General features: G+C 40.6%; 1 protein-coding gene and 1 non-coding gene across 3 annotated transcripts; one reads left to right on the forward strand and one right to left on the reverse strand.

The window, feature by feature from the left end:
• The first annotated feature begins 947 nt into the window (after positions 1-947).
• EGFR (epidermal growth factor receptor) lies at positions 948-224,317 on the forward strand. Of its 2 annotated transcripts, none has more exons than XM_037889981.2 (28): positions 948-1,469; positions 152,290-152,441; positions 154,054-154,246; positions 154,958-155,092; positions 159,674-159,742; positions 163,951-164,069; positions 165,425-165,566; positions 166,632-166,748; positions 170,418-170,544; positions 170,667-170,740; positions 171,905-171,995; positions 173,346-173,545; positions 175,418-175,550; positions 177,222-177,321; positions 182,434-182,591; positions 188,150-188,185; positions 189,266-189,407; positions 192,468-192,590; positions 193,988-194,086; positions 199,515-199,700; positions 205,281-205,436; positions 206,250-206,325; positions 207,480-207,626; positions 212,509-212,606; positions 213,635-213,802; positions 213,919-213,966; positions 214,199-214,304; positions 215,390-224,317. In XM_037889981.2, the coding sequence occupies exons 1-28, from the start codon at positions 1,346-1,348 to the stop codon at positions 215,764-215,766; spliced, it is 3,696 nt and encodes a 1,231-aa protein (XP_037745909.1). In that variant the 5' UTR covers positions 948-1,345; the 3' UTR covers positions 215,767-224,317. The 2 variants fall into 2 exon arrangements, with proteins under 2 accessions (XP_037745909.1, XP_037745910.1); XM_037889982.2 differs by having other exon boundaries at positions 1,228-1,469; positions 214,202-214,304.
• LOC114019406 lies at positions 147,999-148,102 on the reverse strand. The gene has a single exon (XR_003564479.2). It is a non-coding gene; the product is annotated as a U6 spliceosomal RNA (small nuclear RNA).
• Positions 224,318-226,106: the final 1,789 nt, after the last annotated feature.

Below are 226,106 nucleotides of genomic sequence, written 5' to 3' on the forward strand. Positions count from 1 at the left end.
GGGGTAAAATGCACACAATGGGAACAGGTTTCAATCCCATAGAAGCCAGTAGCAAAACTCCAAGATCTAGTGCTATGTCATAACCTTTTTAATCATTAACTTTGCAAGGTAATTATTGATTAACTGACTTTTCCCTATGAGGTCCTTTATAAAGCTCTGTTGGCATTTTTTAAGTTCATCTGCAAATCTCTCCTTTGAAAGCAAAGGAGAGACCGACTGGTTTTAGCCTCCCACCTCAATCACCCACAATTGCTCCTTATCAGCCTTTTGTTTTCTGATAGGCTTGCTCAGTTACTGATTTCCATTTTAGCCTCCTCAAGAGCGTAGGAGACGAAATTTGCCAGCCATCCTCCGCTCTCTCACCCAGAGAGGAGGGCTGATCCTGAGTTTACTTACAGGGGTGTAAAGCAGGAGAGTCCAACAAAGTCAACGGAGTTAGAGTTAGGCCACATCTCGTGTAACCGCTGAAAAAAGAGAGGGAGTGAACGTGCAAGCGAGCAGGGCTACAGTCCTCTCCTGGCTTCCCTTCTAAGCGTTTCCCAGTCGTGCCTAGCTTACTCTGCCTCCTGTTGATGAACCAGGGAGACTTGAGGCAGAGGTTTATTCCTGCCCTCCCCAGGTAGGGGGACCGGTGGCGGGCAGGGCTGCAAAGCTGCAGCCAGAGCTAAGGTGCGATCTTCTCTTTAGCAAATGCTAATGCAGGCGGCAGGCTCCAGCTGAGGGGAGAGATGCCCTGGCTGGGCAGGGGTGGGACTGCTGGAGCCGGGGCCTATTGGCTGGGGCAGGGAATGTCCCCAGCCTCCTCCCCACCCCCCCGGGGCAGGTGAGCGCCCCGGCCGGCCCCTCACCTGGAGCCCAGCAGGGCGAGGCGCCACCAAGGCCGCCTCCTCCCCCTGCTCTTCCCCGCCCCCGTGCCCGCCCTCTCCTGGGCGGGCGGATTCCCCAGAGGGAGCCCCTGTGCGCGGCTCGCTCGCTGCGTGCGGGGAAGGTTGTGCTGCGAGCGGAGGAGCCGGGAGGAGGGGGAGATAGCGGAGCTGCCTCCTGCCTGAGCCGGCAGCTCCCTCAGCCCCGGGCGCGCCGCCACCGCCGGAGGAGGAGACCCGGGACCCGCCGCCGGCTCCCAGCCAGACCCCGGGCGCTTCCTCCGCCACGCACGTGGGCTGGGAGCCGCCGGGGAGCCCGGAGCCCCTTGGCCCCAGCGGCGCCGCCTCCGCCCGGTGCCCGGGCAGCAGCTCGGCATGGTCGGCAGAGCCGCGGGGTGCGGCCCCGGGGAGAGGAGCTGAGCGCCGCCGGAGGGACGAGGAAAGAGCCGCGCCGAGCCCCGGGGATTATTTCCCAGCCCGGGATGGGGGACTGGAGCCGCCGGCCCCGGGCAGCAGCCAGCGGGCGTCTGCGGGCTGGGCGAGCCGCTGTCCTGGTGCTGCTCCTGGCCCGCTTCTGCCTCAGCGCCGCGGTGGAGGAGAAGAAAGGTACCGATCGCGCCCCGCGGCGGGGAGGGGGAAGGAGCCCCGCTGCCCCCGGGACTGGGGCGGGGAAGCTTTAAACTTTCCCCCCGGCTCCCCAGCTGGAGTTCCGGGCGCCGGCCGCCGCTCCCCCAGCGCCGCGGTGCCAAGGCCGGGGCTGGGGGGGGCAATGTCCCAACTCCTTGGCCGCGCCAGTGACAGCTTCGCGGCGTGCCACTTCCTGAGTCTGGGGCTTGCTTTCTCGGGGGGGAGGAAAGCCAAGCCTCGGCACGTCCTTTCCCCATCACCCAGGAATCACACCGCGCCGCGATCTCCTAGGCTGGCTGAAGACGAAACGTCCCGGATTTTATCGGCACCTCTGTTAGCTCCCACTCTCCCCTTTACTAACTGGGGGGGGGGCACGTTCTGCCCTGGGTTGGTTCCGCCCGGGGGGCTGCCGGGGTGTGACCCAGCAGCACCTCCCTCCCTCCCCCCCCTTCCCCGCGATGAGTTTGCTAGGCAGCCGGGTCGAGCAATCCCACATCTTGTCAGTGTGCTTGGAAGTGTTTTAGTGCCTTTCGGAAGCATCGGTGGGGTAATAACCCACGAGGGGAGAGGCAGTGACAGGCTGCTGTGTCGGTTTCACAAGAGTTTAGGTTGCCCTACTAAGGGGTTACTACCCAAGGCTTATTCTCGTCTTCCTGTAACTAATACAGCATTGGGGTGGAGGTGGGGGGAGAGCAACGAATGATTCACGTGCATGCCTGAGCCAAGTAACTCGTGTTCCGCGCAAGCCGAAGTTTTGTAACAACTGCAGCGATGTTGGTCTCTTCGCTTGTCACTCTCACCTGCGCCTGATCTTTTCCTGAGCATTGTTTATCTGTCCGGCAGAAATACACCAAGGCAAAAGCTCATTATGTGTCCATTCCCCCCACTCTTCTTAAAAACGGGAGGCACTTCTACGTGTGGTGCCCACTCTAAACAAATTGGCAAGCTTTATGAATGAACTGCATGTCTCTTACCGTCTGCTGCGCTTGCTGTTTCTCTTCCTATCCCCTGCACTGAACTGCGCATATTGAGAATTGTGTAGACTAGTTTGTTGCAAGGTTTTTAATACGTTAAGGAACCGGTTTCAGCGTTGGGAGAAAAACAGCTTCTGGCTGGTCAAACAGTTTTTTTCTTTTCTTTTTCTTTTTCTTTTCTTTTTTCTTCCTTTTGTAAGTTTCAAGAGCAGGCAGCCAACTTCAGTTCCAGGCAAAATCGTCTTTATCTTGGAAATCCTCCAACAACAACACAATGCAGATTTTTGTTAAAAAAAAAAATCGCTTGAGAAAAGAAAGACCTGATAGTTTTAGAAAGTCTGGTAGAAGAGCTGAGCATAAGTGAGTTTGCATTTCGTGACTCTGGACAATAAAACCATCTTTGAAAAGGAGAAACACGCCTTTTTAGAAAAGCTAATTGCACAATCTTGAAATCAAGAGACACTCTGGTTCCAAGGAGCAAGTTCGTACCTGTTGTTGATGTAAGGAGGGCAGGGTTTTGGGGGGAGTTGACTCCCTTTGCTGTGATTGTGTAGCTCAGATAAAATTGTTTTGAAACACAGACTGAGTTTTAAAGTTCCTGCAGAATGTTTAGGTGCAAGGGTAACACTAAAGGTTATAGTATTAAGATGTAGCAATTATTATTGTTTTACCGGTATTACTGTCGTGTCTAGGAGCCCTAGGTATGGACCAGGACCCCAATCTATTAAATAGTCAGCAGTAAAGAAGTGATAACCAATATGTTTTTTCCCACAGTATAATTGTTTGGCAGTAGCTTTTCACACCAGGAGAGTTAGACCTGTTGGCAAAGATAGAATGCAGTATGCCATCTTCAAAATACCAGTTTCCTGATTGTTCACTGTAATGTATCATCACTATAGGTGAGCAGCAGAAGAGTGCTTTTTGGTGGCGTGTTACTGCTTCCATTGACTTAACTGGTAAAATTACCATTGAAGTGAATGATACAGGATGAATCCTCAAAATAGCAGTTTCAAATTTTAACATTTCTTTCAAAGTACTAGGTGGATGCTAGATTAGACCCACCTTCATGAGTCCAGAACTTGCCTCATGGTCAAGTACATGGGATCATCCTTTTGATACCACATATCCTGGGCCCTGACTCAGGGATGCTGGAATTAGGGATGCTGGGGGTGCCTCATGGTTCAAGTACATGGGAATCATCCTTTTGATACCACATATCCTGGGCCCTGACTCGGGGTGCTGGAACTAGGGATGCTGGGGGTGCAGGAGCACCCCCTGGCTTGAAGTAGTAATAACAACCAAATACACAGTTTCTGCTTTCAGATTCCCCACTATAAAAATTGATACAGCACCCCTCCCCTGACTGTAAATCCAAACATATTGTAATGAAGCTGTGTAGCAATACAAACCGATGAAGTGCTACAGTAAACTAAAATGATGCATCTAAGACATTTTAAATTGTATGTACTTTTGATCATTCACTTTTTAAAAATTTCAACTGAATGTCACTTCTTTACCATACAAAAAGCTGATTCTTCTTCTTTTTTTGTTTAAAAAAAAAAAAAAGATTAGATGCTCGTACAGTGCTTGTTAGAGTGCCAAAAATGTACAACTTTTAAGTTTTGGTTTTGGTTAAGGAGATGACTTTAACGTCGATATTTTATAAAATTATATCTTTCTCCAAACTTTGAGAATTAAAAACAAATTTCAATACAGCTTAGAGACAACTGCATTTATTGTTAATGTTGTTGGTGTTTTAATAATAAAAAAGGAATCAGGAACATTCCAAAACCAAACAGAACAGAATGATTGAAAATATAAACACACTGACTGAGATCAGAATCTGGCTCACACAAGTTGGTGTAAACCCAGATGAACACAACAGGTAAGCGAACATGCATTTTCATCAATCCAGTCTCAGTAATAGTTTTAATAGTAGTAATTGGCAATACTATTACTGGAAGTTTTTGACTAGTGCACTTCATCAATAGCTAACTGAAGCGTAACAGGCAAACCAGTGGCAGCAACTACAATTCAGATAACCTGCTTTCCACTGTACTCTGTATCGGTTTAGCTTTGATTTTCAGGGGTCAACCATTCATGTGAGCACAGTGTTATATACTGGGAATGTGCAAGGCAAAATACTGGGCAACTCATTAATTCCAGAGGTTCTCTTCAGTTTCCCACAGTGTCTGGTGTTTCGGATTTCTAATTTTCTTAAGGGTTTTTCATTTATTCATTTTCATCTGAAATAAAAAAACACATGTCCAATACACTGCAGTATTTGTACATCACTAAATGTATATTAGTATGCATGTTTATGGTGTCTTTTAGATTATTCTGTAGACTGCACAGAACAAAATGTTTTACTCTTGTTCAAATACTGCTTTATACTGCTAAACCAATGGCAAAAGTTTCTTTTACAACTTTTTGGGTCATATATTGTCATCTGTCTTCCAAATACCAATGGGAATTGCATGCATGGGTCAAGGACATTACATGGTCCCAGATTTGTATCAGAGCCATATATTACACTACATTGTAGCACAGAATTCCCATTGACTTACAATGGGAGTTTTGCATAAGAAGAGAAGGTGGAATATGCACTTTTAACATCTATGGGTTTGTCTACACAAACATACTTTTTGTAACAAATTAACTGTATTGGTTTAGAAACTGATATTGTTAAATTGGTGCAACCTCTGCTGTAGATGTGGTTATACCAGCATACAAGTGTGTATATTAGTATAGTTTATCTTCATAAAACAATATAAATTGTTCAAAAACTGTGTGTTGATCAGATCTTATTCTGGTGCCTTATGTATGAAAGGCTTAATCTTACCTGTTGTTTAAAAATAAACACACAACAAAAATGTATATCCATCCACTAAGGACCATATTGTACCCCCAGACTTAGTGCAAAAATTGCACTACCTTCAAGGGAATTTCTCGTATATAAGGAGGGAAACATATAGCAGTAAAGGTGCAGCCAAATATATATCATATATGGCCCTTGGTTTTCATCCTCAATCTATGCTTCTGGCAAAAATGGTCAGATTAAAATCCTTATGTGAGCAAAATTACTCTCAAACAAGATTGGGCCTTAAATTAAGACTATCTGTAGAAAATATATAGAAATGAATAAAGTATATCCATACCTGAGAGAAAAAATGCTAATATATTATTTATTGCAACAACAGTATATTAAGTGCTTTACATACAAGTAAGAAAAAAGGTACCTGCCCTGGAGACTAAATCCATTGTAATCCATCTATTAATTTACGGAGACAAACTCCTTCATGGAGTGTCAGACAATCTCATGATGTTTCTGAGGGCTGGCTCTTGCATTTGGGTATCTGCGTTTGCTGTAATCTTTGTGACAGATCAGTTTTAGGCAGCAGTATAAGTGACTGGTCCAACCAGTTTGTTCATAATGCTACAGTTCTTCCATGTTCCCTTTTAGATCAAACCTTACTTTGTTATGTAACTCTTCAAGAACAAGCATAGTGAACGTACATGCCTACCTTAACTCACTTTCATCAGATTGCTTGTATCTTGATGAAATGGTTTGGGATAGAAGTTGCTGATATTCCCAGTGGTGCTTGGGTTATTCCAAGTCTTGGTGATTCACGTGTGCATCAGAGGTACAATCACCTTGTATTTATGAATATTGTATTTAAGAAATGTACTAAGTTCACAAATATGCAAAATTAATAATCAGTATGTCATCTTGTTTGCCTTTATATCATACACATAATGAATATTCCTGTTTTACAATTACAGGAATTTGCCTCAAATTGCCTTTTAGAAGGCGAGTTTCTACCCTGTAGAAATGGCCTCCTAGCCAGAACAATCAAAATTTAGTCTCAGCTTCTTTTTGAGTTTCAGCCTGCCAAGACTCTGGGAATGTTGGCATAATGTGAAAGCTATTAAAAAAGATGGCAAAGATCTTATTTGCCCCCATGCTGGAAAGAGTGTGCCAGCTTTTTGTTTTGCAGATTTGCAATACGGTAGTCATGTTAGATCTGTAGTTGGCCTCTTGATACTTACATCGTACCTATTGCCATGAATAAGATTTTGCTACAATTATTCCTGCCCTTCTCACCTCAAAATTAGACCACAGTAATGTTTTCTATTTCAGGTTACTTCTAAAGACCATTTGGAAACTAAAGGTCGCATGGAATCCAGTGTGTCTACCTCCTAAGTAGCGCTTCACACATAGCGGTTGTACTGGTGATGCGTGAGCTGCTATAGCTGGCAGCCAGAAAGTCTGCTTCTCTTCCCAGGCTGTTGTGCCATAGTTGCAATTAGCATAATCTGTGGTCAGTGATGTGATATTACGCGAGGGGGCCCTTAACTCCAGAACTTGCTTGTCATGTAAGAATGGTTAAACACAGTCTAGACATCTTGATGATGAGGGTGGTATAAAAGCCTTGATAGATACAAATCATTGAAAGTCATCCCCTCTTAAGCAATGCTGTCATTCATCCTTATCACCTTTTAATGATTCAGTGAAATGCATAAAGAGGTTAAGGGCTGGTGATAGAGTTTTATCAGGTTTATGTTGGTCCAGACACAAAACATTCAGTTGAGTTTCACTTTGCACTTTATGGCCATGAGGTCATGGTACATGTGGTGGGAGTCTGTTATTTGATACCTCATTTGGACTCTGACATGTTGAGTTGACAATCTTTGTTAGACTTATTAGAACACATGATCTCACTCTTTAACTCATATCATTTTTATTTTGTTTGTTTTTCACATGCACCTCACTGCAAGGAAGGACAATAGTGCTATTTGGCTATTGTGTGCAATATGAAGTCCGATACTGTTTCTGCCTATATTAAATGGTTTACAGTATCAGAGAACTGTTATAGCAATTCTTGGCTTTCAACTATGTCAAAATAGACTATAATACTCCTTTATTTAGGGCCTAATCTCATTCTGCAAGTATCAGTACAAGTACAACTATGCCGCTGCAGTGTGTCTGATGAAGACACTTTAGGTGGATAAAAAAAACACCGTCACAAGCGGAATAAGCTATGTCAGTGGGAGAAGCTGTGCGCACAAACACTTTTGTCGGTTTAATTTATGTTGCTCGGGGTGTGTGTGGAATGTTTACACCCTGAGTGACTATATTTTGCTGACATAGGTTATGTCTACACTACAGCCTGAGGGTATTTGAGGAACAAAATATTGATAGTAGAGTACAATGCTCAACTTGTGTAAATTGAACTGGTGTGTGTGTGTTTAAAGCAGGGGTTTAGTACTACATGTGTCTTGCCTGCTGACAACTCCATATCTGACAGATGCAGGGCTCCTCCACCTATTAAGCTGGTATTTTAACTAGCCTCCTCTAGTGAGCTGTAGCTCACGAAAGCTTATGCTCAAATACATTTGTTAGTCTGTAAGGTGCCACAAGTACTCCTTTTCTTTTTGCGGATACAGAGTAACACGGCTGCTACTCTGAACTCTGGAGTGTTACTATGTATGTCTACGCATATGAAAATGAGTATCTGTGTGTTCATACGTATATACCAATATATAAGATAAGTGCAAATGCATAACAAATCTGAAGTGCTTGTTTCTCCATTTTAATTACCAAAAAAATAGAATACTTGGTATTTAGATGGCTTTTATATTTAAGTGACATCTTCTCAGTATAATGCAAACATTTAAGTAATTAATTGCTGTGGAAAGTGTTAATGGCTTGCACATTAGCGATCACTGATGTATAAGCACCCGTTAACTGCATCCCAAGAGTCAATTAGGGTATGTTAAAGCTCTCTAAGGGTATAGAAAGGTGGGTTAAAGCACTCACCTTTGTCTGATAGTTTAGGCTTTGCAGTTCCTTTGTGTTGCAGAGCAGCTACACAAGGAGGGTAGACACCAGACTTCTTTCAGGCCATGTGGTCTCTTGAGCAGCTTTAGGCCAGGTCTACCCTAGGAGCACTCAGCTGCTATAGCTATACTGGTCTACTATATTGGCAAAGTGCTCCTAGTGTGGACGCAGTTTATATTGGCAAAACTGCACTTTTGCCGATATGGTGTATTCCCGTCCCCCCCCCCCCTCACCTCTAAGCAAAACAAGCTGTACTGGACAAAGCACAGTTTTGCCGGTACAGCTGTCTCTCCACTGGAAGCTTTGGCCCGCACAGTTATATCAGTCACAAATCACACCCCTGACTGACATAGCTTTGCCTAGCCTTGGTCTACACTACAGCGTTAGGTCAACATAAGGCAGCTTATGACTAACTCTGTAAGCGTCTACACCTGTGGTTCTCAACCCGTGACCCACTTGCGGCCCAATCAGCACACAGCTGCATCCCATATGAAATCCTCAAGGCCATACAGGTAGTATATATATATTGTGTGGATTTGGCCCACATAATGCATAGGGAGCTGCATATGCAGCCCACAATGGTAAGTAGGTTGAGAACCACTGGTTTACACTAAAATGTAGCTCCCACTATATATTTCGCTGTCTACACTGACTTAACTCTACCTCCACGCGAGCTTAGGTTGATGTAATTAGTTTGACGCAGTGTCTACACACAGTAGACACTGCGTTGTTTATGTCAACTGTTGTTGCCTTTCAGAAGCCATCGCACAATGCCCCACACTGATAGTTAAATTGGTGCAAATATTCCTGGTGAGGATGCACAACGTCAACACAAGGAGCATAGTGTGGACATGCAAAAGCGATTTAATTACCGCGGTGCCTGTACATCAACATACCTTAGGTTGACTTAATTTTGTAGTATAGACATGCCCCTAGAGACGTTTTAGGTGTCAATGTTGGGCGCTCGGGAAGGAACAAGAGACTATGAAGCTGTGATGCTCTGGGGAGGGGAAGAGAAGGGCACAAATCAGCTGCTCAGTGGACAGGGCAATGGTGATTTACTTGAGGTTACTACAAGAAGAGAATTACCGGTGTTATGTTCAGTGAAACACTAATTACAAAGTCCATTCAAGTAAACATATTACAGGAAGATAATACTTGATTCCACATCAGTTTATGCTCCAAATGGGTAACTGACCTGTAAGGCCCTGGCAATCTGCTACTGGTTGGCAAAAGGGCAATGTAACCTTCACAATTCCTCTCTTAGGTAGCTAAGTATTACTTTGCCTACTGGCAGATTTGGAATCTGAGGCAGAGAGAGGTTAAGGAGTTACCTGATGCGACATAGAGGGACAGCTGAGATTTAGGATTTTGGCCTCCAGAACCATGCTCTAGCTACTAATCAACACTGCCTGTCATTTTAATGTAACCCACCTCCCACTTCTCCAGTTATGCTTATTGTCAAGCTTTGAAATAATATACATTTCATTCAGCACTGTATTTTCACTGGTGTACACATGTAAAGGCGGTTTTAGCATTTGCTGGGCTTGCAAGGACTGTGTGCTTCTATGTGTTTGTACAGCTTCTGTCACAAGGCGTTCCCATTGCCTGACTGGATCCTTTGAGCACTAGTGTGGTATAACTAATAATCAACCTCATAAGGAGAGCTCTCATGGAATATGCCAAGTTTGATACTTCACAACCAAAATACATTAAATCCTATTATATGCAAAAATTCTGGCTCCATATCCGCATTGCAACTGCTGATAGGGGATTATGATAACACACTTTAAGAGCCAATAAGAGAGTCCCCTGTGGATACTTAAATAATAGAGAATTGTAATTGTAGAGCCAAATTCTGGGCTGGTGTAAGCAGCTGCCTACTCACATCAGGTTTGAATTTACTCCTAAATCACTCTTCCACTGTAAATGCAATATAGTTTTAATGGTAGTTCTGACTTCTGTGATTTGGTGCTTTAAACAAAATATTACTCTAGTATTTGTATTACCATAGCAACTAGATATGTCAATTTCTGAGTTTCGATATGCATGCGCACTGCTGATTAGATTCAATTGTGTGCACATTTCAGAGTAGAATTTGCCCTGAGTGCAGAATAGTTAATATTTCTTTCCAAGTTCTATGCACTTATTTCCATTTATTGCTGCTGATGGTTCTATGTTTAAATACAGTCTAAATGATCCTTTGGTCTTGAAAATGCTACATTTTTTTGATTGCACACATAGTTTTAACAAGTTGTAAGTCTCTGTTTTTTAAACTGCATGTTTGAGAGTAGAAGTATATCTTTTAAATGAATTTGTTTAGCAAATTCATTTGCGTTTCCTGAGACTGATCCACTATGTGGAGGTATGTAAAACTGAAAGGGAATGAGGCAGGGCTGGGGGAAGAAGCTTGTTTTAGCAGTTGGGTCGGTTATTTCAACAATGCCTTCAGCAAAGAAGTAAGAAGTTTACTTACACAAATCAGTGGCTACTTTCCATGATTCAGATTGGAATACATATTTCAACGCATTTGGATGAGCAAATGGCTGCTAGTAAAGGAGACAACCTCCACAAAATAACATGGCATGTCACACATCTCACATTATTTACTGTGTCCTTTAGAATAGATGTGGTTAGGTGGGTTGCTGCTGGAATACTGTCACGTATTGAATCAAAGCCACTTAGCAAAGCCACTTACATTATATCCTAAGTCTATGGTTGTATTTTTACTTTTCAGTAAACAAAATTTTGACTGGGAAAATGCTTTCCTCTTCCTACCTACATTTTTATAATTTTTGAGAATTCTCAGGCAAGTTTCTCCTTTTTTCCTGCAATTGCTGTACCATTAGGTGTCCTGCTTACTCTGTTACCTTGGTTGTTTATGATGCTCTAAGTGAAGCAGTGCAATATCAATCCATTATCAGATTCATCCTTTCTCTAATGTGTGTATGTGAGGTATGTATTATCTCTAGTGCTTCCAAGAGGATGTGCTCCATGATCAATCAGGTCTCTTTCATCTCCAACTTCTGTTGTCCTGATTGGACTTCTGGTGACAGCAACAGTTTCCCAAGATGTTCCGAGATAAAGGTCGAGCTTGCTTTTTGTTTCCTAATGTTGTTATTGTTAATATTGTCTTTTATAGTAAATGGATTGTGCTGTAAAAGTTCCTAGGCACTGAGAAATAAGTACTACACATGTACAGTCTAGGGTCACCTAGCTACAGTGTTGTAACTAGTTATCCAATGCTATATATGGCTGACTAGGTTATTGTATGTTCTATTGATTAAGGGGTACATCTAGAAATACTGTGGTTTTGCTGTGGTGTAACAGGTTGGACTTGGGATCCTCTGGGATGGGAGTGGGGGGTCAGCATTGTCTGCGTACCTAATCCCTGGAGATTTATGTCTTCTATTTCCTCATTCTCCCTTCCTGCTTCTTTCCCCTTAATATAACTTAAATGATATCAGCTAATCTACAGTTAAGACATTGAGGATTCCAGTTTAACATTGTAGACTTGTAAGAAAATAAGGAAAACAAGCTTTCAGTGCCATATGAAAATATATTATTTCTATATGTGGCTAATATTTCTTTCACAAATAAAAGTTCAGGTTGGATTCCTTTCTCATACTTGAATGCCTGAAGCATAAATCTGCTAAACTCCTTATTATTTTCATATACAGTAATATGGAAAATGAGGCCATGGTAAAAAAAAAGAAAAAGTAGATACAATTATGACTTGGCAAAGTTAAGTATACATTTTTCATTTTGGAGGCACCTGGATTAATATTGTCTATTATGGCAAGTGAATACAGAACTTTAAACAAACAAACAGAAAAGTCCCCCAAATGTGTATGAAATGAAGTTGCAGTCGTGACTGTTCCTTTGGCAAAGTGCACTATCATGGAATGACTGAACAAGAATTTGGTGCTTTTAGCCATGAGCCAGTTGCTATTTCCATTTTTAAACTTCGTTTGGTGTTATAACTCAGCTTCCCATAAGGCTGAAACTTTATCCTCCTGCTTTTTAAAAAAGGGTTCGTTTTGTTTCGTGGCTATTCAGACTGGTCAGGTTTTGTTGTGACTTCCAATTTCTTTTTCTTTTCTCTGGCCTGTTTACTTTACATATTTTGAATTTCATTATGCCATGGGTAAATCCAAAGAGGAACATAACCTTTATTTAAAATTTCATGTAATGATCTGACTGGAGAAAGTTAGATTAGATTTAGGCGATCACTTTGTCCAACAGAGTGAGTGAAGTGCATATATAACATGAAAGATCACATCATGCACTTTACTGAGGTAAATGCAATAACTAGACACCATTCACAATATTGCTTCTGTGAAGCCAGGGGCAAAAAGTTGATGTCAGTGGGAGCAAATTAAAAACAAAACGAAACTGCACCAGTGTAAATCAGGAGTAAATTGGTGGGATCAATTGAGTTAAAAATTGAGAGCCCATTGTTTGCAGCGAATAACCTGACTAGTTCTAATGGGCAGAGTTAAGGCTGGAAAAAAGCTTCTTAGCTCTTCGTTTCTTTGCTTTAGCTAGTTGATAAGTCCTAAATGTTACTTTAATATGCAGGTTTTAGATATGCATCTTATTACTGGATCAATTTGAGCACTTTCTCAGATTTTGAAAGGATTACCACATGCTCATTTCCATTTTCAAGAAGGGATTCAGTTATTTTTGAACAAGTGTATTTTCAGTCTGTTGCCTTCTTAATAAGCTCTGCAAGCTGCTTTTTTTAATGATTTTATTATTTCAAAACTTGTTCTTTCTCTTTTTCTTTCTTTTTTACTTTTTAATGAGACCGTCTCTGAGGCAGCATCATTTGGTCACAGATATCTATACCAGAATAAGTAATCCAGCAACACCTTCTCTGGAGTCTCTTTTTCCATCAATATATATGCTGCTTCTATCAATACACATACATGATTCCCCTTGACACTACCAGGAATATTGTTTGTGAACAAGTAAGGGGGAATAGACCCTTAACAGAGTAAGGGTTGGTTAGTACTTCACGTGAATGTATTTTAAGTCTTGAACAGCAGCCCGTTGTGCTTCAATTAATACAAGCTACCAACTGGATTAAAAGAGTAAAAATTAACTATTAATTAACAAAGCGTCTGTTTCTTTTGTGTCTGGCTGGTACTAATTATGAACATAATGAATTAAGGATAGCACAGGGCATCCAAGAAGCTCCTGGTATCAAAAATTTATCAAAGTTCTCGGAGAAAATTTGTTGCCCTCTGATATAAATTGTTCCTTCCCTCCCCCAACTGCATTTCTAGATCATAAATACCATACTTGTCTGCTCATGTACTGTCTATATTTTGTATTTATTAAATTACGTGAAAAGAGTACATAAGACGGTCGTTGGCATTTACAAGAGAGACTCTGAGACTGTTTCTTCTTTTCATACAGTGGAAATTGGACCCTGCCTGTAAACTATTATCAAATAATGTTTCAAATGCTCAGTCATTTTAGAAGGAATAAGCCTGTTACTTCTATCTGAGTAAACAGACTAGCCAGAATAGATGGGATTATAAAATAGATTGTTCTGGAGCAACATTGTGTTATTGAAAATGATGCTATCTCACTGGTAATCATATTGTTAGACTTTATGGCTCATAAACTTTGATAAAGGCATTTGTAAAATTGTCAGTAAGAATTCTTACCTTTCGGAGGTTTCCAATGAGCTTCTTCAGTCCCCTTAATAAATTAACACCATCAGCTGTGTTCTTGTAATTACACAAAATAACACTTTCATTCCATGGATGTAATACTTCTATTGGAAAAAAAAATGACACTGTCAGCTTAAAATTTATGGGCCAGATCCTCAACTAGTGTAAATCGGCAAAGCTCCATTGACTAGCTTGCACCAACACTATTCATTATCTGTGTTGCCAATAACACCTTAGGTTATTAGGAAGGAAAGAATTTTAAAATTTGCTATGTCGTTAGTTATATTCTTTAAACATTTTTCTCTATTTGGACAAAAAAATCAATTGTTAGTTTTACTTTGGTTTAATTGTCAGTTTCATTTTCAGGCTTTTAATGATGCAATATTGGAAACTGACCCTGCAGTGGAATGTGTGTTTAAAATGTGCTTTAATTGGCATTCTAAAATTTTACAGAAACATTTTAGCTTGTGTATACAGTGTGTGTGTGTGTATATATATATATATAAAAAACTTTATATTTTGTGTCAATCATAAGTTGATAATGTCCTTTTAAATTTTTCTCATGGTTACTATTCCCGGCTGCCCCTACTTCCTCCTCATGACTGGTTAAGTAAAAATCATGTGACATCTGTTCATAGGTAATGGGAAATCTTCCCTCTGGAGAGAGGAAGAGTGAGAACAAACCACACGTGACAGATGTTTGTCAGGTTGCTTAAGGCACTACTGGAAGGTACTTGCATACTATGGTGATGAGGGCAATATGTATAAATTAGTTCACACAAGCAGTGAAATAGCCCAAGTCAGAGAGTATTGGTGATAGCTGATACTAACGCCTACAAAGGGGCAACACTGATAAGGAGAAGCAAAGCAGAGAGCTGAAAATGAACTCCAGAACTTTCCAATTCTGTCGTCTTAGTGAGATGAGAACAGCCTGTCCACCCGCCCAGCCCACTGAATGCTTTGCCCCCAACCCCAGTGTGCTACTAACAGAGAGATGAAATTACAGGCACTAGTCACAATACAACTTTGTGCTCTGCCTCCAGCTCCCTGGTATATCTGGTAGCAGGGGAGTGAAGTTGGGGTCATCATGGAGAACTCAAGGATCTCTTTGGTGCTCCCTGGTATCTTTCCAGATGAGGATAATCTGGCCCTGTAATTTTGCAACGCATTTCTTCTTCTGAAAAACCTGCAGTGATGCATCTACACCCATAGAAGTTCATGGGAAAGAAAATTGTGCAGAGTTGGAGGAAAAAGGAGATTAGCTTGGAACTCTGATTTCTTAGTTACAGTGGTACTGTGCAGTCAGGACATGATTCTGTGATTGGTGTTAGATCTTGCTATCCTTTGGCATGAATCTCCCCTTGATGCCTGTGGAGGGTGTGTTTTTTGTTTGTTTTTGTTTTTGCATGCACAAACTTGCAGGATCGGGCTTGTTGTAGTTTATTTGTCCAGGCAAACTCTTCTCACTGGGTTTAAAGGCAAAGCCCTAGTCATTGAACTGATGTAACATACGTTATATTTTATGATGCCTACAATATAATATAATTCTCCTGAAACAAAAGGTAAAAACATGAAGTATAATCAGAGCGGGTCCTAGTCCATTAGGGGCCTTAAGCAGGATTTCCCCCCACACTGCAGCAGGCACGTTCTTCTAATAAAAAGCAAATGGGGGCCCCCTTGTGCTACTCGGAGCCCTGAGTCTCCTTATGCCTAGCACTGGCTTAGATTACAGTCATGTTGCTACTACACTATATTACAACATTGAAACTAATTTATATCCTATATGATGTTTTTGATTGCATATGTGGTAGAAAATTTCAGTCTAATAACTGGATGTGCTCATCATTCCATTTTTTCCCCCTAAGAAACTGATCCTTCATATTTTGCCTTATATGGGTAAGACTTTCAGTTTGTGTACATTGCATAGCTCCATTGCCAATTTATACCAACTGAAGATCTGACTCTATATGTCAGTGAAAAAGAGATACTGGTGAAATTCAGACATGGCGGGTGTGACTCCGTTGAATTCAGTGGCGTTGCACTTGCGTGTCACTGGTTTGAATTTGATGCAATGCCTGTAACTGGGCATTTATATGTTCATATGAAAAAGGGGAACTTCCTTTACAGAAATGAGTAATTTAGTGTAGCCCCTACGAACTACTTGCTGGTCAATTTATACAGGCCTTTAGCACTCCTGCTTAACACTTAAGAAGAAAATGGTGTTAACACAACAAACGCTCTACATGGTACTTAAACTGCCACAGTCAAGTTTAAGACCAGACGGTACCACCAATTATAATCTGTTGCTCATTTTCAGAGCGCCTAAAAAAATCAGACAGATTTTAAAAATATATCTAATTAAAGTAAGAGCAACAACTTTAATAATATACATACTGAGTTTGTGCAATGGGAGCAAAGGGGAAATCCTGCTGTTTAAGGGTAGCGTGTGTTAGTTGATTTAAAGTAAAAAAGTGTTCTTAGTGGAAATAACACACTATGGCCCCAATTCAGCAAGGTGTATTTGAACTTTAAGCACGTAAGTAGCCCCATTGTTTTCAATGGGATTACACACATGCTTAAAGTTCCAACACAGCCTTAAGAATCTTGCTGCACTGGGGTTTAAAGGCCTTCATTTTCAGAAGTGGTTAGTGACCTTGGACTGCCTCAGTTTTTGGGTGTCCAACTCCAGACGACTTAAAGGGGGCTTGATTTTCAATGGGTGAGTGCTTAGCACTTTCTGAAAATCAGACTCCTTTAAGGCATTTTAAACTGAGCACCCAAACAAATTGAGGCACCAAAAGTCAGATAAAACCTTATCTAGATTTTATGTTTCTGTATCTCTCTTATTTGACACAGCAAAAGGGATATCTATGTCTGTATATACAGAAAAGCATCATTATAGTAAATATAAAGTTGTATTTAATACAATAAAGGTTTCCAATACAGTAAAATCTTATCAGTGGAGGGAGGTTAGAGATGGGGAGGGAGAACATAGATAAGGTAGTAAAGATTTAGAACCAATACAGACTCAATTAGAAAAATACCTTATCACTTATAACCCAGCTATAAGATTAATATGCTGTCTTGAAGTTTATGTGAAACCCCTGGAGAAGGAGAGGAAGTTGGGTAAAGCTCAAAGACTTGTGCATTGTTTAATTTATGAGGTTTCTTCATATCCTTAATGTTTAGTTTAATAGTCAGTGACTATTAGGAAAGAACTGAAGCCAAGGGTATCTGCATTAATAGAATACATATGTCCAGACAAACCATGTCGGGATTAGGAGGAATCATTTGTCACTGTTAATAGTACTCATGCAAAAAGAAGACAAACGTTCACTGCTATTACTGTTGCACAGAGGGCAGTTGCTTTTTCCAGCTACTAGTTTTTATCAGGCTATATAATATAAAAACATAAATGCATTTCTTTGACACCTGCAATGAAAGGAGGAAAAAAGCTAGACTTTGGAACAATTTTCATTTGGCATCCCTGTCTTCATCCATAGTAATCTGTAAAAGAGCTAATGTTTACCTACCATTTTGAAACACTTTGAAATCAGCAGATAAAAAAGCTCTATGCAAATGCTTATGCATATCTGGCAGATGTTAATGCTGTTCTTTGCAGCAGTAACTTACAGTCCACCTCTGCTAATATTAATCAGCAAACCTTAAGGGAAATGTGATGCGAGGGACTGGAGGGCAGCACCTTGCAGGAACAGTATATCTAGTAGTCTAGGTGCTCCTCTTCCTGCTGTTGGTGTCTTCTCCATGGTGCAGCCAGGCACTACTCCTGGCAGTAAAGTAAAGCACGTGCCTCAGTGTTTGCAGAATCAGGCCTCAAATCCCTCCTTCTCTGAAAAGAGCATTATCTGGAAATGATGAGTAGTGAATGTCAGAGTGTCCTGTGCCGTCTGTTGTCCTGCTGCAATTTTTTGCAGTGGGAGATTATCATAAGGCCCTTAGGGCTTTATCAAAAGCCCAATAAAGTCAATGCAAGTATTGACTTCATTAGATTTTTGGATCAGGCCTTTGTTCCTTTTTGTGGGCACATTACACATCATAGGGAAGCCTGTAAAAAACCATATTTTCAGAGTCACAAAAAGTGAAAACTGTCATTTTTATATAGATATTGTGCAATGTTGAAAGGCAGCCCCCATTTTCTACTCTTCCCCTGCTGAGCTGAGACAAACAGCTCTGCAGGGTAACTTCTAGCCAATTTTCTGCCATTCAAACTTTTTTCTCTGGAGCTGATAGCTTGTAATGCACCTGCTGATGTTCTTCCACACCACCCAAACTGTTAAGTCCTTCATTTTACTTCTTCAATAGTTGCCCTCCAGATATGGGCCTTCATTGTCACTAGAGAGAGAAGGTGGTTGAGGTAATAATATCTTCTATTGGACCAACTTCTGTTGGTAAGAAACACAAACTTTCGAGCTGACAGAGAGCTCTTCTTCAGGTCACCTTCAGGTAAGCTCAAAAGCATGTCTCTCTCATCAACAGAAGTTGGTCCAATAAAAGATATTACCTCACCCACCTTGTCTCTTTCATACCCCAGGACTGACAGGGCCAGAACACTTCATTGTCGCTAGTTAGTTAGGTGTGCTGTGGCATATTTGCATTGGTAACCTGCCTGAAACCTCAATAAAGTTTGTTTAAACAAATATCAAAGCACTTTAACAAAGTTCATTGAGGTTGAGGACAGTACCAGTGGTTGAATCTTGGGCAGTTGGCAGTACAGTTCGTGGCAGAATTTATTAGGACCTACTACAAAGACAAGAGAGTACCTAGCAGTAGGGTGGGGCGAAGTTCACTAAGACAGTCTATTTAAATAACTTATCAGGGCCTGGGCCTAAAAAGCCCAATAGTCTATGCAAAAAAAATTGTAAAAAAGGCCAGTGAATGTTGTATATATCTAATTGAAGGCATTTAAACATGTGTGGTAATTTGCCTTGAACGTGAAAAAATCCGGTTCATATACTTAAGACACAATTATAAAAACAAACAAACAAAAAACACTCCCAGAAGTCTGAATTGTTTGTTTCTTTCCCACAACCTAGCAATTTTTGATAGTAAGTGAAGAGATAGTCAAGCATCATGATTTGAAAATGAGAAGTCATGTTTCTGTGTTTGCACATAATGATTTGAATAAATTACAGCCCATTGACAGTTGTAATTTATTTTGAGAAAATGCGCATACTTTTAAAAGCACAACTCCCCGCCTTTCCAATTAAGTTACTGTACTCATGGTGATGAAACTGGCATTGTATGAGGTATACTTTCCTCTAAAAGCTGTTTTATATGTAAATTAAAAAAAATGCTTTTGGAGTTTGAAATACCAAAAATAGAAAAGCTCAGAAGTTTGATGCTAATTTGTCTGAAAGATGTTCCTAGTGGCCCACATGGTTTAAACAGTGAGAGGATTTATTTGGTATTCTGTGTACAAATAGGTTGAGGGATGAGGTGACGTCCATTTCTGTTTAGTTGTCTGCACTTTGATTTCTTTAAGTTTCTAATAACACAAATGTGGTGTAATGAAACTTGAATCCATCAAACCTGAGTATGTTTTCCTGGAAAAGAGAGGAATGGACACCATCCAGGTTATGAAATAATCTTCTATCTGAGGGATTCTGTCCTGCATTTGCTGGGGTTAAACCCCGTGATCTACTAGGTCCATTGCAGTTCTAACTATTGGTCTGATCCTCCAAGCAGTTACCAAAGATAGTAAGCTATTCTTAGTAGTAAAGATTTGCACTATCGTGCCCTATGATCTTGGACCCCATTTTGGCAAGGTACCTAAGCAACATGCTTAACTTTAAATTTATGAGTAGTCCCATTAAAGACAATGGGACTATTGTCATACTTAAAGTTAGGCATGTGCTTAATTGCCATGCTGAGTGGGGGCCATAGATAGCAAGGCTTTAAAATGAGGGAAAGTTTTTTGTAGTTTTTTGAACTTGCTGTAAAAGTAGCAGTTAAAAGTGTGTGTTAGAAGTTAGAATTAAAGAGAGATTTCTCAGGGATTAGATGATTATTTGATAGGCTTTGTGTTTTGTTGTTCCAAATTCAGCAATAGTGTCTGGCCCACCCTGTTAAAACATATGTACGTTGTAGCTGCATTTCCTGATTATATACCATGTGGTGCATTCAAAAACAGATTAAGCTTGTTGGTTTAAGGGTTAGCCTCTTAGCCTTTAGTTCATGTCCATAACTAAGGGCTATGTCTACACTGCAAAATAACCCCCCCAGAGCCCTGTGGCAGTGAGTCTCAGGGCACAGATCAACTGGTTCATGCTACATGGCTAAAAATAGCAGCATAAATGTTCCCATTTGGGCTAGAGCCTCAGCTGTGGAGCCTGGCAAGGGGGATGGGTCACAGAGCCCAGGCTCCAACCCAACTGGGAATGTCTACACTGCTAAATATAGCCCGAGCCCCGTGAGCCTGAGTCAGTTGACCTGGGCTCTGAAATTTGCTGCCTCGTGTTTTGTTTTGTTTTGCAGTGTAGACGTACCTTTAGTTATGTACATGAACTAAAGGCTGCTGCAAGACAAATAAAAAATGAAAGATTATTTTGGTTTGATAGAGGGAGGTTTCTTTTATAGGGAGGAATAGCAAACATTTACTTGTGCAGCTACCAGATGTATGGGCAGGTGTTAGCTTTAGATAGCAGTACCACAGTGTGTACAGGTATGGAACTCAAGATTTTACATAATTGGTAGCATGACGTTATGTAAACGAAGGGCCAAGTACTGCCCTCAGTTAAACCGATGTAACCCCAATGAAATAATGAGGTTACATAAGTGTAATTAAAGATAGAATTTTGGCCAAAATATCCAGAAAAACAAAGGCAAAAATCTACCGTCTTTCCTATATACTGTGCTGCCCTATACATAGAATTTGTGACAAAGCCCCAGTTTTCACCTTTATGAACTGTATTCAACCCTACCAGCTCTTGTGGATTAATCCTGTAGAATTCAATAGAGAATAACTTCTGTTTTTGTTTTTTGGACTACTGTAGAATTGAATAGAGAATTATGTTCCTGCTATAAAATTCTGTATGATGATTCACAAAAATTATCGAGAGGCTATTTGATCTCTTTTAAATTCTGTAGATTATATTGAATAATTTCTGTAGAACCCTATTTGCTTAATCCTCTTACATTCTAAAATATTTTTCCATAAGGAAACATTCAAAGCCAGGAAGTACCTGTCCCTTTTCTGTTTTTGGCATAGAGTTGATGAGAGGATGAATGAAAGGAATAAAACAGGGAAAAAGCATTTAACAAGCTTTAGGGCTGTTTAATGGGGTGAATCAGTTCACTTGAGCTAGCAGGACTGCACTTTCACCTACATGATAATATTCTTTGCTATGAAATGGAAGACTTCAGTTGTAGTTTCCTAACAATATATGCTGCATGCCCATTGTGCACTGAAGTGAGCAGGAATTGTATTGCTCTGCTTTTCTTCAGTCCTGTCCCTAAACTGGTTATGTGAGATGCTTACAGATTAATATGCATTGGTCTCAAACAGTACATTTATGTAGACAGCAATCATTCGTGCTCATTGAAGAAAAATTAGATTCTCATTGGTAAAGTGCAGAGTAACATAAATTTATTTCTGTAGCACCTTTCATCTCAAAGCAGTTAGCTTAACAGCTTCCTTGTTTCCTTGCTCTTTTGCAAAGATCTAGTGTGACAGTGGAGTAAGGAAACACTTGTTCTGACTCAAATTGTCATGCCGATGTGCTGTGAAACCTTTAGGATCGTCTGTGAAGTATTTTAGCATAACCTTTAACTCTGTGTAAAGCCCACATAGTTGCATATTAATTGAGCTCAGTATAACATTAGGAGAAAATGTTTCTGCACTATATGAAGTGCTACTTTTATTAATTTTAGTTTTATCAGAAATGTATTGTTTGGGGTTTTTTGTTTTGTTTACTTTAACTGCAGGGAATTTTGGTTTAGTGTGTCAAATAATATTCCAGTTACCTGTGGGCATATGGAAAAAATACAGCAAGAAAAGTTGGTTTGAGAAGAGTCTATTGTGAAAGACGGCCTGAATTCAAGCATGAAATCCACTACATGCTCTGATTTTTGACCATATAGGGATCAGAATAATGGATTTCCCATGAGATTGCCAAAAGAGGATTATAAGGGCAGTATCTGTGTATTTCCTATGGCTACCTGCACAATTACATATTTTCGGTAAGCCTTAAAAGAAACATTAGAAATTGTAAATAAAATAGAAATCATATTCCTGAGTACAAAATGCATGGACTAAAGGGATTAATCTCTTTTTAACTTTTCTGTATGAAAGAAGGAGGAAAAAATTCATGGTAAGATGTAAGTATGATAAAAGACTAAGGAAAACACCTTTGGTTTTTATTATTATTTTTTTGCGTGTGACTTGAAAAAGGGTGTGTGTCTGTGTGTGTGCGTGCATGTGTGCGTAGACACACAAGTGGTTTAATTAAGTGGTTTAAAAAGAAAATATTATTGTAATATTCCTCTTTTCTGGGAACTTCAGTTTTACAATAATAAAGCTAATATTGTCTCTCACTCTTCTAAGTGGGCTCATAAGGGCAAGAGGGCATAAGGTGTGACCTTACAGCATAGTGTGGGCTATCTATGTTGCAGATCCCAGTGTAGGAAGGCCACTCCTCCATTTCCCTTTCAGATGGGCAGGGTGTGGGCGGACAGAGGTGAGAAATGAGCCAAGCCTGGCTTTGCCCTCTAATGCACTGTTCCATGGAGCTGAGCCATCCTGGAGGGGGAAGTAATTTGTTCTCTGCTTCTTGTTCCTGCTGCTGGTCTAGACCATTATTTTATTTCTGGTGGTGCTGCTGGTACAGACCAGTACCAGATGACTTCCATTCTGGCATAATGGGGGAAGAATAACGCAAATTGTGGCTCTTGAAGTTGCAACTCATTCCCATGTCTGTTCCTGAGGGCAGTGCCACTTCTTATACCACCATCTAGCCTTATATGTCCAGTGTCAATTAGGGATGTAAAAGGTTAACTGGTTAACCGGTAAGCATTAGGCTTACTGTTAACCGACCTTAACTGTTAACCTCAGCGACCCCGTGCAGGCCGGAGGGACCCCGGCCACGCTGGGCCAGCCGGAGCAACCTCAGTTAACCGTTAACTGGTTAAACAATATAATTTTAATCGTTTGGTTAACTTTTTAAACCAATATTTACATTCCTAGTGTCTATAATTTTTTTTTTTCAGAGCCAGACCCTCAGCTGGCTTAAATCCACTTAACTCCATGATCTAGACCTCATTTGTTTGTTTCACAGAAAACGTGGATTTTTTTTTTACATGCTAATACCTTTCTTTTTAAAGGCCTGATTCGAAGAGATAATCTGTGAGAAACCTCCACTTCCTCTGAAGTTAAGGATGCACAGCACTTCTCAGAATCAGGCCCTAACACTACATAAGAAATCTCATAGAGTCACAATTATCCTCCATTTTAATAGCCCCAGAAATCTTACTAGTTGAAGCTTAGTTGTTCTGTGTCTGGTGAAGTTAATCCTCTGTTGATAAACTTCAAGGTTCTGTTTGGATTAGACATGGTTCACTGTGTTAAAAATATGGGTATGTGGTTATGTAATCTGTAGTTTATTAAATTCATTCTAATTTATCTCCCTACACCATAGCTTAATAAAGTCTGGCAACCTGTATATGTAATGGAGTAATTAAAGGTACAAAAATGAACTGTTGAACAACACACGGATTAACTACAATCTGCCCCTCCCCCTCTCCAATCCAATAACAAAAATGTATTTTAATAGTTCACATCGGGATTTTTTCTGTTCCAATTAATATTGAAAATGAACATCCATCATAACATTGCATCATAACATTGACCTTGCTGCTGAAAACAAACTGGATTTTTTGCTGTAGGCCAAAATCAACTGTGGTATTCCTGATGCACCTGCAATTAATTTTATTGTTATTTTTTATTTCAATTGTCACTCTATCAGGATAACTGATAGGTATTAAAATTTATTTCATGTCTTTAAAAAAAAAGTGGTTGATCTGTATATGCGCAATGGAGCTAAGCTTATTTATTCCAGCAGAAGATCTGGCCCCTTTTTAGCTGAGAAATATAAAGATCACAGTGTAATGTTTTGTTTAAGGTTCTTGTAAACGTTTAGAAAATGATGATGATCTGATGCAAAAACCTGAAGTTTTGTTTACTGGGAACCTGACCTGAAAGGTTCTGAGAGCTGAAAGGGGCTGAGCAAACTCCTGTTGAAATCAAGGGGTTACGAGGGCACTTAGCAATTTACAAGATTGAGCCCTAAGGGAGATGGAAACTATTCAGTAACAAAGAAAAACTTAGTCAGTCATGGGTTGTATTATTATTTTGTCTTTTTTCAGCTAAGTTATATTTAACCCTTCACATTGCTGCACCTTTGTACTTGCCCACAGATCTGTCTTTGCAAGGAATTTTCATTGTGAAGTGATGGTGAACAGCTACTCCACTGCTTCGCTTCAGTGTAGACTCTCACTACAGCGACGGGAGAGGTTCTCCCATCACTGTATTTAATTCAGTGCCCCCAGGGGCAGTAGCGAGGTTGATGAAAGAAGTCTTCTGTCAGCCTAGCATTGTCTACACAGGGAGTTAGGTCTGCCTAGTTACCTCTCGTAGGGACGTAGATTTTTCACATCCGTTAGAGACATAGCTGTGCTAAGATAAATTTGTAGACCATCCTTAACATCCATAGAATCAAAGAACAACCACAAATCTTAGAATTTTCCAGTCCCAGTGCAAAGCACATTATTTTTCAAACTTGCTTCCTTGCACATAACATATCAGATTAACTCCCCCTCACACACAGGTATACGTTATACATATGCAATCTTTCCCTTTGGGGTGAGGAATGAAGAGGAACATAACTTGACAAATATTAGTCACTTTTTATTTTTACCTCTGGAAGGTGCTCGGAACCAGGGTGATAAATGTGGTGTAAGAACCTGAAAAGAACAGTATTTCGATTTTTATTGACATTCTATTATTCTAACTGTATTTTTCTGGTGCACAAATAAACATAAAAAGAGCTTAATGTTCATGGCAGCTGGAAAGTAGATGGAAGAAACTTATTTGTGCTTTATCCTTTGTTTTGTTGCCTTCCTAATCTTGGAGAGTGACCCTTTCTCTTATCAGAGATTTAAATCCATTAAAAAACACATCTGCACAGATTATGTAACAGACAATAGCTTCTCATCCAAATGTGAAGTGTAGTCATGTACAAACATTTATTTGACCAGCATTGCTAGTTGCTTTAGTGTTAAGTGGACAGTTAACAGCTTAATGGCCCCTTTGAAATTTAAGTGCTTTATTTTTAGTATATATTGACAAAATTGTGTTGGGAGTGCAATTTACTCTCATCCATACAGATCTACAACCCAATGCCTCAAATTGTTGTAATTGTTAGACTGCTCCAGTTTCCAAATTGTCGCTAGATATATTTGGATGGACTACAAACATGGTCATGTTCCATTCAGAATGTAACAACTTTATACAGTCTTACTACAATTTTAGTGAAATGTGACATGTGCTGGGTTAATGTGCTCATTAATTGCTTCCCTGATCATTGCGGCAAGAAGAAAACCTGCCACTTAAATCAGAAATGTATATGATGCAAAAGAAAATCTCTCAACATAGTTTTGAATATTTCTTTGGTAAGCTAAGTCATAAATAGGTCCACTTTTAGTACACTGTGTAGGGAATTCAACGCATAATAATAATTATTATTGGTAATATGGACTGTGTGTTGAATTCACTGGTTAAAATTTTATTTGAGTGGGTTTTTTTTTCCTGGGGGGGACAGAGGGCAGAAACCAGGGGAAATCTGTTTCCATAGCTTACAAGGTTTTTATAGCTATGGCAAAATTAAAAATAAAAAATCAACATAACAGTTATAAAACAGAACTAACAATAGTAAATGACTTGAGGTTTGGTAGTGGAAGAGATTGTTAGTGGAATTTTGTTGTGGGATTGGCAGTGGAATGGAACCTTTCACTTCTAGGTCACCAGTCTGAATCTAGTGCAGGTGAATCTAGTCTAGGTCAGTTGTTACCGAAAGTCATTTCCTTATGATGGGTGGTTGTGCTATTAGTCCTGCTCCTGGTAAACGAGTGTCCACATCACAAACTAACACTAATTGGTGACCTTGTTAGCAGTTCTGGTCTTAGAGTGGATCCCTTGAGTTTATGTTTGAGACACTTCAACAAGGTAGGTGGGGGAAGATTTCACTATTGCTATTTGTGCTCCCAACCCAGCGACTTTCCCCAGCACTAACTTCACTAGCAGAAAAGTTAATAATGATAAAATGGAACAGCTGGTAAAGACAGAATGTACTAGACTTGGCACTAATCTTCTCATCAAAGTTTAAGATCCATGCAAAAGAGACTTGAACATGGGAGGAAGCACCTCCTGTTGGTCTTGAGCAAGTTCCTCTGGCCAATGCTCAAAACAGCTGCAGGAACCACAATAAGCCTCCTTTGCCAGAGGCGAGATTGTTGCAACACAGAATCTTTTTTGAGTGTGGGGGGACAAGTAAAGGGAAAAAAAGAAAGGGCCTTGATAGCTGTCCTCCAACCAAACACCCCCCAAACAAAAGCGAATTGCCTAATGGGGGAATCGAGTCCAAATTTTATTCATGGGATCAATTCAGGATTTTAGAAAAGGCCCTTAAAATGAGTATATGCACAGTAAACTGAAGGGACATTATTTAAACAGAAGTCAGTTTACTTTCCATGGATTTGTGGTTATATTTCTTCAGCAACTGGTATGCACCAATTGGAGTTACATATGCATATCAAGAGGCAAACAGGCTCCTCTGTAAACAGTGGACCTCTCCTGCATAATCTCCCTCTTTTTCTTGTTTGTTCATTTCTATTGATGTCGATGGAAGCTGTGTGTTTGGATCAAGAGCAGTGCAATACATGGCCCTGAGAGATCTTTCTTTTCATTACCCTAGCTAATATCCAGTTACCAGTTTCATATCTATTCATTTGACGGAGCAGGAATGGAAAGCCTTTTTGTTAAGTATTTACAGAAAAAAGAGGATGGGGGGAAACAGGATAGTCATATTTGTGATTATTGTCACCTAGGCCTCTGAAATCATATTCTCACTTTTCTAAAGCCTCTAATTTTCAATTTGTGTGGAACTCTTGTCAAGAAATCACTCACCTTGTTAAATGTCCTCTTTGAAAATATACAGTATGCCTTTGTGATCAAATGCTCAATCCTATTCCTGTATAATAGGTTGCTTAGACTGTTTTGTTAAAAATCCTAAATTAGAGAGTAACTTCTAGGTTTTTTTTTTTTAAAGTGCTGTTTAGTGATTGTTTATAGAGCAAAATTATGAAGAGGCAGCAAAATATGCATTAGTGGATTGCCTGTACTGTGTGTATGTATGTGTGTAATTTTTTAAAATGTCTTCCAATGCACAGTTTAGTAATTAGCCAGAAAACTATCCCAGAATCAAAGTCCGTGTTGATTTACCACTGTGAATAAGTTTTGAAACCTCCTGTGTTATACTGGATGTCAGATAGTTCTGTTGTGAATGCAGTATCACATTTATGTATCCAGGTAAAGGTACAACTGTTGTAACATGTATCTGCATATTGGTAAATTCCGGAGGGCCTACGGGTGCAAGTATAATCTACTCATTAGTGTGTATTATGCCCTTCTCTGTGCCCAGTCCACAGAGTATGTGGGTCTTTTACAGCTCTCAGTTTAAGAACCTGGTTCTTAAACTCAAGCTGTGGATACTCATACTTCGACCTCTTGATGTCCCCAGTTTAATCCCCAATGTCAACCAAGATGGTGGTTGCCACACAAGTAACACCAGTTCCGTGCAATAATAAATTACTGGCAGTGTATTTGCTTGATTGGGATATTTGAAATTTCGCATAAAACACAGTGGGCCACAACTGCCATTGACTTCAAATGGAGTTTTGTCTGAATAAAGATATCAAGACTTTAACCATTATTTTTCACCGTGGATTCCTGTTTATCTCAGACTTCACCTTAGTTTCTATAAACATGTAGCCTTATGTGAGCTGATAGAAGAGAAGGGACTGCTGAGTGTTAAAGGTGTTTGCTGAACGGTTTGGGAAAGGGAGGAGGGGAGGATCGCTTCAGGAGCACACATCTGCTGTTCTCTTGTAGTTCTTGGAACAGAGCAGCAGTTTCTTTAACACTTTAGATTTTTCAGTTCAGTTGCTCAACAAATATTTGTCTTATTCATTATCATTGTTTTCACATTTCAATATCATTTATTTGCCCGGTCTGAAGTAGGGAACTTTGGAGAAAAGTGTAGTTACATTGAATAGTCTGTGAGTATGCAAAGAAGATAGACAAATACATTTGTCTGAAATCATTAGCTGACATAAATTATGCTTCCATTCTGCATAAACTGAGCAGATGAGCAGTATACAGTTTTATTGCACAGTGATTTTAAGCTTAACTGGAGGGACTTACATCTTCTGGCAGATCACAGGCCTTTACCTTTGAGAATAAACTAGACAAAATGCTATCCATATGGTTGCCTAATGGCTGAATGACAGGTTTTTTTTAAATAGAGCACATTTTTTAAAATAGAGTAAAACATACAGTGTATTACAATTCCAGAGAACTATTAGCCCAAATTTCATTAGTCTAAAGTTACATTTTAGGATGGAAAATAAGAGGGGCTCCTTAGCCTCTGTGTCCTGCAATAACCATTTTATCAGCAGGCAGACTCTCATTAAATACACCCCATCGGCTGCATTCAGGCCAATTTCTGAGATGAAATGTTGTATTAACATGGCTGTTCCCTGCAGGTTATTACTCTTGGAAAATTATAACAAACTGAACAATCCACAAATCAGCATTTCTCATTTATACCAGGCCTTAATCTAAAGTACAGTATGGAAACATGACTGCATGAAGAGTTCCCTTTGTGTCAGGGTGAGAAACAGAATTATTTTGTGTGTGCCTAAAGAAAGAATCTCGTGATTTTTCTATTATACTTAGCACTTCACTGTGGTTTTGATAAGTTTTGCCAATGTGTGTGCGTTATATTATGCCTATTGAGTCAATCACAACTGTATAATGCATGTCATTTCTGGGACCATATTTTAACTTTTTATAGTTGTATTATATGGCAAAGTACATTTCTCTGTACAAAAATGCTGTAGGTGATTGCTTCTCTCTTGCTCTCTTTCACCTGCCAGCATTTTGGGCCACACCTACAGTAGATCATTCAACCTGAAAGCTTTCAGGTGAAAGCAAGGGAAATTTTATGAATTCTTAATTGTACCTTCCCATCAAACCTTTGTTTATAAAGGAATTCCAGGGGTCCAACTAACTAAGAAAGCTGGCTCCTTTGCACTGCAGAAACATCATAAATTTAGCATATGGCAAACATTAGGGTGGTTTTTTTTTTTTTTTTTAAATTTCATGGCACTGCAACAGTTCCAGGAAACTTGGAAAGCTTTAAATATACTGCTCCCTGAATCTTTGTGAAAAGAATAGAATATTATGCCATGGCTAGTAAGGGGGAAGCAACATTTTTTTCTTACAGCGTTCTTTATCAAATGTTAGCAATTTATCAAACGTTAATAAGTAAAGACTTGCAGGGAGTTACTCCCTCTTGCTTGCATAACAGTTTGCACTGAGAAATGAAAATAAGTTCTAGAGGCTTACATCGTAGGCTTCTTTCTCATATGAGTTGCTAAATTTCCAGGGGTCTAGAAAAGCTCCCGGGTTTAAAAAAATTGGATTTCCACTGGGCAAGGGTGGTGGGGAAGTGTGTGTGTTACATATTAATTAATATATATTAATTACTTATGAATTACAATGAATGTACTTATTGCATTCAGTTTTTATTAATTGCTTGCTTTATTTGTCTACACCCACCAGTTCTTACTTTGCCATATTGTCAATTAAAATCCTCTTCAATGCTACCAGCAGCATAAGAAACTTCATCCATTCTAATGAAGTGCGTTAGCGACTTCTCGTGTGTGCATATCTGAAGAATAGGGATGAGACTTCATTTTCCCCAAGGGTTTACATGAGAGAATAAAAGAGGCTAATTGGATCTGCCTTGCTTCTTCTCTTCAGCACAGAAGGTTAAGAGCCAACCACCACAAGATAGATAATTTTGAATAAATGCTAAACATTTGTGTGTATGTTCATGGGGATCTCTTATGCCGTGTGTGTTTAAAAGGAGCACAAGTACCTCATCTGATTAATTTAAATCCATGCGTGTGTGACGGTGAGCATGAGGTGGGGGAGGGAGTTTAGAGAATTGTATTTATTGATCTTTGAGTGTCACTAGAAAATAATATTATTTTCATTATTGTTCTGTGGTTTCTCTGGTAGAAGGAAAAGATCTAGCTGAATAAGGAAGGTTTTTTTTTTAAACATTAAAAACATCTGTGGTGTCTAGGGTTTCCATTCCAAATGTGTTATAAATAACAGCATCTATTAAGAGACTAATTTCTGATGGCCTTATAGGTGGACTTCTAAAACTGATTTTCATTTTATATTCATTGTATAATGAGGAATAAAAAGTAAACACCTTTTCAGGAGTGTAATAGTTGAAATGTAATCCTCAGCAATATCTTAGGCCTGGGATTCTCAAACTTCATTGCACCGCGACCTCCTCCTGACAAAAAAAATTATTACACGACCCCAGAAGGGGAGCTGACGCCTGAGCCTGCCCAAGCCCAGGCAGGAGGAACAAAGCCAAAGCCTGAGCCTTGTGCCCCAGGCCTGGTGGGGGGAGGAGGAGGCGCAAAGCCGAAGTCCTGGGGCTTCAGCCCCAGGCAGGGGGCCTGTAACCTGAGCCCCACCAGCCAGGGCTAAAGTCCTCAGGCTTTGGCTTTGGCCCCAGGCGGTGGGGCTAGGGTGACCAGACAGCAAGTGTGAAAAATTGGGACAGAGTAATAGGAGCCTATTTAAGAAAAAGACCCCAAAATCAGGACTGTCGCTATAAAATCAGGACATCTGGTCACCCTAGGTGGGGCTTGGGCTTTGGCCCCAGCAATCCTAACGCCAGCCCTGGTGATCCCATTAAAACGGGGTTGCGACCCCCTTTGGGGTCCCGACCCACAGGTTGAGAACTACTGTCTTAGGCTATGTCTACGTGCCCCGCAGTTTGGACTTAGGGGGTGTGAATAGCAGTGCACACCGAAGTGCTGTGCTGTAACTCCCCTGTATGGATTCTGTGGGCGAGAACTAAAAGGTTGCTAGTTCACATTAATGTAGTCCTGAACTAGAAGTCTTATGGTTTTTGCTCTCAGTATCCATCCTGGAGAGTTACAGTGAAGTACTCTGATGCGCACTACTGTTCACACATCCCTGTAGCCGAACTGAGGCACAGGGTAGATGTGCCCTTAGAAACAAGAACAGAAAGTGTCCAATGAGTAAATCCAAGGACTTTATACGTAGGCAAAGAACAAGACCATAGATTTAAAAAAACTGAATGATCATTAAATCTGGAGCTTTCATTGTTTTAAAAACTTCTTTTGTAACAGTCATGTGACCAGTTGGGTTACCTGTTCGTTGAGGGGAAAAAATGGTATTTTCCATATGACCATATTTGGGTAAAACACACCTTGAACTACATACACTTGCGTTGGAGGGAGCACATCTCACTACTTCTAAGGAGAGAAAATTAAGTGACCTGAGCATCACCCCAGTGTTGCCTATTACTTATATGCTGACGTCAGTTACACTTGCCCATACCTCCCAAAGGACAGAGGATCTCAAGATGAAGAGAAAACTAGTAGCTAGAGCTACATAATTTAGGATATCACAGACGCTTACAGTGGGCTGGCAAATAAAGATGATCAGAAACCTAGCTGGGACTGAGGCAGGATGATCACTGTTCAGGAGGGAGAGACATTTCTCAGCTGGAATACCAGGAAAGTAGCAACAATTTTCCTCACTCTCTGCCCCCTTCCAGTTTTTTAAACAACCTAGCTGACTCCTGAACGTCTCCTGTGAACTAATGAAAATCTAGGCAATGACAGAGCAAACATTTCTTCCAGCCACTTTAAGCTGTTGTAAGGAGGTTAGGTAAGCAGCTCCCAGAGGTAGTGGTGATACCAGTGAGAAGACCCATCAAGTCTTCTGAATAATGTTTAAAAGGTTCTATGGAAAAAGTAACAACTTGCTCATAAAAATGCTCTCTTCTTTTTTCTGGTGATGCATCCGTGTATTTTTCTCTGCCTGTGGAAGTGCTTTATGGAACCTGAACTTTTCAGGTGCTAGAGAATAGCTGCTTTAGGCCCTGATCCTGCAATTGGCTCCACACAAGCTAACCTGCACCTGTGTAGAGACCCCTTGAATTTATGGGGGTAACAGAGATCTACCTGCATGTGCACAGTCATAGGCTGAAAAGGAGGAAGAGTTTTGGGAAAGTTCTAGAGATTTTGTGTTTCCCATTCACTTTTTGTTTTACATGAATTTCTTTTAAGCTTCATAAACCAAATAATGTAACAAAGAAACAAGCATCAGAAGTGACTCCAAATCAAGAATAATTGAGATCAAATAAGAAAGCCCAGCAAGTCTAGGAAAACATTTTTATCCCAGAAAGCTATTTTAATATTTATATGAATACAACTCTTTAAAATTACTGTAAGTATGCCAAGTGAATTTGAAGCAGTTGGTATTGTTGGGTGAGCTGACTTAACTGTGTTGATAGTTACTGCATAGACTGATAGTATAATGAAGAGAACAAAGAAGTATAACACTGGAAAGGATCCAGCCCTGTAAGCCTCTACACACAGGGAAGATTATTTGAAATCAGTGGGAGTTCCATGAGTGGGTGTCATTTTGGATTGGCCTGAAAGAAATAGTTCGTTTGTCTGTTTCTCTCTGAACTTGGATTTTAAAGTTAGGCCCTGGAGTATATGTCCTGATTTTCATAGAAATCGTTGGGACTTGTGGGTGTTCTGCACAGCTGAAAATCCTAGATATGGCCTTAGAAGCCTAACTTTTGGCATCCAAGTATGAAAAATTTGGTCAGGCAGGAAGAATTTGTGAGTTTAATGCAACTTTCTTATGAGTTTTCAATATGTTTTTGTGGGATAGGCAGAAATAATGTGTTTTTCTTGAGAGACCTTCTCTCACACAAGTAAATAAATGGTACAATTCTAGAGATGTCCCAGAGTTCTAGTATTGGAAGAGATGGCCCTTGTAAACCTAAAAATGGATTCTGTAACACCAGAGAGCCAAAACGTATTTCTTCTTGTGAGACTGAGACCACGTGGTAATGCTCTTGAAAGTTGTGCAGAAAAGACCATGTGGCTTCCCTATAAATATTCAGGATAGAAATTGTACAGAGGTTTGCTACAGAAACAATACTCAGACCAATTATGCTTTGATATGACCTTGAAGTTACAAAGCTGCCAAAATGTAACAAATGTGACAAGCAGTCATTTAGACATAGTTCTCTTTTACTGTACAGGTGTGAAAAGAAACAAAGCTTTAGTCCGTCTTGGATAAAATTCTAGGGACTTTTTCACACGGGTTAGTGGAGAGGAGCCTGACTAGAGTAGACATATGAGTATCAGGAAAATATTGGAAGGATGATTGATGAATTAAAATGGAATTCTGACACCACCTTTCAGAGGAATTGCAGATGTATCTATTGCACAACTTTATTTAGAGTAAGATGGATCAGTTACTAAGGACTGAAGCTTTCTCACTGATTGGGATGAAGTCACTGCTACTAGTAAATTACCTTCCATGGGAGAACTTCAACTTGCAGGCAATGAGGGCCACACTAGACCTTGACAAAGGGGGTTTCTTAAATAGAGATTATAATACAATAAGTAGCTCCTGTACCATATGACTAGGAGCTGCAGATAAACTCATGAAAAATATCTGCCATATGTAAGCAAGACTCTGACAGCTGAAGCAGGCCTTGAAGTGATTTTTGTGGGGCACATTTGAAATGGTCAATGATGGACTTTTCACACCAGTCATCCAAGTTTTTTCTTTTGGTGTGCCCGTCTGGTATACTCCTTCCTAGCATTTGTGAGGACCTCAGGTAGTTGCCTGAAGACACCAAATCTTTCAACCTCAGTCTTCTGAGGCATCAGTAGAAGAGGAGAGGTTTTAGAACAAATTGATGGATTAAACATCAATAAGACACCAGGACCACATGGTATTCACCCAAGAGTTCTGAAGGAGCTCCAATATGAAATTGCAGAACTATTAACTGTGGTATGTACCTATTGCTGAAACAAGCCTCTATGCCAGATGACTTGAAGGTAGCTAATGTAATGCTGATTTTTAAAAAAGAGCTCCAGAGGCAATCCTGGCAATTAAAGGCCAGTAAGCCTAACTTCAGCACCAGGCAAATTTGTAAAAATTATAGTAAAGAACAGAATTATCAAACACATAGATAACCCCCATGTGTTGAGGAAGAGTCAACAAGGATTTTGTAAAGGTAAGTCATGCCTCAATCTATTAGAATTCTGAGTGTGTCAACAAGCATATAAATAAGGGTGATCCAGTGAATATAGTGTATTTGGATTTTCAGAAGGCCTTTGACAAGTTTCCTCACCAAAGTTTCTTAAGGAAAGTAAGCTGTCATGGAATAACTGGGAAGGTCCTCTCATGGATCAGAAACTGGTTAAAAGACAGGAAATAATGGCTACGAATATTGCCTATGGAATATGAAAACAATGATCAGTTTTCACAGTGGAGAGAGGTAAACAGCGGCGTCCCCCAAAGATCAATACTGGTAACAGTGCTATTCAACATATTCACAGATGATCTGGAAACGGCAGTGAACAGTGAAGTGGCAAAGTTTGCAGGTGATATAAAATTACCCAAGATAGTTAAATCCAAATCTTACTGTGAGGAGTTAGAGAGGGATCTCACAAAACTAGGTGAGTGGTCAACAAAATGGTAGATGAAATTCAACATTCATATGTGTAAAGTAATGCATATTGGAAAACATAATCCCTACTCATAGATATTAAGGTCAGAAGGGACCGTTATGATCATCTAGTCTGACCTCCTGCACAATGCTACAGCTCTTACCTCTCAAGAAAGAGATCTTGGAGCCGTCGTGGATAGTTCTCTGAAAACATATAGAGCACTGCTGAAAAAGGCTAGCAGAATGTTAGGAACCATTGGGAAAGGGGTAGAAAATAAGAGAAAATATAATGCCTCTATATAAATCCCTGGTGTGCTCGCACCTTGAATACTGTGTCCAGTTTTGATCTCCTCATCTCAAAAAAGGATATAAAAGAACTGGAAAAGGTTCAGAGAAGGACAACAAAGATGATCCAGGGTATGGAATGGCTTCCTTATGAGGAGAGATTAAAAAGATTAGGGCTGTTCATCTTAGAAAAGAGACAACAAAGGGGAGCTGTGATAGAGGTACATAAAATCATGAATGGTGTGGGGAAAAATGAATAGAGGAGTGTTATTTACCTTTTTCCACAATACAAAATCTAGGGGTCACCCAATGAAATTAATAGGCAGTAGGTTTAATACAAACAAGAAATAGTATGATTTAATGCAACGCATAATTAATCTGTGGAACTCATTGCTAGGGGATGTTATGAAGGCCAAAAGTATAACTGGGTTCAAAAAGAACTAGATGAGTTCATGGAGGATAGGTTAATCACTGGCTATTAGCCAAATGTTCAGGGATGCAGCCCCATGCTTAGGGAAGCTCTAAACCTCTTATTGCCAGAAGCCAGGTGTGGAAGACAGAGGTGGCTCACTCCAACTGCCCTGTTCTGTACACTCCCCCTGAAGTGATGCTGGACAGTGTCCTAAACAGGACACTGGGGTAGAGGATTGTTGGTTTGACCCAGAATGGCTGTTCTTCTATTCTAGATAGAAGCCATGTTGGCAAGGATCATGAGTCAAGTGCTTCGTCTGATGGGATTGCACTGGGACAGCAGTGAGAATTATATTTGCCTCCAGAAAGAGGGAACTCTTTGGAGAGATCAGGGCCACCATAACTTGATTCAAGGAATGCTATTAATTGGCTTGGCCTGTCTGTGAGAGCGTTATCCTTTCCTGACAGCTATGTGGCAACAAAGATGTCATCTAGTGGGGCACTGCCCAGTTCCACACCTGCAGGCTTTCCCACACAGGATGAGTGATCCTGTTACCTTCCTGCTTGCTGATGTAAAACATAATTGTCCGTCATTTGAATCAGGGCCTCGGTTTGTAATGCCATGTCTGACTCCTCTTAGCGCATCCAGGACCTCTCTCATCTCCAGAAAACGTACATGCACGTGTGCTGTTCCTAAACAGAGCAAATCAGTATCTTGGGTGTGGTCCCTTTAATGTGGGCTCATTTTTTCAGGCAGAATATATCTGTGATTCCTGTATTTTGGATAGGAGGAATTTGGGTGTCCCTTCTGAAGTTCAGATTGCTCCTGAACAGCCACCACTGCAGTGTCAGACATCATTTGTCATCTGTGAGAGGTGGTTATGCATGTGACCACTGACATTACGGAGGGTCCACTGAAGTTGTCTCATGTGACCCTCCATGGGGAGCACTTTGGAAAAATCTGTAAAATCCTGTAGCTTCACTTGACAATGCTGAGGACTCATATGTCCAAGATGGGTCTGCCAGTAAAGGGTCTCTAGTCTCCCTTTCACAGAAAAGTCCTCTTAAAAGCAATTGCTGGCCAAGTAGCTGTTTCTGTCAGAGCCTTTTAAAAACATGAAGGGACTTGGAAGGAAGTAGTTCCCTTCAGTTCTTTTAGAAGGGAAGTTGAGCACCCTGACTCTCTAGCGATACTGAGCAACCTTGTAGTCTGACCCAAAAACATATACAGTCTTCTTAACTAGTGCCTTTCCCGTCTTCCACTGTTGGATAAGAGAGAGGGCTGCTAGACCGACCTTGGGAAATGAAAGGTGTCTTCCATTATCTTGGCTTTGGTGAAATTAACCTTTCCCATAATGGTTTCTCACTGTCTTGGCAAGTCCTTGAGCTTCTGCTGCACTTCCATACTGCTGCACTTCCATAATGAAGTCTGGATGCTTGCAGCTGTGCAAGTTGGCATGCATCTTTCCCAAAGGCAGCTGCTCTTGCTCAAACATCAGATACATCAAAGGCTGTCCTAACGTGTTGTTGGTATGTCTCCGAGCTCTTGTAGAGAACATGTTTGATTTATATCCATATATCTTTGGACAGAGAATTGACAGATTTATGGGCCTTCTTCCACATTGCAGATTGGTACTTACCTATGTAGGACTGGCAGCCAATAATCAGCATTGTGGACTGGTAAAAAATCCTATTTTTGGAAGATGGTGGATGAGAGAGCCAAATCATGTGTTCTGCCAGTCTTGCCAGCAGCATCTGTAAAAACCAAAAAGTATTCTTTATGTTCCTTTATGGACTGCTGCTGTGATGTGTGAATCTGCCAAACATCCCTCACGATAACACAGCTACTCTATCAGCAGAAAGCGTCATCTTTAGGTTTTTCAAAATACTTGCCCTGGAGTAATGGACTCCTTCTAAAGTCCACTGTGCAAGGAAATACTGTAATCATTTTCTTAATTAACAGGGGAGAGGGGAAAGTCAGGAGGAATCCCAGTTCTCTGGGAGAGTTACTGCTCTCTTGTCCCTGAAAAAAATATAGTTAATTAAAAGAGTGATCTGGCTTTTTGTGCCAAGGATTGCACTTCTGATAGGTAAATAAATATCCTGTAATAAAGATTGTCAGCATAACTGGTGAGGATGTGAGTTCTCTATAATTTTGTTCTGTTTAATTGTGAAATGTTTTATATCTGCACTGAATCTTTTATTAAGTGTCCTGCCTGTCCTCCTGCACCCCATCCATTTAAGCTCTGACAGAGCTCCGTGTCAGTACTACCAAAGAGGCATAGACTCTAGTTATGGAAAATCACAGACACATGTGTTGGCTTACTCAAGGCTTTGTCTTCATGGCCTTCTAGTCCAACTGTGTCAGGCTTATGGTCAGGGCCAGAAGCAGCTTAAGCTGTTTCTGCAGGTAGTAGGTCTCAGGGTGAACATCTGGATGCAGCCAGCACAGTACAGCCACTTGTGCTCCACTCTAATGCACTGGTTGTGCTTTATCTATGAGAGACATTGCACATCTGTACTTGCACCATTTAAAACTGAGGCTGCTGCTGCTCTGCCACAAAAGTGGGGTGGAGTGGACAAGAGAAAATATGAATTAGAGATACTGCTACAAAAAAGGACTTAATTATTTTTTATCCTCCCCAGAGTGTATGGGACTGATCTGAACACTTAAGTAAGCTTGGCTCTGTGCCCCCACTGGAACAATAATTTTCCCAAACTTGTTTTGTTAAAAAAATTTAAAGCCAACAGAAAGAGATACTAGTAAAACCATATATTGGAAATGAAAGGGGGTTTGTTATGGTTGGGGGAAGAGGCAACTTCCATGTCCATGAAGAGTGCAGATGTAGTGCAGCAATAGCTGAGATCAGCAGCACAGCAACCCCCAGGGAGCTCCTGCATGATCCACAGTAGGAGGGAAACTGACTTTTAGAGCCTCTTAAGCAGTGGTTTTGTCGGATGGAGATGTGGATCCTTGGGGGGGCAGCGAGCAGGTTTCAGGGGGTCTGCCAGGTATGGCTGGCATTAGACTCGCTAGGGACCAGGGCAGAAAGCCAAAGGGCCACCATGTGGGACTGCAGGCCAGGGACCCGAGTCCCGCCACCTGAGGCTGAAGCTGAAGCCTGAGCAACTTAGCTTTGTGGTGCCCCCTATGGCTTGGGTCCCTAGGCAGTTGCCCTCCTTGCTACCCCCTAATGGTGGCCCTGGCTTTTATATGCAGAAAAACAGTTGTTGTGGCAAAGCTGGGCCGTGGAGTTTTTATAGCATGGGGTGGAGGGCTCAAAAAGGAAAAAGTTGAGAACCCCTGCTTTAGAGACTGTTTTGTTGCCAGTTAATGGATGATGATGATACAATAGCCCCTGCTTTAGCCAATGGTTAAAGCATCCAGAGCTGTGGTAGATCTATGGCAGCAGGTGCATTTTGGAGAAGTCTTAATAATTTTAAACTAAAATATAGAAGTTGACACTGCCTTCTCCCTCTACTTTTCTCTCATTATAGATCCATTTTATTTTGCACACAGGGCAGAGAGAGAGTTTCATAGAAACACCTGCTTGCATCTGAGAGTGTGATGTATGGTAATGCATTTAGGGCCTAGTTCAGCAAGTACTGAAGTACATACATAGTCTCATTGACTTCAGCAGGACTTCTCATACTTAGTACATTATGTGTGTGTTCAATATGTTATGTTCGTGCTCATGTACCTTGCTGAATTGGGGCCCTAGATATTTATCTCCCTCTGGAATGTGTAACTGCTTGTCCCAGATAAAAGACTGCGTGTTATATTACAATTTGTTAAACAGGGAGCGTGGTAACTTAGAACCTGAAACTTGGGCTTTGGCAGACAGGCTTTCAGCTCATTTTAAAAATGATACTATTTGCAGTTTCAAAGACTTGTTTCTGTAGCTGTGCTGTATCCTGAAATTTAGGCTGGTTTCACATATGGAGTAAATCCAGATCACATGCTAATTTTACACCTGTGCTTTGTTAAAGCTTTGGGATCTTAAATAGTTCTCAATTTTGTTTTAATATATTTGTTTTTTGAAAAACATTTTAAATTCACCTTTTAAGGATACCCTTAAAATAGGAGGATATTGTATTTTCAGGCGTTTAAACAGCTAGAAGAAGGAATGCAAATTGAGTGCACAACGTGATTAGGAAGCCATATGTTTAATAATGAAAACAGGCCCTTTTTCATGAAGGCTGTGGCATAACTAATAACTGGCTAAAGATATAAATGACAGATTGATTAAAGAAAAAGCTGTGATGGAGTTGGTGAGAGAGGGCACACCAGACTCCTCTTTCTTTCTAATGAAGAATTCAATCTGACTAATATAGAAGTTTAGAGTGGTGACTTTCATCATATTTGTGCAGGCGAGACCATATCTGAGCAAGAATTGTTTTCTTTTGGTTAATAAACATTTGTTGTTTGCCTCGAGTACTAAACTGTTGTTCTGTTCCACCGTGTGGAACACCTCTGTAAGGTTTACAAAGGAAACAAAAAATGCAAGTTAACTAAATAGAACCACTAATGCTTACATGAAAATCTATAACAGGGGTTCCCAAACTTGGTTCACAGCTAGTTCAGGGTAAGTCCCTGGCGGGCCACAAGACACTTTGTTTACCTGAGCGTCCGCAGGTACAGCCGCTCCCAGCTCCCAGTGGCCGCGGTTCATCTTTCCCAGCCAATGGGAGCTGCGGGAAGCAGCGCGGGGCAGGCCACTGCTTCCCACAGCTCCCATTGGGTAGGAATGACGAACCGTGGCCACTGGGAGCTGCAAGGGGCTGTACCTGCTGATGCTCAGGTAAACAAAGTGTCTCGCGGCCCGCCAGTGGCTTAGCCTGAACAAGCTGTGAACCAAGTTTGGGAACCCCGATCTAAAACAAACACATTTTTTGCTTATTTGTCCTTTATTGTGAATTTGTTAGTTAGTGAAACTTACTCACTGCTCTGTCATGAGCTTCAAGTTCATGCAGTCTCTGTAGACCTACCTACCCACAGAGTTTCAGTAATTACAGCTGAATCTTGCTATTAAGCACTTGTCTACACAGGAAAGTTCTACTGGTATAAACTAAATATACTGAATTTAACCCAACCCCAAAAAACTGAATTTAACCCAACCCCATGTGGTCACTTATTCTGGCATAAGAATGTCTTTTTTTTTTTTTAGTTCTGTCCTCACTGTGGGCAAGGCGTTTAGATGCAAGTGATATCCAGAAATTAAAACATATAATTGTTTTGTTCTCCTTTAGGAACACACCTGTCCCTCAAAATGTTTTTCTGGAACACAAAATGGAAACCATTCCACAGACTCATTACTAATACACCAGCAATGTATACATGCATGTGTCCTGCATGACTGGTAAATGTGGTATGTGGTGGCATGTCTGCTGGAAACTTGTGGTTTTGAAAGTCAATAGGTAAAAAATAAATTTCAGTGTGATTGTATGACCCCAACTTCTCATTTTCCTGGAGGGCTTAAGAAATCCATATATTTAAAATTTTTAACGAAAAATGGCAAAGTTAATCGTTTTGTTGCAGTGATTCAATATGTCCTCAATAAATTCTAGAATGATACTGGAGGAAAATAAGTCTGATATTGAGACTTTGAAAATGTAAGTTAGTTGTAGAAATTAGCTAATTTATTTTAGATGAGAATAGATTGCATTCTTCTGTTCCTGGCTTCTGGACACTTCTGCACTTGCAGAGGTTTACCACTTCTTTGTTATGGTAACTCATACTTAGCATATCAGATAAATGCAAGTCGAACAGAACATATAGGAGCAATTCACTTAAGGTTTCTGCTCCAATAATAAATCACGACTGTGAACTCTGGGAGGTTTAGATTTGTCAGAATGAATTACCACCTTTATCTGATTATTTTTCATGTCTTTTATAATAGCAGTATAACCTACACTGAAAACAATAGTTTGATTGCCTTGCTGGTTTCTAAGATGGCAATTGGAACCGATCAAAAGAGCTCACAAAGAATGAGGTTGTTTGGATTCTGGTCAAGTTCAAATGTTCTGATTTTGGTTTCCCTTAATTATTGAAGATCCATCCAAAGATCTCATTTTTAAACTAAAAACAGGGTGTCATACAGAATGTGAAATAGCTCTGCATGCACCTTGCAGGATGTGTTTGTACTAGCTGTATGCTGTGTATTAGTGGCTCGAAAACTTGTCTTTCTCACCAACAAAAGCTGTTCTAATAAAACAGTGGCTCTCAACCTTTCCAGACTACTGTACCCCTTTCAGGAGTCTGATTTGTCTTGTGTACCCCCAAATTACACCTCACTTAAAAACTACTTGCTTATAAAATACCACATAAAAATACAAAAGTACAAAATACAGTACACAGTTACTGAACAATTGCTTACTTTCTCATGTTTACCATATAATTATGAAATAAATTAATTGGAATATAAATATTGTACTTACATTTCAATGCATAGTATATAGAGCAGTATAAACAAGTCATTGTGTGAAATATTAGTTTGTACTGACTTCGCTACTGAATTTTATGTGGCTGTTGTAAAAATAGGCAAATATCTAGATCAGTGCTTCTCAAGCTATCTGATGTGGGGGACCGGCAATTTTTTTTTCCAATGTGCACGCAGACCAGCAGCCGATGGCTCATGGACTGGCAGCGGTCCGCGGACCACCACTTTGAGTAGCACTGATCTAGATGACTTGATGCATACCCCTGGTTGAGAACCACTGCAATAAAAGATATTACCTCACCCACCTTGTCTCTCTTTGTACTAGCTGTCAGTCAGATTTGCTGGAAGATGAGTTTTCTTCCAGTTTATTTATGATGATGTGACAGAGAATATGCGAGAGGCAACAAGTTTCCCCAAGTCTCCTGTATATCGGGTGCTTTAAGGCCAAAGAAGGCTGCTTCAGCCATTACACTTAAAGGAGTTCCATAGCTTCTCAGTAGTCTGAGTGGAGGATTCCTTCCTATTGCCTCTCCCAACCACCCCTATGAATGTTCACTCCTTGGGCTGGCACTGGGGAACTGTATTGGCCAAGAGGACCATTTTCATTTAGAAAGCTTTTTAGGAATGAGCCAAACTACATTTTATCTTTATCTGATATTTATTTCTTCCTTTAAATTTGGAAGAATTCACCAAATGAATATTAAAAGACCAGGATTTGGAATTTCACACCTGTTTACTATCTGGTGAAACCCCACTTTACTCCTTGCCACTGGGTGAAGCACTTTGACATTAAGCAAAATTTAAGCTAATTATTGTCCTGATGAGTCAGCAGTCATTCCCACTCACTGGATGAAGTGAGTTCCTGGAGAGATGTCCTTGTAAAAGTGATAATTAAGCATGCCCCATTTAAGTGAAGTGTATACATATGAATGTGTGTAATTAATTTATTATTATTTGTATTACCAATTTGTAGGACCCCTAGTTGTGGACCAGGACTACATTGTGTTAGGCTCTCTGACACAAAACAACATGTGGAATCTGCTATAGAACAAAACTTGGAATCTTCAATTTTAGGGTTTGTCTACACTATGAAGACTATACCAGCATAGCTATGAGGGCATCACCCTGTACTGTAGATGCAGCCTAAGCCAACAGAAGAGGTGTAGTAACACCACCTCCCAAATGACATTAGTTACATTGACTCTTCCAGTGACATTGCTGTGTCTACACTGGGGGATATGTCAGCTTAGTTATGTCATTCAAAGGGTGGATTTTTCAGTCACCCAATTGATATAACTTTCAAGCCTAGGCCAAGCCTTTGCAGTATATCTTTCTTATCAAGCCCTAAGATTTTTCTAAACATTGCACAATGTAAGCACCAAAGCATATTACTTCTTTGGACACCTAAATGGCTATGTGCACTTGCAAATGTCAGATTTGTACATGCATATCCCTAAATTTGAAAATCTGGCCCATACTTTGTAAAGATTTGGATTTATCAGGGTAAGAAGTGCTATATAAATAAAAATTGTTCTTAACAATTGTCATGTAACAATAGTAAAGAGTCATTATCTTCTAACGCCACATAAGGAAACTTATTAAGCTAAGGGAAACAGTATTATCCTAAAGCTTGCTTCTCTTTCTGTTTCACCAAAGAACAACTGTTTAGAACATTCTTCAGCTCACCTCCTGCCTGGCTTTGTGTTACAGATTTAAAGAATCAGGACACACATACTCTCCATAAACGCTCATGAAAAACTGCTGTAGGTTTTACTAAAAATTAAAATTGTGACTCAAAATAAAGTACTTCATAGCTAAGGTGATGCTCCACCCTCTACCTGGCACACTATGGGTTGTCTTCACTGTAGAGTTAACACAAGTTATCTACACTCTAGTTACTCCTCTTCAGTTAGCCTATCTCAACTGAGAGCAGCGACAGTGTGAAGTAACACTGCAGCTGCTGTTATCCATACTGGTGCTACACTCATCAAGTGGTGCTGAGACTTCTAGGGACACGTCCCAGGGTCCTTTGCACTACAGTAAGCTGAGCTGTTCTATGAATTCTTTCTCAGTGAATAGTGGAAGAACTTGTCTGTCCTTTCTGGGCACACAAGAGTGTTTGTGATGCTATCAGAGTGGCATTTGAGCGGGTTAGCCTGTGTCCACACTGCAGAGTGGTCTTTTTAGCTGCTGATAAGTTATACGAATTCAAGCTTTAGCCTGTCCCCCCAACGCGCCAGTCATATCAAGTTAAAAGCACCACCACGTTTGAGTTAAGGGATGTATGTGTGGGTGAGACTTGAATTAGCCAGTTACGGACAACATTTGAGTTATAACTTGAGTTAACTTTGCTGTGAAGACAAGACCTTAAGTCTTAATATTCCAAAAATCTGTGGACAGGGAAGATTTTAACTATACTATGTCAAGCAACGACATGCTCAGTTGCAATGGAGTAAAATTAGACACCATATTGTTCTCTCAGTAACACTCTTATATTGAGATTGTTTTTCATGTTGCATAATTCATTTGACTTGTTCCACAGCACTCGAATCTCTAGGAACCTTCTAGGAGTAATTTATGCATTTGTGTCTGTAGTACTGTTCAGCATGAACACTAACCCAGAAACCTATCCTTGCAACAAAGCCCGTTGCCAACTGTGTCCACATATCTATTCAGGGGACACCATCATAGGGTCTAATCACATCAGCCACACTATCAGAGGCTCGTTCACCTCGTCTACCAATGTGATCTATGCCATCATGTGCCAGCAATGCCCCTCTGCCATGTGCATTGGCCAAACTGGACAGTCTCTACGTAAAAGAATAAATGGACACAAATCAGACATCAAGAATTATAACATTCAAAAACCAGTCGGAGGACACTTCAATCTCTTTGGTCACTCGATTACAGATCTAAAAGTCCCAATATTACAACAAAAAAACTTCAAAACCAGACTCCAACGAGAGACTGCTGAATTGGAATTAATTTGCAAACTGGACACCATTAAATTAGGCTTGAATAAAGACTGGGAGTGGATGTGTCATTACACAAAGTACAACTATTTCCCCATGTTTATTCCCCCCCCCCCCACTGTTCCTCAGAAGTTCTTGTCAACTGCTGGAAATGGCCCACCTTGATTATCACTGCAAAAGGTGTGGTTCTCTCTCTCTCTCTCTCTCTCTCCCTCCCTCCCCCCGCTGGTAATAGCTCACCTTATCTGATCACTCTCGTTACAGTCTGTATGGTAACACCCATTGTTTCATGTTCTCTGTGTATATAAAATCTTCCTACCGTATTTTCCACTGAATGCATCCGATGAAGTGAGCTGTAGCTCACGAAAGCTTATGCTCAAATAAATTTGTTAGTCTCTAAGGTACCACAAGTCCTCCTTTTCTTTTTGCGGATACAGACTAACCCGGCTGCTACTCTGAAACTTGGGAGACTGTTTCCAACCCCTCCCCCTAGAACTGTGCTGCAGGTAGCTAAACAGTTCCCACATACACACAACTACCAATGTTGCTAACTGCTGTCTTCACAAATATCCCGGTGAGGTGCACTGAATATGTAACCCTGGGACTAAAATCCAGATATGTAAATGAGGCTGAGAAGATGTAGGTTTCTGCTTTCAAGTCTTTAAGGGATTTTTGAAATGCTTTGATCTCAGAGCTGTTAAAGTCACATTATTTTTAATTGTTACAGATACAGGGTTCTGGAAGCAACATATTTTAGAAGGCTTAAAAACCCCCTCAGAAATCCTAGTGGTTACTCAATGTGCTGAGTTGTGCCTCCAAAAAATACAAGCCTATCAAAGGAAGCTATTGTCCTGTGCAAAGGCAGTTAGGTTCAGGTGACAATGCCCTGAGCCAGGGCAGTAAATGGTTTGAATTCTAGCCTTCAAGGAGTATTTCATTCACAGAGTTGTTCTTTTTGACCTTTTCTTTGATGTCATTTACTTTGCTGTGAGATCCAGATGACACTAAAATGTGTCTCACAGTAAAGCAGAATTTAACAGAGCTGTCAGAGTCACGCCAAAGCAATAATAATCCTTTGTACTCATGTGGCGTTTTACATTTTCTGAGTAGTATGAAGTTAAACACTTAGGCCCCAATCCTGCAAACATTTACACACATACTTTGCTTTAAGCATTTGAGGAATCCCATTGAAGTTAAGCACCTGTGTAAATGTTTGTAGGACTGGGGCTTTAATCACCTCTTTAGGCATGGTCCCAGTCTCCAGACTATTCCCTGAGGTCTGAGGGGTTTGAGAACGAAATCTACTTCATCTATTTTACAAGGTATGTTTAGTTTCTTCCTTTTGAAGGTCCCAGATTTGCAGTTCCATAATCACCAACTTCCCCAGCAGTCCATTGCTGCATATGCTGGGCCGGTGACAACTTTTGTTACGGATCAGAGCTGGGGCATTAAGTTCTGCTTGTGGAGGGGAAAAATGCTAAATTTTGATTCTCTTTAATGCTGTGCAACTTCAGTATTTTATGTTTCACTGGCAATAAAGAATAATAGAAGTACCCTGCCAGGTGAGCTTAGCATTGAATAAAATCAGGCTTGCATTTCCCACCACATTTATTATACATTTTTATTACAGTTGTGTCTAGGGAGTCAACCAATAGTGATGCCCCTTTGTGCTTTGTGCAGTACAAACACGTGTTGCACTGATAAGTGAAGGTTTCAGAGTAGCAGCAATGTTAGTCTGTATTCGCAAAAAGAAAAGGAGGACTTGTGGCACCTTAGAGACTAACAAATTTATTTGAGCATAAGCTTTTGTGAGCTACAGCTCACTTCATCGGATGCATTCAGTGGAAAACACACTGATGTTACTGACATGGGGTCAGTGTATAACAGGGAAATCTCAGAGCAGGAAGTTGGTGATCAGAACATTAACTTTGGGGACTGACAAAAGGAGGGTGATGTAACACCAAAATGTAATCGCTCCTGGAGAAATTGCAGATATTATTGTTTGGTCATTCAGCCAATCCTGACAAAAACTGGTCTGTGTTCTCCCTACTGTAAAGCCCTGTGTAGTACTCTTACTTCTTTAATTCCAAGGATGTTTTCTTTATTAAAAAGAACCTCAATCTCTGTCTGTTTCCTCTTACTGGACTGGTAAATATCAACACACAATATCGTCCTGCCCTGTCTCCCAGCCAACCCCACCCCCACTTGGTGAAACCTTTCAAACAATTAGCAGGTTTTTAGATGTTTTATGGTTAACAAGGGCATAGCTGAATTGGGCTACAGGCTATTAACTGACAGTCATTCAATTAGATTGATGTGATTCATGTTGATCTGATGGAATGGCCTAATGCAATGTTCTAGCCCTTAGATAGTTCTCATAGCTGCCATAAATAGATTTGTAGAGCAATTCGACTTAAGTTACCATCTTTCCTTAGGGAAAAATATGCCTATACTAGTTGTTGTCTCATCTTGACAGGCATATTCAGAAAGGCAGAAGAACAACTTGTTCTTGTCATTGTTTGTGCTTTTTCCCTTCTGGCTTGAGTTCTTCTGTTTCAGTAATCTTGAGTATCTAAAAGGAGGACATACACCTGTATTTATCCTTCACTTGGGATGACCAAACTGATCCCCCGTAAGGTAATCATTCTGTACATTCAGCCAGTGTGGCTTTTCTTCCTTAAAGAAAATATCGATCCTCTGCCCTTCAAGTGTTCATTTGCTTGTCACATTCAGGGTTAATTGCGCCTTTTATTCTCCCCTCTTCATCTTCCTCGAGGGCACCCTCTTAAAGTTTCTGAGTCCCAGCTGTCACCTCTCTTAGGCAGAGACCTCTATCACTCTCTCCTTCCAGACTGGGGCTTTAGATTTGCAGTCCCTCTTTGCCTCACTGTAGTTTCCCCAGCAAGTCTGCCCAGGGTCTGTCATCAGTGGTTAACCTCTCTCCAGGGGCCACAACAGTGTACACGAGTTAACAATCACCTTTGTACAGCAGTCTGCATTTATTCTTATGATAAAAGCATTACAGAGAAAACACATACAAAACAATGTAAGTTCCTATACGCATATTAAAAGCTTACCAGAGGTAACCCATCGGTCTTATGGGTCCTAGTAGACCAAAGTCCTTCCAACCCATCTGGAAGGGTTGAAGGCCATTGTACGATAGATCCTGTCCATTTGCTGGATCAGAACAAAGGCCCTGATCTGGTTTAAATGCAGACTTTTTAAGCCACATGCCCTTTCTTTATTTTCCTAGTCTCTGGAAAACCAATTTGAACCAGTGTATGTTAACCTCCTCAGGGGGTGGTACCTTTCTGGAAGTATTTACAATGTGAGTGATTCACCATCACCTTTCTCACACCCCACTGTTTTAGAACCTGAAAGAGCTGTGGAGTAGAACGCAATCCCTGGCCAACAGTGATACCTAAGCTTAATGCAATAATTTCCCCCAAAGATGCTGCATGCAGTTACAATATCTATCATATTGCTTACCATTGACTTTGTATCTCTGTGCAATCAGTGGAAGAAGCGTGGCAAATTGCCCTCTTTCTAATTTGCAAAATTCAGTAAACTCAACAGAGAACCAACATTACTGCATCAAAAATATACCCTGTTCACTTACGACAGTTGTAGGGTTTTTATGATAATACTTTATAATGCACAAATGTAGTGTAAGAGTGGCAAAGAGTCCGGTGGCACCTTATAGACTAATAGACGTATTGGAGCATAAGCTTTTGTGGGTGACTACCCACTTTGTCAGATGTATGTAGTGTAGAATATTTTATAAAAATAATGAATCTTAATCTAATATGAAAGTTCATTATGGTGACTCTTCACTTAGGTTCTGAGCCCAAACCCCCTGAGGTCAATCGGAGTCTTCTCTGGGCTTTAAATCAGAGACCAGACCTGAGAAATGGGGAGATATAAGTGTTTTGGGAATTATAAGATATATGGGGATAGTGAAGCAAAGATTAGTTAAAATTATACTATAGTAGTAATAAGGGCCAAATTATGTCCTTGCGTTCACCTGTTGTTGCAATTTCTATTGACTTCATTGGGAACTAAGCAATCATGTAAGAGATGGATTCATTTAAACAAAACTGTAACGGGAAAATTTAATTCTATAGACAGTGTAGAAATTAGAATGCATCATGGAAGTATTATCTGTTTATTTACAAATAATATAATCCTGGTCCAGCTTTTGCCTATCCTGTGTGTACTTAAAGCCTATTGAAGATTAGACAATACATCTGCTGCATAGGGCTTATCCTTGAAGACAACATGACTATGCATATGCATGAGGTTTGCAGGATCAGGGCTTGGCAATATGCGTGACTAATAGATGACAGTAATAGCAAGAAAGTATGTTTCTGCAGACATGCTTAACGAACGTAACTGAAAAATGTGACTTGCCTAATATAGCATATAAGTGGCAGATAGTCCCATTTTTCTTTTACTTTCCTGAGTGCATTACCTGATGTATTATTATTTAATTAATATTACAGTAGTATCTAGAGGCCACAGTCAGGAGTCTCTCGAGTGCTAAGTGCTGTGCAAACATGTCTGAAGCTATAGTCCCTGTCTTCAAGAGATTGGTATAGTCATATATGCATGTGATTGGTAATGAAAATAGCTGTTTTATTATTGCAGTGGGAAAGTTTCATTGCTGACAGGTATTGCTCAAGCAATTAGCAGTCTGAACTTACTGCATAAAAGACAGCTGTGGGAATTTTCTTGTTCTAAACTATGTCCAGATTCCAAACTCAAGTACCAATTACACTTTGTCGGCATTCCTCAAACTGTATGGGATGATATATGTGATCTTTCAGTGTGACAAAAATGCCTCAAAAAGATCAACTCGCTTTTTCCAGTACATGGGCAGAAGACAATTATGCAGGTCTCATTGAGCCTCAATGTAGGAACCCCGCCCCCCCCCAGGACTAGAACCAGCAACTACAGGGTCTAAGACAGGTGCCACTTCCCCATCTGCACCGAGGGCCTAGGTAGGGTTGTCATTGAGAAGTGCTGAGAATCTAAGCTCTAGAGAATACCCTAAGGGATATGAGCAACAGCCCTCTGTGATTCCCTGATTAGCTGGCAGTCTCCATATAAACCAGCCATTTCTGGGAGTTGTCTGAGCAATGCAGATCTCCGGTATGCTGCTGCCCCAGACCCTGCATGCCACTCTTTGCTGTGACTTGCCTGGATTCCTGGCTCTTGACCCTGATCTTGGCTTACTGTTTTTGGCTTAGGACTATTGCTGACCCTGGTGAAAGACCCAGCCTAGCCTGAACCTGATTCTTGTCTCATGCTCTCAATTTAGTAATGGACTCTGTGGTTATGACCTGGCCTAATCCTGGACCTATCTTCGGCCCAGATATTGAACAGCTCACCCCATGCCCACAGGCTGCCCACGACATGGCCCTTTCACTCAGACTGGCAAGTGTCAGCTAAATAATATTGAAAGAGAAGTTTGCTATTATATTATTGGAATTCATGGTTTCTGTAATACTTGTTGTCATCATTTTTTCCAAGTCTCATATGATCATCCATAGCTGTATGCTTTCCAAAAATACCTTCCCATAAACTATCAAAGGGAGTACAATAGTTTCAGGTTGTGGAGATGCTGTTAAATCATATTATATCTGACCAGAGAACTCCACAGACAACAATTTTAACTTACTAATGACATTTGACCATTTTAGCTGCTATTTGTTCTTCACAGTGAGAACAAAGTAATTGATGGCTAGGCAGTCCAGTGAGTTAATAGAGGACACTTTTGCATTTGGTTCCCCAAGTTCAAAAATTTTCCCAGCCTAGTCACTGACAGGGTATCCATCTCATAAAGCCACCTTATAATTTATAATAGTGCAACACAATTGGCTGCCTAAATTCCAGGGAGGCTTAGATAATTATGGTGATGAGTGCTATAGAAATACCTGAGAGAGTGAGAGATTTAGGCTTAGAACTGGATCAGCAGGGGAAAGGCAGGTCAGGATCGAGATGTGATGCTGTGGCATTACATGGTGACACAATGTCATGATGGCCAAACCTATAGTTGGACTGACCTGTATTAGCAGTCATCTGGGAATGTAAATACAGTGATGAGCATGCTGTATTCAGTGCTATCGTTACACAAAAATAATATAAATAATTTATAGTGTCTTGTATCTTATTGTATGACTGAAAGTAGCTGATATTTGTATCTGCATCTGATTAATGTAGGCAGAAGGTGACTTCTAGATTATTACAAAATGGCATTAGGGAATCAAGAGGCCCAATATTCTGTGTATGTGGAACTATACTGAAATCATGAAAGGTTTTGGTCCAAAGTGTGTACGGAAGACCCAGTGGTATATGCTATGGTCAACCTTAATTTTTATTATATAATAACTACAAATACACTACCTGCACCCTTCAGCTTGCGACTTAAACTCTTGGTGCCGGTTTTGGAAATTCTCAGTGGACCCTCTGCTTCTTTCTGGGTATTCTGTATTTCTTGTATCATACTAAACTTGTCCCTTCAAGGCTGCAGCCAGGATGTGCCTGGCCTAGGGAAGATAAGCCTTGTCTAAGGGGACTAAGGCAGTCAATGTGGGAGGCTACACCGGAGCAGGGGGAGATCTAGTGGGCTCTAGGAATTGAGTAACGCTCCTGAAAAGCCTAACCTTTAGTCAGTCAAGCCAGGGTCAAGACCATATTGATAGGCTGCTCCCCAGACTCACTGGCTGGACTGTGTTTCCTTCCAGCCTGTGTGTCATTCTCTTTGCTACGAGTTCAGTAACTAATTTGTGATTAATATAATATACAATGAATTAATAATATGTGGAAACAAGAAATAAAGTGCCTTAGATGAAGAGATTTGTCTTGATGAAATCTATTAAACCTCTAGGAGTAAATAAATTAGAGCTTTTGCATATACAATTAATGCATTGTTTACCATTAATTGTCTTTCTGTTTCTGTGGAAGTGAGCTACTGAGGCTTATTAGGAAAGATCTATCATTGTGAGGGAGGGATTCATATGGGATAATTCTACAAAATACTGAAGAACAGCAGGTTATGGAAATGCACTTGTGTTGTGTATTATTCCCTTTAGAAAGCTCCAGTATTTTGTATTCAGTTTTCCTTTTAAGTGTTTGTCTTCATTTCCATATCTTAGTCTTTTAAAGTATCAGTACACCAGTACATGAACAAGTTCAGCTATATATACAGTGGAGAAGCTGTTAGTGCTATTTAAACAAAGCAAAAATCCCAGCCCTAATGCACTGATGTGTTTTGGCCTTGCCAACAAGATAAATACCAGCAATTTTTGTTTTAAAAATATTGAACAAACCATGCTGCCTAAACTGCTCAAGGGAGAATCATTTAGGTATATCCACTTTTAATAGTCCATTCACTGACAGTTTCCTTAAATCTATATATAAAGCTTTGGCATGGATGATTATTGTGCATGTCATTCAGCAATATATTGCTTGTAATAGATGTTACAATTCAGGGCCACAGTGAGACCCCTGGTGAGGATGCAAAGAAAATGACAACCAACTGTGACAAAAGAAATTATTCTCATAGTGGCTTGAAATTAATCCTCATATAAACTTCCTTTTATATAAAACAACCTCTCTTTTGTTTCAGCTGAGTTGTGTAATGTAACATTCTTGTACACTTTTAAGACAATGATCTTACTCTGTTTTGTTTTGTTTTTTTAAACACTTGCAAGTGGAAAACAAGTTACCAACATATACAAGGTGATTTTGTTCAAAAGTTCAGTTACTGTAGAATTTGAAATGAAGCTTACAGACACTTTGTATCTTTTTAGCTGTCATATGCTACAGAAAATGTGTATGTGCCCCCCCTGTAACTGTAACAGAATTTATAGGTTAAAAATAACTTGTTAACTACTGGAATAATAAATTTATGATGAGAAAACACAGGCATTGGGAAAGTGTTGTTTTTTTTTATTTAAGTAATATCCTTACTTTCACATATTTTTAAATGTTAGCTGTTTCAGTGGATAGAATGACAAAAATTTCTTCTTTCTTGTCTCCTGTATTTGACTGTTCTGGTAGACATTAGTGGGAATGGTTCATGGGAGTAGGCAAAGCAGGATTTGATCCATAGTAAGTTTTTTTGAATGGAAGGAATTTAGGTGACTCATTTGGATACCTTCATATCTTTCTTTATAGTTCTGTATTTTTTTTATCTCCTTGATTGTCTAATTGCCCCTTCTCCCCCACTTTAGTAAGCCATTCTATTCTACGTGTTTCCAATACAAATCCAATGCATCAAGAAATTTCTTTCAAACCTCCATTGTGTTTGGTGTTTTCTTAGTGTCTCCATTACATGCCACAAATATTCCTATCAGAGACTAAGAAAATACTGGCATTTCATATTTTTTCATTTTCTGCAATTATTGCGACTTTTGAGGATTTTTTTTTCTTTTTTGAAAAACAAAAGGGCTATATTCTGCTCTTGGTTTTTAAGGAGAACTTGCCATGGCCTTCAACTCCACATTGAAATCAATGGGGAGTTTTGCTTAAAAATTATGTCGTGTAGGTAGTTAAGATGGCCAGGGAAGCAATGCCTGGTAATATTGGGAAGAGGTTCATGAATCACTGCCATTAACCTCAGGATTGAAAAGAGTCCTCTGAAGATATTTGTCTGCATAGTAGATACTGATTGACTTGCTTTCAATTTGCTGATACTAGAATTTTGGGTTTGTAATTTAATAAAATTATAGCTTACAGTCTGACTTGTTTGTTACAAATTCAGTATTTTCCTTCCTAAATATTAGACTTCTTCTTGTAAAACTTGTCAGGAGTAAATAGTATTTGTGTCTGCATGTATCGAGAAGGGGGCAGGAGAGGTGGGCGTATCTCACAAGGAGGTGGATAAAGTAAAATATTGGATCAGCTTTCCTAAAAGCCTGGTGCTGTGAGGTCTTGAACCCTTATTTCCATCGCAGTCAGAATCAGGTCTTTAAGTAGCAAGCAGGATATAGTCTCTTCTCAAACTTTTAGGAAGGTTGGGGAAATAATGTGTGTGTGTGTCTGTCTAAGTTAGAAGAGCCAACAGCAAGCTTTCACTTCTATAAGCAGCACTAATGCTGTATGTCGTCTAAGTCTCAGTGACTTCTTTAGTGTTTACTAGAATCTTACTTTCACTTAGTGCTCTTGACCAACTCCTCAAACATTTGTATTATGGACAAGATGAGGAAACCCTCACTTGCCAGTTGTGTTTTCAGTTCTCTATACACTTCTGACAGTATCCCAGGTCAATAGATTGCTTCATCATCTTACGGGTCTAGTTCCAGAATATGGTATGGGAGCAACTTGCAGAGCTTATTTTCTCAACTCCAAAGAGTATACAGGAAAAAGAGAAATGATCCCGTTCTAGACATGAGAAATATCAACTTTTGGACTGAACATAGGTAGACTGGTGAGGAAGTTTCTGTGCATTAGCTGTTCCTGGTAGATGCTATTTTATGGCTGAAAGCAGTGAAAAGTCCACCTTCTGCACAGTAACTAGCATTCATTCCCTCTCATGGTCAAAATGAGTCAGAATTTTTCAAGTCCATATTTGAAAAACACATTCCAAAGGAGTCAGTGGAGCTAAGTGGTTATACACCATATGGAAGGTCTTGGTCTCTCTCTCTATATATATAACCTTTGTTAGCTCTGACCCATAGGCTGTCTGTAATCATAAGACCAATAAGGAGTCCAGTGGCACCTTAAAGACTAACAGATTTATTTGAGCATAAGCTTTCGAAGTGGGGTTTTTACCCACAAAACCTTATGCTCAAATAAACCTGTTAGTCTGTAAGGTGCCACCGGACTCCTTGTTGTTTTTGTGGATACAGACTAACAGGGCTACCCCCTGATACTTGTAATCATAATAGTTTGTGCCTGAAGTTTATCAATGTGAAAAGAGACTTTCAAGTGGATTCCCTCGATTGGCTGTGAAGAACTGAATACTCATCAGCTCTTTGGCAGTCAAATAAAGAATGCAACCACCCCAAAGTCTATTAGAGTATCTCTAAGCTCAAGTTTTGGGAGATTTTGTTATTTTTGCTCATTGGCAACTGAAGTGTAACATCCTTGCTTAACATATTAATAAAATGAACACGTTCGGATTATCTTTTACAACCTTTTAGCTTGGATTTCTTCTTGTCCGCCCCCCCCCCCCCCGATTTATATCAGAAACTTTTGTTCAAAAAATATATTATTTTTAATGCATGGCTAATAAAGTTGTAAATGATCCGTGCTTGTCCTATTATACTTTGTCATGTACATCAAACTTATGATAACAATAGTAATGGAAAAAGCCACCTTTCTGCTCCAAAGTTTGCCAGAACTAGCCTTCAGACTAAGTTTTTACTTCAGTGTTTGTTTTTATCTCTTTTGGTCTGTCTTCACTTTTGCCATCAATTAACTTTCCATGTTCCTTCAGAAACAGCTGTAACTTGTCTTGTGATACTGTTGTAATGGTACTTTAATTTCGTGCTGTGCCTTCTGCCTCTAACATTGCACAAAGTATTATAACTTCTTTCAGTGCTCAAATCTTATGGGAATTTAGCTGCTAAACTGTGCCACATATACTCCATCCAGGGACTGAATGAAAAAAAAAACAGATGGGTCAATTCACACATGAATAAAAAATTAACAAAAAAATCAACAGGAAATAACCACTGAACTCATAGTGGCTCTTGCTATTCTCATTTCCGTTTTCCCCTGCCTTTACTCCCCTCCCCCACAGTCCTGGATCTGTCTTTAAAGTCTTCATTCTGTTGAAGTCGTTAACTTTATATGAGTAGCTATAGACAGAACCATATGTAAACAGAGCTAACTTCCTTAGCAAAACGGTAGGCAAGGTGTTATGGCCAAGCTATACAAGAAGAGGGAGGGGAATATGATGGGAGCAGGAAGGGAAGGAAGATTATTTTAAAAATAGCCCTTGAAATTTACTTATCCCAAAGGACTTTCTGGTCAGTTCATATGTGGATCATTCATCCACCGCTGAAATGCTGCCACCTCTGGGGAGCATGACATGGTAGCCAGCAACACTGCATAACACATTGGTGGAAAGGAAGCAAAAAACAGCATATCCCGTTTAAACAGTAGGAAAGAAATAACAAGTTCAAAAAAGTTCTTTATTCGTAAGTCCTGATTTTTCTACATGTAGAGTTCACATCTTGAAATGGTTTTAAGCTCTATTCTAGCATTCTCTTCTAGTTAACATCTGCCAATATACTACTAACCATACACCTATTCCAGAGAATCCAGCTTTGGGTTATCTGTACTATTACTTGCTCTCTTTTAAACTTATTTTAACCGTATTCCCTCCCAGAGCACTTACTCCGCAAAGATCTGATTAATTTTTTCTTCTGAAGGTGCTGAGCTCCTGCAGCCTACATATTCTTTGATTGGGCTTGAGGAATGCTGAGTATCCAGAAGCACTGGAGCAACTCATCCCATTGAAGATGATCTGCACAAAACCCAATTAACGATTTAAGCACTTACTGCAGGATTTAAGTGGGCCTTTAGTGTTGCACAGGGTCTTCTGTGCAGGCCATCTGCACTGGGATGAATTTTAACCCAAAAATCATTTTAGTGATACTTTTTAAAAATAAGTTTTTCAACACTACTTTACAGATGAGAGGAGCAGCCAGGTTTCTTAAACAGTCTATACAATTTAGCCCAAAGTTTAGTTCTTGAAGGTAAAACATTAGATCTCTTTACAATCTGAATCAGAATTTCAAGAAGGGAAAAGGGGGAATCAGGTCCCAGCTGATGTTTTATTTATAGGTTACATAACTTAGTTGGAGGACATTTGTTGTAAAGACAGAAGATGCTTTCATAGAAGACAAGATATTTTGCAGATATTATTGGCTTATAAATGTGGTGTATATTTGTTTGTGTATTTCAATTTGTAGTATAAAGGTGGACTGGGACCAAAATCCTGGATCAGGATACAAACTTTACAGCTCATGTCCATCACTAATACAAACAAATCTTCCTATGAGTTGAAATCTTTGGCTGTAATTCTGTCCTCTTGCAGCTTCAGGCATTATTGTACAGCGAAGATAATTTAAGAGACTTCACCCCTCCCCCCCCAGTAAACTCCAAACACCTACCCATATAAAATGTCCACCTCCATTTTTTCTTAAGGTTAGATGCCTTTATTTTAGGTAGCCCAGACAAAGTCATGGTGACTGTGGAAAGGAAGAATGAAAGTGATCTATTTAAATATTATATTGTTCCTTGGGTTTGTGGCATATCAGTATCGGAATTACTGGGGACTGGTATATTAATTGAGGATTACCCTTTTAACAGCTTTAGGGAATGTGAATGCTTTTATCATACCACCTAGTTTAGAAAGTTCTCAAGAGCTTTTGGGCCAGGTGGTCAAGACAGTTACACCTTTTTAGCAAGATGTTTTGGCATATTGGTTTATTTTCCTGAATACCTTGAAAATTGTTATGGATTATTGAAGCCAAGCTTCTAAATATGTAAATGCAGGAGCAGCATGGAAAATTTTGGTGCAGCAATGGTGGTTCTGCACAGCCCTATTCTTCAAAGCAGGAACATGCTCTGTTATGATACAACTCTAATGCGGGAAATGCATACCACGTGAGAGAATGCCTTTCTTCTTGTGTGGTACTAGCATGGTTGCAATCACTGGACTAAGTGCTTGAGTTAGCACAGTGGTTCTCAGACTAGGGCTGCCGCTTGTTCAGGGAAAGCCCCTGGTGGGCCGGGCCGGTTTGTTTACCTGCCGAGTCTGCAGGTTCGGCTGATCACGGCTCCCACTGGCCGCGATTCACTGCTCCACCCCAACGGGGGCTGTGGGAAGCGGCATGGGCTGAGGGATGTGCTGGCCGCCCTTCCCGCAGCCCCCATTGGCCTGGAGCAGCGAACCACAGCCAGTGGGAGCCGCGATCAGCCGAACCTGCGGATGCGGCTGGTAAACAAACCAGCCCGGCCCGCCAGGGGCTTTCCCTGAACATGCGGCGGCCCTAGTCTGAGAACCACTGAGTTGGCAGGCCCTTCCACTAAAAGGATAGGGGCTGCTGACCAGGGAAACTTCTATAATGGGTCCTCAACTTTGAACTTTCCTGCTGCCCCCAGCCTGGATTTCTTACTATTTCAGGCATGCTGCAAAGCTAAATTTTCCTTTCAGGCTTTTGTGGAGGAGATGTGTTTTGAAGCATACAGGTGGTCAGATGTGGGGTTATTAATGGTAGGCAAATTCAGTATGTATTTTGTACTCTGTATCTTTTAATTATTACCGTATTTATTATTCTTAATTAAAAGCAAGAGCAAAATAAGGCACATAAATCTAACACAATAAATGACTGGTGCCTTGGAACTGAATTCAAACAGGAAATAATTAAATGTAGTTCAACAGCAAAATCCTCAAAAGTAAGTTCTTTGGGCAGGGACTGTACTTTACCTTGTGTTTTTATTCTGCCTAGCACAATGGGCCCCTAACCTGGTCTGGGCTTCTAGGGGCTACCGTAATACAGATCATATAGTGTGTGGCTACAGTGTGTTTGTGGTAACGGATAACAATGCATCTTTTTAACTACATCAGCACCTTGACTGACCTCTGCTTTGAGGCTGTCTTTAGCAATTTTCCTTTCTTTATTTAAAAATATAAATAAAATAAAGCATATATTGAAGATAGATATGTAGTGGCATTTTGAGGGGAAAAAGATTTGGGAACCCAGACAATATTTCAATAACTGTAATCTAGAATAACTTGGTGAAAGTCCTTGCACTAATACTACATAGTAACTTGGGTCTGGTTATTCTTTTCTCTTTGACTTATAATTTTAATACTAGTGGTTTGTGAAGCTCTAACTACTTTGCAGATACTTGTGGGGGTTGTGAAGCCCTCAAACAATAAAAGAGATTCAGAAGTTCTTTACAGTGTCTTGGGCGTTATGTGAGAAATAGTATGTACAATTGGTATGGACATCATGGCGGTGAAGTTTTTAAAAAAATAAGTCATACCAAGTCAGGACATGACATAGCATACTGATTGTGGTGTACATCACTTGGCTTTAGTCGAAAATAAAGATCCTCTGTTCTGACTCCCAGATTACAAATCTCTTAATGGCTAGTCTTTTTTTTAAAGGCATGTCCACTGATCTTCTGTATAGATGTGGATGATTGTAAAACTACCTTTTCAGGCAAGCCCTCGGTAAAAGACACATCCATTTCTCTGCCTGTAACGTGTTTGGCCTCTGCACTCCTGTCTGTAGCATTTTATCTGAATCAATATGGGCTTTCAGAGAAAGTACTTTCAAAATCTGGGTGCTGAACTATGCTTTCAGCTCTGTATCAAAGGAGGATAAACAAGTATTATACCTGAAAATCTATCACCAGTAGTGAGCAAAAAAAGTCAGACAGATGGAAAACCACATAGAAAAAGCATACTTCCTTATACGTCCTTATACCTTTAGTTAGAGCCCTGTTTTTATTACGATTATATGGCCACATAAATGATCATGTCATTTTGGCTTTTGAAAGAGTTACTACATAATTGGTCTTCAGAATCTAAGCTTTCATGGGGAAAAATTGTCACAATCTCCTGTGGTGCTGTAAAGCTAACTTTCCAAGTATGAAGGAAGTGTAAACTGATGTCTGCCTGAGTCTGCAGAAAGCTTGAAACAATAGCTTTAATAGAAGTATGATGACTATTTAGAAAGACTTCTCCCTCCCTCCCTCATCAGAATACTTCAAAGCAATGAGAAAATGTTGTTACAACATTGAGATTAGAGGACAAGCTAATGGGAGCAATAAAAGACAAAAAATCTGAAAATTATTTTCCTTCAGGATTTTATGGAGTTATTTATAACGACAAATAAATCCCTGTAATAGGGACGATTATCCAACAGTTTTCCAAAGATCGGTGACGGAATAGACAGGTAATTAAATGTTATGAATGCCAGAAAGATAATTTTATTACATTCAGATACCTCCAGTGGATTCTGCTGTTGCATCTTTAATCAAAGATATAGCCATTGTACCAAGAAGGGAATCTTTCTCCCTTGGGACTAGCTGGATAGATAGAGGGTTACTTGTGAAATAATTCTGATGTCAGCAGTAGCTCTGCAAACCTCTGTCTCTTCCACATGGTTCTCCAAAGCTTGGTGCAATGTCTTGGAAGATTGATTAATCAAAATGTATTTAATTTAGCTCAGTTCTAAATAAACTGTCTCTAGCAGCATCTTTTTTCCCTTCTGTTGTTCAGCGAAGTCAACAAATCTTTTTGGAGTTTTCTGACAGGGCTCTGTCTGCTGATGTTATAGCAGGAACACAGCTTTGGGTAACTCCTGGAAGGTAGACGACCATGGTAAGCAATTAGCATCAGCCACGTTTTCTGTCGGAGAATTATTATGACAAGCTCTTAAAAAGGCTGAAGATGGAGAAAAGAGAAACCCGTTTTACCATGATTTGACAAAGATCAGGGAGAAAGAAGTGCTCCTTTCACATCTGCCACCAGAAATGATTCTTGGAAGAGATAGGAAATCCTGAAAGAGAAGAAGAAGATAGGGTAGATGCAGATCAAAGTCACATGTAGCCAACCATATTCCATTTTCAGGTAAGTCTGGTGTCACGAAAGACAAATATAAATGTGTTAAAAGAAAGGGAAAAAAAGTAAAGATTGAGATGAGGAGGAGACCTATAGCATTGATTTGTTGCTGTACAAGCACATGACTGTAGGACAGCAGAGGACTGATACTTACCTCATTCCTATAAGGCCAAGCCACAGGAAATACCAGGGATTCTGTCAAAGAAAGTAACTAGAGTGTCCCAAGCTTCTACGCACTGTAATACAAACAATAAATAATAATTTCTGATGAGGGTAATATACTCTTCCCTCTTTTCCAAGTGGATTAATAGACTGTATACATTTTCTATCTAAGAGGACAAAAAGTAAGTTCACTCAAAGAGATTTTTTAAAAACATTGAAATCCTGTTAAGTATTTTATTTAAATCTCCTCAGAAGTTGTAAGAGCTCTCAGTAATCAGCAAAAAAAAAAAAAAAAAGGGTATTCCATAGTAAGCTTTCACAAGGTAACACTGGTTGTAAGTTAAATGTGATAAAACTGCTTTTGGCTTTAGCAGTTACATTCACTGGGCCCAGTCCTCCTTGCTTTTACTCACATAAGGAGTCTTTGTATAGCGAAAGAGACTATTTTCATGAGTAAAGATGAGCAGGACTTGGCCATTGTCTCTAGTTTATAGCTTTCTCCAGACTGCATACACACAATAGCTATTTGTCAGGACTCCTGTATCTTTATATGACAGTACAGTATTGCAAACTTTAGGCCTGATTCCGCAGTCTTAATGAAAGCAAAGCTCTCGTTGTCGTTAGTGAGAGTTTTGCCTGGTCAGAGATTGCAGAAGTAGGCCCTGTGTTACCTAATATTTTCCTTCTGGATTGAATTTTTTTGCTCACATAACATTAAATTGACTGAAACCTAAGCAGACATAAATTCCCTTTCTGTCCACTATAGAAAATGCATCTCCATATGTATACACATTAATGACATGTTAGTGCAGTATGTCTGTGCTATTTTGAAAGGGATTACTGTAACTGCAGCTGAGAGCTATTGAAATTCTAAGTGAAGTAGGGGTTAGAGCCAACTATGAGCATTTCAGCTTCCCAACAAAATTATTTGTACCTCAGTGATGATTAAAAAAATATTTTTCCATATTTAGAATACTGAAATTTAAACTAAGCTGGGAAATTACAACCATAGCAATATTGGACAATTTGATGGAAATAAGTTTAGTTGCTAAAGTAAAAATAAACATTTCCAAGAAAGGAGAGGAAGGCGTGATTATATTTTATTTAAAAAAAAAAGAAAAAAAAGCACACTCTTTTCTTTCCAGCTTCTCCTGTTTTTGTCTTTCAAATGCCAGTCACTGTGTGCAGGTTTATTAAGATTAAATAAAACATATAGCTACTTTTTCACATTGATTCAGAGTGCATAATTGGCTCAATCTGTAATGCATAAATGACAAATGTAAATATTTTAACAAGTGAGCAGCTGCTGCATTTCCACTTCACGCTCCTTGCACTGCTCTTGAGGAAGGGAGGAGGGGGGAGGAATATAAAGGGAGAATGAGAAAATGCACCGAAATGACACATCTTGAGAGAATGTGTTTTAATGTGGAGATTTACAAAGTTTTGCTCTATTCCATGGCAACCTGGGTACACAGATTAAACATGCCATTTGAATAACATGGGGCAGGTAATCCCTGTGCCAAAAATGAGAGAGATGGGGAAGCTTGATGAAACCGGCGGATATGTGTGACTCTGTTTGCTGTATGTTAGCAGCAGGCGTAACTGTGGAACAAACGGGTTTTGGCCTGGGTCACAGGTTTCCATTAATCGTGCTTTGGAGAATCCATTTAATTTTTTTAAAGCAATATTGAGCTCTAATATATAGCTATTTGCACAGCCATTGGCACTTACTTTAAAAGGCTTTATAACAATGTATTAAAGATATAATGCTTCTTGGAAATGGAGACTTATATTTCTCGATGTCTCAGTGATAACCCAGTGCTAGAAATCTTAGTAATTGCACCTGTGCTTCGGTTGCTTCCCTTGACCTGCCATATGTACTCAATGGGTGTGTTATTAGATGGTGACTGTATGTTGGCTAGCTGTTCAGAAGGTATGCAGCAGATTTCTCATGCAATTTGGGCTTTTGTTGCTGGATTTGTCCTACACGTGGTCTGTTCTTGCAAGTTGTTTGTTTATATTATGATAGTGCTTAGAACTGCAGTCAGTAACTGGTGATGCCCATTGTGCCAGTAATCAAACTGAAGAATTCCCATAGATCCGGAGCCTAAGAGACATTTCAAGCAGCTCCAGAAGTCTTTGAACAACTTTAATGCTTTGTGATTGACAGGCCGTCCCCTGAATATAAGTCACAGCACGGGATCATGCTGAGAGACCACTACTTTCTCATGGCAGTTCAGTTCATTCTCATCTCAGCGTAATTCTCCAGCATACACTACTCAGTAAGTTCTATTATCTTAGCCCAGTGGGTCTGTCTGACTTGGCAGATTAATGACAAATTGTCTTTTTGTTCAGTTTTGTAGTTGAGTGTGGGAATCAAAAAATGAACTGACATCTCTTCTCAAAATAGTTTCCTTCAGTGCTTAATATAAAACATCAGTTGTGCTCCCTGGTGCTAAAGAATGCATATGAACTCAAAAGTGGGAAAATTCTCCTTTCCATGAAGTCAATATTAGATTAGTAAAACTGAGAGGAGAACCTGGCCTGCGAAATTCAGTTTAAATAAAGTGAGGGCATCTGCCATTTGAAACTGTGGCTATCTAGTGTTTGTTTATTTATTGGTTGGATTACAGTAGCGTCCGAAATCTCAGTCAGGACTGGGGACTCATTATGCAAGGATGCTTTACAAGTAGATAGGCAGACATACATTCTACCCCAAAGAGCTTGCATTCTATTTTATGACAAGACACAAAAAATGAGTGTATGTTAGCAATGTGGACATTCAGATAGTCAACATTATGTTTCAGATTTAACATGCAGTTGGGATGGGTGAGGGAAGCATGCTCCTCTTTTATGGCCAGATGCTGTGTCACACTCACTGCTCAGCATCTTTAAAAAGTTTTTGGGAAAATAAATAAACCCTCCATTCCAATGGCTTGGTCTTAAATGGCTGAAGTACCAGTTGGAGTCCTTCTGTATGATCTATGTGGGGGTTTAGATTTTGAACAGGGAGATGACCCCCTGGATCTGCATCAAAGTACTTGTGCTCAGTGATGATGGTAGATTAGAAACCAGGAGAGGGAGCTCTCCCCACACTAGCCATGAAGCAGAGAGTGGGCCCAGATGGGGGGGCAGGGAAGCACTGCTTACCCAAACTGGGAGGCGAGGAAAAGGTCTCTTATTAGAATAGGAAGCGAACTGTGTTCCCCTACTTTAACCTCTGTTTACGCTTCTTAGGAAAAAACAGTATTTTTGGGCTGCCTGATATTTTTCCACTCTCTTCCCCTGTTGCACTTCTATTTGTAGTTCTATCATTTACCATGACAGACCTGGAAATAGAAAGACAGATGGTCATGAGCTGCACTCAGAAGTCTTTCATCAGGTCACCAGCATAACTGTCTCTCGCGAAGTCCCCACAGGAATAATATTAAAATTAGTATAAGAGCTTGACAAACCTCAGTAAATTAATGAATTGTTTGCCCCAACAGAAAGCAGAGGAGCTATTCTGGCACTGTGAATTACTTCTGCTTTCCGATCCTGCCCCATCCCTTTTTCTGGATGGTGCAAATTAATTGAGGAATATAAATTTTGCAGAGCAAACCGATAGAATCAAAGTGGAAAGTAGTTTTATTTTCCCAAGTTCCTTTGTTTTTTATTTCAGTACAATATAATTTAAACAGATCAGGATATGGCCCTTCAGTCACAGAAGCGTACTGAAGATGGTCAGCCTATGAGAGATGCCACTCTTATAACATTTAGTACCAGTGACAACAGAAAGATCAAGGAAGTGGTTAGCTATTAAGGAATGCTTTACACATGTAAGTAAACAGAGCAATGGAGACTGTGGTCAGAGGGGGAATGGACTAGGTCAGGACACCCTCCCCAGGTTCCAGAAGTGAGTGAGTGTCTAATCGGTATTTGGTCAAGTATACTTGGACTTTTGGTGTTATCTCTTTATTCTTGTGACAGGCCAGTTGCTCATCTCCTTAATGAAGCCATGTTAACCTTGCTCGTCAAATGTAATGTTTTTGTAAGGTCAGTGAAAGGGCTGTCTTGTTAACACAAGTTTCATGTTCTGTTTGTATATTTTGGGGTCAGCTTCGGTGGGCAATTCAGGCTCAGCAAGGCCCTTTCTGCTATTTTCCTGTGAGGGCTCATTCTTCATGGCTGAGGTGCATCCTCTTTTTAAAGATGTGTTTTATTTTGTCATCAGACTAATTTCCCTCTGGGAGAGAGTAAGGTAAGTTTACAGTTGGAACAAGAGTTGTTGGGAGACAGTCCTCCCACTGTACTGCAGATTTTCAGTAGGATTACTATGTAGCCAATCTAAAATGTTGTGCACCGTTTTGGAAGACCTGTGCCAATAACCATGTTCTGCTCTTGATTATACATGTGCAAATCTAGAGCAACACCTTTGTCTCTATATCCTTTTGAGTTCAGGCCAGTTACTCTGGGCGTTCTGCCGACTTCCATTATAGATAATCAGAATAATCTCAAAAGATAGTATTGACCTCAACCACTATATTTAATATTTCACAGGTTTTTGTAATATCCAGCAAACCTGAAAGGTGTGCTACCGTCTCTGCTACTGTTGTTCTGAAATGTTCTGTGTGACTGGGGAGCTGTCCAGCATCTCCTGAGTAACAGGCAGGTATCAGAGCTGAATTTCAAACTGAGAAAATTAGCAATACTATTTACCATGAGAAAATGGAATGGTTACTTCTTCTTCCTCTTAGTCTTAACAATGAATTTTTTTTAAAAAAGGCATGAGCTAGTCTTCATGAAAAGAAAGCTGTCACTTGCAGCTGCTGGTTCCATCTGTGCACATCAAATTCCAGCCAAACCAATCTTTCACCCATAGGAATCAAAAGGAGAGAGGCAAGAATTCAACAGTGACTCAGCATTAGGGAAGAAAGTGAGAGCAGTGGTGCTGACTTAGCCACTGAATCGGCAATGAAGGATTATTGTTAACATTAGTGCAATGTACAGAGAATACTATCAACCCTGTCCTGTCAGTAGTTCTTCCAATTAGTGGAATCATAAAGAGCATATCCATGCCAGATAACAGCAGGTGAATTTGTGCCAGTGCTGGTGTATTATTCAGGCCTATGAATGTTACCTCACTATATGAGTGACATGAAAGGGGGAATCATTAGAGCACATTTAAGAAACAATGTGATTGATTTTTCACTATTCTCATTTTTTTCTTTTGTTTGTGCTTTTGGAGTGAATTTTACTGGTTGTTTCACAATTGAAAGTAATATGGATTGATTAAGAGCTATTCTCCATGCTTTTCTCATGGAGTATATTATCTTCATGCAATGTGATTAGTTCCATGCTAATCACACGCTATGTCTCTGTTCCCTAATTGGATGGCTCCCAGTCCACAGGAATTTTCAAGATGGTACCACAAACACTTTTAGCATAAGTACTCATGTAAATATATATATTTGCACAAGTATTCATGACAATGTTTCCCACAGTGTCTTTCCTGTGAGCTAAAATTTTCTCATACAAATATTTGTAAAAGCTGCATAAAAGAGGCTGTGAATACTGTTTAAGTTCATTGCCAATTTCAGTGTTGATAGCTCATGATATTTGGTATACATACATGTCATCATTTCTGGGTGCTCCCCCCTCCGGTTTTTAAACACATGGGGTTGGCAGTCCTGCAGTTTTTATTTAAACAAAAATGTAATACTTTTCTATAGCTTTCACCCAGCTCTGTGTTAATAATGTCTATGTATGCTTTCAGAACATTTCTCTAATTCATACAGTAGGTGAAAGTTTCTTTTAATAAGCTAGCTTGAGTTGAAATTTTCCCATGTTAAATATATTTAATTATAGCTGGATTAGGAATAGACGGGTGTGCTGTGGAGCACCATTGGAGGCAAAATTTTTGTCATTCCTGCTGGTAGTACCAAGCAGACAAGTGGCGAACCCCAAATTCAGGCTCTAAATCTGTTCGCTGAATTGTTATAGGCTTAGTGCATTCCTCTACTGTCTCACCGGAGATCCTGAAAGATAGCCTCAGTGTAACTAATAATTAGTGGTATTGCTAATAATTCATTTAAATATCGCCTGTATTCAGATTCTCTTGATGTCTCCTGGAGTCCTTTTGACTGTTCCTTCTAAAACTAAAGCATAATGTATTAATGTAAGATATAGGCCCAGGTTCTCTTTTACTCCCAAAAGAAACTGAACATACGAGAGGAAGGAGAACATTAGCATGATTAGCATGATTTTTTATTTATTTATTTTTTATTTATTTATTTATTTTTCCAGTTCTAACCGTGGTATGGTTTAGAGCAGTGTTTCTCAATGATGGGTCCATGGACTGGCGCCGGTCCTGGAGATCTCCCTGACACAGTTTAGGAAGGCAGCAAGCCGGTATTTAAAAGGTTGAGAAACACTGACTTAGAGCATCTTGGGAGTGAAGTAAGAGCTATCTAGTGTAAGGGCTGCAGAATGAGACTTTCTCTTGCCCATGGTTATTCTTATCTTATATTCCATTTTGGTGTAAACAAAAACTATCAATTATGTCTCTTTGTGCTAGGCTCATCTGCTCTTTCTGTCACTGTTAATCCTGTGACAACAGGTAGAAGAATCTTAGAGCATGCTGACAGGTTTCAGAGTAGCAGCCGTGTTAGTCTGTATTCGCAAAAAGAAAAGGAGTACTTGTGGCACCTTAGAGACTAAATTGGTTAGTCTCTAAGGTGCCACAAGTACTCCTTTTCTTAGAGCATGCTAACACTCCTGGATTCTGGAGGAATGTAGGACACGTGCAGAATTATGCTGCAGTGTTGAATGCTGTGTCCAGACCACCTCAGGAGTGCTGGAAGGCTGTGTTTAGCCAGTGAGCCACATTTTGGTCCTGACTGTGTTGCCAATTACATAGTGAGCCTAAAACCCCTTTGATGTTGTTTTTCTTGCTTTCCACTCTGTATTTACCACTGCAGTGACATTGGTGAATTACACTGTTTTACAGCTGAATTCCTTTATGTGACAGTAGTCGGTAAGACATCATATGATTCCACTCAGCATGGAAACCCACTAAACACTTTCCAGGTTAGCAAAGTACTGTCTGGTTTCTGGGGTTTCATCCTGAATCCCTCTGGTGCTCAATCTAAGCAGAAGCTTCGTCTCTTGAAGTTGTCTTTATCTTGTTTATCTTTTGCTGTACAGACTCTGTTGTCAGCCTTTTCTGTAACCTTCTCCAAATAAAGGTAAGAGTCACATTCTCTCCTGATTTACATCTACTGTAATCCCTTTGATATCAGCGAGGTTGAACCAGCTGTAGGTCAGCACATAATGTGGCTCGTGGGTATCTATTTAGTGAGCTAGTTGGCAGAAGGAGAATTATTGTAAGTCTTTGGAGCAGGGACTGTCTTTATTACATGACTATATGGCACCTAGCACAATGGGTCCCTAATTGGAATTTCTCAGATCTACTGAAAGACAAATACACCTCTACCCCGATATAACGCGACCCGATATAACACGAATTCGGATATAACAGAGTAAAGCAGCGCTCCGGGGGGCGGGGGGCGGGGCTGCGTGCTCCGGTGGATCAAAGCAAGTTCGATATAACGCGGTTTCACCTATAACGCGTTTTTTGGCTCCCGAGGACAGAATTATATCGGGGTAGAGGTGTAATAAAATCAGATGCTAGTACTTAAAAGGATGACCTCATCAGTCTTTCTTCAAACAAATACAAGTAGCGGCTATCTTTAAAATAAAGTGGATTTGTAATAAAGCAGCATTCCCCTCCATGCCCACCCTATACAAACAAAGCTCTGCACTTGAAGAATTAACACATACAACCTATTCCCACTATCACTGCTAGGTGATCAGGGGCACAAAGGAAACAAAAAGTACAAAGGAAGAAAATCCACTAAGAGTACGAAAAACAATCACATATTCCTCTTTGAAGTTGGATTCAAATTAGATGCCAAAGTGTTAGGCTTCTTATAAGCTATTCAAATATAAGTGATTGAAGAACAAAAAAATAGCAGTAAAACAAGCCAACCAACCCTCCTTCCTTTACCTACCCTCTGTGTGTTTAGGGTTATATACTATCCTCCTATAGATTAACTGACCCAATAGGGGAACTTGCTCAGGAAACTCTCCTTTGAAATCCACTAAGTTCACCTCTGCTCCTCCCCTTAGCAATGTGGGACAGGGACAAGGATGCAGCTGTTGAACTTGATGAATCCTGAACATCTTGGAGCTCAGAGAACGCTGATGTATGTAGAACTGATCAATGAAATTGTTTTTAATTGTTCACTTTATTAATATAACTTCATAAGTAAAATGAATGAAACTATATTCACTCATAAAACCAGGTACCCCAATAACCGGCCAACTGAGTTTCACTTTCAATACAATTGCTGCTTAAATCGCTGAAACTTGCACTATTTCAACATTGTAACTTCTGTTCTCTGTTTGCCATTCCTTACACTTGTCCATATTGTAACCCAAACTCCATTTTAACTTGTCCCAAACTCCATTTTGAAATGTTCACTCCATTTTGTAAAAGCTTCCTGCAACCTTCATTTTTGCAAAACCCTGCTGTAATCTTATTAGTTTAGTTTAAACATGTGAATGAGGTATGTATGGATGATGGAATCAACCTCCAGCCCCAGCCTGTCCTGGTGAAATAAAGTTCAAAACACCAATGGCTGAAGATGCAGACAACAGCTCTAACCAAGTAAGAAGGGTCCACCCTAAAAAGAGAAGAATAACAAAAGTACAATGGAAGGAAGATCAAAGTCAGGTTCCAGGCTGAAAGTCATGTCTGCAATTGACGGGTGATCAATCACACCGACCCCAGAGGCAGTGTGACACAGCAAAACCTATAGACTTTGGATTCAAACTAAAAACCTATAAAAAAGATGGGTGAGAGTGAAGACTTTGGGTAACATTCTGTTTCCAACATCAAGGGGCATTGGTGCGTGCCCGACAGAGACCCAGCCCTTCCTCGTTCCTGGCTTTCCTGGCCAGTTAGCCACCACAAGCTACGATCCCAAGCTGTGAAACCAAGCCATGAACTCAAGCTATATTCAGGACTGGTAACTATCTAGCGGCTGCAGAACATTTGATGTGTGTGTGTGTGTGTGTGTGTGTGTGTGTGTGTGTGTGTATACATAGGTATTAGATATTAGTTATTGGTCTTAAATCAAATTGTGTTATTATAATAAACACGACATCTTGTCTTGTCCCCTGAAACGATCCTGTGTATTTTTATCTGTGTAACATTAATGGTGGAGAGTGGATTCTGGGCTACGGTTGCCAACTTTGGTTGGATGAATTCCCAGAGATTTCTTCACGACATAATCTTTGATTAAAGGTTAATCTTTAATTCCTGGAGACTCCAGGACAATCCTGGAGGATTGGCAACCATACGCTGGGTTAGCCCCAGAAAGAACTCTTTTTTTCTGCATAGAAGACTCCCACTCCCCCATGGTGCACAGCTATCTCAGGAAGGCATGCTGCCACTGGATGCCCTCCTCCTGAGAGAGACTGCAGGAAAAGCCATAGTTTTTAGTAGCATTAAGAAAAGGAGTACTTGTGGCACCTTAGAGAGGTGCCACAAGTCCTCCTTTTCTTTTTGCGAATACAGACTAACACGGCTGTTACTCTGAAACCTTTAGTAGCATTAACTCCCTCCTGAAATTCTGTGGGGTTCTGAGGTGAGCATGCAATGGGCTGCCCTGGGCAAGCAGCCTGCCCAGCTTCAAACCTTATTCCTGCTGGCACCTCTTGAAAACCCATGCAGCCCTCAAAACCTGAAATCATCACAGAAGGATTCCGGTGGCTTGGGAGTAATCAGAAAAGTATGTTGCTTTGGTTCTTTCCCTCCAGACCTCTTCTAAAAGGATTAGAGTCCTTTGTGTCATAATTCCTGCTTCTTTGCACCGCTCACTAGTCATGTAATGGAGTAGAACAAAGGACCTCTGAAATATATTAGCCATGCTCTTACTCATCTGTGTCAGCCTTTTTACTACGATCTATGATTGAATTCACAGTGAACTAGGTAATATGGCAAGTTATAGCAGGAGCACAGGGAAAAACACTTCCAACTCAGCCAGATAGGCCTAAATATGGGGGTTTTTGTATCAAATGTGAATCAACTTAGTTTGAAAATTTGCACCTAGCTCAGGGGTGGGCAAACTTTTTGGCCCGAGGGCCACATTGGAGTGCCAAACTGTATGGAGGGCCAGGTAGGGAAGGCGGTGCCCCCGCCCCCTATTCGCCCCCTCCCACTTCCCATCCCCTGGCTGCCCTCTACTGGGACCTCCCACCCCAAACTGCGCCCCCCCCAGAATCCCACCCCCTATCCAACCCCCCCGCTCCCTGTACCCTGACTGCCCTGACCTATCCACACCCCGCCCGTTGACAGGCCCCCTGGGACTCCCACACCCTATCCAACCTCCCCTGTTTCCCGACCCCTGACCACCCCAGAACCTCCCCCCCTTCCAACCACTCCCTGTCCCCCGTCTTCCCCCGGGAGCCCCTGCCCCTAACTGCCCTCTATCCCCTGACTGCCCCCCGGGGCCTGCTACCCAACCCCCTCCACCACTCCGCGCGCGCTGCCCCCTTCCCATGCCGCTCAGAGCGGCAGGAGCTTGCAGCCCTGCTGCCTGTGGGGCGGTGTGGCTGCGGGGGAGGGGTTGGGGGCTAACCTCCCCAGCCAGGAGCTCAGGGGCAGGGCAGGACAGTCCCATGGCCCAGATGTGGCCTGTGGGCCATAGTTTGCTCACCTCTGACCTAGCTGTTTAAGATACCACCACAGGTAGCTGTAGTCATATTAAATGTGAATAATTTAATCTTTGGTCCTACAGCTTTCAGTCTCTATCCCCATTAGTTAACAGCCTTTTCAGCCTTTGTGCCCCCTGCACTAACAATGGTCATTTTGCATGATTTCTTTTATCTTTTATTGGGTCCTTTGGCAAACGTTGTGTAATGAATTTCTGCTTCACAAAATCTATTTAGTAATGTAAACACTGCGTCAGAGATTTTATATTGCAAAGCTGTTGTCACAGTATTAAATAAGCATTAAAGGAGTGATCAATTAACATTTTCATTTGGTTCTGCAAATGAAAATGTTAATTGAGCTCTCCTTTTAAAATACAGTAACATTGATCCAAACTTGCATTGTATTTGATTAGATTTCACCTCCTATCCAGTTAGCATTCTGACAGATGCCTTCCATCTTAATTTGTCAGTTACATACAGCATGTTACCTAGGATAGATAATTCATCTTTGTTTCCTTTTTGTGGTCCTCTCAAAGGCTAGTTTTCCTTTATATACAAACTACCATGCCTGCCATCCAAATTAAAACTGTATTAAGGAGAACACTACATGCTGTGCTTGCAGAGTTGATGTGAAACACTACAGCTGTATCTCCCCTGGAACTCTGAATGCTACAAACGTTTTGGAATGGAAAACTTATTTTTTTCCAGATGGTTGAGCATGAGGAAATAGAATTGTGCTAAAATCCATGCAAAGCAACTTTCTAAAGCAGTGCTTGCTGATCTGAAAAGACCACTAAATTAGGCACTGTCACTTTCAAATGGCTATACTCTAACATGCCTCTGCACAATCCTCTTCAAAAGACGGTTCAACACAGTACATGCTAATCCCAATGAAACTCAAAATGTCCACGTGTGTTACCTTTGTTACGTTGTCCTTTTCATCCTTAATGGAACTGTAACTGAATAATTCTCTTGTCCCTATTGGATTATGCATGAAAAGCACATTGAGATAGTATTGCTTTGGTTTGACAACAGGGATCTACTATTCCTATACATTATCTGTGTTGTCTGAAGCAAGAGATTTCAAAAATCATTTCAAGCCATTAATGTCAGGATGAAGCAAATAATGAGATTTTACAGTGTGTGTTTTCCCAGTGTGGTAATGCAAAGAAAACAAACATAATTAATGTGACAAAAATATAGCGAGTAAGATCTATGACTTGTACAAATAGTCTGCAAAAACAATATTTACTTCGGCGTGTGTGATTTGCTTGTATGTATGCAATAGACTGGTGCTTTGGAGAAAAGAAGTGATGGGAACTCATAGGATATAAAGGATCAGATTCTGCCCCCAAATACCAAGCCCAAATCCTATTGACTTCAATAGAATTTGTCTGTTCATACTGAGTTGAGACAGAATTTAGACCAAAACCTTCACTTCTTAGCTATTGATTCAAACCAGGCCCAGTTCAACAGTGATCAAAAATTATTACCATTTGATGGCTGCTTGGTGGCTTCAGCCTAACTTCTAGTGGACATTGCCACCATCACAACTGGCATGTTGAGTATGGTGAATAGTCAGAATAAGTATTGTTTTAAATTGTTTGCTTGCAGAGTCTGTTCCCACCTTCATACTATATGTACAGCTATCCCAGTGATATTAATTGGTGTTGCAAACTTTACCCAAGAAAATAAGCTCTTATGCGGTTAGAGTCAAGGTTTTGAGGCACAGAAATGGATGCTGTACAGATCAACAGCTCTAAAATTAGACCTACCAGCCTTACTTTCATTTGTGGGCGTGTGTGTGCACTTGACACAGTACCTCCACTCTGTCTGTTTTGTTCTTGTAAGCAGGAAGGAAGTTGAAACATTAACAATCTTGTGTTATTGTTTTTTTAAACTTTGGAGAGCTGGATTCTTGCACAGAGTGAAACTTAATAAAGACACTCCTTTCTAAGTCAACCACTTGCCAGTGCTATAATACTATTTACTTTAACCTCTAAAGAGCACCTGTACTACGTGACTAGTGTTTGGTATTAATACCCTTGGAGAGTCACTTAGGACAGGTTTCACTATATATTTTTTCCACTGCCTCCTCACAAGGAAGAGAATAAAAAGGAAATATAGGGCATGAGTGCTGTATATTATCAGGTGTAAACATGTACCTAGGATCTCAGAGCAACCCAGTGCTTTGAATTGTCAATGACTCAATAGAATAGTCTGTGTCTGTAATTCATACTTCATTTTGGATTGAGGGGGCTGTATGGGTTGGGCAGATGTGGGGAAAGGCAGGTTTTTATGATCAAGGGGATGGTTTAAAAAGAAATGCAGTGTTCTTAAACTAGATAATATTTTGGATGTGCCAATGCTAACTGCTTACAGACTGTAAATAAGGATCATAAAAGCAATGTATTTGATCATCTTGATGTTGCCTAATATTTTAAAAGCTATGCAACCAAGAGTTTTGTGCACTGTTCTCAGGGAGATTTTTCTCCTCTCTTCAATGTTCTTTGCCGTGTCATTCACAAGGAGAAGACGTACCTGAGACGTAGAATTGTAACTTTTATAAGTGAAAACATATTGATTAGCATAGCAGCTTTTTTCTCTTTCACATTTTGCTGAGTGTGGCTATGCGGTTTCTAATTAAATGATGGGGGAAATGTTTGCTTCCTACCCAAGCTGACCTGAGGTAACCTTGCAGCAGCTGTTCATACTAAAAAACTGAGATCTTCTTAGGAAAAGCTAAAGGCACATTCAAGAAAACTGTTCTCTCACGGACTAACAAAAAGCTGCTAGGGAGTTGGAAGATTTCCCATTTGGTTTAATTACAGAGATCTGATGCATTGCAAAAGTTAAGTATTAGGGTTTTTCCTCCTTTAAGCCAGTGAGTTTCCCTATCCTAAACAGGGAGACGGACGTATATATCCCGAGTGAAAAATTTATAAAAGCATATTCAGGGAGTCTGCTGTCCTCTGAGCTATGTGTAACTCCATTAGCTTTAGTGGGAGCTTTGCATGCTCATTCAGAGGAGAATATTTCTTGTAGTATCTGTGAGAGGGGATGGTGGTTTAGTGAGTTGAAGTACCTTGCCCTTTATTTGAAATATTTACAGAGTACAGTGTATGACACACTGAGAGTGAATAGAAGAAGAAATAGAAACAGTAAATGAGAAGCCTATATATTTTATTGTAAACCATTATTTAGAAAAATAACTGTTTTAAAGAGTGAGTGCCCAGTCCTTCTGTGTGCTGAGTGACTTCTGTGGGGAGTTAAAAACAGTCAATTCCACTTGAAATCAGCAGGCGTTGATAGCATTTGGCACCTTTCAGGATCAGGCCATTAATGATAGGGTGCAAAACTAGTATGCAGTAAAGGATTGCTAGAAGTAGCTGGACTTGTTAATTCAATTTGTAAACATTGCCTTTCCCCCCATGCATGTGTGTGTATGCATGCACACATTTTTTTCTTTTTCTCTTTGTCTTTCTCTTTCTTTCCTTCTCTCTCTGTACATGCATGGAGCATCAGATTACAAAGTGGAGCAAACCAACAAAACAAGCGGAGCAGGATATGAGAAATTATATTTTTTTCTCAGTGCTGTCTTTGGCAGAACTGCTACATTTACACTATTGCTGGATGGAGGGATTTGAGTTTCCTGGTATTCTATGACCTACTTACAGAAAAAGAGTAGCTTAAAGTTCCAATTAATTATAAAGAGATTTTTTTTATACCCAGAAGAGCATGCTATAAGAAATTATGACCACTGCAGTGTAATTGCATACTAGCAGTTGCTTACATTTACAGTACACCAAATGCATCTGCACCATGATGGTCCTGCATAAACATAAGATATGTCCTAGGAATTAGACTGTGGATGCCCTTTAAAAGCTTAATCGGGGAGTGTAAACTGAAAGATAGATACACCTACATCTGTGCAAATTAAAAACATTTTAAAAAACATGCATTGCAGCAGCTTTCGATGTTAAATGGCTGGCCTGGGGAAAAAGTTCTTCTTATTAGGAACATCCTTTATAATTGGGATATTTTTGTTAGTCCTATTTGTCGTGGTTGCCTGAAAACACTCCATTTGCATTTGATAACATGATTACTGTGGTATCTTCAGTAATCCCTGTATTTAGCATAGACACTAGCTAGGGAACACAGCCGTTAAGTTAGTTAAAGGCAAATTACACACTTTAAAAAGGTGTCTGCTATATATAGGATGGCATGTTTATGGCAGATTGTTCTGTAGCACACACTCCATGGGACCACTTTGGCATATTTTATTCATATGGCTCAAGTGTCATTTTTACGCGGGATGCTCCTCATTTTAGACCCAAAATTCTTTCTTAAAACACCAAAATAGCTTCATGTTTGACTTCCATGGTGGCTCGGAAGAGGCTAGAGGAGGAAAATGAACAAATGACGAGGATGATGTGCATATTTTCCTTGCTTGTATTATTTGACATTATTCATGCCTCTGGTATGAAGGAATGTTGTTTAGGACGAGCAATAGTTTTATTCTTTCCAATTTCCTTGCACTTTTACCATATTGTGTGTGTTACTGATACCTGCTTATGTGCAGTGTCCTTTCAGTACTACTGGGCCTTTTTCTTTCTTTCTTTTCTTGAAGAGGCAAATGTCAGACAGCAAAACCTTTCCCCAAAACTCAGATTAAAATCTTTGAACAGGTAAATCAGCATAGTGCTATTGAGTTCAGTGGAGTTTTGCTAATTTACACCAGCTGAGGATCTAGTCCAGAAAGCTATTTCTTCAGGATCTGTTTCACTCTGCTGAGGTGTTTGAAATAAAATTAATTCACAACTGAAAATATATTGAAAGGAGAAAGGGCTTGAGCACAGATCTATTCCACATTGCGGATAAGTCATGGCTTTTTCTAAATGAGAACTAACCTCCCCATCACTTCTAATTTGAAAAGCAAAATGAAACTGCAACACTGTGCAAGCAAGAAGCAAGCTACACCAGGCTAGTGTTCAATGTTGTTTGTCAAGGTGGTCACAGATGAGTGACAGACCAGATTTTAGTCAGTAAGTTACTCTATTCCAGAAATTTAGAGACGGTTAAAATTTCTTTTGTGAACGTGAACCACAGTACTGAAAGGTACTTGCTTCACTCCAGCCCATGAGCTGATGGGGAGCAGTAGACTAGCTGCACAAAGAGCTCTAACAATCTTCCATGTTTATGTAGCTTTCCCACACACTCACTTTTTATGAGTGTACACAGAGAACTTTTTTATGGTAATGACTTAGAATGCATAAAAATTAATTAAAAAATCATAGCGACACCATATAAACGCTGATGGTTGAGTAGGCACTTCTGTGCTGCTAAGCACATACACGGCAGTGGGTCTGGTGGTTGCTTTCACTTTTTGCAGTAGTCCATGTTTACTTGAATTCTGAGTTTTATTTTCATGCAGCTTCCCCTCTCGAGAGCTCTTCCTGTGGTATTTGAAGCTATTAAGAGCTCCATAAACGTTGTCACGTAAGGAAGAGCTCTCCTAAAAAACAAAATAAAAAAAACAAAACCCAGAACAAGATCATCTAAAAATCCCCATAACTTTGAACCTTCAACTGCATGCAGTATTGCTTGTTTCTAAAAATAGTTTTAAGGAAATGTTGCACTTACCAGACAATAACTTACACAACCCCTTGAGTAGATGCCATTTATACATAAAAATATTGAATGAACACCATTTTTAGTTTGATGCATTTGGTTGGCTAATGGCTAGCTAGCTCTGTTTGTTGTTAATCTTCATAAAGTCTTTGGGTGAAATACTGAAGTCCATGGGACTTGTCATGGACTTCAGGGGGGCCAGGGTTTCACCCTTGGAGCCCGATATTGAGATCTTAGTACATATTTTCTGTTTTAATAGTCAATGGATATTTCCCTTAGTAAGGCCCAAATAAAAACTGAGTAAGGATCTCAAGATTGGTGCTGCTGTTCCAGTATCGCATCAGTGTAGCTCCCTTGAAGTCAATGTAGTAACATGAGCATAAAACTAGAATAATAGAGAATTGGGACCAATGTTTTAAAAAATGACCTCCACTTCTTAAGTACAAAAAGTTGTACAAGTTAGAATTTAGTATGTTATGGCCCAGAAGCTTCCAGATATTGTGGTTATGGTGACCACCTGTCCCTAATGGGCAGAACAGTCCTGAAATGTGCATTTCAAGTTCTGGTCCTGAATGACTCCAGGACAGCATTTGTCCCAGATTCCCTGCGGTGCTGCTCTGCACCTGCTCAAGGCTCAGAGGTGGCGCCAGACTCTTCCTGGTGAGAGGGGCTCAGGTGGGCCTTAGCTCCCCCTCACCATGAGGCCCTGCCCTCTGCTTCTCCTCTTCCCACTGAGGCCCTGCACCTGGCCAGTCCAGAAGCGAGAGCTGGGCAGTATTAAGAACTGCCCAGGGAGCCCGGGCCACTGTGCGGAGTCCCAGACCCTCGATCTGCCCTGGGTGGCGCACCCCAGGTGGTGGGAACATGGGCCTGGGGCTGCTCTTGGGCACCCCTGCCGAAAGCAGGTGGAGAGTCTGGGGTTCCCCACAGCAGCCCAGGCTCATTGGGCAGCTCTTACCACTGCCTGGCTTCTGCTTCTGGCTTGGCCAGGGGGCGGGGCCACGGAAGCGGGGTAGGGCTCCTGCATGTGTTCCATTTTTGCATTTTGAAAAGATGGTCCCCCTAATTGTGGTACAAATTTATACTGGAAAATGTTTTATTTAGATCTAGCTTCTACTCATGAATTAAAGTTTTGAACTCCTCCTGTGTATTGAATGGAGGAATTGGTTGCCCTCAAAGAAGTTTAAAGAGTTTGCTGGTGATAATTTGATGGGGGACAGAACTTATCATACAGGTGCCTACTGAATATGTGTTTAATAATGAATGTATATATCAGCCCGAGTTGGATTGGCAGAAACATATCTATGTACGTGGGTGTATTTTGAAGTATCTTTTGAATATACGTGCTTGTCTCTAAAGTTACATGTTCAGAAGCTCATCTATATTAATATGTAGCAAAGGTAATAAATATTTTAGGCTAAATACATTAGCAAACAGAGTTGTGAGATAACTATATATTTTGCCCCTAATGTGTTTTTAAAATTGTTTTCTGTCAGAAAAGCTTCAAAGAAATCCTTTTGTGTGTGTGTGTGTGTGTCTGTGTGTATGTGTGTATGTCTGTACTCTTGTTCCTCCACTGCTGCATGGTAATGGTTGGTGTAGATGCCCTTTCTTCCTTCTGTGATCTGTCCGGTGTAGCTTTAATGTCCATCAACCATGTTGAATTAGCATTGAATTCCTGGTATGCAAACAGAAAGTTCTGAACAAAATACAACCATATGGTAGGTAGTGCCTGCTAATTTTGTTGCATGTGTTGATGGAGTGTGGGAAAACAGATGGAACATGGCTTTACCAAATGCATTTTGAAAAGCATGTAAGCATGTAGGAACAAGCAACCCAGATAGCTATTAATACTTCAAACACTGCAGAGCTGTAGTTAAATACAACCATTTTTTAAACAAATAATGCTTTTGTCGTAATACAGTTGATAACTGGAACACATAATTCAAATGTGTTTGATTTGATCCAGCCGCCTTATTGCAGCGTTCTTTTTTTTTTTTTTAAACTAAGAAAAGCTGGGGTAATGATGCAAACTCACCCACACAAGTTCTCCTTTGTTAAGTAGGATCCATGGTTTGATTTGTTCCCATCCCTTTCAGGTCTTTTAGTTTGTTTGCAGTTTACATTTTTCTATTGCTATAATTCATTGGTAAACTATGCTTACACTTTTTGTGTGGTGCACCTTCAACGTATAACTTTTTTGGTTGAGTGTGCTTAAAAACAAGACGGAATTAGGCTTTTGTCGTAGTTCCATTTTGTCAAAGCACCAGCAGCAGGTTGATGGCTTCCAGGCCAGTAACTTGGGCACATCACTGAGGCCTTCTCTACACTACACAATTAAGTCAACCTATGTTAGGTCAACGTAGAGCCACCGCAGTAATTACTGTGGTTTTTCATGTCCACACTACCCTCCTTCTGCCGGCACTGCACGTCCTCACCAGGAGCGCTTGCACTGACTTAAGTGGGGCAGTGGTGATGGAAGGGGCGTTGACAGCCCGAGCTGTCAGCCCTGCACAGGGCTCACAGCTGGAGCCCCGCTCCCTGGTGCCCACAGCTCTGGCTGTTGGCTCCATTCAGCACCCCCAGCCTGAGCTGTCGGTTCCTCATGGAGCCAAGAGCCCAGGTTGTGAGCACACAGCAGCGGAGCTCATAGGCAATGTAAGTAATGCAGTGTCTACACAGATACTGCGTCACCTTAACTACATTGACCTAAGCACTATGCCTCTTGTGGAAATGGAGTTATTAGGTCAGCATAGTGGGCGGCTTACGCTGGAGGAGAGCAACCCTGTCGTGTAGACACTTTCAGAGTTGGGTCAACATAAGCTGACCTAACTCTGTACTATAGACCTGGCCTGAGATGATTTTTGTAACTGTGGAGGAATGGTAAAGTTTTTGTGCAGCTGTAATGGAGGCCAATACTAATAATGCTTCCTACCAGGTCTAGAAGTGCTTTACAAATATTAATGAATCTTAGCTCCTCTGTGATGTGCTCTCAAAAATAAATATATAGTCTTGACCCTCAACGTCCATGTCCTCACTTGGGTTTGTAAGTAAGAGAGATGGAGAAGCTGACAGGCTGTAGTTAGACTGAGAGCTGAGTCCCTGAGACCAACTTACCTGTTTGAAACAACCAAATCTCATCTCCCGAGTTCTGATTCTCTTGGAGGAAAAGAGGGGAAGCCAGCCCAAACTTGGTCTCTTGATTCAAAACAATCAGAGCGAGGACAAGTATATAACATATCATACTGTCAAACTAGCATACTAGCAGTCATAAAAACAATCTTTTCACAAAAGTCCATTGTCAGCAAGCCATTATATTCTGGGTAGTGTTACATAGTTTGAGATACTCTTTTATGGGACCTATAAAACAGAACTCTCCCTTTGCAAATGAAAGGTGAACAATTTCGTATCGTGGAAGTTTGTGTGAAGGGTGATTTTTCTCTCCCTACCTCCCCTATCCCCCAAAAAAGGGAACTAGGCTTCATCTTATGCACGTAAATCCCATCAGGCTGCCTTTATGGTATACTGGACCTGCTGCACTTCTACATAGATGGCTAGAGGTCTTACTATGATGCTAAACTACAGCATCTTCTTCACTCACCTGCAAGAGCAGTGAAGTTGGGTTGAAGAAAGTATTGCAACTTCTATGTTTCTGAGAGGCTTATGATCAGAGATTTCTAATATGATTAAATGTGCAGCAATTTTGCAATATGAATTGTCACTCAGAAAGAAATAACCTGGCCCCATAGCACTCATTCCTCATTTTCTTGCAAAGTTAAACAAGAGCCTTGGGCTGGCGCAGACAGATAGATTTTATTAGTTACCCTTGGTAACTCAAGACAAATATGTGTGTATTTTACCCAGCTTTACAAGATATGAGCCAAATCCTAAGGGATGCTGAGCCCTTACAGCTCTCAGTGAAATCAGTAGGGTGTGCAGGTGCTCAGTACTTCTCAGGATTTGGCTCTGTATTATTTAATAAATAATCCCTTACCGTAAATGCCTTTTTTCGTCTTTAGAATGGGTTATGCAATTTTGATTAAATAAATGAACAAGGCAGGCTTTCAAGCTCCTTTTTAGCTCCCACCTGCACTAATAGAGATAATTAATAATTGCCTTTTAAATTGAATACAACAGAGTGAAGCACTTTGTTGCTACATTACAATCCATACTTTTACTAGTTCATCAGCATTTTCCTCTATTCATAGTGTATGATGATGAGAAACCCAGTGTAGGTTATCAGACAAGAACCATCGCAACCAACCACAGCCCTTCCAATTGTAATTTAAGATTTGGCAACAAGACGTATATTGATGGACCCCAGGTTTTACATAACTACCACTCATGTTTCATACATTTTGTTACTAAACCACAGTGGAGAAGTAATACCACTTGCTGGGGGGGAAAAGGTTCCAACTTCATATTCTAGAATTCTCCAGGTGGAGTGTTGTTTATCTTGTGAAATAGAACATCTGGCTGATGTCTTACAGGGAGGAGGGAGCACTGGAGAGGGCAGGGTGTCTAACAGAAATTGAGCTTGAAAACAACTAGAAGATGCAGTAAGACATCAGGAATGTGTGGTTGTGGGTATGTTGGTTTTTTTCTCCAAACTCTGGAGTGAGTTAGACAGATTACAGGTCACCATGGGTCACCATGTTTTCATTTAAATAAGTGTACGGATAGATTCATTTGATAGTCAGGAAAACTGCATTACTGGCAAATTTCCATCTGCTTCCCCTTTAACAGCTTCCTTCCTAAAGTTACTTCACCCCTACGGGTTAGTGTTATCTTCACTCCTACTAGCAGCTAATTTAAAAAAAAAATCATATCGAAGAGACTCCCACATTGACTATGAGTCTTTTTTCGAAATCAGGGGGTAGCATACCTGAATTGGGTTGGTATAATCAGAGTCTCACCCAACTTGTTGACATCCTCTCTCTCATCTTCTCACCGTCCTAAACAGGTAACTTTATCCATCAGATCCAAGGCCTCTTTCTGAAGTTACTCTGTACTTGGTTATGCCTCCTTTCCGTGATAACACCATATATTAATTCAGAACACCTAAGGCTTTAGTCAGTCCATGCAAAATAATGCACACTGGAAAACATAATCCCAAGTGCATATAGTGATGGCTTCTACATCAGATATTACCATTCAAGAAAGTTATGATGGATAGTTCTCTGAAAATATCCACTCAACATACAGCAGGCGTCTAAAAGGCTAACAGAATGTTAGGAACTATTAGAAAAAAGATAGAAAATAAGACATAATTTCATAATACCACCTTGAATACTGTATTCATTTCTGGTTGCCCCTAAAGCAGAAAAGATTCAGAGAAGGGCAACAAAGAGGATCAAAGGTATAATGGAACAACTTCCATATGAAGAGAGACTAGGGCTATGTCTACACTTGAGAGCATACGGCAGCACAGCTGTACCGATGCAGCTGCGCCGCTGTACGATCTCTCATGTAGCCACTCTGTGCCAACAAGAGAGAGCTCTCCCATTGACATAATCCACCCCCAAAGAGTAACAGTAGCTATGTCGGTGAGAGAAGCTTTCCCATCAACATAGCGCTGTGCACACTCACTAGCACTTATGCTGGTGTAACTTATGTCACTTGGACGGTGGAATAGTTACACCCCTGAACAACATAAGTTTTGCCGACATTGAGTGGTAATGCAGACATAACCTAAGCTCCGATGAAGTGAGCTGTAGCTCACGAAAGCTCATGCTCAGATAAATTGGTTAGTCTCTAAGGTGCCACAAGTACTCCTTTTCTTTTTGCGAATACAGACTAACACGGCTGTTACTCTGAAACCTAAAAAGATAAGAGCTGTTAAACTTAGAAAAGGGACAATTAAGGGGGCATATTATAGAAGTCTATAAAATAATGAATGGTGTGGAAAAAGTGAATACAGAGGTGTTATTTACTATTTTCTACAATACAAATACCAGGAATAACCCAATGAAATTAATAGGCAGCTTGTTTGCTACAAACAGGAAGAATTACTTTTCACACACACACACACACACACAAAGTTAACCGATGGAACTCATTGCCATAGCATGTTGTGATGGCCAGAAGTATAACTAGGTTCAAAAAAGAGCTAGATACATTCATTGAGGATAGGTTCATCTCTGGCTATTGGCCAAGATGGTCAGGGACATAACTCTCTGAATGCCAAAAGCCAAGAGAGGAAGAGTGGATCTCTCCAGAATTGCTCTGTTCTGTATACTCCTCCTGAATCTCTGGTACTGATGGAGACAGGAAACTGGGCTAGATGGACCATTGGTCTGACTCGGTATGGCCATTCTTACGTTCCTTTATAATATCCTGCCAGAACCATTGCTTTAGGCTCAGTGGACATTAGGCGTGCACTAGAGTTAGGAGAGCAATAAGTTCAATGAGGACATCCAGCTAATTAAAATGATCTTTTTGAAAAGTTTACTTGATAAATAAGCTCCTAGGGTGAAATTCATGCCTGTCCAGAGGGCCAGCACAGTGCACTCAAAGCAGGGATTGAAGTGCTGCACAGGCCTTGGATTTGCCTCTGTGACAGCAGTATCTTTAAAGAAGCAGTTTAACAGATGGTACATGTGACCAGGGTACAAGTACTAAACTGCCTGGGGGAAGAATGTCCCTCTGTAATTTAGCACAGTGGGGTGTGGCATTCTTCAGATTGCATTTTCACCGGTACCCTAGGGTTGTTGTTTTCTTCCTCCCCAATTCCATGCCCTATCATCTGTTTCATTGAAGATATTGTACAAAGCCTTAAATGGCAGATTCTTATCCATCCATATCAAGGGCCTGATCCAAAATTTACTGAGATTGAACCAGTTATGGATTCCCTTAGGGCTTCCCATTGATCAGGTTCTATTCGTCCCCAGTCCCCAACGTTTTGACTAGCAGGAATGATTTATTTAATTGTCTAAGAAAGCCCCGAAGGATTGCGGCAGGCCTTAAGTCACTTCTAATGCCATCCTGATGTTTCTTACAGTCTGTCATTATAGAGACTTTCAGAATTGTTTTTCCTTTTAATAACAGAGAGAAACAATGTGGCATTATGTTGGGGAAACACCACCAACAGGATTCATAACACAACCCATGAGCAAAAAACCCACCCCAAGCAAATTGGAGCGTGTCCTTTCCCTTTGGTTCTTGAGTCCAGCGACCCAAAATCACCCAAAGTCCCAAAGGTCCAACAACCCAAAAGTCTCTGTCCCTGGTCAGGGCAGCCCCAGAGTTCGAAAGTTTATCTGCAGAGTTTTACCTCCCAACCTGGGTGGAGATGGGGGGGTTAAGGGGCACCTTACATGGTCCAAAGCTGATTGCCCCACCTCTCAATGGGGCTCCGCTCTGCCAGCCGCCCCCATGAGCTGCTACAGGCATCCGACAAACTGCTCTGCTCCACCAGCCGTCCCACAAACTGTTCCGCAATATATCTTCAGGCTCCCCCACTACTTAACACAACACTCAGTGATTTCAGCTCTTAGTAAGTTTAGCTCTTTTGTGATTTCAGCTTGTAGTAGGGGAGCCTCAGTGCTGGTGCACCATTAGCCCAAAGTGAATTCAGCTCAGCAGCCTGTAACTAGACTCCTAATGGAATCAAAATTAGCTCTGATATTCCACAGTGAAGAGAGGAGGAAATGCAATTAGCATGCAAGGCCCTCACCAGGGGGCCAATACCACCAAGTATTAATACCTATCCCCAGCCTCTCTCCATTCACTGAGTTTTGGAACCCATGACCCTTGCCTAGCGAGTGCTGCTTAGTTGATGGTGAGTCCCTCCATCATAACAGAAGGCCAAGAACAGTTCCACTGTCCTTGATTCACATAATCAGGATAATAACAGTTTATTCCTGCCCCAATAACAGAGAAACTGGGTCTCCTACAGCATCCAAAGTAACCATCTAGGCAGGGTGGGTGTGCCTATGCAAATGAGATCAGCCCCTGAAATTCTTTTCCACAACCCACCATGACTTGCCACCAGATGTCAGGGTAGAGCTCATCCTGACTCTGCTTACATAAGCATGAACTGTGTCTGACTTTTTATACATGAACTTTTCGTGTTTATTTAATGACAGTCTTTCTAAAAGATTAAACAGTCACTAATGGGACTAATTCTGTGGTCACAAGGGCTCCTGAATTTACTTCTTTTTAATCCTTGGGGGAATTCTGGAATTTGGGGAAACAGCTTAGTCTCTGGAAGAAATTATGCTAATTTACTTTAAGTAGATTTTAAGATGGTGATAAATGTTGCAGAATTCTTTTCAAAGGAAGAGGTAGTGAGCATTGAATACGTACAGGGTACGTATATACATAGCATATATATACAGCTGACCCTGTAGTGTACATTTTCAAGTTTAGAAATGTTTTGTTTTATTTAGCAGTGATTGTTTTGCCATTGAAATATAAGTTTATTGATGAATTAGAACTAGGTGAATGTGTTGAATGTTTCCTGAAATAAAAGCACTGAATTTGCTTTCACTTGTATTTGATATCCTTTTGTATTCACTTCCTTTGAATCTTCTAGGGCAGTGTTTCCCAAACTTGGGGCGCCGCTTGTTCAGGGAAAGCCCCTGGGGGGCCAGGCTGGTTTGTTTACCTGCTGCGTCTGCAGGTTTGGCCAGTCGCAGCTCCCACTGGCTGCGGTTCACCACTCCAGGCCAATGGGGGCTGCAGGAAGCAGCGGCTGGTACGTCCCTCGAGCATGATCCACAGAGCATGTGAGTTTGTTACAGCCTCTCTCTAGACAGCCAGCCTCTTCAGCTCTGGGGGTTCATGGTTCAATTCTTGGTGACAGCCAAAACGGTGGTGGTCACTCTCAGCACTGGACACAACTAAATAGGAAGTGGCAAGGTCCCTGCTTCAAGGAGTCATGATTAGACCAATAATACAGTTCATGTGCATAATTCACCAAATAACCCCTCACTAATGAACTAATGTCACAGAGGAGAAGATGTTTCTTGCACTGGTGGATTATTGACGACGCTCCCATGGAGAGAAGGGTGTGTTTAAGAGAGGATCTGAGTGATGAAGGGGTTGTTGTTGGGCATAGTAGGCAAGAGAAGAGGGAGCTCAAATGCAAGAGGTATCAAGGAAGAGGGCTCAGAGGATACAAGAGTGGGAGAAGGATATCAAAAGTTTCTTAAGTGAGTGGCTTAGAAAAGAAGACAGTGAGTACGAGAAAATAAGAGAGAAATCAGGCGTGGTGCGGGGGAGGGGAGTAAAGTTCAAATTTGACAAGGAAGCCATTGGAGGTATTTGGAAAGACAGATAATTTAGTCTGAGTAAGATGTAAGAGTAAAGAATAAGATAATTTTAGCAGCATCAGTAGCTTTTTGTGTCGACTTGAGGGACTTGAGATGAGATGCTGAGAGACCAAAGAGGTGGAGATTACAGCAGACAGGGTGAGAAATGGACCAGGAGGAAATTGAGAGGAAAGGACAGGTTTGAAAGGTTTGGGAGAGAAAAATGGATAGGTTCAGACCCTAAAATACACACACAAACACTTACGTGGAGTTGAGTTAACCCTGGGAGGAAGGGAATGCTTTTTCCTTTAAAAAAAGAATAGTTGGTGTTTTCATGAGAGCCCTTCAGAGAGCATGACCGGACATCATACTACGGAAGCCCTGACAATTGTAATTGTGCACCACTGCTCTAGGCTTTCTCCCAATGAGCCTAACAGATTTAATAAAGAAACTTGTATATACAATCAAAAGTGCCTACATATTGTTAACATAGTATATACTTCACAGGGATGGCTCATTTTATAAGTTCCAGATGAATCTGATGTCATTGTGCAGACAGCCTATTTGCCACTGAAAAATTGGAAGACAGAAATATGTAAAGAGCATTTGTATTGATCAGTTAGTTGTTTCTTTGTAAAGCTTTTGGGACAAAAGAAATTGCATCAAAGTGTTTTTTGTTGTTTGTTTGTTTGTTTGTTTTGTTGTTTAAATATCTGATGTGAAATATCTTAGGTTCACTTGAGCAAGTGCCATTTTCCTTCCCCCCTCTGTTCCTCTGTCCCAGTTAATTTTATAACCAGAGATGTTCCTGTGCTAATGTTGTCTGCTCTTGCTGCTGTTGCTATTACTATGTTCTTCCCTCCTCACAAATGCATGAAAGCTGCCTCTCAGTTGTGGTTGGTTTCCTTTCTTTGCTTTCACAGCACTACGAGCACTCTGCTGGCAACACTCTGGCTGGAATGCATTCCAGTGCAGCTGGGGAATGTTGAAGCAGCTGGTGTGCTGAGCAGGAATGATGTGTGAAATGTGTGGGTTTCATGCCCCACAATAGAAACTTACTTTTTATTTTCCTGGCTTCGGCTGCATAGAGAGTTCCTACACCCGCCCACAAACAAACCAACAAACCCTCACCCACCACACAGCCAAAGAGCTAGCTGCCTACATACTAGTTAGCCCTCACTCTGTGTTTCCTTTCCTTCGGATGAGAACAAGAGCGGTGTCTGTTTTTCTAGGCCGTTCAGGAAGTCCTACAGTGTAGTAATGACCCTATTATCTAATGGTCAGAGTTTACTTAGGCTTTCACTGTTTCTGCTGCCCACTTGAAACACCCAGAAAGAAAAAGAAAGAAAGAATAGTTCCCTGTGCTGCTGCTGTAGTCCAATTCAGAGTTGACAGCCAAGTGAAAAAGAAGGTTGTGTCCCCCTGAAAGTGATTTCCACTGCAGTAGCACATTTTTTCCCATCTGGAAGTCAAGCACAGACATCATAATGACCCTTTCTGCCTGCCTTCTTACAAATGCAAGTGTGCCACCAGGGCTCATTCATTCAGATTTGCTGATGGGTTAATTCAGATGTTTGAATATGGTGGTGATTCTCTATGATGCAGATTCAGAAAGAGCTAGTCAGAAGGGTTATTTTAAAGCAGCTAATATTAAATGAATATTTTATTAGGATAAAGTTTTACAAAGAAGAAAGCTAGAAAAGAGCACTTCATTAATCTTTGAGGAAAGTTTCATCTCTTTCTCGTCCTTATTCTTTGATATGTATTGGCTACAGCATGATATATTGAAATAACACTGAAGAGCCTAAGATGCTAATGCCGTGGACTTTGTGTCTATATCTATAAAGTATCATGCAAGTATTTATGGTGTTATATAATTAATAGTGTACTGGAAAAAAATCTGCCACTGCATTTGTAAGTCACACACTTCCTGGGTGTGGTGTTCTGTTCCATCTAGTGGCACCAAGACCACTTAAAGATTAATGAGTCTAAGCTTCAAAGGTCCCAGGTTCGATCCTGCCCACCACTAACCAGGGTCTGTTGGCGTTACACACTTACACACAGTAGTGAATTTTGAACATGCTGCACAGTGATGCATGCCACCTACACTGACACTTTGAATTGACATAGCTTCTTTCATCTGAAAATTTAAAGCATCTTTATAGACATTTAAATAGGGTTCACAGCTCCCCCACTGGGTATGGGTTAAGCCCATTTAATAGATGGATAAACTGAAGCACCGTGCATTTAAATAGCTTATCACAGGGGAAGTCAGTAGTAGTTATTAGAATGGAACCCAGGGGTCCTGACTCCCACTCTCTACTGTAACCACAGACCACACAGTAGTAAGGTCAGGCCCCACAACTTGAAGGTATATCAGGTCGAATTTTCAAAAGCACATAAGTCCCATTTGTAAGAGGGACTTATGCACTTTGGAGCTCAAGTCTCATTAAAAGTCAATGAGACTTATGATCCTACGTCACTTCGGTGCCTTTGAAAATTTCATCCGTCACTGCTAGTGTATCTTCAACCAACATAGAGAAGGGTCTTTGCCAGGATATGATACACAGACTGCTGTGGCTTCCCTTACTGGGCTACTACATTTCCAGGATAATGCCCAAGAAAGTAACTATGCATCTCTTATTTCCAGTAACAGGATTTGTGTGCCTAATTCTCAGTTTGCTGTGCTAAATATGAACAAATAAATAAGTAAATTGTAGCCCGCCCAACATTCGGACAGTTCCTGGAACAGACTAACTTGTGGACACTCACATTACATGCAGATAATTTCCATGTTATTTCAAAGTCAATTGCCAAGCATTTGCACATTGAAATGAAAAACTATGTGTATTATTTTGTTACGGTAATGGTACATTTCAGTACAAATTACAGTACAGTGGAACACCTATGGGCATGTGACATTTACAGTAATAACAAGTGAGTACATTATGCTCAAGGTTATCCCTGTGATTATCAAATGAATTGGCACTTAAAATAAATCTTCCACAACATTTGCACATGTGCAAGATAGAATCCAGTCTACTCCTTTATTCTAAATGAGGGTCTTTGTGATGCTAAATTTCAGCTCATCTTCTTAAATGCTGGCATGTTGTTCTTTTTGGTTTTGTCACATAAAAGGACTCCTTGACAGTTCAAACATTATCAAGTTTTAACTTCCTTTTTCTCTCTGGAAGGTGGTGAGTTATTCTGGATTTGAAACTCTGCCTCTAAGGCTATTTTAAAAAAATGCATGGAATTATATTTTTTTTTATAGTTTCCTGAAAGGCAATATCCAATCTGTGGTACTGATCAAGTTATAGAGTGGTAAGTGTATAAAAAAATGCAAGTGTGCCTTCAAATATACCTATGTAATTCCCACTGAGGACAATAGGGAGCCAGATCCTCAGACGATGTAAATTGTTATAACTTGAATGACAATTTACACCAACTGAGAATCTGGCCCTGGGTGTGAAGCACGCATATTTGGTGGGGACAGAGTTGGAAAGCACAATATCTAAGTGTGCAGACAGTTTAGATTCTTTAATGCCACCTCCCAGTGGGAGATGCCTCACCTTTCCAGAGTTCATTTTCAAACCCCCCCCCCTCCCCTCCAAGATTTCTACCTATGTATGTGTGGAGATTACGAAGGAAGTTTTTGTGCATTTAGGGGGGAAAATCTACCTCTGTTACATATGTTTTAATACAAAGTCATTGCCAATGTGTAGCAAAGTAGGCGGATTTGTTTCCTAAATAAGCAGCAAGGTTTAAAATGAAGGTTTCAATAATGTATACAGTGGCATAATAATGTACATTTATGTACTGGCAACTCCTGATGGAACTCAAAGCTCTTTATAGACTCTGTGTACATGTAGTGGAGATTGTTATGTTTATAAATTGCAGAGCCCCATGAGAAATTGAACTTGTCATGTGACTGCCACACCTGCACTCTGCCCACTAATCCCACTCACTCGGACTGTGTCTAACATTCCAAACCTCTGAGCAGTTTTCATACAGCTGTTTTTGTTTGTTACTTATTATGATGTATTATTTGTACTGTAGTATCACTCCAGGGCCCCAGTCAGGACCCATTGTTTCCCAATGGGGCAGTGATTGTCTTTTCCTATATATTTGTACAGCAGTAAACATAAAGACATTACAATCTACAGCAAACAGAGGAGTGGAGGGGCTTGATGTTCAATTTCTGAACTATGGGGACCAAATCTTTAAAATGAAGACTTTTTCCTCTCCCTTCTCCATTTTCAATAGTTAAGGCATAAATAGCAGAACCTAAAAAGCAATATTATTGTTCACTGAAAAACTGCTTCAGAGATGTCTCATACTTGTAAATTACAATCATTTTCTCCCTTCAAGGATTCAGTTGGATTTTGTACTAAGGCTTTAGATGTGGAGGGATATGAAAACTAGTCCCCATAACATATTTAAAATGGTATTTCTTGAAAATACATGACATGGGGTATGGTATGAAGATTTTATCAGGACTTGTTTGGGGTGACCTGCATTTGTGACTTTGCCACTCAGGTAATGCATGTGATCTGGAACTCATCCCATAAAATGTTTCTACCACGCAGTCATGTATTCTCTGGCTGTATTCAAGAATGCATTACTCACCCACCACTAGCATACTGAAATATAGCTACATCTGGGGTGAATCACAGCAACAATTATTTACTAGCAAAGCTATGCAGCATTTTTAGAAAAGAGGGTGGGTGGAGAATAAGTTGTCCATTTTATGACACCAAACAGACTAGTGGGTAAAAGAGAGGAATTTTGTGAGTTGGAAGACTAGGGTCTCCAGCAGTCATAAGACTGGTTCATGTGTCCTGAGCTCATGAATGAGCATTTGGAACGAGCATTTGGAATGAGCATTCAGAGAGCATCTTCCTTGGCTTTTAACACCTTTTGTATGTCTGAAAGGCCCCAATGCCTAACAGGTGTTAATTCATCTTTCGTCAAAATTTGCAATATCGTAGAAAAGCTTTGTGGCTCTCAAGGTTGTATAATACCAGTTCTCAAGAAGTGAATTATGATTTTACACACTTTTTAGTTTGGTATTTTTTGATCAAGAATAATGAATGCTTCATCCATATGCATTCAGAGTGTATCACTGGGTGTTGGGAGTAATTCCCCTTTACTCAGTTCCCAGCTCTTTCATACAGAAGTTCACTGTTAAGACTGCCTTCTTGAAGATATTTTACCAAGTGAGGGCTTTTTTCTGACAAATGGTCTGCAGATATAATTAAGAAATCTGTTAAACCTGCTGTTAATTAGCCCAGTTCATGCTGAAAATCTGTTTGGGTTTTGTGAAGGTTGGATGAGTCTAAGTGAGGTTGGAGGTTTGAGGAACAGCCCTCTTCTGTTTGCCAGCTGCAAGTAACCAGGTTATTCAACAATTATTTTGTACTTTATGGTCCTGGAAATTAAGGGCAAGTCTACATCGGTGCAGCTGTGCTACTGTAGCACTTTAATGAAGATGCTCTGAGTCGACGGGAGACAGCTCTCCCATCGGCGTAGTCAATCCACCTCCCCAACAGGCAGTAGCTATGTCAATGGGAAAAGCTCTCTTGCCGACATAGCACTGTCTACATGGGGGGTTAGGTCTGTATAACTACATCACTCAGAGATATGGATTTTTCACAGCCTTGAGTGATGTAATTATACCAATATAGGGTCTGTAGTGTAGACCAGTCCTAACACCTTTAGTGGAAAGCATCGTTTACCATATAATAAGAGTGTAATTGTGCCTAGAGGAGTTGAAGATAACATCTTTTAACAGTTTTTTGGGAAGGAAAGCTTGGAATTGGCATCACCGTTCCATTCATTTGGTAAATATTTGCTGAGATTGGCCTTCTGTATAAGCAATATTTATTTCTAGATTGACATCGTCTCATTCACTGTGAGAACATGAGTAATTGCTTGGAACATTCAACTCAAGGCCCACATTTTTCATGCAGTTTGATGTTCAGTTAAACTCACCATGCTCTTCCTGGGTGGACTAGCCTTCAAAATAGTTTTCCATGGCAACAATGACAAAAGCGGTATGATCCTGAATTTGCATCAAGCAGACCAAATTTATAAATCATACACCTATAAAAGGCAGCATGGTCCCAAGCCCTGAAAGCCTGAGTCTAATCCTGGCTGTGCTTTGGGCAAACCACTTAATTTCTCAACTTCACTCTTTCCCGTAAAGGGTTATTTTGAGGGTTGACTAATATTTCTGAAACTCTTTAGTGTGAAAGTGCTTTTGAACCAGTTAGAATATAGTTCATACAATCATGAATACATTTAAAACCTTTAAAAATGCAACATATTTTTCTTAGAACTGGTCTGTTTTTTAAAATGCATTTCATGAGACCTTTACACTGGATCTTTTTGTTTTCGTAAACAAATGTCTTACTCAGGCATATGGTAAACCCCCATATGTGTGTGTAAGAAGGACATGAGAGGGAGATTTTATCAGTCAAGCACCTAAATACTATCATGTATTGAATTTTTTTGTCTTTCACATTAAAAAGAAAGAACATACTTCCCACAATACTTACAGCGCCACCATGCTTTGAACAACTTTCCACATTACAAGGGGAAAATATAACTCCTGAGGGTATATCCCACAGGATGACATCTGGTAATAATATTTATTTATTTGGAACTTGTTTCTGTACAAAATACAATTTCTGTTGACTGAGTGAAAAACACATATTGGTACAATATCGAAGTAAACACCTACTTAGGCCATAACTCATTCATCCTCCTGTACAAGAGTATCGTATCTGAGATGCCTTCTGTAAAAGACAGGCTTCAGAATTCAGAGCAGGCTCTGATTATTTTCACTGAAACAGATGTAGTGATAAACGAATATAAAATTCATGTAATATTTAGCTTCACTTAAACTGATACTAACCAGGGCTGTCTTCAGAGTATTAATTATGAACTCACTGTTTAAAGAATATATATCAGCTAAAGTTTTTAATTTAGCCAGGGCCAAACAACACATAATCATTTGTGTGTGGTAAAAAGCCTGGTATATAACCAGCTTAGTTCCCTGTGCTAGGGTGAGCTGACAAAGATATAACATTTGCAAGGTAGACGTGTAAATTGCATGCTCCTGCTCTTTAACAGAGAATTTGCTCTATGGGTTTACTTCATAGCTGATTAAGTAGGAAAAGAATTGACAAATGTTTACTTATTGCCCATCTGTTCAGTTTTTTTTAATCTATTTACTTTTTTAAATAAAAAATTGGTATGTAAAAAACTAAGTTATCAGATTTAAACCCAAGTTGACTTTTTTATGTTTGCTTAATAAAAAGAAAAGGAGTACTTGTGGCACCTTAGAGACTAACCAATTTATTTGAGCATGAGCTTTCGTGAGCTACAGCTCACTTCATCGGATGCATACTGTGGAAATTGCAGAAGACATTATATACACAGACACCATGAAACAATACCTCCTCCCACCCCACTCTCCTGCTGGTAATAGCTTATCTAAAGTGATCATCAAGTTGGGCCATTTCCAGCACAAATACAGGTTTTCTCACCCTCCGCCCCCCCACAGACAAACTCACTCCCAGAAGTCACCTACTACAGGACAGGCCTAACAAAGAAAATAACAGAACGCCACTAGCCGTCACCTTCAGCCCCCAACTAAAACCCCTCCAACGCATTATTAAGGATCTACAACCTATCCTGAAGGATGACCCAACACTCTCACAAATCTTGGGAGACAGGCCAGTCCTTGCCTACAGACAGCCCCCCAACCTGAAGCAAATACTCACCAGCAACCACATACCACACAACAGAACCACTAACCCAGGAACCTATCCTTGCAACAAAGCCCGTTGCCAACTGTGCCCACAAATCTATTCAGGGGACACCATCACAGGGCCTAATAACATCAGCCACACTATCAGAGGCTCGTTCACCTGCACATCCACCAATGTGATATATGCCATCATGTGCCAGCAATGCCCCTCTGCCATGTACATTGGTCAAACTGGACAGTCTCTACGTAAAAGAATAAATGGACACAAATCAGATGTCAAGAATTATAACATTCATAAACCTGTCGGAGAACACTTCAATCTCTCTGGTCACGCAATCAGAGACATGAAGGTCGCTATCTTACAACAAAAAAACTTCAAATCCAGAGTCCAGCGAGAAACTGCTGAATTGGAATTCATTTGCAAATTGGATACTATTAATTTAGGCTTAAATAGAGACTGGGAGTGGCTAAGTCATTATGCAAGGTAGCCTATTTCCCCTTGTTTTTTCCTCCTCCCCCCCCCCCCCCCCCCCCCCCCAGACGTTCTGGTTAAACTTGGATTTATGCTGGAAGTGGCCCACCCTGATTGTCATGCACAGTGTGGGGAGAGTGGTCAGTTTGGATGAGCTGTTGCCAGCAGGAGAGTGAGTTTGTGGGGGGGGGGGGTGAGAAAACCTGGATTTGTGCTGGAAATGGCCCACCTTGATTATCATGCACATTGTAGGGGGAGTGGTCACTTCGGATGAACTATTACCAGCAGGAGAGTGAGTTTGTGTGTGTATGGGGGTGGGGGAATGAGAAAACCTGGATTTGTGCTGGAAATGGCCCACTTTGGTTTTCATGCAGGTTGTAAGGAGAGTGGTCACTTTGGATAGGCTATTACCAGCAGGAGAGTGAGTTTGTGTGTGTGGTTTTTGGAGGGGGGTGAGGGGGTGAGAGAACCTGGATCTCTGCAGGAAATGGCCCACCTTGATTATCATACACATTGTGAAGACAGTAGTCACTTTGGATGGGCTATTACCAGCAAGAGAGTGAGTTTGTCTGTGGGGGGGCGGAGGGTGAGAAAACCTGTATTTGTGCTGGAAATGGCCCAACTTGATGATCACTTTAGATAAGCTATTACCAGCAGGAGAGTGGGGTGGGAGGAGGTATTGTTTCATGGTGTCTGTGTATATAATGTCTTCTGCAATTTCCACAGTATGCATCCGATGAAGTGAGCTGTAGCTCACGAAAGCTCATGCTCAAATAAATTGGTTAGTCTCTAAGGTGCCACAAGTACTCCTTTTCTTTTTGCGAATACAGACTAACACGGCTGTTACTCTGAAACCTGTCATTAATAAAAAGAATAAATAAAAACATTTCTTAATGACGTTTGCTAGCACAGGAGCATTTCTAGTGAGTTGAATCTTATTACACTTTCCAGATACATTTTTTTTTTTAATTCCATGGGCCAAGGAGTTGAACTTGTGTAACTGAGAGGAGAATCGTGCCCCCATACATACACCAAAAGTCAGTAGTAGTTCTGCTCTGTTCAGCATGACAGGCAATTGGGATGACTTGCATTAGAGAGTTTGTAAATATCTCATTGAAGCATGCATGTTATAAACTTCCCCAGTGTCTCTACCTTTATTTTATGTAGGAACATCATGCTGAAAGATTGTGTTTTCAGGTTATGGCCCTGAACCTACAGTGGGTCCTTATATTTATGTGAGATCTCATTCAAGTGATTGTTGCACAAGCATAAAGGTCTGTGTGAGTGGTTACCTTTGCAGAATCAGAGCCTACATGCATGCATGTCTACATATATACAGGAATTGTTTCACCCTCCATTGCAATGCAGCCACTTGTAGGAAGGTAGCCAGATAGACAATGGCTCCATGTTTTCAAATATTCTCTAGTTTTGGATGCCTCAGTGCTTGAGTATCCAACCAGTCACACTGAGGGCCCTGTTTTCAGATATGCACAGTATCCACCTAGTTACTTCTATTGTGGGTGCTCAGATCCTTGGAAAATCAGGCTCAAGGTGCCTCAGCTTGGACATCCAAATACTAAGACATTCCAAAGAATGATTTGCTTTTGAAAATTTGGGCTGTGGTGCATATCACATTGTTCAACAGAGAGGAGAGAGGGATGGGGAAAGTTTTGGTCAAGAATTCCAGGGCAGTGTTCTAATCTTAAGGGAAGTGCCGTGGAATAATTAGGATCAGAAAGAATGTCGGTATTTAATGTCTTCCCTAAAAGTAAACTTCATGATGGCTTAAAAAAAACCAAAAACCTCCTTTGGGTTTTGTTCTTTAATTCAGAAACTTTTAAAAAATAACAATAACGATCACAAAACTTTTGCTAATAAATACACCAGTTGCTAATACAGAGTATTCTTTATTTAAGGTTATTCTCCAAATACCATGGGTTTGAGATACATACTGGAAATCTGAAATGTAGCAAGAAAATCCATTAGCAAATAGCCAGCTCTTTTTCATATTTATCCAGGAACTTTGATTTTCTTTAGCTTTTTTAATGTGTTTGCATTAGGAGAGGACAGTGCAAAGAACAGTCAATATTTATTCTAGTGTGACTGATAAATAACTGGGTGACTCAGGGATTCTTAGTCAGAGTATCCTTGTCATGGCCATTGCTGACGTCTAAGACAGAGACAAGTTCACTGTCTCTTACACTTTCACAGGAATCAGCACAGAAACCCTAAACAAACACGCTGAGGGTTCTAAGCATAGTGGCTGAGTTTTTAGTAATTATAGAATGACTTTTAAATTACAAAAATAGAGAGGGAAAATTCACCAGAAATAATTCTATATTTATAAACTTACCTATTCAATGGGACATGTGCTCCAAAATTACTTAGGTACTTTTGAAAATCCCACTTTAAGGCTGTATCTTAATGTTTGGGCTTATTCCTCATGCAGTCATTCAGATACTTAGTGAGGCTAGCATCCTGCTGTAATGTATCTCGTATTTAATGCACGCAGGAGCTAAGGAAGAACATAAACGTTTGGGAGGTATTGACCAGACCCTCAGCTAGTGTGAAATGGCACAGATTCACAATCAAACCTTCTGTAAAGTTTTACTGTTTCTTTTCCCACCAACCCCTATTTATAACTGGCAAGTCATACAATTTTTGCTAAAAACTCTGCCACTACACTACAAATTTTCTTTCAATGACGCTGCATTGATTTACACCAGCGGAGGAGCTGTTGTTTACAAGAAAGAAAGAATAGTTAACCAAAGAGGGCTCTGAAAAGGCAGAAAGCTTAATTATAATAAAGCCCCTCCGTGGTGTGGATTAAGAGGATAATATGATGATACAAATTGGAATGGCCTCATTATAGAAAATGTAAGTAGGGTAACTTTCCAAGGAGCCATGTTTTGAAATCAGACTGCTCATGGGGTGTGTGTTTGTGTGTATGTGAGAGAGAGAGAGAGAGAATACACAAAATATATGCCAAATGTGTGTACTGGATGGTGTGTGTTTGCTGTTGCTCCTCTCGAACAATATTTATGGGCCATGTTTAGAAAAACTAAATCCTCACTCTTTAGTCTGAAGCACTCTGTGTATTAGCCCTATTAGCCTATTTCTAAATACATCTTTGTTTTGTGAAGAAGGATGGTCTTGTAGTTGGAGTGTAGTTTTGCTGTGTTCAGCATGACAGACAATTGGGACAATCTGCATTAGAGCGTTTGTAAATATCTTATTGAAGCATGCATAATATAAACTTCCCCTGTGTCTTTACCTCCGGTAAAGAAGAAAATTGCAGTGTGAAAAATTATGGATGGTTCACTAGGACCAAAAGATTATTTAGATTACCCATCTCTTCGTCTCCCTGTCCCATGTAGCACGTTCTGGGTAAATACAAACCTCAAAATTTGTGAGTGGGGAAAATGTTGACGAAAATTCTGCAAGACTGCTTAGATCTATTATGAGATTTTTTATCCAACTGAAGACATGGGTTTGATATCCCACTCTTACAGAGGTGTTCCCACAAGGGTGTCGTGGGATTTTTGCCTCAGCGGTATGGTAGACAGCTTCCCAAGAGGGGGCGTTGTAGTATGATACTGTACTGATGTCTAGGAACTTAGAGAACTCTGATTTTAGGGAAAGCTTGATGTGAGAGGACAGGCTATGTGGCGCAAGGAATAAAGCCTGAATATTGCACTGTCTTGGCTCGCTTTCTCTCTTTATGCTTGAACACTCAGGGCTTGTCTACGCTGGCACTTTACAGCGCTGCAACTTTCTGGCTCAGGGGCATGAAAAAACACCCCCCTGAGTGCAGCAAGTCTCAGCGCTGTGACGCGCCGGTGAAGACAGTGCCCCAGCGCTGGGAGCCACGCCCCTCGTGGAGGTGGGTTGTTTAGTGTAGACACTGCCCCAGCGCTGCGCCACAACCACACCAGGCACGTTACCGTGCTGGTGCAGCAGCCCTTTAGCGTTGCCGGGGTAGACTAGTTCTGAGAAAACTCTGATTAAAGTTGTCATGATTTGGAGGATTTGGCCCAAAATTTAGAGGGAGCAATAAATAAGGAGCATTTTAAAAAATCTACAAATACACAAAGCTGCCTCATTTTAAGTCCTTTTTATTAAAAATGTCTATAGGGAGTAGTGGATGAATTAGTGCTGTTCTCTGGACTGACTTGTTCATTTCCCTGCCCTCATAACTACAGTGTGTTCTTTTGTACTCCAAGTGTTAAGTCCTAGAAACAACACTGAACTTTTATCCGAATATGTTACTAATGAGTATGGAAACATTACTGGAAACTCAATGCTAGTAAAATGTCATCTGACTTAATCGCTTGGTAAAAGCTTTTTCAGAAAGGTTAATGGATACCCTAGGTCTTTGTTTGGCAGTGGCTTCAAAAAGACAGAAAGGATGAGAAGGAAGAACACTTTACAGAGCAGTATAACCATTGGTGAGTGTGGGTACATGCTGCTGCAATTGTTCAATCCAGCAAATTCAGGATCATTGATTAACTTTTTGAATGAACTTTTAGATCTGGTTATTGCCCAAGCTCCTGAGATGATTACACATCGGGTACAATAGCAGCATTATGAACATGTTTTAGAGTATATTCTGACTTTTTTTTTTTTGGAAAGTACTTTTCCTTTTCAAGTCTTGGAGCAGTGCTATTGGTCTGATTTCAGGCAAAGAGCCAGGTTCTTATGCCACCCACAAACCTTGGTAATCACCAGGTGATTTGAATCCCAACTCTAAGCCTCAGTGAATAGGAACTGAGCAGCCACTTCACAATCACCACTGCAGTTCTCTAAGGATAAAATTCAGAGCTGTGCAGAGATTCTGAACAAAGTCTATGTATCACTAAAGTCCTACTTAAATCCTCAAAATAGGGTTTAATTGGGACTTAAATGATGCATAGATCTTGTGCTGCATTTAAATTAATTTTACCCTACAAGCAGAGTATGGTGAGTGGAACCAGTTACTTTTTGTACAGGTGGGCCCTGGCCTGCCCTTGAACTCCTCCCCTGCTTCCATTTTGTGGAGAGATCTACTCTGGATCCTCCTGTGCAGCCTCTCCATTATCTGTGCAACTCCATCATGCAAGACAACTTCCGTGTTTCCACTGCTTTTCTGTGAATATATTTGGTCAGTTACATTGTCTCAGTTGTTTTATTTTAATAACATACATTAGTCTGTTCTCTTTTTGTCTTGGAAGAGTAATTTCAAGAAAGTGAATCCCTCCCATCTGCATGCTATTAGGGGGCAACAGAGTGAAATAAAAGCAGTCCTAAGATAACCTTCCTTGAAATATACATGTACTTTTTCCTGGCATCAGACACATTCTTTGTGCCCATCACAAACTGGCTTTTATGTTTTCAAGCATCTCTTTCTTCCACTGTTTAGAGAAACGCTTATGTGAAATCTCCACTTCCTCTGGGTTTGTTTTGTGAGAAGTGGAATCCTGTAATGTGATAGCAATTTCCCCCACGAAGAGACAGTAACTAACAGCTGGTTTACTACAGCATTATTTGGAAGAGGAGGACTGAGAGAGTGAGGAAAAGGTTTTGTGTGTGTAACTTTTTCCTTTGGTTTCTCTCCCTCGTGCCTCCCCCCCACAATTTTAAAAACCTCACCCCTGCCAATTGAATTCATCAGTCCTCTTTTGGTTTGTATGTACACTGTTAATGTTGTGGTTGAACAGCAGCTGTGTGACAGTTATTTCAAAGCTATCCAGAGTATGGGCACCACAGCAGAGGGAAAGCCTGCAACATTTTACTCTGAATTTTTGTGGGGGAACCTAAGAGCAGCTGTAAGAAAATCACTGTGTTTGCTGATGTATGTCAAATTTTGTGCCAAATATCCACCAAACTGAGACCTTAACTACAGTAATAGAGAAGAAGGAATTTAATGGAAACTTTGAAAGGTTTAGAACCATCCTGATGTGATTGAGTCATATGGCTTAATGTCGGTCAACAATCAAACGGCTGTTGAAGAAAGACTTATGTTCACCAGGCTTCTCCACAGCTCTATGGCACCTTGTCAAGGTGTTAAATGCGTAAGAAACTGAAATATAAATTCCCATAGTTACCCATAGTAACTGTCAGAAAAAAAATAAAACTGGGCTTTTCTTCTGAGTTCAGAACGCCTCTAGTGTACTTGTGCTATTCTTTGATATCCAAGGAGAAGGGAGGGGGCTTTCCTATACCAATGTTGAAGATGTCCTTTAATTGTCTATATGAGACCTTCTCTCTCATGCTTTGTATGGCACTGAGCGCATTGTTAGTGCTGATGTAGTAAATAATACCATCCATTTGTTTTTGGAAGGTAAGGCTTATTTGAAAAGCCAATATATGGTAGAAATATTTTTTAGGCTTTGGTGTAATGTTTGAATAAGAAGGGGTTGGCATTGGAGCTCAGAACCTAGTGCAGCAAAGAACTTAAGCACTTGTGTAACTTTAAGCGTGTAGGTCTTTCCAGTGAAAGTAAGGAGTCATCTCACATAGTATTCGTTTTGGCCAACATTTTTAAAGGCATTTGAGGCATTGCTGTGCTCAGCACTGCAATGCCTATGTGATTTAGGAGCCCAGATCACATTTTCAAAATGGATTTAAGAAGCCTAAATTCTGATGACTTCAATGGAATTTTGACTCCTAAGTGCCTATGTCCCTTTTGAAAATTAGTTTTAGACTTCTAAATCAGTTAAGCATTGCAATGCTGAGTGCAATAATTTAACGCCTAAATACCTGTAAAGATCTGGGCCTTGTGCCTAAAGTTATACATGTGCTTAAGCCCTTTTCTAGATCAGGTGCCGAGGTGATAGGCACCTTACATTAACTCACTAGACCGTCATCCTATCCATCAATATTAGTTAACTGTTTCAAATGGGACTTATTAAAGATTGAACATGGTGGGCCTACCTTATTTCTACCAATGCCAAACCACCACATAGTTAACTATGGTTGGGCCACTTTACTGAGAAATGGCCTGCAGGGTAGGGGGCAGTTGCTTGGATGCCTATTGGGGTTGCCTGCTAGATGGTAGAGAAGGGTTGAATAAGGCACTATTTTCTGGTTTTGATGTCACTGCCACCACCTTTCAGACATGAATTCCCTTGCAAGGCAATTTTATACCAGAAAACTCACTAGTTTAAAAATGGTTATTGTGTAAATTCCCTGCTTGCTGAATCTTTGGTGCAGGCAATTAAATAAAAGTTTTCCCAAGCAGCAAACCCCAGACAGTATAGCAGCCTTCTTGCATAATAAATCCTAAGACCAATCTAGCCAGAAGTTCCTCAGCTATAAATCAAATTTTGATCATTTCAAGAAGTTTGTATAGATGGCAACTTCCGTTTGTAAATCATGAGATCATAGTCGTGAGACTGTCCAATCACAGCTGTTTCTTGCACACAGTGACTGTGTATGATTGTACAGATGTTTTCAGCAAACTGTTGTCTCAGTCACATCTTCTAAGCAGAGTTGTAGTTTTTGGTTAGGTTTATTATTATTATTATTATTTATTATTACTATTATTTTTGGTCCAGCAAAGAACCATGTGTAATTCTGCATGTATGTAAAAGACAGAGATGCCTGCAAATATCTTAAGTTCTCAGTTGTTTAATGAAATAGCTAAGGGTAGACATACGCAAGTTAGCTTTAACCTAAATAGCTTGGGCCCTGGAGCAGTGAAGTCTGTACAAGCTTGCCTGGAACCTTGGGTAATTACTCAGGTGTCTAGCCTGCACTGAAGCCCATATTGTCGTCTGCCACAGCTTCATTGCACCAGTACCCAAGCCAGCTGAATTAAAGCTAGGTGGGGTATGTCTACATGAGCTGTAGTTACACCCTGTGCTTGCAATATAGACATACCCTATGCCAGTCTCAGAGAAGAAGCATATTGGGTCAAAAAATGCAATCACAAGTCAGAAGATTTGGGTTCTCTGCTACTTGACTGTATAACCTTGGGAAAATCACTGGACCGCTCTTTTTCAGATTCTTTATCTGTTAAATGAGAATACTTGTCTCCCAGGATAGGAGTGAGGCTCAGTTCAGTAATGTTTGAAAAAGATCTCTGGATGAAAAGTGTTCTGAAAGTGCAAAGATCTTTCGTCTGAAGGTATGAAGCTTCTCCGAATAGTAGAATATATTTGTTTCTGATCCCTTACCAGCAGCATTATTTAAAATAGAAAATGCTATCAAATGTGTTTGTACAACATTTCATGAATATTCCTCTCCCTAAAATTACTTACCTTTTACTTTCTGTTTTTAATTCAACTTTAGAGTAACCAGTCCAGGAACAACTATTTACATCCACGGCCCTGTGCTAAGTAATTACAGGCAAAGAAGTTTAGGTTCACTATTTTTGAAGGCCTTATCTCATAATACAGTAGTGACCATTTACTACACTCACTTGTTGCAAACAGCCAATTTATAAGTTACTGCAAAAATTCATTTATTGTGACAACCTGGCTTAATAGTATTAGATGCTCAGCTAGTATAAATTGGCATCACTCCCTTATCTTCAGGCTTACACTAGGTGCCTGATCCGGCACCGCTGAAGTGAATGGGAACTTTACCATCAACTTTAATAGGTACAGAATCAAGCCCTAGTTCAGAATTTTGCTGTTAGTGCATATGTTTAAATATTCCTGTGGTAGGAGTCCTGGAAGTTGGTTCTAGCATTTGTGATTTTTGCATGAGACCACTTCACAAGGCAGAATTCCAAGTAATGTTGCTGTCCACAAAACCTGAGGTGTTTCGGAAACTCTTCCATTTGCCGTTGCTTGCTGGGTTCCAGATTGCAAAAACTCAAAGAAGCATACAGAATATAATAGCAAATCAATCTGGTCTGCAATTAATGTTAACAGGGCAGAAGAAGATTGATTTCCTTTATCATATACGTTACTGTAGGTTTCAAATTGTCACAATGGCTTTTATAGCTTTTCATTTTCACTTGTGTAACTCAGATGTCAGGAAAGGACATTAAAAACAATATAAGGAATTATTTGGAGGGTTTTGTATTAACTTCTTAAAATTAAAATATTTAAATATTAGTTCTTGCTGAAATTACAGTATTTATGAACAGTGCCTTTTAAAAATTCCAATCATGAAATTCAAAAGGTCTAGTAATGGTGAAATTTGTTTTTTTCAGGGGAACTTCTGATTAAAGGAAAAAAGGCTATAGAAAGGCTAGTGTGTGTGTAAGAGAACTATATTTTTTCTGTGGATTAGATTTGCTTTTCAGTAATGCTATCAAATTAGAAAAGACCAAGAAACAAGATGTGCTGAGTGAAGAAGGAACTCCCAATACATGCAAGGCCAAATTCTCAGCTGGGTTAGATAGCAGGGCTTGTAGCATTTCTTACTCTGTTTTTGACTGGAACCTGGCAAAAGTTTGTGTCTCCGTAGTTTTTTATTTAATCCAAACTGTTGGATCAATCCTGAAAGAGCAATAGTTGTTAATTTAATCAAGGCTGTTGGCTGTAACATTTCCTGATTATAATGACATTTTAAGGCCCAATTCTGTTCTCAGACACAGCGGAACATTTCCCACTGAAGCAACTGGGAGTTTGTACCAGAATTTTGGAGGACAAAGTTAGGCTATATAGGCCAAATTCATCCCTCATGTAGGTCTGCTGTTGGCAATAGTGTTACACAAGTTTTAATTTGTCACTATGGGACAAATCCTTAGCTGACTTCAATGGAACTACCTGAACTTACCCCAGCTGAATATCTGCTGTATGTAATAATTAAACATAGGGTCCAGTTGTTCCCTCTCAACTTTTGTAGCCCCAATCCCACAGTATACTTACAGAGCAGCTGACATGGGAGCCTTCTGTGCCCCCCACCCCAACACACTTTGTGCCTCCTACCCAGTTCCATTGACTCTTGCCGCCCTCTGCCAGCACAGGGACTGAGCCTTCACACTGTCAGCATAAGTGCTGGCTACTCTAATCCATAGTTTTTATCCAGAAGGGTTTAATGGAAAAGCTGTAATCATAAAACCCCCCAATCAAATTTAAGAAGCTGAATATCCCTGGAAAACCTGGTTTGTTCCTTGTTGATTCCTGTGACTGCCATAAAGTTATTCTTGAGAGAGAGGATTTTATCTTCTATTCCTGTATTTTTCATTAAGATTAGGTGGAAGAGACTGCAACTGAATGGTTGATATATAAGGAGAAAGAGAACACCGTGAGCTTCCTCTGGGTGCCATAGAATCAATTGGAAAGCAAAATAATAGTGTAGGCAAACTTCTGTTTTTCCTTTCCGAGGAACTAGCCCGTACGTCAGCTTTGAAATTCTTTGGAAAAATAAATAATTGCCTGCTTCTCAGTCCTAGGACCACTGGGATATGTGGAAGCTTTCAATTTTGTCAACATCTGGGAATCTGCAATTTAATGATAGCCAACTTCTTTGTTGTGATGGGATTTAATTTTCTTTCCAAGTATATATTTTTAATAGTGTTTAAAAAACAGTCTGTGCATAGTAAGATGACTAGTGGAGGAAGAGTTTATGTCTCTGGTTCACAAGAAAGTATGGTGCCACTGTGACCCGGTTCGAAGTACTGTGTCTGAGAGGATCTATTTCTGGAAAGTTGCTCCTCTGCCTGAAGTACGGAAACTTCAAACAGATATTCTGATTAGTTACAGCTTGAGCTGAAATGGTGACCACTTGGTTCGTGCACTAGGCAAGCCTGCTCATTCTGATGATATGCTTCATTCCAAAAGCAGAGATCTGCTGGGAGCTATGACACTCTCACTGATAGTCTCAAGAGTCAAACACTTGGAGGCCAAAAGTGGGATGTTCAGTGGAGGGTCCTCAGCTCTGGAATTTGCTTCTCTCTCTGCTCTAGCAGGAGCCAGAGTTTATTGACCTTCAGGGTAAAAATCTGTCTATTCACAAAGGATTTTGCTGGCTGGGATGCTGAGAGGGGACACTGAGTTTGATTTTCTTATTGAGATTTAGAGGTTTTGGCTGCGTGTCAGCTAATAATGTTCATTTTATAACTGCTGACATTCACCAACTGGTGACCATAAAGAAAAATGCACATGAGAAAATAGATGTAACAGCCACATTTCCAGGATTTTTCAATGGATAGACATGTAATATAAGTATACATCTTCCCCTTCCAAGGCTTTGATGTGAGGCAGTGTAGCCTCATGCACAGCTCCACCTTCAAGGCCAAATTCAGAAATATGTCTTGGTGCACCCGCTGTATGAATTTGTCCCTAGAAGTGGGCTTGTGGTGCTAACTGTAACTGTATGAGTTGCGGATTGTAAATAGAGAGAGCAGTAGGATTCTGTACTTTTTAGCAGGGTTGGAGTGACTGAGCTCACAATAGCGTTGTGCTATCACACAATTGCATTTTAAAGAAAAATAAGCTGTTATATAACCTAGCCCTCTATCATACATAACAGTATGTCATTGAGTGTACCTCTTCTGTTTATAGATAGGTCTTAGGGTTCTGACTTTGTTATTTATGTTAGTCGGAGGGCACCAATGTGAAAGTCTTGAAGCATAAATATATCTGGCATGGGATGGCTTAAAAACCTCAAGCCATCCTACTGGAACAGGATAGAAAAACTGCATGGACCGATTGCTTCAAAGATGGTTCTGAGTTTGTAGTGTGACACCGTGTGCTTTTTCTTGTATCTGATCATGAGAGATTCATTCGGTCACTGTCTTAGATTCTCATGTTGCAGGGGGTATGCAGGAGAGAAGGATAATAACAAAGAAGGTCTCATTTTTACTGAAAAATAGTAAACTCAGATATTTGACTGTAGGATTTAAGCCCAACTTCTGAATTCACATATATCAGGTGAAAAATATGCTGAGCATGATAATGAGGAAGAATTTTGCTGTTTACATACCTAGATTTTCTTGGGTTACTAAATACTCTCTTTTGCTTAAAAAAAAAAAAAAAGGCAGGGGGAGAGGGGTTACTTTTTGTTCGTTATATTTTAGAGATTTTCTTTCACTAAAAGTTGAGGCAAGAGGATGCAAATCAGCCAAAATTTGGAGAGACTCTGTTTGTAAACTGAAATGTATTAGCCAATTAGTGGAAAAACTGAAAGGTTGACTTATGCAAGAACAGAAGTTAAAAAAAAAAAATAGTGCTTAGTTGTTTACTTCTTCCAGAGTTATATGTCTCTTTGGCTGACCAGTGCAAGCTCCTTACAACCCTCTGAAGCCAGATTTCTCCCTTTCTCCTTTAATAAAGAGAACCTGCCAGTCAAACCATAAATAAATCTCCAGTATTTTGCTATTGGAAAAATCAATATTTCCTCAAACCACCATCAGGGAGGCTTGCCTCCTTGTTAGCCCACTGAAAAAAAAAGGAATTGTCGTTTTACTCAAGAGAGCTATCTTTTGTCCACAGTTGTACTTTGAACTTGATTCCTGAGGAATAGAAAGCTTTATCAGGTTTAATATGTGTGTCTTTTGAGCCACATTCTCTTCATAGTTCAAATGATGTTGCCTTCCCATTTGGCACAGTTCAGTCCTGTTAGCATGTTTAATGTTTCTGGTGCCCAAATTGGACCTTGTCTAAGATTAAAAAAGTGAAGAAGACATACTAATTCTTCATGTGGGATTTGGCACCTTCATTCACCAGTAATATATATACTTCATATACAGAAAGCATTGATAGCCAAGTTAGAAGAGTGTCTTTCATTCAAACCTGTTTTACTTTTTAAAGTATGAAAATATATCGATCTGGAAATATATCGATCTAAGCTAGATTTGTGCGATCTAAAAATCCTGTTATTTCAGGTGGTTGCGTAATGCTTAGTTTATGTAACAATTCCGCAACTCGTAGAAAAAGCAAAGGAAAGGAGAAGAGAAAAGAGAGGTATATACTAGTTTTATGCAGTCCTTTCATGATGAGTTCATATTTTTGTTTGCATATATCTAGCATGGGCATTTGTGTTAGTTGTAGTAGCAAAACCTTCCTAGAGAAACGCACCTTCTTAAAAAAGAAAAAAAATATTCTGAATCTCCTCAGATGATCTGAAACAAGCCACCAATAGAACCTTATTGGGACAGGCTTACAGGATGAACTGTTTGCGAGCTAAAAAAAATATTTAAAGGCTATGTAAATAAACAGAACATAAATGCAGAAAACCCACGGTAAATAGATGCTAACTCTCAGCTGACTCCATAGCAAGCTACATGAGGCATCTCTGACTGTGCTGTATAAAGAACAGACCCTGGTAATAGCTTGCCCATCTAGTCTTCTGTTGAATTGCAGTCTCTAAGGACCAAATCCTGCTCTTAGCTAGAATGGGTTCAGCTCCCATTTATGTTAGGATTTTGACTGCCATTGGAGTCACACCTGTATAAGTGATGGCAGGATTTAGCCCTACGCATTTGAATTAAACCAAAAGTCTATGTTCTGTAAGAGATGGCAGAGCTTCTGAAAGGTGTTCTTCAGAGCAGCGGTAGTTCACATTACAGACATATAGTTCAGACCTTTCTGCTGTGAAGCAAGAGCTGAACTAATCTCTTCACATGATTTCCTAAAGAGTCTGCCCACATAAATGGTCAATTCCTGAACAATTTGCCTTTTAATGTTCCTTAATACACCCTCATGCACACACTCATACATTTGTACCCACTTCATGGGTAGAAGGAAACTATTGAATTTTTAGGTTTTTGCTTGCTTGTTTGTTTTTTCTCCCGTGAAAAGAACAAATTTCAGAATTTAGGCTTACATCAACTTTCCATCCATTCTGGAAACATTAAAGAACTCTTTACCAAATCAAAAAGTATGCAATGTTCAGTGAATGGAGATTAATTTTTACCTAGTTCACACAGAACTACCTAAAATGGCCCCCTCTTTGTGCAGAGAAGGGTGTAGTCCTTTTCAGGAAGGAAAAAAGAAAGAAAAAAAAAACAGGGGATCTCAAATTGCTTTCAAATGAAAGGTTGGGTAATACATGCATATTAGTTATTGGTTAATGATGATTCTCCCCATTGCAAGTAAAGAGCTGTAAAGCAAGAAGGGACAGGTACTAGAAGACAAATTTAAGGCTGTTTCTTTTTCCCAGGTGACTCAGTCTTAGAATGATACTCTTGCCATATATTCAAATGACCAGAAATCCACTGTAAAACTTAAAGGGATACAGTCAAATTTGTTAGGTCTACACATTAATCTACTGTACCTTGAATGTTGCTTCGTATTGCCTCTCTTATCTTCCCTGACACTGGTTTGCTTACAACGTGGAAGCTAACTCAGCTTTTTTTTTAAAATTAATTAGTTAAAAAAATGCCTTCCTGGAACGGGGACTTAAACATGTTTGGCATGTGCTAGGCGGAGGATTAAATGTACCTCCCAGCAGCCAAGGAAGGGATTCAGGCCCCCTAACCATGTTCATTGACAATACCTCGTGAGCACTCAAGCAGCATCCCACTGGGAAATGCTCGGGTTCTGGACTGTAGAGTGGTATGTTGACCCTGTACTTGGTTAGGGGTTCTTTCATTCCAGCCTTTGATTCCGAGGCATCTGATTCATCTTTTCGTTTCAATGAAAGCTAAAATGTTGAAGAAATTGATGTTTTTTAGGGCCCAAACATGCACACCTGGGCAAGTTTTTTTTTTACTCACCAGGGTCAACTGGATTGTTTACAAGCCAGGGCTGGAAGTCATAAGATAATACCTGCCAGTTGGGTCAACTTTCCATGTACAGGAGGACATTTTAAGGGAACATCATACAGTAAGTCTTAGTACCTTACCACAGAGAAGAATGCTACATTAAACCATAGAATAAATACTATGCCAATAGGCTGTTAAAACGGAGGCCTCAGGGCTTAGAGAAATGACTTCATTGTTCTTGCCACTATATACTACAGATTATATTCTGTTCTACACAAGCAATTCCTTTATAAGGGATAGTGCAAGCTGTGCTTCCTTACATGAGGACTTTCTTAGCTGACTTATACCCATTAACTGATGCATAAGGCAGTCCAGTTTGCTATAATTTACAGAGAGATAAGGACGAAGATATAAGTTAAAGCTGGATGGGGACTACTGTAACATTCAATTTCTTACACCCTGCTGTTAGATGATTTTCTTTATACAGTCCTCTCTTCTGAGCTCTCAGCGTGTGAGTTGCTACAATTGTACATTTAGACTGAATGATTCCTTTACACTAAGATTCAGAGGTGATGTGTAAATCAAGGGATAGCAGTATAGTGGAAGGATATGTAAAGAGGATGGAGATGTAAGTTACACACTGAAATGCATGTAAGCCTAGAGGAAATCTAAATTGATATTACATATGCATTGGAGAGGCCAGAAGAAGGTATAAATTATACCCAACTTGTACTCCCTTTAGACTCAGCTCTGAATTTGGCTCCAAGTAAACTAAAAAGTCACACATGCCGCTTGATAGTGAAGGAAAATCTGATTAATGTACCTAATGCCAATTCAACCTTACATAGATTTCCTGTAGTATGTACATTAATTCTAGCAATATCAATGAGATCTTGGGCAATACCTGGAATGTAAATCACCCGTCCCTTGCTCAGTTAATTCTTAACATTTGATTAACGAATAGATATAATTTATTCATTCAGCACAATTCGTTCCCTTTATTCCTTTGCCCCTTTTTGGACCTCAGCTACCAAATCCTCACCACTGCCTTGGACACTGGCCAGTGATCCCAGAGTGCAATGGTAAATACAGGTGGAAAAATGAGCTCTGCTATAATTTTAAGCCAGTTATGTGATCGTACCTTTTTCATTTACCAAAATGTAAAAATCAGAGTTATAGGGGGGATGCAATGTACAATGAAGAGTCCATCCAATGAGTGGGTGGCTGGAGTCCTCCAAACTTATAATAGTTTTGCTGCTGGTGGTTTTAATTTTTCTGTTTATACCCGAGAAACTGATTCAATAGCCATACAAATTTGATTTTGAGCTATTGAACACTAGTGGACAGCTGACTGGCCTCCACACGGAAACTCATGCCAACTACTGCTTCCCCCGCACCCCTTACCACTCCATTTTATATCATTCAGTTTATCAACTTCAATTTTCTAACTTCTTAGGGCAATTCATATTGGAATGGAACATTTTGCCTTCACTGCTCAGTAATTCTGTGGTTTTGGACTCAGACTGGGAGGATATGGTTTGTTATAATCCATGGTAACTCTGGTTTCAGACAGCTGTCAAACCCAGGCAGGCTTCATCTTGTCTTGGCTTACCTCACACCTTTTCAGTTAGGGTAAGGCTTCAGGCATCCTATCATGTGGTTGTCATGCAATCTAATTTAACTAATGTGATGCATTGGGGGACTGCCAAACTAATGTACAAGAAGGAATGTATCTCTCAAAACCACAGGAGTGATTGGGGGAAAATGTCCATAAAGCTGGTAGTTCGTTCAGTAAAGACTGAATGAAATTCATTCAAACAGAGTCCCTTGAGTTGATCTGCATTTATAAATTTTGATTTGATTCAATTGCAAGTAAATGAGAGCAATTTAACAAGCTGAGGGCTGTACTGATGAAGACAAACTGAACAATAGATAGTAATTGTATAACCTCTAGGGTTTCCCCCTATCTATTGGTGTATAATTGCAATAATTAATCTTTATTTTTAAAAAATAAGCCTACTATAAGTAAACTGTTGGCACCACAACAATGACTCTGACTCATTCCAGGGCAATTGCTAGTGTCCAGTGCCCTGCTGACAGACAGCCCAACCTGAAAAGTGTGTGGCCTTGTTTAGAGATAGTGGTGTTGCTAAGGGGTCTGGAAGATGTGCTGCTTTGTGTGGGGGCCTCTGCTAGCTGATGGAACCCCTCATGGAAAATGAAGTGACTCTGTTTGCACAAAGAGGTTCATCTGCACAGAGTCATTTACAGGGTCAGAGTCTTAAACTGCTCTCCTCCACCAGTGTTGCTATTTGCTCTCCCAAAGGATTCCTGATGGACTGCAGTGGAACTGGTGCAGAGAGGCAGTATTTTCACCGCTTTGCCCGCAAGACTGAGTCTGGCTCATTGTTTCCTTATCGCTGTTCCTAATAAAACCATCAAATATTAACACAGAAGTTCACCTTTTCCTATATTTGCGGACCATATACTTTACTTTTTGATTGTCACTCAGCTCGGGAAATGAAATAGAACAGTCGCTCTTACTTTTGTTTATTTTGAGTTTAACTGTTTGGTGTTCATGCACTAATTTTTTGTTTAGCACAACACTAGCACCTAGCCTATATTTTGTAGCATGGAATCTAGGCATGGGTTGGTTGTGGAGCTGATGCTGGTTGCTGAGGAGGTTAGGCAGAGGCAACACATAACACTTGAGGGAGGGGGGCATAATTTAAAGGTTCTGGGGGAGCAGTGACGACTCCAGAGAGGTTTTCAATCTGTGGGATGCGCCCCTTAGGGGGGCATGGATGAATGTTTCGGGGGGGGGGAGCAGCAACGCCAGGTGTTTTGGGCTGGCGATGCTAGGCTGTTTGGGCTGGCCCCATGCAACAGGGCTGGAGAGGGCACGCCACCTCCACCCCCTGACTCACCCTAGCAGGCCACCCAGCCTGTCTGGGTTGGGGGTGGGAGTATAACAAAAAAATCGGGGGGGGGGGGGCACATGACCCCATGTGACCGCTCCACGTTTCATGTCTGAGGTTTGGTATCTCCAATGAGCGGTTAATTGAAGAAAAAGTAAAAAAGCAATGGGACACAAGGCACTACATAGTAATAAAGTGCACTGAAAGGTTCTCTCTGCCATTAGTGGCCTAATTTGCAACCATAAATCTTTGGTATACTAAACACCGAATTTCTAGATCACAAATGGCTCATAGTCAATGGGCAATAGAAGTGTAAAAAAGAGCCTTACTTTTTCAGTTTTCTAGATGATGATATCAAATGCTGCAAGAGAAAACAGAGGCAGGGAGAGACAAAGTCTCCAAGGTGGTATAGCAGGTCCATGGTAGACCTGGGAATAGAATCCAGGTCTCCTCAGTCGCCAGCTGCTAGGCCATGCTGTCTCTGTATGTGCTCTCTCATACTTCTAGATGATGTTGCAATGCTACATATACGGCAGTTACAAAGTGCACCTCAGTGAGAGGGTGTGGACAGAAGTATCCTGTATTGGAAAACGTGTAGAAACAGAATATTTGCACAAGGCCTAAATCAGTTGTCATCTAAACCTACAGTCAATAACTCTTCCTAGGAAGAACAACTGTGATCTCAAAAGTATGTGAGGAACAAACAGCACAGGGGTGGGGGTTGTGAATCTTACTTTTCCTTGTGTTGTTTCAAATGCAAAAAACTCAAAGTAGGACACGTTCTGACATTAGATGAAGAGCCACAAGTTTGCATAGACAAATACACTGTTATTGTCATCAAGTGTCAATTTCTCAGTGGTAAACCTCTTCGTAGCTGATTCCAACATTTCCAAGAATTTCCCTTTGTCTCTTCTCAATAGGAGCGTCCTTATTTAATTTGTTCATCAGACTGTGGTTCATCTTTTATTTATTTATTTATTTTTTGACTGCATTTGGAATGAGTATTCAGCAGGCAACAGATTGTATGTTCATTTTCCTTGACTCCTCTGAATAGCTCATATATTAAAAAGAGAATAGGAAACTCTCTCTTTTGAAAATATACATCTATCTGGAGATATTGAGGAGTAAAGAGAGAATGAGCATACAGTAGAGTACAAAGCAGCCTATCCCTGCAAACCAGAGCTGAGGAGACATTACTTCTATTCCCCAGACTGCCACTGACTGACTCGCTGTCTGATCTGGAGCAAGTCTCTTTCTCTCCCACCATTTGGCTTCATTGTCTTTATATCTATAGCCTAGCACAACAGGGCCCTGCATCGTTGTGGCATTTTGACACTACCGCAATATAAATATTTACTAATAAAATTTAATTATTTTATACACTTTTTTATATTTTTTATTTTTATTTATATGGCTTTTTTTCTTTTTTCTTTTTTGCTGCTCTCACCCTCTCCAATGAGGGATAAAAAGGACTAGAAAGCAAGTTCTGACTGTGCTATCCTTTTAACAGCTGTTGATGCTGTAAATCCATGCTATGAAAAGAACATGCAGCTCACTTTGACAGCAAAGATAGTTGTGCACATGTATTTCAGAGCAGAATTTGGTCCTAAATCCTCCTAGTAGTGATAATGGCAGTGACAGATACAGAAAGAACAGAAACATAACTGCCAAAGAACTTGTTTTGACTAAAGCAGAACAAACCTAATGTGAAAGTCATTAAGGAAGCAGAATGGAAAATTCAGAAATAGTATCCTCTTACAGAGTAACTTTTTTTTCACTTGAAGGATAGCTTAATCAAATTCCAGACAGACCTTATTATTTAACTTGGAAGAGGGAGGTTTATTCTCCTTTTCATCATAATTTCACAAGTATAAAGTATATTCACATGTTGAGTCTAGCATTTTTTATACTGCTAGGTGGGAAAAGGATTAATTTTCCCCCTCTTTTGGTTGTAATTGACAAAATACAGCCAAGATGGGTTTAATTAAATGGGTTATATCCTCTCAGGGCCATATGCTAACCTCATTTTTGCAGATGTAAATTTGGAGCAATGCCACCAAAATCAATGGAGTTGTTCGTGGTTTGACATAGATGTAATTGAGAGCAGCGTCTGGCCCTGCTATTGACAGCTATAGCTACATTGCAGAGAATATTATCATAATGGTTCTTTTGTTAGAGGCATTCCACTTTGTTATGCAGACCTTAAAATTATATTTGACCAAGTGATAAGGTGGGGCTAATTCAATTAGTTGGAGAAAAATGGACTTTCATAAATTGATGCATTTTTTTCAAGCACTGAATTTTAGAGGCGCTCTCCGAAAGGACAAAATGCAGGCCCCAGTCCTGCAAAAACTCGCTTAACCTGCATGTGCTTAACTTTATTAGCATACACAAGTCCTTGCAAAATCTACAGGAAGAAATCACTCCAAATGCACTTTGCTTGCATTTTTCCATGTTTCTCTGCATGATTACTAAATTTAGCAGATGGGATTATTTTGTTCCCTTTGCAAATCTGTGATGTCACACACTTGTCCAAACATCTTTAAGTAGGAAAATATGGGCTTGGAGAGAAAAAAAAAATCATGATTTCATTACAAATTCCTCAGCTGCAATCCAGGCACAAGGATCTCTGATAAAGTAGCAAAGACGAGAGTAAAATTGATTTACATTTAATTCTGACATTATTTTAAAGTCCCTCTTTAAAGTTCTATCCTGAGTCCGGGCTGACCCAACTCTGAAGCTTTGAGTATGAAAGACAGTTTTACTTCCTCATTGTTTCAACCACTTTGGAAAGCAGACTTTGTAGAGGAGGGTGGTGGTGTTTATTGTACACAATAACATTATTACCATATAGTGTGGAAACACAGTGACTTACATAAGCTCGGTTATACAAGGTGCTCTCAACCTCCCACTGTCGCAGAGTTGGGGGTGCTCAGTACCTCCCAGGAATACAAGACTGAAATCATAATGTTCAGCATGAAAACAAGCCTAGACAAATGTCAATGACAGGCTAAAATTTATGAGCAGGATCCTACTTTCCTTGCATGCTGAAAACTCCCATAGACTCTGACAAAGGAGCGGAAAGTACAACGAAAAATCAGAAATGGCTTGGCAGCTGTGCCACGAATTTAACTATGTTTGTCAACAGTCTGAGCCTTTAAAACTCTTCTCAGTGCTGTACAGAGGTGAATGTACATAATGAATGAATGGCAAATTACAGTGATCGTGATATTCTGAGAAGGCAGGCAACAGATAAGAACTCTTCCATGTAGTATATTATATATTATTGTATGTACAAACAGTAGTGCATGCTTCTTTCCCCGGCTCCCCCGACCTACTTGCCTGAGTCAATATTTGCATTGGCCTACTAAATAAGTTATGTTTTTCTGATAAATATTTGGTTTGTTTCGAAAAAGCCCATCAGGTTAATTTGTGGTTAGCAGCCAAGTAGTGACAGGTAAGTAAGCAGAGCTTTACAAACAAGGTGTGCAGAAGGCACTGTTGAATACTATCATAAAGAACAGCACAGGTAATTGCTCACAATGTCTCACTGATACAGATATGACTGTTAGGCTTTTTATCATGTTTGCACTTGAAAATTAACTCAGTTTTAAGAGACTAATCTCCCATACTTCTCTAAAGGGGTGTGATCAGGTGATGGTTCAACAGGAAATTGGATTGTTTAAGGATCCCTATTTCTGAGCAAGTAGGAAATGAATCACAGATGGACTCTGTAGTCTGTCAGTCTTAATTTCACCACTTTTAATCATGTAGAACATGTGTGACACTGGAGACATGCATCATTGTGTTACCCAAGAACAGACAATTATACCTTCTTGTATTGGCCCTGCATTTAACTTCCTGTGTTGTGTCAGAACTGTTTGTGTTTCAGAGCAATTTTGATATTACTGGTAAACAGGCTAGCAACTAAAGGGAAGTAGGGGTACAATTCCTAATTATTAATGGAATTTCATGTGTTTAATTGCTTATATTGGAAATTTACCACTGCATATACAATTTCTGGGTTTTCCGATGGGTATCCCTCACTAAAACATACCACAATTTTTTGATTTACACTGTCACAATTTTTGGATCACACTTTTATATTGAGACTTCATTTATAAATAGTTTATAAAAGATTAATAAATTATTAATATAGGTTTTATTAAATGGTTAATCAATTGTTGTAGATTGTGAGAGTACAATATGTTGCTTATAACCATGACTTATAGCCATCTATAACATTGTCTATTGATAAGAACAGGGCAGTGACCATACGGGTCAGACCAATGGTCCATCTAACCTAGTATTCTGTCTTCTGACAATGGTCAGTGCCAGATACTTCACAGGGAATGAACAGAACTGGACAGTTTTTTGAGGGATTCATCCTCTGTTGTCCAGTTCCAGCTTCTGACAGTCAGAGGTTTATGAACACCTGGAGCATGGGGTTGCATCCCTAACCATCTTGGCTAATCCTCCATTAATTTATCTAATTCTTTTTTTAATCCAGTTATATTTGTGACCTTCACAACATCCTCTGGCAATGAGTTCTACAGGTGGACTGTGCATTGTGTGAAGAAGTACTTCCTTATGTTACTGCCTATTAATTTCTTTATGTGACCCTGGTTCTTATGTTATGTGAAGGGGTAAATAATATTTACTTTCTGCATGCCATTCATAATTTTATAGACCTCTATCATGATGAGCTTGTAAGTATCAATAACACATTATATCCCTCTGTATCTTGCTTATAACACCTATTATTCATTTGTTAACCCTGTCTAAACAATTTACAAGTAGAACCTTAAGATAAAGTGTGACCCCGATTTTTGTAATGAAATATTATTAATATTTTGTCTCCAATACTGAACTTCTTTGCTATGTGCAAAATGTAAGCAACATTGTCTGACGGGGAAGACATTTTCCTAACCTGAATGCTTGGAGAATAAGGTACATGGAGCATGTCAAACTAATATTCAAATAATTCATACAACTCTAGATAAACGACTGTCCTTTAGGTTTTATTCTCCTGGGACTTTATCCAAAGTGTATTGAAGTCAATGCCAGTTTTTATATTGACGTCAGTATGCTTTGGCTTAGACCCTACTGCATAAAATGGACCAAGATGGTGGAATCACATGCATGTACACAAGGACGTAATTTGGCCTAACACGTTTTTGTCATTAGATCTATATAATAGCAGTTTATCTCTTCCTCAGTCTTTGACACTTCACCCAATACTGATATTTATAGTTTGTAAAAGAGAATGTCCTGTTTATTAGTTATTCATGTAAATGAATATGATACCGAATGAAAAATTAAGTTTAAGATTTCATATTTTTCCATTAAGGAGCTACTCATTAAGGAGACCTCTGCTGATGTGATGTGATCGGTTGATGTTTCAATTTTGATGGACACATTTTTAAAAAACCTGTGAGCGTTAATCATTTAGAAGAAGAGTTCAGAGTTTGCAGCAACAAAAAATCGCCATATTTCTTCATAATAAAATATACTGAAACCCTTAAGATGCCTATGTTACTAGTTAAATCAATTTCAGTTTCTTACTGTAACTCTTGTCTCCCTATCTTCCTACCCACCTAATGTCTGTAATAATCTTTAGATATCTCTTAAATGAGACTGAAAGATCTTTGGGGGCAATGATATTGTCTTTTATCAGTCTGTAAAGTGCTGTACACACACATGGCACAATTTAACAGTAAATAACTCCATTAATTCCCGACTTAAAATACTTCATGCTTTTCTCAAAATTTCTCTTTATTTCTCCCAGTCAGGGTGGTGGATTCATTGTGATAAGCTTCATGCAAACATATGGGAAGATGCAGTCCATGTTCTGAAAAAATTTACAATCTAAATAGCATCATGATTTATAGTGTTGCAATGGATGAAGTACATATTATAAATTACTTAGAATACGAGGCCATGTGTTGACAATTATTTATGAATATGCTGTTATATTTAAATACTAATAAATAATTATTGCAAATTCTAATTCAGACAGCTGTGCTAGAGGAATATAAAAATACAACTCTTTTTTTTAATCGTTACCCAATGAAAGAAGTGTTTGCTGTCAAACAAAGTAAACATTTACCATGGTTGGATTTAGGGGATAGTATACTGATGTGAATGATGATACAGTGTTGGTGTTTGTTAGTAGACATATCTAGTGGATTCTCAGTTCTGAAATAGTTCCAAACCAATTATTGGTACATTGTATTTTCAGAGTCAGGATTTTCTTAATGCAATTAGAATAATGTCATGCATTTGATCTGTAACTTTAATGAAGTTGTTTATATAAATTAGAGTTGATTAAATGGTTTAATTGAAAATAAGGGAGGGATAAATGACACTGACTGTATGGGAGACTCTTGCAAACCCATGTGTGGTAAGGAGTATTACTTGTCATAGGGATTTGTGTATTAAGACTTAAGGACTCCAGATGAAAGCAAGTAGTCAGTACCCCTGTGTGGGTGACTTGCAGCCCAAAAAACAGTGCAAAGGGAACATGCAGCCTATTTACAGACAAACCTGTGGGACGATCCAAAGATCTTGGATGTACCCCAAGGGCAAGACTCCATTGACTTCAGTGAGTTTTGGATTGGGCTCCCTGTTCTGTGGTGACGTTGCTTTGTGAAGTACCAAAATGAGTCTTCACAGCAAGAGATGAAGAATCAGGATTAGTTTATGGCCCTTGCCAGGGCTGGCCTTACCATGAGGCTAACTGAGGCGGCCGCCTCAGGTGCCAGACGGGGGGGTACCACTAGGACCAGAGGTAGAAAATTGTGTCTGCTGCTGGTGCATATGTATTCTCTCTGCTCTAGATGCACAGAGATGGTGGAGTGCTGTGCTGGAGGAAGGAAGGCACAAGAGACATAACAGGCAGGCAGGAGAAAAGGTGAGAGGGAATAACAGAAAGCAGCAGAAACGCTGCAGGGAGAGAGAGGAGGAGGAGCCTCTTATGTCCCTCTCTGGCACCCCAGGAGCCTGGACTGATTAACACCAGCTTCTCAGGAGCTTCCTGTTTCCTGCTGCTTCCCTGAACCCACTTGAGGAAACCAGGCAGTGACTGAAGTAGTAGGAGCCAGTTAGGCCTTTAAGACGCTGGTATCATTCCCTCACTAGGCCCTGCTACCAGCCTGCTTATTGTCCTTTCAACTAGTGTTGAGAGCCATATAGCTGGCGCAGAACAGCAGTCATGAGTGAAAGGAAGAAAATGCCCCTCTGGGGCAGCATTCAGAAAAAGAAAGAAAGCAAAGTAAGCTTTTTCTGTCTAAGCAGGAAGGAGCTCTCCTGAGATACATAGAAACAAATTCAGAGTGGTAGCTGTGTTAGTCTGTATCAGCAAAAAAAACGAGGCGTACTTGTGGCACCTTTGAGACTAACAAATTTATTTGGGCATAAGCTTTCGTGGGCTAAAACCCACTTCATCGGGGTTTTAGCCCACGAAAGCTTATGCCCAAATAAATTTGTTAGTCTCTAAGGTGCCACAAGTACTCCTCTTTTTTTTATAAACACTAATGTTCACGGTGAGCCTTTCGGCCCCAGTGAGGATGTGAGTGGTGAGGAGATGCCTGATCTTCCAGTTAGTCAGAGTGCAGGTGACCAGGCAGCTACTGCAGCATCCATATCTCCATCTCAAATGGATGTAACCATGCACATTCCTGAAGAAAAGTGTAGATCAGAGAAGAGTGTGGTGGAGGTGCAAGAAACAGCTGCTGCTGAGTTTAGTTCCTTAAGTCTAGATCAGTGGTTCTTAACCTTTACTGCAGCCTGCACCCCTTTGGTTCTCAAAATATGTTCTTGCACCCCTTATCAAAAATCACTGAAGTAGGTCAGTTCTTTAAACCTAGATATATTTTTTGTTTGTATATTACAGTAATCATTAAAAAGTGTATAATGTTAATAAATACATAGGTTTGATTAAACAAAGTAGTTTTACTTACGTGCCTGTGCTTAATTTGTGTTTTCGATGATTTACCTTCTAAAAAAATCTGGCATGTCTCGCACCCCCAGAAAGTGCACCCTAGGTTAAGAACCACTGGTCTAGATGATCCAGGACTGTGGACCCACTTGAGCAGTAGCTTGAGGGACTGCACGGGCCACAGCAAGTGAAAAACTTCATGTTCTCCAAAGACAATGAAAATAGAAGTTTCTGTCCAGCATATTACTGGCGTGAAATCCCCAATGGTGACAAAGTGGAGAGGCCATGGCTTATGTACTCAAAATCCCAGAACGCTGCATGCTGTTTTTGTTGCAGGCTCTTCCAGTCTAATGTTCCAGCCACATTGGGTTCTACAGGAACAAAGGACTGGAAAAATCTGGCTAGAAATCTTCCATGCCACGAGAAGGCAGCAAATCACCAGAGAGCATTCCCATAGGTGGAAAGAGATTGAGGTGAGACTAAGGTTAAAGGCCACCATAGATGATCAGCATCAAGAGAAGATTGCATCAGAGTCTCTTTACTGGCAAAATGTTCTGAAAAGGCTCATTGCCATTGTGAAAATGCTTGCTACCCAAAACCTAGCACCGCGTGGCACTTCAGATGAGCTGTATGTGCCAAACAGTGGAAACTTCCTTAAAATTGTGGAGCTGATGGCTAAGTTTTGTGCTGTACTCCAGGAACATCTAAGAAAAGTCACCACCAAAGAAATGTACACACACCACTACCTTGGAAAAACAATTCAAAATGAGATCATACAGTTACAGGCAACAAAAGTCAAACAGAAGATTGTGGCAGATCTGAAGTCAGCAAGATATTACTCTGTTATTCTGGACTGCACACCTGACATCAGCCATACGGAACAAATGACTTTAATGGTGCATTTTGTAACAATAACAGAACCTAGTGAAAATGTCCCTACAATGGTGACTGTCAGAGAGCATTTTCTAGAATTTATTGACATTGATGATACTTCAGGAGCTGGTATGACAAATGTGCTTCTTAAAAAGCTGGAAGATACGGGAATTGCAATAGCTGACATGAGAGGTCAGGGCTACGATAATGGTGCCAACATGAGAGGAAAGAATAGAGGAGTGCAGACATGGATCCAAGAGTTAAACCCTCAAGCTTTTTTTGTCCCATGCGGTTCTCATTCATTAAACTTGGTGGTCAGTGATGCAGCATCAGCTTCTAGTGAGGCTGTTGAATTTTTTAATGTAATTCAAAGCATCTATGTATTTTTCTCTGCATCAACTCATCAATGGAAATTTTGAAGCAACATCTTGGAACATCCTCTCTGACACTGAAACCACTGAGTGCCACACGATGGGAAAGTCGAGTGGAGGCGATAAAGCCTATCAAACACCAGATTGGGAAGATAGATGATGCCATAATTGCCATTATGGAGGATAATGCTATGACAGGAACTGTTCATGGAAGAACAGTGGCAGAGGGAAATGGAATCACCAGAAACTTACATAACTTCAAATTTCTGTGTGGCTTAGTGTTGTGGCATGACATACTGTTTGAAATAAATGTTATAAGCAAGAGACTCCAAGGTGTTGACTTTGATATATCTGGAGCAATGGAACAACTGGACAAAGCAAAGTCATACCTACAGTCTTACCGGTCAGATGAGCGGTTTCAAAACGTTCTGAAGAGTGCACAGAAGTTGGCAGAGGAACTTCACACTGAAGCGGTTTTCCCACCCATTCAGAACACAAGAGTCACCGAAAAAGAAGACATTTTGATTACGAGGCATAGGATAATCCCATGAGAGACCCCAAACAACAATTCAAAATTGAATTCTTTAACCAGGTGCTAGATTGTGCAATACAGTCAGCTGAAGAACGTTTCATGCAGCTCAAGGAACACAGCAGTATATTTGGGATGTTGTATGATATTCCAAAACTCCTCACTATACCTGAAGAAGACCTACACCAGCAATGCAGGGCACTAGAGACAGTGCTGACAAATAATGACATGCGCGATATTGATGCGAGTGATTTAGGTGATGAACTGAAAGCCCTTTCAAGATGCATTTCATCAGGATCAACTCCAAAAGCTGTTCTGGAATATATGTGCACAAATAAGATGACCACCCTCTTTCCAAATGCTTTTGTTGCTCTGCGCATACTTCTAACAATTCCTGTAACAGTTGCCAGTGGAGAACGCAGCTTCTCCAAGCTGAAGTTAATAAAAACACATCTACGCTCCACAGGAGAGGCTGGTCGGCCTTGCAACCATCTCAATAGAGCATGAGCTGGCCCAGACTGTGGACCTTCAGGAAGCAGTTCAAATCTTTGCAACCAAGAAGGCACGGAAGGCATCACTTTGATTATTCAAACAGATAAAAATGCCAGTGTTTACTATGCAGACAAGGAAAGCTACATTTGCTGTTCAGGCGTTTGAAAGTTAAGTGTTACTTCAAAATTTTTGAACAAGGCATTTTAAGTTGTTAGTTCTCCTTTATTGGGGTAGGTAGCAGAGCAGTACCATGAGAGGAGTAGAACAGGAAGAAGGCAGAATTGAGACCTTTCAAAGTTTTGGCCCAGGCGAGGGGGCATGAGGGCGTCATTTGAGCTCTCTGCTTCAGGTGCCAAAATGTTGTGGGCCAGCCCTGACCCTGCTATGCGCAGCACTGGGTTATTTTATTGATCTGAACACCCCCCACCCTTTGGGTAGTGCAGTCACCCTTAGGAGAAGCCGTGACAGAAAACTTGGATAATTAAATTGGAATGTGCTAGCATCAAGAGCAGTCTCTTTCTTTAAGAAGCAGAATTATAGGGATTTTCTGAATGCTTTGTCCCCCTCACAGAAAAAAAGAAACTCAAAATGTTAAAAAACACAGTAAGAAGATTTCAAAAAAAGATTAGAGCAGATAGAACATTTTCAAATTTCAATGTTTTTCAGTGAAGAAAATGAACACATTTTTCACCAATAAAAATCTTGCTGTTCTACTAGCTCTTGAAAATAAAAAGACATAAATACAAAAAGTGCAAACACCAGTCCCCTTTTTATCATCTGTTAGTCATCTCGCATAAAAGAGGGAGCATTATAATAATCTGATTCTGAGCAGTTTATTTCAGGAAGAGATTTTTGAGACCCTGATAAAAATGGTAATCAATACCGTAGAATCCAGCCCCCTCTGCCTAAGGGCCTAAAGGTGAATCTAAAGAAAACAAAACCCCACAAAGTCAGTGAGGTTTCCCCAATATAACTGTGGCCATACTTTGCCTCTGTATAATCTCAGTGGGGGTTTTGACTGATATCTACACCTATCTCTACCGTATTATTTTATGCTTGTTATGCTTTGAGCATCTCTCAACTCTAAAGCAACTTTCTGCTTTGTGAAAGTCAAAAGATGTATGACATATGACAGACTGGCAATTGTTTCAAACTCTTTTGATGAGCAGTAAAAAATGACTTTTCCATGAAAGTGCTGGTTTATGTTACATTCCTATTGAATATGCTACCACATAAAATATATAACGATAAGCCAAGAAAAAAAGGTGGTGCATTCTCACATTCTCAGCAACACACTGCAAAACAAATTAAGCTCCCTTACTGGGGAGCTGTCAGACATATTTCCACAGAGTATTTGAGACAGATTAACTCAAAACGGTGTAAATAGCCTCTTCACCAATTGCTGATTTTCATCACAGCAAATTATAGAGTCACTTTGTCTCCACAACACATCTGTATTGCCCAAATGAGTGATGTATTAAAATGTTCTAAAGAGCATTGACAGCAGTCTGACACAGAGAAAGTGCCTCATTCTATCTTGGTGACAATAAAGCATTAATTTTCTGGGCCCAGCAGCACTCAGCAAGGGTTGTAGTGGGGCTGTCACAGTGCAGCAGCATTGACAATTGTAGCCACGTGCACATATTCAGTGAAGTATTAATGGGATCAGTCACCAGGGGTTCCAGAGGTTTTTGACAGTTAAATGGAGTAGAATCTACTTTCTAATAACTGTGTGGCTTACTGCTTAAGAAAATCTCAAGTGCGGTGTTCTACTTTCATTTTTAATTGGGAACAAGCATTCTCTTTATCTGTAAAATGAGAATTTACAGTTATTTTCTTCAGTCTGAGAAGCACATTTGTGCTCCTGTAAGTATTTAAACCGTTTACCCCTGTGTGTGTGTGTGTGTTTGTGTGTGCGTGTGCGTGCGTGCGCACGCATATATTACACGCAGGGCTGTTATCACTGCTTATTATTAAGATTGCTTGACCCTTCCCATTATAAGAGCCTGTTTTCAGTTGCTTATAACTTGTCAAAATGTAACATTTAGGCTGACATTTTCTGTGCTGGGTGTCTGCCTCAAAATTTCTGCCAGAATTTCTGCCTGGAAAATTTCAGTCAAAATGGTTAACCATTTCTGAGAATGAGGCTAGAGGGAAAATATATTGTCTTGCCCATGTTAAAATATTCTGACAACCTTTTGAAAAGCTCTGTCATCCCCATGCTTTTGGAGCAGGGACTTGAAATTGAAACATGGCAGATAGGTGGCCGTGGTGTCAGGGATATGCTTTTTTACTATCCCCGAAACTCTGCTCAAATTTGGCTAAGTGATTTTTTTTTCAAAAGGCTGATAATAGTGTGCATATGCTCAATATAGACTTCTTAGATTTTAGCAGTTAAATTCCCAGAATCCATCTCCCCTGGGCATACTCCATCTTGGGGGTGAGAGGGACTCGCCTGTTAATTTTAGCTCAGGTTGGAGGGGAGAGGGCAGAAGGGGTTAAATATATGGGGAAATGAGTAGAGATGCCTATGCCTGTTAAAGCACACTCCCCTTCAGAGCCTTGAATGGAACCAAAGATTCCTGAATCTCACCATTCCTCTGCTGTCAGCAAATATCTGTAAAACCCACTGATAAAGTGTGTGTGTCTCATTCCCCAATAATACTAGTCCACACAGTGAAGGAGAGCCTACTACTGCTATTAGTAATTCCATTAGCTCAAGTGACAGAGATCTGTGAAGTGAATCTAAAGGTTCCAGGCCTGCTGATGAGCCAAGTGGGTGTCAATATGATGCCATATGATGGAATTTTCTGTGTTTTCTGTTTACTCTTTTAAAAACCTAGGAAATTACACGTGAAAAGAATATGGAATTAAAGACAGTATCATAAGTTTGCATGGATAATTTTAATTCTGGCATTTCCTAGTGCTTGACTTTGCAATCTTAGTAATGTTTGTTCAACATTAGCTTTTTGTGTATAACGTAGACGTGTGTGTGTGTATTTATATACTGTGTATGTAATATAATGGCAAGGCTACAATAGTAAGCTCCTAAAAAGAGCTAAGTATCAATAACCTCTGCTGGCTATTTGGTAGATTCTGCAAAATAAGCTGGTAGTGTCCACATCACTAGAACATTCAATAGTATGTTTATTGGCATTCCCAGCATAGGTGCCAGCAGCTGAATGTGCAGGGGAATTAGAGTAGGTCTACACTAGAGAATTTTGCCAGCATAGGTCTGTTAGGGATGTGATTTTTCTGCAACTTTTCCATTAAGAGCCCAAATGTAGATGCAGTTATACCAGCATAAAAATGCTTTTGCTGGTATAGTGCATTTCGCTCGCTGAACACATTGTACCAGCAAAAGCACTTTTTTGCCACTGTAAGTGCACCTACACTGGGAGGGTTTTACCAGTATAGCTACACCAGCAAAACTTTTAATTGTACACTAGGTCGTCGTTACCTTCTCTCTCCTAGAGGTAGTACTTTCAGGTGAAGAATAAGGCAGTGTGGGAATACACATAGTTGTCATTTATCACCTCCTTGCCCCTCACGTTCCTTCCCCTCTCAGTTTGACATCTGTCTTTCTCTCTCTCTTCCTCTTGTCCCCTCTTCCTAACTTGATCTTCACCTCTGGACTGTACTCTTATTTAATCACTGTTCTGACATACTCTTCATGAATTGCACTGTTCTCTGAGTTTTCCTTCTCCTGTTTTTTTTTTTAATTACTCGGTGAGTAGTGACTGCCAATCACAATGTTCAAGCCATTGGAAATGGTGAATTATTTGCTTATTCCATGAAAGAAAAAAATATCTACTATACTGGAGCAACCTCTACAACCTCTCAGATATGTTTGTGTGTGGCTCCTTTTGAAATACGAACCTTTATGTTCAGAGAATGTATAGTTTTCTGTGTAATGTTTAGTTGTTTCAAGAACAGAGAGATTTTAGCAAACATTTTTTACCATTCTGTTTATGATGATGTAAAAAAAAAAAAGTTTGCTAAACACTTTTCTGCAATCAATGCACATTTGGCAAAGAAGTGACAGGCTGTCACTTAATTAATGCAGAACAGCCAATGAGAAAACCTGCTTGTTTTCACAGAGCCTCCTGTGTTTACCTGTCAGTGCAGTACTTAGTGCAGTGGGGAAAAGGTGTTGCCATGAAAATTAACACTACGCTGTTTTTAAATTAAGCTCACAGTGCATTTAGGGTGTGATTGTGTGTATGATAAGTGGTGAAAAAGTGCTTTAAATGGCCCACGGCCTTTAAAGTGCACAGGATAATGCATGTCCCTTGATTGACCACAGGAGTTATAACCACTCCATTATTAAAGTGCAGGCAAGCTAGAAAAAACAGCAGTTAAAGTGCCATAGCTCCATTAAAGACGTGAGGAGATGCAAGACTGTGGGGTGTGTTTAACTGACTTACTCCTTTAGAATTCCTCTGGAAGCATAGGGCTAAATACTATGATCACTAAAGCTGCTGGTCCTTCATCTGTGTGGTGAAGGGGTCTTAGGGCTGGTCTGCACTTAAAATATTACAGTGGCACTGTTGAGCTGCACTAGGCTAGCGCTTTAGTGTAGACACTACCTATGCCAATGGGAGGGATTCTCCTGTTGGCATAGATAATCCACCTCCCCTAGAGGCAGTAGCTAAGTCTACAGAAGAATTCTTCTGTTGACCTAGCTTTGTCTACACAGGGACTTAGGTCAGACTTAACTGTGCCGCTCAGGGGCGTGGATTTTTCTGCTAATTTTCCAGTGTAGAACAGAGCTAAGTTTTGTTCTGAAAAGGAGCTCACAAAAAGCAGGACCTGGGATATTTAGGATGGGATTTTCAAAAATACTCTGCATTGAACTAACTGCTCCCACTGAAGTCAATAAAATCTTTACCACTGACTTTACTGGGAGCACAGTTAGTTTGAAATCTCACCTTAAGAGTTTGAGAAGAATAAAACATGCTTCATTTCCACCAGAAATTTAAAACATCTTAGTTAAATGTGAATAAACTGAAAATGAGATGAAAGCAATTCTGTTTGAATGAGGTGTACATATTAGTAATATTGGACAAGAATTACTCCTGTGGGAATTCTGCACCAAAAAATAAAAAATTCTGCGCACAATATTTTAAAATTCTGCAAAATTCTGCATATTTTATTTGGCAAAATAACACAATATAATCACACCAGTTTCAGTTATTTTGGTCATTTATTTCAAAATACCTGTCTGAAAATGTCTGTAACAATACAGACAACAGAAAAGATTCAGGAAATGTTTTTTGACACGTAGATTCCTTACTAGGTGTATTAATACAGAACGCTTGAGTAATAATTCATTTAAACTACAATACAGAACCGTATTTCCCACACCCCTCAGAAGCAGTGCAAAGGCTTGGGAGAGTCAGGGGTAACAGAGGAGCTCAGGGAAATGGAAGTAAATTGCTGGGAAGGAGCCTGGGTGTGAACTTGGAGGGTTGTTGGGTATGGTTGGGAAAAATATGGAACAGGTTTTTTGGGGCAGGTGGGAAGGGATTGTTAGGGGGCTTCCCCCATGCAGACTCTGGCGGACCCTTAGCCTCTCCCATTCAGACAGGCACATCTGCCCCTGTCCCCATGTGTGGCACCCCCATGTGTGCTTGCACCCCTTGTCCACATGTCCCTCCACCCTCCCGACGCCCACTCCCCCCACCCCAATGTGGCCCTGCAGCTCCCCCCATCCCCATGTGGCTCTGTACTCCCTCCCCCTGTCCCCATGTGTCTCTGTGCCCCCACTCAGCCACCCTCTGTCCCTATGTAGCCCTGCACCCCCACCCCATCACCATTTGGCCCTGCACCTCCCTCCCTCCTGTGGCCCTGTGCCTCCACTCCCATTCAACCCCTGCCCCAGTCTGTCCTCCCGCACTAGCCCTTATGATCCCCTGCCTGACCTCCTCCCTCCAGCACCCCATGCTGTCTGTCTCCCCATAGCCTCTGTCTCCTGACCTGGCCTGACAGGCACTGCGAAGAAGGCAAGCTCTTTCTCTTCCCTAGCTGGCCGGGAGCTGCTGCTGTGTTCTATTGCCACAGTGCACTCTGGTGGGCAAAAGGCAGAACTGCGGAAGTTATTTTCTGCTGGGAGCTGCTGCTGCTGCTCTTGTGCCACACCGCCCTCTGGAACTGCAGCAACATTTTGGCAGAAGCTTTTTTCTGTGCAAAAAAATTAAAAATATGGGCAGCTCATTAATTATGCACGTACACAGTAGCGCAGAATTCCCCCAGGAGTAAAGAATATTTTATATTTGTTGTTTGTAAGCAATTAAATCCACTGGTCATCCACATAGTTTTGGGTAAAGACACTTCCCCATGGAACCATAGCTTCTCAAACATTAGCTTTTAGAAGTCTGTTGTTCTGTCTCATTACACCTAATTGTGGTGCTCAAGTCACATCATGTAAAATGGTGTAACAAAATTGAAAAGCTCCATTATTATATGTGATCATCAGCTTACAAAGTTTGAACGAAAGATCTCTCAAATAACACTTGAATATATCATATTGGAAATGCATTTTATTTTTAGTGTGGTATTGGTAGCAAATTATCTGCTGTATCCTCAAAATGCCAGATACCCCACCCCAACCCCCATCACCACCCAAGGATAAACTGTATTGCCATTTATTGAAAGAGTTCAGTGGAGTACGGTATGTAGACTATACAGAAACTGTCCCTAGACCATTTTAAGACTTACTGCGGAAATATATTTGGTAAGGCTTTCAAGTGCTCAAGTTTCCTATACTCTGTTTAACAAGAGTTAGGAGCCAGAGTACAAAATCCTTTTATCAGAGGCAGCCTTATAAAAACAAGCCCTTGTGACAATAGAAACATCACATCACTATATAAAATATTCAGAACACAAGCTAGACTTTCCCCTGGGTATTCTTAACTCTTGTACTGGAACCTTTGGGGTCATTGTAAGCTGAATAAAAACGTAAAGTATCTCCCAGCAATTATTTTCTATTGACTCCAAGTCTTCTTACCTTTTTGCACTGTTGTAATTGTTAAGGTTCCATTGCATTTTACTTGCAAATGGGATTGAGAGCATTTCAAAATCCCCATATGATACAGAAACTTGTAATGCCTAGATACAGCAATCAAATCAAAGCCCCAAGGTCATTCGTGCTGTAGGGAGACTTCACACTCTTATTACTTCAATACACAATGTTCCTTTCTAGGTGGCATAGCAGATATGAAATCTTATTTGTTGGTGTTGCCATCCTCCTCACCTCTGCTTGAATAGCAATGGTAGTGTCTGATCTTAAATAAAAGAGGGAAAATTTTGAAGGCACAGAGGACAATAAGATGTTCAACTCCTATTGACTTTCAGTTTAAGTTGGGGTGCACAATTCCCATTTTTGCCTTTTGAAAAACTCCCCCTAAATGCTTGATCATACAAACCCTTACTACTGGGCAACATAGTGGTTATTTGCAGGAATGTGCGCGAAGTACTGTGCAGAACAGCATTTGTAGCATCATGGTCTAACATTCCAGAATAACAATCTGTATCTCTTACTACTTTCCCAGCCTATACAAGAAATGGCTCGACTAGTTCAAGGTTTTTATTTGTTTCAATGTGCTTGTGTGGGGAGGAAGGGAGCAAGGAAGGGAAGATAAACTCTATTTTTCTGTACAATGAATTTATTGAGGGAAAGTTAAATTGAAAAGATTAGGGTTGACATCCTGGCCCTACTTAAGTCAGTGGCAAAACTCCCATTGATTTCACCCTAGCTTTTGCTGTTGTAACAAGCCAATGAGGAAAGAAATGAGAGCCAAATATTACAGGGCAGTAATTCAGCTGCCATCCCACGGGATGCTAATAATTTTGGCTAATAGAACTAAAAAGGGTTGATTCTCCTCTTTCTTTCTTACACTGATTTAGATCAAAAATAACTCCATGGAAGCCAGTAGTTACACAGATGAAGAGTAGAGTGTTGAGGTTAAAATTCTCCTATTCAGTCCCCACTGCAGATCTATTACCCATTGCATTTGGTCCATCAGTAGAAATTCTGCAAATGAAATTGGCGTGGTCGCCATGCCGTAGAGATCCAGGGACGAGAAACTGGCCTTAACATGCTACCCCTCTCTTACTCAATCACTTTTAAATCAGTTAATTGATTAAGAAAGAAAACTTTGTTCAGCTCACATACTGGGAACCCTGTTACCATCTCTTAAACACAAACTGTTTTGTTCATCAAGGCTGTATAGATCATTATTTCAGGTGATAAGATTCTCTACTGGCAATTACAACAGCAGCTACAGTGCTTCCAAGAAGACATGTTGATGGAAGAGTGGCAAATGAATCAATGACAGCCAAACTGCCCTGTGTCTTTAAAAACTTGCTAGATGTCATTTCTGCAAGATAAGATGGCTCTGTTGAACTGAACTGATTGCAGTGGAATGGGAGGGATCAGAGAGTAGATTATACACTTCTAGTTAACAAATGACTGTGTTGCAATTTTGGAAATTTCCTGAAAATATAGTGGACAAAGCCAAGTATTTCAAACACTAATATTACACCATGAGGGAAAGTATATATAACTTCCAAACTGCAGTTCATAATTATACCCTCCACTCATGTGAGTAAACATTTAGTTGTATGCTTTCTTTTCTGACGTTATTGAAAGGACATTGGAAGACACAAATCGTTAAGCCCTTTTACGATTAGACATTTGTCAGCATACAAAGTTGCAGGGAGTGTTCAAATAGGAGATCAGGTACTCTAATCTAGGTCACCGTGCAGCTTGCTACTCTACTCGTTTTGGTGTCATGTACATTTCGGATCAGGGTTTGAACTCACATCTCCCTTCCACCCCAAAAAAGAAGCAACTGCACATAGTATAAAAAGTGTGTGTGTGTATTTTTTGCTGATTTAAAAAAAGGCCTCTCAGAATACAAAGGGTCTGATACTGATCTTGCAGCAGTGTAAATCAGGCAAAACTCCATTGAAATCAAAAGAAAATCGGGCATATAAGAGTCCTGGATTGGGCTATTACTAGCAAGAAGCATCAATATTTTAAGAGTGACAGGAGCTTCACTGATAGGAGTAATCTCTGGATCATCAGTGGTCTGCAAACCACAGTTGGAGAATCATCCTTCTGCAGTTACCAGTATGGTTTTGTCTCAATCTTTAGTTCAGGTCTATACAGAATACGTAGGTGACCAATTTTCTCTGGACCATTGGATGGTTACTTAAGACAGATTTGGCTGTATATTTGAAATATTACATACCTAGCAGTTTTTCACTGGGTAATAGCTGCTTTGCTTCCATTTACATGCTCTTATAATAATTAATAAATATGCCAGAAGCTTTCATGTTTTACAGCTCACACAAGTAACTCTGTCTTTCAGTTAAATTCTGTAGGCAGTTAAGGGAAAGGGGCCTGATAGAATAGCATGTATGTGTTCACAGTGGCAGAGAATCCTACCACAGGGGTCTGGAAGAGGAAGCAGGTGCCGTTCAAGCCAAGCAGAGGGAATAATGGTTTTGGAGGTGCTGCACAATGGCCTCATGGTTGGCCTATACACTGGATTCAATCTCTCCCCCTTAATCACTGCTTGGCTCCTGGTGTAAAGCATATTTATTTTGGCGTTATGGAGAGATGGAGTGAATTTCACCCCCATTGGCCTAATTCTCCATTGCCATACATCCTGTAGACTCATTAACACCTGAGCAGAGTGAGAATAAAATCTTGCCTGATCAGAATGGTAGTATTTCACATCCACTTTACATTCATTCTGCACACATACAAATGACGACGTAGGCACTGAAGAATCACCAGACTTAGGGCAGGTCTACATTACAGCCCAGATCGACGCTCTGAGATCGATCCACCGGCGGTCGGTTTAGTGGGTCCAGTAAAGACCCGCCAAATTGACTGCAGATCGCTCTCCAGTCGACCCCTGTACTTTACTCTCGACAAGAAGAGTAAGGTAAGTCGACAGTAGACCCTAAGGTAACTCAACCTAAGGTACTTCGACTCCAGCTACATTATTCATGTGAATAACGTAGCTGGAGTTGCGTAGCGTAGGTCGATTTATTTTGGTAGTGTAGACATAGCCTTAAATTTAAGATGATTTTTAGTTCCCTATGCTTCCAGTACAAGATTTATTTTTGTATATCCTTATTTATTACAACCAGACAGTGGAAAAAAAACACCCCAATGGATTTCACAAAACTGTAGCTGTCAAATACTTTAAAACAGTCTATTTTTTAACAAACGTTGGGGGATAGAATAGCAGATGGGAACAGAAATGAATTAGATCAGTTTAACAATAAAACTTTCATGTCTCTACATGAACTTTGCTGTTACAAGCAAAAAGTGCATTTTTTCCAAGACATCTTTGGCAAAGACAAGCACAGTGCAACCGACTGACTTTTACAGATAACATTTTACATTCAACACTAACTTTATTTTCTGCATAGTTTGTCAACTTTTTGTACAAAATGCATTGAATGGATGTGACACAGTTCATTTCCAGCAACTTTTTCTCCATGGAATGGGGTATATTTACATGGGTTTGAGGAATATGTGATTTATTGTTTTATTTTTATTTTTCTAATTTGCAGTTGATCTTTTGAATTTTCATCTTTGACATTTCAGCTTTTGTCTCTGAGTAAAGGAAGTGGAGATTTCCCTTCTTTAGCTCCCTCTGTCCTTCCCTCAACTATCTCTTTTGATTAGAATTCATCTAAATTGTAACACCAAAATATAGAATCCCCCAAACTATCGGGAGATTCAAGTTCCAGAACCTGAATTTGACAGCTTGAGTCTATATCATACCAAATCTAAACAGACACAAATTTGAGTAAGTTTGATTTTGTATACAGGTCTAAAAACCATGGCCCAGGATTTATCTCTGCTTTTGATGTGTGTATTTTTTATTCTTCTTAGAAAAGAAAATAAATACTTTAACCTCTCTCTTTTATTAGTGTTCCCAGGGATAATATACAAAATAACAAGTCCATTAAGGAGTCTTCAGTATTAATAATACTTACCATACTTTTATGTATTCCTTTTCATGCATAGACCTCTAAGTGACTTATAAAGATCAATAATTGTCCCCAGTTTAGAGATGGGAAAAAATAAAGCACAGAGGGCTGAAATTATGTCTGCAAGGTCACAGAGAACTAAGATGAGACTTAGTCCAGTGCCCTGTCCTCTGATTCAAAATATTTTTTAATACCCATCATACCATTTGCCAATATAAATATACACTAGGAAAGTATAACTCTGTGAATTTGAGCAAATATTTATCTGGTGCAACAATTTATTTCTGAAGTTCAGGCTGTGTATTCCTTACGATGAGTAACAAGGCATTACCTTTAATTAAATGGTTTGTACGATACTGAGAGAGCCTACTGAAGTCAAATACCATTCAAGTGCAGAATACACAACAGAGTTTGGTAGTGTGAATCAGTGATAGTGGGCTGCAGAAGAGAATTTTCTCCAAATTTTGAACTTTTTATAACTCACCATATGTTAAGCGTCAGTAAATTTTAAAATGTTCAAACTTGTTCAAGTTTCTCCACAGGCCTGAAATCTAACTCAAAGTATAGCTGAGATTCCATATTGCTGAACAGGAATATTGATAAGAGCAGGAGACTTGTTTTAACATACATACTTGATAGCACCAAGTGTCAAACCTAATATTTTTTCCCCAGCCTTTTGGAGATAAATTGGTGTGTCATTTTCAAAAGCTATCCAGATACTGTGAAACCACCAAGTGGCTTTTCAGCTGTCCTACCAAAAACAAATACTGAAACATGGTGAATCGGTCACTTTGTCTCATTCATTGAATTTCACGCTATTAATTTAAGTATAATATATGCTTGATTCAAATCCCATTGAAGTCAGTGGGAGTATTTCCATATACATTTACTGTACTTTTCAGCTGTTTCTTTTAAAGCTGCACATTACTGAAGGTTTGAAAAACCTCTTGCGAGCATGTCAAACCCATGCAGGCATGTATTTGCTTGTTCTCTTTTCAAAATCTGCAACTATCTAAATATAAATTCAGATTTCTGCTGGAAGCCCTAATAACTGTGTACTGTTAATGGCAACACTCATTCTCATTAAAGTGCATTTGCTAGATAGAATCTTTCAAAAGAAACAGCTTTTATTTGTTCTCTTTGGTTATTAAAAATATTGTTGGGTTAACCTGATCTTTATTATGTCAAGCAGCAAACACTGTGTAACTTACACATTTTTTTCACAGGGCTCATTTGAGCCCAGCCTAGTTCAGAAAGTCCTAATCCATTCCTGAGAGACAATATGGCTCCAGGGGACTCCAAAGTGAAATGGATCCTTTCATCTCCAGATCTCTGGTTTGAATCCATATGCTGTTTAAATTAATAACATTAGTAACTAGAAAATGGCTGTTTGGTGATCTTCATGAAATGAGCTAATTGTATTCTTGCCATTGCTGGCAGTGTCTGCAGAGAGGTGAAGGACTGTATCCAACACCCACTGAAATCAGTGGGAGTATTTACGTTGACTTCCATGAACAGTAGATTAGGCATAGAGATGAACAATCATGGAGGTGGTCTGTCTAATTCCAAGACACTGTCAGAGCTTGTGCTGTTGCAGTGTTTTCCAAATATATGGCAAATTTCAATCTTCAGCGTTGTCCATCTCGATCACTAAAAATTAACTCTCTTTTTTAATTAAAAAGGAGAACGTATTGCATTTGTAAGAGTGTGCTAATATAGACTGGTACTCGGAATCAATTACAGACTGTATCTTTCACCCTTTCTGGGTCTGCATGTGAGTGTTTAAGTAGAATTTACACTTTCAGGGATTTGCGAAACTTTTAGAAAAGCATGTGTGATCACAATAGCTCACTGTTTCAATATTAATTTCATTAATGTAAATGATCTGATCCGTGGTAGGTGCTGGATAATAGAAATCAGTGTAGGAGAGAAAAACATGCAGTCTGTCTTCATGGCAAAGAGCAAACAGAAATATACAGCTGCAGTGTATTAATAAAATTCCATCGATTACAATATATGTATGATACAATCTCATGTTTCAAAATTTCATTTAACAAATTTTAAACTATTATGAATCTGTCCTAAGCAATCCATAGCTGATGTTACTGGAACATAATCCCATATATTCCTAGGTACATGTCTTTAGTTTCTTTCTTTTAAGCCAGAGGTGGGCAAACTGAGACCCGTGGGCCACATCCGGCCCGCGGGACCATCCTGCCTGGCCCTTGAGCTCCCGGCTGGGGAGGCTAGTCCCCGGCCCCTCCCCTGCCCCCTCCTTGCCCCGCAGCCTCAGCACACTGCGCCGCCAGCACTCTGGCCCGGTGCTCCTGCCGGCCAGCGTGGCGACGTGGCTGGCTCCGGCATGGTAAAGGGGCAGGGAGTGGGAGTCCCGGGGGGCAGTCAGGGGACAGGGGGCAGGGGGCAGTTGGGTGGGGCAGAGGTTCTGGGGGGGTGGTCGGTCAGGGAACAGGGAACGGGGGGGCTGGATAGGCATGGGAGTCCTGGGGGGCCTGTTAGGGAGTGGGGGTGCGGACAGGGGGCGGGACAGTCAGGGGACAGGGAACGGGGGGGTTGGATAGGTGTGGGAGTCCCAGGGGGCCTGTCAGGGGGCGGGAGTGTGGATAGGGGTCGGGGCAGTCAGGGGACAGGGAGAAGGGGCGGTTGGATGGGGGGTGGTTAGGGCTGGTCAGGGGACAAGGAGCAAAGGGGGTTAGATGGGTCTGAGGGGGGCAGTCAGGGGGTTGGAAGTGGGAGGGTGCAGATGGGGGTGGGGACCAGGCTGTTCGGGGAGGCATAGCCTTCCCTACCCAGTCCTCCATATAGTTTTGCAACCCCAATGTGGCCCTCAGGCCAAAAAGGTTTGCCCACCCCTGTATTAAACTGTAATATCTTACTGATGCTGACTGGGTGCCAGAACAAACAGTATAAAGGATGAACTTTTTTAGCTCACAGGGCATAAGCTTGCATCTGTTACTATCCAGTTATTTTCCCAAATAACAAGGTGGTGATCTTAAAACATCAAACCCCAGTCATACATATCTCCCATAAATACAGACTTGTTGACATATGACAGTTGTACTTGACCTCTCAATCACTTGAAAGTCCATTAGAAAAGACTTTACACAACACTGGCCTTGCAGAGTGCACAAAATGCTTGTTGCCAATAACAGCTCTATCTCTGTCAGTGTTGCAAGGGTGAGTGGGGCACATAGACAGACAAGGTTGGACCAGGATCGTAGCAGAGACTAACTGTACAGTTTCCTCTGAGGTGCCAGTTAAATAAGAAGGGAGGGGTAGGGAGCTGTCTCTCTAGGTGCATTAGTACCGGGTACCCCTGCCACTACAGTGCTTAGCTGATTTTCTGTACAGCAGGTTTTTTATGTCTCCTTTCCACCATAATTTCCACCGCTATTATTTATTAGAACAGCATGCTGATAGGTGCATAAAGTACTGCCTCGAAGTTTTTTAACTTGAGTAAGTGTGCACTGAGCGCAGTGGTAGCTTGTGACTGACTCTTTTGACAGGTGAGGCACAAATCACAAAATAGTTATTTCCATTCCCACCCAATATATAATTTAATTTTAAAAAAATTACAAGAAAAATACAAAACTGAGAATAGCAAAATAAATAACTCCCCATTATCACATTTAAATAAAAGAAAAGTTGGTGAATCATACTAGTTGAGACAATTTAAGTAAAACAGTTTGGCTAAAATCAGACAACATTCAAAGCATACGATTAATATGTATAATTTAATTGTTATTAAAAGCTCATCTTGTTTAGAGTGAAGCAGCAGCAGGCGGACCTAGAGCCACCCCTGCTGCTGGTGCAGGGGATTGGATGGGGGCGTGGAGCACGAGATGGGCCAGGAGATCAGTGGTGGCACCTTGCACACACACGGGGGGGGCCTGCCCCATGTGGGAGAAGGCTGGGGAGGTGCAGGTCCTGCCCCCTGCAAGCTCCCAGCAGTCCAGGCTTAACAGATACAATCCTGCCATGGCCTTATCAAGCTGTGGTTACCACAGCAACATGGCTTCTCCTGGGCATGGTAAATTGCCGGGGTCACAAGGCAGCTTCTTGAGTCTCTATGAGCTATATCAGGATTTGGGCCTCGCACAGCACTATGTTCTTTGAACTTCCTGGTATTGCGTTTCACTCCTGGGGAGAGTGAGTTGTGACATTTCAATAGGCAGGTCATTCATCTGGTTTTAAACCAGACGGATCTACTTTTCTAACATAGATAAAACTTGATATTGTTTTGTCCGGTATTGGACAGGAGAAGCCATTTGAAAGAGTGTACTGCTCCACCCCAGCTGGCATGAACTTACATGCAACACTGTGGCAAAGTCATGCAGGTGGGGGAGGGCCACGCCATTCCTGGAAGTACTGGAATGTCCAGTATTCTGGGAATGCATGAGTGGCCATCCTTCATTTTAAATAAAATCACAATTTGTCCATAAACCCGCATGTATTCATCAATTCAGTAAAAAAGAATTTGCATAATGTATTTTGTAGCTTTTGGGAATGGGGATATGGCAGTTCTGAAAGCTACTCCTTTATTGTTGACATTGGGCTTGAGCCTAATTCATGGTGTTGATTATAATGACTCAGAGAAGGTCAATATTCTAGTCAATATTACAGATAAATAGCCTGCAAAATTCATTTTAAAAATATGAAAGTTCTCCTTTATGTTACACGAGCACAAACTCAAATGCAATAGATTTCCAAAATTGCAAAAATTCCTGGGTTTTTAGGGCCAGAATGGACTATTATAATAATCTGGTCTGCGCTCCTGCATAGCATAGTCCATATAAACTCACCCAGTAATTTCTGCATCAAGTCCATAACTTCTGTTTGAACTTTGGTATATCTTTTAGAAAGACATCCAGTCTTGATTAAGAATGTGTCACCTCCCTAGGTAAGTTGTTCCAATGGTTCGCTATCTTAATTGTTACAAATATGCACCTTATTTCTAGTCTGTATTGGTCTATTTTCAGCTTCCAACCACTGGATTTCAGTATGACTTTTGGTGCTAGATTAAAGAGCTGTCTACTATCAGAAATCTCTTCCCCATATAGGTATTTTTGTCAATGATCGAGTTACATCCTTAGCGTCTCTTGGGTAAACGAAATAGACTGTGCTTCTTTACTTTCTCACCATAAGGCATGTTTTCAAAACTTTCAGTCATTCTTTTAGAACTTTTCTGAAGCCTTTCCAATTGTTCAACATCCTTTTAAAAGTGTGGACACAAGAACTGGATACAGTACTTCTGTAATGGTCTCACTAATGCTGGATACAGAGGTAATACTACCTCCCTAACTCCTACTTGATAGTCCTCTGCTTATACATCCAAGGATCTTATTCATCCTCTTAGCTATAGGATTGCACTGGGAGCTCATATTTAGTTAAAAGAAAAGGAGTACTTGTGGCACCTTAGAGACTAACCAATTTATTTGAGCATAAGCTTTCGTGAGCTACAGCTCACTTTATCGGATGAAGTGAGCTGTAGCTCACGAAAGCTTATGCTCAAATAAATTGGTTAGTCTCTAAGGTGCCACAAGTACTCCTTTTCTTTTTGCAAATACAGACTAACACGGCTGCTACTCTGAAACCTGTCATGTTTAGTTAATTTATCTCTTCAATATACACAATAGTTGGTTATCTACTATGATCTCTCTAAGTCCTTTACAGTATCCCCTCATTCCAGGATCTTCTAAGTGTGACCTCTGTTCCATGTTCCTAGAGGTATGACCTTGCATTTGGCTATTTTTAAACAAATGAACTCACCTCACCAAGTGATTGGTCTGTATAATGACCTGCCCCCATCATTACTTACCACTCAATCAATTTTTGTGTCATCTTCATATTTTACCAGCGATTATGTTTTCTTCCAGATCACTGATAGAGATATTGAATATCACTGGGTCAAGAGCAGATCCCTGTGAGACCCCACCCAAAGGATCAGGATTCCCCACATATGATTGCTTTTGGGGATCTGTTAACTGTAGAAAACTCTTGAGTGTGGATTATTATCATTCTATTGAAACTCTGCTTGTATTTAAAAATAACAGCACAACTCTAATTTGTATAGTTCATAAAAAGCTATCCCACAACATGACCAAATTCCAAATTTATGGACTTCAGTGGAATTACTCCAAATTTACCCAAGTGTAAAAGAGCAGAATTCAAGCCCTGATCAAATTTGCACTGAAGTCAATGGACAGGCTGCCACTGACTTCAGTGAACTTTAGATCCGGCTCTTAGTCCACAGAGTTAAGCAATAGCAGCAGTACATAAAACATGAGGTATAAGCAAGAGAAAGAATCTTATTAGATGGTATTTGAAAAGAAATGGGGAATCACTGAGGCAGAGGCTGACTTCAGTACTACAAGAAGAGTAAGGCTTACTTCATTACTACAAGAACTGTTCTTTCTTGCTTTGGCAAGTCCTTCATTTAGGAGAGAGACATTTTTTAAAATAGAATAAACCCTATTAACTCCCTCCTGGTTCTACACAACTGTATCCCATTTTGTTTGAAACCACAAAGGGAAACAAAATTAGCTATATCTGGAAAAAAAAACTACTTCCATCAAAACAAATATAAATAAAAAAGCAGCTTGGAGGGTTTTCCCCAAAGCATGTTCTTTGTCTCCAACATGGTGCATTTGGTTTTGGGGCTGGTTTCTTTTGCAACATAATTCCATTCTAGATAGATATTAAGAGCTATGTCATTGTTTTTGCTAGTGTGTCTGGGAGTCTGAATCAATGTGTGTAGTTTTAGTGTTCCAAACCACACCCCTTGGATACAGACACAAAAATCATATTAGGATGTTCAGAGGGGGTTTTTTGGCTTTGATGTGGTATTTTTTTGCTTTGTTTTTGTTTTTGGGTGTGTGTGTTTACAGTGATGTTCTAAATTATAGGATTTGAATACATGCAAAGATAATTGTTAGAAGTGCTGCTCTGGCTGTGTTTTCAGTGCCAAAATGCTGTTGTCTTTATAGTTCTATTAAATGAAAACTGATTTTTTTAGGTGGGGTTTGTATTTGCAACCATTTTTTTTCAAAGGAGAACATCTCCCATTCTCTGATCATTATATGTATTTTGGGAGCTTTTTCCTACTTCTTTTTTCCTTTCTGAAACTTTTGAGAACAAATTATAGCAGATTTTTTGGTTTAGGGTTTGCGTGTGTTTTTTCTTTTGTTTTTTGATATTGTGCAGCCTTTTATTTATTTTTTCTTTGGAAATCTTACACTGAGATACAGTATGTAATTTAAGTCAGAAAAAACAGAAACAACGTTCCCCCTTCCCTCCAGTGTACAAATAAAGCGAGATACTTAACAAAGGTTTACTTACATGGTTAATTATATATAACAAAACTTCAGTGTTCCCAGTCCACTTTTACTGCAAGCCTCTGAAATTCTATGCCCATCTTCTTTGTAGCATCATGGGTAGCTCTTTTTCTGGTCAGGCAGAACATTATTCATGTTGACGAACCACATATCTGCCGTGGGTCTTTCTTTGTAACATTAACACTATTACTTTGATCAGTGTACTGAAAAGAGCTTGAAATTGTGCTTTCCCGGTATCCACAAGAAAGTACTGCCAATCCTGGAGGGATTGTATTTTACATGGATCTGTCCCATATTACATAAGACCAGCTTTCAGGATGTTTTAAAAATAGCCCTGTAGCGGGGTGGTTACCCGCGCCAGCCCTGACAGGGCTGAAGCCAGCCCAGGGAGAGGGCTGGGGCTGTGGGGAAAAGCCCAGCCGGATTAAGGGAGCAGCCGCAACTGTGGCCAGCCCAATCAGGCACAGCTGGCCCCTATAAGAGGCTGTGAGCCAGACACCTAGTCAGTCTCTCTCTGCTTGTAAAGGGAGAAGGGTCTGGCTGCAAGGTGCTAAGCAGGACATCTAGATTGGAGCAGGGCTGGGGAAGGGCCAGAGGAGCTGGGAGCTCCGGCCTGGAAAGCCTCAGGCTGCAGGCTGAATAGGTGCAGGGTTGCAGAGGGACAGCCCAAAGGTAGGAGGAGGCAGCAGGCCAAAACCCCCTTGCCGGTGATGAGTGACGTATACACTGCAGTCTGCCCCCGATACAAGGGGCTATGTGGGGCCTGGCAGTAGCCCAGACTAAGGCAAGGTGGGGTTAGAGGGTGGGGGTTCCCCTGGGTGGGGAGACCCAGAACCTGAGACTGAGGGGGGTACTGCCAGGGGGCAGCACCCCAGAGAAAGGGGTACCGGGTCCTGGGAGGGACATGGGGGCCGGCATTGAGGCAGATCACCGGCCTGCAGAGGGCGCTCCGGTGTCTGGATGAGCTAATTCCTGATGCCGCTGGGTGAGTCCGAATCTTTACAAGCCCATATTAGAGCCTTATTGTCCATGGCTCACATGCAGGTGCACAGGGCTGGGACATGAGGATGCAAGGAATCTTCACTCAGCCTTTGAGTGCCCAGGTGGGCTGTAGTCAGTTGCAGTCCCTGTTTTTGCAGGAGCACCGGAACAGCTACATCCAAGCACTAGTGTGGGGCACACATGTCATCAAGGTGGCCGGGGTGAGTGAGGCTGCAAGGTATGGAGCAGAGGCATGGCCAGGACTCCATCCTTCCTTCTGCACTGGTGCACACAGGGCAGTCCAGGAGGGTACACACTAATATGAGCTGGCTTTTCATGTGTGCACACCAGCGATCCCAGATTTCCTCTCCAAACTCTTTCTGAGGCAGTGTGGTTTCAGACTCCTGCCCTACTTAGTGCATGCCTAAATAACCCAGCCTAGACCTTGGAATTGGTCAATGAACTGGCCTGTCCAAGCAGTGTAGCAGTGCAAATGTTACTACAGCACAAGTAAACACTGTGACATAGAATCATAGAGTATCAAGGTTGGAAGGGACCTCAGGAGGTCATCTAGTCCAACCCCCTGTCAAAGCAGGACCATCCCCAACTAAATCATCCTAGCCAGGCCATTGTCAAGCCTGACCTTAAAAACTCCTAAGGAAGGAGATTCTACCACCTCCCTAGGTAACCCAAGGACAACAGATCCTCCACTTACAAAAACTGAAGTTTTGCTTCTTTAAAAGGCTCCAGAAAGCACATGCCTTTCCTTTATCCGACTGGATGAATGATGTATGTTTCAGTGAAAACGGTCCTTTTTTTTACATAAGAAAAAACAACCCCACAGATGTTAAAGGAGGGTTTTTGTTGTTGCTGTTGCTTTTAGACTAAGATTTTTTTGTTAAATGGAAAATGGATGAAGTCTCGTTACGTGGGACATTTTTAAATTGAGGCTTGATCAAATAACAGTAAATAGATCAAATCACCTAAGATCTTTTTCATCTCATATTTCAATACTTCTATCCAGTCCACGCAATGAACAGGGTGAAGGGATGGTCTTGTGGACCTTCTGACTGAAATGGCATTTCACAAGCATGCAGTATATGGAAATACATTGTGACATTATCGCTTACTAACCAGATAAACAGCGTGACTGGACACTATTCATTGGCCTTTGCTATTCTTTATCCAGGTAATGTGATATATAACCTTCTCTTACAAACTCCTAAACAACAGTTGAGGGCCTTTGCCATGAAGGTAAAAAAACAATTTAGGGGACCCTCCTTTTAAACCCATTTACTGCTTTTGGGGATGTGTCCTCCTCCCTGGATATCTTGCTTTACTACATCTCCATTGATCTGTTAAAATAAACAGCTTGTATCCTAGCTTCAGTACAGTGCCTTTAAAAAAAAAACAACAACTTGGAAAGCTGTCACATATACCTGTCTCCAACTGGGCTACTTCCTTGGGAACCTCCTCAGGCCCCACAATGCCTGCTGAAGTGGCTGCTTTCACATAACTTCTTTACAGCCAAGAGCAAACAATGAAAACACTCATTTCTGTTACGGGAACTTCTGCATCATAAAAGTAAAGCACTGTGCACAGAGGTCAGGTTGCAGGCTGAAAGCATCTGTGTGGCCTTGTATAGCTTTAATCAGAAACAGAACTTCAAAAATGTTTTTGTTTTGTCCACTTGCTCAGATGAAGCAAGAGAGTGTGTTTCCATTTGACTCCCTGTTTTCAGTTGCTCAGAACTTTAAGAAATTCTCTTTTGCTATTGAGATTCTCCAGGTTTGGTCTTGGACTAAAGATATTTTTTGCAGTTATAATTTAATCTGTTCAGCTGTTTGAGTTATACAAGGGTAAAGACTATTCTTTCCATACAGTTTTAAAGACACTGCTGTAACTTGATTTATGGGCCTGATCAAAAGCCTATTGAAGTTATGCCATTGACCCAGTGGGCTTTGGGTCAGGTCCTCGGGGTGAAATCGTAGTCCCATGAAAACCAGTGGGAATGTCGTCATTGTTTTTAATGGGGCCAGGTTCTTACATCCAGTTTGGAGTTTTACACATATGGTATTTAAAGTATGCAAAATATTTAATTCCCAATAAGAACCAGGCTTTGGACCAATATGTGTTCAGACTTAAACAAAAGAACACATCCAGTATATATATTTTTTTAATTATGGACCTGATTTTGAAAGGGGTCTCTCAGTTTGGCTTCCCATTTAACACCCACAGTTTTGGAGCCACAGATATTTGTGACCACAAATTACGTGATTTGCATGGCTAGCTACATGCGATGTGGGCCCTACATTCAATATTTACAAATTGTATACTAACAGATCCTTGAAAAAATGATTTTCTTGCCATTTCCGGACTCACCTTTACTCCTGTGCATTTTTGAGGAGTAGGGTTACTAGGCGTCCGGTTTTCGACTGGAACGCCTGGTGGAAAGGGGACCCTGGCTGGCAGCTCTGGTCAGCACCGCCAAGCGAGCTGTTAAAAGTCCAGTCAGCAGTGCTGCAGGGCTAAGGCACACTAGTCGCTACCCGTCCTGGCACCATGCTGTGCTATGGAAGCAGCCAGCAGGTCTGGCTCCTGGGCAGCGGTGCCATAGGGCTCTGCATGCTGCCCCTGCCCGGAGCACTGGCTCCGCACTCCCATTGGCTAGGAACTGCGGCCAGTGGGAGCTGGGAGGAGGGGCGGTGCCTGCAGGAGAGAGCAGCGCATGGAGCCTTCTGCCCCCGCCTAGGAGCCAGACCTGATGGCCACTTCCGGGGTGTAGTACAGAGCCAGAACAGGTAGGGAGCCTGCCTTAGCTCCACTGCACCACTGACTGGGAGCCGCCCGAGGTAAACCCATGCCCCAACCCCTGCCCCAGACCTGAGCCGCCTCCTGCACCCCAAGCCCCTCATCCACAGCCCCACCCCAGAGCCTGCACCCCCAGCCCAAAGCCCCTACGCCCTCCTGAATTGCAGCCCCCTCCTGCACTCCGAATCCCTTGGCCCCCAGCCTGGAGCCCCATCCTTCCCCCCAAAACCCTCATCCCCAGCCCCACCCCAGAGTCTTTACCCCTCCTGCACCCTATCTCCCTGCCCCAGCCCGGAGCCCCCTGCTGCACCCTGAACCCCTCATTTCTGGTCCCACCCTAGTGACCGCATCCTCAGTTAGAGCCTTCACCCCTTCCTGCACCTCTGCCTCAGCTCAGTGAAAGTGAGTGAGGGTGGGGGAGAGTGAGCCACCAAGGGAAAGGGAACGCAGTGAGCAGGGGGAGGGGCTTCAGGGAAGGGGCGGGGCCTCGGAGAAGGGGTGGGGCTAGGGTGTTTGGGTTTGTGCGATTAGAAAGTTGGCAACCCTAGTGAGGAGTTGAGAAAGCAGAAAGTGTGTTTTTGTGCTTGTGTGTGATCATGTGGTGATACAGACACACACACGCACATAAATACAGTCACAGTATTATATACATGTCTGAGAGTGTGCACACACATTGAGCAGCATTTAATGAAAAACTATTTATTTTCGTTGAATTTTTTTCCCCCACACCCCTCTTAAAGAAGTAGAATCAGTTGCAAACAACACAGATATTAAGACATAAAGTACTATTATCTCTACTGTCCTTCACAGGCAGCTATGTCTGGAACAGTAGCCTTGGAAGATATTATTCTTCCATGGAATCCTAAAATCTGTGAGAAGCAAAATTCTGCAAGGTGGAGTAGAGAGAGGAAAATGTGTAAATAGATTGGCAGGTGTAGATGGCAGAATACAGAAATATGCCTCTGTTGTCCTCCAGGTTTTGAGTTACTTTCAATAAAGGCTGAAAACGCTGTAGAGAAAATAAATGAATTAAAGAGGACTAGTAATGTAGTATTATAAGTAACACATGAAATGAGGAAATTGACCCAAGCGTCTCTGAAATCATCTTGTTAGATTATTTATTTTGGCATGTGTCAAAGATGGGGGGGGAAAGCGTGTAGACTGAAACAGATGTCGGAGAATGATGGTAATTTGGTTTCATAGCATTCCCAAGGGTCATTTGAGGTCTTAGGAAAGCATGCACAACAGGATTTGTACTGCGGTAATTGGAAGCTTTCTGAGAAATTTTAAAAAATGTTTCCATTTGTATTAGGACTAGGGACCAGTTTTTAACTCTGAGTTTTAATGCACATGGGGATATTACTCTTGAGTCAAATAGCAATTTACAGATGACAGCCTCTTAATTGAGTGGTTGGATTTTGCATCACTAAAGCCCTCTGTATATGGAGGCTTCAGAAAATGTATTCATGAAATTATTTGGTCTCACTCCACTTCTTTGAGCATCACCACAGGTGTCAGTAATTGGCACCCTTGCTGACAGTCTTACAGAGGATTAAGAGGGCTATGAAGACTGAGCTCTTTTCTTAAAGTCAAGGTTGCGACACCTTGGTGGGAAAATTAGGAGAAACCTACATTTATTTCCGTGGATAAACAGAGCAATTTAGTCTCCAGGACTGTCAGCCCTGTACCTGTCACAAGGACTAAAATTCAATTGCTTTATATTTTAAAGAAAATAGACACCTTTGTATGGTGTCTTGTGACTGTTTCATCTTTGCTTACTTGGGGCAGTGTTAATTTCAGCCTATGCAATGCTAATTTGGCTCACCGTGCTTGGGTCTCCTGCACAAGGGTTAAACATTATTCTGCACCTGGCATTTTGAAAAGCTGTTTACCTGATCATTTCAACCCTATCTGTACATGTCTATGCTGCTGCGTACGAGAGCTGGGGTTGTTCAGTGTTTACATTGGCCTCCACTTACTAAATTTTATTGACAATTCATATTTTTTGTATACTTTAGAATATAATTTTGTAATTGCCTAATAAGATACCCACAAAATCTTGGCACTTATAAAGTACAGAGTGTTCTGAGAAAAAAAATCATAAAAGAATATCATACTTCAATTTTATGTGGCATTGTTCATCCTTGAGGAGGTCTCAAGACACCTTACAAAGACTGATAGCCTCATCGTTGTTTTACAGATGGGGTGACTGGGCTCAGCCAAGTTAAGTGACTTGCCCAGAGTCACGCAGCTAGTCTGTGGCAGTGTTAGGAACAGAACCCAGACCTCCTGACTTGCAACCCTGTTCTCAGTCCAGCAGATCACAGTTGCACACGGGTGTATCTAAAATATTCAGGCTGGCTATATTTGTGTTGTATTCACATTCAGAAAAAAGCAAAGTCTCTTTCTTTTAAAGATTAACCCATGCCTCAAAGTTCAGATCTGGATCTCAGCTTTCTTAATGTTTGGAGGAAACTCTGACTCAGGGGTTTGATGTGGAAATATCTGTTGTTGTTGTTTTGGCTTTTTTTTTTTTTTTCTTTGCAGCCCTTTATAAATACGGAATGCTGCAACTATTTAGGATAAGTGAAAGTTTACACATGCGGGCTGTGTATGGAAGTGTATCTAGCACAGTACATAAGGTATCCCAAGAGAGATCAGTACTGTCACTGATGTTTGAAATATGTTAGCATCAGTGTTGTTCCCTTAATTCTTTAAAAGGGTGTATGTGGGATCAAAATTTGTCCCTCTGAGTGCAAGAGAGAGTGAATACATCCAGCTTTCAAGAGGTTATTTCTCTCTCACACACACACATGCATCCTGCTGAAATCTCTGTTTAGAGACATGAATCCTGCATTGTCTGTGTATATGTCCTTTGCCAATCCAGGTTTTTGTGGACTAGACAAAATTATACTCCATTATAATCCAACAGATGTAGAGTATCAAGATGTATTTAGTCTTCACAAATTTATTATAATAAAAACTCTTTCCCACCCCACCCCCCCTTCTCTGGCCAAAACTGATGTTTTAGAACAGAGTTAAAATGACAGTATCACATTCAGAAAATGATAGGGTTTGTCTTCTCAGAGTATAGCTTTTGTAAGCAAAGTATTGGAGATCAATGGCACTATTCATAAAAAGTTACCACGCCATTTCCTTCTCTTTCAAAGCACTGGGAAATTTGGGAAACTTTTCAAGTGCTTCTTTATAAATTAGTAATTTAGTGGGTTTGGCGGGGAGGGTTGTTTTGTTTTTAATTATTCTTACCTAATTTATCCAGCACAAAAATGATGAGCCAGAGCCTCAGCTGGTGTAAATTGGCATAAAGAGGTTCAACGACTCAGTAGAACTAGATCTACTTACATCAACTGAGGATCTTGCCCTGTATCTTCTGTGCAAACAGAAGTCAAGGAACAGTTGCTATAAGATGGCCCTAAACTTCTTACTGTCACTAGGAACACTGGTGGCTGAGGCCTCCCAAACAGTGTCAAACAGTTCCCTACCTTACAGATTTGCATGTCATCCTTGCGCAGGGCCATTCTAATCTTCTCTGTATCATTCCAATTTTTAGTATATGTGCTGCTGAACAGCAGGTGACTAGTCACATACCCTTGCTTGGGGGAAAATCTTTATTGCAGTATTGTGTTGTTCTGTGCTCCTCTGAGGCTGACTGTGTTCTTGTTTTGATCCATGGCTTATGATCATCTGTGTTGAAAGTTGTCAAACCCCTCCCTACCTCCAAAATGCTGGGAAGGAAGTGGGTGCTGGGATGCCTATCGGAATGCTGTCTCTGGACCCTGTTTTGAAGCTTCATCGTTTGCATCACACCTGTGCTCATACACGTCCATACTGCCCAGGGACTGCTGCTGGAAGGGAAAAAGGAGCGCTCTCGCCCTCTTTTTCCATCCCCTGAGACTATTAGAGGGATATCTGCCACTCTCCAGCCTCTGTGTTTTGGGTCTTCCCATTGACCAGCTCCAGCGTCTGAGGTTCCCTGTAGCTTTCACAAGAGGCATCAAAAGAGGGAAATCAGAAGGTTCTGGTCAGCATTACTCCTCTCCATAGGCACCAATGAAACCAACCAGGTTTTTGTTAAATTCTGCACCCCACTCAGCAGCAGCAGATGCACAGAGCTGTTTTGCTGCAGATTCAGGAAAACCGCACTCCATTGGTTCCCTCTTGGAAGGCTTTCGTTGCAACCATAAGAACTAGAAATGTAGTTTTTTTAATTAAAGAGTTGATTCTGCAGAAATTGATGGGTTAGGTCTCCTTATTTGCCACAGGTAGGATTTGTCAAGCCCTGACAATAATGCGTTGGCAGACACGCAGCAGGTATCTTGGTAAAATTGTACAATGGGATTTGGAGCCAATTTTGTCAGTTCTAATATCGCTCCAAACTACCTTTAAGCTAGAAAAAGACATACATTTACTTATTCACAGATTGTTAATGTAAATGTCTGAAAGGTGATCTACTAACTCAGTAATACTTGTGATTTCAGTGGCTGATTTAAAATTCTTTAATACTTTGTTGGTTAGTGCACAGAGGCAGGGTGCCATGAATGAGTGCTCCTCTGGGAGAGAGTCCTGCTTATTGTGTGTCCAGTTCTGAAGATCAGTGTAGGTTGATAGGCTACTTTGGCTCCAAGACTAACCTAAGTTTTGTTTGCTACTGATCATTTGTATTGGACTGGGTACAAAGAGATCATTTTAAATGCACACCATTTTAGGGTCAGATCTTCCACCTACACCCACTTATGCCAGCTGAGAATCAGGGTCTTTATTATGAAGTTTGAAGAGATAACGTTTCAGTTGGCCGAGGAAAACAAAAGGACAAAATTCTGCTTGTACATCTCCATAGCAAATCTCAACTCCGGCACTCCTCTCCCTGACATATGCAGAATTCCTATTAATGACATATTCTGCAATGTATTTCAGTACTAAGTAGTGTTTCCATCTTTCTGCCTTTCTAATATGACTCCTGTGATGATTCACAGTTCTCAGGCTTGAGTCAAAAGGACTCAAGGCAATTTCTTAAATATGTAAAAGTTGGGGCTGCTGAAGTTTGAAATCAGAGTTTAAATATCTTGTCTGATTAAGGGATGTTTCAATCAATGAAACAATCTAGTTCTGAAGCAAATACGAAAGGGCTGCATAGTACTCTTGATCCTCTCACATGCTGTGTAGACATCAGAGAATTGTGTGGTGTGGCTCAAAGACAGTAAGTAACCTTAAACATATAACGCAGTTCAGTGACACAAGGCTTACATTATGTAATTACAGTGGACCATATTAAAAAGATCCCCTTTGCTAACAGTTGCCACACAACAATATCACATACCACCATATTATCATATACTTATCACTGTGATACATGAGCCAACCACCTATTTTAAGTATAGGCAAAGTAGTGTGGTATCTGATATCATTTTGTGGTGACTGTGGGAGAAGGATAACTCCTTAATGGTGATCACTGTACTGAGAAATAAAAATGTTCATTGTTAGCTCTGCTTTATTAGGCTATTCTTTCTACTACAAAAACATCCATTGTGTAGTGAATCTTGTACAGGCGTAATTTCTGCGTCCCTGGCTCTAACATCCTAGTTGTTTCCTTAGCTTGTGTTGTGTCTTCCCTAAGCACAAAAAAGCTCATCCTTCCAGTGTAGCACTGAAAGATTTGGCGTCTGCTTTTGATTGCAGTCATGGTGGCTGCAAAACAAGGGCCCAGTTCTGCTCCTGCTGAAGTACATGAAGTCGCTCCTGCTTTGCACCAGTATTGGAGAGCTCAGAATTGGCCTTGGATCTGCATTTGTAATGTGGCTGCCACCCAAGTGTTCAGTGTTTGAATGTGTATTGTTTCATGCACCGTTCCACTTCTCTCACTTTTGTTGGTGTGACACGGAGAGATGTGTTAATTTTAGCTACGGAAAAATAACCTGGGGAATGATGGGATGAATGGGGGGGTGGAGGAAGGGGGTGATCAGAGAGGTTTCTGTTATGTAATACTGAATTGAACAGTTAGATGAGCTGTGTTATAACAAGCATTTCACACAAAAGTACTTGAAGTGCCATTCTTTTGTTATGGTTAAATGCACTGGGGCAAATTTTTGACAGTTCCGCTAGTTTGCTAAAGAGGGGATAATAGAATGCCAAGCAAGTATTAATTTTTCTGTCGCCCCATCCTAAACTTACATAACGTCAGCAGTGCTCTGTGTGGAGCCACTTGCCTCCCCACTGAAAATGCAGACTTAAGCATCATTAAGTACATTTGTGCTCCAAGGCAAAAGTATGTCAGTACAGCGCTCACCTCAATCAGGCATCCAAATGTTTATCATGGCTAGAGCTGTGTGAACCCTGCAGGACTCAGTTTGTTTGGGGTTCTCAAGCTGAATCCTGCAGCTTTGCTTGGCAGGGGCAGGCAGCAAAACAACCCCTGTCCGCTTGCATGGAGAATTGGGTTCAATAAACTCAATATGTTCCACTGCCCTCACTGTGTACCCTCGCGTCTCTCACCTCTGGCTTTTTGAGCATGTGTCAGGTGGTTACTTGCTTTGCCTAAACAGCCCAGAAAGGAGCTTCAGGCCATTCAGAATATGCCTTTTCCCCAATCCATAAAGGCTCTTCTGAGGGACAGGACCTTCTTTGACCCCCATGGTGTGGCATGGAGTCCTAAGCCTGCAGCTTCTACTACAGAAGCCCTATATTTCCTTTAATGGTCTTACAGGGCACAGTTGTTTGGAAATGCCTAGGGCTCCCAATCTAATGCACTAGGCATTATGGGGTTTCTGTCAGCCTCAGCTGAGCAGAATGTGAGGCTGGCAGTAGTAAGCCTAAACAGCTAATAGTCAGCACTCCCTTCTGTTCAGTGGAATGGAAGAGCTTGATGGCTCTAAATTCCTGACTTCATGTGTTCTAATGTGAAGAGTGACCATAGGCATAGCATTTGGGGGTTCCATGGCTCAGTAAATTTAATACAAATGTGTTTAATTCACAAGAGAAAAAAAATTTAGTTTTTAAACTTCCAGTCATAAAGCTGGGATCTGAAAGTAATGCTGGGTCTTTATCTTGCATCATCTTCAGTATATTGCCTCTTCATCAGCAGTAATACATTGCCTAGGCCAAATTATGCCCCGAATTACATTTGTGAAGCATTATTAGATTGCCTTGTGAGGTTGCACAGGTATAAACGAGGGCCTAATTTGAATTGCAGTATTTTTTTTCTGAAGATGATGCATGAGAAGGACACAGTCTGATAAGTTTGTAGCACTGGGAGTTTAGAGGAAAAGACACTCCCTACCCCCAGCAATTGGAGCAAATTCCAATACGGTCGTCATTTTAGACGATTAGTATGCCATAAAAATCTACACCATCCTTTTTAGTCACCTTCGGAGCACGGTTCCATTTTAATAGAGTGTGACATTAAATCCATGGCCATTCACCATGGCTTTTAATTTTGTTCCAGGTACGAAACTCCTGGGGCTGCTTAGATTTTGGGTCCCAAAATCAGAAGCCACCCACTGGGGCTCTCTCCATGACAAAAAGTAGATGATGGAGGAATATTCGTTCTGACCTATCTCTAATCCTGAGGAATGTTGCACATTCCTAACTAATTACAGTTATTAGATAACGGGAAAGACAATATAGAAGTGGTATCGCTTTTCATGACAATCTGTGCTTACACTTCATTTATATTGATTTAATGCTTGTAAATGTGGCTGGACAGTAGCTGCCCATTCTGTACGTGCTCATCCTTGCTTCATGCTGCTTTCTTTCTCCCTACAGTTTGCCAAGGAACAAGTAACAAGCTGACCCAGCTGGGGAACGTGGAAGACCATTTCACTAGCCTGCAAAGGATGTATAACAATTGTGAGGTGGTGCTTGGCAATCTGGAGATCACGTATGTGACACGCAATCATGATCTTTCGTTCCTGAAGGTTAGTGTAGCTAATCACATTGCTCTGATCCAGCACACAATGTACATTGGTGAGATCCACACAACCTCAAGAGAGTTTAACTCCTAATCGAGATATTTTTCTAGTCTGAGTTTCCTGTTTAAGGAATTGAATTGTTTGTTTTTGAAGGGGAAGGGTCAAATATATATAAAATGTGGTGGCAAATGTAAACCCTGTTCAAACACATAGTTGCTGATTGTCAGTTAGAGACATCACAGAACGGAATTCTAAAATACCTGTCTACCTAGGATACGCTGTACTTGTATCAATGATTTCACAGCACCTAACAAGCAGTTTTTCTCATGCTCATCACCCACTGCTCAAAAGTAATTATTTTAAATGAGAAGTATTGCACTCCTGTTCCCCTTCTCTTCCCCCTTCTCCCCCCCCCATGCTCCCAGGGGAAATGGAAAAGCTCTGCACTGTGCCCTAAAGATAACCAGATTTGAGGAGTTGTGAGACCAGTGAAGCAAACTGCAGTGTTGATGGCTTTTCACTGAAAATGACCTATCATTAGCTTGATCATTCTACTGCCTTGATGATACCTGGCAAAAGATGTAATCTCCCTAATAACTAGAAATCAAGATGTGTAACATCAGCATCCATCATTACTTGTGTAATATGTTCCTGCACCAAGTAAACCAGCTGCGTTCTGTCCAGACAATAATGTTGAGTGACCTTCAAGGATAATCCTAGACAGTAATTCATGAACTACTTTCCATTTCTACATTTGTCTCATGCTCATGTCCACGCACAAGTGAATGAACTATTGTTGGGAGAGAATTTGAAAAGAAAGGGACATAAATATTTTACTGCATGTATTGAAAAAAGTGCTTTCTGGCATGGCACAACCAGATAGCACAGGAAGGTTGTGGAACAGCTGGGAGTAGAACTCAGCTCTCCTGACTGCCAGTTTGATACCTTACGCACTAGATCAGCAGTTCTCAGACTGTGGGTCGGGACCCCAAAGTGGGTCGGGACCCCATTTTAATGGGGTTGCCAGGGCTGGCGTTAGACTGGCTGGGGCCGAAGCCTGAGCCCCACTGCTCGGGGCTCAGGCTTCAGCTTCAGCCCTGGGCTGCAGGGCTCAGGTTACAGGCCCCCTACCTGGGGATGAAGCCCTTGGACTTTGCTTTGGGGCCCCCTGCCGAGGATGATGGGGCTCGGGCTTTGGCCCCTCAGCCTGGAGCATCAGGGCTCAGATAGGTCAAGGCTTCAGTCCCTTCTCCTGGGGTCGTGTAGTAACTTCTGTTGTTAGAAGGGGGTCGCAGTGCAATGAAGTTTGAGAAACCCTGCAATAGATCATGCTTCCTCAATTTGTGCTTTTGAAATAGTGTTTTCAATACTCAGTTTATTTCGTGCTTGATTATCAGGTTACAATATTTTTGAATGCAGGGAGATTATGGGATTAATTATATCAAATATAGCTCACCTGTGTGTAAAAAAATAGAGCTGTGGGTTACCAGAGATTCATGGGTGGGTCACTGATCTGAGTTCTGAGGTGGTGATTTTTTCGAATGAATCTTGTTTTCCTCTCAGCAAACAGCTTGACACAATGACACTAAATGTTTTTGTTCCTTCTAATTTTCCTCAGACCATACAGGAAGTTGCAGGCTACGTGTTAATAGCACTCAACAATGTGGATAGCATTCCACTGGACAATCTCCAGATCATCCGAGGAAACGTGCTTTATGACAACTTTTACGCACTAGCAATTTTATCCAATTATCAGACAAATATAAATAAAACCAGTGGACTCAGGGAGCTGCCAATGAAACGGTTATCAGGTAAGTGGCGGGGCAGACAATGTGATTCTGGACTTTATTTGAAGCAAACTCCCAGATCTTTATGAAAAGCTTCATTTAAGAAGCATTGACCTGTAGAGTCCTGTTCCGAAGGAGATACTCTGAATGAAGTTAAATGTAGTTTGTCCAAATACCTGCTCACTTTATAACTACCCAGTTTACTGGTAGTGATGGAAAGTTCCTTGTTTTACAATGCATCGGCCCAGGACATCCAGGGGTTAATCAACATAGGCGCTATAGAATTGCAGAGTAATGAGTGTTGGCCCAAAACTGAGAGAGGTTTTTGGTGCCAATTTGAGATGCCATAGAGGGGGCATGATTTTCAGAAAGTGTTGAGAACCTCAAAGTGCTTCAATCTGAGCATCCAGAAATGGAGACACCCAGAATCACAACTCACTCTTGAAAATTTCAGCCACTCAGTTTTGACACCCAGTTTTGCATTTTGTGCACATCCATAATTTCTATTGGCTTCACTAGGTTGCGGGGGGAAGGGGCAGAGGGTTGTATATGGAAAGGCTGCAGCACTGGACCCTTATTCGACAGATAGTTATGCTTTCTTTCAAGTGTAATAATATATTGTAGATTGTCCTTTTCCATTAACATGACATCTGATTGTGTTTATCTCCTTTTCAAGAAGGAAGGAAGAGAGCAATCATGCAATTGCTTCATTTTTGTCCTGTTTTTCTTTTGCAGAAATTCTTAATGGAGGAGTTAAAATCAGCAACAATCCACAACTGTGCAACATGCAAACAGTTCTGTGGGACGACATTATTGATTTGAACAAAACACCTGCAATGCTGTTGGATTATCAAAATAATCTGACTGATTGTAAGTATATATGTAACAAAACAGTAGTCACTCCATTAAAGACAGCAGTACCATCAACCTACTTATTGCATTATAGAGCTCCATTTCTGCAAACACTTTTATGTAAATGCATTGACTTCAAATCCTGTTCACGTGGAAACCAATTATATTTTGTAATCAAATTTACTAGGACCAAGATTTGGACCTAAGAGACTGATACAAAGCACACTGAAGTCAATGGATTGGCTCCCATTGATATCAGTGGGCTTTGGGTTGGGTCTTAAATATGTGCTTCTTCAGTGAAAATGACACACCAATGTAATGCATACAGATTTTCTTTCCAATGATTTTAAATTTACAGCGTGAGACCCTGATTCAGCAAAGCTCTTAAGCGTATGCTTAACTTTAAGCATGTGGGTACTCCCAAGGTGCTTAAATGCATTGCTGGGTTGAGGCCCTAATTCCTATTTGTGAATATCATGAACTCTACACATGGTTTGACAGTATTAGGAAATCTTTGCAAAAATGAAGACCAGAAATGGATAAATAGCGATACTTCAGATCAGCATGGAGTATGTAGCATGTAGATTTGAAAGCTTACATGACATGTATCCATGCTTATATCTGACCCAAGCCAGTACTGTTAATCCTTTGTAAGATCTAAATTCAGCTCAGAAAATTTTAAGAGGGGAGAAAAGAGATGTGGGTTTTTTTGTTTTTGTTTTTTGTTTGTTTGTTTTTTTTTAAATTCTTGAGCATTTTTGGCACTACAGATTGGCACAATGTTTATTTTCTGATCTACTTCAGTGAGAAATTGACTAAGTACTAACAGACATACTCTGTTGACATACACCCTGGAACCCCACTGCAGTCAATGGGATTGCAGGAGGTGTAAATCGGCGCAGAGTTTGGCCATGAGTACTATGGAAATTTTAACCTTTAACTTTTAAACTTGAATCCCTTTGGTTCAACAGTAAATCAGTCAGTTATTAGACAAATATTGGCACTTGTTCAGCTATTTTGGCAGTGAGGGCATTGGAAAGAGCCATGTGTTATTAGCTGGACAAAACTGTCCTAGAAAGAAATACTCCTTAAATATAGTAGTAAGTTTCAGATAATCTGTTCAGGCAGCCATTTTTCTTTTTAAATAATGAGCATGCAAGATAATTGTGTCCCTGGGATTTTACCTGTCATTAGAAAACAAACAAAAATAAAAAGCAAAACAAAGCAACAAAAACAACAATAAAAAAGTAAGGAGGGAGGGGAAAGGATTGGCAGGCCTGTACTAACTCTACAGATTAGTTAGTTTTGTTCACCCTTCTTGTTTTCATTAATTGTATGTGTGCTGCATAGTTCAGTGCTGAGAACTACTTTTGTCAGAGCTGTGGAGACAAAAGCAATTAAGTCAGGGTGCAAATTACCCTGTGGTGAGAGTAAATGTCGCCAATCATTTGCAAATACAGTCATATTTGTTTTGTTGTCAGCAGTGTATTATTCAAAAACATTGATTTACATGACAAATTACTATCTGGCCATGAGTTCTAACCATACAGAGTTTCAAGGTGAGGAGGCCAGTTAGTCTTTCAGTTTTCAGTTCCCAGAGATGATGTACTCGTTTCACATTCCATTCTACCCAGTTCGAGATGCAGATTGCAGATACACATACTCTTCAAGTTAGGGCTCTAATTCTACCTGCTGACTGACTACCTACAAATCTACAGTATCAATAGCAAACACTAATTGGCAAGTTCTTAGTTTTATTTATTTTATATAAGAAACTTTAAAAATATAGAATTCTGATTTTTCCTTCAGAAAATCAGCTTTGTTAATTCAGCATTATATACAGCATTCTTAACTGAGGTAATAGTCCAATAACATATACATGTGGCTGAAAAGTTTCAGATTAAAAGGTTGAGCTACTTCTGAGAATACGATTAGGAGAAAATAAGTAATTTTGCTTGTATTAAAATAATTCTTTCAACCATTTTGTTGAGAAACTCCATGCTTTGGAGCAGGCATTTGAAATTTGTCAGGGGGTGGGGCGTTGCCCTGGTGTCAGGAATGTGCCTTTTGCCATCCCTCTGAACTTTCATCCACATTTAGCCAAGTTATTTATAAGCCTCTGAAAAATCACAGTTCACACATGCTCAGAAGAGGCTTGATATAGTATGACAGCCATATTCTCTGTATTGGATGTGCTCCATCTCCTTACAACTCCTGTGTGCCGACCAGGCTGTGCATGTGCCATCCCCATAAAATAACTGAGCCCTGGTCTACAGTACAAACTTATGTGAGTAAAACTGTTTCTCCAGGGTGCAGAAAATCCACACCCCTGAGTGACGCAGTTATATCGACCAAACTCCTGGTGTAGACAGCTCTGGGAGAGCTTCTCCTGTCAACACAGCTACCGCCTCTCAGAGAGGTGGAGTACCTACAGTGATAGGAGTGTCACGCTGTCTGGAGTGGTTCACAAGTGTGAGTGCCTGTCTCAGGGCAGACTGCCAGAAAACAAGGGCAGACACCCCAGACTGGTGGTATATTCTGTTATTAGATTTCACCAAGCCAATAACAAGCGTGAACTCTTGGATCACTATACCAGTCTTACCATGGAGTCACAAGCAGTCCCCTTAGCCTCTCCAGCCTATCTTGTCACCCAGACAAACTGAACTTAGTGATGATGGTCACATAAACCAAAAATCACACCCCGTCAGGTTTCTCCCAGTCCCAAATGGCCACTTACTCCCAGATCAGTTGGTACTCTGGATCTTACACCAAAGACATTGCTGGCAGCCAATTCTATAGTAAACTATAGGTTTATTAGCTAAGAAAAAAGAGTTATTGGGAGGTTAAAGCAGGTAAAATATAATAACAGATGAGTCCAAGTTTGTAAGTCCAAAATGATAGCAGAGATGTAGTAATCTGCCAGTTTCCCAAAAGCCTTTTCCAGGGCTACCCAGAATAATTCTGGAGGTCTCCATCTACTCATTCAGTTATTCTGCCCTGTTAGAATCCAAACAGTCTAGAAAGATCCTTTGAATCAGTACTGATAGCGTCTTTTCACAGACAACAATCTGACAAGTATCTGAACCCACACAATGGTTGGTTGCTTTGAATTTAGCACTCCTCTTCATTTGCATTTGATGAGTTATTTAGTTACAGGGATATACACAGTGTAAATGGCTGCCATTACATTATAATAGGAATAGATAAGTGAAAACAGTACAAGTAACATTCCATTAGTTTTCATGAAGTTCTAACACCTGACTACGCTCTTACATTAACACACACTTTGATCTATTTAATTATAGGGCATGCTTAATGTAATAGTAAACAGGATATAGATAGGCAAAAGCAATGCAGTTAACATCTCTGTTGATCTCCATTAAAGCACAAGTGAATTGGCCTGAATATATACTAATACATTTAACTCCTTTGATATTCACACACAAGTGAATTGGCCTATGTCTCTGACCTGAGCTGGTCTGTCAGTATTCTAGGGAGAAGCTCTCCTGTCGGCATAGGTAGTGTCTTCGCTAAGCACTACAGCACTGTAAGTGTAGATGAGCCCTGAGTATTCTCCAGCCTAGAGCTTCAGGGGCTAAGCAGAAGTTTCCTTTCAAGTGCTTCTCTCCGGTGCTGTGAGCCACTATGGTGCCTAGCACTGAAACCAAAAGCAGGCAGAGCAGGCACAGAGGACCAGGGAGAATAAGAATAGAGGGAGACTGATACAGGAGCTGGTGGGGTGGAGAGGGACAGAAGTTGGAGAGAGTGGATATGAACAGAAAGGGACAAAGTTAGGAGCTGGGGATGGAGAGGAACAGAGAAGGACAGACAGGCAGGTGGGGACAGGGAAAGAAGGGTTTGTAACCAGTAAATTACACTCCCCTCCAAAGCCTGGAATAGAATCCAGTCTCAACATTTCTCTGCTGTCAGCAAAATAGTTATGAAATCCACTGGCAAAGTATGTGTCTCCTCTTTCTCTAGTGGCTGATCCAGTTGGATAACTGCCTACTAGTACCATTACACCATTAGCTCAAGCAATAGAGAGGTATGTGCTCTGGATTGAATATCCCAGCCCTGCCAATGACCTATGCTGGGGTCAATCTGGTTCCATATGATAGAATTTCTGGTTTTTCAATTTGCTTCTTTAAAAACGTAGGGTATCACATACAAGAAGAGTACGCTAGAAGAAAGTTACGGTGGTAAAGTCAAGCAATCAAACATTAGGAAATGCTAGACTTAAGATGTTGCTCCATCTCCCTCGTGCTCCACTCTTCCTGCTGCCCCTCTACCCATATATGCGTATGCATTAAGTTGCAATTAATTACAGGATCATATACTGTTTTTTCCACAGGACCCCTGCCTCATTCAGTACACAGGATGGACAGTGCTTACTGAATGGGTATCTATTTCATGTTTATTTTTATCCTCATCATTCAGTGTGTGGCACAGAAGCTCTCCTGTAGCTCTAGTAACAGGCACGTGGGGGATATGTTGTGACTGAAAGATTAAGATTCAGTTCCTGACAGCCTTGGTGTGTTATCTAACAATTGTCTGTTACATCATAAAGGTTTTCCTATCAATTTAACATTTACATTTTAGGTTCTAAGTGTCATGCAAATTGTACAGAAGACCACTGTTGGGGTGCCGGCATAGAGAACTGCCAGACATGTAAGTCCACAGATTAATTTAAAATATCCTTGACTGTATGCCCTTAGGTATTTGTTTGTTTATTATTCACTGAATACTGTCCCTGTCACATCCTGATGTGATGACAAGTGTTTTACAGAGAACACTGTGCTCCCCTCCACTGCCCTGAGGACCCATAAGCACACTGTGGACCTGGGTGCTTGCTCCCCTAGCAATCAGTCAGGTCTCTGAGTGATAGTTAATGATGATCCTTGCGGTAGTAACTTGCACTGTGTTTTTGCATATGCACGCCCCCCCCCCCTTCTTGTATAGCAAACAAAAAAAGGCAAACAAAAGCCATTGCAGCTCCTCATTGAGTGGCCACATTTGTGGAGAGAAAGGAGGCCTGCCTGGTGAACAGCACAGAAACCCCAGAATAATTTGGATTGGACCAAGATTTCTCCATGAATGCTCAGCCTTTGAGTGACACTTTCAGTTTTAGAAGCTGTAATGTGAATTTTCTCCATATCTTTGGTTTCAAGTAGAATGACTGTGTATTAACGTACAAACTCTTACAGAATTTTTTAGGCTGAGAATGGGAATAACTCACCACTACTGTGGTGGGGTTTTTTTGTTTTTGTTTTTTTTTAAATCCCCTTTGTAGAATTCTTCCAACCTGAATACCAGATATATGCTGCAGGCATATAAAGCAAGTCCTGACCACTCAGAAAATGAAGTGATGGCCTTTAAAGGGTGCAGGGCCCAGGGGATTCACAGCACGGGAGAGGTGTCCTAATTATTTATAGAGCACTTTGGAATCCTTAGGCACTCCAGTCACTCATAGGCTGAACACGCTTTACCCTGTAATTTTGCATTTTGGATGCTTACCCTGGGCATCAACAGAACAAGAAACACAAGATGTTTAGAGACACTTAAAGATCTTGTGAGGATTTTACTTTTCAGTATATAATGACTGATGGGGAATGTACTTTGAATACTTTTTGTTTCTTTTGATAGTTTATTATTTCACTGCTTTATAATGTGTAGTCTGCACGCAGGGAAATGCTATGGGTTCTTGTTCTTTTCTCGTACCAGCTTTACACTAGCATAATTCCACTGAGTTCAGTACTTCTGATTTAAATCTACATAAGTGACAGCAGAATCCAGCCCTACAAATGTATTTAAATCTGAGCAACTTGCTCACAATTCAGGTATCAGGCCAGATCTACGTAGCTTCAAGAGCAGGTTGAAAAAAATCACTCCAATATTCCTCTCTTTCTCCCCCACCCCCCATTTTTCATCAGTTTCAAAACTTTTCAGCCATAGTCAGTCCTTCACAGCTGCTCATAAAACACCCTATACTGGATAATGTGGGACTAATTCTGCAGTTACTCTATACACATTGATGTAAATAGTGGTTCTACGTGCAAAGTACTTGCAGGATCATATCCACTGTTAACATGGTGTCCAGAGGTAATACTAACCTTTAGGTTTAAGAAATTGAGATCCTAATCCTGCAAACATTTATGTATGGGCATAAAGTTAAGCATGTACATGTGTTTCCAGGATGGGGCTTATTTAGCAATTAACACTCATTTTGTTAAGCTGTTTATGAATCTGGCCTATCAGAAATTCATCCCATAGGTGGGACATTTTAATGTTATATTTCTTTCCATCCTTGAACATATGTGGAATGTACTGCACAAAATATAAACATTTGCTATGATATACTTCCAGTGGGACGCTTTTGTCAGTTGTTCTCAGAATGATGAGCCGTTTTACACCCCTGCTGATGCTTACGAAAATGATATGAAAACTCTGTTGTAAAACAATGTCTTTTATCTCACTGTTTCTGGTTGTGTGGAGGAGTTGCTGCTAGACCAATTATGTGTATTTTGGAGATAATGTTTCCTTGAAAATGTAGTATTTGGTTACAAATATGAGATCACAAAATAATAAAGCTTAGGTGCAAAAGTTTAACAGAGAGAAAAAGTAAATAATAATAAAACAAAAAAATAGAAGAGGAAAGAAACAAGCCTATACTGGTTGATTACCCTGTAGCAGAGTACCATTCTCGGATGATTTAAGTGTTAACTGTGATTGAACTGCAGTGTGACTATTTCTGAGTTACAAGAATTTTTAAAATATTTTAACTTCTCTGTGCCCATTAGGGAACTTCATGGCTGACACCATGCTGTACACCAGTCGTTCTCAACCAGGGGTCCAAGGCCTCCTCAGGGGGCACGAGCAGGTTTCAGGGGGGCCGCCAAGCAGGGCCAGCATTAGACTCACTGGGGCCCATGGCAGAAAGCCAAAGCCCTGCCACCTGGAGCTGAAGCCTGGACCCTGAGCCCCGCCACGCAAGGCTGAAGCTGAAGCCTGAGCAATGTAGCTCTGCGGAGGCCCTTGCGGCATGAGGCCCCAGGCAATTGCCCTGCTTGCTATCCCCTAACTCCAGCCCTGGCTTTTACATGCAGAATACCAGTTGTTATGACACAGGTGGGCTGTGGCGTTTTTAAAGCATGTTGGGATGGGCCTCAGGAAGAAAAAAATTGAGAACCCCTGCTGTACACCGTAACCACCACTCAGTGGGTTAGGAATCAAATCCTCCTGCTTAAAAAGCACCTCTCTGTTGAATCTAAGGAAAATCAATTAGCCATGAAGGATACATAGTTGAGTGGTTCTGGTTCTGTCCTGCCCAGTTCTGGTTCTCTCCTGGTTCTGTCCTGCCCAGGGCAGTGGTGCAAACCCACATTAGTCAATGATTGATATATTTTTTTTCCCACTATTCTAGTCAGGATGATTTTGATACTAAAAAATTGTTGCAGGTGATTTACTTTGGTATTAGAAACAGCTTCTTGTCCAAAATTTTCCTCTCGGTTATATTGGCTCAAACCCGATGAGAGTTGCATAACAACAGAGAGGAAAACTTAGTCCAAGTATTGAAGTTTAAAAAAATAGTGTAGAAGGCATATGAAATAATTTGCGGGAGAAGGGTTCCTCTGCCAACGTCAGGAATGTGTTTAGTATACTTAACACAGGGGTCGGCAAAATACGGCTCGCAGGCTGGATTCAGCCTGTCTAACATTTCTGTCTGGCCCTCTCACGCTCTCCGAGTCCAGGCCACTAAAAGTCCCATGGCACAGCAGGGCTCAGAGAAGCTGCCTGCCTACCATGGCCCCACGCTGCTCCTGGAAGTGGCTAGCTGCTGCTGGCAAATCTCTGTGCTCCACATGCTGCCCCCAGCCCAAGCACCATCCTCACAGAAACCGGCCAATGGGAGCTGCGGGGGCGGTGCTTGTGGGTGCAGCAGTGCACAGAGACCTGCTGTCCCCCTCCCCACCAAGGGGCACACAGAGATGTGCCAGCAGCATCCAGCCGCAGCTGCTTCCGGGAGCGGTGTGGGACCACAGCATGCAGGCAGCCTGCCTGAGCCCTGCTGCATCACCGGCCAGGAGCCGCCTGTGGTAAGCGCCTTCCCCTGGTCAGAACCCTCTCCTGCACCCAAACTCCCTCCCAGAGCCCACACTCCTCACCCTGTCCTGCACCCCAACACTGTGGACCAGCCAAGAGCTCCCTCCTGCACCCAAACTCCCTCCCAGATCCCGCATCCCTCCATTAATATAGTAGAAACGTGTGGCCCGTGACGACTTACCAAAATTCATGGGGTGCCCCCCCTGTGAAAATTATTGCCCACCCCTGACTTAACAGGAACCTTAATGACACACAGAGTATGCACTGTAACCTGTTAATATAAAGCTGGTCTTCCCAGCAAGCTGATATCTCAAAGGTTGCACCAACTGATATTTTTTATCTCAGTAAAACTATTAGATACAAAGGTCAAATTCTGCTGTCTTATGCCATTGTAAATTGGGAGTGACTCCACTGATGCCAGTGAAGTTATTCCTGATTTAGCAAGGTGCTGAGCACTGGCCCCTTTCCCACGAAGCATGTAAGCCTATCCTTAACTGTAAGCTTTTCTGGATCAGGGCCAGAATGCTCAGTGCCTTGCAGAATTGATGCCTTACTGCAACGTAATTGAGAGTTGAATTTGGCTCTAACACACTGGTGAGGAAAAGCTCAAACTCCTTCTGGCCTCTCCATCCCACAAATTTCACTTGATGATGAGAGTGGAAATCGGTGTCCCATGAGAGGCTCTACCCAGATGTTCTTTATCTGGAGTTTTCTCCTTACTTGTCAATCTTGGTTTAGCAAATATGCATTTTAATTTTTTTTTTCCTGTCTTTCAGTAACAAAAGTCATCTGTGCCCAGCAATGTTCAGGCCGATGCAGAGGAAGGGTGCCCAGTGACTGTTGTCATAACCAGTGTGCTGCTGGGTGTACAGGGCCTCGCGAGAGTGACTGCCTGGTAATATTACAGCAACATGGTTAAAGTTCAGCAGCAGCAGCCAAGCTTTGGGCTGAATGCACTGTAACTTTTTTTTTTATCTTAGGAGCCTTGAAAGTGACGCTGAGCACCAGATGTCTTATTAAAATATGTATGGGACAGATTCTCCACCGGTGTAAATCAGTATAGCCAGTCTACACCAGCTGGTGATTTGGCCCATGTATTTCTTATACTTAGCAACAGCTTAGAATTTTAAAACAAAGAATTTTAAAATGAAACTTACTTTTCATCATTTTTAATACCCTTTGTGCATTTCATTTAGTTTAGACCATGAGAATAGATTATGCAATTTCCTTTTTCTGTCTTTCATTTACTAGAATAACTCTGCTAGGGTTCACAGCACTCAAGGGGATGGAATCCAGAAAAACCTGTTTACATTAGTTGTTTGGTTGGTTTTTTTTTAAACTGTTGCAGTGTTTCCGTGGATCTGTTTTGTAAAAACTGTCCCCCCTTTTAAAACAAGGGATTCCATTTAGTTTGGGCTTAACACTAAATTAAGCGGAATTCAAGCAACTTCTATGGAAACGGTCCAGTTTATCTTTGTTTCTTCAGATATATTTGTGTGTCCATTAAAGATGTAAACAAATCACATTAATTATGTTCTTATTGATTCATGGAAGGAAACATTAGTTCTCTCTCCTCAGAAATCCTAGGGAAGAACCAAGGGAGGAAGAAAGATTGTCAACTTGAATGTAGAATTAGCCTTGTAGAAATGACATGCACTTTCATAAATGCCCATTAAATTGCTCATCGCCTGTAGCCAAGCCTAATGGCATTACTTTAATATTTAACTGTCCAGGTCAGTAATTGACTGCAGGGACTTATTTCATTAATGTTATTAAAAAGTTGCCAATAAAGAAAACAGCCATTTATCTTGATCTGGTTTCTGATTTCTTAGCTTTGTTCTTACTATCCAATACATGCAGGCAGAGCCCTGTTTCTAGGTGGAACTCATGGGCACGCCATACAAGTAGAAGGGTCTACCTCTCAGGGGTCTGGTCCAGTGTTGGAGCCTGGGTTCATAAGGACTTCGTAATGTAGAAGTTATTTACATGAGTCCATTAAGATTAAGAACCCTCATACTCTATTTTTGTAAATGTCAGACACGATTGCCCTTCGCCCTTGGACACTCTCACCTCAGTGGCACAAGAGCCCAATCCTGGAAAGTGCTCCGTGCCTCAGTTAGTGCTAAGAACCTGGTAGATCTGGCATAGCAGCCTTATAAAACAGGAATTATACATTTATTGTATCTTCCCTTTTGCTATAAAAATAGACTGTAGTTTACTTTGCACCTCTGTCACATTGTTCAATGGCAGGCATGCCGCAAGTTTCGGGATGAAGCAACGTGCAAGGATACTTGTCCACCGTTAGTGCTGTACAACCCGACCACCTATCAGATGGATGTCAACCCAGATGGAAAATATAGCTTTGGAGCCACTTGCGTGAAAGAATGTCCACGTAAGCTCACTTAAGCTTGCAATCTGGTCAGACCAGGGAAGATAGAGGGTGAAGGACGCGGTGGGCAGAGGTTGATATCGGTTCTCTCCCACCCAATTCAGGCCCCCTCAACTTAGTGGCCCCCTTTTAGACCAAGGAATTTCCTCACTCTCCTCAGCTGCTTTTGCTATGGAAACCAGTAGCAGAACATCAGAAATGAGATGTAGCTGATACAAAAATTTTAAGCCATTTGTATTTTATCAGTTATTTTTATTGGTTTTTCAGGGCTGTTTTTGTTTTAATTTTGAAGATTTTAGCTTAGTCTTTACTGGTGAATGCCAAAAAGAAACACTTTATAAAATCCATCAAACTCTCTCATAAGACCTGATCACGTTCCCACTGAAGTCAGTGGCAAAACTCCCACTGACTTCAATGGCACGGGGGCAAGCCCATAACTAAAGTGGGGCCGGTTCTTAGTGGGGCTTACAGAAATCTGTTTTTAACACCTAGGGTATCACATCACAAAGCATACGAGTTCTTCTTAGCTCCTGTATTCATTGCCATGTGTGTTGTGTTTTGTTTTTTCTCTCTATTCCCTGTCCATGGTCTTTTAAAAACATTTATTTAAAGGTAGAGAAGGACCCAAGTCACAGAATTAGGACCTGTATCTGAAGGTCACCATAGCCTATTATAAAGATGGTATTATATTATAAAGACTGAGGATGGGGTTGGGAATAAGGAGGTGTTGAGCTCTATTCCTGATTATGCTACTGATTCGCTAGTTGGCTTTAAGAAAGGCCAACTTACTGTCTCAACTAATATGATGATGATGATAATAATAGTCATCCACCCCACCCCTCCGGGATAATTTGTTAATGTCTGTAATTTGGTTGGTTAGTGCTTTGAACGTAGCAACTTCTAAGTACGCTAATGTGTGTTTTAATTCACCCCTTCTCTATTACAAAATGCTGAAATGCCTTTTAGCTTTTGATCAATTAAATGCCTGTTTACAGCATAAATACAAATCCCAAAGCATCTCTCCTTTGTTTCATTGCCCAAATTGCATTTCCCTTCCTGTCTTTGCAGATAACTATGTGGTGACAGACCATGGCTCCTGTGTTCGCTCGTGTAATGTTGATACCTATGAAGTGGAAGAAAACGGTGTTCGGAAATGTAAAAAATGTGACGGGGTGTGTAGCAAAGGTACGGAAAGTGCGGCAAGATATTAATATTTTTAGTGTGAGGAGAATTTACTTGACGACAAAGCATCCAAGCAAATGGAACCCTGATCCTAATTAGAGCCTCAGGGTGCTACTGCAATATAAATATCTAATAATATGGAGGCCTAAGCAAGTAGTTTAGCAGGGAAATTAATGCTCCAGAGCATGTACTCAAACTGGCTCACTCAGCGTGTGCAGAAAGTAAATGCTGCCTCCTGCATAGTTTTGCCTCGCTTGTCTTCCCACCTTCTCCATGCCCTGCTCTCGCCAACCTTTCAACCATGGGAGTACCAGACCCGGATTAAGGTACAAACCTAACTAAGCTACATTTAGGACCTCGCAATATGAGGGGCTCTAAAAAAAGAAAAAAACTGACTCCATTTCAATTTTATCAAAATCAGTTGATAAATAAAAGGAGATTCTCTTAAATATGGACATTTTCATTCAAATGACAAAAATATATACATCTGGCTACACAAATACCCTCACCCTACCACCCTTACCCTTTAGTAAATTGTTCATTATTGACAGGCGGGAGGCCAGGGTTGAGGGAAAAAAAAACAATAATTGCACTTATAAAATTAGTATTTCTACGAGTAAGTCTATCAGTCTCCTAAGGCAGCAGTTCTCAACTGGGGGTCTGTTGCCCCCTGGGGGTCCGTGAGCCCTTTTAAGGAGGCTGCAGGCCCTGCGTCTGAAGCCCCGATCTCCGGTGCCCCCCACTGTGCTGAAGCCAGGAGGCATGGGCCTGAAGCCCCAATTCTGGGTGCCCCCCCGTGGGGCTGAAGCCCCAATCCCCAGCCCCCCTCATGGGGCTGAAGCAAGAAGGTGTGGGACTGAATCCCGGAGCCCCGAGCCCAGGTGCTCCCTGGAGGGGCAGAAGCCCTGAGCCCATGGGCAGAATTGGGGACATGGAGGGCATTGCCCCCTGCACACCCAAACTGCAGCACGAGAGCACAGCAGTCTCAGGGGCAGCTCCACACCTCCCCTCCACAATCTCCTCTCCCTGCCCACTGACCATGTCAGAGGCAGGAAACCAGAGCCAGCCAGTGCAGAGCAGCTGCTGCTCTGGCTGGTGCCATGGAGCAGGCAGATGCAGTGTTCACTCATCTCCGGCTGATGCCCCAGGTTGAAGCTGCTCCTCAGCTCCTGGTCCCCTTTGCTCCCGCAGAGGCAGCCGTAAGAGCCCCCGGGGTGGGGAGACCCGGCTCTGTCGCTGCCAGACCCTTCCGGGAACAGGGTCCGCAGGATCGTCCTCCCAGCACACAGTCCCTAATACCCCTCTCCCTACATCCTGAGCTACACCCTCCCTGCACCCCGAGCTACCCCCCTGCCTGCACACAGCTCCTAGCCACCCCTCTCTCTGCACCCCAAGCTACCCACCTGCCTGCACACAGCCCCAACTACCCCTCTCCCTACACCTTCTGAGTACTTATGCAAGTTATTTCAAACTATGTGCATATGATTTATAGGCTATTAAAGCCTATAATATTCATTATATTTGTTTGAATATAGACTAGCTTTTCTCACTTTCTCAATGCCTGCCTAGAGATTACCAGTCTTTTTTCTGGTAAATTCTTTTTCTCTTTCTCACATATAGCAGTGTGGCCGAGGTGTTTACTCAAGATTAATTAATGGTCCTGGAGAGACAGAGGATGAGAAGCTAACACAAAGAGAGATGTCTGCCTAGTAAATGCTTCAAGAAAAGCTATCTGCCCTAAGCAGTCCTGTGCATAGGAAGTGACAAACTCCGTAGCTTATCATTTGAGAACATCATCAATGAGTTTGCTCTCCAAAAATCACGAAACAAAATGTTTTAAATTTCAGTGTTAAAATTAATGTGATGTGCAAACAGACATACTGCAGGTTATACTGCTTCGATTAAGTAAGCTGGTCTGTGTAAGTGTAACTGCTTTTGTGTTGCTGTAGATATAAAGTTTTCATATCTACTAATTAAGAAATCATAGACAAAATATATTAATTTGAAACTATTTTGTAATGCAAACGGGCATATTGCAAGATGTGATTCAGTTAGATTATTCTATTTTTACAGCTTCGCCTTTGTATATATGCAAATATAAAGCTTTCATGTTTATATATTCAATGTCCTTTCTGTGAAAATAATAATAAAAAAAAATTATTATATGGGGCCTCTTACATTTGACATAGCTTAGGGCCTCTAGAATGTCAGAATCCGGCCCTGGGAGTAACACAAAAACAGGTGTGCGTTGGAGAAGTGTGCGTGCACCTTTATGGGCTTACACTAGATCCTGGGCTGAACAAAATTGCAGGGCCGGATTCTGACATTCTGGAGGCCCTAAGCTATGTCAAGTGTAAGAGGCCTCATACAATAATTTTTTATTATTATTATTTTCACAGAAAGGACATTGAATATATAAACAAAGATGAGACCTATCTTGGGAGCAGATTATCCCACATCTGCCTATTGCAAGGTTCTTGTACCTTCTTCTGAAGCATCTGGCACTTGCCTCCATCAGAGAGAGGATGGTGGACTAGATGGACTGTGGGTCTGATCCAGTATGGCAGTGTCTATTGCCTAAACCTCTTGCACTTGAGTAGAACTTGGAGCCCTACTCATATCCTAGTGTTGCAAGGAGCATGTCCAGCAACTGCAACATCATATTTATCATTATAAATGTCTGTTCACCACCACCACCGTCACTCCTTAGTTCAGACTGCTTTGTGGTTTGTGCAGCGTTTATTAGGATGATGTCCAGATCTTCTATGTGCTTTTAAGGCAATATTAGTAATTCACATCACAGCCTTGATTTTCCCTCTGCTGAAGATGTGCATGTGTGCTTGCATCTCTTCTCACCTTGGCTATGAAGAGTCCAAGCTCTATAGCCTCCACAAACCCTAGTTGTCGAGGCCCATCATGTACAGAATGTCACTTCCTGCCCTCTCCTACCAAGCAGCACATCTACATTCTCCCCATCTTTACACAACCCTATTGGTTCCCCATCCAGTTCCCGGTCCTCTTAGTACACTTGCTACTATCTATCTCGTAGATCTCATGTGTCTCTCTCCTCCCAGCTTATCTTCTCTGTCTCTTCCCCAATCCTGCCACTTGGTGCAAAAGGCTTTTACATCTGCAGCTACTGCCATGTATCTCTCCCCTTCATTCACTCTGTGGACCTGATTCTCCTCTCTCACCAGTGTAAATGAGGAGAAACTCCATTAAAACCACAGGAAATATCCTGATGGGAAAGTAGTATAAGTGAGATGAGAATCTGGCCCTCTGACCCGTTTTAAAAAAACTCACCTGAAAACAATCTTTTCACCCTTTCTTATAACTGTTAATTTCTCTCCCCTCTGGTTTTGGCCTTAATACTGATTTATTTATTTTATTTTTTTAATTATTAAACCTACAAGACCAGAGCAGTGTAAAGGGGCCTTGTTGTGTAAGTTCCACAATGCGTGTGCACTCCTGTTTTCTCAAATTATTACCATGTCGTGCCAGCTTTCACACCTTGGGTATATCTGTAATTAATTTTATAGCTACAGATCTAGAGATAAAACCGCTACAATAGACTCTATCCAGAATAATGTTACACTGATATTTATTTTCTTAAATGCATTAATTCCTAAAATACCTAAGAAACCTGCAGCTTTTGTGCTTTCATTTTAACAGTCTGCAATGGGATTGGAATAGGTGAACTGAAAGGGATTCTCTCCATAAATGCTACAAACATTGACTCTTTCAAAAATTGTACCAAGATCAACGGGGATGTCAGCATTCTGCCAGTAGCATTTCTAGGGTAAGTCATCAGCTGATTCGTATGTGGTTGGGGAAGAGGGGTCATGGTTGGTCTTTTACCAGAAGCAGCCATTAAAGTTAATGTGTTCTTTTTCAAATTGCATGATCTGTTTTGATTTTTAGTGATCTCTTCACCAAAACACAACCACTGGACCCAAAGAAACTGGATATCTTCAAAACCGTAAAAGAAATATCAGGTAGCGATATGTTTGACTTAAAATTTTGTCTGATCTTGTAGTCCCAGAAAACACAAACAAAGATGGGAAAAGGAATAAAAACAGTTTTTGTTAAGAAAGACACAACAAACTAAATCATCTGAGTTAGTGCCAGTATAAATCCATAGTAACACCTTTCACCTGCAGTCAGTGGAGTCACTCTGGATTTACACCCATGTAACTCAGATCAGAATCTGGTGTAAGGTGTATGGTTTTACCAACCCATTCCTTCTGCTGAATTGTCAGACATATTAAAGAGCAAAACCAGAACACTTTCAGATACCCAAGAAGTATGATGAAGCAGATGCACAGGAAATGGCGCTCACTGCTAACCCACCCTGAAATAATGGCTGTATTTCTATTGGTGGAAAACTTTTCAAAGGGTCTTTGGGAAATTGTACTCCATTGCTTCCATCGCACCAGTGGGAGTCACGAATCTGAATGCCTTTTCCTTGGATCCATGCATGCACTGAGTCGCCTGGGCCTGATTTTGATCTCACACCAACAAAAACAGAGTACTTCTGGTGAAATCAAAGGACTTCGCACCATTGTAAAAGCAGTGTAAAATCTGAATTAGACCCATGGTCTCCCCTTTTTTCTCTCATTTTAAATATGTCCAGTTACTTTAAGTGTCATTGTCACTACATTTAGAAAACTTTTATATAATACTGTTCCCCAAATTCTTTCCCCATTGAATGTCCAAGCAGGAAAATCAATGTCTTTAGCAGTTAAACTCTGCTGTGCTTTTCCCCACTCATTTTTTTTCCCATTTCCTAAATGCTTCCACTACTAGGAAGCTCCAGTGATGTCCTCATGTTTCAATGAAATCCAGGGACACTTACTGCAGCATTTCCTGATAAGAGACCACAGGAGTTTCTGCTCTTAAGTGCTGCAGGATGTACAGCTCAATAACACACTAGACTTGTACAATGTTAAGCCCTCTTGGTGGCCTGAAAGTAAACTGTTTACAAAGCAGCATTAAAAATATCTGCAGACTCCCTAAAATGTAATTCTTTCATTTTGCAAGTCTCATAAAGATGTGAAGAAGATAAAAGTGCCTTCCCCAGCTCAACAGGAATTCACAATAAAAATCCTATTTTCAAGCTGCTGAGGTTTTGGGGGTTTTGTTTTTTTTTCCTGTTTCAGGATTTTTGTTGATTCAAGCCTGGCCTGAAAATGCCACAGATCTCTATGCTTTTGAAAATCTGGAGATTATACGAGGCAGAACAAAGCAACAGTAAGTAACCCATGTGCCAGAATGAGGGTGAGATAAACTGTGTTTACAGCCAGGTTTGTCTAAATAATAAAAGGTTTTGCAAACTTGGGCCAAATTCTCTGATGGTATAAATTTGTGTAGTCCTATTGAAGTCAATGGAACTGCACCATTTTATATCCGTTTTATACCAGTTTGGTCCTATGTGTCTAAGTGACTGTCAAGACATTGTCCCTATTTACATCTGAAAGGAAGGATGGATTTGGGATTAGAGTGCTGGAATGGACCCTGGGAGATATGGCTTCAATTATTGGTTCTGAGGCAGTCTTCCTCTGTGATCTTTCTCAAGTCACAAAATCTCTCTGGCTAAGATTTTTAAAGATATCTGGGTGTTGCTCTGCTCAACATTGCAACAACTACCTGACTTAGGAGCCTAAGTCACTTTTTGAAAACTAGATTTAGGCTCCTAAGTCAGTAAGGCCTGTAACACTGAGCAGAGCAATGCCTAAATACTCCAAAAATCTGGGCCTTTGGGCTTCAGTTCCATAGCTGTAAAATGGTGATAATATGGGCTTGTCTATACGCTGGGGCAATACACTCTACAGGACTGTGATGTCAAAAGCGCACTAATGAACTGCACATTAATTGGTCTGGGTAGACCTTGCTGATACAGACTAAAGGTTTCCTAGTACGCTTTAACATAGTACTATCTGAAACAGTAGTGCGCATCAGCAGGGTCTATGTGGACCAATTAATGCTCAACACGTTAGTGGGCTTTAGAAATCACAGCCCCAGAGAGCACATTGCCCCACCATGCAGACAATCCCAATATTTCATTGCTTCCACTCCTTGTCCATCTTTTATGTAGATTGTTAGCTCTTTGGTACAGCGATTTTTCTCTTATTCAATGCATGTACAGTGCCTAACACAATGGGGCCCTGATCTCAATTGGTACCTTTAGGCACGACTGTGATATAACTAATGAATTACAGCAGTGCCCAAAAGTCCTAATATGAATCAAAGCCCCATTGTCCTTGGTGCTACACTAACATGCTGAGTAGTATGGCAGACTCAAGTGAAAAATAATAACTTTAGCTTTACCTCCATATCATATTAGTGCATACATGATGCAGTGTGTCAGAGGACTTAACTTTCAGTCCCTACAGAAAATCAGCTGTGAATATAGTACCTTTACAATAGATATGTCATAAAAACATCTGTAATGTCACACAAATTAAGTTTGGTGGACCAAGCAGTATATTTCCTTGTAAAACATTCAGTGTACAGTAACCCAGATGGCTCTTTGAAATTCAAAAAGAAAATGTACTCAGTAATCCGTTTTCATCTGTTCTTTTTGTCCCACACCCATTTTAGTGGTCAGTATTCTCTTGCCATTGTTAACCTAAAGATACACTCTCTGGGATTGCGCTCCCTCAAGGAAATAAGTGATGGTGATGTCGCCATTATGAAAAACCAGAACCTCTGCTATGCTGAGACAATGAACTGGAATAAACTCTTTGTGACAGAAACTCAGAAAACAAAAATCGTATCCAACAGAAATAAAGATGAATGCAGTAAGTTAATACCGTCCGTTTGTCCCTCTTGGAATGCCATTGTGGGGTGCAGAAAAAGAGATTGTGACCAGTAATTTAAGCAAACCTTTCTTCCTCCTTGTATATTACCACAAACAAAAATCTTTATTAAGCTGCAATTGATGATGTTCAACCTCCTTTTCTATCAACACAATTACTAAAATTCCAGGCATCAGTTAAACTGATAGTCACATCCCCCTCAACCTCAATTCACATGTTTTGCCAACCAAACACAACAATAACCAAGCACTCCTCTGCACCATAGCCAGCTCCCATCAATGCCAACATATAACCAAGTACAACTCCCAGTCCCTCACAATCCTCCTCAAACACTCAGTCTTAACTCCACCCTCAGATTGAGATAAGTGACCTGCGTGTAGTGGCAAAGCTCATAATGAATCATCATAAAATCCCAGGGTTGGAAAGGACCTCAGGCGGTCATCTAGTCCAACCCCCTGCTCAAAGCAGGACCAATCCCCAATTTTTTCCCCAGATCCCAAATGGCCCCCTCAAGGATTGAACTCACAACCGTGGGTTTAGCAGACCAATGCTCAAACCACTGAGCTATCCCTCCCCCCAATAATGTGGTGGTTCTCAAGGAGAAAGTGGGAGGTAAGAGTTGAGGTGGTGCATTTGAATGTGATTCTGAGGAAGTGGATGTCTTCATTGCGTTTGGTTATATAGTGGAACTGAAAGAGAGTTTGTTGTGGAAGGCAGGGGGGAAATCCTGGCTCCACTGAAGTGAATGAGAGCTTTGCCACTGACTCTAGTGGGACCAGGATTTCACCTGAGGTGATTGAGAATGCATATGGGTATGATGCTGTGAATATAGTAAGGCATGTATGTTGCAGCTGATGTGAATGTCTGCTTCAGTGGTGACCTCCTGGAGTGTTAGTTGCAATTTCTATCCACTTGCATGGCAGAGGCAAGGAAGGTCAGACCCAAAATTTAACTTGTTGCCTGTCAAAAGCTGTGGATGATGCTGTACTAACGTCAACCTGGGGGGAGGGAGGGGGTTTACCCTTGAGACTATAGACTAAATTGCTTCCTCAGGCTGCCCCAACTCAGCACCCTCAAAGCCTCACTGAGATTCATGAGCCCAAAATTTTGAAGCATTAGCCATGCAGAACCTAGTTTTGGTCCAAACTACCCTTCCCACTCATACATAGGCAGAGGCTCGATTTATACATCCCAAAGGGGGAGCAATATAAAAAGATAAAACTCTGGAGTCAGGTGTTCTCCTCTGAACACATTCACTTGCACTGTAGGGGTGTGTGTGTGTGTGTTTGCATGATGTTGTGCTCTAGCAGCTGGCCTACACAGAGGATAAAGGATTAACAATGACTGACAGCTAGGCAAGATCTGCTTTGCTATGGCGCAGCTAGTAGAGGCTTCCGGTTTTGGAGCTGAAGGACAAGGGTGAAAGTTCCAACTCCATTCACATGTTTGACCCATTCGGTCAGGGCCCAATCTGAGCTTCCCATTGACTTCCGTGGACGTTGGATCAGGCCCTTATTGTGTCTGTCTGCAGCATATTGATTTGTTTTATGTTAATGTCCATTTTAGGAGTAGATTTCTTTACAACAGAATAATCTGTATCTGATTAATAAATAGCTACAGAGGAGCATGTGTTTTTATATGGCAAAACTAAAAGTCCCATTTAATTTCAAGCTTTGGAAACTAGAGAAAAGCATGTATGTTTCTCCTCCTGCTCTGTAATGCTGTCAGGATCCTTCAGATCTACTCTGGGTTAATTTGGAAAAATTGGCTCTCAAAAATGAGTCATTTGTGGTGCTCTAATTACTCTCTCTGAAATTCCCGGCTATTGTTTGTCTTTGTCTCTGTTTCTCTCAGCCGCTGAGGAACACGTTTGTGACCCCTTGTGCTCAGAAGTAGGCTGCTGGGGTCCAGGGCCATTCCATTGCTTTTCCTGTCATCATTTCAGTCGCCAAAGGGAATGTGTGAAAAAATGCAATGTTATGCAAGGGTAAGAAGGGTTTTTGGGGGGGGGGGGGGGTGGAGCTGGGGGAGGATTAGCATAGGAAGAAAAATATTAACATTACTAGGGGAAAATAAAAACCAGGAATTCTAATAGTAACAAAAATTGATACTTTTGCAAAAATGTTGGTTTGTGTGGTACCTAAATACAGAAAAGGGGGAAGAAATACCCTTCTCTGTCTAAGAATACTTAGCAGTCTGTTCCTCCAACATCAGTTGGGGGGTGTACATGGATAACTCCCCTAAGACCTACTGGGAGAAGACTGAAATTTCAAAGGGGCTTAAGGGAACTAAGCACCCAACTACCATTGAAAATCAAGCGGCCTACCTCCCTTAGGCTCTTTTGAAAATCTCAGCCTTTAAGCATATTAGGTGAAATCTTCACCCTATTGTAACCAATGGGATTTTGATACTGACTTCACTGGGACCAGGATTTCACACATTGATTAGCCTAATTTACTTCAATGGGGCAACTCAGTGGGGTTAAATTTATGCACATGCTGCAGTGATTTTGCTGGATCGTGGCCTAAACATCTTAAGGTCAAAGTCTGCCCTCAGATTCCCAGGCTCCCATCTAAATTACTGGGAGCCTGGTCCAATTCAATAGTTTGTCCTTACAATTTTTACTCCCTTTTATTGCCGAGCTGCAGTGAAGGCATGATGAACCTAAACACACTGGCTCCAGCACACCAGGACCAGTAATTTCAGGCAAAATAATCCCATCAGCTTGGCTTATGTTTAGCAACACTTATAAGATTCCCTGGGTCTTGAAAAGGAGCATTCTCAGAGTTGTTTAAACCTGTAATATATATGTTAAACAGCTAACATGAGTTACGTTGATCCCAAAACTGAAGGATTTTGAACACACTGTGTTTACAGAGCACAAAATGTTTACTCATCCATAGAACTACCAATGGACATATTTTTCCTATTTCCTTTTTACTAATTCTTTAAAGTCTGTTTAACTTTTAAAAAATAATTAATATTATGACACGAATTTTACAGTATGCTGGAATCCATAATGTTTATATTGTCTAGCAATTTGCAGTTCAGCAGCTGTTGTCTTTTCAAGAGAATTCCCTCCAGCAGATATTATGACCTACAGGGCAGATCTGGGCATTTTGTGTCAAATGATGGGTAGATTTGGTTTAATTAATAACACAATTACTTGAAGTGGAACAGCTTTATTGCTATCAAAACCATCTGTTCTCAGCGTTCATATTTTAATGATTCATTGTGTGTTATAGGGAGGGCAAGAATCTAATTATCAGCCAATTTGTTTAATTTCCCAAGTTGTTGTTTAGTGGCTCAGAATCACTAGAAATATTTTTGCTGATCAGTAGTGACAGAAAAAATGTTTTGGAGATTTTTGAGAATATTCATCTTCATTAAAATAGAAAGACTAATTTGTAGTTTACAATCTGGATTGCCCTGTGTGGCACTGTCAGCCAAATTTTCCTTACTCTTACCTTTTTCCTGTTTTATGCTCAGCAAGTTATATTGATGTGCTAGGACTAGTCAAGAATTTCTTCCTACATCTCCTCCCATCTCATTATACTCATCCTAATATAGCCAAACCGGAAAAGTAGTGGAAGCTCTGAAATGTAAATTTGAAGTTGACATCTTGTCAAGAATTCCTATTCCTTTTTTTATTTTTCAGGGAGCCAAGAGAATTTGAAAGAAAATCTGAATGTCTTCAGTGTCACCCAGAATGCCTGGTGCAAAATTCAACTACATACAATGCAACCTGCAGAGGACCTGTAAGAGCAGATTTGACCTAACAAACTTGTACATGTAGAGACCCTTTAACATGGTGAACATATCAAAATACTTAGATATTGAACAACCAAATCATCATAAATTATGACACTTCCCAAAATGGAGGCTAATTTTTGCTGATCTGAGGCACTGTATAAATAACTATGGCTAATAGTGAATTAATTCAGTAACTTTTTGCCTCTGAAGACCAAAGATCAGATTTTAATCAACAGCAGATGTTTGTTGGAAAATATTAAGAAAGCAGTTTTTATTTAAAACCAAACTCTATAGCCCAACACAATTAAAAGTAATGCATCTCTTTTAATGTAAGTGCAAAGTATTAGATGTTTGTAAAAACGATAGTCAACTTTTCCAAAGTTATTGGAACTTTCTGAGTTTATATAAAGGCCCCTTTTATAAAAGTTAAAATACCTTGGTCTTTCCAAATATCCAATGGTAAAATCCTCCTCAGTTTTATCCTTCTCAGATTTTTAAAATACTCTGTTATTTTATGAAATCTCTAGCTTGGCCTGAATGGAAAATAGACTCCCATCTTTCTTTTTACATGTTGTACCAAATTCAGCCTTGAGGGTAAGAGTCAATGGAGAGTTGTACTTCTTTACACTCAGGGTTCAATTTAGTCCCTTAGTTTTACTTTGCAGGATATTTCAGTTCCTGTGAAGCCATTAGCTCAATAATATCTTTTTTTAGTGAAGGGGGGGGGGAGATTTTCTATTCCCTGACAGACTGTCAAGGATCCAGTTGGCTTCCTACCCTGCACCTTACAGCCCCACTCTTGGAAACCCCCTGCATCCTCTGTCGCAGCCACTATCCTGACACAGGATGACTGTCCATCCTTCATCTGTCAGAAAATCACTGTTCAGTAATGCAGGGCACTTGCTTCATTCCGTCCTGGCTTAGAACTGTAGCTCTCAACCGGGTGCCCTCAGCTCCCGGGTTCACGAGCAGGTTTCAGGCGGTCTGCCAAGCAAGGCCAGTATTAGACTTGCTGGAACTGATGGCAGAAATCCGAAACTGTGGCATGGGGCCATTGGCCTGCTGGCTACCCCCTAACGCCAGCCCTGGCTTTTATATGCAGAAAACCAGTTGTTGTGGCAGAGCTGGGCCATGGAGTTTTTGTAGCCTGTTGGGGGCACCTCAGAAAGAAAAAGGTTCAGAACCCCTGACTTAGAACCTTGGGCCAGATGCACAGCTACTGGGTAGGGGCCATCATCCTGTTGCTTGTTCATATAGCAGGTCGTACAGTAGAGCCCCGGTCCATGAGTGGGGCTGCTAGACACTACAAATAATACATAAATACATCCATGTTGCTCCACTGCAGTCGGTGCTAGGCATCTAGCCTACTACTTTCTGGAGCATACCTGGGGCTCCTATGTAGCAATGAACTAGGCCATCAAGGAAGCTTCTCTTTTAAAGTTAGAATAGTCTCTTCGTGTTTGTGATTAATTGCTTACTGGCATCATAAAACTAAAAAGTTATATTCTGCTGCCATACAACAGCCTTCCTTCTGATTGTCATGAATGCAACACTTGCAGCTTTTCTTTCTGAAAAGGCAATTTTACCTGGGACCACTTGTTACTCTGTTTAGAGAGTACCCAGATCATTTTGGATCCTGCCACAATCTCAGTAAAAACAACAACATTTCAGAAAATTCATGTAAACTTTAGCTAAAAGCACTTCAGATAAGAAATTTGATGGGCTTTTCTATTTTCACCCAGTTTCCCTTTCTGCTTCAGAGTGGAAGAAAGAAATGTTTTCTTAGCCTTGGTCTACACTACGGGGGTAGGTCGAATTTAGCCACGTTCAGTCAATTTAAAAATGACTGCGTCCACACAACCAACCCCGTTCTAAAGGGCTCTTAACAGCGACCTAAAGGGCTCTTAACAGCGACTTCTGTACTCCTCCCCGACGAGGGGAGTAGCACTAAAATCGACTTTGCTTGGTCAAATTTGGGGTAGTGCGGACGCAAATTGACGGTATTGGCCTCCGGGAGCTATCCCAGAGTGCTCCATTGTGACCACTCTGGACAGCACTTTGAACGCCGATGCACTAGCCAGGTACACAGGAAAAGCCCCGGGAACTTTTGAATTTCATTTCCTGTTTGGTCAGCGTGGTGAACTCCGCAGCACAGGTGACCATGCAGTCCCCCCAGAATCATAGAGCGTAGAATGTTTCTATGCTCCCCCTATCATCTCCGTCCCTGAGGTTATTGCAGATTAGAAGGCAAAAAAACCACACTTGCGATGACATGTTTTCTGAGCTCATGCAGTCCTCCCGTACTGATAGGGCACAGCTTAATGCATGGAGGCATTCAGTGGCAGAAGCCAGGAAAGAATTAAGTGAGCGTGAAGAGCGGAGGCAGGACGTGATGCTGAGGCTAATGGGGAAGCAAAAAGACATGATGAAGCGTCTGTTGGAGCTGCAGGAAAGCCAACAAGAGCACAGACCCCCACTGCATCCACTGTATAACCGCCTACCCTCCTCCCCATGTTCCATAGCCTCCTCACCCAGATGCCCAAGAAAGCAAGGGGAGGCTCCGAGCACCCAGCCATTCCACTCCAGAGGATGGCCCCAGCAACAGAAGGCTGGCATTCAAACAGTTTGATTTTTAGTGTGGCTACAATAAGCAATGTGGCCTTGTCCTTCCCTCCTCCCCCACCCCACCTGGGCTACCTTGTCCGTTTTCACATTTTTTTTTAAATTTATAAAGAAAGAATGCATGGTTTCAAAACAATAGTTACTTTATTTCGAAGCGGGGAGGGTGGTTGGCTTACAGGAAATTAAAATCAATAAAGGGGGCGGGTTTGCATCAAGGAGAAACACACACAACGGTCACACCGTAGCCTGGCCAGTCATGAAACTGGTTTTCAAAGCCTCTCTGATGCGCAGTACGCCTTGCTGTGCTCTTCTAATCGCTCTAGTGTCTGGCTGCTCAAAATCAGATGCCAGGCAATTTGCCTCAATCTCCCACCCCGCCATAAACATCTCCCCCCTACTCTCACAGATATTATGGAGCACACAGCAAGCAGCTATAACAATGGGAATGTTGGTTGCGCGGAGGTCTGACCAACAGCACCAGTGAGCTTTTAAACCGCCAAAGGCACAGTCTACCACCATTCTGCACTTGCTCAGCCTATAGTTGAACTGCTCCTTCCTACTGTCCAGGCTTCATGAGCCATGGGAGCAAGGGCTAGGCTCGGGTAGGTGCGACTGCGTGGTGCTGCCGGCTGGGAGAGCAGCCTGAGGCAGAAGCCTCCAGCTCACAGGAGAGCAGAGTTGCAGCAGAAGTAGTGGAGCCATACACCATGCCCTGGAGGTTGTAGGAGCCGGGCAGGAAAGACATTCCCAGAACCCCTGGCCAAGCTACATGTCTGACGAGGGTGGCTACCAGTCCTACTTCACTGCCTGCTGCAGAGTTGCAGGAGAGCAGAGTTGCAGTGGAAGCGGTGGAGCCGTACACCATGTACGAGGACGGCTAGCAGTCCGACTGCACCATCTGCTGTGAAGGCACCCAGGAGCTGCTGCTGTGTAGCAGTGCCAGCTGCTGCAGCTGTTTCCGTGTCGAGTGCTTGGAGGCCCTGGAAGGGCCAGGTACCTCAGCCAAGGCAAAAGAGCAAGAGCCCTGGAGCTGTTACATGTGTCAACCACAGAAGTGCTACGGGGTGTTACAGCGCCAACCGGACTTGAATGTACGGCCGCAAGACTTCTTCACCAGCGACAAAGGACAGGAATATGATGCACCTAAAATCTAAAAAGGCCCGCACATTTCCCAGAGTCACTACCCTTGATAACAGAACGTCAGTGATTGCATTGGCTACCTGGATCACAGCAGCACCCACAGTAGACTTGCCCACAACAGCAGTGGTGATGGTGAGCTGAGCGGGCTCCATGCTAGCCATGGCATCTGCACGGGTAACCCAGGAAAAAAAGGCGCGAAATGATTGTCTGCCGTTGCTTTCACGGAGGGAGGGGCAACTGACGACATGTACCCCAAACCACCCGCAACAATATTTTTGCCCCATCAGGCATTGGGAGCTTAACCCAGAATTCCAATGGGCGGCAGAGACTGCGGGAACTGTGGGATAGCTACCCACAGTGCACCGCTCCATAAGTCAATGCTAGCCATGGTAGTGAGGACGTACTCCGCCGACTTAATGCGCTTAGTGTGGACATACGCAATCGACTGTATAAAATTGAATTCTAAAAATCGACTTCTATAAAATTGACCTAATTTCATAGTGTAGACATACCCTTAGATCAGTGGTTCTCAAAGCCAGTCCACCGCTTGTTCAGGGAAAGCCCTTGGCGGGCCGTACCGGTTTGTTTACCTGCCGCGTCCGCAGGTCCGGCCGATCGCAGCTCCCATTGGCCGCGGTTCGCTGCTCCAGGCCAATGGGGGCTGCGGGAAGCGGCGCGGGCCAAGGGACATGCTGGCTGCCCTTCCCACAGCCCCCATTGGCCTGGAGCGGCGAACCGCAGCCAGTGGGAGCCACGATAGGCCGAACCTGTGGACGCAGCAGGTAAACAAACCGGTCCGGCCCGCCAGGGGCTTTCCCTGAACAAGCGGCGGACTGGCTTTAAGAACCACTGCTTTAGATTATACAAAGAATGAAAAAGCTTTATGAGCCAGATCCTCATCTGGTATAAATTGGTAGAGCTCCACTGATTTCAATAGAGCAATGGTGGTTTTACATTAAATGAGAATCAGGCCCTTTGATTTTAAACTTATTTAAACTTATCAAAGCATCTTTATTCACAGTATTAAACCAAAAATGTAAGTTTTTATTAGAACATAAAATAGGAAAATTACAGAATAATAGGAATCATACCTCAGCATTGATACCCAGAGAGAGAGTTATTTAATTGAACATCAGGTGCTGTATCTCACGCAGCATATTATACAAGAGGATTAAAACTTTGCAAGCATTTTATGTAGTACAATAATAAGATAAACTAGGATAAAACATTGAATCATGTTTAGAATTTCAAATGATCAAACATGCATTTATTTATCTTCGGAGAGTCTCTTCTTGCATATGCCAACATATGACTTGGGCAAATCTATTACAGACAATTTCTTGCTCTTTATCCAGGGTCCGGACAACTGCATAAAGTGTGCCCACTATATAGATGGCCCTCACTGTGTTAAATCCTGCCCTGCTGGAGTTCTGGGTGAAAATGATACCTTAGTCTGGAAATACGCAGATGAAAACTCAGTGTGTCAGCTCTGTCATCCGAATTGTACCCGTGGGTAGGTAAAATACTTGCTTACACAGAAGTGGAAGGAGTAAAGTATATCTTCCTTGTGATTTTTCTCACTGTAAAGTCATCCATTTGAAAAAAAAAATAGAAAACTAAAGAGGTTATGAATTTGCAGGTAGTGTAAGCAAAGTGCTGCTGAGTTTGGAATAGGTGAAGTTCTGTACTGCTTCTAGTCAGCAGAAAAGGCAAAAAAGTGGAGAAAATGGTTTTAGCAGACTTAAAACAAGATTATTTTTAAAATTAGACTTTCTGGAATTTTACAAGTTTCCTATATTATGATTCACTTTTTTCACCACCAGTTGAATGCTTTGTCAGCTGTATTTGTCTGGAGCAATAGTGACATCTGGTGGACCGTGAGATCATTTATAAACATGTGTTTCTCACAAGAGTACTAAGTATGTCCCATGCCTTTAAGATGAATGTAATAGTATGAGTGGCTGCTCATGTATCTCATTGTGACTTTGATTTTTTTGGAGCAAAACACCAACAGATTGTCTAAAGCATACACTGCATTGTAATGCTTCCCAGAGGTTTCCTCTCTTTTCATATGCTAAGAACATCAGAGCTGCTATCTATACTGAGTCAGAGTGTGGTCCATCAGGCCCAGTATCCTGTCTCCATCAGTGGCCCATACCTGAGCTTCAGGGAAAGTGTACAGAACAGGGCAGTTCCACCTGGGTTGGAATTTAGGGCCTGTTTGCCCCATCAGTACAACTATGTGACGGGGCCTGGCTGCAAACACAGTTCCATTTTGTGGTACAGTCATGGACTGTCCAAGGCTTTAGCATAGTTCATAGACACAGTTAAGTTCTCATCTCTAATGGGGTCCCCGCATACATTTGCATTTGTGTGCCTACATTAGAGGCACAGAAAGGGGACAGGGTTTGAAATTTGATTTTTGTCCTGCATTGGTTTCAAAGAATGCTCTCTCATTGGTGGTTTTTCCCCAAGGGGCTTCTCCTCAATAGTAGTGGAAATCTTACCTCAAATGCTCATCTTAATTAGCTAAGAGAAGATTTATATACTGCACTTCACAGGCTCAGATTGCCGTTTGGCCCAAGTCTCATGTCCTCCTCATGTATTCAACTACCTCCCTGCCAAGCCCTTGAAAAACAGAGCCTGCTTTTGACAAGCACGAACCCGTACATTCACGGAGAGAAAGAAAGGAAGGAGTTAAATAGGCTACAGTATCACTTCGTAGATGACTGGAAGCTAAGGGCTTGTCTACAAGAAGAAGTTAGTGCACAGTGAGCTAGGGTGTGCAAGTAAAGTGCACTAGCTAGTCCATACTAGCTCTCCATGTAGCTTCATATACTTTCCAAATGCAATAAGTTCAGGCACACAAACCACTCTTAATGCACAGTACGAGTGTCCACATGGGGAGTTACTGTGCGCCAGGTACTGTGGGCTTTTCCCCCATATAGACACGCCTGAAGCCAGTGTTTCTCAACCTTTTTGATATCAGGGATCAGTTTACTGCCTTCTTAAACTGTGGCCGGGAGATCTCAGGAACTGCCACCAGTCCATGGATTGGTCACTGAGAAACACTGCCCTAAATCACCTGGTGTGTTTCAAGTCTTCATGAAATTCAGTGCAGTGTTTTTCAGCTTACGTCAATGACAGTAATATGGATTGATGATTTCCCTGTGTTTTATCATGATTGCAGACAAAGGTTGTTTGTGCTTTTCAATCATACAATGAATAATCTTCATTGAAAAATGACACTCCAGGTAAACATTTCCATTCGTTGCCATTGATAGAAACTTGGCCATAGTAAACCAATGTCATTGTCACATGATTGGCCATGTGAAAGCATAGAGTCAGAGAGCCATTCTATCAGCTAGGCTAACCTCCTGTATGTCACAGGCCACCAACACCACTCAGACCCGCACACTAAACCCAACAACCAAAATTAGACAAAAGTATTACAGCCCACTTTAGCTGATAGCTTTAGCAGAACAATGGCTAACCATGTCTAAACAAAGCTTTTAACTATGTGGTTCTGCTAGAAAGATAGAAAAGATAGATTATTCTAATATCAAAAAAATTCAATGTTTTCCACCATATGACATATTAAGGCAGTGAATGAAGACTAATATTCAAATTAATCTCTGAATTGAGTGAGATGGGGTAAATTTTCAGTTGTTTGTTTTGTATTACAGTAGCCTCTAGAGGTCCCAATTGAGATCAGGATGCAATAGCTGCCCATAGCAGATACGTAGCAAGAGGCAGCCCATTCGTCCAGGCTTTGGCATAAGTTCCCCATTTTGCTCTGGATTTGTGTATTTACAGGTTCTCTTTCTTTATACTTGCTGTTGAGGATTTCACCTCTTTGTTCAACGTTTCATAAGGCAAACAGAAAAATGCATCCATCATTTATTCAGCCCAAATGGCTCTTTCTCTTCCACCTTCCTCTCTAATAGCTTGAATTTTTCTGCACTAACTCTCTCTCTCTCTCCAAGAACAGCTGAGAAAGTATAGTCCATTTAAAGAGAGAGTAACTACTCCAAAGCCCTGGAATTACCCAGGTCATACTTCCAGCAACTAATGAAACACATGAACATGATTAATTTCTCAAACATGAGTGATTTGAATTTCCCTCGTTATTTTCCCAGGGTACTACAAGTAAATTTCAGTCCAACTGGTGTGGTAGTGCAGCAAGAACTACAGAGAGGCAGAAGTATAGTTAATAGTGCTGGGCCTTATCACTGATAGAGCCTCCCTACAAATTTAGTTACCACTGATTTATATATTGTTAAATGCCCAGGAAGAATTTTTGCAGCCATTGGATGTTTGAGACATATTTGCCTGTCGTTTAGAAGGTTGATGAAAAAGAAAGGACAGAGGAAAGGGCTTTTAAGGCTTTAAAAAAAGCCCGATGGTTTCCCATTTCATTTATGACTGTGAGGTAACCTGTGTTGTTACAGTCTGAGTCTCCTCTGAAAGGCCATAAATCACAACAACCTGGCTATATTACATCAAATTAGAAACAGTGGGTTGAGGAGAAAGTTGTTTAAAATGTTGATGGAACTGGGAAATAATTAGTTGTATCTGCACCGAGATAATTAATATTTATGTAGACAGATGAAAAAGTTCCAGATAGCACCAGGATAGAATCTTTCAGGGACTGTATGCTGCACTAATTTTACAATAAGTGGATAGCAGAGAGAGATTTCAGACTACACTCACCATTAGGTTCAGGCTAATATATACTTAAGATCCCCAGACAGTTTATAATACAAGGTCACATTTCTCATGTTAGTTTCTGGAAGAAGTAGAGGAAAAATAATTCAAGAATGAAAAAGTGATATTTTAGATTCCATAAAACATAGCTTACTTATGTTAGGTGTCATTGTAAAATTCCACATTAAGAAAGATGGTTATATTTAGCCTTGGGTGGATATTTGTTATGTACTTTGTTTCTCCTTTGACTTGTGAAATGAATCAGAATATCACATGGGATTTGAAAAGCACAATCTGATCCATCATTTTTCTCCCCAAACATCTTAATTTAATCTTGGAACCCTTCACACTGATGGATTTGTATGGAGATTCATACTAAAGGACACAGAAGAAAATCTACGCCCCTCTTTGAGCCTCCAGTTTCTAATCTAATCTTTCAGATTATGGGCATTAAGGGAGCATTTCCTTTGTTGAGAATAATATATCTGCACCATGCAGCTTCGTTTGAGATGGAAACCATTTGGAGAATTGCTCAGAATGAAGGGAGCATGGAAATTGGAATTTTGTAAAAGAAATGCCCTTGAAGAGGTTACACTGGTGGCCTGAAATGTTTTATTTGCACAGCTATGCCAGAAGAGGGTGTTGTACACCTTTTCCCTTAAACTTTCATTTAGCAGTGTTAGAGGGTGGTGGGACTAGAGCTTCCATCCTAGGCAAATGTTCTGAACAAACAAAGAAAACCATAACCAGATGAAGGACAGGGGCAAAGTTGCACACTCAGGCTTCAGGAACCAACGTGCAAAATACCTGAAGTTGTTCCAGACACCAAGATGCAAATTCTTCTATGGAAGCTCAATGCACTCACTGAACCTTTCATACTGTGGGCCCTGTTGCACTGTGTTGGCACTGAAAACACAAGGAAAGATTAGAATAACAAAAAAGACCCAAGAAAATGAGCAGTAGACCCCCCCAAAGACCTAGAATAATTTATGGAATAAATTCTCTATCTCCACTTGCCATTTTAAAACAGCTCTGACTCCTTTTTCCTACTAATGGAATTCAGAACTGCATTCCTGGCCCTGGCTTACTCCTTATCCCCTGCTTGACCTACTCTGTGTCTGCTTTGAGGTGATGTATTTTCGGTAAGAGAAGGAGGCAGAAGCCCCAGACTGGACTCTTCTCCTTGCTCAGCTCCATTTTTCAGAAATGAGGTAATTGTTTCAGCAGTGCTGTCCTCTCCTTGGTAGATACCACAAAGACCACAATTCCCAGGAGGCGCACACATCTTACCGCTCAGCAGTACGTGGGAATGTTCTGTTTATCTCATACTTTGGCACTTGCAGTTGGAATATGCAGTCACTGTATTTTCATCTTCAAATTGTAGCTGGGGTGTGCATTATATGCTGTCTTCCAAAATGAATTTAAGGCATCTGGAAGGTGGTGTGCATTTAAACTAATACAGAGGGTGAAATAACTGACTCCTGAGAGGATTCTACATAATATGGTACCTTGGCATATACATTCTAGCACAAATCTACTCGGTGTCAGTAAAGCCAGATGTTAGACCCTCAATGAAAAATATCATAGATTCTTATACGAATAGTGCACAGTGGTAGAATAGTGCAACCAAATCTCCTAATCAGTGAATGATAGGGTATGTGTCTGCTAGTGATATTTTTCATTCGACTAGAAGACCTGGACACTGACATCCTTTACTGATCCATAAAACAGCTACCGTACAGTGTGGTAAGCAGCTATGCAAGCTTTTCCTCATAGCCCCATGCCTTGTATGAAGGACCTCCCCTAATGAGAAGTTAGTTCTGTCTCCAGATGTATTCAGTCCTTGCTGCCCCCTTAACAAAAGGTCCAGCCTGTTGCAGTGAACATTTGCCCACTCAGAGCAAGATCACTAGCTCCTTTCACACAGGCCACCAAACAACTCTTTGTGATCAGTTGTTTTGTGCACCCCCAGGGTAGGGATGAACAAGTCAGCTCTTTTGAAGCTGTTGAATAAGGCAGCACTTGTAGAGACTGCAGAGGTATTGGGGGGTGGGGCGGGGGAAGAAGCTGGGGATCCATGGTGCATTCAAATAATGTGCATATATGCCTTGACTGTATTCTTCTACGTTCATAGGCAGACATTCATAAATTGTCCTTTCAAGTGAATATACAGCACTCCTTAGCCTGTGGATCCTGATTCTGCAGTAAAGCTTTCAAAATAATACTTCCAAAAAGCTTAATAATTATAAACCAGAAAGTTAATATTCAGACAGCTTTTAAAAACGGTAAATTGTGAATGACAATACAGTTATTCCAGAGTAGGTGCGAGTGCTAATATATATTTGTAATTATCATTTTCTACAGGTGCAAAGGACCAGGTCTTGAAGGCTGTCCATTGGGGTAATTATTGCATTCATCACAATTAATGATATAGTTGGGAAGAACATATCCATGTTTATATTTTTGTGCTGGACACTGCACAGTAGTGCCCTGATTCAGTGAAGCATGTCCTTAACTTTAAGCATGTGAATAGTCCTGTTGAAGCCAATGACACTACTCGAGTGCTTTACTGCTTCGCTAGCTCAGGGCCTAGATGTATGGGACTCTTGTTGCTGTCAGTGAGAGATCTGTGTACTTCAACTGCATAGTTCCTGAGGTAAGATCCTTTGTGAGGATCTGAAAGCAAAATTCTGTTCTTATTTTGTATTGAAATAACTGTTTTAAAATCATCAAGACAAATAGAAAGAGTAAGTAAATCACCATCCAATGTGGTGCTTACATACAGTGTCTCTTCCAAATGCTTTTAAAACTATTTGAGCAGGTACAGAGACCGAGACAATGGTTCACAAATCCGAGATTAACATGAGAAATACATGAATTTGGCTGATTAAGATCAAAGCATACTTTAGGGTCTCAATTACTTATAAAATCCTGAACAATAAAAGGCTGGAAGAAAGGAATCAAGAGATTAAATACATATATACCTCCAGTAGACAAGGTCAAAAAATGTCTAATGAAGTTTTTGCATTGAAGAATGGCCTTTCTTTTTAATAAAAAATTTAATGCAAAACTGTTTGCCTTTTTTTTTTTTTAAATTTCTCATTTTTCACCACATTTACTCTAAATTTGTATTAAAAATGTTCTTGAACCCCTGTTTTCAGTCAATGAAAATGTTCAAAAATGGTTTCCATAATGGTTTAGTGGAAGCATTTGGAGAAAATATAACGTGTTCTATTTCAAACCTGCAACTGAAGCCATTTTGAAGTCTAGAAAAACAACCAACCAGCTCTGTATAAAACCCCACAAACACTGAATGAAAAGCTTCAGAGTATTGACACCCATGTTGCTTGAATGTAGGTAGATTAAACTGATCTGAAGCCTTCAATTGGTCATATTTCTAAGATGGAATGCTGTATTAAAAGTACACCATTTGTTATTTCTTATATCAAAACAGACCTCTTTCCCCTTTTTGTCTTCTAGCTCCAAAATCCCATCCATTGCAGCTGGTGTTGTTGGAAGTATCCTTTGTTTGGTTGTGATAGCCTTGGTCATAGGGCTTTACATGCGCAGACGTCACATTGTTAGAAAGCGTACATTGCGCAGGCTGCTTCAGGAAAGGGAGGTATGTATTGTAAACAATTTTCTAAATATATTGACCAACTTTATTGGTGTGCCACAGCATCTCAGAGAAAGCTGTTTTATTAGGTCAAAATACAGTGGCCCTGACTTCACCCTAGCACAAACATAAAGTACAATGTTATCTGGTGTTTGGAAAGCATGTTATCTGCAGTTCTACGTGTAAAAGGGACTATGTAAATATGACACCATATTACTTAATCTCAGATCTTATCTCTGTGGGTAAAAATTGCAATAGCTTATAGGTTAGTTAGGTGCCTAATTTTCACTGAAAGTCATTGGGAATTAGGCTGCTGAGTCACTTACAGTAGTATTTTCAAAAGCACCTGTTATGTCTGATCTGCTTATTCTAAGGACAAAAATAAGGGATTTTTTTTTTTTGGCTGTTTTTACTACTTGTTACTCCTGTTAGTGGTGCTGAGCCAACACAGCTCTGGGACACTCAGCTGGATTCTGTTCTGGGGCACACATCATTACAGAACTTTATGGACCGAGTTTCAGTTGCAAAGCCAACACTGCCTTCAGTTGCCCCTGTTCCACTCATGTCTTTTTTTTTGGAATACTGTTGCTCACTGAACTTGAGCTTAACAATAGTGAAATCTTTTTTATTGTACTATTGGCTACACTATGTTCAGTGCAGGGAGTGATAACCTGAGAGATTACTCGTACCAACCACTCCACATGGACAACAATGTCAACCTACTACAGGACAGACCTAACAAAGAAAATAACAGAATGCCACTAGCCGTCACCTTCAGCCCCCAACTAAAACCTCTCCAACGCATTATCAATGATCTACAACCTATCCTGAAGGATGACCCAACACTCTCACAAATCTTGGGAGACAGGCCAGTCCTTGTCTACAGACAGCCCCCCAACCTGAAGCGAATACTCACCAGCAACCACATACCACACAACAGAACCACTAACCCAGGAACCTATCCTTGCAACAAAGCCTGTTGCCAACTGTGCCCACATATCTATTCAGGGGACACCATCACAGGGCCTGATAACATCAGCCACACTATCAGAGGCTCGTTCACCTTCACATCTGCCAATGTGATATATGCCATCATGTGCCAGCAATGCCCCTTTGCCTTGTATATTGGTCAAACTGGACAGTCTCTACATAAAAGAATAAATGGACACAAATCAGATGTCAAGAATTATAACATTCATAAACCAGTCGGAGAACACTTCAATCTCCCTGGTCACGCGATTACAGACATGAAAGTTGCAATATTACAACAGAAAAACTTGAGAAACAGACTCCAACGAGAGATTGCTGAATTGGAATTAATTTGCAAATTGGATACAATTAACTTAGGCTTGAATAGAGACTGGGAATGGTTGATTCATTATAAAAAGTAACCTATTTCCCCTTGTTTATTCCCTCCCTCCATCCCCCCCCCGTGACTGTTCCTCAGACGTTCTTGTTAAACCCTGGATTTGTGCTGGAAATGGCCCACCTTGATTATCATACACATTGTAAGGAGAGTGATCACTTTAAATAAGCTCTTACCAGCAGGAGAGTGGGGTGGGGGGAGAGAAAACCTTTTGTAGTGATAAATATCCATTTTTTCATGGTCTGGGTATAAAAACATCTTCTGTGTGTTCCACAGTATGCATCCGATGAAGTGAGCTGTAGCTCACGAAAGCTTATGCTCAAATAAATTGGTTAGTCTCTAAGGTGCCACAAGTACTCCATTTCTTTTTGCGAATGCAGACTAACACGGCTGTTACTCTGAATCCTGAACATAGAAATCTCCCTTACAGCCGTTGCAAGACAATGTGTTCACCATGCTGGATGAGAACTGGGCTTTCATGCTTCTTGTACTAAACTTTATACACTGCATGGTATAGACTTCATAAGGGTTATAGTATTATCCTCTGGGTATTTTACATGTGAAACACCAAAATGCATATCCAGGATCAAAACAAATCAGGTCCGACTCTTCCCTTTCTCCTTCCAATTCAGTTTTAATAGGCTACTAGCAAATTGTATTCATAGTTCTGCTGAAGGACCCTGCTTCCCTCGCTAGCTTTGCAAAGTCAAGTGATAAAAGTCCTGAAGCTGCCCTACTTTTTGCTACATTACCTAGCAACCTTTTAAGAGCCTCCATATTTGACAGTTGTAATGTAATAGCACGTATTGTGTTTGGTTCACATTATATATTTTGTACTCCTTAATATGAGAATCATTAACTGAAACAGGAAAATGGCTGGCATGCAGAAAACAGATCTGTATCAGGCTAAATGTGGGCTTCCAGTTAGGAAAGCTATTCAGGAGAAGACACAAGACGGTAGTAAAAGGGGACTTTAAATATTAGGAAAACGCCTAGTTTCTGTCATTTGAAGGAACTAATTTGTTTCCTTAAAAAAAAATACTGCAACAAAATTTGGATCAAATAAATAAAATCTATTAGTCAACTTAAAACCCCCTTTTTTGCCTGGATAACTAGATAATCTTACTTTAGCATGTGCAGTAATTCCCTATACTAAGAATAGAAGCTACCTCTAATACCAAAAGAAATGCATCTAGTTAAGCAAGGCAAAGCTGCAAAGTTTCAGGGTGACCACAGTGTAACCTTTTAAAATGTAGATCGTTAACTTCTGACTTATTTTTAGAAATGAATCTTTAATTAAACTGGTCAGCATTATGTGCATGTTTTAAGGGTATACATTTTACATCCTAAAATGAACAATAACATCTCTCCACTTTCTTCTAAAATTTTAGTTGCCATGCCAAGATCACATTCTGCTCTCACTTATGCTACATAAAGCTGGTGTAATAATTCCATGGAGTTCATTCTTGTCTTATTTACACAGGTGTAAATCTGGAGTAACTCCACTGAAGTCATGAACTCTGGAGATACTCTAGATTTTCATAGCTGTAAGTCAGAACAGAATTTGCCCCATGTATACTTCATGTGGGACAAAATTTTCATTATTACCAACAGTTTTTGCTCAGTTTCAATAGTGTGTGCTGCTTGATTTCCTCCTCTACAGTGTATCTTTCTAAAGTCCAATTCCTTTCACACAATAGCTTGTTGAACCTCTAACACCCAGTGGCGAGGCGCCAAACCAAGCTCTTCTGAGGATTCTAAAGGAAACAGAATTTAAAAAGGTCAAAGTTCTAGGCTCTGGAGCTTTTGGTACTGTTTATAAGGTAAGACCACCATGTTTTTCTCACCACACACATGCACACAAAGCCATCTAAACAGTGTATGCATTGGAAGCTGAAAAGTCTTTTTTTTTTTTCTTTTTTAATTGAGTTATTTTCAAATCATCTTTAGCTTGGGCCAGGTAAAGTGTGTAGTGTGTGTGTCTGTGTGTGTGTGTGTGTGTGTGAGAGAGAGAGAGAGAACACACAAGAAGTTTTTCATAAGATCTTATGAGAGCCATGCAGCTGAATATGGAACCAACGTGTCTATTTAAAAAAGTACCACTGCCAGAAATACTTTCTTAAGGATGTTAAAATGTTAAGAAGAGAAATCAAAGTATGGCCAACTCAGTCTACTGTGCTAAGCAGAATTTTGTTCGTTTTTTTTGTTTGTTCGTTCGTTTGTTTGTTTTTTGATCGTCTCTTTTTATTTGTGGATCACTTTCATTGGGTCAAAAGAACCACACAGGGTTACAGAAAAGCAACTGGACCCTTTCTGTTCTATCATTGTGCAGAATGATTTCCCTCCACACACCCATTATTCTTCCTTCTCTAGAGAGTATCTCTTTCTAAAAGATTTCTCAGTGAGGAGGCTTCAGGGTTGTTTTATACCATTTGATACTGAAATGTAAAATATAGATTTACTTATCAAATTAAGTTTAGATACTTGGGGGCAGATTTTCAAATGTGCCTAAAAAATTTAGGAGTGCAAGTCCCATTGTTTTTCAATAGCACTTGTACTCCTAAGTCCCTTGTGCTTTTGAAGATTTCCCCTTTTGACCTCATATACTCCTCTGCCTACATGACTAACTGATGCAATAGGCGGTGAACAAGACACCATTCTGATATGAATTTACTTCTTATAATATATATTAAGGATTGGATTATTGTATAACCCTTGGAACAGGCTGGCTGAAATTTAGTTTCACGTGAGAAAATCCTGATTCCCATCATTCAGCAGCTTATAAATTAGAAGTGACACAATAATCAACATAGTGAACAACGAGTTCAGCAGAGACTAGTAATGTCCAGTTGTGTCCAACTTGCATGTACAACTGCCGTGATTGTTAGTACTATTTAGATATTGGTGCACACATATTGCCATTTATGCATCTTCTGGGCTCTTTGCACATGTGACTCAAGGTAATTGCACATGCATGTTTTTGAAAATCAGGCCCAAGAGATTGAGATGGATGCCACTCCATTAACAAGAGACTATCCAGAGAGTGACTGCTATATACCTCCTTCGCGGCCTGCTTAGCCTCCACTAATTATTGCTTAGAATGTTTCAGTGTGGTCTGAAAACACCATACACATAAATGTAAAAACATGCATTTGCAATTACCTCAGTGATAGTGAATCATTGGCTAAGGACCTAGGTAACCTTTCTTCTTATTTTATAGGGGCTCTGGATTCCAGAAGGAGAGAAGGTTAAAATTCCTGTTGCTATTAAGGAATTGAGAGAGGCTACCTCCCCAAAAGCCAACAAGGAAATACTTGATGTGAGTTTTCATCTTTGTCTGGTACTATTAAATCTTTGCTGGTGGTAGTCTTAATGGGAGGAAAAATGAGAGGGGGGGAGTGTCCCCTAAATACCTGTAGGATTGATGACGTTTGCTTTGCATTTATATCAAGTGCACAAGGCATCTTTAGCCTTTGAAGGACTGGTTTTCATATTCAGGGTTTCCTATTGACAGATATAGTGAGCTGGGGTGGAGAAAAGACCAAGATAATTATATATAAAAACTTGAAGGGAGTATACATGTAGGTAAATGGTGAGAAGTTGCAGAGCCCTCTGGCCCTGCTCCCACTGAACTCAATAGGAGACCCATCAACGCTCATTGTAGTCAGTGGGGTGTTTACCGTTGACTTTAATGGGGGCAGAGTTACACCAACAGCAGAGCGCTTTTTGAAAATCCTACCTTACAAGCAATAACGGCATGAAATTTTAAAACATCAAATTAAGACTGATTGATTATCCATTAAAACATTCTAACAGTGATATATCTATTAGACAATGGAACAATCTGCCAAGAGAAAGTGTAGAAGCCCAATCACTTGAGATGTTTCAAGTAAGACTGGATAAAGATAATAGTGTGACACAACCTCTCCGATTGCTCTCCCAGCACCTCAAGGCTTTACAGAAATTACAAGATCTAGCTCTAAGCAATGTTAAGCTATTTTACTAGCAGCAGAATAGTTGATGATATTTTAAAATGGAATGAAGATGATCGTATTTTAGGCTAATAATTCCACTCTGTGCCTTCTGTGCATCCCCTGAAAAGTGTGGTTTTGAGATACTGCAGTCACCATTAAAAGATCAACATCTGTTGACAACTGGTGCATCCTTAACCAGGCCAGCCAAACCCTCTATCCTGCAGCCACTCTGTGGGGTTGGTCTGTGGGTACCATTGCATTCCCTTTATCTCCCATGGACCCCTTTGTGCATAGGTCATTCACTAGCACTGTGCACAGGGACCTTGATTTGGTGCTAAGGGGCATGTTAAACAGTGAGCTTAAGGCAGAGACCATCTCTTTGTTCTGTATTTGTACAGCGCCTAGTACAATGGGGTCCTGGTATGTGACGGGGGCTCCTACGTGCTATGGTAATACAAATTATAACAATAATAATTATCACTAATGCTCTTTGGACACTGATATTTCAGAGTATCATAGGGTTAAATGCATAGTTACATGGGACTAAATGAAATGTTAAAAAATTTGTCTGGCTGGCTCATGTGCCACAGAAACTGTAAAAAATCCTCTGGCCTCGTGACAAATCCAAGTACCACAGAAACCAGTTGGATTTTATTTTCTTTCTTGGATCTAGCCCATAATTAGAAAGGGGGGGGGGGAACTCATATGAATTCTACTTCTAATGTGCTTGGACAGATCAGACACACTCAGTGACTCACAGGTAGAGCTGGTCTATGTCTGGACCCCTTCCGAAGCACCAGGAGCTATCTACGCCAGCGTGGAAGGGGAGGTACATTGTACAAGGTTTAGATCTGGTACAGGGTACCTCCCACACTGAGCAGGGGATAAAGTGTGATTCTGAGTCACAGTCTGCCTCCCAGGGCTGCTCCGAGGGCCGCACAACACTGTACTGCCCCTTGCTTGGAGATCATGGCATATATATTTTAGAAAAAAATATGTATATATATGCTGTAAAAATCCTTGAGTGATAAAATATACATATATTTACAACGGATGAACCATAAACCCAGATCCAGGGATCCTCTAGCTTAGGGAACAATCTGGTATGGAGGCAAATCTGAACTTTGCTGTTTGAGCCTAACTTGTGTGTGTATATATACACACACACACTTTATTTCATCTAAGAAAATGTATGTGTTTATATATAAACACAAGTTAGGCTCAAACAACTTGAGGATCCCTGGATCTGGGTTTATGGTACCATCTTATGGTACCATGCATTTTATGGTACCGTCTTTAATTACATCAGTGATACTCAAACCTCAGTGGTTCAGGAGCCAAATTAGCAATCAACATTACCGAAAAGACCGGGGAAGTATTTAGTTTATGTATCTCACAGCAAATAAGTTCAGTGCAAGTTGATAACTTAATTGGTTAATAACATAGTAAAAGCCCTTAGTCTCAGAAGTGACTGAACTATTTTAGCTGAAACTTTCAACAACAATAACAACAAAAAATCAGCCTCAGACTGACTCCCGGCCAGGAAAATTTCAGCCTAAATGGTTAAAGTTTGGCAAAATAATAAGCAACTGAAAACATGGTCTCACAATGGGGAGGTATTGGGCAGCCTTAGCTATGGGCCTACAATAAAGCACTTTTGAATCCTCATTTCATCCTAGAAAAACTTTCTATTTCACATATATTTTAGTGTATAGATATGGCACATCATTTTATACATCTACTTTTGAAATACAAAAGAAAAGGTGGTTACTTTCAGGACCAATATGTCAAACAAAATGCCCGCTGATTTAAGTTGCTTTACTAAAAGCTGGCAATGTATTCACAAATACCGTCCACGTATTTGCACTCTGACAGGCAGACACAAACAAAGGATGCAACCATACTATCACGCCCTGCTGTAGGAAAACCTATGGCAAAAGGAAAACTCACTGATATTCCCCCTCATGGAATATTTTTAGCCTTATTTAATAACAGAAATTAAAAGGACATTAAAAAGCTGATGTAAACTGTTATGGAGAAAATAACACAAACTTGACAAAAGCTGACTTGGACCTAATTGTACTAAATTCATGTAGAGTGAAGGAAGGGTTAATTAATAAGCCAAAATTACAGTTTCTGCATTCAGCAGATCAAGCTATTCCCATGGCAGGACGGTAACAGATTGTGGCATGTGTGCTCTTCTGAAATATCAAAGTACCGTTTTTTAAACAAAGTTCAGATATCTCCACATGATCTTTTTTTCTTTTTCCCATTGAAGTAGGACCTCTTAGCAAGCAGCTCTTGCCATTTTTAGCACTGTTTACTTCTTAGATGACTTAGTTGATGGAATTCATTCCACATTTCACAAGAAAAGAAAAGATACAAAGCGATGGAAGCAGAGAGAGAGAGAAATAAACAGAACTTCAAAAAGATTTTACTGAACAGCTCTCCAAGGTCACTGATCCCTTGGAGATGGTGGCTAATTAATTAGCCACTTTCTGTAAGAAGAATGGCTAGGTATTCAGCATGTAAAAAAGCATTTGTTCATATAATCCAGTTTATTCTCCAGCCACAACTCCCATTGGCTTTATTAGTGCAGGGCTAGTTCAGGAGATTTGTTACAAAATACCAAGCATAGTTGGAGCGGGTCAGAGCGTACCTCAGAGATTTCCAAGATAAATAATTGAAACAAAGACTTGCTTTAATTTAGTAAAATATTTAAAGAGACCTGTGACTGCACAATGGTTCCATTATAAGTTCAATGGTTCTTCAAAGAGGCTATGGCCTATTTTACTTTGCAGTATCAGATTTAATAGGCAGTGTCAAATCCTGGAAGAACTCCATACTCCGTGTGGCCCATACACCCACTCCACACATTCAATTCCCAATTTCCCAGCCTTGGTCTGCTCCTTGTAGGCTGTGAAGCAGATGGGGAGTGAGAACAGCTCTGACTTTGCAGATTTTTCATTCAGTTAACATGAATTCAGTGTGGATCTGAGACTAAACAGGAAACAGTACAAGAAACAGACTTTCTTTATTGCTGGGCTTACATGGTTTTTAAGCCCATTGGGATGAACATAATTGAGCCTCTATTCATGTGGAAACATCTTATAGAATGCGTGAGGCATTGAACCAAGAGGTATTATATAAATTAATCTGAAAACCTGTATAATTTAGTAGAGAATGACATGCTTTTCCTAGAATTTTTAAACCAGGTAGAATTTAATTGGCAGCCATCTAGAAGTCTATAGGTTAGTTTCAGTATTTTGTAGCAAGGTGGTCATTCTTTATCCAGTTCTGTAGTAATCTTCTGTGATCCTTCTGTCCAGGAACCCTTTGTAAAGGGCAGCATGAGGGTGGGTTATGTGTCAAACAAAATCCCTCAAATCAGACCTCTCAACATTGTCACCTCAGTATCATGTAATAAATATCATGTGTCAGTAACACTTATCATCCTTAGGCTGGCAATGTGAAATAACAGTGCGGTGGCAGAGGAAAATATTGCTCATGGATTTCAGATTTTTTTAACGTCTTTGCTTAAATGTGCTTTTAACAGTAGCCCCCTGCCAGCCTCACAACTAGGTGACATCTGTTAAAAGCCTGTTAGATGATGATTAAACTGCTATCATACTGCATTTCTTAAACCTTTCTAAAGAGCAGAACTTTTTCTACCTCCACCACAGAAGTGTCTTGACTTTGCTTGCTTGCTTGCTTATTTTGGGCTGCTGTCTGTCAAGGGATGATTAGTTGGTGTCTGTCATTCCAGATGCTGATTTAAATGCTGACCTAAAAGTTCACTAGCGTGGAAAATTTCCCACTTAGTTCTGTATTAACTTTGCGTCAGAAAAAGAATAACCAAAGCAATATCCTGTCGATCAGGAATGAAAACAAGAAAAAAGATGGTCGCCAACCATTAAACCTGATTTTTCTATAGGGCCTCCATTTTTGAGGGCACAACTTTATGCTCGCAGTTCATACTGGGTGTGAAAACTAGCCTGCAAAAAATGGAATTCGCTGTTTAAAAAACAGACCCACAGATGCTCTAAAGTCAGGAGTGAAGAGGGGGGAGAAACCTATACTGGAAGTTAATAATTGAAAGCTATAAATGGCCATTGCATGCATAAAACCTTGATAGATATTTATTTTTGGCATGGTCGTGTTAATGAATGCACATGGTAGGTGAGCAGTCGCTCACACATTTTCGAAAATCAGGCCCTAAAGTTCAATCTCATTACAAGGCTGCACTGATGAAAGGCTGATTTCATCCTGGTTCCCAACTGTATAAAAATACATTATAAACACCTTCATATATTGCTCATTTTGCCATAACACACACACAAGCTTTACCAATCAGGGCCAAGACTTTCAAAAATGGTTGCTTAAAATTAGGCTCCTAAATCCTCATTTAGGCTGCTAAATATGTTTCCTGATCTTCAAAAATGCCAGGCACCTAGCCGCTCGCCTTAAATTTGAAATGATTAAGTCCTGTTTTTGTCTCTGGAAATTTGCACTGAACTCACTGCTTGGTATACAAGAACCAGGAAAATGAGTTGCCCTGGTGCCATTTTAAATGATGTCTCAACATTCAGATTCAGGACCTCTCAGTGCAATGGGAAATATGCATTAGAGACCCAACGTTTTACAAAAAGGTTCAGTAATCAGAAAAATGCCAGATGTTTGTTTGTTTTGTTTTTAAGCTACTGCCTCTTGCATCCTAATAGTTCTGTCATACATGAGGGACTGTTTTAGGATGTCTTCTCTTTTTCTGATCAGGAAGCTTACGTGATGGCTAGCGTTGACAATCCCCATGTGTGCCGCTTGCTGGGAATCTGCCTTACTTCTACTGTCCAGCTTATCACACAGCTTATGCCTTTTGGCTGCCTCCTTGACTACATCCGAGAGCACAAGGACAACATTGGCTCCCAGTACCTTCTCAACTGGTGTGTGCAGATTGCAAAGGTAAATGAACGGCAGCACAGTCCATCCAAAACTCTGATTATATCCAGAACCAAGAGATCTGAAAGTATGTAATCTAGCTGTCTGGTAGGTCTTTGTATTTTACCCAAGGATAGAAAGACTTGTTATCCTTGATACTAAAGGTAACCACATTTTTTGTTTGTGTAGTGCTTTAGATTTTCAAACCACTGTGCAAATATTAACTGATCCTCAGAACATTCCTGCGCAATGCAGGGTTATCACCACTGGACAAGTGATGAAACATGCACAGATTGCGATTGAATGACTTGCCCAAAGGCATGCAGTGAATCAGTGGCAGCAAGAGGGATTAGAACGTGGCAGTTTTTGACTGTCAGTCCTGTGCAATACCCTGCTACTCCGCCAATAATCCATAAACGGTCCATTCCAAAACGCTGTTTCTGTCATGCTATGTCACAAGGGCAAATGTGATGGTAAAATCTCTTCTGTGTTGGGGATTAATGTCCTGATTTTGCTGACTGCAGAGGAATAGTGATCAAATGCAGAGCCTTTTGGTACTAAAACAACAGCGCATTCTGATGCTGGTTGTTTATGACCGAAAGACCATGCCACTAGGTGGTTCTTCTGTAGCTTGTGTGCAATAAGTTGGTCTACTTAGCCCAGTTCCAGTGGATGTGTATCCATATAACAAAATCACTATCACATTTGGCACAAATTGACACGTTGTCAGATTCAGCACAGAGACAAAGGAGGAAAGGCAGCATGGAGACTAAATGATACTGTCTAGTCCTTAGAAGTAATCCTCCATATTAGGGCTGTGCCACCATGGCAGAGCAGTGTAAGAGATATTGCATGGCTCGTACCTATGCTCTCCCTTTTCTTTGTATAAACAGAGGTCCTTTTTCTGCACAGTCCATGGTCTTTCCTACAAGCATGAGGTTGCTTAAAATTTTTTAATGTTCTGTGATCATAGCCATTTGCAAGGTGTAGCATTTGAACAACCTGTTCAACTTTGTTTACATTGACATTTCTCAGAGTAGCAGCGGTGTTAGTCTGTAGTCGCAAAAAGAAAAGGAGGACTGGTGGCACCTTAGAGACTAACCAATTTATGTGAGCATAAGCTTTTGTGAGCTACAGCTCACTTCATCGGATGCATTCAGTGGAAAATACAGTGAGGAGATTTATTTTCCACTGAATGCATCCGATGAAGTGAGCTGTAGCTCACAAAAGCTCATGCTCACATAAATTGGTTAGTCTCTAAGGTGCCACTAGTACTCCTTTTATTGACATTTCTGCAATTTGAGTGAAAGCCTGGTGCTCTGACATTTTCATTTAAACTGTACGATGTCAATATGCTGCCTCTCTAGCTTTGGTGTACTCCTTGAAAAGCATAATTAGCACGGGAAGGACAAGAGAGATATCTATGGATAAAAGCAGGAAGGGCTGCCCAAATTAGCAGAAGGAAAAACAATTACTTGGAGATTCCCTGTGCTTACAAAGGAGAATACCAGCAGCACGAGTAATATCTCTCTAACCAGTAGAAGCTTGCATCTGCTGTGTTAATATTTCATAGTGGGTCATTTACAGCACCGACTGTATATTCACGTACCCATTTATCGTGCATTTGTATATTGTTAACCCAGTTATTCCAAAGAATGTTGAGAAAATAGCTGCAGTTACAGTTAATATAAATATAAATATAAAATTGGTGCATAGTAGAGCAACTCAATATTTCAGGGTGGTATAAGCATGAATTGGGACTGCACAGAGCACGCAGTGGATCACTAGCAATTAAAGTAATGTTGTTTACAAGGAAAATCATTAGCCAACAACAGTGATTGGCTCAATGTTATCATTTATTGATGGCATATGCTAAGTCATGATCTTACAGTCAGTGCTGGGATGTTCTTTAAGTAAAGTTATCTTCATAAATTATTCTGTCTCTTGTAATGTAGATTTACAGACCTGATTAAATAACTAAGTAAATAAAACTAAGCTACTGTAGCTCACGCAAAAGAAGAAAATGAGGGGTAAAACAGGTCTTGTCGTGAGGTAGCTGTGAGTAATTTTGTTGGAATCTAAGTTAGCATTTTCCTTTCTTTATAGAAGGATTTGTCCTGGGAGGAAAATAGTGGTTGAATGTCTAGAGTGGGGTAGAGGGGAGCAGAAAGATAGAAAGCTTGGGAAGCACATAACCTTTCCATCTTCTTTTTCTAAATCCTTGTGTTACAGCAGTTACTACATATGCCCATTATTAAGGTGGTGAATAGTTCCTATTATAACATCCCATTTTCAGTCACTATGTGAAGCATCCCCCTTGTGGACTGACTATTTCTATGTTCGGGCCAGTTCCAAGGTGACTTTTTTGGAAAGCTGGAGCAAAATCCCTTTCGCCATTTTAAGGTGCAGGAGGATGAAAAACTGTTCTCATTTTAAAATATCATTGCAACATGGGTCATTAGGAAGAGGTTGGTGGGGGGAGCTAAGGGGAGGGAACGATAGATGTAGTTTTTGTTATCTTTCTTAATGAGACTAACAATCTCTAAGATGCTCGGGTCCCTGTAACCCCCTGGTTGCATTATATTCATTTCTGTAATACCTATTTTTAAATTAACCTGAACACACATGGCACACTTATTATTAATCCCTGGAGACCTTGTACACATTCCAAGTTTGCCTGCTATGGTTTGCTTTTGATAAACATACTGAAGACTTCAGAGATGAATCCACAAACTACGTAGCTCCTTTTCTCTCTAAGAGTTTTGTAGTGTAATGCACACAATACAGTAAATAAACTTTATTCAGTGTATCATGCAAAGCGCCCCTGTTTCTAGTCTGTCTAATTTTAAACTGATTACAGCACCTTCCTGATTTTGCTACTTTTGGAGATTTTATCTCCTGACTACATTTCCCATCTTCCCCATCATTAATTTTTCAGGGGACAAAATTGGTCCTAAAATTGTGACATCTCATTAGTTACACTCTTCTGCGCATCTGAACTGTTACCATTCATAATTGTTAGCTTCTGTTTGATTTTCATGCCAGTTCACCCTCCAACTCAGAACAACTCCCATCTTCACAGCTACTAACTGACCATCTACCATTGTCTTTTGAGTGGTTCTTTACTAAATGCTCCTCTTAAAATCCGCATAAATAATGCTGCTAATTTCTCCTATCAACATTTTCTTTGTTACTACATCCACAAATCTTGTCCAATTTTTGGATACGATCTGCTTCTTTAAAAACCCACACTGTTGTTTTTTCTGTAAATCATAGCAAATCTGTTCATCTCTCTTAACTAACAAGCAGGAAACAAGCTCCCTTATGGACCCTTTCACGGTTTATTTTTGTTTCTCTTCCTGTGCTTTTGAAATCATTTTTTAATATACGTTACTGCTAATATATTTCATTAGTGTACAGAATGACTAGCTTTCAGATAAAAGGGTTTTGAAGACACCTTTTAAACTCAATAAATACAAAATGGGGAATAACTGGGTAGGTGGTGGTATGCTGAAAAAGGATCAGGGGGTTACAGCGGTTCACAAATTGAATATTAGTTAGCAATGTGATGCAGCTGTGAAAAAGGTGAATACCATTCCTGGGATGTGTTAATAGGAGTGTCATACGGGAGGTAATTGTCTGACTCTACTTGGCATGGTGAGGCCTCAGCTCGAGTACTGTGTCCAGTTCTGGATGCCGCACTTTAGGAAAGATGTGGATAAATTGGAAAGAGTCCAGAGGAGAACAACAAAAATGATAAAAGGTTTAGAAAACGTGACCTATGAGAAAAGGTTAAAAAAAAAATCTGGGCATGTTTAGTCTTGAGGAGAAAGACTGATGCGGGGGGGACCTGATGATAGTCTTCAGATATATTAAGGACTGTTATAAAGAGTTCGATCATCAATTGTTCTTCATGTGCACTGAAGGCAGGACAAGAAGTAATGGGCTTAATCTGAAGCAAGGGAGATGTAGGTTAGATATTAAGAAAAACCTTCTAACTATAAGGATAGTTAAGCACTGCACTAACTAGGTTGTGGAATCCCCATCATTGGATGTTTTTAAGAACAGGGTTAGACAAACAGCTTCTCAAGGATGGTCTAGGTTTACTTGGCCCTGCCTCAGTGTAGGGGGCTGGACTAGATGACCTCTCAAGGTCCCTTCCTGCCCCACATTTTTATGATTCTGTATGAAGAAAAGTTGTTGAGTGGCCCTGAGAGTGTATTATAGTCCCCTGGTTTATAATAAACTCTGTAAATCCTGATCCGGCACACAGTTAAGAATGTGTTTGTATGAGCAGCCCATTGCCTTCTGTGCATAAGTATTTGAAGGATCAGGGTCTTAAGTAAATTAATTTAAGACTGATTCCTTGCCTCTCAGCTGTTTTGAACCTCTTTACCAAAACTGATTTAGCAGGATAATTCTCTTCTTCCAGACTAGATCAAATGATTTTTCCAATGTAGGCTTTTTTTTATTGATAGCTCAAGACTTTTTGTTTCAAACGCTCAGTTCATTAAAATTGAAATTTATTCAATTACATTAACTTACATAGTGGCATTATGCCAGTTTGCTGGGGTGGTTTATTTTGGCAACATTAACCGCCCTTAGTACATTGAGGAAGTTTTGCTTAGAAGCTTCACTGTAAGATTTGAGGGTGGTCCCGCTTAATGGTAGGGCAAGAATGGAAGGGGGAGCTGGGGAGTGAATGACTCCCCAGGTGCTTTGTCATCACATTAGTATGATCCTTTTCGTGCTGTGTGTGTAGCCTGAAAGTGCTGTCTGTATTAACTGTTCAAACAAAAACCAGAACAACAGGGAATGATTGTAGTTCCTAAAAAGGATCTTGAAAGAAGCCTAACAACCTGAATGTTTCTCTCTTTTAATGCAGTTCACACACAAAGGGGTGGAGGGGGGGGGGGGAAGCTCCATGGTCAGAAATAAATGTTAGGTTCATGGCATAACAAAAGTAAACCAGCCCAATTAACCCTTTTATCTGCCTGAAAGAGCTGTACAATCAATATGGAGAAAGATGTCCTATTCTTCCCAAAATTGTATAAAAAGAGTATACATAGTATGTCAAGAGTTATCTAAGCACAGGGGTTACTGAAACTGTTTCAAGGGGAACCTGAAAAAGAGCTGTCATTGAACTGAGCCATAAAAATACAGGGGTTTTTTGTTTAGTGTGTTTTCCATCATCTCTGTATGCCTGAGTATTACCAGTTACAAAACAGTGTCTGCCACAATGAGGCAGAGAATCAACTGCTTAGTGATATAACTTGTTTTTGATTGAACTGGAAGAAGAGTCTAATGATGTATTTATAGTGTATGTGAAGTTAACCTGTAGGTATATCGACATATGTGTATTAACATGGTGGCCAAATTCTACGCCAAGTCACACTGAAGTCAGTCGGGTTGCACAGAGCAGCATTTGCCCCACTGTTAGAAAGTAACATCCTGTATGTAGATTTCTTGGGCTTGATCCCAGTCAGGCTGTGCCTATTTACCCAAGCTGCAGATCTGACCCTTTATCTTCCCCTCTCCTTTACAGAGTGAGTGTGGGTGGTAGAGAGAGAGGTATGCCAATTGCATGTCATACATCTATTGTAGGGAATGAGCTACTTAGAAGAACGTCGCTTGGTGCACCGTGATCTGGCTGCCCGGAATGTCCTTGTGAAGACTCCTCAACATGTGAAGATCACTGACTTTGGACTGGCAAAACTGCTTGGTGCTGAGGAAAAAGAGTACCATGCAGAAGGAGGCAAAGTAAGAAGTGTCAGAGAACCATCTTTATGTGTTTCATTGGATGTAGATATTTGCACTTGCGTATGAATCTTCATTTTAAAAATGAAACAAATAGGGTGGAATTTTCAAAAGTACTCAGCATTGGCTTAATTCTGTTCCCATTGTAGCCAGTGGGAGTCCACTGACTTTAATGCAAGCAGAGTTAGCCCTGTGTAACTTCAGTGAGAACAGAGGTAGGCCGATGATGAGCCCTTTTGAAAATCTCCACCCATAATGTCTGGGAAAAGCCAAGATGAACTTAAAAAAAAAAAAAAAAAAAAAGGCAAGTCTGAATTGTCATGTAGACAACACCAAATAATGTATAGTTTATGAACAGACAGGGAATACTATATATTTACATATGAAGAAAGGGAATATTATATATTTACAGATCTCATTCAACACTCCTCCTGTTTGAGGGACTATGCTCTAATGAGAAATTCAAGAGAAGCTGCTTGTGAATATTGCAGAGAGCTTAAATGGAAACCATCTGATTTCCAGTCAGTCTGATATGAGATGTTTAAACAAAAAATCTCAAAAGTTCACCTCTTAAGAATTTTGTAAAACCAAATTATCAGAGATATTTGTACTAAAAAACAAAATATTATCCAAGTTCCCAGACTCAGTGACAAATCAAAACAATGATAATTGATCCCAGCAAATCTCAAGTTGCTTGCTGTACATCTCCGATTTTCTGCCTACGGTCAAAGTATTGGTATAAACAACACTGTTGTTCTAACAGTATTGCTTCTAGATTTGAGGTAGGTGTCTTATGGCTTAACTGAATCTTCCTAGGTTCCTATCAAATGGATGGCTTTGGAGTCCATTTTACACCGAATCTACACCCATCAAAGTGATGTCTGGAGTTATGGTGAGTCTAAAAATATGATCGTAATGATTTTAGATGGGTGAGAACAAGTGTAAGATTTGTTACGGACGCTACACAGCCAATTATTCTCCAGAAATTCAGTCATCCTTTTGTGATACTTATAACAGGTTCTTAATACCAAACTGATGGGGAGAATAAATATTTATGATGGGCCAAATCTTGAGCTTCTTAATGAAGCAAAATTCCCATAGACTTGAGTGGTGAATGGGAGTGTGGTAGCGCGCAAGCACTGGGAGAGAGCTCTGCCAGCGCTCCTGGTAATCCACCTCCACGAGGGGATTAGCTCCGAGCTCTGGGAGCCTGTCCACACTAGCGCTTTAAAGCGCTCAGACTTGCTGCACTCAGGGGGTGTGATTTTTCACCTCCCTTAGCCAGCCAGTTAGAGCGCTATAAAATGTAAGTGCAGACAAGCCCTAAGTAGAGTTCACAGTATTCCATAGGGAATACATTTAAAAGGTAGAAAGACTCATAGCCTTTGAACTAAAACATATACAATGTCTGATCACGTATGGAAATTCCTATGTTTCTATTAATCCACTTAAATACATTTTCTTCACATCCAAAATCCTATTTTAGGGCCCATGCAAATGGACAGCATGATTTAACAGCTACAGCCTGGAATAGGTGATGTGCTGAAGTTAATTTAGAAAGCCTTCAAAGAGAGGAGATAATATTTTACCTCCAGAGAGATTATTTAAAACAATAACAAAACTTTAATTAAAAACAACAACAACCCACTTTGTGGGTTGGAATCCGTAATTAGCAACCTAATGCCTTTCTGTTGTGAGGAGGTGAAGTCATGAAGTAGAGTTGAACATTGAGGTTTTACCTTCTGTAAAACCCTAGGAAGAGGCCTGATTATTTCAATTTGTTTTGTTAACTCAGACCTCATTAAAATAGCTACATCTGTAAGATGGAACATTTTCTTCCTCCGTGAACAGTTGGCAAGTGAATAAACAATGATGGCCCCTTTAGTGAGCCTTAGCAGCTCTAAAACAAAGGTTAATGCCTCCACTCTATCTCTTATACATGCTGTTCCTAAGCCAAACAGACCAGGTTTGCTGTGCTTTGGGAACATCATGAATCCTTGCTGACCTGATGAGACTCTAACATTGTCCCTTTGTCCTACTCTTCAGGTGTCACAGTTTGGGAACTAATGACATTTGGATCAAAACCGTATGATGGGATCCCAGCCAGTGAGATTTCATCTGTCTTGGAGAAGGGCGAGCGTTTGCCTCAGCCTCCTATCTGTACTATTGATGTCTATATGATCATGGTCAAATGTGAGTTCAGTTCTTGTACATGTCCATGTAGTTCATATTAGTAAGAAGGAAAATGGTTCTAGTTATGGAACATTTGTATGCTATGCTGTGTTCCTGAGATTCGGAAAACATGCCTATGTGCTATATGAGAAGAGTAACATCACTATGGTATGGTTCAGACATCTCATGCTTCAGACAAGACAGCAGGTTTTTCTTTAACTACAGTTCAGAGTCCAGATTCTCATTTCTCATCATTGTGGCGGTGAGTATGGTATAAAAACCTAAATTACACCAATGTAAATCCAGACTAACAATGGAGTTACTCCAGAATTACTCCAGTGTTGCTGAGGTCAGAATATAGCCCCAGGTTTCCAATTTTGCACACTGAATCATCAGTCCTGACTTCTCTTATTTAATTAAAATGAAATGAAAACACAAGAACAAACATACACAACAGGAAAAAATGTCTGAGAATGCAATCACAGTATTAGTGGCTGCACATGAAGACTTTGAGCCAGGATCCTGAGCTTCATAAGTGGTCTGACCCCCAATTTTTTATGACTTATACTCAGACACAGTCATTACAATAAATGAACAGGAGCTAGCAGATTTGGTAAAGCAAGTTTCTGTGGCATTGGTTCCGTGTCCTTATTACTGTAAGTACATTAGAGGACATTCACAAGCAGCCCACTAGGTGGCATTTAAACACTTTCTTAGATAAAATGTACTAAGTCCTCAAAGAGGTTAAACTTTTCTTTGACTCAAAGAATTTACTTCTACTAATGCTATGGTTTTAGGAGTCTCTGAATACATACTTCTTACTACTAATAATAACAATAAATCACTCATCCAAAAAGGGTCAGCCTGCTAAAATGAGATATCGACAGATCTAATGGACAAACCAGCTGATTTCACAAATAGCTAGCTGATTTCACAACCTTCCTTTGTGTATGGCAATGAAGCATTTATATACCTGCCATGCAGACAAAGCACTGACCATGATACTTCACTGGAATTCACAATATTTCCTGATTTAGTGTAGTTCTAGAAATATTAAGCAGCAAGTTAAGACTGGTCTGTGGTTGAATACTGACAGAGATTCTACTCAGTGCAGGGGCGGGGGCAGGAGGGGAGAGGAAGGCAATAATAACAGAAAATGTGGAAAGAGTAGAGGTGCTTAATGACTTCTTTGTTTCGGTTTTCACCAAGAAGGTTGGCGGCGATTGGACGTCTAACATAGTGAATGTCAGTGAAAATGAGGTAGGATCAGAGGCTAAAAAAGGAAAAGAATAAGTTTAAAAATTACTTTGACAAGTTAGATGTTTTCAAGTCACCAGGACCTGATGAAATGCATCCTAGAATACTCAAGGAGCTATCTGAGCCATTAGCGATTATCTTTGAAAAGTCATGGAAGACAGGAGAGATTCCAGACCACTGGAAAAGGGCAAATATATTGCCCATCTATAAAAAGGGAAATAAGGACAACCTGAGGAATTACAGATCAGCCTGCTTAACTTCCCTACCCAGAAAGATAATGGAGCAAATAATTAAGCAATCAATTTGCAAACATCTAGAAGATAATAAGGTGATAAGTAACAGTCAGCATGGATTTGTCAAGAACAAATCATGTCAAACCAACCTGATATCTTTCTTTGACAGGATAACAAGCCTTGTGGATAGGGGGGGAGGGGTAGACATGGTATATCTTGACTTTAGTAAAGCTTTTGATACTATCTTGCATGAGCTTCTCATAAACAAACTAGGGATGGAGTTACCATAAGGTGGGTACAAAACTGGTTAGAAAACCATTCCCAGAGAGTAGTTATCAGTGGTTCACAGTCATGCTGAAAGGGTATGGGGTCCCGCAGGGATCAGTTCTGGGTCCGGTTCTGTTCAATATCTTCATCAATGATTTAAAAGAAGAGCGCTGTGTAAACTCGAAAACTTGTCTCTTCCAACAGAAGTTGGTTTAATAAAAGATATTACCTCACCCTGCTTCTCTCTTTCAAAACCTGGGACCAGCATGGCTACAACAACACTGCAAATAATGATTAGTAAGAAGATAGTTAGATATGTTCATCAGTGATTTAGATAATGGCATAGAGAGTACACCTATAAAGTTTGTGCATGATACCAAGCTGGAAGGGGTTGCAAATGCTGTGAAGGATAGGATTAAAGTTCAAAATGATCTGGACAAACTGGAGAAATGGACTAAAGTAAATAGGATGAAATTCAATAAGAATAAATGCAAAGTACTCCATTTAGGAAGGAACAATCAGGTGCACACATACAAAATGGGAAATAACTGCCTAAGAAGGAGTACTGTGGAAATGGATCTGGGGGACATAGTAGACCATAAGCTAAATATGAGTCAACAGTGTAATGCTTTTGCAAAAAAAGCGAACAACATTCTGGGATGTACGAGCAGGAGTATTGTAAGCAAGAGATGAGAAGTAATTCTTCGCTCTACTCCTCGGTGATTAGGCCTCAACTGGAGTATTGTGTCCAGTTCTGTGTGGACAAATTGGAGAAATTCCAGAGAAGAGCAACAAAAATGATTAAAGATCTAGAAACATGACCAATGAGGGAAGATTAAAAACATTAGGTTTGTTTAATTTGGAAAAGAGAAGATTGAGAGGGGAAATAACAGTTTTCAAGTACATAAAAGGTTGTTACAAGGAGAACAGAGAAAAATTATTCTTCTTAACCTCTGAGGATAGGACAAGAAGCAATGGACTTAAATTGCAGCAAGGGTGGTTTATGTTGGACATTAGGAAAAACTTCCTAACTGTCAGGGTAGTTAAGCACTGGAATAAATTGCCTAGGGAGGTTGTGGAATCTCCATCATTGGAGATTTTAAAGAGCAGGTTAGACAAACACCTGTCAGGGATGGTCCAGATAATACCTAGTCCTGCCATCAGTGCAGGGGACTGGACTAGATGACCTCTCGAGGTCCCTTCCAATCCTATGATTCTATGAGAACTGAAATACAATTTTACTGGTAAAAGATCAGCCAAATAAAGCCATACACTTCTAATCTGAAAAGAAATCTAAACCTGAGTTTCTACCAAAGGGCCCAATTCTGTTCTCATTGAAGCCAGTGGGAGTTTTACCAACTCTAATGGGATCAGGCCCAATATTGTATTTAGTAAACGAAGACTATGGAAACATTTAAAGTAAACCCTAACTGAAATATATATATATAAAAAAAAAATCATCCCGTCAACTTAGAAAGAAAAAACTAATAAAATGTGCAAAATAATCACTACATCAAATTATAAATAAAAATCTAAACCAATAAAATATTAAATATTAAAATATGTATAAAATTAACTTAATATTATTTTTTAAAACCTGTTTTCAATCTAAATGGGCCAGTTTCTGCCCTAGTGTAAATCACTATAGATCTGCTGACTTCATTTAGAATAATTAGCAATGAAGAACGATGCTGCCTCTCTGTACAGAAGTTAGGGCACAGGAAACGCATCTCACCACTGAAGCCAACTGTAAATTAGGTTTTCTTTCAAAGTTGTTATAATGCAAAGTTTATTGGTTTTAAAGGTAGATGACAATATTCAACCCGCAGCTCAATTAACCAACGTGTTTTAAAAATGAATTGACGTTACTTTACAACAGCAACCATATCTCATTTTCCCCATTTGCTCCAACAGTGAGATGAATTTCCTGCATAGGCTGGAGTATCTGAACAAAGTGGAAGCCATTATTGCAGCAACAGGAATTAAATAAACCACAGGGAGATGTACATGTAACTCCCTGCTCCAATGAATATTTAAGGATTTATACAAAGTGGAATAGCTTCAACAGGAGAGACTGAGCGCAACCCACCCTAGAATAGTCAATAGTCTAGTGGTTAGGATGCTCACCGGGAGAGGAAGATCTGAGTTTGTCACTACTCCAGAGTGGGGATTCAAACCTGGGTGTCTCACCTTCCAAGCAAGTGCCCTACCCACCCCATAGGCTAAAGGTTATAAGGCGACTTGCATATTTCTCCCCCTCCCTCTTTCTCTCACTCACTCACTCTCTTCCGCCCCCGCCCCCGCCCCCGAAGCTGGTTCCTGGCCAAAACTAATCTTGTCAAATTCACAGATAGTGTCAGGTCAGCCGAAACTTCATTTTTCAACAAATCAACTTTTTGACCCAGAAAGTCTGCCCAGTTCTGTTAGCCTATCTGTAGGGTGCTGTGCATAGGAGATGATTAAAAATCAACAATTACTCATGGGGCCCTGTTCTGGTCTCAGTTACCCAGGTGATTTCCATGAGAGGTGCGCGCATGTAAATGAGAACAAAATTGGCGCACTAGAGGCAAATCCAGATACCATCACCAGGCCAGGTACTGGTCAGATATATAGGAAAATGGGGGAGAGAAATCCTCCCTACACCGTTGTGGAGTGGCTCTGAAGCTGAAGTAGCCTTCACAGATCTGCCAGGTGGAGTGGGGGTATGTCAGTGCTTGCATAGCATTGGATCCGCTGCCCATCTCCTGGTCCAGCACTCCCTTCCCCATCCTGTGGGCTGCTATGTAATGAGCTTGTGTGGAGCAGGGATCCCGACCTTTTAGGAGGACTATGCCAGAAGGAGTTAAAGGAGGGTACTCCCTGCATGTTGATGCTAAGCAGGAATCTTTCTACCATATCTTTTTTTTTTTTTTTTTTTTTTGGTCTTCCAAGAAGAGCAGAGAGTGGTGTTCTTAAATGTCAAAAAGAAACAAAGAATAAAGTCTGACGAAAAGCTGATGTGACTGGATTTCTCATTGTTATGGTTTGATGTAATAGCTTCACATGTACCAAGTTCCTATCCTTTACATCTTATTTTAAAATTCTCTTCAGGTTTAATGGCTAAGATCATTTGATTTGTGCTTTTGTTTTCCATACTGTGCCTTCAGGCTGGATGATAGATGCAGACAGTCGCCCCAAGTTTCGTGAGCTGATATCAGAATTCTCCAAAATGGCTCGAGACCCTCAGCGCTATCTTGTTATACAGGTATTGATGAGAGCTTGTTTTACCAGGAAACCAAGATCTCAAACGATCACTTAGAAAGGGGGAAATAACGGCAAATATGAAATAATACACACGGTATGCTCACAGATGAGCAAGCTAAGGAGTTCAATGATTCCATGACCAAATGTCGAAAGAAACCGGACCACTTGAACATCGACAATATAGTCTCATGCTGCTACTTTCAGTTAAAGAAAACTGCAATGCTGATTGTTCTAGTCCATTTCCACGTTGTTGCAGTAAATACTTTAGCATATTACCATTTGCTTTAAAATAAAGAATAGAACAAATAATAAATATGGATATGAGGAACAGAAATGTAACTAAGAATGCCAGGTTACTTCGTCTTTCATAGAAGCAAAGAAATTCATGGGAAAAACCTGTTAGACCACTGAGTCCATTTCTCTGCCAAGGCAGGATTGTGCCCTTCAGAACATTTGCTAACATTTAATGTGGAAAGAAGAGCTACTTAGGAGTACAACAGCAGTAACAGCAGAAATCTCAAATAGCCTCTCAGTTTATGGTGGAAAAAGAAAGCACAGGAAAGCTGTTAGTGTGTGTTGTGGAATTATTGAGAGATTTCACAAAGGGAACATTCAATAACATCATAACAAGACTGAAAAATGTATTTTATTGAATTTAGATCATGCTCCCATTTAAAGTCTGATATACTGCAACCTGCCAGGGCTAGAAACACATAGTTGGGCCCATACAAACACTTTCAGGACCAGTAAATTTTTCCATGCATGTGTCCTGGTTCAGGATTATCATCATTCCTGTTTCAATCCAGAAAGGAGGTTAGATTTTGAACACTTTAAAAAACAGATACTCTAGACATAGGCCTAACCAGAAACGCCAGGTCCAGTTCCCCCCTGAATTTACATCCAGGTCTAAATTTTGCAGTGTAGGCCCATCTCCAGAACATTTGTTTTTCTCGAGAGAGAAAGCTGCTTTGCTGTAGTGCAGGCAGGAGGGTGTCCAGCAATCCGCTCTTACTGTGGTTTGGTTGACAGGGAGATGAAAGAATGCATTTGCCAAGCCCTACGGACTCCAAGTTTTATCGGACCTTGATGGAAGAGGAGGACATGGAAGACATTGTTGATGCAGACGAGTACCTCATTCCACACCAGGGATTTTTCAACAGCCCCTCCACATCCCGGACTCCCCTCTTGAGTTCATTGGTATGATATTTCATCCATGTTCACAGACCTAACAGTTTGGAATTAGTCATTTCCTACGTCAGACAATATTTTTCTCTTTTTAAAATATCTTTTTTCTCTCTTTCTCTCTTTTGAAGAGTGCTACTAGCAACAATTCAACCACAACCTGCATTGATAGAAATGGGGTAAGTACGTGTCATCAGCTAGCGTTAAAAGTATCTCATCGCTGTGTTAATGTTGTGAACTGAATTAAAGAATCAAGTCTTGATTTAGCAGAGATGGTGTCTCAATTTCATCACCAGATGTTGGCTTTCTCTTCCTCCCCACCCCTTTTTTTCCTGCACACACATTTACTTGTACACACCAGCCTCTATGAAATAGTCTGTTCTATACTCTGTTTCTTAACCTTTAACCTAGCAGGGATACCCTGTGAGGGACGACAGCTTTGTCCAGCGCTACAGTTCAGATCCAACTGGCATCTTCTTGGAAGACAGCATAGATGATGGCTTCCTGCCTGCTCCAGGTGAGTACATCTGCTAGGTATCATCTGATCCTCAAGTTCATTCATTGATCAGCAACTTGGAATGCCATTTGCTTCTCTCTTAGATCTTTGAGGTTTCTTGGTGATCTCTGGGTAATCATTTTCCTTCCCCTCCCTCAGCAAAGGAGGAGACCTTCACATCCCTTAAGATCCCCACAATTTTTCTTCACTGGTCAATAAATGGGGGCAGAGAAATTGTGCAGAATTTTTCTTTTCATTTTTTCCTAGATCTTTTCTGACAGCTTCTTGACCACATATCATCCACCATCACCACCAATCCGATTTCTACTTTTTGTTGTAGGTGCCTTATCAAGGATTTTTTCTTTTTTCTACTAATCAGACATTTCAGACAGTCTCTTCTAAGAACTCTTTAGTCCTCTTCATTGTTTTTATTGTAGAAACTCTGTTTCTTGTTGTTGCTCTTTTACTGCTTTCCAAACAGAAATATACTCAAGCAGAATGGATGGCACAATGAAATATGCAGTGTTGCTAACCGCAGTCTGACATGTACTTGTATAGTAGTTCGCTGGAACCAGAATTCATTGACTTAAAAGATTAGTAAGACTGTTACAAGGATGTTTTAATAAAATGATACTCACAATGCTTTGTCCTCAACTAGTACTGCAGTTGAGTAAGGGAGAGAGCCAGCATTGAGCATTGTATTGGGACATGGGGTCTCAGTTACTATTGGTCTTTTTTTTTTTTTTAAGGCATTTCCATTATCTTTAAGTACTTCTCCAGATATATGGTTGCCCTCAACTAAACTCCTTGGATAAGATTTCAAAACACTCCATGGGGATTTAGGGAAACACACTTCACTAAAAGCAATGGAAAATGTGTGGCTTAATTCCCTTGGCTGCTTTGAAAATCTGACTCCTGGAACCTTTGTTCAATGGAACTTCCTGCCTTTGGCTAAGTCTTGGAATCCTGAGAAAGATCCAAATGACTTGTGGGCTGATGTGGGAAAAGATTGTTTCCACATATATTAAAAATACACATCAGATCATTTAAAGGACTGCATTAGTTACATATCTTAATTTCTTTCTTTCTTTTTTTTTTAATCTCAGAATATGTCAATCAGTCAATCCCCAAAAAACCATCAGCATTTGTAGTACAGAATCCAATCTACAACAACGTCTCCCTCCCAGTAAACCCAAATCCCGCTCCAGCTTCAAGCTATCAGAATTCCCACAGCACAGCAGTGGACAACCCAGAGTATCTCAACACAAACCAGTCTCCTTTTGTCAAAACGGTTTTTGAAAGCTCCCCCTACTGGGACCAAACAGCCAATCACCAAATAAATCTGGACAATCCTGACTACCAACAGGACTACTTTCCTAAGGAAACTAAGCCTAATGGCATCTTTAAAGTTCCTGCAGCAGAAAATCCTGAATACTTAAGGGTAGCAGCACCAAAAACTGAATACATTGAAGCCTCAGCATGACCACAGAAAAATTCTCTCTTCTTGCAGTAATACAAACTAAAATCCAGATGAACAACTTGGCTGCTGCAGGATCAAGCTATGAACTGACAGAAGAGTAATCACAATTCACTGACAGACACGCTTTTCCTTTCAAGCTGGTGGGCTGAATTCACCAAGCTGATTTTACTATATATTTTGGGCTTTTCCTTGCCCATCCACATACATAACTTAGGCACATACCATACACATGCATGCATGTTGGACTACAGCAAGAACTTCCTGCAGATAAGAAATTGCAGATGCATTCCTTCTGTTTTCAAATGGTAGCATTATAAAAACCAATTTGGAATTAACTGTAAGAATTCCTTTCTACAATGCCTATTTTTATAAACATTTCTAATGGAATTTTTGGATCTTTTACAAGATGAGACACTTGCTTGTTGTACTGTTGTGTGACTCTCGGATCACGAGGGGAAAAAAAAAAGCAATACATTATTAAATCCCTTTCAAACTCTTGAAAGTTGGATAGCTGTTCCAAATTATTGGATCTTAAATATTGACTTCATTTACTGTACTGGTACAAACAGGAAAAAAATGAGTCAGAGAGAAGTGTGGAGATTCTGCTGATGAAGTGGTTTTTAAAATGGAACAGGTTTGGTGAAATTTTATAACCCACAGTGTATTTAGCACAAGGACTGGATGGCAGCACACATTACTTTACTGACCACTACTCTTGGAGTCCAGCAGGAAGAACTCAGCATACAGAAGAGTTGTTTGTAAATGTTTATAAAGTACTCACAAGTCTGTTTTCTGTATGTTGAATGCAAGCCTTTCTTTTTTCCATTCCATTGGTTAGCTGTAGATTTGTCAAATTACATTTTTAACAAAATTTTTAAAGATGTTGCTATGACTGAAAAATGAAGTGTCAATTCCCTTTGTCTCAATCGCATTTGGACAAACTTTCCCTAAAGGGCAAGGAAATGCAAAAGGTGTTAATTGGGTTATTTGTGAGAGCTGGTGATCCGAATGCAACTGCACAAAATTAAACTTGGCTAAGACAAAAATGCAAAAAATGCAACCAAAGGAAATGAGATTGTTTTTGTTTTGTTTTTTTAAGTAGCTCAGTAAAAAAAAATTTTTTTCCTGTATAAAAATTGCAAAGAAAAGGGGGGGAAATACACCACTATACTCTGTTAAACTTGTGGCAGAATATTGCCAATTGCTGTATCACTGTGCAGGAATCTGTTGTCTCTTACATGACTACAGCTGCTGTGTTAGGGTGGTCTTCTTTTATGCTAGGTACAAAGAAAATACAGTAATAATGCATCAAAGAGGAAAAAGAATAGTCTGAAGTGTTTGAATGCAATTGCTTAGTTTACTCTTCTGAAATTGGGGGCTGGGAATGCCACAGGCCTCTTTGAAGTCCAAGCCTGGTCGTCTAATTGTCACAGTGGAATAATCCAAATCAATATTTGGTTTAATAATAAATATACAATATATCTATTGTATATAAAACCATTGTAGCACAAAAAGTTAGAGATTGGTTCTCTTTAAGTTGTGTGTAGTTTTTAAAACTCCTGAAGTTCTTTTAATACCTTTTGATAACATTTTTGCTGTCTTCTTTGAAAGGAGTAGCAAAAAAATAGTTAAAGCATTGATTCAAAGAGTAATAGTAATATGGAGCCATCCCTCCACTGCCTTGATGGAAAGAATATTTTAGCCAAATAGTTGTATCTGAAGCCAGATGTGAATCAAGCAATTTGCATGCTAAGATCCATAATTAATAGTTAATCATTGGAAAATTACTTGAGATGACATAAAAACTATAACAGAAAATATGTAATATTTATACTTGAGACATCAATGCAACCTATAGCATCAGGGAATGGTCAAATTTCACTCCTCCTCCACTATGTTTGGAATACCTCAATGTAAATTCCAGCTGAAATATTGCATTTGTATCCAGATCAGGACCAAAGCCCTTAAAATGTTGTCATGGCAGGTTTGTTTGAGGAGGGGAAATGAAGACTGGCAGTGTAAAATATCTCCTGTTAGATCAATGCAATGCAGGCTGCCATTGAAAACCAGGACACGTATAATAATGTGTCGCTAACAGTACAGAGTCTAGAGCCGGAGAGCAAATTTGATCAAAACACATTTATTGTCATCCACTTTGGGCACATCTCACTCACAATGATTGGAGCCCAGCCGCAGCCTTACAGAGAATAGGTAACAACTTGTATTATTTCCTTGTAGTTAAAACATTGAAAAAAATTCTGCTCTCAAGTACAGTTTACCCCAGATCTACACTGGTGTACCTGAGAGCAAAATGTTGTCCCAATGCCATGTTCAAAATGTGCCAGACACACACACGCTCACATCGACACACACTGTCATTTTAACAATCTTTTTTTTATTTTTTTTCCCCATTAACAAACTCACAAGGGGATTGTATGTTTGTCAAACGACTTTTTAACAGAAATCATGGATAGTTTACTACTCAAAGCAATACAGTACGGTACAATACTACATCTTTTCCTACAGCCTTTCCAACGCCATTCCCAAAATGATTCAGTAACATTTTTAGCTTTAAAAATGGTTATTTAAAAAAAAAAAAAAAGTAGCGCTAAGTTACCAGCATTATGTAGCATGGAAACTATTTAATATAGATTAACCTCTCTACATTTTTTAAATGGTTCCTGGAGGACTTTGTAACATGACCACCATGAAAGCCAATGAGAGTCATGCAGCTATATTCTTTAAGAGTGTTTAAGAAATCTAAGGTTGAGTTCTCTTTTTTTTTTAATTTATTTGTTTAATGGAAAACATAGCAGAGAGAATATAGGAGCCAGCTTCTGATGCAAGATTGTCTGTAATTTATGACCTATCCTAATTTATGTGGTACAGACTCTAGGTTTATGAACTAACAATATTTTTAAATCTGATAAATGTGTCATGATTTCCTAATAAGCAGCCCTAAGTTATTCAAAGACCAACAGAAATAAAGAGCAGTGAGCATATTAGCATATCAGCTCAGCTTCATTGTAGCAAACCACTTCAGTGCTATTTAAAATAAGTAAATGTGTGGTTTAAATTATCTGATTATTTTTTTTCTGGGGCACATGAATTGTGCAGCAGCAAAGATTCCACTTTGTATTGTAGAAATCTAAACGAATCAATGGGAGTTATGCGGCACTTTCACCTTGTGGAATCCCGATAAACTGCTGTTATACTGAATCCAGGACTAAAACCCTTCTTCTGCATCTCAGGCCATTTAGTCAGGCCTCTCTATAGCTGAGATGAAGGTGAACCATCTCAGCCGATAGCAGTCTAAAGTCCCTTATCCTTTCTGTGGGAAAGTCACTAAAGGGCAACAGTGAGCATATGCGCTTGTACACAGGCATAAAGGCAATGATAAACTATACTTCAAGATCTCCTGCAGATCACCTCCCCTAGTGTGCTAGATTTCAGAGTAAATTGTACAGTTTCATATGATTATCAAACAGCAGCGTGTCACCACTCAGTGATCTACAATAAAACAATCAAACAAACCTAAGTGGCCAGTGAAGTATCACAAAGCCCACATAGCTTTATTTGTCCATAACCAGTTTGCTAGAAGATTTATGAATCTAGCCCTAGGATCCAACTGATATGAAACAGACTGTAGGTATAATTGAGCAATCTTTCACTGGTACCCAAGTTGCTCACTTGTTTTTGTCAAATGAGGGCATTAGTTGCTGTGTTGGAATGGGATTTCATGATTATTGTATTATAGAGAAGGTCTGTAGAACAAGAAAAGGTTTTTAATTATATTTAAAGTGTGATTCCAGATGTACTGCTATATAAAATATTGCAACATTAGAGTAGAACCTAATTATAACGTAGACTATATCATTTTTTTTTTTTGCATTTTTCCTGGGCATTCAGAGTGGTCTCCATTATAAAGTGATCAGAGCTCCTCCAGTTTAAAACTAGGAGAGTAGCTGAAGGAGAATGTTCTTGCAATATCTGAGCAAAACACAGATTCTAATTTTGAGCAGTTTGTAAGGAAATTAAAATTGCAAGCTGATTAATAAGAAGGCAGCACCAATTATGCCATTATGATTAAGAGTCTGTCGTCAGGTCCATTATAAACGAGTTTCCCTAAATACTAATACATGATAGACCAGAACCATTTTAAAGGGTGCTCTATCAGGAGTTGTGGGCATAAAATGTCTCTTTAAAAAAATATGCCTGAATAGAGGGAGACCTGCCAGACCACACCAGCTTTTAAAGGCTCATAGACTCTCACATGGGAGGGAGTTTTAAAATACTGCCTCTAATTTCTCGCATAAAGAGGAATGACACTGAACAGCATCGTGTGTACTTACCATACCACAATCACTAGCTTGGCAACTAATATGAAACTAATGTTAAACTGCTATTTTTAAACACCACATTTCAACATCATAAAGGTAAACTGCAAAATACCAGGAAATTCAAGGTTTAAGTCAGAATTTTCAAGTTCATTTGCTGTTTTTCAGTGTTCTGTGTACAGTGCAGTGTACTATAGCACACTTGGTTGTAAATTGTTTTGCACTGGGAAGGAGTTGGCTTGGGAAAGTCTGAAAATGTTTCAATATATCGTAAGAAGTAAATTTTCTGCAGGGTCCCATGCCCTTGTCTCACTTCCAAGTGAAGTGAAATAACCTGATGAATTTCTTTGGTCAGACTACTTTGGACTACATGGCGCTCCTCACGTTTTTTTAATCTTTAAAGTTGATTTGCTGCTCCTTCCTATTCCATTCAGCTGATCTTTAGGGCCCTGAAGTGATAGATAGCGTTGCATTTCCTCTGAAAAGGAAACAGGCCTGCATGGGATGGGGTGGCTGTAGGCAGAATTATATAGAGGGGCCATAGCCAGGGAATCTACACACAATACAGATCCACTGGCCCAAAATTTTCTTACAGGGGAAGCCATAGCAGTCATTGCTTACTACTTCAGCTCAGGATGATAGCAGCAATTGAGTGGCTAAGCAGGTGCCCAATGCCCTACCTGCTGATTGGGAGGAAAATCCCCTCAACTTCCACATAAGTCGGGGGGAGAGGGGGGCGGGTTGTGTTTTTTTGTGTTGGTGCAAAACCCATTTACTCAGGCTTTGTGCTACAAATGTGAATTTTATCCTATGCATAGAAGATCAAGTATGTGTATTCCGGATCCAATTTAACAGGACCACAGCACTCCAAATGATTCAAGCACTTCACATAGAAGTGCGTGAGGTGTCCTCCGTCTGTTTGGTAATGAATAACTGAATGTCAATAAGACACTTTGCATTTCCTGACAAGCATTCATTTTTCAGGTTAGAAGTTTAACCTCACCTATAGCACACAAGCCACTACCTCTTCACTGTCCGCTGGTAAAATTGCCCTAGTCTCTTTTTTTTTTTTTTTTCTTTTTAAACACATTTCTCTGTGAGAAAACACTTTCGTCAGGACTAAGTGAGAAAATGTATCTGTTTGTATTCCCCTTCCTGAAGAAAATGTATAGTAATGAAATTTTAAACTCTGTATAGTTATACTGCCAAGCGGGACCCTTCACCAGAGTGCTTTGGTAATGTTGTTGTTAAATCACCACTAAACCGGATTTTTATATTGAAATCCCATTTTTTTAGCTTTGCTTTCCCAGTGAGTTTTGTTTCTTCTCTGCTCTAACATATGCCTTTTAAAAGTCTTTTTAAAAAAAAAGGAAAAAGGAAAAAAAGTATTTATATAAAAGAAAAACAAGACCCCTTTACGTAGCTTTTTAAATGGGTTGCATTAGGACCAAAGAGAATGCATCTTATTTTCTTGCTTTAAAGTAATTAATCAAAATGCCAATTGATCATCACTTCCACAGCTTTTTATTGGGGAGGGAATCGCTGCCCCCTAATCCTGCAAAAGGATCTGCACTGAGCCCCACTGACGTCAATGGGGCTTTTCATGAGAACAAGCATCTGCTGTGCACAGTGATTCAACTGGAGCCATGCATAGCACGTGGGCCAAATCTGATGTCTTTATTCAATTATGACTCATGGTCTGCTCAGTCAAAACACTCGTTAAATTAAGGGGACTTTGGGCCAAATAGGGACTGACTGAAAACTGAACAAGGACTTCAAGTTTTGGATCAGTGTCAGGAAAAAAAAATTGAGTGGCAAATACTGAAGTGATTGGATCCCTGCTTTTCATCTGGGGAAGGTTGTAGCAAGCACGTTTCTGATTACATTATTTCTTTCAATATGGGGTGTGAACTGAGAGCGTGAAATTTTCATGACACACTTTTGTCTCCCTGCCATACATTCTGCCTGCTTTGGAAACTTGCACAGGTTTCCAGGGCACCGGTATGTCCTTAAACGTATGGATTGGGAATTATGGTTCTAATTTCCAATTAATGTTAATGGGAATTAAGGTGACTTTGAGAGAAGGATGTAATATTCTTAGGGTATTCAGGTAGGAGTGAATGCATAGCAAACATTCAGTAGTGTCAAAGTCAAAGAAAGGGATTCTTTAAGAACGAATGAAACAATCTGGAACATTGCTGTCAGAAACCACATGATGCATTGAGCCAAACCCTGATCCCAACAAAGTCAGTGGCAAAATGCCTGAAGCCAGGATTTTGGTCCTTTATGTTCTGCTATATATATACAAATATATATATGTGGCCCACACCTCATTGTTACCTCAGAGTAATTCATCCTCCTTACGAACAAGCTGAAAAATCAAAAACCCCAGCCCTGAACCTAACCAATAGCTTTATGGGGATTTGTCCATACGTAGGTGATACGGTACATGTTCTTAGCCCTCCCAGTGGTCCTGGAGCTTTTTTCCAAAACATCCTTCTAATATCTTAGAATCTATGTGAAGGTTGGGGGTTTTGAAAAGCCATTGTTGGCCAAATTCTGCTTCTACTCTGGTCACTGGGAGTTTCATCATTGATTTCAGTGGGAGCAGAGTGAGGCTAATATTGAGTGCTTTTGAAAATCCCTCTCATTATGCATAGGGATCCAATGGATCTGGTGCCCATTTTAGGCTGCTTTGTAATGATGCAATCAACTGGGAGTAATGTCTTGGTTATAGTAAACTATCAAGCAATATATCCATATAGAGAGTACCTTTTAGCATTGTAAAGTTAACTATGAAAGCACTATTTGTACAAATAAGAAATGCTGTCTTTTATACAGTTTAATGATTTATACTATTGATCAAAGATTGTTTGTATATTGAGTGATAAAAATAAGGTGTATATTATTCTTGTTTTTAATTTTTGGAGAACATTTATTGTAATATACTGTATCATCTTTGGGGGGGAATAAGTCAGGTTGGCTGGTTTGTAGGGTTAATAGTCATGGAAGTGCTAATGTTAAAAGTCTTTTATTGAGAGATTTTGAAAAGGTATCACTATGGGGATTTAACCAGAGCTTACTGATCTTAATAATGAGGCACCTTTCCTCTCTCTAGCACATTTACGATACCCTCATGCTCAGTGTTCACTCTTTGAGTTTCATAGTGCAGTATGATACAACAAACAGTTTTGGCCATTGCAGCTGTTGTTTACCAAGGTGCTAGGGAAATGCACTCTTTGAAATGCACAGCAATGTCTCTCCTTAATTTTTACCACAAATATAGCAATCAAAGCAAAATCAAAGCAAACCCTCAAGCTCAAATCCACGGGATATTTTGCTTTTGAGGCCCATGCTATTGCCCATTTATAAACTGTATGCTATTAAAAAAAAAAAAAGTCCCTTCTTAAGTTTCTCGCTCCACCAGCATTAACAGAGCAAGAATCCATGATAAGGAGGTATAGATACATAACATAAAACTAAACTAAAAACCCACGAAAGACTTCAGTAGGTAAGGGGGGGAAATAACACCACAAAAATGCCTGGAAAAATAAATAAATCAGACTTATAACCCCCCGACTCAAGGCAACAGAGTAAATAATCCTATGAAAAAAGCAAACAATGAAATCTAGTTTTAATACATTATAGGAAAGAGTTTCTCAGACGAACAACATGGGAGCATGAATGAGTAGGGTTGCAGAGAAGGGGAAACCATATCAGTGGGGGTCATACCAATGTAGGGTATTAACCCAAATGGTGGAACTCCCCGTTGAATTAAATGGGAGTTGCATACAAGGGTCAAGGGAATCACATAGTCCTAAATGTAATGGAGATTTCTATGGGGTATGTAGAAGGGAGAGAAAAGTTAGCCTAGGCTTCCTCTAGGAGAAAAATATATTGTGTAGCTGAGATGGTAAAAGGTCAGAGGAGTTGGAACTGGATACATGAAGCACAAGATCAGCCTGGATAAGTCCCCATTATACTTATTTGTAAATTAGTAATTTTTTTCTTTAAAGATGAACTTCGTACACAGAGAAAAAGCCATTCCAGCACCTTTCGCCCAGCCCCTTCCATTACATAAGCTGTATGCTGAACCACCTTGACTTATTTTATGCAGAAAATTATGTAGTCTTAAAATTCATATAACTGGTTCTCAGAAATGTCTAGTGTATATTAATGCATGATCTTTTTATTTTAATAAAGGTAATGAAATATGACTTTGCTATTTTGTAGTATTTTGTTCTTTCTAGAGATTAGTAGAGCCCTGCAAATCTGCAGATATCTGCAAACCATGTTTGTGGATTGGCTGCAGATGCTCATCTCTAGAGCCCTGCATGGATACAAAATTTGTAAGTCCAGCCTGGGGGAGGTTTCCCTCCCAGGTTATAATAATGCTTTGCACTTCTATAGCACCTTTCATACAAGGATCACCACACAATTTACAAACACTAATTTGCAGTACTGTAATAGCCATGTTGGTCCTAGGGTATCAGAGAGACAAAGTGGGTGAGGACATGTCTTTTATTGGACCAACTTCTCTGGGTGAAAGACACAGAGCTCTTCTTCAGGTCACTTCAATAAAGTGTTCTGTGTGAGCTCAAAAACTTCTCTCTTTCACCAACAGAAGTTGGTCCAACAAAAGATATTACCTCACCCACCTTGTCTCTCTAAACACTAATTTAGGCTCACAACTTCCCTATAAGGCAGAAAATAGCATTATTATCCAAGAGGGAAAACCCAGGCACAGAGAAGTTTCATAATTTGCCTGAAATCCAACAGAAAGACTATAGGAAAGCTGGGAACACAACCCAGAGCCAAGATCTTCGAAAACAGAAGCCTAAAGTTAGGCTCCAATCCATAATAGTGCAACTAAATAAAAGGCCTGATACTCAAATGTTCTGAGCACCCATAGGTTTCTACTGACCTCAGTGATAGCAACATCGATGACAGTCTAAAGAGTGATATGAGCACTCCCTTTATTGTAAGGGGATCAGAGGGTCTGATTTATGAAGAGAGGGCAAAGGAAGTTAATATGTAAAGGTGGCAAAGGGGTATGTGACTGAGTTACAAATACTTGAGAATAAAAATATAAAAGGAGAGGGTTTGTTTATGGCCACAGAAGGATATGTCTACACTTTGAGTGGGGTGTGTAATTCCCAGCTCAAGAAGTCATACCTGTGCTAGCTCTAATCAAGCTAGCGTGCTAAAAATAGAGCATAACCATGGGGGGGAGGGGAGACGGCGAGCGGAGGGTGGGGCTAGCTGCCCCGAGTATGTGCCCAGCATCCCAGAGTAATGACTGAAATGAAACAAGGGAAAATTGAAGTTGGCTTATAGGAAAATATTTCTGAAAGTTAATGGTTCTGTTAGAAAATATGAATTTGTAAAGGGAGGCCACTGAGGGAACCCTACAAAGTTCAAAGCAGACCTGATAAAACACTGGCCAATAGTATAGAGGCCGATCCAGCACTTGGTCACCCTACGTGATCCCAATAGCCTGTTCCAACTTTGGGCCCAAGCTATTGTAGAGCTGTGACTTTGCCTTCTGTATTATTTTAAGCTTGCTTTAAGTCGAATGACACCACTGGCATATAATACTGATTGGTGTGTAGTGCTGCTTAAGCTGAAACACAAAAGGGCAAGTAGGCAATTCCTATGATTGGGTTATTAGGCTCTGCTATGATTAAAGACCTATTATATTAGCATAAGGCCTTGTGCAGATAGTCCTGCTAAAGGCTGGTTTTAGCTAAAAGGATTGCAGGCCCCAAAAGCTAACTCTAGATCATAAATTCTGCACTTTCAGTCTGAGACACAAACGAGGGATCACAAAGGATACAGTGCACTGCAGGATTCTCTGGGGATGGCTTTAGCAAGCTGGTAACTAGGCAGTTAGACTGCAATAAAATATAGGCATTAAGACATAAGTGATGTAGGTTATTAATATGAATAAGTATAGGTGTGATTATGGAGACCTGGAATGCCACATATGGATGATAGGCAAGTAGC

Source organism: Chelonia mydas, chromosome 2 (assembly GCF_015237465.2).
Source record: "Chelonia mydas isolate rCheMyd1 chromosome 2, rCheMyd1.pri.v2, whole genome shotgun sequence".
In the NCBI taxonomy this organism is placed as follows: Eukaryota; Metazoa; Chordata; order Testudines; family Cheloniidae; genus Chelonia; species Chelonia mydas.

Coding starts and splice junctions, on each gene's coding strand:
- EGFR (XM_037889981.2), top strand. CDS start 1,346: ATGGGGGACTGGAGCCGCCGGCCCCGGGCAGCAGCCAGCGGGCGTCTG. Junction 207,627..212,508: donor CTATATGATCATGGTCAAAT/GTGAGTTCAGTT, acceptor CTGTGCCTTCAG/GCTGGATGATAGATGCAGAC. Junction 213,803..213,918: donor CTCCCCTCTTGAGTTCATTG/GTATGATATTTC, acceptor TCTCTTTTGAAG/AGTGCTACTAGCAACAATTC.